Source organism: Planococcus citri, chromosome 5 (genome assembly GCF_950023065.1).
Source record: "Planococcus citri chromosome 5, ihPlaCitr1.1, whole genome shotgun sequence".
Lineage (NCBI taxonomy): Eukaryota > Metazoa > Arthropoda > Insecta > Hemiptera > Pseudococcidae > Planococcus > Planococcus citri.
The window spans coordinates 58502227-58774067 of NC_088681.1; the positions used below are offsets into that span (position 1 = coordinate 58502227).

General features: G+C 35.2%; 27 protein-coding genes across 33 annotated transcripts; 5 read left to right on the forward strand and 22 right to left on the reverse strand.

Annotated features, from left to right (window-relative positions):
* Positions 1-4802: 4802 nt before the first annotated feature.
* Positions 4803-64304, forward strand: LOC135846446 (alpha-N-acetylgalactosaminidase). Its single transcript, XM_065365541.1, has 10 exons — positions 4803-5152; positions 39664-39836; positions 40101-40275; positions 58614-58788; positions 58864-58958; positions 59621-59782; positions 63181-63378; positions 63665-63829; positions 63900-63972; positions 64098-64304. Exons 2-10 carry the CDS (start codon positions 39676-39678, stop codon positions 64205-64207), a joined length of 1314 nt encoding a protein of 437 aa, XP_065221613.1. The 5' UTR covers positions 4803-5152; positions 39664-39675; the 3' UTR covers positions 64208-64304.
* LOC135848403 (uncharacterized) lies at positions 63426-72965 on the reverse strand. Its single transcript, XM_065368303.1, has 13 exons — positions 72806-72965; positions 72374-72720; positions 72162-72286; positions 71907-72084; positions 71596-71746; positions 71301-71464; positions 70896-71205; positions 69913-70292; positions 69688-69809; positions 69429-69606; positions 68303-68456; positions 65033-65196; positions 63426-64949 (listed from the first exon to the last, which is right to left on the reverse strand). Exons 1-13 carry the CDS (start codon positions 72813-72815, stop codon positions 64626-64628), a joined length of 2607 nt encoding a protein of 868 aa, XP_065224375.1. The 5' UTR covers positions 72816-72965; the 3' UTR covers positions 63426-64625.
* A 924-nt stretch (positions 72966-73889) lies between these two features.
* LOC135846454 (uncharacterized) lies at positions 73890-74991 on the forward strand. Its single transcript, XM_065365552.1, has 4 exons — positions 73890-74206; positions 74297-74460; positions 74550-74751; positions 74831-74991. Exons 1-4 carry the CDS (start codon positions 74138-74140, stop codon positions 74888-74890), a joined length of 495 nt encoding a protein of 164 aa, XP_065221624.1. The 5' UTR covers positions 73890-74137; the 3' UTR covers positions 74891-74991.
* Positions 74992-75445: 454 nt separating this feature from the next.
* LOC135846447 (regulator of chromosome condensation-like) lies at positions 75446-78167 on the forward strand. 3 transcript variants are annotated; one of them, XM_065365542.1, is made up of 8 exons: positions 75446-75781; positions 75840-76054; positions 76124-76300; positions 76370-76580; positions 76647-76787; positions 76855-76971; positions 77035-77196; positions 77270-78167. In XM_065365542.1, the coding sequence occupies exons 1-8, from the start codon at positions 75700-75702 to the stop codon at positions 77440-77442; spliced, it is 1278 nt and encodes a 425-aa protein (XP_065221614.1). In that variant the 5' UTR covers positions 75446-75699; the 3' UTR covers positions 77443-78167. The 3 variants fall into 3 exon arrangements, with proteins under 3 accessions (XP_065221614.1, XP_065221615.1, XP_065221616.1); XM_065365543.1 differs by having other exon boundaries at positions 75447-75781; positions 75855-76054; XM_065365544.1 differs by having other exon boundaries at positions 75447-75733.
* Positions 77800-85487, reverse strand: c12.2 (von Willebrand factor A domain-containing protein c12.2). 2 transcript variants are annotated; one of them, XM_065365538.1, is made up of 23 exons: positions 85224-85487; positions 84979-85138; positions 84835-84909; positions 84509-84750; positions 84262-84429; positions 84031-84195; positions 82798-83172; positions 82505-82711; positions 82276-82436; positions 81923-82193; positions 81643-81833; positions 81358-81559; positions 81116-81264; positions 80896-81052; positions 80642-80816; positions 80348-80553; positions 80118-80262; positions 79831-80027; positions 79602-79757; positions 79413-79521; positions 79032-79342; positions 78701-78945; positions 77800-78038 (listed from the first exon to the last, which is right to left on the reverse strand). In XM_065365538.1, exons 2-23 carry the CDS (start codon positions 85118-85120, stop codon positions 77927-77929), a joined length of 4161 nt encoding a protein of 1386 aa, XP_065221610.1. In that variant the 5' UTR covers positions 85121-85138; positions 85224-85487; the 3' UTR covers positions 77800-77926. The 2 variants fall into 2 exon arrangements, with proteins under 2 accessions (XP_065221610.1, XP_065221609.1); XM_065365537.1 differs by having other exon boundaries at positions 84979-85305.
* A 108-nt stretch (positions 85488-85595) lies between these two features.
* Positions 85596-88250, forward strand: LOC135846453 (ubiquitin-conjugating enzyme E2 Q2). The gene is made up of 7 exons (XM_065365550.1): positions 85596-85991; positions 86072-86176; positions 86262-86498; positions 86608-86767; positions 86845-87212; positions 87298-87358; positions 87446-88250. Exons 1-7 carry the CDS (start codon positions 85830-85832, stop codon positions 87475-87477), a joined length of 1125 nt encoding a protein of 374 aa, XP_065221622.1. The 5' UTR covers positions 85596-85829; the 3' UTR covers positions 87478-88250.
* A 415-nt stretch (positions 88251-88665) lies between these two features.
* On the reverse strand, positions 88666-97444 carry LOC135846445 (uncharacterized). The gene is made up of 24 exons (XM_065365540.1): positions 97306-97444; positions 97092-97231; positions 96687-96846; positions 96306-96614; positions 95984-96234; positions 95661-95895; positions 95435-95592; positions 95224-95357; positions 95002-95156; positions 94785-94918; positions 94534-94705; positions 94296-94444; positions 94101-94218; positions 93793-94017; positions 93462-93701; positions 93237-93365; positions 92980-93142; positions 92762-92910; positions 92492-92689; positions 92194-92412; positions 91844-92112; positions 91654-91768; positions 88969-89125; positions 88666-88897 (listed from the first exon to the last, which is right to left on the reverse strand). The coding sequence occupies exons 1-24, from the start codon at positions 97388-97390 to the stop codon at positions 88861-88863; spliced, it is 4101 nt and encodes a 1366-aa protein (XP_065221612.1). The 5' UTR covers positions 97391-97444; the 3' UTR covers positions 88666-88860.
* Positions 97445-97526: 82 nt separating this feature from the next.
* On the forward strand, positions 97527-99752 carry LOC135846452 (uncharacterized). Of its 2 annotated transcripts, none has more exons than XM_065365549.1 (3): positions 97527-97749; positions 97803-98973; positions 99060-99752. In XM_065365549.1, exons 2-3 carry the CDS (start codon positions 97820-97822, stop codon positions 99067-99069), a joined length of 1164 nt encoding a protein of 387 aa, XP_065221621.1. In that variant the 5' UTR covers positions 97527-97749; positions 97803-97819; the 3' UTR covers positions 99070-99752. The 2 variants fall into 2 exon arrangements, with proteins under 2 accessions (XP_065221621.1, XP_065221620.1); XM_065365548.1 differs by having other exon boundaries at positions 97528-97749; positions 97820-98973.
* On the reverse strand, positions 99508-112370 carry LOC135846448 (uncharacterized). Its single transcript, XM_065365545.1, has 3 exons — positions 110888-112370; positions 109628-110812; positions 99508-99681 (listed from the first exon to the last, which is right to left on the reverse strand). The coding sequence occupies exons 2-3, from the start codon at positions 110784-110786 to the stop codon at positions 99668-99670; spliced, it is 1173 nt and encodes a 390-aa protein (XP_065221617.1). The 5' UTR covers positions 110787-110812; positions 110888-112370; the 3' UTR covers positions 99508-99667.
* A 2225-nt stretch (positions 112371-114595) lies between these two features.
* LOC135846449 (uncharacterized) lies at positions 114596-116769 on the reverse strand. The gene is made up of 3 exons (XM_065365546.1): positions 116610-116769; positions 115375-116530; positions 114596-114756 (listed from the first exon to the last, which is right to left on the reverse strand). The coding sequence occupies exons 2-3, from the start codon at positions 116528-116530 to the stop codon at positions 114743-114745; spliced, it is 1170 nt and encodes a 389-aa protein (XP_065221618.1). The 5' UTR covers positions 116610-116769; the 3' UTR covers positions 114596-114742.
* Positions 116770-149064: 32295 nt separating this feature from the next.
* Positions 149065-151116, reverse strand: LOC135846450 (uncharacterized). The gene is made up of 3 exons (XM_065365547.1): positions 150995-151116; positions 149762-150917; positions 149065-149236 (listed from the first exon to the last, which is right to left on the reverse strand). The coding sequence occupies exons 2-3, from the start codon at positions 150915-150917 to the stop codon at positions 149223-149225; spliced, it is 1170 nt and encodes a 389-aa protein (XP_065221619.1). The 5' UTR covers positions 150995-151116; the 3' UTR covers positions 149065-149222.
* A 2483-nt stretch (positions 151117-153599) lies between these two features.
* On the reverse strand, positions 153600-159193 carry LOC135848404 (uncharacterized). Its single transcript, XM_065368304.1, has 5 exons — positions 159110-159193; positions 157857-159043; positions 156819-156841; positions 153881-155028; positions 153600-153778 (listed from the first exon to the last, which is right to left on the reverse strand). The coding sequence occupies exons 2-4, from the start codon at positions 159010-159012 to the stop codon at positions 154084-154086; spliced, it is 2124 nt and encodes a 707-aa protein (XP_065224376.1). The 5' UTR covers positions 159013-159043; positions 159110-159193; the 3' UTR covers positions 153600-153778; positions 153881-154083.
* A 2879-nt stretch (positions 159194-162072) lies between these two features.
* LOC135846891 (uncharacterized) lies at positions 162073-169481 on the reverse strand. Of its 2 annotated transcripts, none has more exons than XM_065366237.1 (5): positions 169367-169481; positions 167205-169281; positions 164650-167108; positions 163425-164559; positions 162073-163335 (listed from the first exon to the last, which is right to left on the reverse strand). In XM_065366237.1, exons 4-5 carry the CDS (start codon positions 164551-164553, stop codon positions 163322-163324), a joined length of 1143 nt encoding a protein of 380 aa, XP_065222309.1. In that variant the 5' UTR covers positions 164554-164559; positions 164650-167108; positions 167205-169281; positions 169367-169481; the 3' UTR covers positions 162073-163321. The 2 variants fall into 2 exon arrangements, with proteins under 2 accessions (XP_065222309.1, XP_065222310.1); XM_065366238.1 differs by having other exon boundaries at positions 169363-169458.
* On the reverse strand, positions 168394-169281 carry LOC135848405 (uncharacterized). Its single transcript, XM_065368306.1, has one exon. It carries the CDS (start codon positions 169279-169281, stop codon positions 168394-168396), a length of 888 nt encoding a protein of 295 aa, XP_065224378.1.
* A 2244-nt stretch (positions 169482-171725) lies between the features above and the next one.
* LOC135846307 (uncharacterized) lies at positions 171726-177353 on the reverse strand. The gene is made up of 2 exons (XM_065365314.1): positions 172002-177353; positions 171726-171913 (listed from the first exon to the last, which is right to left on the reverse strand). Exons 1-2 carry the CDS (start codon positions 173158-173160, stop codon positions 171894-171896), a joined length of 1179 nt encoding a protein of 392 aa, XP_065221386.1. The 5' UTR covers positions 173161-177353; the 3' UTR covers positions 171726-171893.
* Positions 177354-179483: 2130 nt separating this feature from the next.
* On the reverse strand, positions 179484-181976 carry LOC135846309 (uncharacterized). Its single transcript, XM_065365316.1, has 3 exons — positions 181673-181976; positions 179766-181181; positions 179484-179663 (listed from the first exon to the last, which is right to left on the reverse strand). The coding sequence occupies exons 2-3, from the start codon at positions 180916-180918 to the stop codon at positions 179644-179646; spliced, it is 1173 nt and encodes a 390-aa protein (XP_065221388.1). The 5' UTR covers positions 180919-181181; positions 181673-181976; the 3' UTR covers positions 179484-179643.
* Positions 181977-182121: 145 nt separating this feature from the next.
* LOC135846308 (uncharacterized) lies at positions 182122-200154 on the reverse strand. The gene is made up of 4 exons (XM_065365315.1): positions 200000-200154; positions 198770-199931; positions 198624-198706; positions 182122-182348 (listed from the first exon to the last, which is right to left on the reverse strand). The coding sequence occupies exons 2-3, from the start codon at positions 199929-199931 to the stop codon at positions 198693-198695; spliced, it is 1176 nt and encodes a 391-aa protein (XP_065221387.1). The 5' UTR covers positions 200000-200154; the 3' UTR covers positions 182122-182348; positions 198624-198692.
* Positions 186196-192074, reverse strand: LOC135846306 (uncharacterized). Its single transcript, XM_065365313.1, has one exon. It carries the CDS (start codon positions 192072-192074, stop codon positions 186558-186560), a length of 5517 nt encoding a protein of 1838 aa, XP_065221385.1. The 3' UTR covers positions 186196-186557.
* On the reverse strand, positions 192323-195148 carry LOC135848406 (putative uncharacterized protein DDB_G0282133). The gene has a single exon (XM_065368307.1). It carries the CDS (start codon positions 195146-195148, stop codon positions 192323-192325), a length of 2826 nt encoding a protein of 941 aa, XP_065224379.1.
* Positions 200155-203031: 2877 nt separating the features above from the next.
* LOC135847039 (uncharacterized) lies at positions 203032-204828 on the reverse strand. The gene is made up of 3 exons (XM_065366420.1): positions 203452-204828; positions 203281-203360; positions 203032-203178 (listed from the first exon to the last, which is right to left on the reverse strand). Exons 1-2 carry the CDS (start codon positions 204605-204607, stop codon positions 203341-203343), a joined length of 1176 nt encoding a protein of 391 aa, XP_065222492.1. The 5' UTR covers positions 204608-204828; the 3' UTR covers positions 203032-203178; positions 203281-203340.
* Positions 204829-207928: 3100 nt separating this feature from the next.
* LOC135847040 (uncharacterized) lies at positions 207929-209709 on the reverse strand. Its single transcript, XM_065366421.1, has 3 exons — positions 208413-209709; positions 208250-208326; positions 207929-208148 (listed from the first exon to the last, which is right to left on the reverse strand). Exons 1-2 carry the CDS (start codon positions 209566-209568, stop codon positions 208307-208309), a joined length of 1176 nt encoding a protein of 391 aa, XP_065222493.1. The 5' UTR covers positions 209569-209709; the 3' UTR covers positions 207929-208148; positions 208250-208306.
* Positions 209710-219964: 10255 nt separating this feature from the next.
* On the reverse strand, positions 219965-222562 carry LOC135847870 (maltase A2-like). Its single transcript, XM_065367605.1, has 9 exons — positions 222201-222562; positions 221962-222122; positions 221741-221878; positions 221429-221670; positions 221174-221354; positions 220827-221049; positions 220531-220726; positions 220282-220422; positions 219965-220215 (listed from the first exon to the last, which is right to left on the reverse strand). Exons 1-9 carry the CDS (start codon positions 222526-222528, stop codon positions 220134-220136), a joined length of 1692 nt encoding a protein of 563 aa, XP_065223677.1. The 5' UTR covers positions 222529-222562; the 3' UTR covers positions 219965-220133.
* A 13713-nt stretch (positions 222563-236275) lies between these two features.
* Positions 236276-238651, reverse strand: LOC135848407 (maltase A2-like). Its single transcript, XM_065368308.1, has 9 exons — positions 238324-238651; positions 238083-238243; positions 237849-237986; positions 237531-237772; positions 237261-237441; positions 236965-237187; positions 236679-236874; positions 236446-236586; positions 236276-236357 (listed from the first exon to the last, which is right to left on the reverse strand). The coding sequence occupies exons 1-9, from the start codon at positions 238649-238651 to the stop codon at positions 236276-236278; spliced, it is 1692 nt and encodes a 563-aa protein (XP_065224380.1).
* A 3422-nt stretch (positions 238652-242073) lies between these two features.
* LOC135847461 (maltase A2-like) lies at positions 242074-247218 on the reverse strand. Its single transcript, XM_065366997.1, has 9 exons — positions 246685-247218; positions 244728-244888; positions 244503-244640; positions 244186-244427; positions 243935-244115; positions 242831-243053; positions 242538-242733; positions 242298-242438; positions 242074-242221 (listed from the first exon to the last, which is right to left on the reverse strand). The coding sequence occupies exons 1-9, from the start codon at positions 247010-247012 to the stop codon at positions 242140-242142; spliced, it is 1692 nt and encodes a 563-aa protein (XP_065223069.1). The 5' UTR covers positions 247013-247218; the 3' UTR covers positions 242074-242139.
* A 2661-nt stretch (positions 247219-249879) lies between these two features.
* Positions 249880-254011, reverse strand: LOC135847637 (maltase A1-like). Its single transcript, XM_065367272.1, has 8 exons — positions 252290-254011; positions 252050-252210; positions 251827-251964; positions 251503-251744; positions 250893-251418; positions 250611-250806; positions 250376-250516; positions 249880-250272 (listed from the first exon to the last, which is right to left on the reverse strand). The coding sequence occupies exons 1-5, from the start codon at positions 252330-252332 to the stop codon at positions 251214-251216; spliced, it is 789 nt and encodes a 262-aa protein (XP_065223344.1). The 5' UTR covers positions 252333-254011; the 3' UTR covers positions 249880-250272; positions 250376-250516; positions 250611-250806; positions 250893-251213.
* On the reverse strand, positions 250327-251037 carry LOC135848408 (maltase 1-like). The gene is made up of 3 exons (XM_065368309.1): positions 250893-251037; positions 250611-250806; positions 250327-250516 (listed from the first exon to the last, which is right to left on the reverse strand). The coding sequence occupies exons 1-3, from the start codon at positions 251035-251037 to the stop codon at positions 250327-250329; spliced, it is 531 nt and encodes a 176-aa protein (XP_065224381.1).
* A 3702-nt stretch (positions 254012-257713) lies between the features above and the next one.
* On the reverse strand, positions 257714-269258 carry LOC135846223 (maltase A1-like). 2 transcript variants are annotated; one of them, XM_065365200.1, is made up of 10 exons: positions 269084-269258; positions 262623-264356; positions 262383-262543; positions 262151-262288; positions 259721-259962; positions 259435-259630; positions 259109-259331; positions 258842-259037; positions 258615-258755; positions 257714-258530 (listed from the first exon to the last, which is right to left on the reverse strand). In XM_065365200.1, the coding sequence occupies exons 2-10, from the start codon at positions 262951-262953 to the stop codon at positions 258449-258451; spliced, it is 1710 nt and encodes a 569-aa protein (XP_065221272.1). In that variant the 5' UTR covers positions 262954-264356; positions 269084-269258; the 3' UTR covers positions 257714-258448. The 2 variants fall into 2 exon arrangements, with proteins under 2 accessions (XP_065221272.1, XP_065221271.1); XM_065365199.1 differs by lacking the exon at positions 269084-269258 and adding an exon at positions 267820-267980.
* Between the last annotated feature and the right edge of the window lie 2583 nt (positions 269259-271841).

Here is a 271841-nt window from a genome sequence, read left to right on the forward strand (position 1 = left end):
GGTTTTAAACAGTGTCTGTCACTACCACTGGATTCAAACAGTGTCTGTCACTACCACTGGTTTTGAGCAGTGTCTGTCACTACCACTGATTTTGAGCAGTGTCTGTCACTACCACAGATTCTGAGCAGTGTCTGTTACAAACACTGGTTTTAAACAGTGTTTGTCACTATGACTGGATTTCAACAGTGTCTGTCACTACCACTGGTTTTGAGCAGTGTCTGTTACAAACACTGTTTTTAAACAGTGTCTGTCATAAATACTGGTTTTAAACAGTGTCTGTCACAAACACTAGTTCTAAACCGTGTCTGTCACTACCGTTGATTTTGAGCAGTGTCTGTCACCATATCACTTGTTTTAAACAGTGTATACTGGTTTCAAACCGTGTCTGTCACTACCTTTGGTTTTGAGCAGTGTCTGTTACAAACACTGGTTTTAAACAGTGTTTGTCACTGCCACTGGTTTTAAACAGTGCTTGTCACGTCCACTGGTTTTAGGCAGTGTCTGTCACTTCCACTGGATTTAAACAATGTCTGTCACTACCACCGGTTTTGAGCAGTGTCTGTCTCCATATAACTTGTTTTAAACAGTGTATACTGGTTTTAAACAGTGGCTGTCACTATCACTGGTTTTGAGCAGTGTCTGTCACAAACACTGGTTTGGAACAGTGTCTGTCACTACCACTGATTTTGAGCAGTGTCTGTTACAAACACAGGTTTAAACAGTGTCTGTCACAAACACTGATCTAAACTGTGTCTGTCACTGCCACTGGTTTTGAGCAGTATTCGTTACAAACACTGGTTTTAACAGTGTCTGTCACAAACACTGGTTCTAAACTGTGTCTGTCACTACCGCTGACTTTGAGCAGTGTCTGTCACCATATCACTTGTTTTAAACAGTGTATACTGGCTTCATACAGTGTCTGTCACCACCACTGGTTTTGAGCAGTGTCTGTTACAAACACTGGTTTTAAACAGTGTCTGTCACAAACATTGGTTCTAAACAGTGGCTGTCACTACCACTGATTTTGAGCAGTGTCTGTTACAAACACTGGTTTTAAACAGTGTCTGTCACTACCACTGGATTCAAACAGTGTCTGTCACTACCACTGGTTTTGAGCAGTGTCTGTCACTACCACTGATTCTGAGCAGTGTCTGTTACAAACACTGGTTTTAAACAGTGTCCGTCATAAACACTGGTTTTAAACAGTGTCTGTCACAAACACTGGTTCTAAACAGTGGCTGTCACTACCACTGATTTTGAGCAGTGTCTGTTACAAACACTGGTTTTAAACAGTGTCTGTCACTACCACTGGATTCAAACAGTGTCTGTCACTACCACTGGTTTTGAGCAGTGTCTGTCACTACCACTGATTTTGAGCAGTGTCTGTCACTACCACAGATTCTGAGCAGTGTCTGTTACAAACACTGGTTTTAAACAGTGTTTGTCACTATGACTGGATTTCAACAGTGTCTGTCACTACCACTGGTTTTGAGCAGTGTCTGTCACCATATCACTTGTTTTAAACAGTGTATACTGGTTTCAAACCGTGTCTGTCACTACCTTTGGTTTTGAGCAGTGTCTGTTACAAACACTGGTTTTAAACAGTGTTTGTCACTGCCACTGGTTTTAAACAGTGCTTGTCACGTCCACTGGTTTTAGGCAGTGTCTGTCACTTCCACTGGATTTAAACAATGTCTGTCACTACCACCGGTTTTGAGCAGTGTCTGTCTCCATATAACTTGTTTTAAACAGTGTATACTGGTTTTAAACAGTGGCTGTCACTATCACTGGTTTTGAGCAGTGTCTGTCACAAACACTGGTTTGGAACAGTGTCTGTCACTACCACTGATTTTGAGCAGTGTCTGTTACAAACACAGGTTTAAACAGTGTCTGTCACAAACACTGATCTAAACTGTGTCTGTCACTGCCACTGGTTTTGAGCAGTGTCTGTCACAAAGACTGATCTAAACTGTGTCTGTCACTGCCACTGGTTTTGAGCAGTGTCTGTCACAAAGACTGGTTTCAAACAATGTATGTAACAAAGTCTGGTTTTAAGCAGTCGTCGTCGTCGTCGTTTCCTTATAAGCGGTAGGCCTATTGGCCTGTCTGCTGCGGTGTGGAACCTGTTGAGGATGAGCCTGAGGTATCCGTGAGTTTCCTCCTTGGTCTCCCTCTGCTTCTCTTCCCCGTTGGTGTATATTGGAGGACCTGTTTTGGTGATCTTGTTTCCTCCATCCTTTTGACATGATTTCTCCAATCTTTCCTATACTGTTTTATCTTCTTCATGACTGGCTTCACTCCGAGATCTGCTGTTATTTTCTCGGATGGGACTCTGTCTCTGAGAGTCACCCCTGCCGTTCTCCTCATGAACTTCATCTCTGCTGCCGTTATTCTTCTTTTATCAGATTTCTTCAGTGCCCATACCTCGCTTCCATACGTCATCATTGGTATTGCTAGGGTATTGTACACCTTCAATCTTGTTTCTTTTCGCACCTTACTGCTTCTTAGGGTCCTATTTATCAGTCCTGTGACTCGTGTAGGGACGGGTCAAGAATATCCCTATGGTACCCTCTGCCTGTCGTAAAAGGCGACTAAAAGAGGACCAGGCAAGCGCGGAGGCCTAGATAGCAGCCCTATCACCGTGATATATCTGGCATGGCTGGTAACCAAGCCAGACGAAAATCTACCTTACTCAAAAAACACAAACAAGAAGAAACGGATGGTTTTAAACAGTGTCTGTCACAAACACTAGTTCTAAACTGTGTCTGTCACTACCGCTATTTTGAGCAGTGTCTGTCACCATATCACTTGTTTTAAACAGTGTATACTGGTTTCAAACTGTGTCTGTCACTACCACTGGTTTTGAGCAGTGTCTGTTACAAACACTGGTTTTAAACAGTGTTTGTCACTGCCACTGGTTTTAAACAGTGCTTGTGACGTCCACTGGTTTTAGCCAGTGTCTGTCACTTCCACTAGTTTTGAGCAGTGTCTTATCACAAACAATGGTTTTAGACAGTGTCTGTCACTACCACTGGTTTTAAACAGTGTCTGTCACAAACACTGGTTTCAAACAGTGTATGTCACAAACACTGGTTCTAAACAGTGTCTGTCACTACCACTGATTTTGAGCAGTGTCTGTCACTACCACTGATTCTGAGCAGTGTCTGTTACAAACACTGGTTTTAAACAGTGTCTGTCACTACCACTGGATTGTAACAGTGTCTGTCACTACCACTGGATTTTAACAGTGTCTGTCACTACCACTGATTTTGAGCAGTGTCTGTCACTACCACTGATTCTGAGCAGTGTCTGTTACAAACACTGGTTTTAAACAGTGTCTGGCACTACCACTGGATTGTAACAGTGTCTGTCACTACCATTGGATTTTAACAGTGTCTGTCACTACCACTGGTTTTGAGCAGTGTCTGTTAAAAACACTGTTTTTAAACAGTGTCTGTCATAAACACTGGTTTTAAAACTTTTAAATAGTGTCTTTCACTGCCATGGGTGTACTCAACCCCAAGTGAAAAACCTGTGGTAGTGACAGACACCATTCAAATCAGTTGGTGTGTTCAAACTCAAGTAATAACCACTGGTAGAGACCGACATGACACCATTTAAATCAGATGGTGTGTTCAATACCATAGACGCAAGTTTTAAATGGGTGTAAATCCTTTGAACGAGTTGTTGATGAGCATAACAAATGTCTTTCCACGTCTCTTGGAAAAAAATTTGAATTTTAGATAATCCAAAAATCTTTCTGTAGACTTCGGTTGAAGAGAGTTGGTGTTACTTAGTCTTTGGATTATTTTCCATCATTTTCACAGAGTAGGTAAGTGTGCATTATTTTTTGTTGTCAAAGAATTAGTCACCAAAAATGTCTAGTTTTGAATTTTTAAAAATTCTTCGAAAAATTGAAAAACAAATTTAGACAGCTGAAATTTTGAGACCATGTTCTTTCCAAAAATCATGGTATCGTTTAAATCAAAGATCGACAGATCGACAGATTTTCTCATAAATAAAAATTCATCAGCGGACATTATATGCCAAATTTGTCCAAATACAAATGTTTGAATTTTTTCTCATTTTTTCACCTAAATGACCTTCTTCTTCAGACCACCCGCCACGGTGTATCAATTTTCCAAAAATGAATGGTAATTTACACATCTCGAGGCAATTATAAAATTCACTCGCTAACGTAGGTATTATGTAAAAATCAGAATAATAAAATAATCAGGAAAACCGTAACAGATTCTCAAGGTTTCTCATTCTCATATTTCTTGGACAAGATTTGTACCAATTTCTTTCCTCACTTGAAAAAAAAAGTTGGCGATTTTATTCGTTCGCATTCACTTAAAACATTTTTTGGACTTGAAACTTGTTATACCTACAAAAGACCCAACCAACACAATACCCATCTTATATTGCACATAATAAAACAACGAATAAAAACTCTCCCCAATAACAATTAAATTAATCATAATTTCAAACACCAAATAAGTAAAAACAAAATCACTCCATCTCTCCTCACCCATTCTCTTCCTCCATTTTATAGAACACATTGTCAAAAATTACCACCTCATTTTAGTAGGTACACAATCATCATCATCATCACAATTACACTGATTTCATCCAGACATGCCACAGGTACTCGTACATACACAGACAACAAGTAAGCAGTTGAATTAAAACAGGTGTCGAGGATATACGAGTACTTTCTTCGAGATACAGTACAACAAATTATGTATCAAAGAAAGTGGAAGGGACTCCGGCAACCAGCGTGGTTCTGGCTTCTGTGAATAACAAACGATGCCCGAAGCAGGTAAACCTTCGATGGTAGGTTCTTTAATCAGTGACAGACCGCCAAATCGTAACACTTCGAATGAATCGGCGTATTGTGTGCATCGCGACTCGAGCCATGCTTACCATTGTGAATATTTTTAAACATTAACGTATTTTTACTCGTAATTATCATTTTTTTGAAGTGTTTTTTTTTTGGTCGATCGCTACATCATATTCGCGAGCAAATGTTAACGATTAGAATATTTATTATTAAACCAGCGTGATTTTTTTTTTTTACTTCAAAATATTGGTGCCGCGCGTTTCAAAGTGGAAATTGGAAAAGGAAAAAAAATCAAAAATAAAGTTATAAGTGAGTTTTTCTTTTCCTCTCTCGTTTTACATTTATTGGCTTCTCTAGTTGTATTTGTATATAAATTTTTACCTATAATTAAATTTTTTCCTCCTTTTTCGTGTGATTAATCATTAAGAAAATATGAATCAGAACTCGTCGTCGGAGAGTTTTCGTGAAAAATCGAATTAACTTTCAATTCGTCGTAATAATATTAACATCGAGAAAATAATTGAAAATATCGTCGAGGAATTTTCGTAATAAAGTAATAAAGTTTGCAAGCCGGAATTCATCGGTCTGTAAAAATTACTCGGCTCGGATAAAAGTTAATATTTTGCTTTCGCGTATATTTCGCTCCAACTTCGTCTCTCTCGATATTAATTTCTTTTGTGCGCATTTTTGCCAATTTTCTACACAAAATTGTATTTTACAATATATCAAAAGGAATTGATTTATACGACATCGTCGTCATCGTCGTGGGGGTAAAATTGAGCTACGCTGAGCTGGATGTCGCAGCAGAGTATTCATTCGCGCTAATCAACTTCCTTATACGTGGGTACGAGTATACATATATCTTTTTCACATAAACCTACTAATTTTTATTATTACGAAATACCTACACAAATACACACATAGGTAGGTATACGAGAATATGGCATTATGAGAAGGAATAAAAAAAAAAAATAACACACTCGACACGATACAATCTACTTGTTTTGATACGCATGCTAATTTATGGATGTCACTACCACACTTGGTAGTAACATACCACAAGATAATCAATTAAAAAGTAAAAGTGCCGCGTGTGAGATTATCCGGAAGTGCTGTAATTACCTTTTAACGAAAATTTTATAAATGTTAATTAGACCGCTGCCGCCACCACCGCGTATAGCCATATTTCCATAATATTGATAAAATTTACATTATCGTCGTCGTCGACTCGTTTACATAAAATATATAGGTAGGATGATAGTGTCTTCGACTTATCACCGTTATATGTGTACTCGGTCGTGAGTATATGGTTAATAATCATTACACACGATACCGTATTGTTTATCTAATTGCTTTTATTAAATGCGATAATGAAAACCTTTCAAAAATTAAATATATACGTGAAAATTCCACGTGGGTGAGGTTTTTTCTCGTTGTTTTTTTTTTCTTCTTCGTTTTACGACAATGAGTCTCATGTGGAGTGAAATTATCATATTTCGAGAATACCTTCGTATAGGATAACGGTTAATTTTGCAGTAGATATGTTGGGATTTGTTTGAGTAGAAATTGAAACAAAAAGTGATGTAAATTGGCTTAATTTTGTGCAATTATTTCGGTAGATTTTGTTAGACTTGGAGTTCCACCATGAAAATAATTTTGAATTTAAATATTTTAATGGAAAAGATCATGTATTGGAAGTTGACCCACCTCCCCCCCCCAACTTCTCCCATGCACCAAGTTTACTAGAGAATTTTTTGAACTCACAGTCTCTGATTTGAATGATCCAAGCTAGATTGAAAGAGCATGCCCTAAAATCCTAGTCACCAAAATTTCAGGTTCTAGAGTTCATTTTTGGATTTTTTTAAAAGAATTTTTGAAAATTCAAAAAATTCAAAAAAACTTTTTTAAGGGTGAGTTTTGAAGTTTTTCACAAAGTATAAATTTTTGAAAAAAAAATGAACCAATGTGAATGTATTCTTCAATTTAATTCTCAATTTCTCATACATTCACAACTACCACTTTTTTGAGACTTCATGGAGCCTCCAGCAATTTTTCAATTTTCTCCAGAAATTTCAAATTGTTCTGGAGAGTTGAAAAACTTCAACTTGGGAACCTATAACATTGGTAGGTGATTATTGGGTACCCTATTGACCTTTTTACGTGGTTATACTGCAGAATTCCTGGAGTCCCATTTTAAAAGTGAATTTTTGACCAATTTGTAACATTTTTAGAGAAACTGAAAAAATAAAATTTTTGAAAAAAAAAGCTAAAACGAGAGTTTTTTTTGACAAGATGTGGTCTGGTGTGCTCAAACGATCACTCTACTCGAAAAAAATCTCAATTTGACCTCTTTGGAGCCTCCTGCGAGTTTCAAGTTTCTCCAGAAATTTCAAATTGCCCATGAAGTGGTGAAAAATGAACTTTAAGGAGTCCCAGTTTAAAAGTGAATTTTTGACCAATTTGTAAAATTTTTAGAGAAACTGAAAAAAACAAATTTTTGAAAAAAAAACTATAACGAGAGTTTTTTTGACATGATGTGGTCCTGATCTGCTGTGCTCACACGATCACTCTACTCGAAAACAATCTGAATTTGACCTTTTTGGAGCCTCCTGTGAGTTTCCAGTTTCTCCAGAAATTTCAAATTGCCCATGAAGTGGTGAAAAATGAACTTTAAGACCTATAATTTTGATCATGTGCTTATTGGTCATCATGTAGATACTTCTAGGTGATTACTGCGAGAAGGCATCTCACAATTTACTAATTTTTTAATCAATTTACAAATCCAGAAAATTTAAGGTACTTTTTCTGGAGATTAGAAATTGGTTAAACATTTTAATTTTGAATCAGAACTTTTGGAATTTCAAGATAGCCCTAAAAAAATTATATTCTATGAAAAAATTCAAGAATCACCTTCAAACAGTTTTTTTTGAATTTTTAAAATTTTCAAAAATTTCCCAAAAAATTCAAAACTGATCATTGGGACTTGAAATTTTAATTATGAGGAGTTCTAGGTCATAACATATCTGAAATTGCACCTTTTGATTTGAATAAAACCAAGAAAATTCAAAAATGCTGCTTTCACGAAGATTTTCAAATTTTTCAAACGTAAATTTTTTTTCAAACAAAACAAATCCACGTGTGAATAATAATTTTTTTAACCCCTTCCCCTTATTTTGAAACCACAAATGTTTCAGTTCATTCTCAAGCCTTCAGAGAGTTATGAATTTTCTCCAGAAATTTCAAAATTGCTCTGGAAAAGGCGAAAATGAACTCGAGCCCACTATTAACTTTGATTGATGTTCATTGGGCTCTCCCTATGACTCGAACATAATCACAATTTTAAATCATTTTGGGGGCCTAAGTTGGTTCATCTCAATTCTCTGTGCAAATTTTAATCCCTTCTTTTCCTCTCCTCGTTAAACAGATAGAGAATAAGTTAGAACTCGATTCCAAGCTACTCAAATGAATTTCTGTGCCATTCTGGAAAAACTCAAAAGTTAGGGAAAAAGGGCTCTAAAATAACATGGAATGGAAGAGTTTTTTAAAATAAATATTAGGTACCCTAAAAATGATTTCTTGTGGTCCATTTTCAATCCACTGGGACACATTTTCCAAAACTTTTCAAATTCTCAAGTGCTCTGTTGAGGATTCTAGATAACGTTGCATTGAGAAGAGGGCCCCTGAACCACTTTTTTCCCCTGTACAAGAAGGTTGAGGTTAGATTATGAAAATTATTTTATCGGGATGTAAAAATAGCCTCTGCTGTGTGATCTAAGTATTCGAATTTTCGAATAGCATAATAGCATCAATTTTTGCAATCAGGTTGTAAAAATGACAATTTATTTTTTTTAATCTCAACTACAACTACTTTAAGAAACACTAATTTTTGAAAAAAATGCCAATTTTCGTTTGAAAAATGTCAATTTCAAAAAAAAACACAATTTTTGAGAAAAATTGTCAGTTTTTAAAAATACGTCAATTTTTGGAAAAAATCTCAACTTTGGAAAACGTTAATGTTGGCTAAATGTGAATTTTTGTTCAAAAAATGTTACTTAAAGAAAACACAATTTTTGAAAAAATTTCAGTTTTTAGAAAAACAACCATTTTAGTAAAATGGCGATTATTAAAGGCAATTCTTTGAAGAAATTGGTAATTTTTATTTTCTAAAAAAATGCCAATTTTTCGAAAGATTGTCAATTTTTGAAAAAAATGCGAGTTTTTGGTGAAAGTTAATTTTTGGAAAAAGTGTCAATTCTTGAAAAAATTGTAAAAAAGTAGTATTAGAATGTTTTCTAAAAAATACCCATTTTTGGAAAATTGTCAATTCTTGAAGAAATTACGATTTTGGGGCGAAAATGACAAAATTGAGTGTATCAAAAAAATGACATGATGAAAAACTGAGCTTTTACTTTGAAAGCTCAATATAAATCTTCTCAAATTTGGATTACACATTTTTAATGACATGGTGAGGGAGAGGGGGGGGCAAAATGGCATTTGCTCAAGGCTCGTTTCAGTTTTCGACGAATCTAGTAATTATAAACACACCCCCCCCCCCCCCGCCCCAAAAAAATCTCTGATCATTAATTACGGAACTTTCAACATCTATTTTGCACATTGGCCTTTGACATCCCAAAAAAAAATTTTCGCATAACTCACCTCTCCTGTTTGGTACTTCTAAAAAGAAAATATGTAATATGGTGCCAGAAATATCAGTCTGTTTGGATTTGACATATCGTGAAATTGATCTGAATTGATTTTTCTATGTATTAAAGACACAACGAACGAGTAAAATAAGAGATCAATATCTCCATCACACGAAATATGTGACACGGTAGACTCCCCGCAGTACACTCCAACAATAATTAGCAGCTCGAAAGTAAACCATACATGCAAATATACTCCGCTTATAAATAATTTAGAACGACGTCCGATTAAATACATAAAAAACAAAATAGAAAATAAACTCGAAGATAGAAATGAATTGCAATTTCATCAAGCGGCGTTTTTGCGAAAATGAGGATAAAATATTATTCGAGAATAATGTCGTTGACAGCTTTTGATATTCTATAATGGTTTGAAAAGGCTACATGAGAACGTGTCCAATATATACCCATGCTTGGTATGGTATTCTTCGAAAAACAATGCGGTAATCCTCTCAGACACAGGACAAGCTCGTTAGGCCGATTAGTTCATTTATTTGGTTACATGTAGAGCGTGGGATAGGTTCAAAGGGTATCATTAACGATTCGTATTGTTTTTGTTGCTTTTTTTTACGTACTCGTGTTTACCAAATCTGCGTGACCTTGCTTTTAAATATTTTAATATCTTCGGAAACCGCGTGAAAAAAACAATCTACGACGCATACCGCAGTCCACAGGTACCAAACTTGTCACAGAAGTGACACATGTGGTGCTCGAGTTCATTTACATAGTGTTTTTTAATATGTAGGTATGACGATAATTAAAAAACCTCTCGTGTCATTACTGGAGCAAAAATTTATAATCACTTGCACAACTAATTCCTTTACGATTGTCATTTTTAATTATAACCTAAAACGCGTTAAGGTTATACTATCGTAAGTGTATCTGGAATATAATGTAAGTATTGTATAGGTAAACACCCTATAGTCTTAGCTATAAAATCTGTTTTCTTGTGAAAATCTAATCCGCAAGTGCTCTCCATATTATACCTATATGTGTTGAGTGCTATAAAACCGCCATTTATGCCTACTATTCTATGTACCTTGTTTGGACTTCTTGGTAATGCTATATTAATAGTGTTACATCATTACGATGCATATTTTGAAATCAGTTCGTGTCTTTATGTACGAGTATGCTTTTGACGGATACCTAACTGAATTTAATTTACAACTAACCTACGGTAACGTTGAGTCCCAGGCTTTTTTGATCTGTGTTCGTGACAGTGATGGACTCGTTGCAAGCTGCTTCATTGTGTTTGCTGTGAATTTATACCTAGTTCAACTTTGTATAGCGAAGTGCGAACGATTTGTTTTCGAATAAGCTGGAAATTTGCGTGAAAAAATTTCCGTTCTAGAGTTGTGTCTGTAGTTGAGTTACATATTCACTCTCAGTGGAGACTGTGGAAGAATACTTGACACAAACTGGTCAGAAATGAAGCAGTTTTGAGAACTTTTTGTTAGAATGGTGAAATTTAGCTTGATTATACGGAGATGTGTTTACAAGGTAATATCTCAGTTACTCAGTCGCCGATTTTGCTCGATTTTATTTTACTTGAACATATAAATCTCTAAAGTGCTCTAAAAAATGTCAGTCAAGTCACCCAAAAAGAAAATAGAGAGTGCTGTGTGAATGGTCCAAAAATTGCATAAATAGATGAGATTAAATTAAATAACAAAGTATTACTCCGGAAAAACTCATTTCTGACCATTTGAATTAAAATCATATTTTGAAGCCTAATTTTGGCATGGATAAGAAATGAGAATGATGATGGAATTTTTGAAAAACGATTTTTTTTTTTTAAATCCTGAGACATGCAATTGGACATAGAGATAATTTTGAGAATATTCATATCAAAATTCAAATTTCAAGTAGGTAGAAACCAACGCATTTTGAAGGCCATTTTTGACATGTGTGTGAACTAGTGTAGCTTATTTTCGAGCCCAATTTCTATCTTTCGAGGTTCTAAAATCTCAAATCGAGTGATTGTAAGCAACTTAAGATTTTCAGAGCTGTACTGCCCAATCACATGTTTCGAATTATTAGAGCATTTTTTTGAAAAAAATTAGGCCCAAAATACACCTACTTTTTTATGAAATTGTTGATATTTTAAAAATGATAAATTCAAGTCATCACTCTCTTTGAAAATTATGGATTGTATTTATAAGATTTTATCACTTGAAAATTTTTCAATTTCCTCTTAAATTTTTTTAAAACTTCCAAAAGAGCAACATTTTACTCATTTTTTTTGACAATTTCAAAAGGTCATTAAGAAAAAGTTTTCACATCACAACAGAATCAGAATAAAATCGGGTCAGATTTCGCAAGGCTCGAAAATGTTCATTATTGGAATTTTGAAATTGAGAAAAAAATTGACATTTTTGACAATAAAAAAAACAAAATGTTTACGTTTCTGAGTTGAGAATAATTTCCACTTTGGATAGAATAAAAATTTGTGTATGGAGCAAAAGCGGAAAAATGTTGAAATTTGATGAAAGTTCATGTTGGAAAGTGAAACTTGAGAGATTTTCAAATATTCGAAATCAACAATTTAAAAAATAAATTATAAAAATGACACAAAATTTGAACTTAAGTAGGTAGGTACATATCGCACCTCGGGAGTAATAAGGTCACATCTCAAAAAAAATTGATTTTGATGTTTTTGCATTTTTCGGGCTTGTATGACCCTCCTCAACCAAAAATAACACTTTGAGTTGGGTACATTATCTAGATCATGTAAAAAACCCAAATGGCCTAACTGAAAATCCCAACAACATTGCAAGTTGTTTGGAGTTATAAGGTGACATCTCAAAAAACTCCACCTTTTTTGAGCAAATTTCGTACACACAAAGTGTTAACAAATAGTTTTGATTGTTTTGAATGTTTGTCAGTTAGAAATAGTCACAAGGAGTGCATTTTTTATTGGTTTGTACCAAATGGAAACATTTTTTTAAATTGATCACTTTTCAGAAAAATGAATTTGCACATATGTATAATGAAATTTTAGTTTTTTGAGAAAAACTCAAAAACTAAGCACTCTAGAAAAAAACTAACGACATTATGTCGATTGGAAATTTAATTCTCTACAACTTTGTGAACATGAAATTTTTTTGGACGCTTCCTTTCCCCTCCACATCAACTTTAATGAAAGGTTCTAACTCAAAATGTTTTCCAAACATTGAAATATTTCCTCTTTAAGATTTTATTTTTCAAATTATTCTTATGTTAAATGAAGGTAAGATACCCAATCTTTAAAATGAGATGCTATTCATTCCTCACAATTAATTATAAGTTGATGAAAATAATGTATCAAGTTTCTTAAAAAAAGAAAATCGCTCTCCTGTAAAATTTCACTTTTTTGAGATGTGACCTTATTACTCCCGAGGTGCGATATAATCAAGTTTGTTCCTGAACTTTGAAGAAAATTCCCAACATTCTGGTATGAACATTTTTCAAAATCAGTTACCCCCCCCCCCCCCCACGTTTGACCCTATTTCAGATCATTACAGATTCATTTTTTATAATATCTATGACTAAGTTGTGAAGTTTTAAATGATGGATGTTTCATTGCTTTGAGCTTGTTTTGTGAGTTTTCAACTTGAGAAATTCTTTTATCCTGTTTTTTAAGCAGTTCCCAAATGTCTCGTAAGCTTGGCTGCTCTTCTATTTCCTTTGGTTCATTTGATTCATCGGTGTCATTCTTTGGAAGTTTTTTTTGACAATTTTGGCTTGTTTAGGTTTCTGAGTTGTTGTTATCTGCTCCTGGCTTTGAGTGGTCTTTTGCTTGACACGATCAGTTACTGTCATCTTTGGTTTAGATATAGGTAGCAACAATTTTTTCTTGATATACTGGACACCCTTTCCAGTTAGCTGTATGATCACCATCACAAGTAATACACTTGTCTGGGTCTTCTTTCTTCTGCCTACATTGCTTTGTTTCATGGTCTAATCCACACTTTGCACATCTGGGTTTGCTTGCACAATATGTTTTGGTATGTCCAACTTGATGGCAGTTTTTACATTGCGGTAACTTCCTCTTTTTTGCTGGACCCCATTGGAGGAAAATCTGCCCATACGCTGAGAAAGATGCCAAAATCAGCGGATTTATTGACGTATTCTGAATAGTGAATAGGTATATGCATGAAAAAGCGCTGTTCAGAAGGCAGATTGGTGCACCAAAAAAAAAATCTGCTAAAAAATACGCTACCTATGTGAAAATTTTGTAGCATATTTTTCTCTTGTAAGGCCACAGCGCTTTCAGGTTAGGTGGCGTGTTTCATTGTGTAGGAAGAAAGGAAGAAACCGACTACAAAATACACCACTAACCAGTTTTTTTTTGGCATATTCTTTCACGTTTTTCTAAATAACACGCATAAAGGTGATATTTTACACAAATGTTTTAGGGTAGTATAGGAAATATTTGCATGCTTTCCATCACATGTCTCAGTGGTGAGGTAAGTAGAAAAGTTGCTCTCCAACTCAGAGACCTGGGTTCAATCCCCGGCAGAGCCAACAAATTTTTCATGAATTTTGGACATCGGCAGAATTTATTGCGTAAAAAAATACGCGCGCTGATTAATGAGCAGAAAAGTATTGGCAGAAAGTGTTGCAATTCCTGCCGCATTTGTGTCACGTATCATAGGCAGATTTTCATCTAATGGTGGAGGTTCTACCTTCACTTTAGTGTGCAACAAGAACCCCATTTCATAAAAATGGTCTTGTTGTTTTCTTTTGGGCTAAGCTAAGATATATACAGTGGAATCATGATAACTTGAACTCCGTTAACTCGAAAACCCCTGTAACTCCAGGTTCTGTTTCTTCAACTCCCCATAAGACTCGATGCAAAATTTATCTCATTATCTCAAAAACTCCAATAACTTGAAATCAACTCCTTTCCCTTCAGCTTCGAGTTATCGAGATTCCACTGTATATAAAAGAATGCCACCTTATAAGATTTCTTACTCGCAATTTCTCCAGATTCACCTTTTTTCACCTGTGTTTTTTTAATAATTACATTGGTGACATTAATGGCATCATGTCCAATATTGATCAAGTCTAATTTGATATCCGCAGGTGAATTAGAGAGGCGTAGCCCCCTTATAGTCCTAGAGCTATACCACTGCGATAGGGCTGAAATAACTGAAAGCAGGGGATGGTCTCAAAAGTTAGTATACATACCCCTATTTTGAAAGCACTTGGTCTGCCGATCCGCAGCTGCTGCTTTAAAGCTCAGTGAAAGCTCGAAAGTTCAAAATTTTTCTGAACTTTCAGCTGAGAAAACTGATGGCTAAAATTGGTGCCTAATTATAGCATTTTTCGCGCTGAATCCGAATATATCGGTCTGCCAACCCATAAGTGCCGCCAAAGCCCCACCAGACTGGGTCAAAATGGGAGCAAATTTGACAAATTTAATGTTTTTGGGCTAAATTCTCATAACAAGCTACAAAATCGGGTTAAAAATTATTTTCAAGCAGTTAAACGGAATGCTCTATCCCAGTTGACCAAGTGCTAGCGGATTGCTAGCATTTTACTCACGTTTTGGGAAAGTGCTAGCATTTTTCTAGCTTTTTGTAGCTAGCATTAAATCTTTTGCAAAAAGCTAGCAATTTGCTAGCACTTTTTTTCTGGCAAATTATGTTCTAGCAATTCTTTAGCAATTCTCTCGCTTTTTTCAGCTAGCATTTGTATCACACTAATTGTGCTTGCTTAATGCTAGCGTTTTACTAACGGATAATTGCTTGCTTTTCTACACTAGCAATACGCTTGCATTTATCTGCTTACATTTATCTAGCAATCTAATGCTAGCAAAATGCGAGCAGATCTCTAGTCTCTCTCGTCTAGCTTTTACTTTGCAATCTAGCAATAGAAAAACGCTAGCTGATTGCCCTCACTTTTCAGCTAGCTTTCTGTATGGAATTAGATTCTAGCAAAATGCGAGCAAGTATGTGGCATTTTTTTTCTAGCATGTTTTTCACTGGCATTTCCTTCATAGCCTACTCATGCAAGTACAGAAAAACTTCAGTGAATCTCTTTCACCCATTTTTCAGAAAAATACTTCCATATTATCTTCATTTTTTAAATGGAATTTTTAAATATTTTTAACAGATACCTAAATACGTAATTTTTCGTTTCTCAATGATTTTTTTATTTTCATTTTTAAAAAAATTTCAAAGTTAATGCTTTTCATTTTAACAGGTAGGTATTTTTCCTTTCCATTTTGGCTACTTTTCAACTTTTAACAATAATTTTGAAGAATATTCCATTATTGAAAAATCATTGTTGTAATTATTTCATTTTTTATAATGTATAATTTGTTCATTAAAAATGTTGTTCAAATGTTTTTGAAATTTCTTATTTTTAGTTTGTTTGATATTTCATTTTTAAATTTTGGCAATTTTTTAATTTAAAAAAAAAACTTTATTTTTCAATAAAGAGACTTCTAACCCAAGCGCTAGCTTAATGCTAGCAAAGTGCTAGCGTTGTTCTCTCTCATGGTATACTTTGCTACTCTTAGATAAAGTATGTAGTCAATCTGAATATAAGCTCAAGGTAGTATTTTGTATGATAGTAAGAAGAGTGCTACCACTCTACTTACTCTGGCACACCTCACTAGCGCTATGCTAGCTGTGAGCTAGCGTAGGAGGTCAGTTGCCTATTTTTGGATATTGGAGAACTACCTTGACCTGATTGAAAACACCTCCTAGTATTTTTAAAAGTTAATTAGTAAAAATAATTTTCCTGATAATCAAACTTTTCCTGCGCTAGCAAAATGCTAGCCTCATGCTAGCAAATTTTACGCTAGCACGAATGGTGCCGGAATTTGAGACACTTTTTTTAAAAAATGCTAGCAAATCAGTCGCGATTTAGTCGCATTTACGTAGTAGAATTGCAAGCAAAGTGCTAACAAAATGCTAGCTTTTCGCTAGCTTTATGCTAGCTATACCCTAGCTGTTTGTGCTCAATTCTGCTACGCTAATGCGACCTAATCACTACTGATTTGCTAGCATTTTTAAAAAAAGTGTCTCAAATTCCGGCACCATTCGTGCTAGCGTAAAATTTGCTAGCATTTGGTCAACTGGGCCCTAAGATGATTCTTAGGCACCAAAATTTTTCAAAATTTTCAGTTTTTGGGGGGGTGGGCGTGAGGGGAGTATTTTTATGATTTCAGCAAATATGGCCTTGTGATATATCAAAATATATGTTTTTTGGGTCGTAGAATTCAATTATGGCAATATTTTTCACATTGGAGGACAATACGGTCACAAAATATATATTTTGATGTATCACAAGGCCATATTTGCTGAATTCATAAATACACCCCTCACGCCCCACCCCCCAAAAACTGAAAATTTTGAAAAATTTCGGTGCCTAAGAATCATCTTAGCCATAGAGCATTCCGTTAAGCTGCCTGAAAATAATTTTTAACCCGATTTTGTAGCTTTTTATGAGAATTTAGCCCAAAAACATTAAATTTGTCAAATTTGCTTCCATTTTGACCCAGTCTGGCGGGGCTTTGGCGGCACTTATGGGTCGGCAGACCGATATATTCGGATTCAGCGCGAAAAATGCTATAATTAGGCACCAATTTTAGCCATCAGTTTTCTCAGCTGAAAGTTCAGAAAAATTTTGAACTTTCGAGCTTTCACTGAGCTTTAAAGCAGCAGCTGCGGATCGGCAGACCAAGGTGCTTTCAAAATAGGGGTATGTATACTAACTTTTGAGACCATCCCCAGCTTTCAGTTATTTCGGCACTATCTCAGTGGTATAGCTCTTGGACTATTATAACTACCTGATGGGGTTTATCTCATTTACACTGATAAGTATTGTATGGTGCCCAATTCCATACATTTTGTGACTAGGATTCTTCCTTATAGCCTCCAGTGCCCTATACACTGCTCTAAAGCTGTGCTCATTTAAACATGCTATTTTAACATCTCCATGAGAGAGGGTTTGCAGTATAGGGGTCTCACACTCTTCCATGCTTTCTAACATTGCAGTAAATTCAGTAATATTTTTGATTCCACTTGTGTAAATTGATGGGATAAGCTTTCCAGCTGTCTTTAGTTTGTCACTGTATGTTGGTTTACTTTGGTTATCAGGTGGGCCTGACTCGACATCCATACTATTTTTATTGACATCTTGGATGGGCTAAGTTGAGGCTCAATTTCCTCCAACTTCTCTTTCAATGCTTGGTGTTCATTTTCTTTTTGCTGTGTTCAATAAAATTTCAATTTTGAAAATGAAAAGCAAACAGATTTGAGCGAAGCAAGGGCAAAATTTTGCTCTGAGAAGTGAAAAAACAATGCTCTGAGAAGTGAAAAAACAATGTGAAACTTTTTTAAAATTTGGATGATTGATTTTTTTCCAAGTTCAAGAGCAAAAGCTTTCAAAAATTTGTATTTCGAGAAGTAATGGGCAAAAGCTTGCAAAAATTTATGTTTAAAAAAGGTGAAAATCGTATTTTTTGGTTAAACGTGGGTCAAAATTGGGCCCCCTTGGTGTATCGGTCGGGCCCCTGACGATTGCCGGGTAACAGCATAAGCCAGTCCGCCCCTGAGTTGAATCAATTCAAGAGTTGAATCATTGATTGTAATTCAAATGTGACTACAAATAAGATTTCTTGAGATAATAACTCACGATTCGAGTTTTTCCACCAATTTATGCAATTTTTTTGGATCCAAAATCCCATAAAATATTTTTTTTACACAGCGCAAACATCGAAAAATACGACCCCCTTCCAAGATTCCAACAGCTCACTCGAGTATTACAAATTTTTTCATTTTGAAAAATTCTGCAAAATTCCAAGGATACTGAAATCTAAGGTTGAAACACTCCTGGCATTCAACCTACAACAAATTGATTTTTCTACTTTCGTTTTTTTTTTGTTTTTTTTTTTAATTTCTAGACTGGTTTTTTATTTAATTTTAGAAAAACATTAGATGCTTAAAAATATAGCCAAAAAAAAAAACTGAAAAAATTGAAGCTTTAAATAAAATAGTTCTTATCAACAATAACCTGCCAATAAGTAACCACAGGTTCCTGGTTATGACCCATAAACGACGATAACCTTCGCATGCTAAAATATCCAGTCGAGATCATTTTCGTGCTAATAAGTTATAAAATATTAGCTCGACGAAGAAATGGCCAGAGCATAGGTAGGTAATTTATTGGAAACACGACGAGCTACGAAAGTCGTGTCTATTCGGGGTTTTCCTGATGCATTCATCATAAATTTTTGTATATGTAGTAAGGTAGGTAAATCAAGAATTAAGATTAATGAGGAAAATGGCTGAAAAAAAGTAATTATTTATCCACATTTTTTTTCTTGATTTAATAATAACTTATGTAAGCAAAAGAACGTGACAGGTTTACGTAATTTAGTCACTTTTTTTTGAGGATTCAAATGATTAAAATTTGTGAAAATGTCGAATCGAAGAGTATTAGGTAAGTAGTTCAAATGGTTCAATCTTTAGTTTCAAAACTAACAATCTTCACAATTTTTATAATTATTTTTTTTATCAAATAATTACGTAATTCCTTATACTTTTCCTATCCCTCCCAACACCCATCCCATTTAAAAAGGTCTGTCATTTCTGGAATTTTTAATTCGACACACGATCTTTCCAACTCATTTTAAAACCAGTAGTGGACACTTAAAAAGGAATCCATTACACTTGAAAATTCGCATTTTAGGTAACACGAGTAATTAAATATTCGAGTCATTTAGACTAATTAACTGTTCCTTGAACTATATGATTATGGAAAGCTCCCACTGCCCTTATGAGGGAACTGCCTATAAGTACACCCGGTACACGGTAGCATATACAGTACTACCTACCATAAAAAAAATAAAAAACCTAATTTTAAGCAACATTACAGGTAATTATTTCATAGCCATTTATAGTCTTACAAACGTAACCGTTATCTTGGCTCTCGTACTCGTAATAACGTATGAATTCATTTTTTTTAAAAGAATGAAAGTTAAATATATTTTATACACCGTTTTGTAAGTGTATAATATATCGTGAAAACGCATCGACGTGAGTCGTCAGACACCCATGCATTATGTATTCGACAATCGACACCCACATGTAGGTAGGTTAGGTTAGGTATGCCAGAAGATAACCATAAGACCGCCAGCGAGCACATGTACTTGCGACTTGCCAGAGTTAAAATTCAAAATTCCATCCTGCGGGGGATCTTTGTGTAATATTGAAGTATCGATCGATCGATTCGAAGATACGAGTGCGTTTTTCAATCGGATACGAAATGATTATTTTCTTCCTCGATGTTGCCCCACAAACATACTTATAATCGACAAAATAAACAGCTCGAGTTTAATTTGGTTCATTGAGTAATATGTACATGGTAGCTTGAAAAACCAGCTGCTTATTTCTTTGCAATTGTCATCGAATCGAGTTATCGATGATTGATGATTGGTTTTGCTGATTTTGGTTCAAAAAGTGTCGCAAATCAAATCTCTCCAAACATGATCAAATAGTGAATCATTACCCATGATTTTAGTCTACCTACTTTAATGCTAGATTGAATTAGGTTTACCTACCTCAAATATCTGCTCCTCCTCTCCCCTCACATCACATCACCATTTAAATTTTCATCTTCAAATACCTACTAAGTAAATCGTGTTTAAGAAACCGAACCGCAGATGTCACCAGTATGCGGTGTGTCGACTCTGTCGATTAAGCAACATCGAATTTAAATGTCATTAGTCGAACTCGTAAACTTTCCAACGTTTTGTTCTTATAAATCATCACTCTGCTGTTGCAAAAGAAAACATTCCAATTTTTGTCAAGTTACGTTCTTTTATCGTCACATCGATGATGAGTTGAAATCGTTATTAAAAACCTCTTGTAAGATTTTCAATTATTAGCGAACTTCTTTAATAATACAATATCGAATACTGGCTGAATTTTCATCAATCTTTTCGTGTAACATCTGTTGAGCGGATATCTTCGAGGAAAAGGTCGCCGTCGTGTGAAAATATTTTGTTGACTTTAATATTAAAGGCAGAAAGGCGCGTTGTACAACTTGCGAGTTGGAAAAATAATACACGGATCGTTGACATTTGAACAAATAATAATAATAAAAATAATAATGGAACGTTGAGCTGTGTAGATGGTGATAATAATAAGATTCAATATACCCAGATACAAGTGCTATATTTGCTCTAGTGTATAGTCATTTTAACCTATATACTTTGAAAATATTTAATTAACTGGGGGTTTCAATTTTCTTCCGGAATTTCAGTTTTTCCTACTTCTCGTAGCATTATTGGCCAAACTTGAAATGGAATTTGAGTTTGATGGCTATGACAATGTTTCTTACTTATATTAATAATAGGGGTAGGTATAGTTTGTTCTTATGATTGTACATTCCAACATTATTTTTATTTTCTGACACCCTGCTTTGAAATCAATTCTGTCGGGTGATAATTTTCAATTTTCATGCACCTTTTTTGAAAATGTGTAGTTCAAACAAAACATGAAAGGCAGAAATATCAAAATAACACCGTTTTATTCCCAAAAAATTGATTTCGTTTAGTACATATAAATTCTGTCAGAGAAAGTTGCCAATTTCGATGCTCATAGTGAGTCATTTCTGTTTTCAAGCCCCTCCTCCTCCCATCAGTATAATTTTTTGTAATTCACGATCAATTTGTTGGACTTTTTTGTTTTATAAAATAATGGAAAATTTTAATTGCAGTGAATGACCTTGACCCAGAATTCAAACATGTCCAAATTTTGGAAAAAAAATTGGGTATTTTTTTTTTTTAATCCACAAATGAACTGAAAGTAAAATTAATGCTCTAGACACGTTAAGAAGAAGAGAGGACCGAAAGTTTTTCACGTTTCTTGACCTTGAAAAACTTGTTTATCCCCTCCACTTCTTAAATTCATATGGGAAGTTGAGGTTTATTGGCATGTAATATTTGGAGGATGCTCCAGATCTACCGTGTGGGAGTTTCAACTTTTCAACCCCTCTTCACTCTGCACATTTTTTGGTGATTTTTTACTGTAGTTATTGTGATTTATGTGTGTCTTTTCAGGCCTTTCAAATTGACTTGGAAAGATGAAATTTGGCACATACCCAAGTACATATAAAGTATAAGTACATGTAACTACATTTTAGAGATGCCTTTGACCCACATTTTGAGATTTTTAATTTTCCAATTCCTTCCCACTTTTTTGATGGTCACCTCAAAGTGGGGTTTTGGTAATTTTTTCGATGGTTTCCACTTTTGTTCCATGCCCTCAGTTCTTTTGAATTGACTTGGGGGGGGGGGGTTGAAAATTGACATGTACGTTTGAAAGATGCCGTTTATTAGGTCTGTCTTTTGAGGGTTCAAACTTTTTCAATTCCTTGCTTTGTTTTCCTGAACACAAAAATGGATTTTGAAAATTTTTTATTGGATTTTTATTTTATTGTTTTATGACCTTGGCAGCTTCAAAAAATGGGCCACGAGTTTGAAAAATTTTCAAACATGGGCATTTTAAAAATGTCCTCAATCTACTTTTTTGAGAGATGGGTATTATTTTTCAGTCCCTCTTCATTTTTTTTACAGACACCAAAAAGTAAATCTTGATGCACATTTTTCATTTTTTTTTTTTTTTTTTTTTGTAAGCTCCTGAAATTTTTTATTTTGACCTCGGGAGTTGAAACTTATATTTTGCAAATAAATGTAGAAAAAACCTCGAAACTTGTCTTTTTGGGGACTTGGGGAGTCAAAACTTTTCAACCACACTGACTCATTTTTTAAGTAAATTTTTGCACATTTTTAAAAATAATTTTCAATTTTTCTTCATTTAACTTTAATCTCTAAAATTGACCTAGAAGGTTGAGATTTTTCATGTATGAATTTATTACTTACATATTTAGAAGATGCCCTAGACCTTTTTTTGAGGAGTTTTGACTTATTCGCAATACCTCACTTCTTTTTTTATACAACTACAGAAAATAGATTTTAAAACATTTTTTGGCAGTTTTAATTTTGTTCTATGTCCTTTTGACCTCACATCGACCTAGAAGTTTCATGCCCCTAACCTTTTAAGATAACTGAGAAGGTGGCATTTGGTTGGCATGAGGAACATTTCGAGAAAACTCTGAAGATCTGACTTTTGGAGGTTTCAGATTCTCATTCTCAACTTTATTCTGCCTCTTTCCAGCGACGAAAAGTAGATTTTTGTGCATTTTTCAATGTTCTTCTACATTCTCAGATCCTCCAAATTGCTCCAGGAAGTCGAAATTTTTGACAAGTAAATTCAAAGAATACCTTAGATGTGTATGTTGGCTGAAATTGGACTCGTACATTCAAAAAGTATTCCAAAGATGTGTTTTTGGAAGGGGATTTCGACTTTTCGACTTTTCATTCTTTCAACTTTTCAACTGCTCCCTGTCCTTTTTCAGTTACAAACGAGTCTATTTTCACTCCTTTTTTGGATGTTTTTTTTTATGGAAATTGAGATTCTTTGGAAAAATGTTCACTTATTGTGAAGTTGTGGACTCTAACAAAAATTCGTGACTTCTTCCGGATCTTCGTGATTTAAAAATGTGAGGTTCTTCACTTCAGGTTTTGCGATTTTTTTTCAACTGAAAATCGTGATTATTTTACGACGAATACCTATTTCGATCAAGTCATGAAGTTCTTGAAACATCATTTCTGGTAAAGATTGTAGTATCCAGAATTTATTATGGAAATGAGTTTTTGCCATCTTCTTTCTATAATAATAATAATTTCTTGTGTGTTGGTTCATTGAAAGCAATTCTTTTCTCTTTAATACTTACTTAAGTACCTACCTATTCAAATTACCTATTTTCAGATCATTAATATGCAAATGTTTTATTACATTTCAAGTAAAATCTCTTGACGTTAAATAATCAAATATTTACCTGATGATACTTTGAATTCAAAAATCACAATTTCATTCGAATACAAAATCACGTTTTTCAGAATAAAATATACCCCTCATGACATATGCTTTAAATATTTCTGCTCGAACAAAAAAAAAAAAAAAAAAACTCTTATACCTTACTTACCAGGAAGGTACGATTACAATATCTTAACGTTCACAGAAATTTTTTGAACCAGTCTGAGAAGAATCATAAGAGGATCTCAAAATCAACCAGCAACAATTTCAGATGCTGAAGTTCATTCTTCGATTTTTGGGGAATTATTGAAAATTCAAAATTTGGCCCATTCCTCATGCAAAAAAAATCCAAATTCGATCAAATTTACACAAAAGGCTGAAATTTTTATTTTTGTACTTCATTTTCGACCTCTCGAGTCGATTGGCAATGGTTTCAAACTATTCTGGAGGCTTGAGCGGATTCTCAGATTTTCCAGTTTTCAAAAAAATGCTCTTATTGGGTGAAAATTGAATTCCATCGCCTATAAGCTAGGATTTGGAATTTTTGTGACCCTCTTGATCGATTAAGGCACAAGTTTTACAAATCTTTTTGTTCCATTTCAAAGCTAAAATTTTCTCTAACAATTATTTTTGGGGAAAAAATGAGAAATTCATCGTTCATGTGACACGATGAGCCATGGCTGGAGAAATTTCTGGATTTGAACTTCTGCAAAAAGATTGAAAATATAATTTGACTAGGTCAGTCAAAAGGGTCTCGAAGGTGGTAAATTTTCGAGTTAAGGGAATTTGAAAATTCGCTGGAGCCTCCAGAACGCTTCGAAAACCATCGCCAGTTGACTTGAAGGGTCGAAAACAGGGACAAACCCGAATTCCAGCTTTTTTTAAGTCAATTTGATAAAATTTTGATTTTTTTCCCCTTAAAAAATGGGCCTTTGAATTTCTACAAATTCACCAAAAATGAACTTCAGCAACTGACATTTTTGCTGGTGGTTTAATTAGAGGACTTGTTTCAATTCCCTGTTGTTCGATTTAAAAAAAATTTGTGCCAGTTGAAATTGCTTCCTTTTCTTGAAATCATTGAAGTAGATTTACCTACGACTGCAGTCAACCCTTCCATCCAAATCCAATCTATTGCTCTACACCACACACCATTTACTAAATTACAAAACAACCAAACTGTAACATTAATACACTTAATATCGCACGCATGAAAATTTATTAATAACCTTCACGCAAGACCAATTACAATACTTCAACCATACACCATATCTACCCAACTCATATAGAATCCAGTCAACACGAGAACTCAACTGGTCATACTTTTGATCCACGAATAAAAAAAAAATCAAGAACCATAAAACACAAACACTCGAAATTTCGTCGTACGTACAAAAAATCACCGTGTAAAACACGAATATAAGGTAAATGAGGAAAAAAAACAAAAAAGAATGAATAAAAAAAACAATTAACCATCGATAGCGAGAGACAGGTTCGGGTCATTTGGCACGTACTCGTAATTACATAACTGCTGGCAGATACTAATGTCGATAATTATCGTGGTAAGTCGCACGTCCCTCAGGTTTCCGGTGTTAAGGATAAATCTTCTGCTCGAATGAATGCTAAATAAGGCATTTTTTCACCACTTTCGTCTCACACTGGCAACAATAGTACTCCATTTTCAAGATAAATACTTATCTTTTTTTTTCTTACTTTCGAGTTTCGTGGATTAAATACTACATATATGGATAGTGGAGTGATTTGTACTCGTCGAATGCAACTAGATGAATATAATGTTGCTTTGGGATGATCTGCCGAGCTGCGTTGGAGATGGAAACTTTCGCTAGTTTAAAATGGTTCGCGCCATACGCGTTTAAATTAGATAATATTTTCTTCTTTTTAAAATGTTGTAATATAGTTTAAACGTTAGAAATCTTTCGATTCTAATAATCTTCATAACGTGACTACTTATACCAGTACGTTCGCTGCGGATATTCGATTACTTAAAGGTGTAGGTAGAGAAGGTGATGGTGGTGTGAGAATAATTCCACACTGGCCGAAAAATTCAACACACAGTTCACCAGACAGACATTCAGACAGAATATGCTGCAACCGGTTACCCGTAGGACTTCTTTGTCACACAGAGGAGAATGTTTCCTCTCCTCTGATTGAACTTCATCATCATATTATTATATTACTACAGTAGGGAATCGACTTAACTATCCTAACATGTTACACACCTACGATTTATGTATCAATGCTTCCTCATCGTATAGGTATAAAAATATAACTCGGAGAAATTCACAAACCTTGACAAGAGAAAGTGAAGGTAAATTCATATCGGTCGTATAATAATAATAATTATAACTATACCGACGCGTGTAAATAAATAAGAAAATGCATTCGAACTTGACTTTGATTTAATCGCAGCATTTCTGCTACACTTGCCAGTTTGCCCCAGCCCAGCAGCATCGTCTTCTGCATCAATGAACACGCAGGATTTCTGGTACATTGATGACTATTATGATGGTCTTTCGCTTGGAATTATTTCAATCAACCACAAACCCATTGTCAACTCGAGTAAATTTTAAATTTATGTCATTTTCTTGCAGAAAAAATTGCTCACTTTCTGAACAAATTGTTGGTAAAGGTGGGTTGCGTGTAGTTCGTAGGTATAACCTGAGGACGTAGGTGGAGTATTTCGTGATACGATGGCTTCATTCGAGGTGTGCTCATTGGTCAGATTTTTAATTCTGATAAAATACAGTACGAGTTGGATAGGTAGTTTGTATTTTGTATAATTTTATAACAATGAGATATTCGTGTGGTAGCTGAATTTCTACTTTGCTCATTGGCGTAACAAATTTTCTCTTGGGTGGAAGTCGAGTTATATGTACATAGATGATAAGGTTTAATTCCTAGTATAAGCTTAACCGCGAGGTAATTGATCGAGCTCGAGCCAACGAATTGAAGACATGTTCAAGGTCGTCGTGTGTTATTCCTCGAGATTCTTTATACACATATGTATGAATCGTTGTCGTAATATATGGTACCTATCTGTAGTGCTGCTGATTGTGAGAAGTTTGTTGGAGATTTTTTTTTTTTAATTAAGAGAAATGTTCCAGGCTGATGTGTCTTGGTTTGTGTTAAAGAAGTTGGGTGTTTTTCCATTTTAAAAATTAGTTCACCGTGACATTTCATTGTGATAATCGTAATGGTAATAAAAATTTATTACAACCTTAGGCAGGCTTGCTGCGGATCAAATCTTTAGATCTGATTTATCATCTGAAGAGATCTGTCGGTAGATTGTAATCTGGCTGGGAGTGGAAGGAGGTTGAAGGATATTTCGAGTCTTCTGTGTCACAATGTTGACTAGAGTAGTGACTTTGAATATTTATTTGTCTATTTTTTTATTTGTTCGCTTAATTTATACTTAGATGCAATAAAAATGTCTTTTGGTCCATCCAACTAATTGAAACGTTTTAAGTACCCAACATTGTATGTAGTTCTCAATCTGGCTATTTGAAAATTTAAGAAAAGAATAGGTTTTCCACAATCATAAAGTTGTTTGATTTTGAAGTGAAAAAAATGAAATTTCTACAGCAAACTGGAGGATTATTGTTTTTTTTTGTCCCTTTGAAGAATTTTTTATTGCGATCTATCCAGCCTATAAATGGAAAATGACCAAATCCAATCAAATGACCAGTCAATAAAGAAACTAGAAACTTTTCCAACACGTGCTGAGCACGAATGAGGCGCACGCAGCGATGCTCAACCAGACAGAAGCTGTTTAAAACTGGTAGCAGGTTTAAAATCGCGCGTGCTACTGTGTCACTGACACATGCGCAGTAAAGAGGGGGTGGTTTTAAAAACGGCGGGACAATGTTGAATGTTGAGAACAAAAGAATGACGTCTGCGTCTGGAACATCTTGGTTGATTTACGTCTTGTATTTGGCATTAGGTGAATCTAATTAGTCGGAGAGCCAGCTTAAAGATCTATTGCACACCCGGCCCCGTCGATCCTCCGGGATAACTTTTTTTTTTTAAAAAAGGGGAGTCTTAAGGAACATTTCTAGCCTTGTACTAAAAAAAAAAGTGGCTTTACTTACGAAATGGCGTACATTTTGATTGACAGATCAGAGGTCAGCCGAAATCGCAGATTTTGCGTTCCAACATAAGACTCGCACGAAATTTTTACACCGTACAAAAGTAGATCAAAAGATCAGGCCAAAATTTATCACCTGTCAAAATTTCAAGTGCTAAAGTGAGTTTTTCGATTTTTGGTGAATTTTTGAAAATCTTTAGGCCAAAAATGAGGGGAAAAATCAAAATTTTACCAAATTGACCAAGAAAGCTGAAATTTGAGATATATCCTATTTTCGACATTGCAAATCGATTGAAAACTGTTTCAAACCGTTTTGAGCAGTTCTGGAGCCTCCAGAAGATTTTTGGAACTCGAAATTTCCATAAAATTTCATCAAAATAGAGTTGGAAAGCTGAAATTTATTCTGCTAACTAATTTCAATACGCTACGAAGTCGACTGCTGGTGGATTTCAAGTCGTTTTTGAGCCTCCAGCGACTTTTTGAAAATTACTGGAGCCTCCAGCAGATTTCTGAAACTTTAAATTTTCACAAAATTTCATCAAATGGCGATGGAAAGCTGATATTTACTCTACACCCCAATTTTAACACCCTCTGAAGACGACTTCAGGTGGATTCGAGTCATTTTGGAGCCTCCAGCGACTTTTTGAAAATTACTGGAGCCGCCAGTAGATTTTTGAAACTTGAAATTCCCGCAACATTTTACGAAATGAGAGGCTTCAAAACGACCTGAAATCCACCAGCAGTACGTCGACTTCGTAGCGTATTGAAATTAGTTTGAAGAATGAATTTCGACTTTCTATCTCAGTTTGATGAAATTTTGGGGAAATTTCAAGTTTCAAAAATCTACTGGAGGCTCCAGTAATTTTCAAAAAATCGCTAGTGGCTCCAAAACGACTTGAAAACCCCCTGCAGTTGACTTCGTAGCGTATTAAAATTAGTTTGCAGAGTAAATTTCGGTTACCCAACTCCATTTGATGAAATTTTGTGGGAATTTCGAGTTCGAAAAATCTGCTGGAGGCTCCAGAATTGATCAAAACGGTTTGAAACAGTTTCCAGTCGATTTGGCATGTCGAAAATAGGGTATATCCTAAATTTCAGCTTTCTTGGTCAATTTGGTAAAATTTTGATTTTTTCCCTCATTTTTGGCCTAAATTTGATTTTCAAAAATTAACCAAAAATCGAAAAAAGCACTTCAGCACTTGAAAATTTGACAGGTGATAAATTTTTCCCTGATCTTTCGACCTACCTTTGTACGTGTTGAAAAAATTTGTGCAGTCTTATGTTGGAACGCAAAATCTGCGATTTCGGCTGACCTGTCAATCAAAATGTCCGCCATTTTGTAAGTAGGGCCACCTTTTTTTTGAGTAAAAGGGCTAGAAATGTTCCTTATAGGACTCCCCCTTTGAAAAAAGTTGTCCCGGATGATCGACCGGGGGGGGGGGTGCAATAGATCCTTAAGTGAGCTCCCCGACTATATGCTTAAGTTTGAATTTGTTGATGCATTTTTAAATGCTGGTCTAAATTTTATTTCTGTAGTTAGTGGAACTTCATGTAATGATGGTTCATTTAGGTACTAGCCCTATGGATGATTGAGTGTTGACCTTTAATTTATGATACACTCTCGTACCTACTTACTTTGAATTTAGCGATTCTGGCGAATGTTTTAATTTGTTGAACATTAATCTTTGATGGTTATCTAAGAGGTAGGACTACCTACCTATAATTATTGCTTTAATATAAATTAAAACTGAATTTAGGAGATCATCTGACCGAACATGTTTGATGGGTCATGTTACAAGTCAAGTTGAGTTATTAAATGGTAGGTACCCAATAATTTACTCATTTTCTGTAGGTCGTTGTACACTTCTGATTAATCGATGATAATAGAGATGTGTAAGTTTGAAAGTCAAATGCACGATTTTTGTTTTAATCACACGTGAAAAAATTTATCCGAAGGAAAAATCATTAATTCGAGGGCTGAGAATTTCGCCATGGTGCCAAATTTATGGCAATTTTGTAGTTTTCTATTTTCATTGGGTAGGTACCTATAGCTATAGGTACTTTAAATAATTTATCCAAAATATTTTTTGCAAACCTTTATTTTTTCCCTTTTTGATAATACGAGTATTTGTTCAATTTTTCATGATGTCAGCAATTCTTTGATGCTTATCAAGAATGTTTGAGTGATTTCCCAAAATGATATTTTGTTTCATCGACTGATTGTCATTTTTAACGAGTTTCATCACGTTTTAACAAACTTCTTGAACTGTTTTCTTGAAATTTTTGCTCACAGTTAGATCTGTCGATTTTCCATTAATTTATGAATAAAATTTAATTCGATTTTGATTTGAATAATTATGTGTAATTTCATAAGCTTTCATTTTTCTGAAAGAAACTCATTTTTGAGAATTCAGTCCTTCTTCCCCCTCGCCCTCGAATAGCCCACGGTGACCGCTTATAAAATTATTTAAGCTGGTCTATTGCTTATCTCATTACACATTTCTTAGTCCTCCATTGCACGACAATTTATCGACTTTTGAAATGTCCATCCACACTGAAACCGTAAAGACGTATTATGAGCATATGTAGGCATCTAATTTAAAATGCTCTGTTTATAACGGTCACGAGAAAATTGATCCAAAATCATCGCCCGCCGAGTTCAATACACACCATTTAGAAAAAACCCAAACCCTGCGGGAGATCCGCGGATTAACACCGCATCTTAAAGGTCGAGTAACTTTCATTTTTTTTTTTAAAAATACTTAAATTATCTCGTTAACATTTAGCTTATACATATTTAGTTGTCACGTCGATTAGCAGTGTGTAAATGTGTTTTGAATTACCGCACGTTATTATGTTCACCTACTTTTTTCACTCACCTATAAGTAAATATTTTTACGCTCGATTATCTACATAAACCTCTAAAGACTATAAGAGTAGAGGTACGTCTCGTCTACGTATAGGTAAGTATACGTACACCGGGCACGTGCGGCGAGAATTTGCACAGCCAGCCTCCTGTGTGTCTGTGCATTGATCAAACTTCAAAGTGCCTTGCTATTAGACACAATTATCGAAAACTAGTTCAAGTTTAGAGAATGTTTCGGATTATGTCTCTGTGCTATGTGCATTTACGTACGTCCAGATCTCTATAGCACGTTTATTAAAATAACATCTGCAAGGTATCAACTACATATGAGTACATAAGTAGATGAGGGTTGGGTATATAGGTATATGGATACCTTGCCTACTTGGTTCAATGAAGGATATTGTGTGGCGCTGACATGCCCTGTGGCCTGTGGGTGAAGGTGTAGTAAATATTTATACGAATGTGTCATAAAGCTACCTACATTTTACCACATTTTTTTTTACTTTTTTTCCTTCTTTTAAAAATTACTTATTCGATCGAAAAATTTACGTAGATACCTAATTATTATTCTTGGTTCTTGTACCGACTCATTGGTAAGTGTTAAAATGTGTATTATTGAACAAAAAAAAGGATGTAGGTAATAAAATACTTTAATATGAATTGCATTATTTCGATGATATTTTCAGGGTCATTTATCGCCCATGTACAAATTGGATTTTATACGTACTTAACACTTTTATATTATATCCATTAAAACGTACGAATTATCATTAATGAAAAGTGCATGGGTGATCATATTTCATACCTTTTGGCTTCGATTACATTCACCATAATTAACGCTACTTTGAATGTACTTGTGATCTGCTCATTTCATAGCGTTGGTTTTTGAAACTTCAAGTTTCTCCCAAAAAAAATGTCGCCCGAATTCGCACAAAAACTGTAATAAGCATAATACAAATACTTACCTAACTAAAAATTATTCAAGAAAACAACATTTTTAAAAATGAAGGAACTGACCCCTATTTGATCCTTCCTCGTTGGACCCCTCTTATGAGGTGTAGCAAATGTCTCCAGTACTTGAAATTTGGGGGGGGGGTCCTTGGGCATCAAGCAAAATTTCTTGCTTTTATCGTGTACCACTGGACTATCTGTTTTTACTTTTGTTTGAGGCTCAAAAATGGGAAATTGTCATTTTCGTGTGTTTTTACCTACTTTGCTTGAAATTTTATTTCTTTCAAAAATATTGACTTTTAAAGTTTGAATACGGCAAAAAATGAAGAAAAAGCACGATTTTTGCTAGATTTTGATTTTTTTGAGCATGTTGCACCGATTTTTGAGTCCCACGCAAAAAATGCATGTAATAACCTTAGGGTATAACTAAATTTCTGAAAAAATTTCTCAATGGACCCCCTCCTCGTTTTTTTCTACAAATTTTTGACATTTTTAACCCTCAAAAACCTCCCAAATATGATTTTTTTTTGAAAATTCCATATACGCACTTACTTAGTAACTATTTTCTAAGAAAGTTTCGAAATTTTTGGACCAATCTCCCCTCTCCCCCTTCAAGAACGAGAATTTTGAATTTTGAACGCGTATGAGCAGATTTAAATATCATGTTTAGGTGGGGGGGGGGGGTCGGCTCAAAAAAATTGTGATGTTTTACATCAAAACTAACATTTTGGGTGAATTTTGTCTTTAATTGGAGAAAGTGTCAATTTCACTATCTTATCCTGAAAGACTCTTCGTAAAATTCTGAAAAAATTGGTTGAAATAATGTGGAAAAAAATTTTCAATAACTTGTTGATTGTCCTAATGAAACAATATAAAATTCAAACAAAATTCTGTGAAAAAAAATCCTGAGAATGAAAAAAAAAAATGGTTGAATAAATACATCAAATAATTCACAGAAAGCTTTCAAAATTCAATAACATTTTGGGAAAATTAGGTATCTGCATAAAAACTGTCGAATTCTCGAATTAGCGTACAAATAATTGAAAACCACCAACAATATTTCAGCAGAATTTGACAAAAACTCCAAAAACCATAATTTAAACTTGAAAAAATGAAATAAAAACATTTTTGAGACAATTTAAAATCGATACAGTCTATTTCGAAGTAATTTTTGATGAATTTTGTCGTAGTGACTGATGAACTCTTGAATTTTTCGTGGTGGTTTGGAATACTTTTGTGGCGATTTCAGATGAATTTTTTCAAAGTACCTACGTACCTACGTACCTACCTACCCATAATTCAATTAATACCTACCTGAACTTTTCAATAGTGATTTAGGATTCCATTTAGTATCTGAAATCTAATTTGGAATTTTTTCTTGATTATTTCGAAAGAATTTTTTCATGGAAATTCTGTACACAATACAAATTTTTCAGAGGTATTTGGAATGCATTTTTTGGTGACGATTTAGAATCTCATTTTACCGACTATTTTTTTAGAAAACTGGAGCATGAATCGATTCGTTCGCCAATGATTCGTTATTTATGAATCAATTCGTTCTCGCGAATAATTCACAAAAAATAATTCAATTCGTTCGTGAATGATTCACCAAAAATTGAGTGAATGAATCGATTCGTTCGCGAACGAGTCACTTATACGAATCAATTGGCCCGCGAATGATTCATTAAAAATTATTCAATTTGTTAGCGAATGATTCATCAAAAATTGAGTAAATGAATCGATTCGTTCGCGAACGAGTCACTTATCTATATATTAATAGTATGACCGAATTCTTATGACACTGAGATCTCAGCAACGGCTGAACCGATTTTGCTCGGTGACCTCTCAAAAAAAAGGTTTTGACCCGTAGATGTGCAGGTTTTAATCAAAAGTTTGAAAAGTTGCACCAAAAAGCTCAAAAAAGCTCAAAAATTGATTTTAGCCTATACGTATCGCATTCGATGTATACACAGTAGTACGTATATAATACCTTGAAAGAGCATTGAAAAAAGTCAAATGTTGAAGAAAAAAGTTTACAAAAAAGTTGCGCCATAAAGCTCAAAAAAGCTCAATAATTGATTTTTAGCCTATACCTAACGCATTCGACGTATACATAGTAGTACGTTTATTATATACCTTGAAAGAGCATCAAAAGAAGTCAAATGTTTAAGAAAAAACTTCACAAAAAAGTTGCGCCATAAAGCTCAAAAAAGCTCAATATTCATCAAAAAGCTTATTAGTAAGACCGAATTCTTTTGACTGCAAGATCTTAACAATGGCTGAACCGATTTTGCTCAGTGACCTCTCAAAAAATAACTTTTGAAACGTACATATGCAGGTTTTCATCAAAAGTTCTGAAAGTTGCACCATAAAGCTCAAAAAAGCTCAATAATTGATTTTTGCCTATATGTAGCGCATTTGATGTATACAGAGAAATACGTATATTATACCTTGAAAGAACACCAAAAGAAGTCAAAAGTCAATGAAAAAAGCTTACAAAAAAGCTCAATAATTGATTTTAACCAATGACCGGATTCTTATGATGCTGAGATCTCAGCAACGGCTGAACCGATTTTGCTCAGTGACCTCTCAAAAAAATAGGTTTTGAACCATACATGAGTAGGTTTTTATCAAAAGTTCCAAAAGTTGAACCGTAAAGCTCAAAAAAGCTCAATAATTGATTTTCACCTATATGTAGCGCATTTGACATATACATAGAAGTACGTATATTATACCTTGAAAAAGCAACAAAAGAAGTCAGATGTCGAAGAAAAAAGTTTACAAAAAAGTTGCGCCATAAAGCTCAAAAAAGCTCAATAATTGATTTTCGCCTATATGCAGCGCATTCGACATATACAGAGAAGTACGTATATTATACCTTGAAAGAGCACCAAAAAAAGTCCAATGTCGAAGAAAAAAGTTTGCAAAAAAGTTGTGCCATATAAGCTCGAAAAAGCTCAGTAATTGATTTTAACCTGTATACAGCGCATTCAACATGTATCAAAGAAGTACATATATTATATCTTGAAAGAGCATCAAAAGAAATGGAATGTTGAAGAAAAAAGTTGACAAAAATAACTGTGCTGTAAAGCTCAAAAAAGCTCAACATTCGTCAAAAAGTTTTGAAGGAAGCTTTGAGCTTAAACCTTTGTACCTATATTTCTTCAACCTTTAAAATCAATCGATTGTATGTAGTTTCAATCACCATCGTAAAAAGCTTAAAAAGCTGACGTTGGTACACTTTTTCAACCTTTGAAATCGATTGATCGCAGTTTCACTCGACGTGGAACTTTTCTTTTGTGAGGGGGGGGGGTGAAAAATAAGGTAACCTTTGAAATCAATCGATTGTATGTAGTTTCAATCTCCATCATATAAAGCTGATGTTGGTACACTTTTTCAACCTTTGAAATCAATCAATTGTAGTTTCATTCCAAATGGAACTTGGGGGGGGGGGGGCGGAGTGAAAAATAAAGTTTGAAATTGATCAATTATATGCATTTTCAATCTCCATCGTAAAAAGCTGACGTAGGTATGATTAAACAGGGTGTCTAACGGTCCTTCTGGGTCAGTAAAAATCCTTCTTTTTGCCTATTGGTCCTTCTTTCTTCCGAATTTTCTAATAATTCTGTCATTTAATAAAGAGAAATGGTGTTCTTTTACGTCTCAAACGGTATCAATTTTTCACAGCTTTCGCTCAGGCTAGATCATTTTTCTTTTCTTTTCTTTTCTCTGACCAAAATTAAAGGGTAAAAAAATATGACTCCTCAAATCAAAAATAATGCTGTTTTACTACTCAGGAATTGTGAATTTTTGAAAGCTTTTGCCCTCGCTTTGCTCGGGCATTTATTCATATTTTTGAGTATAATGACTACCTTACCTATGAAATTTTCTGAAAACTTTCACAGCTTTCACCCTCGCTTCGCTCGGTCAGATTGCAATTCTGCTACAACAACTTTCAAACATTTCCTAAAATGGAAAAGTCAACTCGAGAAATTCCAAAAACATAATCTAATCAATGCAAAATTCAAATAAATTTTTTATTCGACATTTTTGTTTCCAACTTCCCTTTTTAAAAAATGGTTCGAACCACATCTGGCCAATTAGTTGGAAAAAATCTTGGCGTGGAAAGGGGGGGAGTTTAGAGTAAAAAATTGGGAAAATCTAGCGACAAAAATTGGAACAATGTCCATCGTTTCGTCACGCCTCCGAAAATGTTTTGTGTGGAAAGTTTTTGGCTCACCTCTTTTTTATTATTATTACATTAAACAAATTTTTAGTGACTTTTTTGATTACTTTTTGGTTACTGGTAGTCATTAGACAAGAAATTTATCAGGTCTATTTGAATATTATTAATTTTATTGTTTCTTTTAAAAATTATAAATTTTCGTAGTTTTTTTGGCAATTTTGTAAAAATGAATGAGGGAGGGGGGGTCAGTAGGTGCATTTTTAAATTTAAAGATGTCCTTCCAAAAGGTCCTTCCAAGGCCCTTCTTTTTAGTTTTCAGATTTTGTTGAACACCCTGTTGAAGTAATTCTAAAAAGTATGTAATTTACAATTGTAGTTTGGAACTTTCTTTTGTGGGGGGATGAAAAATAAGGATTTTCAACCTTTTAAATCGATCGATTTTATTTTCATTCGACATGGAACTTTCCTTTTTGGGGGGGGGGCTGGTGGAAAATAAGGAGGGTATGGTTAAAGTTTGAAATTGATCAATTATATGTATTTTCAATCTCCATCATGAAAAGCTGACGTTGGTACACTTTTTCAACCTTTGAAATCTATTGATTGTAGTTTCATTTGACATGGAACTTTTTGTGGATGGGGGGGGGGGGGAGATGAAAAATAAGGTAGGTACGATTAAAATAATTTTTGAATAAAATCAACACCTAATCAGTATAGATCAATATTTACAACAAAACCGCAATAATAAATTCAAATCAGTAAAATGCAAACCTAATCACCGTAGATCGCTGCAAAACCGGGATAAATATCACCCCCTCTCCCTTGAGTGTTAATTTTCATTGCACCCCTCGAGTTAGTTGAAAACGACATTTTTTGGAGATCGTTTGATTTTTGTCATACACCTAATCAGTATAAATCGATATTTACAGCAAAACCGCGATAATAAATTCAAGTAACGAGGAACTTCGACCATTTTATCTTTACAACAATTGTTTTTTTTTCATTTTGTATTAAGATTTTAATTAATAAAAAATATATTTATTTGGGAAATATATAATCGCACGACAGAAAAGGGTGTTTGAACGACAACAGCAAACGACAGTAAAAGCTGTGGTAGCGACAACTTAGGTCTTTACAACAACAGGTTTTCAAGGACAAATAAATGAGTCAGCACAACTATTTTTAATTATGAATCACGACAACTCCTCCCGCCAAAAAAGCATGTCTAAGCGACAGAATAAAATTTTAAACGACAGAATAATGTACGACTAATTAAACATCTGAAAATACACGAAAAAACGATTAATAAAATATTGGATTGGTAAGCTAGCAAAAATAATTAAAAATTGCTATGTGATGTTTGAGCTTCCGATGGACTTATTGAGATTGCAATTTGCACAATAATATACCTTTGTGTTCTATAAGAATGTGTAAATTTTTCCAAAAAAAATGAAGTTCATGACACTTTATGACATTCATTTACAAAAACATGGCGTGTGACTACAAGTCGAAAGACATTTGGGGAATAAAATCAAATGTACACCAATGAAAGGGGGACTAAAAATCGCAATATCAAATGTAAAATGTGAACGAGGTGATGCTTGCGTGGACCAAAAAAAAATCATGCTAAGACCGTAGAGAAATTTGCTGTGTACACAAAATTTACCATTTTTTGAGAACTACCCATCTATCATCCTACGAAAATTTCTTATTTTTTTTTTCATTTTATTCGATTTGTTATTTTTTTGATAAAAATAGATGTGTTGATGGATTAAAATAAAAATAAAAATAGATGTGTTTACAGATATTTCTGTCGTGATTTTTTTTTTTTACTATTGTCGTTCAATTTTTTATTTTTCGTGGACATTTTTTATCTGTCGTGCAAATATATGATTGTGGTTCAATTTTCTTTGTGTCGTTCAATTTCTTTTTTGGTCGGGTAATTCTTTTATTTGTGGGGCCTGTCGTTTAGACCACCTATTCTGTCGTAACGATAAATCATACCCTGTTTATTTTAATTTTTAAATATTAAAAATTATTTTAATTAAAAAGTTACTATGAAATAATTACTTTTAATTTTATTGAATGAACCAAAAGCTGTGATACAACTATACCGTAACATATTCTTACATCGTTCCTTCCAATTCTATCTTCCCCCATTCTGACATTGAATCCGTTCAAACGTAGCGCATTTATGCGCGTTGTTAACGGGTTGCTAGTACAAATCTATTCGTTTGCGAATGATTCATCAAAAATTGAGTAAATGAATCGATTCGTTCGTGAACGAGTCACTTATACGAATCAATTTGTTCGCGAACGAGTCACTCATACAAATCAATTCGTTCGCGAATGATTCATCAAAACTTGAGTAAATGAATCGATTCGTTCGCGAACGAGTCACTTATACGAATCAATTTGTTCGCGAACGAGTCACTCATACGAATCAATTCGTTCGCGAACGATTCATCAAAACTTGAGTGAATGAATCGATTCGTTCGCGAACGAGTCACCTATACGAATCATTTCGTCCGCGAATGATTCACTAAAAATTATTCAATTCGTTCGAGAATGATTCATCAAAACTTGAGTGAATGAATCGATTCTTTCGCGAACGAGTCACCTATACGAATCATTTTGTCCGCGAATGATTCACTAAAAATTATTCAATTTGTTCGCGAATGATTCATCAAAAATTGAGTGAATGAATCGATTCGTTCGCGAATGATTCATCAAAAATTGAGTGAATGCATCAATTCGTTCGCGAACAAGTCACTCATACGAATCAATTTGTTCGCGAACGAGTCACTCATACTAATCAATTCGTTCGTGAACGAGTCACTCTTACAAATCAATTCGTTCACGAATGATTCATCAAAAATTGAGTGAATGAATTAATTCGTTCACGAACGAGTCACTTATACGAATCAATTCGTTCGCGAATGATTCACCTAGAAATCAATCAATTTGTTCAATCGCCAATCGTTTGTAAATGATTTTATTCGATTGTGAACAGATCAATTGCTATATAAGTGCTTCAAAAAGAGCGAATCAATTCGTTCGTAAAATATTTTTATCTAGAGAAAAGTCGGTCTTGTTTTTTAATTTAGTGTAGATTTTCTCTGGAGTGATAACAAATGAACTTTTGGAACAGAGAATGTTTTCGAGTTGAGTTCAGCTTTCAAATGGATTTTTTTAGTTGCAATTTGCAATGGAGTTTTTAATGTTGATTTGTAATGTATTTTTTGGGGTAATTTCAAATTCAATATTTAAAATTTCCTCTTTGAACAGAAATAAAAAATTTTATATTTTTTTAACCATAATGAGTATCTACATTCTTTTGAATTGAAAAAAACCTCTTTTTGATGAAAACGAGCGCGAGAAAAAATCAAAAAGTATTTCAACTTGATATTAGTCTGCTTATTAGTTTTGGCCTGGTCGGTTACCCGAAAGGCGGTTCAGTGGTCCTCAAAATAGCTCGTAATTCAATTTTTTTGAAAAGAAAAAATTATAAATAATTTTTTTTGTAAGACGTAGAAAAAATTGACAAATTTGGTCCAAATTTGAGTCAACAGTTGGGCGTATTTTATAATACATAAAATATTGCTAGGGAAAAAATAATTCAGACAAAATTGACCAATTTGGGGGCGAGGTAGCGATATAAAAATTTTACCACGGGGCTATAAACATTAGGGGCAATTTTCAGTGATTAGTTTCAAAATCTGAGGACAATACCATTTCATCTACTCGTATTTTACCTAGAGCTGCGTTCTTTACTCTCACTTTTTGAACTAAACATTCGATAAGCTCGTTTGTTTTAATGACATATGACTCAGTGCAACATTTTGGCAACTGGAATCTCGATCAACATATACGTAGACTACTGACTAAAGAATGACTAAGTAGTTCGAATTAATACCCTATTGAATATGGTAGATTACCTTGGACCATAATTTTCATTCATCAAACACTCGAAGCATTAAAATCGAACCTAATCGTTGATCGTCGCGATCGATACCACAGATCGTATGTCATTCGAGACTCGAGAGGCAAATCTGCCTTCATCATCATCATCTTTAATCATTGAATGGAATATAAATGAGCTAAAGTATCAATGTGGTGGCTTGCTTGTTGACAGGTTAGTCGAGAAATGCATCATTTGATAAAATGGATTCCCCTGATATCCATGTTATTTACTCTATGTCGCGCTTTGGAGAACGGTTTGGCTCGCACACCTCCGATGGGCTGGTTAGCTTGGGAACGCTTCCGATGCAACACAGATTGCAAAAACGACCCAGATAATTGTATTAGGTAAGTGTTTGGATTCTTTATGGCGTATATTTCACATACTTATACATTGTAATATGTACCTAACTACCTATACCTACTTAATTCGTCGACCAATTCAATACCATACCATACTTTTTTTTTCCTCTCGAATTATGTAAGTACATAAGCTGTTATTTTTCTTGTAAAATATGCTATAAATGTAGGTACCTATATTGACGTTTTTTTTTTCTTATTAAGACGATGATATTCGAGCTTTAAATATATAAAATTATATATTGTTGACAGTGACCGATTGTTCAGAACAATGGCGGATTTATTAGTTTCAGAGGGATATGCAGGCGTTGGATACGAATACGTCAATGTAGATGACTGTTGGCTGGAGAAAGAACGATCGTACAGTGGTCATCTTCAACCCGATCTACGACGTTTTCCTTATGGCATGCGAGACTTATCCAATTATGTAAGTTGATTGATATTTTTTTTTCTTTCATTCGCTCGCTATAATTCCACCAGCATCGTGTGCCAAGTTCTATGTTTATAAATCGACTGCTGGCTGTGGCACAATTGGAATATACTCGTACTTACGAGAAAATCAAACATGTAACATGTATTTGATGAATACGAGTAGATGGGTCATTACAGCTCAGCATTTCCTCTTTCGAGCAGAATCTTTAAACGTATAAAACTCTCGAGCATAATATTGCATCAACCATTCCAAATATGTTTCATGTCCGCGTAATAAATTTCCCCTAAATGGTTGATTTTATTGGAATAGTGGAACGTGCACGTTGGCTCTGGATGCATTTTTTGCATCATTTTTTCATTCTTATCGTGCTTATTCCAAGTATTCGATTCGCGTTTTGAAGGTATCCAAAGAGATGTAGGTTAAGTGAACCTATCTAGACCTATCCTCAATGCACCCTGTAGGCCTAAATCGAGTTGCATCAAGACCAGGTAATAGGGGGGGGGGATGAAAATACCAATTTAACCTGAAAAAAAAATCGTATACGATCTTTGGTGGTTACGTTAGTAAAAAAAAAAAAAAAATGGTTGTGTAAATTGAAGTGTAGGTAACTGCTTATGTAGGTGCATTTTTATTCCACTTTCAAGCTCGCTCGAATACGAAATATTTTCTCATCTGTATCAAAGCAGCTCCGCAAATAATGTAATTATCGCAGCCAACGAATAAAATACCTACCTCTGGTCTCGCATTCCCTTCCCAATCATTTTCAAGTATTTTTGTAACACGACTGCGTAGGCTTTTAAACGTGCAACGAGCTTAAAAATTCATTTAAAATATTATCAATCGTGTACCTACCTAGATATAAAAACAAAAAGCCAATTTTGACAGCTTTCGAACGTCTGTATGTGTATAGTTTTATATCGTATGTAGGTGTTCGTAAATACGAGTACGCGGACAATGGCTTATACATATAAATCATTGACATCTCGTGTAATTAGTTTTATAGTATGTGATGTGACGCTTTGTAGGTATGGTATAGGTATAGTTTTTATTTGTCGTTCGAGATAAATACCTGGCAATGTGTACGAAGTGTGTATATAATCACAATGGTATGCCAATTTATTATAATCGTAAGGCGTCTTGGTATTTAAATTTCGTAATTATCTTTTTTTAAGTAGGTACCTCTATGTAGGTATGTTCGATTAGGAGGATCGAACGAATTTGCTGGAAAAGTACCAACAAATATATAAATGTCTGATTGGGATCAGTCGTTTTGTATATTTTTTATTTTCAAAAAAAAATTGACACTGTCCGATAATTTTGATAAAAAACGAAAATTTTTTGACAATTTTTACAAAAAAGGACTTTTTTTGCAATCTTGGCAAGAACAGGACTATTGGAAAATTTTGGATAAAATTATCCTCTTCTGACAAAATTACCAGTAATGGACACTTTTTGGAAATTTTGACAAAAATGGACATTTCTTAACAATTATAGTCAGGGAGCCCGCTTAAGGATCTATTGCACCCCCCTGCCAATCCTTCGGGACAACTTTTTTCTTAAAGGGGGAGTCCTAAGGAACATTTCTAGCCCTTGTACTCAGAAAAAAATCGGCCCTACTTACAAAATGGCGGCCATTTTGATTGACAGGTCAGCCGAAATCGCAAATTTCGCGTTCCAACATAGGACTCGCACAAAATTATTCGAACCGTACAGAAGTAGATCGCAAAATCAAGCAAAAATTCATCACCTGTCAAAATTTCAAAAGCTAAAGTGCGTTTTTCGATTTTTGGTGAATTTTTGAAAAATAAATCTAGGCCAAAAATGAGGGAAAAATCAATATTTTACCAAATTGACCTAGAAATCTGAAATTTGGGATGTACCCTATTTTCGACTGGCCAAATCGATTGGAAACTGTTTCAAACCGTTTTGAGCAGTTCTGGAGGCTCCATGCAGGTTTTTGAAACTCGAAATTCCCCCGAAATTTTATCAAAATGGAGTTGGAAAGCTAAAATTTATTCTGCAGCAAACTAATTTCAATGCGCTACGAAGTCGACTGCTGGTGGATTTCAAGTCGTTTTGGAGCCTCCAGCGACTTTTTGAAAATTCCTGGAGCCTCCGTCAGATTTTTGAGACTTTAAATTTTCACAAAATTTCATCAAATGGCGATGGAAAGCTGATATTTACTCTACACTCCAATTTTAACACCCTCTGAAGACGACTTCAGGTGGGTTCGAGTCATTTTGGAGCCTCCAGCGACTTTTTGAAAATTACTGGAGCCTCCAGTAGATTTTTGAAACTTGAAATTCCCGCAACATTTTACGAAATGAGAGGCTTCAAAACGACCTGAAATCCACCAGCAGTACGTCGACTTCGTAGCGTATTGAAATTAGTTTGAACTTTGAAGAATGAATTTCGACTTTCTATCTCCGTTTGATGAAATTTTGGGGAAATTTCAAGTTTCAAAAATCTACTGGAGGCTCCAGTAATTTTCAAAAAATCGCTAGTGGCTCCAAAACGACTTGAAAACCCCCTGCAGTTGACTTCGTAGCGTATTAAAATTAGTTTGCAGAGTAAATTTCGGTTACCCAACTCCATTTGATGAAATTTTGTGGGAATTTCGAGTTCGAAAAATCTGCTGGAGGCTCCAGAACTGCTCAAAACGGTTTGAAACAGTTTCCAATCGATTTGGCATGTCGAAAATAGGGAGTATCCCAAATTTCAGCTTTCTTGGTCAATTTGGTAAAATTTTGATTTTTCCCCTCATTTTTGGCCTAAATTTGATTTTCAAAAATTAACCAAAAATCGAAAAAAGCACTTTAGCACTTGAAAATTTGACAGGTGATAAATTTTTCCCTGATCTTTCGACCTACCTTTGTACGTGTTGAAAAAATTTGTGCAGTCTTATGTTGGAACGCAAAATCTGCGATTTCGGCTGACCTGTCAATCAAAATGTCCGCCATTTTGTAAGTAGGACCACTTTTTTTTAGTACAAGGGCTAGAAATGTTCCTTAGGACTCCCCCTTTAAGAAAAAATTTGTCCCAGAGAATCGACGGGGGGTGCAATAGATCCTTAAGCGAGCTTTCCGACTATTTGCTTAAGTTTGAATTTGTTGATGCATTTTTAAATGCTGGTGTCTTATCAAATGGCGATGGAAAGCTGAAATTTCCTCTACACTCCAATTTTAACACCCTCTGAAGACGACTTCGGGGGGGGTCCAAGTCATTTTGGAGCTTCCAGCAACCTTTTGAAAATTACTGGAGCTTCCAGTACATTTTTGAAACTTGAAATTCCGGCAACATTTTACCAAATGGAGTTGGCAAGCTGAAATTTATTTCGCAAACTAATTTCAATACGATATGAAGTCGACTACATGGTGGTTTCAAATGGTTTTAAATGGTTTAGAAGCTTCCAGCTGTAGGTACTTTTTGGAAATTTCAATTCTCCAAAAAACGCCAATACGACCTTTCAAAAAGTCGCTGGAGGCTCCAAAACGACTGGAAATCCACCAGCAGTCGACTTCGTAGGGTACCTATTGAAATTAGTTTGAAGAATAAATTTTGACCTTTCCAGCTCCGTTTGATGAATGTTTGGGGAAATTTCGAGTTTCAAAAATCTACTGGAGGCTCCAGTAATTTTCAAAAAATCGCTGAATGCTTGAAAACGACTGGAAATCCCCCTGCAGTTGACTTCGTAGCGTATTGAAATTGGTTTGCAGAGTAAATTTCGACTATCCAGCTCCATTTGATGAAATTTTGTGGAAATTTCGAGTTTCAAAAATCTGCTGGAGCCTCCAGAACTGCTCGAAACGGTTTGAAACAGTTTCCAATCGATTTAGCCAGTTGAAAATAGGGTATATCCCAAATTTCAGCTTTCTGGGTCAATTTGGTAAAATTTTGATTTTTTCCCTCATTTTTGGCCTAAATTTAATTTTCAAAAATTCACCAAAAATCAAAAAACGCACTTTGGCACTTGAAATTTTGACAGGTGATTATCAAAACATTCTGAAAGTAAAAAATTCTCATATTTTTTGACATCATTTAGAAAATTTGCCCCACACCCCACGATTTTCCAACATTTGAATTGAAATTGAGCCATAAATCGTGGATGTTTATTTATTTATTCATTCATTTATTAAGTACTTTGATCAAAAAACCACATGTTCTGAATTATTAACAGACCACTCAATTTTTTTATCTAATAATGAAATTGTTAAGTCATTTTTTCAACGAGATATTGGTTTGAAATTTTTTGAGTGATTTTAAGCATTTTTATCTTATGTCTTATGTCAGTTTATATGTACTGTTTTTCCGGTGATTTTTTCAAAAAATTCCATCTGATATTTTGAAATTTTATTTTACGTACCTAGTTTTTTTTGATGTGTGTTTTTTTTCATTTTAATTTTTCCGAATTTTGGTAACTTTTTTAGGGAATTTTAGGAAAATTGTGTGCAATTTGCAATATTTTAGTGATGTTTTAATATTTTTTCTTGTCGTTTTTCGCAATTTTTTGTATGCATTGAACATTTTTTTTTCTTCTGGTAACTGGAGATAATTAGTGGTTTTTAGTGAATTTTCTAGATGATTCTGTCGATATTTTAAGGAATTTTTCAAAACAGCTAACAACACGTCTTTTTCATTGTCTGTACAATTTTTTCGTCTTAATTTTCCAACGATTTATTTAGCTTGATTTTTTTTTTGTTGTAAACTTTGAGCAATTTGACTGCTTTGTTGATTATTCATTCAAACAAGTTCCATTTTCCATTTGTTAAATTTCACTGGAAATCGAATGAAATAATTTTTTTAATGAATTTTAAACCTTTCTGTATCGTTTTTTTACTGAGGTAATTTTCCTTTCATTTTGAAAAACAACTTGTTTTTAGGGTGGTTTTTAAAATGATGTGGGGTCGCAACCCTTCGACTTGAAAGGAAATTTCCATTTGTTATAAAATTATTTTTTCCTTCTCTTTCTCCCTCCTTTCGCAAGGGTAACTTGGTTGTTTATTCGTGTAACTTTTTGAATATTGATTCTATACGTAGTTCTGTATCTACTGACATGAATGTTTTCCAACTGAAATGGGAAATTTCCACCTCATTATGAATACATCATTATACCTATATTTTGTGGATTTGTTTGCCACATTTCTTGGTAATAATGTCAAACTAACAACTAGGTACCTGAAAAGGGGGATAAAAATACGTAGGTAGGTAGTTGTTTTTTCACCTCGATCAATTTCAACTTTCTGAATGCAGATTTTCATCATTAGAGCTCAAATAATTTCCATGTTTTCTGGAAAAATTTGAGAATGGCGAAGTTTAATTTCCTTATTAGAAACTTTAGAATAACAGGTCAATATTACTAAGTGCATACTAAACTTTTATTTTATTTTATTTTTTTGACAATTTTTAAGCATTTTAAATATTTTGACTCTATTTATAATTTTTTGTTCGAAAACTGGAGAATCCAAGAATCCACCGAAGGCTCCAGAACATCTCGAAACCATCTTTATAATCAACTCGAGAGGTTGAAAATAAGATACAATCCAAATTTCAGCTTTTTTCGTCCACTCGTTCGGGGTAATTCTCAAAAAAAGTTTAAATTTTAGTACTAAAATTTTTCAAAAATGAAAACCTTTTTTTGATTTTTTTTCAAAAGGGACTTGATTGTAGGCATACCCAGGACCCCTAAAATGACTTCAGGCCCAAGTCATCCTCAAAGGGGGCGGGGGCAGGGGCTTCAAAAAAATCGGTGTCACATGTTGGAAAAAAGGCTGTTTACTACTTTTGGGTAGGTATAGGTATAATTGGAGCAGTTATTGGTACTTTAGCTCACAAAAAGGTCATCAAGTATAGGTACCAGGTACCTTTTAATGGGAGTATTCAAACACAATAGGGTAGGTATTTTCCTTCGCCGTGGACAAAAAATCACGATAGCCACGACGAAATACCAAACTGTACTATCCACGACGTAAGAAAAAAAAGAACTAAAATTTGTTTTACTGGTAATAGAATCAATAATTTTTCAATTTTCAAAGTTGTGGTCATCAAATACTTACCATTTGAATATTTTCTTTTTTTCAAGAAAAAAAAAATGTCTCTTAAACGTGAGAATGATAAGCCACGGCGATGGATCTGAAAAATGGTAATCTGTACAATTTTCACAGATTACCATTCGGAGAAGGGGTGACTGTATTTCCTTGATGGTTGTGAAATGGGCACAGCACTGCTATCACTGAAACAATACAGTGTAGCCTTTTCACCGCAAAAAAAAGTCCAATAGGAGAGCCAGGAAAAAATAAATATGTACCATTTTTTTTTTTTTTTTTTTCAGAAAAAGTGATAGTGTAATTCAATTCTTAAGATGAAGTTGAAAAATTTAAGTCATTACAGGCCACGACGATGGAGTTTTCAGGGTTGGGGGGACTTGACCCATAGTGGAGGGGGGGGGGGGGGGTTGGGGGACGTTAAACTACATTCACGTGACCCCTGAGTTGGCATCTACACAATACCACTGAAAAACAATTTCAATTGTCAATAGTATTCAAGTAAACCACCCATTACACGATTTTTAAACTTTTTTTGAGAATTACTCTTCGCGAGCCACGAATTTTTCATATTTTCAATAATAGGTAAGTAATCCATCGCTGGAGAAAATATCAACTTCGATCCAGCACAAACGTAATATGTAGGTTTAAAAATACGAATTTAAATCGATTGAAAGGGTCACACAGGAGTTAAACTCGAATTTATGATGGCTGAATTTCACTTTCATCGCCCTATTTATGGTATTTTTTCGAAACACGGAGTAACCAAATATCAGCTGGAGGCTCCAGAACGGCTCAAACCCTTCACTAATCAACTCACGATATTGAAAATGGAGTATAAACCAAATTTCAGCCTTTCACGTTAATTTGATCAAATTTTGATTTTTTTCACACGAAATAGCCCAAGTATAAAATTTTAAAAATTCGCCAAAAAATCCAAAAATTAATTTCAGCAGGTAAAATTTGCATTAATGGTGTATTTTCAAATAATTTTTCGATTTTCTCTTGTTCGGTGAGAAAATTTTTCTGTTTCAAAAAAATACCTATCGTTTAAATCGATAAATTTTTCAACACGAGTCCTATATGTACTTATTTATGTAAAAGGGTTGAAGGAGAATCGTCCTCGACTGACATTCGCCAAAATACTATAAACGATAATACCCACGCAATGACGTATTTTTCGATATTCCAAGAATTTCGAACTCGAAAGCTGAAACTTGAAACATTTCAACTTTTCAAGTTCACGAGGAAATAAGTCATTAACGTTTAAAAAGTTGAGAAATTGAAAAATTCATATCATTTGGCGGAATTTTTTCGTGGAAATTTCCTAACGATTTTAATAATTGATGGTGAAAATACCTACTTTTATACGAGTTCACCTCCTTCTCCCTCCCCCCCCTCACATGCGAGTGTGTGTGAAAAAAGTTTCACAATTTTGGCTTCATCGGTGTAAGTATATTGTATATAATGACGCCATTGATTTTCAATTTGAGTTGTCTGCCAGACTATGAGTCATTTGTACGCCTTGATTACAGCCGTCTAGGCAAACTTTTCGCATTACGACGATTGTCGTACGACAACCTACGCGCCCATTAGGCCTACATCACTGGCGATAGTGTCAAGTCGACTACGTAGGCTTGACTCGAATATACGTCGAAATCATGTTACGTCTCATCATACTCGTACTCATCGTACATATCGCTCGGTTAGAACAGAAATTGATTCGAAACGTTGATTTTGCATCGCATCGGTAGAGATACATATAATTTTGAAAAACGTCATAATAATATACAAATTAACGGTATCTACCGCACGATGACGACGAAGACGACGACGCCACGTATAGTTCGTAATTTCATAATTATCGACATTTAACGCTTTCGCTCGCAAGATCTGCAGAGCAGTAAAAATTTCCATACTTAATCGAAATATTATGCATGAAATATAAAATAATGGAAAAAAAAATGAAAACACAAATAATACGAATGGTAAAAAGGTAAATAAAACAAGAGTAAGTCTGACGAGTTCGACGAAGTCTCATTTCGATGGCATCGTATACATAATAATGACGTGGTACAAGATGCTGTGTGAGATGTATGTGATGTGTGGTGTGCTTGTGTTCAATAAAATTATCAACAGCATACAAAGCATTCTCTTCGCGACTCGACGAGATGTAGATACACAGACAGACGTACCAAATAGCCCTGTCAATCGATTTCGGCTGCATCTGCAGCTATTATAATTTGATCATCTTTGTCGTCTCGCGAATACGAATGGAATGAGAAAACCTCGTATATAGACAGACAGATAGGCGACGTCCGGCCATGATGATCTTTAATTTGATAACAAACCGAGGGTTTTCTTTCAAACGTAGATATAGGTATTCTTATTGGTCGTGAATAAACAATAATGCTGAAAGGTATTGTTCGAATTAAAATATCGTATAGTTACGTCATCACAGATAGGTACTACATCCTTATACATTAAAGATTATTTTGCATACTGAAGGATATACTTATACCAGTTATACCTATACTAAAAAGTATACAGGCTTTGGGTAAAAACGCGAGAGAAATCTACGGAGGAGTATTTTTCTCGCTTAGGTACCTATAGCTCGACAGTCGACAACGTTTAAATGTTTTCCAATTAATCTTCTTTTGTTGTTTTTGAAATATAATTTTATCGAACGATAACACGAGTACCGTCTGTGCTTCGTTTAACAACCACTCGATTATATTGTTTTTCTCATGCTTGAAAAACCTTTTCTCATTTCACTCGTTTGTGTATTTCGATTAGGTATACGTATCTCCCTTCCATCCTCACATTGTGTGTTTGTGTGTGAGAGGTGTTTTTTTTTCGCTTATTTTTGCCACATATCGTATACACTGGTACCTATATTCCTTACGTATGCTTGTTGGAAAATTGTGCCATCATTTTTGTCTGGCTTATGTTCGAATAAAACCAAACGCTGTGTTATTGAAATTAAAATATCAACTTGGCCACGCGCTAAAATCGATAAAATAATATTCGAAGGTGTTTTCAAATAATCGAGAACTGTTGGACGACTTTTATTGTCAGGTATTAAAATCGTCATGGTACTGTTGTGTTTTTCATTTAGTATTAGGGTGGATCGTGAAAAAATTGGTGGAGACTTTCATTCTGAGTTGGAAGTGACTGAAAAAAAAGTTCAGCTCCGGAGATGCCCCTGGAGGCAAAATATGAGTCCTTAAAGGGGGGTGATTTTCAAAAAAATCGTGGTTTTTTCGCTCTGGCCTCTACTCAACCTGTGAGATACTGAGTCGACGTAAACTAATTCAATCAAACTCTATCATTGCCAATTTCAAAAAATCGAAAAAAAAAATAGCCAATACTCATCTTTATCAAATTTTTTCGGTTTTATGAAATTGGCATCACTGGACAGAGACCATTCGAGGGGGAGAGGGAGGAGGGATGTCTCACACACCCCCTTCCCCCGATAAAACAATTTAAGTGAAAAGTTGGGAATTTGGGTGAGTTGGAAAAAGTTGGGAAATTTGGTCAAGTTGGTAAGAAATTGTGTAGGTAAGCAGAGAAAATCAGAAAGAGTGTAAAAATGGTCTTCTCGCAGCAAAAATAATGTTGTTTTACTTCAAAATCCCCCCTCCTCCCAAAAAATATCCCTGGAATGCATTCCAGTTAATACTGCCAAAAAGTTCCAACTTCCACTGAAATATGTAGATATCGAGAAATGCCCAATTTTTGGCCAAAAATTCGGAAACGATAATTTCAAATTTTTACCAAAATTGGTTGTTTTTTTTTTGTTTTTAGAAATTTAAAAAATTATGTAGCCTACTGAAAAAATGAAGAGTTGTGAACTTTCGAGAGTTTTTGCCTTCGCCTCGCTCAAAAAATATAATTTGTTAAAAACTGAAAATGCTTAAAGCTATGAAAATCAACATTTTGCATCATCAAAAATTCAAGAATGATCAATTTTTCGTAGCTTTTGCCCTCGCTTCCCTCGGACTGGATCATTTTCCATTTCTTTTCTCTGAAGAAAGCTGCAGGGTTGAAAAATTTACTACTCACATCGAAAATAAAGTTTTTTACTTTTGAGAAATTATTAATAAAATTTTCGAAGACTTTCACCATCCTTTCGCTAAGTAGTGCTTTCATTTAAATTTTTTAGAATTTAATTTCCCGGAAACTATATTAAAAAATTTTAAATTTTGGAGCCATGAAAATCAACTTTTTGCTTCATTTGTTTCACTCTTAGAACTAGGTATCAATTTTTTCAAAGCATTTTCTGTCGTTTTACTTGGGCAGTTTTGAATTCTATATCGTACAATTTTTCGAAAATTTTCAAGAACGAAGAATTCAGAAATTCAAAAACTTTTTCTCCACTTGTACCTGCTGTATAAATCTCTAATTCGCTGTAAAATTGAGTATGGAAGCCCATGTTGTGCAAATATCTCAAATAAAACTTCTGATATCCTAAAAACAATTCAAAATTCAGCCCTAAGGATCTGTATAGAAGCCTTCTATTCCCCTCAAATAGATAGCATTTATTATGAAGCTGCAGAATTACACCCAGATTTTAGAAGAACTCTCATAACAAACAAATTCATCTCAAATGCACCCACCAACCCTTCCCATCCACTCCAAAACTCAATTAACCCACACCCAACCCCCAACATTTTGACCATATATGTATGTAGAAGGGCCCATTTCTAACTTCATCACAATGTTGAATGATCTTCAAATCCATCCTAAAACTCTCATCCAAAAACCAATATTATATCCCTCTTGGCTCCTTTATAGCCTCCTCAAGTCAATCTACAGCTTATTAACTACTCAAAAATAGCCACTCTCCACTAGTAATAAAACAAAACTATATTGAACTCTTAACAGAATACAAAAAATTCAATCTCTGCTTTACAGATGGATAAAAATAGGTACTATACCAACACTTCATTCAGGGTATGCCTACTCTATTAACGATAAAATTTCAAATTTTAAAATCCATAACTGCTCTTCAATCTACACTACATACCAAACTCATAGCTATTTTCCACTGTCTCTGTGATATACTCACTTATGAATCAGAAAATAAGTCTTTCTTAATTCAGAGTGACTCCCTCAGCTCACTAACTGCTATCCAAAATCTATTTTCTGAGCATGAAATTTTAGATACGTATATGTACATGGATAATCCGCCACTACTCTTTCTCTTCTCACATTTATCACAGCTGATGAGCTCAAATCTATCTTCACCCAAAGCACACTTAAGAAATGGCAAAACTTTTGGTCCCTCCAAACATTGAACAAGCTCTTTCAACACAAAAAAAAACACTGAACCTTGGAAAAATTTATCCCAACTAAATAGACGAAAAGAAATCATTGTAACTAGATTGAGAATTGGCCACACAAAAAGCACCCACTATTATCTCTATGAAAGGGTCGCACAACCCACATGGCAGTTCTGCCTGCCAGAACTTCTATTTGTCCAACACTTTCTATTTCACCGTCCCTCCTTACATCAGCACAGATTATCCCGACAAATAAATGAAAGATCCCCATTCATACCAGACCACCCTTCCGAAATTAAAAAATTCTTAGATCTAATTGAAAAACTTGATATAAAATCTCACACGACGGGTGTAATAATCAAGTAATTACAAACACCCCCTCCCCCCAACCAAATCAATACCTACAGGATTGGTATCGGTGCAAAAAAGGCCCAAATAACGAAAAAAAGTTCGAAATTTTGTTCAAAAATACCAAAAAGCACAAAATTTTGGCGTTGAGACTTCTTATACGAGATATTGAAAAATAATGATTTTTTTTGTACCTCACAAAATTGTAAATTTTCTGAAACTTTCGCCCTCACTTCGGTGGGGCAAAACCGAAAATGTTCTGTTCTCTTTTCAAATTTGATTTAAGGTTTTAAAAAAAAACGAAAAAATAGCGAATTTTGGATTTTGGATTTCAGTACAAACCTTGAAATACGTAGAATAAGTAATTCAAATTTTTTGTCAAATATAAAAGCATAGTTCTTGAACTTATTTTAAAATCCTTCATAATTTTTGTTTCCACCTTCCCCTTCCAAAATTTCTTCGAACCACGTCTGGCTAATTATAATAAAAATACTAAAGGTAGGTGGGGGGGGGGGTGAACCAAAAATGTGGGAAAATCCGGCGAAAAAATTAGGGAATATTTCAGTTTTACCCCCCTCCCCTACGACACATCGTTTCCTCCCCCCCTCTGCCACTAGAACACCAAAATATGCCTTCATTTCTATAAATTATATTTTTCCATGTCATAGCCTAATCCATAAATGCCATTTTTGTGAGGAAAAAATGTTCAAAATACGAATATACCCAAAAATAAGCAATTTGCAAATTTTCAAGCGTTCAGTACGTCTACTGAATTTTAAAGTGGTCTTGAATTTTGATGGCAATGGCCTAGATTGACCCATAATCTCACATATGTACAATCTTTTGGAACTGAGCCATTTTTTTCCCAAACAAATAGGGTGGGGCCGAATTTTTTAAAAAATTGCCCTTTCTTTGAGGGTTTGTATTTCCCTTCGGAGCACCTCCGGAACTACATAAAAGTTTTTCTGATTGTGAGTAATTTTCAATTCAAAATGAGAATCTCCACCGAATTTGGTCAAAACCCTCCAACGTGACGTTTATTTTTCGTGATCTACCCTGCTAAACTGGTATGTAGATATTTTTGTTTGAGAAAGACTTATGGGTATGGGTACTTTTTCGTACGAAAAATGCTAGAAATATCCACAAGAGTTCATCTGGGTTCTGTTTATAATGCGTGCTTTACTGATCAGTGACCTTTTGTGTAATTATATCGTTTGGCAGGCCTCGCGGATTTTATATATTATTTTTGTATTGGGAATTGTATAATCGAGATTGCATATTGGATAAATTTTAATAAGTTTTATGTTCATTTCGTGACTGTATAATATTTAGCATTGATGATCTTGGATTATAGATTATTCGCTATCGTATGTGTATTTACATTTTAACAATATTTACATTGGTCGAAAGAGAAATTTTTCAACAACAAAAAAAAAAAGAACAAAATTGTTAAAGTACTTTTATTTTGTGGTTTTCTGAAGTGAAAAAAAATTTACTAACAGATTAATTAGGTACTATATAAAAGAGATTTTTTTCTCGTTTTTTTCTTTTTTAAATAATATTATGTAGGTTTCTATTATTTATATCAACACTCTGTAGGTATAGGCTATACTTACTGTAGGTAGGTACATTTACACGAATTTTTCTCTCACTGCATCGTGTTAGTTTCCGCGAAAATCGTGACTTATTAAATGACTGTACGACTTATCGTGACCATAGTTATCTCTAACGATTTTTTTTATGCAATAATCCAGCTCTATTTGCCAAGTAGATCGATTTGGGTTAGTACACACTAAATCCGTCGAATACCAAAAATGCTATTTATTTGGAATTGTAACGAGATAATCATACGACAGAAGGGTCAAACTATACACATCGAGGTGTAATTTTTTTCGAAAAAATTGCTAAATTCAGGTCACTTTAGATATGAGATGGGATGTGATGGTGAAATAATTGACAGACAAGATGTATAATATTTTGAAAAGTGTACTTTTTTGGGAAATGGAAATCTAAACGAAACGAAGCTAGATCGAAAGAGCATGTTTCGAAGCCACTGTAACTAAAATTTAAAATTCTAAAGTTCCTTTTTGGATTTTTGGCAAATTTTTGAAAATTTTTAAATTTTTTAAAAAAGGTTTTAAAACCCGATTTTTAAACTTTTTCATGAAATATAATTAGTAAACCTATTTGAATGATTTCTTCAAATTCAACTCTCACACATCAACAAGTACTAGTTTTAGGTCATTCTGAAGCTTTTAGCAAATTTTTTAATGTTCTCCAGAAATTTCAAATCACTCTGGAGGGACCAAAAATGAACTTCAGAACTTGCAACTTTGGGCGATGCTTTTTGAGCACTTTCTCGACTATTTTAGGTGATTACCACGAAATTCCAAAAGTGTCATCTCAAAATTGAATTTTCTACCAATTTGTTGGCAATTTCCAAAAAAAAAAAAACAAAAAAAATCAAAAAGACAGGTACCCAACCAGCGAGGTTTTCGACAAGATGACGTCTGGTATGTTCTCTTAATCAGTTGACTCGAAATCAGTTGCAATTAGACCTTTTTGGGAACCTCTCGTGAATTTTCAAATTTTTTCGAGAATTTTTAATCGCTTTAGAGGATCTAAAAAAAGTCAAATTGCGATTTTTTTTGAGTGAAATGATCGTTTAGAGACACCAGACGATATCTTACCAAAAAAATGCTCTTTATTAACTTTTTTTGAAAATTTTATTTTTCCTAAAATTCAGCTATAATCGCCCACAAATTGGAGAAAAAATCACTTTAGAACTTCATTCACGGAATTTCACGATAACCACTTGAAATGTGAAAAAACTAATTTTTTTACGATCTTTTCAGCCTAAATTGGTCAATTTTGGCCCTTATGAAAGACGTCCAACTTCATCATCAACCCAAATTTTGACTAAATTTGTCACTTTTTTCTAGATTCTAAATAATTTTTACTAAGTAAAGAAATTGAATTGCACGATTTTGGGAATCCCTAAACCCCCTTCCAGATTATGTCTAGATTAATATAAAATCAAAATATTACATCATTATAGGTATTGTAATTTCTAAAAAATTGTTATCATCCAGAACATTTTTCCAAATTGAAAAAAAACTTGACTTTGATAAAATGAAAAAATTTCGAAAAATCGTCGAAAATTTCCAAAAAATATTTTAATAAAAATGACTTTTTTGAAAATTATCTGCCTCCCTCCGCACGAAGGTCTCTAATTCGACATGAAATGAAAAAAGTGAAACGAGTCTCAAGAAAATACAGTCATTCTGTCAGTCTAGATCAAACAAAATAATTGCTCTTCCTGTTTGTGGCAACAAAAAGTTTTTGAATTTTTTGAAAAAAATTTTTCTTTTCCATTTTCATGCAATACTTACGTTGATAAATTTTCAATTCATTTTGAAAATCAGGGACATGGGGAAAAACATGTTGCTCGTGAAATAAGGGGGGGGGGGTCTTCCTTTAAAAAGAGACCATTCTGGAAAATTTGGACTTAAATTGAAAATGTTTGCAAAACTACTAGTAATTTCAATTGAGGAACTAAGGGGGGAGGGGTTCTTTTTAGAAAAAAAAAATGTTTATGCGTCTTTGATTTTTAAAAATTGAGAATTTTTGACAAACTCATTTCTTTTTAATTTCTTGAGTAGTATTTTTTTTTAACTCTTGGGGAAAAGGGGTCTGTTCAAGAAGACCAATATTTCTTGAGAAACAGAAGGGGGTCTCCCCATTTCTAAAAGGAGATCATTTTGAGAAGTTTTAACGCAGGAATTTTTTTTAAAATTGGATTTTCCCTCCAAGTAGGTATTTTTTCCTTTCTTTCTTTCTTTCTTTCTTTTTCTGATTTTTTCAATGTTGAGAGGTGTTTGTACAGAGAGAACTCAACCTTTGGAAAAACCGAGCGAGGTGAGAATTTAAGATTTCGAAAGATGAAAATTTTTTATTAAATTTTTTGATTTTTTTTCTTGCAATTTTTGGACTCTTGGTACGACGCAAGATTTAGTTGAAAAGGGGAAGAAAGAGTTGTAAAATTTTCAGAAGTTTTATTTTTTTAAATTCAATGTGAAAAAAATCAACTTTAAAATGTGCCCGGCATATGACAATAGGAGTAATTGCACCACCCCCCCCCCCCTGGTCGATCATCCGAGACAACTTTTTTCTTAAAGGGGACATCCTAAGGAACATTTTAAAGCAAACTTGCCCAAAAAAAAAGTTGGCCTTACTTACAAAATGGTGGCCATTTTGATTAACAGGTCAGCCGAAATCGCAGATTTTGCGTTCCAACATAGGACTTGCACAACATTTTTCAAACCGTGCAAAGGTAGATCGAAAGATCAGGCAAAAATTCATCACCTGTCAAAATTTCAAGTGCTAAAGTGCGTTTTTCGATTTTTGGCGAATTTTTGAAAATCCAATTTAGGCCAAAAATGAGGGAAAAGATCAAAATTTTATCAAATTGACCAAGAAAGCTGAAATTTGGGATATACCCTATTTTCGACATGCCAAGTCGATTGGAACCGGTTTGAACCCGTTTTGAGCAGTTCTGGAGCCTCCAGCAGATTTTTGAAACTCGAAATTCCCACAAAATTCCATCAAATTGGAGTTGTAAAGCTGAAATTCATTCTAAAAACTAATTTGAATACGCTACGAAGTACTGCAGGTGAATTTCAAGTCGTTTTGGAGCCTCCAGCGACTTTTTGAAAATTCCTGAAGCCTCCAGCAGATTTTTGAATATTTAAATTTTCACAAAATTTCATCAAATTGAGATGATGGAAAGCTGAAATTTACTCTACACTCCAATTTTAACACCCTCTGAAGACGACTTCAGGTGGGTTCAAGTCATTTTAGAGCCTCCAGCGACCTTTTTGAAAATAACTAAAGCCTCCAGTAGATTTTTGAAACTTGAAATTCCCGCAACATTAATTTATCAAATGGAGTTGGCAAGCTGAAATTTACTTCGCAGACTACATGGTGGTTTCAAATGGTTTTGAAGCTACCAGCTACTTTTCGGAAATTTCATATTTTCCGAAAAACGCCATATAACCTTTCAAAAAGTCGCTGTAGGCTCCAAAACCACTTGAAATCCACCAGCAGTCAACTTCGTAGCGTATTGAAATTAGTTTGCAGAATGAATTTCGACTCTTCATCTCAGTTTGATGAAATTTTTGGGAAATTTCAAGTTTCAAAAATTTACTGGAGGCTCCAGAACTGCTCAAAACGGGTTGAAACCGGTTCCAATCGATTTGGCATGTGAAAAATAGGGTATATCCTAAATTTCAGCTTTCTTGGTAAGATTTTGATTTTTTCCCACATTTTTGGCCTAAATTGAATTTTCAAAAATTCGCCAAAAATCGAAAAACGCACTTTAGCACTTGAAATTTTGACAGGTGATGAATTTTTGCCTGATCTTTCGATCTACCTTTGTAAGGTTTGAAAAATTTCGTGCAAGTCTTATGTTAGAACGCAAAATCTGCGATTTCGGCTGACCTGTTAATCAAAATGGCCACCATTTTGTAAGTGAGACCAACTTTTTTTGGGGCAAGTTTGCTTTAAAATGTTCCTTAGGATGTCCCCTTTCAGAAAAAAGTTGTCTCGGATGATCGGCCGGGGGGGGGGTGCAATTACTCCTATTGTCATATGCCGTACTAAAAGTGGGCTCAAGAGTTCCCAAAATGGTACGTACATATAATTCAAATTTTCCAACGAATGCATCTAGTTTCCAAACTGAAAAAAATTACATATTCCCAATTCACCATTTCTACCTTGAAAATACTCTCAACAGAGGAAACAAGTGGGAAAAAAATTCGAAATTTAGACGAAAAAAAAAATCAGTAATGAAAAACAAAGTCATTGAAACAAATACGTCAGCTCGAGTCTTTTATATTGACACGACCTAGATTACGAGTATGAAATGAATCATTGTATTCAATTCTTTGATTTATAAAAAAACCTGGCTTTTTTCCAAACCTGCTGAAAATTTCAATAAATGAAAAAATTCGTATTCGTTTCGTATCGATAATATCTAGCCAGATTTTTTCTACACCTACACTTCTCTCATCTGCCAAGTATAAAACCCTATTTTATGCTATTTTTCTTGTGTTTTTTTTTCATAAAATAGTCGACTTTTGATGCATTTCCGCGTATGTAGAGCGTAAAACATGGCGTTAAACCGCCTCCACATAGACATTGAAATTCGCCGCCAATAAAATTGCATACGTGATAATTCACAGGAATAAAACGCGACCATGTTTATTACAAACATTACACGCCGCAGAGCCAACCAGAGAGTAATTTTATGGATGAATAATTAAACGCGTTAAGCATAAATTGCAATTTAATTTCAAATTATCGTACGTTTTGCTTCCTATAGTACTTATAATCGTAATATCACATCGCGCCGACAAAAAGATTTATAAACCTAGCTACACACACACACACACACACACACACACACACACGTAATACGTATAAAGAGGCGATAAAAACACTCGTCCTGGTAATCGCCATACGACGACTTAATTTATCGTACGTGTACATATAATAAGGAAACAAATAATAACAACAACAATAATATGTATAACAAAAAAGAGTATAGAGTATTTCACTAAACCTTGAAAAATATTTCCGTTTGTTTGTCCGCATGCAGGTTCATTCGAAAGGTTTGAAATTCGGTATTTACGAAGATTTTGGAAACTACACGTGCGCAGGGTATCCAGGAATTTTGGGTAATTTGGAATCAGACGCTTATACGTTCGCATCGTGGGATGTGGATTATGTGAAATTAGACGGATGTTACTCCCATCCTCACGAGATGGATAAAGGTACAGATAAAATCGTAACAATAAGTGATGAAAATGCTCGCATATCAAAATATTTTCATTGACCTAATTTTACAGGTTACCCAGAATTTGGTTTTCATCTGAATCGTACAGGAAGACCGATGATATACTCTTGTAGTTGGCCAGTATACCAGATTTATTCCGGAATGCAGGTAAATCATAATGATATGCAATCTACTCGAATCTCGATACAATCTCCTAACCTTGGAAATATAATAACTTAATTTTCGCTACGAATTTGATGACATAGTAAGCCAATGACATAGTTAAATGGTAACACCACCAACGTCGTTGTACTCGTAATAATAATATTGACATTTCGTCGTCCAAATTAGCCAATTAATGGTAAACTAGTTTTATGTGTGTGATTCGCCTCCTCTGTGTGTATTTTTCACCCAGTGTTAGGTACTTACATTATTGGTAGGTATACGATGGGAATGGGAAAGAGAGAAAACAAATAAAAAAAAGTACCTAAGTAATTACTTCGCCAAGTATTGAAGATCATTAATGAATATCATCGATATGAGTCTTTAAACGATGGAAGGTGGGCCGCCGACGACGTCGACGTCGCATTTGTACGTGATGATGACGAAACAATATATAAAGCCAGTTTTTTCGCATGCACTACTTTTTTTCTTTCTTTCTGATCTTGCGAAAAAATCCAATCCAACGTCCTCGTAAATCATATAATGGAACGCAACATCAATTCGATAAAATTGCCAGAATTTCATTTAGGTGTAGGAATTGTGAAGCGTATTTACTCGTACCTTGGACCTTGGAAAAAGACCTGACGTGTTTGTTTTTCAATTTTCAGCCAAATTATTCGTCCATTATTGAAAATTGTAATTTGTGGAGGAATTTCGACGATATACAAGATTCGTGGACTAGTCTCGAAAGCATTATTGATTATTATGGTAATAATCAAGACACGATAGTTCCAAATGCCGGTCCTGGTCATTGGAATGATCCAGATATGGTGAGTTTATATTTCAAATACCTATTTATGTATTTTGAGGGTAATTTGAGTATAGAGAAAAATATGTCGAAAGCAATAAAGCCCAGTTTCTGGATGGAAAATGCAAATACACACATTCGTGCCAAAAAAAGCTCAAAAATACGAAGGGTTTATTCCATTTCAAAGCAGCCAGCTCGTCGATAGAGGTCATCAAATGATGACGAAAGGTTCAAATTGAAGATCCCCACGATTTTTTGTGAGCAAGAAGGTCGTTTAAAAATTTTCAAAATGGCTACCAATTGAAAACTTCAAGTTCCTGCAGCTGAGGTTATAATTAATTTGATGTTTTTGTAATTTGAACTTGGACAGGGGGAGGGTGAGGGGATGTTCGTACTCTCATCAGTATCCTGAAGCACATTTGATTGGTATTATTACGTTATGAAAAAAAATAAGATTTTTGAAAGTAATTTTGCACGTTTATTGAATTTTTTAGCATGATTTTGTATTTATTCACAATTTCACAATCTTCAAAAATGATTTGTTCAGAAATTTAAAAAAAGCTGGGAAGATGTTTTTTAATGTTTTTGAGTAAATTTTCAAAGATTGAGAATAAATAGGTACCTTACAATAAAATTGCCATAAAAAATTCAAAAAAATCCATGGCTATAACCAGGGCTATTTTTGAACATTTTTTCGTCAGAATTATATCTTTATTCCTTCATATTTCCATTTTTATTAGAAATTTTAAGGTGCTTTCAGTTAAAAATTTAATTTTTTTACATCTTCAAAGTTTAAAATTTTCAATTGGTGGCCATTTTGAAAATTTTTAACATGGTGCCCATCAAAAAAATCGCAGAGACGTTGGCATCGGTTAATGACGTCTATCGACAAGTAAAGCATAAAAAAATTGAAAGACATTTTGGAAATTTTGGTTTAATCAGTATATAGGTATGTAGAATGACTCTTAGGGAATATTTCAAGTATCAACAATGGAATTTAATTTTCAAAAATCCGCTTGAAACTTCAAGTTGATTTGATCTAGGTTACAAAATAAACTTTAAGGCCAGAGTTTTGGGTGTTATGTTCGAATTCTGTTTGCAGTTTTAACCCATTTTGATAGATTACAAGATCCAACTGGTAGATAATAGGTTCTGATGGGTTTGGTTGTAAGATGGGAGGAGGGTTCGAACAGAATGACCAACATTTTTGAATTCAGCGCGAAATTTTAACCTATTTTGATAGGTCACACGATCAAGCTGGAAGAAAATGGTGTCTGAAGGGTTCGGGTGTAGAGGGGGGGGAGAGGGTTCGACAACGACTATGGTAATTTTTGGATTTGGCGCGAAATTTAAACTCATTTTGATATGTCACACGCGGTTGAACTGTAAAGAGCGGTATTTAAGGAACACACGTGTGGAGGGGGAGAGTGTTCGTGAAAAACTATCGCAATTTTCGAATTTGGCGCGAAATTTTAACATATTTTGATAGGTCACACGGTGGAATCTGAAGAAAATTATGTCCGAGGGGAATGGGTGTGGAGGGGGAGGAGGTTCGTGAAAAACTATCGTCATTTTCGAATCCAGCGTAAAATTTTAATCCATTTTGATAGGTCACACGATTGCACTTGAAGGCAATGGTATTTGAGGAGTAGGAGTGGGGGGGCGTGAAAAACTATTGTCATTTTCGATTCCAACGCGAAATTTTAACTTATTTTGATAGGTCACACGATTAAACCAGAAGGAAATTGTGTCCGAGGGGTGCGGGTGTGGAGGGGGAAAAGGGTTCGTACCAAACCATCGTCATTTTCGAATCCCGCGTAAAATTTTAATCCATTTTGATAGGTCACACAATTGAACTTGAAGGAAATGGTATCTGAGGAGTAGAAGTGTGGAGGGGGTGGGAGTTCGTGAAAAACCATTGTCATTTTCGAATCCGGTGCAAAATTTTAATCCATTTTAATAGGTCACACGATCAAACTTGAAGGAAATGGTGTCTGAGGGGTAGGGGTACAGATGTGGAGGGGGGAGGGGGTTCGTAAAAAACTATCGTCATTTTCGAACTCAGTGCGAAATTTCAATTCATTTTGATAGGTCACACGGTCAAAGTAAAAAAAAAATTGTGTCCGCGGGTTCAAGTGTGGAAGGAGGGGAGGTGGGGAATTCGAATCAAAAAAATCGTCATTTTTCATTTCAGCGTGAAATTTTAACATTTTTAACCCATTTTGATAGGTCGCACGATTGAACTTGAAGGAAATGGTATCTGAGAAGTAGAAGTGTGGAGGGGGTGGGAGTTCGTGAAAAACCATTGTCATTTTCGAATCCGGTGCAAAATTTTAATCCATTTTGATAGGTCACACGATCAAACTTGAAGAAAATGGTGTCTGAGGGGTACAGATGTGGAGGGGGGAGGGGGTTCGTAATAAACTATCGTCATTTTCGAACTCAGTGCGAAATTTCAATTCATTTTGATAGGTCACACGGTCAAAGTGAAAAAAATTGTGTCTGCGGGTTCAAGTGTGGAGGGGGTGAGGGGGTGGTGGGAAATTCGAATAAAAAAATCGTCATTTTTGATTTCAGCGTGAAATTTTAACCCATTTTGATTGGTTACACGACCACTTTTGGTAAATAAAAAAAATTGTGAAGTGGAAATTTGAGCAATTCATGGGGGTCGTTGAAGTTTCTAGAAGCTGGAGAGTGAAAGTTGAACTTTTCAATTGAAAGTTCAAATTTCAAAGTTACATTCCAAGGGCAACCTATATTTTAAAATTACATAAAAATAATCATCGATGCACCCGCTTCACTTTTTGTGTTTATTTGGAATATTATTCTGTTCTCAAAATGGACTTGACCCCCCCCCCCCTTTTGAGGGCAAATTTGAAAAAAATGGCCAAAGTCGTGTGACATATCGAATTCTATGTTTTCGGGGACGCTGAACTCGATTTTGACCTTATTTTTTGGATACGACCTCTTCCACTCCGTCCCTCTGCCCTCAGATCCTCCTTTATTGGGATTGATATGTTACAAAGTCATGTGATATATCGAATAATATGTTTTTGAAGGTCCTGAACTCAAATATGGCCTTATTTTTTCAATTTGATCCCGCTTACGCTTCGCACTGCCCTTTCAATTTATGTGTGAAGGCGTATTTTTGTGTGCAGTACCTTCGACAAACTCTCATTGGTATTCTAAATTTTGAAAATGGTTGTCAGTCTGTATGAAAAGTTACGTCGATCGTAAATTTTACGTAATCTCGAATCGTAATTTGCCCTCACAACATCATTTTAAAATTTTACCTTTAAATTTTCAATCATAAAGTTCCAATCATTTCTGTTTACTGGGTAATCGACTAAAAATAGCCCAAAATCATAAATACGAGTACCTACTAGATACGTCTTTATAACTTTTTTATTTGATTTCCAGTTAATCGTTGGTAACTTCGGTTTAAGTTACGAACAAAGTAAAACGCAAATGGCGATGTGGGCAATTCTAGCGGCGCCTCTTTTAATGTCCGTTGATCTCCGTACGATAAGACCCGAATACAAAGCCATTTTACAAAACCGTAAAATAATCGCAGTCGATCAAGATCCGTTAGGAATACAAGGAAGAAGAATTTACAAGGTAATTTGATGATAATTGAATCGCTTTCGACGAATTAACAGAGATACTTAAATAAAGATTAATGTATTCGTATTTATATGGAACCTAGGAATACTTTGGTTAAAGGTATATTTATTTTGACAAAATGAATTAACTCGACTCACAGCGATGCGAGATGCTGAGATAAAAACGAGGGAAATTCAAAAACAAACGTCATTTTGTACCTATATAATAGTTAGCATTATATGTACTTACAAATAAGTTAGTTATGGTGTAATTTTTAACTGGAGGTACTGTAATATGTCAGCACAAAGGAATAGAAATCTGGGCCAGACCAATAACGCCGTTCTTCCAGAACTTTTTCTCGTATGCGATCGCTTTCTTGAACAGAAGAACAGATGGTACACCATCGGACGTTGCAGTTACCTTAGCCGAAATGGGATTATTAGCCCCAGGAGGATATAGAATAGAAGTGAGTTGAATTTCTATATTAATTCGAACAATATAAAATGCAACTTGATACAATGAGTTTCATGTTTCAGGACTTATATGAAGATGTGGATTACGGAGTACTTAGTCCACAAACTAAAATTAAAGTCAAAGTCAATCCCTCAGGTAGTTGTTGATATTTTCTAATCTATTATACATATAGATGTACCTACTCGTACATAACGATTAATAAAAGTGCATGTTTAATTAACGGTGATGATTGAAATTGGTTATTATTATTTTGTCCACAGGTGTTGTGATACTACGTGCGGATGTCCAACCATCTTATAATAGAGTTTCGTCAACTCCGTACAATCCGTTTAAAAATTATTTCTCGTATAAAACGGATAATGACTTTTAAATGCCCTCAAAATGCTGTGAATATTTATTTAATTTTTTTTTGTATATAGAACTTTTTCATTAAACATTTTTTTTTATTAAAAAAATTGATTTTTGTATGTTCTGTATTTATTTCAAATTCACAATTTTGAGTTGAAAGTATCTCAGGAAAATTAGTTCCGTAGGTGCCTTGGAAGGGAGATGTGGGTCATCAAAGAGGGGGTATTTTCGAAAAAAAAATCGTGATTCAAGTGGCAGAGTGTGAGTTCAAAAGGTTCCCTTGTATTACAAGAATTTCAATACATATATATCTAATATCTATACATATTAGAAATAATAAAATAGATAGGTACACTACATACGGAGGTAGGTAGGTAGGTAACTAGGTAGGTATATCAATCAGTTGATTAATATTGAATAGGTAAATAGGTAGGCACTTATTATTTATGATTTAATTCCTTCAAAACATAATTTTCATCATCGACCACCTCGTAAATCGTATTCCTGTAATTCATACAATCACTCTGCGACCTTTGCATGCTGTTGACTATCATATCAAAAAGCACTGGTTTAACTGGAGGTACTTTGCCAAATTTTGCAACCGAATCGCAATAAACTCGAGAATATTTATCCAACATGTGGTATTCTTTTTCATCACCGGTTATTTTGAGTCGCTCGTTGAAATCTTGTTGAAATTCGGCGTACATTTCTGCTTTACTGGGTAGTTTTACTATTCCTTTTAATGTGTTCAAAAAACAGGTTACCTGAAAAAAAAACTGACATTGTTAGTAAAAGGTACTAGGTACATTTTGGCGAAACACCCTGTATTTTGTAGAGTAGTGTTTACTTGTAAATCAGATATTGCGATACCAGCAAAAGTTCTTGGAATTGCCATAATACTCATTGTAGGGTGCTCGATATTGATGAAATGTTTGTATAGAGGTTTGACCACCATATTTTCTACGACGATCTTACATTCGGGGTCCAGGAAAGGAAATTTGTAAACGTATCCTGGAACGAAAGTTATCAAATGGGCAACATTACTACCCAATTTTGAACTGCTTTGGAATGATATGGATTGAGTTTTCAGCTGCCAAAGTGAATTGCAACACTTTCTGGAGCAATTCGAAATATTTGGAGAAGAATCAATTTTTGTTAAAGGCTCTATAAATGTATTGGCTCAAACAGTAATTTTTAAAAAGTGGCTAAAAATCAAAAAATCGACTTCGGTAGCTCAAAGACAACAATCGATAATTTATGCCATTTCCCCCCCCGTGGATCCTCCGGGACAACTTTTTTCTCAAGGGGAGAGTCCTAAGGAACATTTCTAGCCCTTGTACTCAAAAAAAAGTGGCCCTACTTACAAAATGGCGGTCATTTTGATTGACAGGTCAACCGAAATCGCAGATTTTGCGTTCCAACATAGGACAAGCACAACATTTTTCAAACCGTACAAAGGTAGATCGAAAGATCAAGCAAAAATTTATCACCTGTCAAAATTTCAAGTGCTAAAGTGCCTTTTTCGATTTTTGGTGAATTTTTAAAAATCAAATTCAGGCCAAAAATGAGGGAAAAAATCAAAATTTTACCAAATTGACTAAGAAAGCTGAAATTTGGGATATACTCTATTTTCGACATGCCAAATCGACTGGAAACTATTTCAAACCGTTTTGAGCAGTTCTGGAGCCTCCAGCAGATTTTTAGAACTCGAAATTCTCACAAAATTTCATCAAATGGAGTTGGATAATCGAAATTTACTCTGCAAACTAATTCCAATGGATTTCAAGTCGTTTTGGAGTCTCCAGCAATTCTTTGAAAATTACTGGAGCCTCCAGCAGATTTTTAAAACTTAACGGAGATGGAAAGTCGAAATTCATTCTGAAAACTAATTTCAATACGCTACGAAGTTGACTGCTGGTGGATTTCAAGTCGTTTTGGAGCCTCCAACGACTTTTTGAAAGGTCGTATGGCGTTTTTTTGGAAAACTGAAATTTCCAAAAAGTAGCTGGAAGCTTCAAAACTATTTGAAATCACCATTGCAAAGTAAATTTCAGCTTTCCATCTCCATTTGATGAAATTTTGTACAAATTTAAAGTTCAAAAAATCTGATGGAGGCTCCAGTAATTTTCAAAAAATCGCTGGAGGCACCAAAACGACTTGAAATCCCCCTGCAGTTGACTTTGCAGCGTATTGAAATTAGTTTGCAAAATACATTTCAGCTTTCCAGCTCCATTTTGATGAAATTTTGTGAAAATTTCGAGTTTCAAAAATCTTCTGGAGGCTCCAGAACTGCTCAAAACGGTTTGAAACCGTTTCCAATCGATTTGCAATGTCGAAAATAGAGTATATCCCAAATTTCAGCTTTCTTGGTCAATTTGGTAAAATTTTGATTTTTTCCCTCATTTTTGGCATAAATTTGATTTTCAAAAATTCACCAAAAATCGAAAAACGCACTTTAGCAATCGAAATTTTGACAGGTGAGAAATTTTTGCCTGATCTTTCGATCTACTTTTGTATGGTTTGAAAAATGTTGTGCAAGTCCTATGTTGGAACGCAAAATCTGCGATTTCGGCTGACCTGTCAATCAAAATGGCCACCATTTTGTAAGTAAGGCCACTTTTTTTTTTTGAGTACGAGGGCTAGAAATGTTCCTCAGAACCCCCCCTTTATGAAAAAAGTTGTCTCGGAGGATCGACGGGTGGGGGGGATGCAATAGATCCTTAAGCGGGCTCCTCGACTATTTGATTTTATTTTAAGTTTTATTCAAAATTTGTAGGAGTGCTTGTTTGAAAAATACAAAAAAGTGTTTTCAGTGTATATTTTTCAAATTTCCAAATGATTGCTTTCAGCATTTTTATTCTTCTATGAAAATTTATTTTTCACTATGAAAGTTTGAATTCAAAATTTTAGCTCTTCAAGCTGTGATTCTCGATTTTAAATCTCCAACTCTGCCAACGGATTCGCTCCAAGTCAAGGCTCACTCTCAATGTAGATGGGAAGTGGGTTGAGGAGGAAGATTGTGGTAGAGCATTGAAGGAAACTCGTAAAAAAAAACCACATCGGGGAGAAATTCAAGGACCCAACACCATTTTAGCTCCAGTTTATATGGAATAGATTGGAAACAAGCATGGGTGTTAATAAAATTGCATAATCAGTTCGCCGTAAATACGACTCGTATTATTTACGGCGAACCGAGTATGCAATTCTTTCGACACCAATACATATTTCTTTGAGTTTTTTTTCTGAAATGTTCAATTATGAAGACTTGGAGTATTTTCGACTGGTTGAACATGCAATTAATTTTTTTGGAGGAACGTGAAAATAATAAATAGGAAATTAAATTTTAGACCATCAGACTGTAAAAATCTCAAAACTGACCTTTCGAGTTGAAAACTTGACTATTCGTGATAATTACAACAATAATTATTTGAAATCTAATGTTCTATAATTTAAGAAAATTACGTTATGTTGAGAACTATTTTTTGTCTTTTTTCCCCCACAAACTCATTTCCGGAATGAAATTTTAACACTCGGAAGGGGGGAATAAGGGCTTTCGATTTTGGTGAAAATTCAAAATAATTTTTAAAGTGAAGTACGTATATTAAGACATCGATTGTTAGTGTAATTTAGAGTCGTAGAGTTCAAATTGGCTTATATTTTTGGTCTGACAGCTCTAAACCTCCCCCCTCCCCCTACCTCTTCTAAATACCCATGGTCAAAATATCAAACAATTAAAATGACATGCAATCGTGTTGTTTGTGAAGTTTTCAAGGCCATCGAGTTCAAATATTTACTTATTTTTTTTGAATTAGCTCTACCATGATCTTAGAGAAAGTTCCAAAATCACGTAAATGTGGTGTGATGTGTCGATTTGCATTAATCAAGCTAGCTAAGTTTGATTATTTATTAAATTTGATTCTTCAGTCTTCCCCTCCTCAGTCCTCCACTTTTTTTCTAAAAGGTGGAGAGGAGCTGGAGATCGCAGAGAGACACCAAAGGATCGAATCGAGAAAATATTTAGACATTTGATTCTGGACTAAGCTACTACGAATTGAATGGAATTATTGAAGAGAATTACAGAGATCACGTTCATTTTTAAATATTTAAATTCCTATACCTGTGCAATATAAAATGGTATCTGCCGAGACCTCCGAACCATCCACGAAAACAACATTTCCATTACCACGAATTTCTTGGATGTCTGGTTTTTGTTCCAAATTGCTCGGGAATGGAATCTGACGAAATTTATCATTATGGTGACTCAAGTGAACCTGAAAACGAAAATAACGTTCAGTATTATGTTAGATTAAAAGTCCAGGTATCTTCTTAAGAGTAAACGGAGCCGAATCATTGAGTTTTTTGCACTTGGGTCGGTGATTTTTGAAATACTTTTCATATTGATAGACAAACATTTGAAACCGAATTTAGTTAAATTGAAAAAAATTGCAAAAATTCATCATCCAATAAAATTTTTAAAAATGAAGTGCATTTTTGGAATTTTTGGTAAATTCTTTAAAAATCAAATTTGGGTCGAAAATGGAAAAAATCAAAAATTTTTACCAAATTTACCTAGAGAGCTGAAATTCGCTTTGGACTCCATTTGTTGATCTAGTAAATTAATTGAAAATGGTTTCGAACCGTTTTGAGGCCTTTTGGAGCTCGCAGCAGATTTTTGAAATTTGAAATTACCTCAAAATTTTACAAAATGAAGTTTAAAAAGTTGAAATGCATTTTACTCGTATAAGTATTTGAATTTCAACAAAATGAGTCGATTAGAGGATGTGGCTGGAGGCTTCAGAACAGCTTGAAACCACCTCCAATCGACTCGAAATGTTGAAATTGGGGTTTCAAAGTAAATTCTGGCTTTCCAACTTCATTATAGGTAAAATTTTGTGGTAATTTCAAGTTTCAAAAATTTGTTAGAGGCTTCATAAACAGCTCAAAACGGTTTGAAGCGATTCCAATCGATTTGATCGAGATCAGAAATAAAGCATCAACACATCAAATTTAGGTTTTCTAGGTTAATTTGGTAAAATTTTGATTTTTCCCCATTTTTGGGCAAAATTTTATTTTTTAAAATTTACCAAAAATCAAAAAATGCACTTTAGTGTCTAAAATTTGAGCTTTTGAGGCATTTTTCTATTCTCTTTCGACTCAGATTCATTCGTTTCAAAAAAAATGTCCAGTTATCTTTGAAAAAAAATTAATTAAAAAAAATTTATGATCCTACACAAACGTTTTACTTTTTGAGCAGTTTTGCACAACTGAAATGAGATATCCAACGCTGAAGCTTTGCCACCGATCACGACGACTGTCTGATTTCTGAATTTTGACGGTTCCCTGTAATCGTGACTGTGCAGTTGTAATCCGCCAAAATTTTCTATATTCTTAATCTTTGGAATTGATGGATTGCTGAATTTTCTGTACAAAGTGAAAATATGCTCATTTGAAAAAAAATTGCTGGATTGAATCTAGATTTCTGTGTAAATTCATCGTACCTACCCAACACATACGATAACTGCATCGAAGTAATAAATACTTTCTTTATTATTATTCAAATCGATAACCTCAATTTTCCATTTCTCTCCGGCTATTGGTGCGATATTTTTAACATAATGACGAAACTACAAAAACAGCACACGATCACATCATCAATAAGCTTCATAAGAAGACCATTGATTACCTAAAATTTACAAGTTATTGTATAATGATTAAAATAATACCTACTTTAATATATTTTCGTAAACCGTAGTAATCCGTGTAATCTTCGAAATACTGCACGACTTCATCTGAATCCAAATAAGACCTATTTTTTATCCTCGCGTAGGGTAAATCTGGCAAAATCATCACTTCTTTGGGTAAATTCGTCCTTAAATTTTGATACATGCTCGAATGAACCGGTATTCCATGTTTATCTTTGCCAATATCGTCGCTATAAATCCAAGTTCCACCGACTCTATCGGATAGCTCGAAAGTACAGCAGGCGAAATTGTGATCCGGTTCGATGACACGTTTAGTGGCTGCAATACCTGTTGGTCCGGCACCGATGATGGCTATTTTCATAGCTTTTCCTAGAATACAAAACAATGATAAGGAATCTACGAAAGCTGAGAGTGATAATTAAAATTGTTAATATTCGATTTAGTTTAAGTAATGAGAGAGAAAAAACGATAAACTTACGTTCATTCATATTTAAAAATAGGTAGGTACGACGTTTGTTCTCAAGATAGGTATAGATATACTTTTGTAATCCACGTTCAAAACCTGGCACGGTCTACGTGTATTCAATTGAGCTCTTTATCATAGAAACTTCTCATTCACTTTGTTTTTTAAACAGATTGAAAAAAAAAAACCAAGTGTTGTTTCATTGTTGACCATAAATATTTTTATCAGATAACGTCAACTTCTCGAGAAGAAGAAAAAAATTGAATTTATTATCTTGTCTGCAGCTGCGACTATCACGAGTGATAAATTCAATTCAACGATACTGAAAATTTATAGAGAATTTTTAAATGAAATGGTGTAATGATTCATGATTTTCATTGGTTTAACAGAATTCGTTTATGTATTTAAAAAACAAAAGTTTAGGTAGGTAGACGAGTACTGATGGAAAAGATGACATATAAGATCACATTATGCAATTTTTTTCTAATTTTTAAATGCCAATTTTTTACTGATTATAATATTAAATAATTATGTAACGATAATTCATTTATAATACACGTATTCTCGATCATTAATTATATGATAAATATTATTCCTGTAATGAGGGAACTCTTCGACACCCCTTTTCAAACCCTCGAAACACATTTTAAACACCACTGGCCTAACATTAGCCACTTTTCCAAATTCTGCAACCGAATCGCAATAATCAACAGCGTATTCGTTCAGCAAATGATAATATTTCTCATTTCCTGTTATTTTTCTTCGTTCGTTTATGTCACGTTCGAGTTCAGCGAGCATTTCTGCTTTACTAGGTAATGTAGCTTTTCCTTCGAGAACACTCAAGAAGCAACTAATCTGTAAATAAATTGTTTGTACGTAATTAAATGACGAGCTAAGATAAATAGAGAAGAAAAACTTTCGTTATTAGGTAGTTAATAATAAGTTCATACTTGTAAATCAAACAATGCAAATCCTGGACAAGTTCTAGGTATTCCGATGAAACACATCGTTGGATGTTCAATATTGATAGAATGTTTATAAAGCGGTTTAACTACTTGTTTTTCCGTTGTGATTTTGCATTTGGGATCGAGGAAAGGATATTTACAAGTGTATCCTGAAATAATCAACAAATATTTATCAATAACAAGACATAGGTGAGATTGAATTGTTTGTAAGCTGTGAAACAATCATTCACTGTCAGTCATGGAGTAGGAAAGGAGCTGGTTAAAATATAGGCAAAGGTACCTGTACAATACAAAATTGTATCAGCAGACACTTTTGATCCATCAACAAATACGATATCGCCATCTTGTATTTCTTTAATGTCTGGTTTTTGTTCCAAATTATTGGGGAACTGGATATGACGAATTTTATCGTTGTGATGACTCAGATAAACCTATACAAATGAATAGGAAAGAGTATATTAATTTAGACGTTATAATACCTGGGCAAAAATCTGCAAAAAAGGCACATTTAACATTAAAAAAAAAAAAGATATACGAGTAAGTACCTATATTTTTATTTAATACTCTCTTTAAAAATTTTCTGTTCCTTACTTTCTTCGCAGCTGTACACATATGAAACGAAATATCCAACGCCGAAGATTTGCCACCAATAATAACAACCGTTTGATCTTTAAATTTACAAGGTTTTCTATAATCGTGACTATGCAGTTGGAATCCTTTGAAATTTTCGATATTCGTTATCTTTGGAATGACCGGATTACTAAATTTTCTGTACAATTCAAACGCTTTTGTCTAAAATTAGATGCTCAATAATTGAAACGAATACAGTATCATTGAAATTCATACCCAACACACACAATAACAGCATCAAAATAGTAAACACTTTCTTTCTGATTATTCTTAAAGTCGATAACTTCAATTTTCCATTTTCCCTCCGGCATTGGGGCGATATTTTTTACAAAATGACGAAACTGAAAATAATCCGATTCGTGATGCAACTTTTAGTGTTGGTAAAACGTAGGTACTTAATAAGTGATCAAAATATTGTAGGTACCTACTTTGATATATTTTCTCAAATCATAATAATCTGTGTAATATTCCAAATATTGTAAAACTTCATCCGAAGTTAGATATGATCGATCTGTCGGAGTTTCATGCGGTAATTCTGGCAGAATCATGACTTCTTTGGGTAAATTAGTCCTTAGATTCTTATACATGCTAGAATGAATTGGTATTCCGAATTCATCTTTTCCAGTTCTGTCAGTGTATACCCAAGTTCCACCGATATTTTCAGTAAACTCGAAAGCGCAGCAAGTAAAATTCCGGTGATCTTCTGTTACACGTTTAATGGCTACGAGACCAGCGGCCCCGACACCTATCACTGCTACATTTTTGACGACTTTTGCTGAAATGCGGAATGTTCAATTAATGTAAGTAGGAGTTAGTTTTGCATTAAGTACCTAGGTACCTATATATGAGAAATCACTCACGTTTATCCATGTCTATTACACTTATCACTGTGAGTCTAACTCTTAAATTGAAAAGGTGAATAAATGGATCGATTTCACAAGAATAAATGCTTATAGGATGTTCGAATGATCACTGGTTGGTATAAAGGTAGGTACTCGGTGAAAATATTCTTACTAATATTTATTCAAGATTATAAGCTGTACATTGTAAGTCACCAGTCTTAGCAAATTATCTATATTAAGAAGTTGATTAAATATGTGATGAACAAAGAGTGGAATATTTGCTTTATATATAGTTTGATTAAGCAGAACTTTTATCGTAGGTATTATGATATTTGCAATTATTCGCTGAGACGACAGGTCATAAAATGTCGCCATCTCACACGTGTAGGTAAATTTAGCAAAATGATAAAATGTATTCTTGATCTTGAAACTACTTAGACTTACTATCAACTCTGCAAATACAAAATCGAGTTTTACTGTTTTTTTTTTGTTTTTTTTTTTCAGTCATTATAGAGCTTCCAGAAAACTTTGAAATCAATTTGAGGATCTAGAATTGAGGTGTGGTTTGGTCTCGACCTATTTACGAGTTTATCCATATTTAGCTCGATTTCCAAGCGGACACCTTGAGGTTTTTTTTGACCAGCACTCCCCAGTTTTCATTAAAATGCTGTTCAAAGTTTTTGAAAAATCACTAGAAGATCCAGAATGAGCGAAAACTGTGAAAATCATTTCGAAATTTTCATGCAGGGAGTTGACTTGATTTCCATCTCAATTCTCAGTTTTATTATGGATCAGGATCAACATATTTTTTCAAGAAGATAATCATTCATAAATCAATTTTTTTTAAAATGGACGATGGTCAGTTATGATTATGAATTTTCAAACATTCGTTTTGGGATCAAAAAACTCAATCGGTTTTGGGTTTCTTTAACGTTTAATTTTAACTTGAAATATAGAAAATAAAATATAAAATAAAATAAAAATAATTAAATTTAAAATAAAATAAAATAATAAATTAAATTTAAAATTTAAAATTCAAGTACTACGACACTAGCGCTAGTGTCGATTTTTAGCGTTTGTTTACATTCGATCAGATGTTTGATAACTCAACAAATATTGATAACAAACAAATTCACAACAAAATTCAGAAACATTTTCATTTTCATTTCATTTCATTCAATTTTAAATTAATTTCTGATAATTTCATCGAAAAATTTCTAAAAAATACATCTTCCACTCTTCAGGCTCATAACTTTGAGCTTTGAAGGTCTCTATAATGCAAAAATCACCGCAGAAAGCTTCAATTTTTCAAACACATAGATCTGGTGTTCCAAATGATTGAAGACAGAAATGGAGTTGAATAAAATACTACATCCAGATTTGTTACCTGCTGAGGAACTTCGTCAGATTCTAGAATCGGTAATTTCTCATTTATATATGTATTTCGTTAAATTTCAGTTTTGTTGGTTACTTTTATTGTGCTCGAATTTTGATGTGTTTTCTTTTCAGCTGAGCATTGAAATTCCATCTCATTTATCCAAAGTCGAGTTGGTGGAAGTTTTCAAAAAAGTAGCCGTTCCTTTACCCCAAAGAAGGAAAGAAACGAAATCACAATCTAAATCGAACGATACCAACGTTGAAATTAATCTAGACGAGTTATCTTTGTCAAACGAGTGAGTATTAAAGTTTCAAAATAACACTGTTGATGCCTTACAACTTGGCTAAAGAACTAATATTATTGTGTTTTTGTATTTTTTTGTAGCGAAAATGATAATGAACGAAATGAAAACTGTTCGAAGAGGATTAAATTACTTTCTGAGGATGCAGAAAGGAACAATATAGACGATGCCATGCTTCAGTTGGAGAAAGATTGCGAACAAATCATCGTGGATGTGGAAAATATCAAAGTTTCGAAACCGATTAATCGTAAAGTGATACGGAAAAGATGTCGTCGAAATCTGGAGGTATTCATCGTTAGTTTTTTATGTTGAATTTCGTTTTGAAAATTCGATTATTAATGCGGATGTGATATTTTTGTTACAGGATAACAACTACATGGTTAAGAAGATTAGATTTTGTGATAATTTTAATAATAAGGATTGAATTGTTGATGATAAGTGAATAAGTTTTATACGATGACATTATGATTATGAGTTGATACGTAAGAACGAACTAATCTCGTTAAATATATCTTGTTTAATGTAGTGATGATTTTTTTTATTGGAGGCAAAGATGTTCGATCTGATCTTGAGAGTTGGATGCTGGACTTTCGTAGTCTAGTCTGTACACATTACGAGGTCATTCTGGCAGTATTTTATTGCACATCTCGTGAAATTGTTGCTATGGTACCAGAGTGAAAATGATGCAATGATCCAGATCAATCGTTGCATTAATCATCGATCTAAACAGGATAAAGCTGATGGAAAAAACACTTGATCTCGACTTGGTATATTGAAAAGTTTAAAGTTTTCCATAATGAACTTGAGAAAGGCATTGTACTTGTTCTGAACTGCATTGAACTATAAATTTTCACGTATTTTAAATTTTTTAAATGAAAATTACTTACGAAACGATTCGAGAAAATTTTTTAAAAAATTAATTCGCATCGAAAACACTTCATAATTTTAATCCTACGGCAACACTGACTGGCAACACTGAATTCAACAGTTGCATTTTAAAATAACGTGATTTATCATTATTCATTAATTTTTTATTTTTCCCATTTTCTGAGATAAAAACGCCGGCGAAACGTTAATTAATTCTTTAAATTTCTGAATTATTATATTTTTAGTGTATTACGTGTCCAGTGGACTCACACATTCAGCCTTCAACGTATCATCAGCAGCTCAAACTTCATCATCGTTAGAGGTGTTCGCGTTGATCCAACTTCCAACGGAATTTCAACAGTCATCATGTCTTCGAGAAAATCAACAACCAAGAGAAAAAGTTCAGTTAATGCGAATACAATTTCATCTAAGAAACATTCTCTTACCGGTGTGTACTCGTTTGATTTATTTATTCTATAAAATAACACGTACTGAATGCCTTACAGGAAAGATCGTTACAGGTTTAACGTTGAAGCCGAATACTTTGGAAACACTCAGTCCAGGAAGTGTTTTCACTTGCGGTCAGAATGATGTCGGTCAATTAGGCATTGGAGAAGATGAATCGGAACGGAAAAAACCAACGATAGTTAAACAGTTGACCGATATAGTCGATATATGTGCTGGTGGAATGCACACTTTGTGTATCGATCGAAATGGCCGAGTAAGTCGTACAATGTGAACTGAAATATTTTCTAACGCTTTGAAATACTGATCGGAATATGTTGATTAGGTTTACAGCTGGGGATGCAACGATGATTTCGCTCTTGGTCGTGAAACTACTTCTGAAACCGAAGCAATTCCTGGCGAAGTTAGTATAGAAGAAAAAGTCGTCCAGGTGACGGCCGGAGATTCGCATTCAGCCGCTCTTACCGAATCTGGTAAAGTTTACGCTTGGGGATCGTTTCGTGTAAGTAATCTATGATGTTTTCTACGTTTCTGTGATGTTCTTTTGACGTTATGTATGGATTTTTTGAAGGATTCTCACGGTGTAATGGGTTTGACGTCGGATGGAAAGCAAAAAGTACCTACGCTAATTATGAATAACGCTGCTAAAATCGCTTCTGGTACCGATCATTTGCTCATATTATCCACAAACGGATCGTTGTACAGTTCAGGATGCGCTGAACAAGGTCAACTTGGTAGAATATCTGTTAGATTTGCTGATCGTGGCTCGAGACGTGGATTAGGTACGTCTTCGGTGTGAAAATAACGTATTTTTACGAGACAAAACACTCATCGAAGGTATTTTTCAGGTAATTTATTGAATCCTGGCCTGATACCTCATCCAAAGACGAAATTCGATGAGATATGGACCGGTAGTTGGCATTCGTTCGCTAAAGAACACCATACCAGCGATATTTACTCCTTTGGCTTGAATAATTATTTTCAATTAGGTGAGTTATGAGTTGATTTTCGATGAAAAACGAGAGCTGGTTAATTAAAACGAGGTATGTGTTTCAGGATTAAGCGATTTCGAGGTTTATACGTGGCCTGAAGTTAGCAAAGCGTTCTCAGCTGCTAGAACATGGGTATCGATATGCGGTGGTCAACATCATACTCTAGCTTTAGATAATAGAGGTGAGTAATACCACGTGTTGAGATGTTAGTACGATGGTCTTTCTAAATCCGATATCTTTACAGGGAAAACGTACGTATTGGGACGAAAAGATTACGGTAGATTAGGTCTAGGAGAAGAAAGTGACGATATCATCAAGGAACCAACTATTATACCTAGTTTGGAAAAGAAAAAAGTTATTTCGATATGTTGCGGAAGCTCTGTATCATTTGCAGTTACATCAGAAGGTATTTTTAAAAACCATCCACTCGAATATATCGTATTTAGACTGGATTTCTAACTAAACGTATTCTATTTCAGGAGAAGCCTACGGTTGGGGTTTTGGTACAAACTACCAAGTAGGAAACGATACCGAAGACGACGTCTACGAGCCCAAACTCATCACCGGAAAACAAATACAGGATTATAAAATAATCAAAGTCGCGAGCGGTGGTCAACATACGGTATTTTTAGCTCAAAAGAGAAGCTCGTAGTCGATGAATAAATTTATCGTTTGGAACCACCATCTGTGCCAATTTCTATACGGAAAAAATCTTAAGTCTCTTGTGATATGATTGTATTATTTTCATTTTTTTTTTATCGCGGAATTACTATTTCTTTTTCATTTTCGTGTTTCGATTATTTAGTATAAATTTTGTTAAAAACGTAACGAAAATTATTCCAAAAAAGGAATTACTTTCTTGTCTGATATATTTCGTACGATGAATGTTTTAAACTTAAACATTGTTTTGAACTCGTGGCCAGGTTTTATTTTAATTCGTAATTTATTAGTACGAATTTTTTAAATTATTGCTATTGAATTGACTAGTCAACGAAATAAAAGTGTACAGTTTTGGTAACGAAACTTATGTATTTAATTATTTAATGTAGAAAACAATAACAATGAAATCACCCAACCGTTATTTTTTTTGAATTTTTTTTCCTAGAGAATTTTTTTTATTTTTGTCAAGTTAAACTTTATTTATTTGTTCGTAGCAGCGAAGATGTAAATATTTGTTGGATAATTTGTGGAATATCTTCTAAATTCATGCATACGAATCCTCGGCCTGCTGGAAGAGCGTTTGTTAATCTGAAAATAAAACACAAGTTTTTTAAGCGTACGAATTACTTCTCTTATTTTATTCTTTGTCGTGTGTAATTTGTTATTTGAAAATGTATTCAGAGACTGAAATAAATTAGTTGTTTGATGCCGTCTTAATTGGATCGTGTTTCTTTTAATTGGGAAAGGTTGATTGAAATAATAGGACAGGTGATTTAAACGATGAACGAGTTGAAGAAACAGACGTTTGGTGTGGTCGTAAGATGCGGGAGATACGAAGAACTAGAACCGAAAAGTTCAATGACCTATGGAATTTTTAAGGTTTCGACTCAAAAAAATAAACCATTCGAGCTTAGCAGCTAAATTCGATTTTTTTCGAACGTTTCTCTTTTTCGATCAAAAAAATTGTCTCAAAAATCATTTTGCAAAAGATTAGATGCCCTCAGATGTGAAAAACAAACTGATAAGAGGTGAGAATTCGGCAATTATTTCGATCACATGGAAGATTGACGATCGAAGATAAAGAGACTACGACAGAAATGCCTTCGAGAACTGTTTTAGAATTCTAAATCACTCGAACGTTATGATTGATTTCTAAAATTGAAATTATCCTTCGAGAATCGTATTATTATGAAAATAAATCGATCTGAGAAAACAACTGTTGACAGAATCTAAAAATAAATATTACTTACTTCACAGCCTGATCGCCTAAAGATCCAATAAATATGGCATAGGCGCTAACAGTATCACTAGATTGTAACGCTTTAGCTAAATTTCTAGGCGGAATTCCATATCGAGATAGATTAGCATCTGATAAAACGATAACTATTCCTTCGTCGAATTCTTCCTTTTCTTTTTCCAGTCTTTTAACAGCGTCTTCAATAGCTTCCAATGTGTTATCACCGGACATGCAGAACTGAGCATGAGCATGCATCGTCTAAAGAAAATAAAAATTATTATCGCATCGATTATTAAACACTAAACCAAACTTCATTTATGCTTTTCAATTTCGTTCGAGCTTACTTTGATAACATCCAACCTCTGTTTATTATCCGAAGGAGGATTTTTCTTCGATACAAACGTAATATTGTAAGCTTCGCCAGAATGACCAACTATATCGTATTGGATTCTGGATTCGTGTCCTTGAAGAGCTTCCAATACTAAGATAACAGCTTCCATTTCGCGATCTAATCGACCATCGTAACCGTTAAATCGATACATGCTACCGGATACGTCTACGACTAATCTAAGACGTTTAGGTTTGATCTGAGGAGCTCCTAGTTCTGGTTCGACATCGGTTCGTCTTCGGTAAATGGTTCTTTCACCGGTTATACCTAATGAGAATTAATTACAGAGTAATGTACGCCTACAATGAACTAATAGAGTTGTAATAACCGAACAAACCTTCGACTAGTTTAGCATCGTCTAATTCTCCGGAGGTTTGATGTCTCGTCCATTGTCTTTCTTTCGATTTAGCTTGTAAATTACTCAAGATCACTCGTAAAGCTTGAACCTACGAAATAAAAAATATTTGTCAGCATTGTTATCATCAGTTCATCACGATCAAATTCTTCTTTACTGAAATCAGATTACCTGTTTCTGAACTGGAATGGAAAACTCATTGTACACTTTTGCATCATATTCGCTCATTTGAATCTCTTTTAGTCGTTCTTTAAATGCTTTTTGGCCCATTTCTCGAGCAGCTTTTTTGATATGTTCGGGTACAGCTTCCTTTTCTGCATCACTAAGCTACGTTCGAACGAATACGATCAAAATTACTTCAGAGTTCGAACGAATTAGAAAATAGATGTGTGATTTTTACTTGATGAACCGTGTGTCCTGCATCTAATCTGTATGGACCTCCTTTACCACCGAGTCCAGCGGTATCTCGACCTCCAGTACCGCCAGCCCAAGTGTTTCCACCAACATGAGGGTCGTTTTTTTCATCGGTTTTACCATGTTTGGGACCTGACACATCCAGACCGCTGTTTCGTTCCACGGTTAGCTGCAAATCTTCAGCTATCAAAATGCAGAACATAATTTAATGAGAATTTGAAACCTAAAGTAGTGTTTTTGTAATGAGATGAATGAAAGAAAATAATTATTAACCTGTTTTTTTCCTGATACCAACGAGTTGAACGGGTATTCTATGATCGTTCAAGACTCGTTGGAGGATTTCTCTCATATCCGAACTATATCTATCGAAATCGAATACGTTACTAATAGCTTCGGTTATCGAATCGTTTGGAAAAGCCTGCAAAGTAAAACAGTCGATACAGATTACTCATTTCTTACTCGATATAATCATTTATCAACTATCAAGGAGTGAGTGAACTTACTTGTAAATGTTTAACAATATTAACCGCTTCACGAGTCGAATAAGGATACGAAACCATTCCTTTATCAGCTAATTCCCTTAGTTCTCCAAAGGCATTCACAATTCTACGAATAATATCTACGTTCACATCAGGACCATACTGCTGGAGTAGTTGAATTTCAGATTCTGGTTTCGGATTATCGATAATATGGCAGCTGAATAAGTCACCTGGGGAAAATTTATTTCAAAATGAATAATACACCGGTCTCCAGAACTTGGCCCACATATTCATGAGCATAAGGCAGAATCCGGTTACCTAGAGCAGCAAATAAATTATTTCCAAGGAATGGGAATCCAGGCCTGTTCGCCAAAACAATCATACGAAAATCTGGATGCATCCTCAAGATTTTTGGATCATCCGGGTACGAAGAGTTGGCTGGTACGATACGTCTTCCATCGGATAAGATCATTTCACCAGATTCTATCAACGTCTGTGAAATATTACTCGTTTTTAATATAAATATACAAACACTGATTACACGAAGGACTCAAATCGAGGACTGCATTTACTTTTAAAATACAAGTAACGTGAGTTGGAGCTTTGTCAGCTTCATCGACGACCAGAACATGACCTCTTTGAACAGCTTTCACTAGAGGAGAATCATCGTACCAGACTTTACCATCGAGAATCATCGGTTGCATCGTTAAAGACTGAACTGTCGTATCTCTGTAATAATTTCCGTTAGTAAAAATCCATTACTTGGAAATAAAGATGATGTAGGAGAGTTACCTATGCAACTGGATGTATTCTCGAGGCCGATTCAACATCTGTAGTAATTTATCAGTCAGCTTATTTTTACCAACACCTTGATTTCCAACTAAAAGTAGGTGTTCGTTGATAGAGAAGTCTTGTAATAATTGTTCCAGTAATTCGGTATGCTGAAAATATGTTTCAATTTGGAATCATTGAACGAATTTTCGAACTGAAAAATATTTCTGTTCTAGTTTCGATGAATAAAATGCGATAATTACTTGAGGTAAATCATAAAAAAGCACATTGGGCACTTTAGCCGAATCATTTGTCTGATAACGAGGCACTATTGTATCTCCAATAACAACATTCTGGTCCTGAATTTTACACTCTTTAGGATCGGGAAAAGTTGTAGGAAGAGGGTGAACTCCTGCTTTGAACAAAGCTGTATCTAAAGCTTGCCTAGTCAACGGTGGTAAGAATCTGAAGAAAAAAATAAAACAATTGAGTATTTTTTGTAATATTTTTAAGCCTGAATTTTAGTTTTCTAATTGAGATTAATTTACTTGGCTAAACAAGCTCGTTGAATGGTTTCGAAAATATCGCGAGAAGAAAACTTGGAAAACCGTTTGGCGATTCTGAGCAATTGTCGAGTGGATAAGGAGGCTGATAAAGCTGAGAGAGCCGGATCCGGCGATGATCTTAGTTTTTGTACGACATCCAGCAAGCTTTTAATTACTGGATCGCATTGACCATTCTACCAACAAACGAATTAATAATTAGAGTTTTTGCAATTGCTTTCAGGGGTTCGCAAAATGAGTAGGGAAAGGGGAATTTCACACTCACCAAAGCCTCGATCAATTGTAACTCTTCGGGCGGATTCAAGGCACGAATTTCGTGAAATATGAAGAAATTCACTATCTCAGCGGTCATCCATTGTAAATTATACCCTCCTGGTTTCTCAGCCAAAGCGATAATTCTGAAAGAAGGATGAATCCTGTGAATTCCATTCTCTTTGAGGTAATCTTCTCCATGAATCGAAGCCAATTCATCGTATCTATCGTGCCTGAGCAGTCTTTGACCGTCATGTAACTGAAGCTCTCTATCGTTGATTAATCTGAAAATTCAAAAATAATCTACACAGTCAGTAATTACAAATAGATTAGAATATTTTGAATTGTTCGAGGTTTAAAACTGACCTATTCAGAACAGCTAAAGTAGAAGTGTGGACTCTGTGGATACCGTCTAGGATGGCCAATTTTCCTTCCAGAGCAGCATTCACTAGAGGAGAGTTACGCCAGACAGTATCACCATTTGGCATCGTTTCTCGTTGCTGGATCAGGTCCCTCGAGGTCATATCCTTCATAAACCAAATCAATCAATCAAGTATCCAAATTAACAGCTTGGGGCTTCTGATCGTCAACTTACTTGGTATAATATCACAGGTTCAATTTGGTAATTCAACATTTCAGCGAATTTTCTCACGATGATAGATTTGCCACAACCAGATGGTCCAACTACACAGAAATCTCCTACAGCATGAGTCCTCATCAAGTTGGCCAGCTGATGACTATGATAAGGCAAGTCTACAAATTCACTCTGGTTAACTGGCCGAAGGTTTTGACCAGTTCTAAGCTAAAGAAATGAAGACAAAATCGATCAATTAATCGTAATTTAAATTTTCTTCCCCCTCTATTCCTATTCTTTGAAGATAAACTCACCTCGATTACGGAATTATTATTCAAATATATCACAGCTTTATCCACGTCGATAGTTTTCTTATCAACTATCCTCAAATCACTAAGATCATTGATCGATTGAACTTTAAAAGATTTCAATATATTGGATACGGCAGATTGGCCTTCTTTGAGGAGAATGCTTTTGTACGGGTATAAACGTGTGAAGAGATCTGCAACATCGATTGATGGATCTACCTCCAATAATCTGGCAATGTAACGACAATTATCGATGGGGAAGTCGGGTAATCCTATGATTTTTGATTCCTGAGTCACCAAAGCGTATCCGCAAGATAAAAGCTGCTCTAGTTTATTGGAAGGGCAGCTTGGGTAGGCTGATTGGAGCAATATTTTCATTTCCTGGAATTGGTAAAATATTTGTAAAATTAATTCAGGTGTTTAATTAAAGCCTTCGTGTCTAAATTGAATTCGACGTTTGAAAATTGAACGATTCTGACAGTCACAGTTTGATTTCAAGTTGAAAAAAGCACACCTTTTAGTAGCTGGAGAGAAGAAGGGAGGGATTGAGAAATCTGAAATCTCAAAATGCTCGTTTAGGAAATCCTTCGAATGAACCAGAGAAATTTCAGTCTCATGAACCAATTTGAGAGGGGCTGGCTGCAGCGATGGCACAAAATGAAAATTCGTCCAAAAAATGCAAAAATTCACTTTTTTGGACTTGGAAACTGGAAAGGGATAGGAATAAATAAGGTCGAAAATTTGAAAAGCCACAAACTTCACATCAAGGATTCTCTCAAAATCTTCATGCCAAATTTCAGCTTTTCAGGCCAATTTGAGGAAATTTTGATTATTTGCTATTTTTAGCCCAAATTTGATTTTCAAAAATTCACCAAAAATCGAAAAATTCACTTCAACGTCTGAAATTTTAGTAAGTGATATATTTTTACATGCTATTTCTGTTTAGCTTCGTTCAATTCTAACATTTTTCGCCATTTGGGATACCTCCCTGATCAGACTTCAAAAATTGAATGACGAAAATTTTCACAACCTTAAATCATGGTTTAATAAAAATTTCCACAATTAAAATTCAATGCTGTAACTTGAGAAAGTGAAAAGGATTTGAAACAATGTTTAAAAATTTACCTCGTAATAAAATACAACCGAGATAACGTCAGAATCGTTCAAACACAGTAAATTCTACCAGCAGCTGTAAAATATCAACTGTTCGGTTACTTGATGAATTTCAATAGAGCTTACTTGATAAGGAGGCGCATTTATATCTCTACATTGGAATCTAGATCGTAATGGAGGATCTAAAGGATTACCAGGGTAGTTGGGTACCGGAAGACCAAGAGCTATGACACGAAAATCGTCGTGAACTCTGATTAAATTCCATTTTTTCAAATACTCTTCACCATGTTCCTATAAAAATACAATCACGAGCTAGTTTCTTCATTCGGCGTACTCGAACAAGAGTGATATATTTACTTTGAATAATTTATCGTAATTGTCCGGTGCGATTAGGAATCTACCATCTTCTAAATGCATTTCACGGTTTTCCAATAAATTATTTAATACCGGTAATACATTTCTTTCTGCTTTTTCTATACCTTCCAGGACTAAAATTCGACCTTCTATGGCTGCTCGAACAGCACTCTATAAACAAAACAAAACGTATTAGTTGGTTTTTTATTCCAAAGGAAATTGTGAAAGTATTTTTTAGGTCGAGATATACTTGATTTATGTATTCTGCCGATCCTTTGATGATCTCTCTCCTTTGCTTGAGATCAGCTTCGGTGGTATCTCGCGATAATGAGACGAATTCGACCTCTTGTTGGGTTAATTGTAAATAAGCCATGACTAATTGTCTCCTCCACGATCCTGGCTGGCCAATGAGGAACATATCTTGCTTCAATTCGTCTTTTTGTAACATCCATTTCAAATCAGATAGTATACTTTGGGTTAAATCTTTGCTAACTGCAACAGGTCAGTTTACACGAGGCATGACTACATATTTTTCAAATACATGTAATACATATTTCGAATGATGATATTGCTCACGATAGTTCACTGGAACGTATTCGGGACGAGTAGGATTTTTGATAATTTTTTCTACATCCCCAATTTTAACTTTTCCTGGAAAAATTGAAAAATATTGTGTTACAATGAAGTTGCACATGAAGGTGGATTTTCTCCTGAATTTACCTGCTGCTGTTCCTTCGTGTCTACAAAACATACTACAGGTGTTGTTCAGTACAATTTTATCTTGATTAACAAAATTTTTCAAATGAGATTTCCTCAAAATAATTCGATTTATGGTGTTGATACGTCTTACGGCGGTGATCATTTTTTCGTCTTCTTGTTCCTGTGAAGCCGAATCCAAAATGTACATCATGGAATAAAAACGGTAACAAAATACATTTGAGCGGATGAACGAAAATTATAATTACATTACGAATTAATTAAAATTAATTATTTAAATTTTTTCGATTCATTTTGCAAAAAAAATCTGTCACAAAAATGTGTGATAATGAAAATTGATAAGAAATTACGTCATCTTTAGGTTTGTTCGTTTTTATTACTCGGTCTAACCGGGTCTACACTTTCCTTACTCTCCTTACTCCGCTCTCCACTTTTTACCCCTGATTTAACCAAAGACCTATAACAGGTCTCTGGATTTAACCTTACCCGGGTAAGAAACCTGGTTAAAAACGAACAAACCTTTTGTTTTCGTTCGACGTTTCGTCGTTTCGATTTGATGACGCGTCACATCGATGCGCATTTCCTGCTATGGCTCTATCCAGTTTTCTATTGAAACTACGATTAACAAAAAAAGTAGGTGGTTGATTGACTTTTTCAGTAATTTTGCTCATAATTTTGGTGAACAAAGGACTAAAATCGTGTGCGTTAAGTGTTCTGGTGTAAAATTTCTATAAAAATAATGAAAAAAAAGTACATATAGCGTGATTACGTTAGGTTTCGATCGCAGGCAAAACTTGTAGCTGGTCTGTTTGCACGGCTCAACATCTACGTGCGATACAATACTCCCATTTTAAATGGCGTGTTTAAACACCTTAAAAGAAGAAATAAAGATTCTAGAATCAGTATTTCCGAAAAGTCATGAGCGTTTCCAAATACATTTCGCCACCGTCGACGAGCTCTCCTGCAGGTTTGTCTGTAATCCTGGTAAAACCTACGAAATCAACGCCAATATAACAGTAAGTATTTCACAATCTATATTACATTGTTTCTATTGTATTTCGCAATGTACATGGTTTCTTTTCAATCGAATTATCAGGAAACCTATCCTTCCACGCCTCCGGTATGGTTTGCTGATACGGAAGATATACGAGTCACTAACGCTGTCCAAACTCTCACTAACACCACCGGACTAGATAATCACGTACGTCCAGTAGTTATCCTAATCCAAAAATGATGAAACCTACAACGAACTCGTTTAATTGTTTTACGCACGTGTTATTGTACAGATCATAAATCAAGTTATCATATTATTGAAAGAGTTATGTCGTATATACCAAGTTGACGTGCCGACCAATTTAGATAGCCTTCGTTTGGGTATAAATCAGCAGTTTTGTTTGATGAACGAGAAAAACAAACAGCAGGCTGTCGATGAAGATGACGAAGACGACGACGACGACGACGATTTAGAAGAAGATATACCCTTAGCTACCGAGGATTTAGACCTGGCGAATAATAAGAATAAGGTAACAAATTATGCGTCATTTTGATCACAATCAAACCCTACGTACACGTCGATCAGCTGTTTACATAATCGTAATTGGTGTTTTTTTTTTTTTTTTGTTTAATACGCAGAACGAAGATATGAAAACGGAATACATTGAAATATTAGAAAGGTTGAAGAATAAACAAAGAAGAGATCACATGAAAGGTGCTATCACCGGATCGGTTCAAGCAAACAATCGTTTAATGAAAGAATTACGGGATATTTACAATTCTGAAACGTTCAAGAGAGGTATACTTCTCGTTCACTGTGATCATTTTTCGTATAATTTACACTAACCGAGTGTTTTTTTCTCTCTCTCGCTCTAGGTGTCTACAGTATCGAATTAGTCGGCGACAGTTTATACGAATGGAATGTTCGTCTAATAAACGTGGATGCAGATTCGCCCCTCCATAAGGATCTAATGGTACTGAAGGAAAAAGAAGGAAAAGACTCGATTTTATTAAATATGACGTTCAAAGATACATTCCCTTTCACACCTCCATTCGTCCGAGTCGTCGATCCTATCATTTCTGGCGGCTACGTCCTAATCGGAGGAGCCATCTGTATGGAATTATTGACTCAGCAAGGCTGGAGTTCCGCCTATACGGTAGAGGCTGTCATTATTCAAATTGCTGCCACTTTGGTTAAAGGAAAAGCCAGGATTCAATTCGGGTCAACTAAATTATCCAATCAGGTATGTTTATATTCTGTTTTATTCTTCATCTTCTTCGAAGCGAATATGTATTTTGAAACTAATTCGTGTTTTTATCGCATTACAGAATAGTTTGGCCCGAGCTCAACAGTCATTCAATTCGCTGGTACAGATACACGAAAAGAGTGGTAAGTTTAGGCATAGGCCTATCGAAAAAAACCCTTCGGTTACCTTATTATCAGAAACATTTATTCGATATCTGTATCGTTTTGCAGGCTGGTTTACTCCTCCGAAAGCAGACGGCTAATGTGACATATTCCTGTCTATTTTTTTAAAAATCGTATTTTTTAAATCGTTTACGGATGTATCGTTCCAAGTGCAAAGTTCTCTAAATCGTAATTTTTATTGAAGACTTCACAATTTATCTCATCGATATTTGTTTAAGCGTATTACCTTTTTTCCTGTAGTTCATAGGTTATTTTGTATATTCTGAGTATTTTTCCTTTTTTTTCCTTTTTTTTTTGAGAATCATCGCTCATTGTGTATAATGTATAAATGTTCTTACATTTTTTTCTCGTATTTTTTACGTATAATAATATTAATTACCTATTTTTTTTCTTTTTGTTAGATATACTGTAAGGCAGCTCTCGTACTGTTTTATGTTTCTTTGTTTTTAAGGTATAAATTTTTTTTTGAAGACAATTTTGTAGGTTTAAAAAAAAAATGCGATTACAAGATGAAATTTTTATTGCTGTTTCAATAATTTCGAATTCAGCGTTCTTATTCGATTTAGAGTTTTCTTTTTTGATAGCGACAGATTATTAGGATATTCTAGTTTCTTTTTTAATTTTTCGGTCCTGCGAACCGAATTTTATGAATTCTTTTCCTTTTTTTTTTCTTTCTTGTAATACTGTGATGAATTTTTAATGTTTTTTTTTTCTTTTATTTTATTATTTTTTTTGGTCGCTATTGTATCATAGAAATTATGTTGTTCTTGGGGACGTATGTTTGTGTGCGCGTATGTCGTGAGGTTTAGCTAATTGTAATGGCATTTATGAATTAAAATGATTTTTGTACGATCGCCTGTGTAATTTACGGCTATAATCGTCTGTTTTTTTTTTTAAACGAAAGTTAGGAGTTTGAAAACTTGTCCAAAGGTGATTTTTTTTGTTCATTTTTGAAAATTCAAAATTCAATCTGGATCTAAAAAGAAATGAAGCGTTGGGTGATGAAGTAGGCAATCAGACACACTTGGAAAATTGGTATCTGAGTTCAAATCCTGTGAGTCAGTTCTTGGTTGGTAACTATGTCAGTGTTATTTATCTGACATTTGATCAATGATTGGAATTTTTCCTCGTGTTATGACGTCAATCAATCATAATGTGGAATTTTTCTATTTGATTAATTTACGACGAAAATGTCGTGGAAATGAGCCGATAGTGAACCGAAATTCTAACCAGGATAGACGACCAGAATAAATTAGAAAAACAAGAGGTAAAATCAAACTGTTTATTATCAAAGTGCATTTATCATGCTAGAATATTAAAATCACTGTTTACTTTCAGTCTGGCATTTCTGGAGCACCATCCCGCATTCGCAATGACCTATCTCACAAACTACCGTACCATCTACATAAATCAGCACACGTGAAGGTTCATAGGATCGCTTTGTACATAGCTGTCTGGAGTAATTACGTATTCGTCAATCCTAAAAGTTCTTGTCTCGTTCTAAAAGAAGAAAAAACGTATGTACGTTTCTGATTTTTAAAAATATGTTCATTAAAATTAAAATTACTTACGTCCAGTACCAATAAGCGACGTAACCTACGCCTGCAATTTCCAATATGACGACAGTCCAAAGAAATATGGCTACTAATGTGTAATTCCATCCATAAAACAAAATACTTGGTGCATCTTCTGTGGTCAAGTATGCCCACAATGATGGCGGATCGATAACTGTCAAGTCAATGTACAAAATGTAAAAATATTTAACGAACTCGTTATTGTTTGTTACAAAATGTTTTCAGCTCAAGTATTATTTTATATCATGTTTTTTATGTGATATTTTATAATCAATTTAATAAAATAAGAAAATAATTTTAGTATGGTTCTTAGCCAAATTTTTGTAAAAAATGATGGCTATTGCGGTAGGCCCAACTTTGGATAAAAAGGTCGGGGGTGAAAAATTTTGACAGTTCTCGACGTTTTGAGCTCAAACTAGACGATTCCCGGTGTGTCAGTTTTTATATATAGATTTAAACTTGGTCATTGTGGTGCCTGTTTCAAGTATATGTAGTCATTGTGGTGCCAGGTTTTAGGCTTGTGGTGCCCAAAACGGGCACCACAAGGTCTTTTTATATAAAACTATGTAGAATCTGATGAAATGCACTCTAAGGTGAAAAGTTTTTTGAGGCGGGCACCACAAGTACCAAGTTTATTATAACGGGCACCACTATGACTAAAAACCCCCAAAAAACTAAACTGCTCCAAAACACCTTTATCATATATGTGATCCTCTATGTACGTGGGCACCACAATTACCATAAAAGACCCGGGCACCACAAGGTACTAGGTACATGTATTCATATAGATATTTATAAGTTTCAGCAATCAGCACAATGGCCATTTTTACATTTTATGACCTGGAATCTGCTCTAATTGGTCAAATCAACTCAAACTTGGGGAATGGGGTTCTTTTAGGACCTAAAATTTACCCCCGCAGTTTGAAGGGTCAAAATTGAAAATTACAAAAAGGTCATTTTTTTGGAGGGGCATAATATGACCCCAAACGAACGAAAAGGGTCCAAAATCATACCATAAGTCAGTACCCCCATTGTGATCAACATATCCAAATTTCAGCTTTCTAGGTCATCCCCACCCCGTTTCAGGTGTGAAAAACCACATTTGACCCCCTCACCCCTAAAATTGATCTAGAAGGTCCAAATTTTCAGCATACAATGGGAGGGTTCCCCATGAGTATGCAGGTTTCAACCTTCCAACCCTATTTGACCTCTCTCCAGGGTCAAACAGAAAATTTTTGGTCTATTTATTTTAAGGGGTTTTTCAATTATTCAAATAGCCTAAAGCCCCTCCAAATTGACCTAGAGGGTCTAAATTCTCACCGTACAATGGGAGGATGTACCCCAATTGTCTTTTGCATGTTTCAACCTTCCAACCCCATTTTTACAAAAAGGTCATTTTTTTGGAGGGGCATAATATGACCCCAAATGGATGAAAAGGGTCCAAAATCATACCATTGATCAGTACTCCCATTGTGATCAACATATCCAAATTTCAGCTTCCTAGGTCATCCCCACTCCAATTAAGGTGGAAAAAACCACATTTGCCCCCAGTTTTTGACCCCCTCTCCCCTACAATTGATCTAGAAGGTCCAAACTTTCAGCATACAATGGAAGGGTGCCCCATGAGTGATTACTGCAGGTTTCAACCTTCCAACCCTATTTGACCTCTCTCCAGGGTCAAAAAGTGAATTTTTGGTCTATTTTAGGTGTTTTTCAATTTTTAGGTAGCCTACAGCCCCTCCAAATTGACCTAGAGGGTCTAAATTCTCACCGTACAATGGGAGGATGTACCCCAAGTGTCTTTTGCATGTTTCAACCTTCCAACCCCATTTTTAGAAAAAGGTCATTTTTTTGGAGGGGCATAATATGACCCCAAATGCATGAAAAGGGTCCAAAATCATACCATTGGTCAGTACTCCCATTGTTATCAACATATCCAAATTTCAGCTTCCTAGGCCATCTCCACTCAGATTAAGGTGGAAAAAACCACATTTGACCCCAGTTTTTGACCCCCTCACCCCTAAAATTGATCTAGAAGGTCCAAACTTTTCAGCATACAATGGGAGGGTGCCCCATGAGTGATTACTGCAGGTTTCAACCTTCCAACCTTGTTTGACCTCTCTCCAGGGTCAAAAAAAGTGGATTTTTGGTCTATTTTATGTGTTTTTCCATTTTTCAGATACCTTACAGCCCCTCCAAATTGACCTAGAGGGTCCAAATTTTCACAGTACAATGGAAGGATGTACCAGAAGCCAGAAGTGCCTTTTGCATGTTTCAACCTTCCAACCCCATTTGACCCCTCATTGGAGTCAAAAAAGTAAAATTTTGGGCTATTTTCCATGTTTTTCGACTTTTTAACAACGTTTAGGAAATCCCACAGCCCCTCCAAATTGACCTAGAGGGTCCAAATTTCCACAGTACAATGAGAGGATGTATCCAAAGTGCCTTTTGCCAGTTTCAACCTTCCAACCTCATTTGACCTGTTTCAGGGTTAAGACAGGTTTGCTACCATATTTTTTAAAGGATGAAGGAGAGAGTCGGGCGATGCCCAAGGGGGTGAACACAGGCGAAGCACAGGAGCGAATCGAGGGTGCGAGTAGTTCAAGAGCCCTCAATGTTTCTGGCACAAAAATTTGGCTATTACGTAGCGGCAGACTGCTACGACTTTTTTTTTTTACAAACCGTTTAATCGAAATCTGTTCGTAGTCCAGGTTAATTTCAGTCTATTTTGCGTTACTTTGCATGTCCAAACACCAGCGTGAGAAGGTTCGACTTCCGATATGAAATCCATATCCACCTATCGTAGAAATCAAAGGTCAACTAAAACACGTAGATATCTGTGGACTTTGGAGTAAAATTTGAAAATATCTACCTCATCCAAAGGTCTAATAGTGTAGTCAATCATCAGTTCATTGTCCAATTCCCAGAATTGAGAAAGTTCAACGTAGATGAAAGACAATATCAGTCCTTTACACTTTATTTGATAATTTGTAGTTTCTCGAGCATCGTGAACTCGATCGGAATTTACAACAAAGGCCACGATCGTAACAGGTACAAAGGTTACATTATTCGGCGCTGCGCAATCAGGATATATAACACACATGTAAATTCCCGTATCCTCTTCGGTCACTTTTCTGAGCTCTGAAAATATTGCAAAAAAATAAGTCCAAGTTGAATCAGATCGACTGAATAAATCATCAGCGTTTTGTATTTGAAACCTACTGAGATCAGTTTCCTCTAATTGTTCTGTATCGCCGAATTTGAATTTCTCGTTGTTCATTTTATATCCATTTTTTAACCAACGAAAATATGAACCAGGTGAATCTTGTTTTATATCTTTTACAACGCTTCTCTCGCATTGAAAAGTTACATCTTGTCCCGAGTTGGCTTCTCTGTTCAAAGCTTGACTTTCCAATGTCGAATTAATTTGCTCGTAAGTTACTTTAAAAACGAAATAATTTCGTTAATACCTACCTAATGCAATATTGAGATTTGAATTTGAAAGGAACTTATGAGTCACCTGGATTAATACAGCCACATTCAAATTTATTACATTCGCCCTCGTCGTAATATCCTCCTATACACGATTTACCTCTAAAGTCAGGTTCAGGATTAGTGCAGCTTCGTGTACGGTGACCTAATCCACCACCGCACCTAACGTTACAAGTCCAAGTGCTCCAGTTAGTCCAACCACCATCAGTGATATTTTCATGTTCCACTGCGAGAAAATGTTACATCACAAACCTATACTCGTTCGTAGATGAGGGGAAAAGTAGCAAATCATACGTACAAGGAGGTTCACAATTCGACAGCCACGAAATCGTTGTATCGTGAGCTGTAATTGAGAAATAGTACAGTCTCAAGAGTCTCTTGTTAGACGAATGCCAACTTAGTTCAACGTCCAAGTTTGTCTGTACATTGATGTAGGTTTCGGTGTAGCTGAAAAGGAACTCCGAATTTGGTTTTAAAATTTAAAATTGTGAGTTTGACGAAGGTATACCCACCTACCTAATTGTCAGAAAGATCCAAGATTCGCTCAGAAGCGTTCCCTTGAAATAAATGTGATTTAATACCAAGTTATTTTCGTCTTGCAGTAACATATGAGTGTTATTTATCATGACGCTCATGAAATCAACTTCACTTTCTCCAAAAAATGTAATCAACGCGTGACCTAAAGATAAGGTAGGTAACATTAATGTAAACTCAGCTGTAAAGTGAAAAGAGTTTTCCAATTAAATACTCAATCTATAATATTTCGGTATTACCCTTCGAATGATTTCGATCATTTCTCAGATAAAATGACATCTTCGAAGGCGTACCCGCAACCGAATTACCAAAATTAAACGGATAAATACCACTTTGAAAATCTGCACACACTTGATGGATTAAACAATCTGAAAAAAAAACAACACCAAAATAGTTCATTTTCATCACGTAAGTACCAACGATAATTTATCATGAAACTGGTCAGAATAGGTTAAAGTACTTACAATTTTCTTGAAAATTTATTCCTACAGCATAATTTCCGAGATTTGAAAACGATACATATCTAGAATACTTCTTCGACATTCCAGAATCTTGAGCATTCGCCCAATAAGAAAATATAGCATTTGAGCTGTCATAGTATCCGATTTCTATATCGTTGGGTGGTAAACCCAACCAAAATCCTTGCCAGTATCCCGTAGGAATGAGTTTAGCAATTATACTTTCTTTAAGGACTGTGACACTGCCTGAAAATTGAACCATGAAAACTATAATACCTACCTATTTATCAACGATTCGATGAAATTCGAACCAAATTAACAGCTACAGTATACCTACCATTTTCATCAACGTGTGAAAGTTTCACTTTGGTAGAATTTTCTGCTCCTATTTCAACGACGAAATAATCAGCAGCATCGTCGAATGATATTTTTAAAGCTACACCAACAAATGTGTGAGGATCCCAAGACCTCAAAAAGAAATTAAATTCTTCGGTAACCCATTCAGGACGCATATAAATTCTGGAGTTCGATTCGGTTCCCATATTGATTACAGTAAATGCGTCTAATAGGAAGTGAAACCAAATATACAAATCATAATTTCGTCTGCAGATGGTACCTATAATTCATAATTTAAAATCAACTGACCATTATGTGAGCAATCACGAATATAGCATAAATCTATTGGCATGTTTTTATCTGTTGTATAACACCATGGACCAAACGAACCGTTATTCGGGTTACGACAGTAATTCTTCTGCAGATTCTACAAACGAATGAATTTTTCAACGTGGTTTGTTACAACTCAACTATTTAGTCTATTCTAATACATATAATATTTACCACGATTGTTTTATTATTCGCGATAGAATTATTTTGTAGCATTTGAGTAATCGTTGCCTGATGAACCGACCAGTTTTCACAAATTCTGTTTGTTCGAGTAGTGTGCAAATCACCAACGTAATCTGATCCAAAACCAGTTACTTTGCATTCTGTTCAATAATCAAAAATATTTGTAGTAATAAGCTGGTATTAAGTATATTTCAATTAGTTAGCTACATTACGTCAGATTATTACTCACGAGATATCGGACAGAATCTAATATTACAGTATTCTTTTTTCAGAGATAACTCGGGTAATTTATCCACATCTGCTACGTAGCAAAATGGCCCATCATCGTCGCCAATTAAATTTCTACAATAATTAACAATTTCTCTTTTATTCGATGAACCGAAATGAAATTCAGCAGTGTACTATACCGATGAAAATAACATCAAATATAAGATTATTGCGAACAAATTCAATCGCAGAAACATCACCATTCGCTATAACCTTATCCAACTCATCGTAAATCCAAGGGAAACAAGGTTGTCCAGATGCAGCAACATTCATACTTCCTTTGTACGTTTCTCCTTTTTTCTGAACCACACATTCCGGTAGTTCGTTTTTAGGAAGAGGAAGTATATCTGTAAATGAAAATTCAGATCATCTAACGTATTAAGCTTAGAGGACCAAACTGAAGCGATTTGCTGCTTAATTGAATAGGTACCCAATCTGTCACATTCAAACATCCAATGAGCAGTACCCTTTGAACAAATACTGAACCATTTTGCATTCGCTACAAACACGTCTTCGTATGTACAAATCGTTTCGGCCGATAGAGAAGGATGTACTCGTACCAATTGTAAAGTATCTCCAGTTGAACTATGAAGAAAAATAGAAAAAATGACGAACTGAAACTATATCGGTGATGAGTTTATACATTACCTACCTTAGTCTAAATTGAGTCCAAGACCAATACGATAAAATAGAGCTAAAAGTACCACACTTTATGGGTTGTGGAGCCGAATCATTCTTCAAGTACAATCCTATAAATGTTCTATTCTGCGCACCGAATATTTCAATCTAGAATTGTCATTTTTATTTCATCTTGTAAATATACCAATCGTCTATGATTCAAAATTTTTTTACGAAAAACCAACCTTTAAATAAGGAAATTTTGAATTCGGACTATCTCGTAATTCGATATAGATTGTTTGATCGGATCGCACAACGAACGACGCCAGATAATTATCTTCGATTTTGTTCAGTTTGCGATGAAAATTACAATCAGGACCGATGGTGATTTCTTCTCGACATTCTAAAATATCTCGAAATGATAGGTAAAGACTGATTCGTTACGAACATAATATAATTTCAATAATTTACTCGAGTAACATGGTAAATCCCATAGAGCAGGGTCGCCGATTATACTGTAATATTTGAATTGTCCCTTATTTATTGTGAGTATTTTGTTAGGGATTCGGGAATAATAAGGGACATCGAATGACAAAAATTGAGCAATTTCGACCGAAATGCGATTATTCGTAGAATCCCATTCCACTCTGAACGATTTTTTTTCATGACTAGATAACAAGTTATGGACGTCTTTCCAATGGACTTTCTGCAAAAATAGGAATAAAAATACTCATTATTACAATCGCCATCCACTCATCACTGCATTTTACAAGGATATAGTAATAAGACGTAACTTTTCCTGTTTTTTCAATAAATCCAAGACCATGTTTACTAATCAAGACCTCGATTCCGTTATCCATATCAGCTAATTTCCGCGCAGTTACCGGAAGTGGATAAACACTGAAGCCAATTCGAAACGTACTGTTCGCAAAATCGGTATTCCAAAGCGATATAGAGAATGTCAGTGAAGAATCACTCGCGTTGATAGAATGAAAATGACTATAGGTGTCCTCTTCGGTGAATCGATTCGTTCCAGCGGTACAATCTAGAATAAAAAACGTAGGTTTTCGTTATAGGAATTACAAAGATGCTGATTGAAAACATATACAATCTCACCGGTATCATAGCACAGCTCCACGTCGCAGTATTCTTTTTCATACTTGTCTGTCTTCAAGAAATCATCTTCCACCAAGCACCAAGGTCCATTGGGATCCATCGTAGGATTCCGGCAATAATTCGAAGCCTTTTTCCTCGATAATTCTGGGAATTTCTCGTCCAACAAGAGTCTGTCATCGGTGACAGTTGAGTTAATCTTTCTCAAGTATTTTCGGTATGTTTTTTCAGACCATTTTTGACACTGACGACCATTCAGACTGACACTCACTTGTCCACCGTATTCTGCACCGATCAACGTACGTCTGCAATCTGGAAACACGAATGAATGATAAGAGTGACCGGAAATGAAACTGGAATTGAGATATGGAAAGTCTCACTCACCGAAATTGCATAATGGGATGTTACAAATTTCATCGTTCAACTCTTTATTTACTGTGTAACACCAAGGATTTTGAAATTTCCCTTTTACATTTCGACAGAAATTTTTTGCTCCAGATATCTTCCCTTCTGGAAAATCCTTATCATCGAACGGATCATGAACCTGAACCAAACGCAGGGGGGTGAAGGACGCAGTGAAATGTAAATATTTACAAAATGGCGACCCTGAACTCGTACAAGGACAATGGAGAAATGTCCTTGAATCGCGTCAATTCCGGTCAGTTTGTCATTTTTGTTCGTTTGGATTGTTCGAATACCGGATTCGTGTTATTTTAATTAATTAAATGGATTATTTTATCGATTATTTCGTTTATTAGTGATCGGTGTTCGGTATTTTCATTGACTTACGTGTGTACTCTGATCTAATGATCCCCATTCCTGACATTTAGCTCCAGATTCTGTGTGGGAAATGTCACCGGCGTATTCGATTCCGGTTTGTGTTATTTTACATTTATTCATATCTGTTCTTCTTGATAGCTGAGAATGTACTAAATTAATGAATTATGTTGTTAGATTGTGCAGGTAAATGATGCCAGATGCTTACGTTAATTTAGTATTTCACCTGAAACGAATCTTAGTACAATTATCAGCTTGATGAAGTCATTCATTTTGTTTACAATTGTTTGCTCCTGTATTGCGTTGATCATGGTTTAATATTAAAATCGCTGACGTTCGATTACGATGACATATCTATAATGGAAAAGCTTGAATCAGGTATAAGCTGTTACTTTACTTACTTCAGATAAGATACTTGAGTATAGATTAGTAGGAACTTGAATTGAACCGTGAATGTACGTTGAAATAAAAAATTACGTTCAACCAGAACCACCGTAGATTTTCAACAGCGAATGGTAGAAAGGTAGAATCAGGTAGAACAAATAATTATCATCGTGTGTTGTGTTCAGTGTTTATTTGCTTTTGTTATTTCTTCACCTTATTCATAAACAAAAGAGTTTCCAGATTTCCAGTGAACCTCAACATCGCCAGTAAAATTTATATACCCACCGTAAGTTCAAAAAATCACAGATAAATTCAAATTTTTTAAATTTTAATTTCCAGTCAACTCTTATTTTCAGATGCATATCACCGAAGACATTCTATGTAGAATTTTAAACAACGATAAGCCTTCGAAGATATCAATTTTGAACCGATACATTAAAAATGACATCGTCGACGTTGGAGATTCGCATACATCGGAGCTATCTCGTCTTCACGTCGTTTACCAGAAAAAGAACCGAATATTTAATCGAACGTTTGTCCTCAAAGTACCATCTGCTCATCCATTATACAAAATTGCACTCAATTATGGGATTTACTCCAGAGAATATCTAGTTTATACGCGTGTTTTGGAAGAAATGTATAAATTAGATGGAGATCGTATGAGTCCCAGGCTATACTACGCTGATAACAAAGACTCGCTTTTGTTAAAAGATTTATCACTATCTGGTTATAAACTAGAAGACCGCACCAAGCAATTAGATTTCGATCAGTGTACTTTGGCTTTGAAAACGTTGGCGAAATTTCACGCTTTATCGATTAAACTGAAGCAATCGTCGAAGATACCTTCAGAAATGGAACAATTGACATGGATGAAACGATTACGAGATCCTGATGATATGGTATATGCTTTACTAAATAACTCTGCCAATCAATTTTACATAAATATGGATCCGCATATAACCAAACAATTTCCTTCGATGAAGGATACCGCGATGACGAGCTATCGAGATATTCTCCATGAGAATTTTTCTTTCTGCGTTTTAAATCACGGTGATTTTTGGAACGGTAATATCATGTTCAAATTTGATAAGTACGGTAATGTTAAGAAAGTCAAGTTTGTCGACTTCCAGCAAAGCCTATGGACATCTCCAGCCTATGATATGCTTCAATTCGTCATTTGTAGTATGCAATTTGACGTTTATGTAAATTACTTCGATATTTTACTCGATACTTACGTGACCACGTTGAACAGAATACTGAAACATTTACGATGCGGTCAGTGTGACAAGGAAACCATTAAGAATGATATGAAGAAAATGAGTCCGTTTGGATTTATGGTCTTGTTATGTCTTTTACCCGAGTTCATAAGTTCAAGAGAAGATCCATTGGATTATAGACTGGTTCCAATCGGCGAAAAAAGTATCAATTTCGAGGCGTTGAATAAGATATATGCGAATGAATTGTACCTAGAGGTATTGAAGAAGTGGTTGCAGCGTTATATCGAAAAGGGGTAAGAATTGTGTTATTTTCGTTGCTGATTTCTATGAATTATTAACCTATTTGTTATTCATGAAATGAAATGAAAAAATGTTCTAGGCATTTCTGAAGAAGAATACCTAACTCATCGAAATGCCAGTTTTTCGATTTCATGTGAATCTGATTTTGTACGTTTGGTTAATATATATCACTCAGATTTGAGCTCGAGTGAAAATTATCAAGTTCGACGTATTTTTATTTTGGTTAGTTCGTAAAAGTATTTTTGCATCGTAATTCTGCTTACCTAGTTACTTATTTACAAACACAATTTATTTTGTAATAGCTATACCTAATCCTATGTCGGTAAACATTTATCATTATTGTTAGGTATTCTTCTTTTCTTTTCTATAATCTTATCTCAATTAATGAAAACAACTCGAAATTTCATTCATTTGAATCCTCTGTGCTGATAAGATGATAAGAGTATAAGTATATGTGTTTGACTAATTCTTGAATAAATAGGTACCTGAATAGGTAGTGGTGCTAAAAGAAGAATAGCAACAACTAGTACTTATGTAAAACGTTTATTAAACATTTGTAAGCTAATTTATGTACAGTATTTATAAAAATAACAATTTTAGAAAATTGACAAGTACATAGAAAAGAAGTCTTTGATCAGTTCGCCGGCCCATTGGAAGATTAGAAGTATTTTGCGGATTATCATGCTTTCAGTCGAAGAAACCTAGAGAAGAAAAATATTGAAATTGAAATGTATTTTTACTATACAAATATACTTACTTTCTTAATTACCTATATTATTCGTTACGTGTACTTTGATTCTAACTACGTAATGATAAAGGTTGTATTTAGATGAAAAATGGGAATTTTGAGGTTTAAAATTTTGAATGTAATTTTTTGAATTTTTGCTTCGGAACCTTCCATTTTGAGCCCTAACAAACTCACAGATAAAGAAGTCTGAAAATTTGTTTTTTTTGGGGGGGGGAGGGTGAATGATTTTCATTTTGGCAATTCTTATTTTTTTTTAATCTGTTTTTGGAAACCAGCAAATTTTTTAATTTTTTATTTGGAATTGTATTCGAATTTCTGTGTTGAAAAACATCTTATCTAAAAGTTGCAACAATTTGTTAAAGTTTAAGGATGAATCGAGAGTTTGACATTTTTTAGAGTTTTCAAAATGAAATCACAAAAATAAATATCTACATAAAGCACCAAGAAATTCATTGTCTTGTGCAATGCGTCCAGTAGTCCACAAAAATAGAAATTTCGATGATGAAAATTGAAAAATTATTTTCCTCATTTAATAAATAAGGTACGTGATTCAGAATTTTACACTTGAATTTGAATTAAGTATAAAATGAAAATTTTGACATTCACTGAAGGGTGGAACTTTTTCAACATTTCGGATTAATGTGATGTTATTTTTTTTATGGTACTTTGCTGGGTCGAATTCCAAAATGATTTTTTTCAGGATCAATAGAACTTTTTTTTGTTGCAAAATTCGCTTTGAAAACACTGTGGTTTTGATTTTTGAAATATTTTTTCAGATAGGAACATGTTTTGAGAAAACATGAATATTCCATGATTTTTGATTCCTCATTTTAATCGTTCTTTGGAAATTGGAGAATTTATTCTAATCAATTTCTTCATTTCCAAATTCCCACGCAAGTATTGAACTTCCCTCAATTTTTTTTTTTTTTTTTACTTCAGCTTCTCTTATGCTGGGGACATTGCTTGTTTCATTTGTAAAGTAGGTGCATTCCTACCTCATTTTTTTATTCAAACATTTCTATTTCTTTGTACAGTTTGTTTACACTTTGGACTTTTCTAAGTTTAATCCAGAAGAAGGTAATCTGTATTTGAACTCGACTCGATGACTTTGAAATAATTAAATTTGACATGCACAATGCACATTCTATTTTCGTTTTTTAGCCAAATTTTTGTAAAAAATGGCGCGATTTGCGGTAAGCCAAACATTTTTATTTAAGTAAAAGTTTCAGCAGGATGGTGATTTTTACATTTTATGACCTGGAGCCTGTTCTAATTGATCAAATAAAGTAAAACTTGGGAAATGGAGTTCTCTTGGAAGCTAGAATTGACCTCTGTAGTTGGAAGGGTCAAAGTTGAAAATGACAGAAATGTCATTTTTTTGGAAAAGCATAATTTGGCCCCAAATTTATGAAAAGTGTCCAAATTCATACCATTGGTGAGTACCGCTATTGTGAACAACATATCCAAATTTCAGGTTCTTAGGTCATCCCCACCCCATTTAAGGTGGAAACCCCGATTTTGATCCTATTTTTGACCCCAGCCCACTCTTGAAATTAACCTAAGGAGCCCCAATGTCCAGCATACATTGGGATGGTGCCACTTGAGTGTATTTTGCAGGTTTTAACCTTCCAACTCCATTTGACCTCTCCCCAGGGTCAAAATAATGGCTTTTTTTGGCTATTTTACGTGTTTTCGACCTTTAAGAAAGCCTACAGCCTCCCCAAATTGACCTAGAACGTTCAAATTTTCACAGAACATTGGGAGGATGTACCCGAAGTGCCGTTTGCTGGTTTCAGCCTTCTAACCCTATTTGATTCCTCTCCAGGGTCAAAAAAATCGGATTTTTTTTTGCGATTTTATATGTTTTTCGACCTTTAGGAAAGCCTACAGCCCCTTCAAATTGACCTATAGAGGGTCCAAATGTTCACAGTACATTGGGAGGATGTATCAGAAGTGCTTTTTGGTGGCGTCAGCCTTCCAACCCCCTTTGACCTCCTCTCCAGGATGAAACAAGTGGATTTTATCTTTGTGGCACATTTCATTGATTTAGGACATTTAGATGCATATTTTCAAAATCTTACTAAGTCAGTTCAAATCCAAAATTTTCTCCAGCGATCATTTTCGAATAAATATTCAAATCCGCTAGCAAATCGATTCTTTGAGAACTCGAAAGTAGTCTACAAACCAAATTTCAGTTTTTAAGTCAATTTGGTGAAATTTTGATGTTTTTTTGTTTCATTTTAAGCCCAACACCCAAATTTGAATTTTCAAAAATTCGCCGAAAATGGAAAAATGAAATTCAGTAGCTGAAAATTTGGGTGGAGGTGTATTTTGGAACCCTAATTAGTTGACAATTCTAGGGTGGGGGTAAAAAGTGAAATTCTACCTAAATCTTGAAAATGATGGCAGATAACCCAGCTGGCAAAGAATTAGCTGCGCTACTAGTAGCGTATGGTAGCACCGCTACTATTACTAACACATTCACAAATTTTCAAGTAAAATACGTTATTACTTGCACTGTTGTAGTATGAGAAGTGGCGGTGAAATTGGTAGTATATAGCTGTGCTCACTACCATGGCGTAATATGTCATGCTACCACTGCACTACTAGCAGTGCAGCTATCTCTGCTGCTATTCACCCAGCTAGAAGCGCTGTTGCTTAAGCGCTGCTAATCACGCTGCTAGCGGCAACAATGGGTGCGTTTAGCAGCACTCACCATCAAAGAAAAAAAAGACTCGCTACGGAAGCGCAACTAGTAGTGCAGCTGTCTATGCTTCCACTCACGCTATGGTAGTGAATGCCGCTTTGCGCTACCAATCACCCAGCTAGAAGCGCGAATAGAAGCGTACAGCGGCATCGCCCCTCTAAATAATTTAGCGGCATCTGCAGTAGTGCAGCTAGTAGTGCAGCTAACTGCACTTCCATTCACGCTACTGCCGACAAATTCCTTTTAGTTGGACACTTGGACTGTTCACGATCGCGAAGGAGTAAATCACAAAGGCCCCCCCTTTCCCCTCCATTTGACTTCCTGTTACTCACCCTAATAATGGAATTCTATTCAGTTTTTTTTTAAACCTATGTTTGTAAGATACAAACACGTAGACAGACAACAGACTGTGTCTTTTTCAGATTTTGTTGAAATGCTTACATTAGTATTAGTACATAACACATAGGTATACGTAGGTACATAAACGTGGATGAGCATTGGCAAGCTATTGAAAACATGTGCAGGTAACAATGCGTTGAAATCACATTGTTTTCAGTCAGGTAGGGTATTGTACACTATACAGGTATATTGCAAAGATTTATTCGACGATTTTTGGAAGAAGACTTTGAAAATACCTATACCTACTACTGAGAAAATTTCAGATGAAAAAAATTGCAGTGTCATTGGCCTACATGTAAAATTAAAATATCAGCAAATGATTTTTTTTTATTGCATGAGTGAAATGTTCGTTGATGTTAGTCTGAGTGTAACACTGGATATCAAAAATCATCAAATTTTCTGGACCGAATCCTCAAAAAAGTAGAATGAAGCATTTAAAAATCAAAAATATAAATTTGTGTACAGTAAACTTTGAACAATAATCTGTCTGATAAAGTTATTATTTTTTTAACCTAATGTTGAAGGCAATATTGAAAAGTGAAAACTATTTCTATATAGGCTTTCAAAAATACCAAGGATCACTTAAAACTGATATTTTTTGTAACGAACTTTTCAGCTTTAGTCCTCATTTTACTTAGACCAATTCACTTTTCTATTCCAAAATTAATTTTTTTTGAAAATTACGTATTGTTCAAATTTTTAAAACCTGTATCTAAATCAGCCAAATTAAATTTTTACACCTAAAATGATGCAGTTTCAGTTTTTGAATTGATATAAATTTTTAAAAATGTTGCCCTTGCTTCGCTTATGCCAATGTTGCTTTTCTATTTCAAAATTGAAATTTTTTAGAAAATGCAGCTAAAACAAATAATTTTTAATTCCTCAAACTAGCGATTAACTATCACGAGATTTCGCTCTTGCTTTGCTTCTGATAGTTTACTTTTCGTTTTGACAATTGAAATTTTTATTGAATCTTTGAATTTTTACAAAATTTCATCAAACGGAGATGGAAAGTCGAAATTCATTCTGCAAACTAATTTCAATACGCTACGAAGTCGACTGCTGGTGGATTTCAAGTTGTTTTGGAGCCTCCAGTGACTTTTTGAAAGGTCGTATGGAGTTTTTTGGAAAATTGAAATTTCCAAAAAGTAGCTTTCCATCTCCATAGATGCTGAAGTCGTCTTCAGAGAGTGTTAAAATTGGAGTGTGGAGTAAATTTCAGCTTTTCATCTCCATTTGATGAAATGTTGTAAAAATTCAAAATTTAAAAAATCTAGTGGAGGCTCCAGAATTTTTGAAAAATCGCTGGAGGCTCCAAAACGATTTGAAATTTACCTGCAGTACTTTGTAGCGCATTGAAATTAGTTTGCAGGAAAAATTTCTGCTTTCCAACTCCATTTTGATGAAATTTTGTGGAAATTTTGATTTCAAACATTTTCTGGAGGCTCCAAAACTGCTCAAAACGGTTTGAAACAGTTTCCAATCGATTTGGCATGTCGAAAATATGGTATATTCCAAATTTTAGCTTTCTTGGTCAGTTAGGTAAAATTTTGATTTTTCCCCTCATTTTTGGCCTGCATTTGATTTTTAAAAATTCACCAAAAATCGAAAAATGCACTTTAGCACTTGAAATTTTGACAGGTGAAAAATTTTTGCCTGATCTTTCGATCTACCTTTGAAAGGTTTAAAAAATTTTGTGCAAGGCCTATGTTGGAACGCAAAATCTGCGATTTCGGCTGATCTGTCAATCAAACTGTCCCCCATTTTGTAAGTAGGGCCACTTTTTTTTTAGTACAAGGGCTAGAAATGTTCCTCAGAACTTCCCCTTTAAGAAAAAAGTTGTCCCAAAGGATCGACCGGGGGGAGGGGGTGCAATAATTCTTGAGCGGGCTCCCCGACGTGCAAGATAAGTACTGAGGTACAAACTTGAATGCTAAATTTTAGATTTACGAATTTTCATCGTAATTATTCTGATCTCGTTTTCGCACTTTACTATTCCGATAATTCAACATTTTTTTTAAAAAGTTACCAAGATTTATTCATTTTTTCATTTTTTTCAAATTCGTTCATTTTTTTTAGTTTTTATGGAAATTTTTTGATAATTTCGAAATTTTCTTTGGGGGGACGGTGTCCCCCTAAGTCCCCCCACAAAAAAAGCCCTGTGTATGAGAACTAAACTTGCATTTACCTTCATTCTTATTTTGTAACCATGTTTCGAGCCTACAAGCACTCATATCGCAAGCATAAATGAATATACTGCCTTTACTGTCCATCTTGCAGACAGGTCTTCGTAGCTAAATGGTTAGGAATAGGTAGTTAGGAACGAAAGGTCGCAGGTTCGAATCCCCCCTCAGGCATAGGAAATTTTCAGTGTAGAAAAAAATCCCTAATAATAGGCCTAGATGAGAGGATCCTGAAATAGGCCCTATAAATGCGATTAGAACTGTCCTACTATTTTTTAAAAATATTTGAAATTAAATTATTATAATAATTATTTTACACCAGCAACGCGCAGCATACACCTATAGTAATGCGTACAGCAGCGCGCATAGTAGCACCATGGTAGCGCATATGGTAATCGCTATAATAGCACATATAGCAGCGCTATGGTAGCACAAAGAGGAGTACATTTATATTAGCGCTATGGTAGCATGAACAGCAGTGCATAGCAGCACTATGGCTGTATACATAGGAGCACTATGGGAGTGCAAGATAAATGTATAGAGAATGCGGATACTTTTTAACCTTTGGTAGTGCACACCCTTACGTGCCACTAGTGGTACACCTAGTAGCGTATGGTAGCGTAAATGGGTGCAAAACATAGCAGCACAGCTATGAAACCAGTTCGCGCGCTGCTATCCATGCTTCCGCAGCATGATTAGCAGCATTTCTTACAAATTAGCAGCACTTTGCCAGCTGGGAAGTATGTACATTTTTTTGTGCAAAAGTTGTTCGACTTGTAATTTTACGCTATAAAAATAAAAGAATACATAATTTTTACCCCCTCCCTCCTTCACTCCCTTCCATCTCTCTCACTCCTTGATCTCCTTGATGTATTATATGTACGTCATCAGGAAAGCGGTGATATACTATGTCTCTTTATATTGAAATAATTTGATCTGCAGCTTTTGTTTGAAGAATTTTTTTGTAAAGAAATAGGACAACATGTACTTAGTTTTGGTATCCTCATCCTCTGAGGATCCTTTACAAAATTTGTAATCTAATTCATGGGCTGGTGAAGTTTTTAACTGAATATTCAAACTCAATAGACCTACTTTTAGAACCCCTTTCTATGTTTCATGTAGTTTAATAGCATTTGTGAAGGGAAGGAAGAGAGGGAGGGACTCAATTTGTTCAAATTAGCGTAACAATCGTCAATCAATGTGCCTTATTACTGATTAAACGAGAGCATAAAAATCTACTTGAAAACGCAATTTATCACAATAAACTAAATTACAACTATTCAGACGCGTTTTGACGTTTTAGCGTGCGGCTTATTGACAAAAAAACAGATTTATGAGACTATTACTATTAAGGAACAATGTCGTTAAAGTAGATTTTTTGCTCTCTAATTTGTTCGTATCAAGTGAGAAATACTCTCAAATTTATTAGAGTCCGATTACTTGATTTTTTTTCTGTATTTTGATCAAAATTGGGAGTGCTGTAGTGGATCACAGGTAAAAAACGTCGGAGAATTTAGATCAAATTTAGTGGAAACCTTCATTATGGAGTTGAAAGTTGTTCAGAAAAAATGTTAGCTTCGTAGGTGGCCTTGGAGGGGAGATATGGAGTTCTCGAAGAGGGATAATCGTCGCAAAAATCGTGGATTTTTTGTTCTAGATCCTATTTTATCTTTTTTGGAAGAAATAGCCCAGTTCCTTAAAATGGTATTTAAGATTCTGCGTCGATCTGTGCCATTGCCACCAAAATCCAAAACTACCTTCGAGGGTTCTCCTGAGCGGATGAAGATTTGAAAGTCGTTCAATTTTGAGTTAATTTGTGTTTTGAAAATTTTTTCTTCTGAAATATCAGGTACCTAGACCTACGCATTGATTAGACCAAACCTTTGAAAAATTTTAAAAGCAAGCAGTAGAGTCAATTTTTCGGTCATCATTGCTAATTTAAAAAAAAAATTGAAGTTTATGGAAATTTTTTTCAATTTTATTGAAATTGGCAATAATGAGCAAAAAATTGGCAGTATTGTATTCGAAAATATTCCCCTAGTTTTAGAAATGATGACTTTTTATACATGGACCATTTTTTCCAAAGCAGGTTGGGCAAGGGCAAGGACGAAAAAATACGATTTTTTTTAAATTTCCACTCTTTGAGTATCATATAACTTGCCTCCAGAGATAACTCCGGAACTGAATTTATTCTAGAGGGTCATTCCACGTCAGTTTGACCAAGAAGTGATAGGGGGGGGGGGTTGGCGATTTTTTTGAAATTTTTCCTGTGGAAAGACCTTTTGAAAGAATGACCAATGGCGCAAATCGCAGCCCTCTAGCCCGTTTTTAAAGGCTGCTAGGGGGTGTCAAAGTTTTCAGTGAACTTGAAATATCATCCATTTCAGCAGTACATTACTCGATAACCGCGATACCTACCAAAATGGAACTTTTTCCAATGGTTGAGGGTTTTGAAAGGTTTTTTGGTGATATCATAAAAATCAGTGTTGCCATTTACCACAATAAAATCAGAATTCGAAAAAATTTAAAAATAAACGAATTTTAATTTTTTGCTGTGAGTGTGATTTTTATTAATTTTTTCATGAAATACGTCAGAAAGAGGTCAAAATAAGGCCACTGAATAAATTTAAACTTTTTTTGATGTTTGAAATTGAAAATTGAATTTTTTCGAATTTTGATTTTATTGTGATGAGTTTATTTCATTGATTGAAGGAGTTTTTTCGACTTTTTCAATGGATACGTAAAAGTGTGGGTCAAATTGGTCAATTTCACCAGTCAAGACTTTTTTTCGTGTTTTAAATCAAAAAATCGCATTTATTTCGCAAACTTTCAATTTTTTAAAATCGACTTTACGAAATGATGCCATCTCCATTTTTTAAGATGTTGTTCAGCATGAAAAGTTGTCCGTAATAATATATTTTTTTCAGAATTTTTTAGAGTCGGAACGACATGAAAACTACGTTTTGAAACTTTTCGAGCTAATTTTTCGTACAAAAAAAAATGGCAACACTGATTTTTATGATATCACCAAAAAGCCTTTCAAAACCCCTAACTATTGGAAAAAGTTCCATTTTGGTAGGTATTGCGGTTATCGAGTAATCCAATGCTGAAACAGGGTGTCCACAGGTCTGGAAAACCTGGAAAACCTGGAAAAGTCAGGGAATTTGGTCGGTCTGGAAAAGTCAGGGAAAAGTCAGGGAATTTCGTAATTTTCACGCAAAATCCCTGGAATTTTGAAAAAACGAATTAATTGAAAATTCTGAATAAGGACCTGTGATGAAAGGAAAACACTGTTTTTCACTTCTCGAAACGCAAATTTTCAGAAGCTTTTGCCCTCGCTTCGCTCGGGCTTCTTTTCTTTTTCAAAGGCAACATGAAAATTTCTAGATTATAAAAATCAAGTTTTCATGCCCAAAAATGAACTCCTCACGAAAAAAACATCGTGCTTAAGCATCTCGAAATACATACAAATTTACAAGAGCTTTCGCCCTCGCTTGAGCCTGTTCTGTTTTATTTTTCAAAATCAACTTCCTTCAAAAAAAAACCATAGATAATTCAAATATTCTAAAATTTTAAAAGCCAAAAAAAAAGCTACTGGTCCTCACTAAAAAAACCAAACATAATTCAAATATTCTAACATTTTAAAAGCCAAAAAAAAGCTACTCGTCCTCACATAAAAAAACCTCGTTTTTATGACTCTGAAAACTCAAATTCTCAGAAGCTTCCGCCCTCGCTTCGCTCGAGCCTGTTCTCTTTTCTTTTTCAAGAGTAAACTTCCTTCAAAAAAACATCCATTCCAATATTAAAATTTAAAAAACCAAAAAATAAACATTCTTCGCATTCAAAAAAAAACTCGTTTTCAGGCATCTTGAAATGAAAATTTTCGAAAGTTCTCGCCCTCGCTTCGCTCGGGCCAATTTGTCTCTCATTTTGAAATGAACAAATTTCACATTTTGAAGCCTTCAAAAATCAAAAAAAGAAAAGAAAAATTTTCATAAGTTATATGAATACATAGGTATTTTATCAATTGGCCAAACTTGATGCATGTTTTATTCATTTTTAATTAGAAAAGTTAATAATCAAAGTTGAGCTGTTTTTTTATATCCGAAGAAGTATCCAGTTCAAAGAGAAGCTTACCTATGAAAAAAATTACCCCCCTCCCCCATTTTTTTAAAAATTAAAGTACGGGGTGAGCATAGAAAATAGAGAAAAATGGTCTGGAAAAATGGAAAAATTCGTCTGGAAAACCTGGAAAAGTCAGGGAAAATCATTTCCAGAAATGAGTGGACACCCTGTGAAATGGATGATATTTCAAGTTCACTGAAAACTTTGACACCTCCTAACAGCCTTTAAAAAAGAGCTAGAGGGCTGCAATTTGCGTCATTGATCATCTTTTCAAAAGGTCTTTCCTCAGGAAAAACCTCAAAAAAATCGCAGCACCCCCCTCCCCCCTGCCACCACTTGGTCGAATTGACGTGGAATGACCCTAGAGAGACTTTCAACTCAGAATGAAGGTCTCCACTGAATATGGTGAAAATCCTCCGACACGATATCACATTTCTTTTACATGATCTATAAGGCTAGTGTCTACTAGAAAACTATGTACTCACCTTTCATCACATAATAAGACATCCACCGATGAAGAACCCTCAAGTAAATCTCATTTTTGTAAACTTTATTGAAATTCGGATAGTCGACTTTTCCATTATGAATGAAATCTTTATAATCGATCGGATTCTCGTGGCTGGATAAAGTCTGAGGTAGTTGACATCCCAATATCACTGTGACAGTTAAACGTAAAGAATCCATGTCACGATACAGCTCTTCCAACGAATACGAACCACATTGTAAAAATCTCAAAGTCTTGTTTAACGTCTCGATATAAGTTTCCATCAGAAAATTAAAATGTCTTTCAAACACGTCGTATCGCATGCTACTCAGCGTAAAAAATAATATATCGTAAGCCGGCGTTAACCAAGCCGAACACTGAAAATCGATCATTTTAACTTTTTTCACATTGCCATATTTATCAAATTTGAATAACGAGTTTCCCAACCAACAGTCTCCGTGATTCAGCACATTGAATCGAAACCGGTTCGGGTGCATTTCTTGACGAACTCTATCGTAAATTCCTTCTTTGCCCATTTGCATAAGTTTATCGTACAAACCGAGCTTTCGGTCGAGATTTTCGGCCATTTGCTCGCAAGCGTTTCGCATAAACTCTGCGCAATCTTCTTCCGTTTCAGGGTTGTCTAGCCAAAGAATCTTCTTTACTGCTGGACTGATTTTGGAGGATCGTTCCAGTTTCACTGATAGTCCGTGAAACTTGGCTAGATTTTTCAAAACGAGGTAACATTGGTCGTAATCCAATTGCTTGAGTCGGTCTACCATTTTATACCCGGATGCTGCTAAATCTTTCATTATCAGCGAGTATTTGTCGTCAGCGTAGTATAATTTCGGACCGAGATGTTCGCCGTCTATTTTATACATTTCTTCGAGGATCTCTGTGTAGATAGGGTACTCTTTTTCGTACATGTTGAATCTGACAGCTAAACTGTACATTGGATGGGTTGAAGGTACCTTCAAGATGAACGATTTTTTGAATATTCTACCCTTTCGTTGGTATTCGACTATTAATCGCGAAAGCTCCGATGTGTGGTTGTTGCCCAAAGCGACGATGTTGTTTTTAACGTGCCAGTTTAATATGGTGACTTTGGAGGACGAATCGCCGCTCAGCATTTTACTCAGCAGTTCGTTATTAATTTCCATCTTCGAGGATGAACGTACGCAGCTACCTAATTATAAATAGATTATAAAAAAGTGTAAAAGAATTATTTTATCTAGTTTATTAAATTTTGGGTATCACTTACGTCGATGTACTCGTATGTAGTTGATGAACAGCAGTCAGCGACGAACGACTTGCTCGCGGTGTGAAGTACAACAATGATTTGATAAAATTTATTTACTGAGAATTTACGATTTGCACCGAGTTTTCGGATGTTTACCTTCGGCTTCTTATATTACGTAGTTATTAAAATAAATTCGTAGAGCTGACGTACGATGTAATGTGATATATAATTATCTATAGCTAGTTGTTTAATTGACCGTGTTGAGTACCTATGTATTTTATTCTGCATCAGCTGAGAAGTTCTTCTCTATTGTCGTTTTTCAAAATTGAAAGTGATTTTTTTTTCAAAGAAATGAATGACTTAATGCGAGGCTAATATTACGTCGTCTCTATAATTTCATAAATTCTTAACTACTTGAAAAAGTGATTCAATTTTTTAAGCATATTGCATGAATAATTTTTGCAAAAACCTATGACGTAAATTTTCATACTATTTGTCTCTTTTTTGAGAGTTTTTATAAGTGTGCGAGGTATCATATACATAACTTATAACACGAGTTGTTGGTATAGGTAATCAGCTTTCCAGGATAATCAAATTGAGGTGGTTCAAATCTATTGAATGTGTCATTTTTCGGATGATTTTCATGCAATGTGTCCAGGTGTGGAAACGGTTTTGCAAATCCTGCAAAAATCCTGCTTTTTTCACTTTTTCATAAAAAAAGTTCTGGATTTTTTTTCAATGAGACTTCAAATTATCAAATTCATTTTTTTCTTTTTCTGGAATTTTGAAACAATTTTGTAGAAAAGAGATCATTTTTCAACTTTTTTACAAATTGAATTTATTACACATTTTTGAGAGCTTTTGCCTTCGCTTCGCTCGTGCTATTTGCACTTCTTTTTCCGAATGGACGACTTTTTGTTCAAATTTAAGAAATGTTCAAAGTTTGAATCAGAAAAATAAACTCCTCCCTACATAAAAAATTTCTTGTTTTTTACTTCTCGAAACATCAACTTTTGAAAGCTTTTGGCCTCGTTTCACTCGGGCTCGTTTACTTTTCTTTTGAAATTTGATTTTTTTTTTAGGTAAATCATTTAAATTTCAAAACTTTGAAACAAAAATAGCCTAATCGTATTTACTACCTCTTAAAACTCTAATTTTTGAGAGCTTTTGCCCCAGCTTCGCTCAAACCGGTTTGCTTTTCTTTTTCGATTTTAAATTAAAAAAAAAAAATCACCATTTGAATTTTAAAATTTTGAAGCAAAATAATGAACCTTTCATAAGTAACTCATCACTCAATAAAACATGTTTTTTATATGTATATCTCCTCGAAATACCGATTTTCGAAAGCTTCTGCCCTCACTTTACCTGGGGCCAGCTTCATCCATTAGGAAGAACCATAAAGACGAAATTAAAATCAAAAATCAAAATGATAAAATTTTATATTTTCGACATCCGCTTGCTTGAAATAATCTTGAGATGTTTGAAGACATTAAAAAAGCGAAAAATCTAGATATAAAATTTTGCCTCGCCCACCCCCCACCCCCTCTTTAAAAAAATCTCAAGTGCTTAATAATGTCCTCCAAAAGTCCTGCTTTTCCTATTGAATAAAAACATTTTTGAAATGAGAAACGTTGTGAAGAAAATTGTTGCCTCGTTTCAAGATTTTTGTGACATTTAGGCATTGTAAAAGTGTTCTCCAACTAATTTGTTTCTCGCATTTTTTATGAAAATTTTACTTAAATTGTCAAGTTTCGTTTTCTACAAAAAAAAAAAATGAAAATGAAAAAAAATAGTAAAAACCTCACCTTCTATCAAAATTGCCAAAAAGTATCGATTCTTGCTAAGAGCTGTCTCTTTTTCTAAAAAAAATTCCAAAAAGTCCCAATTCCTCCCGTTCCTCCCTAAAAAATTCTCAAACGTCTATTTTTTTTGCTAGAAATTTAAAATTGCCAAAAACTCATCTTGGTCACCGAAAGATTAGAAAAAAGTCACGTTTTTCAACAAAAATTGCGAAACAGTATCATTTTTTGATTAATAATGCCAAAAGCTCTGCTTTTTGTTGAAATTGCTAAATGGTTGTCTTTTGCAAAAATTGAACAAATTATCTTTTAAAAAAAAAACAAAACAAAAACAAAGTGCTAAAAATTTCAATTTTACCAAAAATTATCCAAAAATCTCGTGTTTTTATCAAAACAAAAGTTGCAAAAAAAAATATCATTTTTTACAAATACGTAATTTTCAAGAAGTCCCGCTTTTTAAAAAATTGTCAGAGTCTCGTTTTTTCATCAGAAATTTCGTCAAAAAGTGACTCCAAAATTGCCAAAAAGTATCGATTCTTGCTAAGAGCTGTCTCTTTTTCTAAAAAAAATTCCAAAAAGTCCCAATTCCTCCCGTTCCTCCCTAAAAAATTCTCAAACGTCTATTTTTTTTGCTAGAAATTTAAAATTGCCAAAAACTCATCTTGGTCACCGAAAGATTAGAAAAAAGTCACGTTTTTCAACAAAAATTGCGAAACAGTATCATTTTTTGATTAATAATGCCAAAAGCTCTGCTTTTTGTTGAAATTGCTAAATGGTTGTCTTTTGCAAAAATTGAACAAATTATCTTTTAAAAAAAAAACAAAACAAAAACAAAGTGCTAAAAATTTCAATTTTACCAAAAATTATCCAAAAATCTCGTGTTTTTATCAAAACAAAAGTTGCAAAAAAAAATATCATTTTTTACAAATACGTAATTTTCAAGAAGTCCCGCTTTTTAAAAAATTGTCAGAGTCTCGTTTTTTCATCAGAAATTTCGTCAAAAAGTGACTATGTATCACATTTTTTGTCAATAATCTAAAAAAGTCTGTTTTTTGCTGACATCGTTGAAATAATCTGTCAAAAAATATTGTTTTTTCACCGTTAAACACCCAGACAAATCTTATTATACAAGGTGTCTATTCTCAGAAAAATCTGTAAAAATCAAGGAAAAGTTAGGGAATTTCATAATTTTCACGCAAAATCCCTGGAATTTTGGAAAAACAGGTAACTTTAAAGTTCGGATTCATTTGAACGATTTTTAATTCACCTAATGAAACATAATAGGTATCTCAAAATTTTAAGAGTTTTTTGCATGTTGAAATTTTTTTTTAATTGAAAAAGATATTACTTACTCAATATTCAGCTGTTTTGTAGATCCGAAGAAGTATCCAGTTTGAAGAGAAACATATGAAAAAATCCCCCCTCACAACTTCTTCTTTAATTAAAGTATGGGGTAAGTATAGAAAATAGGAAAAATTGGTCTGGAAAAGTCAGGGAAAATGACGTGCCAAAAATAATGGGCACCCTGCTAGAAGTACACAAAAAAATCATTTTATTTTTTTGGATACGTATTTTTTGAAATCAGTTTATGATAATTTTCAATAACTGGGAGATCAAATTTAATCATTTTTATATTTTCTGTATTTTTGAGAAATTATCATTCAATTTTGAGAGAATGTATTTGTACTTCATCAGTTTTTGACAAGTTTCAATAATCCAACCAATTTAGGAAAAATTCTCCTTAATTTTGAAACGTTCATAAGGAGAACTTTTTTTTTGAAAAATTTTTCGTCATATTGGTAATTAATTAATATCGAGGTACTTATTGAATCATAATTAAACTTTTGCATCGAATTATCATTTTTCCAATTGTGAGAATTTTATTTGCCAATGTTTGTTCGTTTAGGTTGAACTGAAAAAATAGACCACATCCATGACTGATTTTATTTGCTGTTTGTATATTCTTTCTCTTTCGTTTCAAATTGTCGCAATTTAATGTGATAAAAAGAGTCCTTAGTGTGAGTCAATCTGCATCGTGCAATTGGGAAAGTTGTTATTCTGAGAAAGTCGTTCCTTTTCAATCAAACAAACCTAAATGAACAGAAACAATTACATTTCATTTCAATAACACTCTTGAGCCTTTCAGTATGATCAAATAATTCGGAAAATTGAACTTCTTTGAGGTGTGTGGTGGAGCTCCCCTCTGTAACTTGAGTGAAAGATTGATGTAAAAAATGCAACAATAAGTGATTTTTGCTTTTTGAAGAGATTTCCTAAACATATTATTTTTGCCCTTGCTTCGCTCGACTATAGTAAGTTCATCTGCCATTTTCGTCATAGTTTGAAGAATTCTGGGGAAATTGTCTTAAATTTTGATTTTCTCTTGTTTTGCCCCCCTTCCTTCTTTAGAAAAATCATTACAAAACTAAAAATGAAATCCATTTGTGAGTTTTCCAATAGAATTATGTTTCAATTTCCGATTCAGCGGTCCATTCAGATTTATGGATTGAAATTTTTGGGGGTGGGGGGGGGGAGAACAGAATTCTTAATCGAATAGATTCTCATTTTTTTATTTTGTTAGTTGACCTTTGTTTAGTGTTGTAAACTTGTCTGTGTGCCTCACTATGCATTTCGAAGAAGTTCAATTTTTAATCATCGATAGGAATAATCCATCAAATTATTTCAGGATTTTTCGATTCGTTCGCTTACCTTTTTGAACGTAGTACGAAATCCACTGATTCAGCACTTTCAAATAAATAGGATTCTCGAACAGTTTATTATAGCTGTCGAAATCAACCACTCCATCGTGGATAAAATCGCGATAATCTATTGGATTTTCATGACTCGTTAAAGTTTCCGGCAACTGCATACATAATATCATACAAATCGTTACAGGCGACGATTCCATATCTCGATAGAGCTCCTCCAAAGAATACGATCCACAATGGAAAAATCTCAATGTTCTGTTCAACGTTTCGATGTAGATTCCCATTAAGTAAGGAAAATGCTTCTCGAAAACGTCGAATCTCATACTACTCAAGGTGAAGTGAAGTATATCATAAGCTGGAGACTGCCAAGATGAGCACTGGAAATCGATCAACTTCATTTTTTTAACATTGCCATATTTGTCGAACTTGAATAACGTGTTTCCCAACCAGCAATCTCCATGAGTCAGGACGTTGAACCGATACCTATTTGGGTTCATTTCTTGGCACAGTTTTTCATACATTTGGTCTTTGATTTGAAGAATTTTTTCCCTTAGTCCAAATTTTGGATCTATGCAATTAGCAAGCTGTTCGCAATTATTATTCAAGTACACGATGGTCTCATCTGCCAGCTCAGTTTCGGTCAAACAAGGGATCACTTTGATGGCCCTGTCCAGTTTGGAATTTTGATCCAGTTTTACCGATAAAGCGTGAAATTTGGCTAGACTTTTCAAAACCAGGTAACATTGCTCGTAATCCAATTGCTTGACTCGGTCTGCCATTTTGTAGCCGGATAGTGAAAGATCTTTCATGATCAGCGAATGTTGATCATTGGCGTAGTATAACTTGGCACCGACTCGTTCTCCGTCGATTTTATACATTTCTTCGAGCACTTGGGTGTAAATTCGGTATTCTTTATCGTATAATTTGTACTTTAACGCGATCGTGTACATAGGATGGGCTGAAGGTACTTTTAGAATGAATGATTTCTTGAATATTCTACCTCGTCTTTGGTATTCGACTTTGAGTCGCGATAATTCCGAAGTGTTGTTGTTGCCTAATGCGATTATATTCGATTTGATCCGCCAGTTGAGAATGGTCACTTTGGAGGATGAATCGGCGCTCAGCATTTTACTCAGGAGTTCGTTACTGATCTCCATCTATAAAAGGGATGCTTGGGTGTGAGTGTATGAATATTTGAAACGTAAAAAAAAGTGAATATGTAGATTTTTGTCTTACCGTAGGTTTCTTAATTATAATGGCAGTCGATTGTACGAACAACTTGTTGAATGTGAAGCACAAACACAACAGTGATGTGATAAAGATTCATATAAGTATTTCTTGTTCGTATTTTTTTCGAGTGTTTACCTTCGACTCGATGTGACGTAGTTGGAGTAGTATGTATGTAGATGATAGAACCGTAATGTAGTTTTAATTTTATACGTAATTACTCGTATATTTACTGACTGAATTGACCGTGAAAAGTTCTATTTGAGCATCGATCGAGGGAGAGGAGAGGTGAAGAAATTCTACACATTGTGTTTTTTTTTCGAGGAACTTAATTATCTGCAGGCTAACAAAGTTCAAAAAGTATGAAATAGAATAGAAATAGATGCATTTTCGAATATCTCGAATGATAACCTGAATTATAGAGATCAATGAAGCAGAGCGATGTGTTGCCAAATTACACCTATATAAATTTTCCTGTATGATGTGTAGGTAATCTTAATCCATGTGCAGTTTTTTTGTAAGATCCGAGTTTCTTGAAATTTTAAATTGAAAAAATTATAAACGAGTCCTTGAAAAAAAAGGAAAAAAAGTGCGAAGAATCTTGCTTCGATATTTTTAATTTCCATCCCTTGGTAAAAAAATGTGTCAAATCTTCAGATTTATGTATGTATTTTGAAGCTGCGGTGCTGAAAAATTCCCATTTAAAAAAACTCACGAAAGACCCCCCCCCCCTCCGACGACTTCATCTTTAGAAAAATTGGTCTTGAAAACCCGGAAAAATCAGAGAAAATGACATGCCAAAAATAATGGACACCCTGCTAGAAGTACACAAAAAAATCCTTTTACTTTCTTGAATATGATTTAATGTCACGCATTTTTCAAAATCAATTTATGATGCTTTTCAATGATTGGGAGATAAAATTTGATAATTTTTATATTTTCTCTATTTTTAAGAAATTATCATTCAATTTTGAGAGAATCTACCTAAACAATTTTGGGCAATTTTCAATAATCCAACCAATTTAGGCAAAATTCTCCAAAAATTTTGAAACATTTATGAGGAGAAATCATCACCTGATTTATTTCAATTTTTAGTGTGCGTAGCACACTATTGGTTTCGCTTTGAGAAATTGAAATTTCATTATACATGAATGTTCTCTTAAGCTATCCAACCGTTTTTTGTACCTATTGGACACCATTTGAGAATCATTAAGGCGGAGGGTATAGATTTATTTTCATTCAATTCGGATGGGTAATTGCTGAGTAATTGCAATTTTAGTTCATTATTTTAATGCATTAAATCCTAAAAAAGGGAAAAGGGGACTTGTAGAACACCTGCCGCTCATTGTACCCTGCTATACCCCCAGTCTATTCCATCACCAGCTGTGTTTCATTGTACCCTGTTACACCCCCGGTCTGTTAGCTGTAAATTCCAAGTGGGCGTGGTTTGGTGGGGCGTTTACCAAACAAATATATTATTTTAATGCCCCAACCCTCGTAGCAAAGTTGTGGCTGAGTGGTTATGGCATGTAGGTAGGAATAGAAAATTTAGGGACCCAGGTTCGAATCCCCGTGAGGTAAGTAGGTAGGTGACGGATTTTTCGTAAGAAAATTGGATAGGTAAATGCTTTGTAGTTACTATGTACTATGTAGTACATGGTAATGGGGCAAAAATAATGCTGAAACTGAGTTATGATTATGATATCATTTGCTAACTAAAAAATTCATTTCATTAATTTTTTGTCTACCTATAGCCATAAGTATGAAGTAAGAATTACCTTGACATGAATAATTTTTAACTTTTTACTTATAATTTAAAAATTACTTCAAAATGAGTAATTAAACTAATTTTTGTACAATTGAAACATGTAATTTTTATTATCATGATTTAGTAAAAATTATTAAAACAAAATGATTTTTACTATTGGTACCTACAGTAGCGTGCAAATTAGTTTGGGACAGCAGCAAAATCACAACATTACACCATTTTTCAACAGCTCGCTACAACAATACCGCTAACAATTTTGAAAAAAAAATTACAGGGGGTGAAAGCCCTATCCTTTACAAAAATTTTGATGTGTTAGAACCAAAAAAAATAAGTTTCTATAAGCTCATAAAAGCTCACTGAAATAAAAATCAGAAAATTTTCAGTCTTTTAGTTTTCCGCATTTACCGGACGAACCGGACGAACCGTACGTCTTAGCAAAAATCTGATGGCATTATGCTGAAAGAGAATTAAATTCTCTACAATTTCGTATCTCAGAAATTTTCGTAGGACGCTCGGTTTCAAAACTGTACACCTTTAAAGTTTGAGTAAAAAACGTTGCTGCAACTTTTTTTTAGTAAAAAAACCAACTTTTTTAAACTAAAACTTCAAAGACGTGCAGTTTTGAAACAGAGCGTCCTACAAGAATTTCATGTTAACGAAATTTTAGAGAATTTAATTCTCTTTCAGCATAATCCCATCAGATTTTTGCTAGGACGTACGGTTCGTTCGATAAATGCGAAAAACTACAGTAGCGTGCAAACGTTGGTTTTTCTAGTAAAAAAAAGTTGCAGCAACGGTTTTTTACTCAAACTTTGAAGGCGTGCAGTTTGAAAACCGAGCATCCTACGAAAATTTCATAGAAACGAAATTGTAGAGAATTTAATTCTCTTTCAGCATAATGTCATCAGATTTTTGCTAGGACGTACGGTTCGTCCGGTAAATGCGGAAAACTAAAAGACTGAAAATTTTCTGATTTTTATTTCAGTGAGCTTTTATGAGCTTATGGAAACTTATTTTTTTTGGTTCTAACACATCAAAATTTTCGTAAAGGATAGGGCTTTCACCCCCTGTAATTTTTTTTTTCAAAATTGTTAGCGGTATTGTTGTAGCGAGCTGTTGAAAAATGGTGTAATGTTGTGATTTTGCTGCTGTCCCAAACTAATTTGCACGCTACTGTATAGCAAAATTTATTAAAATGATAAGTTTTACTATACGATTACAGTAAAAATTATTGAATGGGATCTGGTACTTAATTGTGCTAAATACCAGTATTTAGTTAAATTTTTTTGTAAAAATTACCCATATTTTTTTCGTGTAATTTAGAGGCAATGCAAATTCTTAACATATTTTATAAGATTTAATTCTTAATTTAGAATAAAAAGCAAGTTCTGAAAATTGATTTGAAAATTTATAAATTTGAAGACAATGGAAATTCTAAAAAAAATAATATGAAAATTTGTATTTAGAGACGCTGAGAATTCCAAAAATTGATTAAAAGTTCTGTAAGTTGCAGATAATGTGAACTTGAAAATTATATGAAATAAGTATTGTAATATTTATGAAGAAGATGAGAATTCTGAAAAATTGGAGGCAATGTGAATTCCAAAAATTGAGTAAACGTTTTACAATTTGTGGACAATATGAACTTGAAAATTGAATTTGAAATTTTTTAATTTAAAGACAATAAGAATTCTGAAAAATTATTCAAAATTTGACTATTTAGAGGCAATGTAAATTCTAAAAATTGATTGCAAATTTCCTAACTCAGCAGCAATGCAAAATTCTGAAAATTTATTGAAAACTTTATGAAATTGTAGCGATGGGAAATTCGGGAAATCGATTTGAAATTTTGTAAATTTTAAAACAATGCAAACTATGAAAAACAACTAGAAATTTCTTAATTTAGAAGCAATGCAAGCTTATAAATTATTCTGAAATACCTATTGTAATTTGGAAAATATGAAAACACTGAAAAACAATTATTATTTTGAAGCAGTGAGAGTTTCAAAAATTCTCATCACTGTGACATGGTTGATTCACTTATGCACTACCTAGATGTAATACCTAACGGTTTTAGCTGTAGAAAAGGCAGCTAGCTACGCACACTTTGCAGCTAAGCTTTGCTTAGCTGTCTAGTTTTTTTTCAATTTTGAAAAATTTCTCATCGTTTTGGTAATTACTTTGCGGAGGGTAAAGTATTGTGATGCACGTATTTTGCTGTGTTCATGGCAGCACGTATGCATAAGAAACAATTTACAATTTACCTATTCGAGTGTTTTTATTTGTAAACAATTTGAAATCCTGAGAGTCAGGAATGTGAATAGTGAACGTGGAATGTGAACTGTGATGAATATGAATGATGGCGATCCCACATACAACCAGCTAACAGCTATGTACAGTGAAATTCTGAAACAGAATAAACTTCAACAAAAACAGAAGAACAGCAGAGGCAAATCAACCACTTATGGGAAGTAGTAGCTCACTATCAAGCCAAGTCAAAAGAGGATGAAAACCATCTCACAAGGGAACTGCCTGAACCGGCAGAAACGAAAATGAACGAATCAAAGCTAGATCGAAAGGGGACCACCTCAGGACCCCAAATCCAAAATTTCAAGTGCTAAAGTTGATTTCTCGATTTTTGGTGAATTTTTGAATATTGAAAAATCCGAAAAATTATCAATTAATACCAAAAATAGAAAATATTGATGAAAAATGGAATTTTCTCGGGAAGTGGCTCAGATGCTGTCCCTAACTCATTTACGACTATCGAAATTCGTAAAACCTCAATTCCAGTCATTCTGGAGCCTCCAGAGATTTTTTATCATTTCTCCAGAAACTTGAAATTGCTGTGGAACGGCTAAAAATCAACTTTAGCACAAATAACTTTATTTGGGGCCTATGTGGGTTGCCTTTAACCATTTTTTGCGGTTGTCGCGAAAATCGGCGTCTGCCGGTTCAGATGTGTATTTTTGGCCATTGGAAAAAAATGACAAAATTTGAAAATGATAAATATTCCATCTTTTACGATGCTACCTATCCGAAATCGAGCTCTGACCGATTTTCGACGTTCCGAATAGGCAAAACCTCCATTTCGACTATTCTGGAGCATCTATGAACATTTTCAAATTTTGTCATTTTTTTCCAATGGCCAAAAATACACAAATCTGAACCGGCAGACGCCGATTTTCGCGACAACCGCAAAAAATGGTTAAAGGCAACCCACATAGGCCCCAAATAAAGTTATTTGTGCTAAAGTTGATTTTTAGCCGTTCCACAGCAATTTCAAGTTTCTGGAGAAAAGATGAAAAATCGCTGGAGGCTCCAGAATGGTCGAAATGGAGGGTTCACCTATTCGGAACGTCGAAAATAGGTCAGACCTCGATTTCGGATAGGTAGCATCGTAAAAGATGGAATATTCATCATTTTCAGATTTTGTCATTTTTTCCAGTGGCCAATACACATCTGAACCGGCAGACGCCGATTTTCGCGACAACCGCAAAAAATGGTTAAAGGCAACGCACATAGGCCCCAAATAAAGTTATTTGTGCTAAAGTTGATTTTTAGCCGTTCGACAGCAATTTCAAGTTTCTGGAGAAATGATAAAAAATCTCTGGAGGCTCCAGAATGACTGGAATTGAGGTTTTACGAATTTCGATAGTCGTAAATGAGTTAGGGACAGCATCTGAGCCACTTCCCGAGAAAATTCCATTTTTCATCAATATTTTCTATTTTTGGTATTAATTAATAATTTTTCGGATTTTTCAATTTTCAAAAATTCACCAAAAATCGAGAAATCAACTTTAGCACTTGAAATTTTGGATTTGGGGTCCTGAGGTGGTCCCCTTTCGATCTAGCTTTGATTCGTTCATTTTCGTTTCTGCCTGTTCAGGTAGTTCCCTTGTCAGTGAACAAACATCATCAACAGACAAATCAGAGGAAAATCATAGCAACATGATTGATAATAGACAGCATTAAATTCATCCAGTCAGAAGAAACTTACAGTGAAAAACTCAAGAAGAAACATATTCCACCTATTTTTCGTAAGTGGAATTGAAAATATTACTGAATTTACTGCAATGTTGGAAATCATGGAACAGTGTGAGACCTCTATACTGCAAACCCTCTCTAATGGAGATGTTAAAATAGCATGCTCAAATGAGCAAAACTTTAGAGCAGTGTATAGGGCACTGGAGGCTATAAGGAAGAATCCTAGTCACAAAATGTATGGAATTGGGCACTAGGGGAGATTGTTGTACCCCGGACCTGTTGTACCAGGGACCTTTCCCTCACTAACGCCACTTGCGGAATTCGGACCCCACTAAGTTTTAAAGCATCACTAGGGTATGCCACAAAATGAATTATAGGCGATAAGGTTTTCATTTGAAAATTTTGCACACGATTATCACATTTTAAAAAGAAAAATTACATTTTGCCATGTTTTGTGAACTCATTTTGACCTGTTGTTTATTTGAAATTTGTCAAAGCAATTAGTGCAACGTGTAGCTACACCATCCAAGTGTAAGTACACATATTCACTTTTTGGAAAAATATTGTGTGAAATTTTGTAGAAATTTTTTTCTAAATTTTGGGAGGTCTTGTACCTGGGACCAAATTTCATCGTGTACCACGGACCGCAATTTTTTCATCTAATTTTCACGAATTTTGATACTTTTTCAGATGCCAGGATGCCCTTTACACAGTTTTTACATTGTAGCATCTGAAAACGTTTCAAAATTCATTTGAAATTGGTGGAAATTTGAGGGAAAATCTATGGTCCGTGGTACAACATGACAAACTTATGAAATTTAAAAAAAAAATTCTGCAAAATTTTATATGATCTTATTGTAAAAAGTAAATATGTATAATGAATGTCTATGATCCATATGTGAACTTTATGCCTTCACGGCCAACTTTTAGGCATTTTCCAGGGTAAATTTCCTTTTGGTCCTTGGTACACAACCTGTTGTACCATGGACCAAAAAAAAGTGACTTTTTCAAAAAATTCTGGAGGGGAGGGGAATGAGTTTTGAACAAATGTGAATATCTCGTTTTTTTTGTAAAAGACCATTCTTTGATGCACCCTATTCACATTTTCAAAAATAATTAATGGGTGGAGTCCATTTCCAAAAAAAGAAAAATCGGTCCCCGGTACAACAATCTCCCCTATACATATCAGTTGAAACAAGATAAACCCTATCAGGTATGTAGTTATAAGGGGGCTATACCCCTCCACTTCACCTGAGGATACAAAATTAGAGTTGATTAAAATTGGACACGATGCTATTAATGTCACAATTGTAATTATTAAAAAAACAGAGGTGAAAAAAGTTGAATCTGGAGAAATTGTGAGTAAGAAATCATATAAGGTGGCATTACCACTCTTTTATGTACATATGAGAGGGGTTTTGCGATAAGGTCTCTTGTGGTGATATTTAGATTTTTTCAGGAAAGAGGAAACATCAAATCGCTTTGATTTTTTCAGTTTTTTTTTTTTTGATTTTTGGGTGCAGTGTTGTCTTGCTCATGGGTTGGATGGGAAATTTTGACAAAATTTATTCATCATCGCCTGATATCCGTGTTTTAGAAAAGGGACCTTGTGGTGAACAGCCAAATTTACACAACGTTACAGACTACCCCGCAAAAAAATACCGAGAAATTTGGATTTGCCATGAAATTTTATATACATAGGTAACAACAATAAAATAATTTTTCTATCGACATTTTCTTCTTTTTTTTTTAAATCAAAAACAAACAAAAACTTTGTTTTTCGATTTCCCAAAAATGTGAGTTTTTGAGTATTCATGTTCAAGTAATTTTTAAAACGAGAAGTTGATGAGATAAGTGAAATCTGATTGCACCATTCGATTTCTCGTGTAAAAGTACCCTATTGACAAAAAATATGCGATAGCATGCTAAAACGCATGCTTTTATGCATAGCACAAGCACGAGTGAATTTGGACTTTTTTCAAAAAAAGCATGTGATTCAGCCTGCGAATATCATGCGTAAAAGTAATGGTAAAGCATGAAATAAAATAAAAATATTTAAAAAAATGTTTGCCCTGAGCAGGGATTGAATCTGGGACCCGCAATTTCTGTTTTTCCGAGTTATCTAACCGACTCAACCACTTCGCTTCTTGCAAAGAGAGGAGTTATTTCCCCATAAATATTTGCACTTTTTGGACTTTGGAGAAAAATTAAAAAATTAAATAAGTTCACAACACACAAACATTTATGCGGAAATAACTCCACTCTTCGCATGCGGCGAAGTGGCCGAGCGGGTTAGGCGACGCGGAAACATTAAATCCGCGGGTCCCAGGTTCGATTCTCATCCAGGGAAGAAATTTTTTTCTAATTTTACCGACTTTGCCGGAAACGGAAAAGTAAGGTATTGTATTTGTCATGATGGTTGAGGAATTGGGTGGGGGTGGGTTTTCTTGAGGTTTTGGAGTGTGCTGATCACGATAAGACATATGGCGCAAAACGAGATAAGTTTATATATATATATGGACCTAAGTATCCTCGACGTCACCATACATAAACAGTACCTTTTGGTCACCAGGCTTTTAAATGCCTCCGGAGGTGTATTTACTTCATATTCGTAACCAGCACAGTTGTAAAAGTGCTTATACTCTTTTCCCCACTTGATTTACATGCTTTAAGCTTATACAAAAAAAATTTACAAGAATGGTACCAATTTGCCTCCGATTATAAACTGATCTCTTCCGTGACCTTGTGTATTTAAAAAGATATTGACTATACCAAATTGTCACCTGCTGCCTTGCCTAATAGATTGCAACTGCGCTGGCTACGAATACGAAAATATAACACAACTGGAAGCATTTAAAAAGCGGTGACCAATAGGTACTGTTTATATACGGTGACGTCGAGGGTATGTCGGTGTTGATGGAACAAAATTTTTAAAATCTGTATACAGTAGGTGTATACATGACCTTTTCGTCACCGGACAAACTTTTGCCCTTTTACGTTTCAGGGGAAAACAAACCGTTTGGACTTGTTATACACAGGGCAACGTCTTCGTCACCGGCAAAACGCCTCCGTCACCGATTTCGGTGACGAAGAGAACGCGTGAGTATATAGAAGGTGACGTAGAGGTACCGTTTGCATCTCTATATATTTATATATAGCCGCATACAGGTAAACTCATAACGTTTTGTATAAAATACAAACTCACGTCCCACCTATAACTTCGTTGCTGTGCATGCGCTCGACGCGTCACCCCATAGGCCTGATAGTACTCGATGTTAGGCCGCGTTATATTCGTTAACTTGATTTTTGGGTGACCTGTGGAGAGGTATCTCATTGCCGAAACATCAATTTTTCAGAAAAGCTTTTTTTTAAAAGTCCCATACGTCTCTGTTTTTTGCAAATAGCTTTTTAACAAAGCATCCCACAGAAAAATAACCAGCTCTGAGCAGAAAGAAAATTTTATTCTCTACAATTTCCTTCATTGCATTTTTTTCCTAGGATGCATACTTTTCCCATAAAATCACTGTTTAGACTGAAAAACACGAAAATTCGGACCTGTATAATCAACTTTAAATTAAAATTGAGCAGTCAAAAATTTATTTTAGACGATTTTTGACCACACCATGTGAAAGAGGACATCTTTAACCACCAAAATCACCAAAAAGAACGTAAAAAACGTAAAAAATGATTCTTGGCAATAAACACCTTTTCCTCATGTCCTTGTACATAATACTTAGGCTATGCACTCATTTGAAAATTGAGTCAAAAGAGAAAGTGTATAAACGGCAATCTCACGTCCCTGCTCAAACTTTGCCAGTAGACTCCCCACACCTTGTAGATTCATATGGCACCTCATCGAAAAGTCACGTCCTAAAAAGGTTACGAGTTTGTCAAAACGTTATGAGTTTGCTGGTTAATCTATAAAAAAGTTACGAGTTTACCCCCTAGAATATTTATATATATATATCTATATGGAACTTGCTTACTATCCGAGACCCGGTACATCATACTGACGATCCGAGGCCCGCGTCTTTGACACTTGGAAAAATTTTAAAGAGTGCCTGGTAAATTCGTTCGCGCATGCGCCTTGCTAGCGGCTATCAAGCCTGGTCTAGAGCCGTTGGTGTGATCTCCAAGGAGTGATTTATACATGAATGACGTGAGTATGAAGTTTCTGTGTGGGGTGAAGTAAGGTAAGCTGTATATACTGTAGGTATGATACCTACTTTGTGAGTCCCAGACAAAAATTTGTCTATAGCATCCCTGAAGTGTGTACATCATGAAAATATAGTTTTTAATAGGAAAACGTTCCGAGACCCGCTAACGGGCCTCGGAACGTCGCGTCGGGTCTCGGATAGTCGATGTCACTTCCAGAAACGGGCCTGTATAAGCTGTAGCAAGCCTGTAAGTTTATATATCAATTTATGTATAAATTTGTGTCACGCTGAACTCAAAAGCTCCGAACTTTAAGTGGAAACTGATGATGGCAAAATATTGCTTTGATACTGAACTAGAGAAATTTTTAATTTGGTCGAAATCGATTCAGCTGTTTACGAGATATGAACGTTTAAGTGTGTTTCAACGTTATGGATAAGCAGAAATTTGTGTAAACCCTTATATCTCGCAAACGGCTCACCCCCAACAAACAGATGGGGTGGTTAGGGTGTGTAGGTTGCAGATTGGTACGCCGAAGGTCGGGTGTTCGAATCCCGCGCGAGTCAAGAGGAGAAAATTTGTTGTTGATTTTTTTGTTAATTTTTTTGTTGTGAGAATATTATTACTTTAAGCCTGTTATTGTGAGGTATTAAATCACTACTTCAAAGGGGAGAACTAAGAAATACTCCGTAGAGGATAACTTACCTGGCTAGCTCAGCAGGGCGGCGTTATAATAATAGACCACAAGATGTGGATAAAATACACGCACATGTTACACAAATGGTATATTTTATCACGTAATTATGTCACAATAGACGATTAACCGATAAATAAGCACAAATTAACCAAATTAAACCGAGATTATCCGAAATTAACACATATTCACAGATTACAACGTGGGTTGGTCTGAGAATTTACATACCAGTGCAACAGAGCACTTCATTAGCCCGGAAGACCGTTGACGTGATCAGTGTACAACGAACTACACCGTTCCACACGCTCGTAGCTGCGTCTAGGGTGCAGCTCCGAGTAGGACAACGCAGTGTTACCATGAGGAGTAATACATAATAGTACTACATAGGCAGGTTAGGCATATGCAGATATAACATATGCCCCTCCGAGATTAGCTTTGATGATAGAGCTTCTTCATCGGAGACAATTACGGATACATTATATACCACATATGAGCTGAGACCTGACTATGAGTAATATCATGGGTATATACTTCTGCCCCCCGTATTTTCTACGATGAGAAATTACGAGAGAGACAAAAGTGTGTTAAATTTAGAGGTTGTGAGGTTAAGCGCTATTCATAACGCCGTATCGCACCAATTGGCCACCAGTGACTGGCACCCTAAGGCACCAAATCACCGACGCACCAACCAATAACGACACCACGCCACGAACGCATACTAAACGACACGAAGACAGGATCAAAAGAGAGTTGAAGAAACTCCGGCAGGTAACACAATGTTTTGATCACAAATGGATCGTAAACAAGGGAGGGGTGTGGAAGGTGAGTTCCTTCCTTCGTTGAGCACAAATGGCTCGCGGAAGGGTATAAGCTGTTTTCGTCACATACAATGATACGATGAAAATAGCTGATGTTGAAAAGAAAGGGAAAAACCTCATCTAACTGTGCTAATTTGTGGGAATGGTTGCACAAATGGCATTGCACAAATGGCACTTTGCTACAAACAAGCAAAAAGGGGTGACACAAATGGTCAGAGGAATTCAAATGCGTTCACAAATGGATGCATTTGAATAGACATTACAACTTAATTCTAGTTCCAAATTATCTTAAACATATTTTTAAACGTAGCTGTTAACCTTTCCAATTTTGAGTAAAAAAAAAAAAAAATCAAAAATGCAGAATATGACTGTTTTCAAGTTACACGTGATAATAATAATAAATGATTGTTACTTTTTGAGAAAAATAAATTAACATTACATAAAACAAAAAATAATGAAATAAATAAAAAGGCAGTAGAAACGTATAACGAAACAAAAACAGAAATAACGGAGAAAAACAGAAAAAGCGTATTGACTCATAAAACATTATTTACAAAGGCATTAAGCCCAGGGAATTACAAAGAGTTTTTTCTGGGGAAATAAATAAAAAGTCTGGGGGGAAAAACAAAACTTAAGGATAACATACTATTTACAAACATGGAATTGGATATTTCTTGCAAGGTGGGTCTCGCAGCAGTCGAATAAATAATAAAAAAAAAAAAAATTACAAAAGAAGAAAAAAGAGTTTTGACCTAGTTAAAGTATTGCATAAATATAAAAACACATACACACGGATAAAAACACAAAAAAAAAAAAAAATACATACATGACAAAGAAAAATACAAAAACAAATTATTATCGATGTTCCAAGAAGAAAGCTTAAAAATAATGATAAAAATTATAGACGCCAGACGTGAATGGAACCGAACAAAACAACAGACGGCAACAGCAGCATATTGTGTCGTTGGTATCATCATCTCTCGAACGATTTAAAAATAATACAGAAATATATAAAACAAAATTGAAATGAAATGGAGAAAAAGAAATCAGACCAAGAAAAAAACATTAAAATAATAAAACAAAAATTGAAGAAATCTTGAGGGCAAAATGATAGCGAAAGATTGTGAATATAAAAGAAAAAGAAAGAGAGTTTAAAAACAAAAGCCAAAAAAGAAAGAAAGAAAAAAAAAAAAGAATTTAAAAACGACAAATTTTAGAGTAAAACAAGTAATTATTAGGTACCATTGAATCTTTTTCATAATACATTTAACAATTTTACAAAAAACAGTTCATGAAATGAAAGAAAATCAAAAAGAGAATTTGAGAACAAATTTCGAAACGTACGTAAGAACTAAATAACCGAAGTTCGAACAGTTTTCTACTTTTCGCTCACCAAAAAAAAAAAAACTTAAAAATAGAACTTATACTTAAGTGAATTGAAGTACAAAAAATAAACTTTTTTCGTTAAAAAAAAAAAAATTATTTTCTGTAACATTACTGAAAATAATCCCTGAAGTTACGTACAAATGACGTCCGCAGGTTAAAAAATTCACTATTGTACAAATGACAGTGATTTGTTTATCAAGTTAAGCAATTTTCAACTGATCTCTAGCATCAGCAATCGTTGAATAATTGCCTGTCATTCTGAAGTTTCATAATAGAATCGAGAGATTAAACGATCGGTTCGAGGAAAGCAATTGAGATAATTGGGTTTTACACAAATGGCCATTGTGGGGGAGGGGAGGTAGTAGATGATTCCAAAAAATTGGTCTCCTTCGCTCTGAGCTCGATCCTAAAAAAAAAAAAAATGAATAAAAGAGACAACCTGTATCATTTTCTTTGTAGCCGACTACCATAGTATACAAGTAGCAAGCGAAACAAGAAAAGATTCAAAGCTGAAGGGAGAGCCAAATTTGGGGATCAAACTACACCTTGGCAAAGGAAAATCGTGGAAAAAATTTCCAATTAGGGAGTTGGGCTCAATTGCAGTTGGAAAAAATTCCTCACTGAGCTTCTAGCCAAAAGTACAAGCAGCATGCTAGTACCTTGGCCAGTGCAAATACCGATCGTAATCTGGAGGGAGGGGGATTGGCGTTTCCAGCATCGGTGAGCCAAGTCATGGTCAAACAGTGCATAATAGCACGGATGTTGTTGAAAACACGATTGTAGAAGCCATAATAGGCTCCATACAAATACGTGGTTTCGAAAAGGTGGGACCAAACCTTGATGAATTTGCAAGTCCATCGAACAATTATGACCTCGTGGACAAATTCGCCATTTGGTGTACGCATTGGCTGGCGGTTAGGATGCCACCAATAGCGATAGTTTTCACTGGCTAGAAATCGATACCGATTGCGAAACCATCCTCGTAGCCAAATGTCCAACGGGGTATCGCGTTCCATCTGGGAAAGGGGAGGTCGAAAGGTAAAAGAGAAAATACGCACAAATGGCGTTTAAATATGAAAGAGAGAGGTGATTTTGAAAAAGAAGAAGATTTGATTTCACGATGATCGAATGAGTCCTGGAACAATGCAAAACGATGAAAAAGGTTACTGTAGCATTATCCAGTTATGCTTAACTACTATACTTTACGTAGTAAGCTTAAATGACTCTCGATTAAAGGCAAATCAAAACTACCAAAAAAAAAAAAAAATCAACAAAAAGAAGAAATTTTGATTTTGGGAAATTTTGGAACGGAGGGGGGAAGGGTGGAATCCAACTTTCGCCACAAATGGGCTACTTTTTGACGGAGGCAAGTTCGTGTACCTATTTCGAAAAATAGGAATAGGTGACAACTTGGGCCATGAGATTCATGTCTCGAAAGAATCCCTGGTAGAAAGCGAGAAATTTGAGATAAATAAATATCGCATGAAACACGAAGTTGAAGATCTCGATCATCCCCCAAACCATGTCAACGATTTCGTCACGATGGACAGTTTCGTTGACACTGATTTGAATGTATAGTCGGTCTGGATTCCACTCTGGGCTTTCTGACATATCTGTGGGCAAAAAACGAAACAGGGTAAGGGTTACAGAATATGTCACAAGATGATAAATAGGGGGCGAAAAAAAATTTGGAGAATTTTGAAAGTATACAATGATACCTTTTCTTGGGAGAATTTAGAGCGTACAAATGACGCATTGGGTGAGTTTAAGGGGTATGAATGACGCATTGAACGAGCTTGGAGCGTACAAATGACGCATTGAACGAGCTTGCAGCGTACAAATGACGCATTGAGCGAGTTTAATTGATCGTAAAATTACAACTCTGGTTCAGAGCTGTTCAAAATTGCGTCTTCGGCGTCGTCCGTTAGCAACTGCTGAGGAGGGGAGGAGGTATTGGTGAGCTCGATATCATCGCTCGCGTGAAGCTGGACTCGCCAATCTTCTGAGGTTGAGATCTCATCGCGATTGATGTTGAAAGCTATCGTACCTTCGGGATTCGTTACCGTTGCAGTTCCATCGGGGTTGAGGGTAACATTACCCTGAATCGTGGCATCGTGTAAGAATTCGCTAGCATCAACAACCCTAAACGATGGATGGTCTGCTTCGGTGGGCAGTTGCTTGGGTTCGAAGGTTTCAGGTGCCGAGGGGGAGGGAGTCGCAGGGGAAGAAGCAGACGGAGCCGAAGGGGAGGGAACTGTTCCACAAACGGGAGTTGGTTGCCTTCTCTGACTCTTCGGCGTATTCGGGCGTGAATCCACCTGCGATTTCGTGCTTCTGGCCGAACGAGAGCGAGACGATGCTCGAGAGCCACGCGAAGGTTTGCGATTTCGGCTTCGTGTTTGGCGATCGGCGCATTCCTGCTCGGGATTGATGTCTTGCATCGCGTCGCTGATTTCTCGCTCAACGTTGACATCGCGTTGAGATTCGGGTTGGTAGCGCGGGCACTTGACAACGGGGCCGATGGATTGGTCTTCACCGCTGACCGCTTCGGTGGCGAATGTCGCGTAAGCAACAGAAGCTGAAGCAGAGGCCGAAGATGACGAATCACCAGCCGAGTCGCTCGTTTGAGAGGCAGCACCGCCTTTCTTCTTAGCGGACTTGGCTTCGGCTTTCTTCTTGGCATTTTCAGCCTTGAGAGCGGTCTGCTTAGCTTTAGTTTCGGCTTTCCGAGCAGCTTTCTTCTTCGCGGACTCAGCTTTGGACTGGGCGATGGCGTTAGCTTTCTCAGTCTCAAGACAAATTCTCTCATCATGGAGGCAAATCATCTCTTGACGTTTAGCTTCCGCTTCAGCTCTCTCATCATGGAGGCAAATCATCTCTTGACGTTTAGCTTCCGCTTCAGCGGCTTCCTGCTGGATAGCGGCGAGACGAGCGGCTTCTGCTTGTTCGCGATCATACGCTTCTTTGCGTAGGCGCTCGTCTTCCGCTTGCTGCGCCACAATATCAGCTTCGCCGGTTGACAAATTGGCAAAGGTTGGGGTGAGAGTGGACGACTGGGTCTGAAGCGGCATCTGCTCGTCTTGATGCTGCGGGGGAAGCTGTACGTGTTGATTTGTCTGCGCGTAGTACAATGACGATGACGCAGGCGGAATCGGTTGAAAGCCAGTTGGGAGGTTCGACGGGGTCGCTACTCGATATTGGCCGGTGATAGGGTTCTTGACTACCTGGGGAATACCGGCAGAAAACGCTCGCGGTTGACCGAACGTGTACACAAATGGTCTCACTGATCCTGGTGCCGCTTCCGGTGCCGGTTGCGTGCTAACGGTGACTGGAATCCGGCCTCAGTACACCGGAGTGCGGGGCTGGAACGGCGGGATGTTCTGGGTAAAGTAGGGATGCTGGGGAGCGATCGGTCGTGGCGCAATTATCGTAGACGGCAATGGTGTCGTTGCGGCAGCAGCGCCAGTTAACGGTGTCGTCGTCTGCAAAGTCAAAACGGTGCGTTGGCGGTTGGACGGCGTGAATTCGGGAGCTGCGACGTTCAAGGATGAACTCGACGTCGCCGGTGAGACAAAATTGTCTGTATTTGACGTGGTGTTGTAGGATGACGCGAGCGAATCTTGAGAACTGACAACTGCGTTAGCATCAACATCGTCGTCGTCACCGCTGTCATCGCCACTGGAAGTTTCGGAATCAGAATCGATCTCGATTACTTCTTGGCCGGTGGGTTGGGGAACGTACAGGGGTTCGTTTGCCACTTTACCTTCGGGAGTTCGCTTTTCCTTCTTCGTAATAGGGATCAACTCTTCGCGGATACGGTTGGCCATGCGTTGGTACAGTTGGAGCGGGTAGTAAGCACCGAGCTCGTCTCTGCTGGGCGTTTGATCGTGAAAGTTGACCAAGAATCTGGACGCGTTCTCGACGATGGAATACTCCGGGGCAATCCACTTTTGGTTGGTAGTCTCGGTGATGGCAGTAACCGCCGATTTTCGAGCATTACCAGTGATTGGTGGAATGAAATAAGCCCGTTGGACGCCAGCTTTCTTTAGGAGTTTCAAGATTCGTAAAAACGAGGTGTTGAATGATCCTTTCGGGGTTTTTTGGTGAATGTCAGAGGTACCTATTGTGTACATGACTTTGGACGGGAGGCGTTCGAATTCGTCCGATGCGAGGGTTATGACCATATCCGCCGCTGTCGTCCCTCGTTGGTATAGGAGGGGGTGCATGCGGTCTACGAACGATTTGCCGTGTGACAGGTATTCTGCCAACGATGCTATATGTCCGTCTCCGAGCAATAATATGTCGAAAGCAAATAGCATCGCTGCGCACGTAGCGTCCGGGCGTACAAATCCGGTGGCCGTGAAGAAATGAGGGAAAGAGTTTAGCGGGTAGCAGGGTAGAAGGGCTAGCGATGATACACCATACCGCTTCTGGTATTTCTCGTGGTTTTCGGCAATTTCGACACAGGCTTGCTCGGGAGGTGCATTTTCAGGCGGATGGTCGACCTGCATTTGGCCGTCGTCTTGCGGCGCCTTGGGTTGAGGGGGAGCGGGGTTTGGTACTTGGACCGCTGCCGCTGGATGAGCAACCGAAGCGTTCGCCGTATAAGCCGCTGGTGATTTGGCCGGAGCGTTTGCCGCGTTCACGTTGCGTTGGTTGGCGGCTGGCTGCTGGTTTCGACCGGCGATTGGCTGCTTTCCTTTCCATGGAATTTGGCGATGCAACGGAGATTTTCCAGGTTCGTTGACGTTGGCTTCCTCTCGATTGCCGGAACTCTGACGCGGACGCTTCGGTTGAGAGTTGTGTACGAGGTACGCGTGCCGGATTGACAGACATAAGCGAGGGAATCGACTTAGGCTGTTGTTTCGGCGTCGCAGGCGGCTGTTTCGGCGTCACTGGCGGTTGTTTTGGTGGGTTTGGCGTCGTTTTTCCGCTGGCAGTATTCGCCTTGGAAAATAACGCTGAACCGCCGGGTTTCGGTGACGGTGCGGGTTTTCCATCAACACAAACGGTTTTTGGATTCTGTGTTGTCTGCGGACCATGCGACGTGGACGGAACGGACGTAACGGAACAGAACTCGTCGGTACGTTTTTTAATCAGCAGATCATACCGCGATTTCGTCTGATGTAACTTTTTGGTTACGTCGTCGAGCTGTTTCCTAAGGGTTGCGTTGTGTTTGTCCGCTTCGGCCAAATGATTGCGTGCGATGGTGAGGTCCGTACGAGTATTGTTCAGAAGATCAGCACAAACGGTGAGACGATTTCTGAGCTCATCGTAGTCCTCGTGCATCGGTGGAATATCACTTGTTTCCGGTGATATCGAAATGATTGCCGCGAACGTAATTCTCGGAGGTGTATTTTGCACACAGAAGCTTTTCCTGCAACATTGCAGCTGAATTATAATCTGTGTGCATAAATACCTTGAGAAACCTTCGGGATGGGATTGGGAAGTAATTGCACTTGTACTTACTTATCCATGGCAAAATATCGTAGTAATATTACCGGAGATGAGCGAGATGTACTGTGATAGTTTTGTTGAAGGTATCTGACGCTATTTGAAATCTTTTAAGGCACTTTAACTTTCAAATTCGCGCAAAAATTGCTGAAATTCGCTTAGAGCTTGCTTAAGCTCATCAAAACACTTTGCTTATCACCGGCAGATTTGTTTACTTCGGAAGCAACAGATCGCCTTCGTGATTTCAAAGTGGAGTGCAAATTTGGGAAAAAATAACACGCGTCAATGAGCCAAAAGTGCATTGTCGTTCGCTTTTTTACCGGCAGAAGCGCTAGTATAAAGCGGAACTCGGGTGATTTGGCGGCAAATTCAAATTAAACTTTTCGAAAATAGTATTTCGGCGGGTAATTTGAATTTGGTTGGAATGAAGGTAGGAATGAATGATTTTAGACGACGAAAATTTCGCTTTACAAATGAATTGAAATTTTCCTCCGCTAAAATTTCTTGAAAATTATCGTCTAAAAAGCAACGAATGTACTTTTGACACGAAAAATTCTCGTTTAGATTGGGGAAACAATTATCTAAAATTAAATAATTTGTTTTGGGGATAAATTTGCGACTTTTGGATTTATTGAAAAATGACAAATGCATTCTTGATTCAAATTTTCCAAGAAATCACAAATTTTGAACAGTTCGAAATGCTGAACTCATGTTTAACATCGAACTATTCGTACTTGGTGGGAAAAAATGCCGTTCAAAAATTGACATGACATTTTTGGAGTGGGAAATTTGCGTGTTGGAGAAATCTGAACATATGATCAAACATTTTAGTTCAGAAATTTCCCAAAAACGTAAATTTTGGAGTGTTTTCGGATTCAAAATGATATTCGATACCGAAAACGCTCGTTGGTTGGGAAAATCGTTGAAAAATAAATTTTAATGATTATCAAAAATCGTCAAAATTTGAAAATGGTTGTTTATCATAAAACAAACGTAAATAACTACGATTTTACAAAATAAAATGACTAATTTTACACATTACATGTCCACATCACATGAGTTTGGAAAAAGAAGCCTGAATTCCCCTCACTGAGTACTTGAGGGTACTATAGATATCATCGTCGCTTTCCTCAATAATATGAGTACTGTCTGACTCTGATTCTGTGTCGTACTCTGACTCAGAGGTGGGAAGGGGTGATTCTGAGTGTTCAAAATACTCAGCATAAAATTGCTCCTCATCCTCATCCTCGTCAGCTAAAATCATATTGACATTTAGTCGTGTGATTTTTTGCTTGTTAGGAGGGGGACCAATTCGCATCTGTTGTTCTAAAATGCGAGTAGACCTACGAGTGCGTTTCGAGGGACGGGGATCCTGATTTCCCAAAATAATTTCATCGTCGAAATTAAAGTGAGTGGCAAAATCGTGAGTTTGCTCTGACGTTGAGGGCTTTGGGTTCGATATAGGTTGAACTTGAGTAGTGTCAGAAACGTTCTTTCTCATTCTACCGCGTCCTCGAGTGGTCCTAACAGAATCGTTAGTTTGACTCGCTGGCTGTGGATGAGGTGCACTGGTGGTTGGAATTTCTTCCAGCTGGTCAACTGAATCTGGGGGTGTGTCAAAAATGGCAGTTGCCCTAGACAAGGTTGACGGGGTGGGGATGCTGTTATTCACAGTATCGTAAATTTGAGCAGCATTTTGGTTAGTTTGACTCGCTGCAGGGGGAGGTGGCGCCACTACAGACTTTTTGGGTGGTCTCCCGCGAGGTTTGCGAGTCTTTGCGATGCGATCTCCTTCCTTGGTGGTTTTCTCAAGGAATTCTCTGGTGGGAATCGCACCGGGTGAAATTGGTAAATCTGAAACGATTAAACCAGGTATGGTGGGGGGTATGTCAGTACCGACACTTGCCCCTGGAGGTAAGTAAGGCGTGGGGGGAGGATCCCTAGCCTTCTTCCGTGTGGGAAGGGGTTTGGTTCTCGGCCTACCGCGTGTTCTGGGGGGTGGAATCGGGGGAGAACCCGGATTCGCCTCCGTGGAAGAGTTGGTAGGTGGAGTGGGGTTGGCGTTCTCGCTGCCGTCGGGGACAAGTGCCTCTTGCGAACGATAATGGCCTGAGATGGGGTCCCAAGTAGGCTCTTCTTCAGAGTCGCTCGGTACTGGGTGAATTTCAACCTGAGTTTCAAGTTGATTTTCAGCTGGAGGTATGACAGTGTTGTCACCTCTGAAAGCATCTCTAAGTTGTGCGCGGCGATCACGTGCAGCATTCATGAGCTGTCTGTGTACAGCGTGAGAAGCTTTTGTGACTTGATTATAAGTCAAGCCAACACCTTGGGGACGAGAAGTGGAAGTGCTAGGAGCACTGGGGGGAGGAGGAGGGTCAGTGGCTTGAGGTACAGGATCGTCCTCGTCGTCACTGTGGTCCGAGGGGGTTTCCTGTGATTCAAAAAGGAATTCACGAATAACCTCTTCGATATCACGTGGATCAAGATAAGATTTCAAACAAGTATCTGTTCTCATCTTATCAAGATTATCTTTGGTCAAAAACAGGGTTAGTTGGCGAACGTTGGCTATTCTATTTACGGTGGTACCGTCAGTAGGTGCCAGTAAATAGCTGTTTTGGCCAGCTCGCTTGATGACAATAAAGGGACCTGTTTTCTTCTGATAGAGTTTGGCCGAGGTCTTTTTCTCAAAGCTTGACTGCTTGTGATTAGTCATGAGAACCATGTCTCCAGGCTCGAGAATAGTGGGGTCCGGGTGGTTCTTATTGAAAAGGTACTCCTCTTCCATACGTTTCAACCTGCGTTTTTCACGTATGAAAGATTCCACTATCTGGCGCTCGGTCATTTCCTCTAACTTAAGGACAGTGTGCTCGACAGTATAAACTGCCTTTTTGGCCAGATGGTCGGCGATAATGTTTGTAAACTCATGTTTACGAGCATAGACATGTTGAAATTGCACGTCATCAAAGTCGTTGCATAATTCAACTATCTTTTGGAACAATTCGCGGTGGTGGACAGGCTTATTCCTCGAATTCTTCCATTTATTGGTTTCCCAAATAGAAACCGTATTGGTGAGTGCTTTGATTGCATAATTAGAATCAGAGAGCAACTTCACCTTACGAATTCCTTTAAATTTCAGAATTTCGAGAGCAGTTATAATGGCCTGCAACTCAGCGAGGTTGTTAGAGAGGGTAAATTTAGTGCTATGGATACGTTCAGATACGTTCAAATTGGAGTCTGGAGCGAAGCAAATGCCAATACCAGCGATCGCATTCGGGTCTCCATTCTTCGAGCACGCACCATCGGCGGTTACTCGTACGTATCCGTCAGTATCATAGACTAAATCATCCTTGGGGTTAAAAGGGGTGTCTATACACGTTTCAGAATCGACTGAGGGGACTTTGGCAAAAAGTATCTTCTCCCGAAGCTTAATAAGGTGGTGTCGAAAATTGAAAATGTGTTTCTGTTGGGGTAATTTGGGACAAATAGAGTCGGGGATGAACCATGCCTGATTGGGGGTGAATTTGAATGCAGTTGGAGTATTGTTTAACTCGTCCTGTATTCTACCTACAAAAATCTTCCAATTCACGTGAGAGCTGTGGGGGTCATAAGTTCGGTTAATTTTAACACGTAACTTATCACCTATGCATCGCATGGTTCTCTCTACGGATGAAGATTGGGGATTGTAGGCGGTGGTATGGGCTACCTTGATGTTGTTGTTTTCGAGCAGGTTGTACCAGGAATCCGAAATAAATTGGGAACCATTGTCCGTAATTATTTTCTTAATTTGGATTCCTGTGTCTCTAATATTAGATAGAATGGACTGCATCGTATTACAAACAACTTTCTTGGTAATCGTGAGCATGGTTCGCAACCATACTCGACCTGTAAACACATCCTTAGCAACAAAAATGTATTTGGGCTGGTCTTTGTAGGTAGCTATAGGGCCATAAATATCCACAGATAAAACATTGCCGATGGCATATGCTTCAATCTGTGCATACTCGAGGGTCTTGTGAACAGCATAATTCTTATTCACCTTACATACAATACAAGCGTTCGTAATTTCCTTGATGTAGGCAAGGGAATTGGGGTGGTAATATAGCTGCTTAAAAATTACGTCTAGACGAGCCGCACCTGTGTGACCATAAGCACAATGTAGGTAGTTGACCGTGTCATAGAGTAACCTATCGGGGAGGTAGGGAACTTTGGTACCATCCTCAAGAATTCTGAGTAGGGTGTGACGTTTGAGTAGGTGGTTTTCGGCTATATCGTAGATTTGCTTACGCCTCTTCTGACGTTTTAGCTCCTTAGAGTTGTTGGCGGGGTAGCTGCGGGTTAGTGAGCGAATAATCTCGCTACATTGCTCGTCAGCTTGCTGGTATTTGTCAACATTCGTTAACAAATCCATCAACTTGGGGATGTTTTCTTGTAAGAACCTAACTTCGAGGGGAGGGAGTTGGGTCTCAAATTCTCCAACATCGAGCACAAGTGGCTCTGAGTTGAAATCTTCGAGTACTTCCGCTAATCCTACATTGAAGATGTTCATAACATAGGGCTTGAGTTCCTTGTCTTCGAAAAGGAGTTCTAGTTCAGGGGCTGTGACCTCGTAAAGGGAGTTGTTGGAATGTTTCATATCGTAGACGAGATCGAAACAGTTGGCTGTGGTAACCCATTTGGCAGCTTTGCGATGAATACGCGACAGCTTTTTGTACTCCTGATAGAGTGCAAACAGGTTGGAACGAACGTGAATTCGTCTACCACAAACCCAACTTTGGAGCTTTTTGAGAAGAGTGACGAGAGCCATCATTTCCTTATCATAAAGGGTGAAAGCTTTCTGGCAATCTTTATAGCCGACGGATGCGAACATAATAATTCGCTTTTCTCCATCTTCTATACAAAACAAAACACCATTCATGGCGTCCTCTGTAACCTTAGTATCAAGGTAGAGATCGCCTTCCTGAGGGGGTTGCCTAAGTTTGAATTCTTTACGATACTCTCGCTTAAGAATTTCAAATGCATCTTGTTGAAGCTGCGTCCAGATAACTGGATCTTCTTGCTTCGTAAGTTCGTAAATGGGTTTAACGATTTGCATGTAGTTATCAATAAACTTGCTATACAAAATCGTATTCCCTAGCAATGCGAGTACTTGTTTCTTTGCATTAAGAGCAAATTTACCTCGCTTGGTGTGGTCAGCTTCAAATTTATCGAACTTTTCACCTTTACAGTCTTGTTTTTCGACAGTATCCTTTGATAGAACAAAACCTAGGTGCTCAGTTCGCTTTTTGAAGAAACGGGTCTTAGTGGGATTAAGGGTTAGGCCAGCCTGTTTAATTCGCTCAAAGACATCAAGAAGTCTATCTAGAGTTTCCTTAAACGTCTTGCCAGATACCTTAAGATCGTCAACGTATTTGGATACACCTGGGAGGGTGTCGGGGAAGATTTTGTTAATCATATAAACAAACTCGCCACTGGATATCTTTAATCCGTATGGCAGTCTGTTGAACTCGTATACTTGGCCATTTACAATGAAGGCTGTATACGGTTTGGATTCCTCATCAAGCTCTAACTGCCAGAATCCAGAGGTGAAGTCTAAGGTACAAAATAACCTGTCAGACAAACCACTGAATATGACGTTTTCCATCATGGCTGGTTCAGTTAGCATGCTTTGGAGGTACTTATTGAGCTCGTCAGCAGCTAAGCAAAACCGGATTTCACCTGTTTTCTTAATTACTGGAGCGAGGGTGTTAATTTGGACAGACCGAGAGTAGCGAATAATCCCAAGTGCGAGCATTTTTTCTACTGTGAGATCTAATGCTTCCTTGAGTTTATTCGGGGGTCTATATCGTTCACCACGGAACGGTTCTAGGTGGCCTTCGCCTGGGAGAAAGTTGAAGTGAACTTTTTCGCCATTGTACTTTCCTGGGTTAAGACTAAAAATCTCCTTATAAGCCTCTATCTTGGCCATGCCATCTAGGATTTCTTCCTCTGAGACAGCATCGTCTTCTAGGAGTTCCTGAAGGTCATCTTGGAGATTTTTCATGAAAATCTTACAGGCCTTTTCGTTGTCTTTCTTTGGGTCGTAGCCAGGTGCCATTAGCTTGGTATTTCTGGCTGTCTGTTGTCGAATGTGGGGCGCATTATTGCGCACATGTTCGACTCTGGCCAAAGAGAGAGCGTCGCAATACCTATCTGGGTCAAGGAAGGGAACAGCGAAGGGGTCCTTATTCTTGGGGCTGCACAGCGCGCATCTGTCGGTGACGTGTGGCAAAATTTTCACAACGTCCATCGCAACACGCCCCATTATAAAGATAGGGCTGTTAGCATCCATTATGTAGAATGGCATTCGCATTGGTTCAGGACCGAACATGAATTCGATGTCAACTACGTGAGTGGCAGCTCGTACAATGACGTCATTCGCCATACGTAAATGAATAGGATGTTTCAACTTAATCCAAGCGAGTTTTTTCTCCGAAGCACGCACTACGGCGTCGAGAGCTTTCGGGGAAATTACGTTGGGAAGCGCGCCTGTGTCTAACTGGATAGCGAACGTGGTTTTTCCAATATTTATCGGAACAGCACAGCCGGGGTCGTCAGTCTGCTCGGAGATAAGAAAACTTCTCGTGTATGAGTCAGCATCTTTCTCCTCTACTTGGGTGTTATCGACAGAATGGATCGTATTGGTCTCTACCTGAAGGGAGGGGGTACCTATGTTGTGGCAATCTGCACAGATAGCATTTTCCACTGACTCGTTTACATCAGACGAGCTTTTCTCTATAGGGTCCTCTGACAGGGGGGGATGACTGTAAGGTTCATCTAGACCACTATCCTCGTCGGTGGAGGTGTCGGAATAATCTCTGACAGACACACCGTTCGGATACTTCTGCTTCAAACCGCGCTTAGTACGACACACGACTGGTTTCGCTGGTTTAGAGAGACTGGAGGCACGAGCGGGGGGGATTACTCTGGGTTTTTTGAATAATCCTTTGTAATCGTCACTGTAAGGGTTGTAGGTCTTAGGGTGGTGGCTGGTTGAAGGCGACTGGATCAAACCAGCTGGCACTACAAATTCCTTATCAGCTTTAGACAGGGTAGTAGAGGGGGTCTCTACGATCTTAGATTCCTTAACTGGCGTTTCTGTACTAACGTCAGTGGGAATTTTGGAACTTTCAGGTACTTTAGAGGGACCTGCGGAGGGGGGAGGCTCCTTCGGCGGGTTCGTAGGTTCCTTAGGAGGCTCCTGATTAGGTTGGGTCATAGACTTGACATGTACAAGCTTGGGGAGAGGGTGATGCTCGAACTGGTTCACAATAGGAACAAACGCTTTTTTCATGTCTACGTAAGGAGAATCCCTATCGTAACCATTTGCTAGCTTGTCTAGCTTGCGTTTTTCGTGCTGTTCGAGAAATTCACGGATGCCTGTACATGCTTGGTCATAAATTAGCCTATAAACGGACATTTCAGGGTAAAATTTATGGAATTTCGACGAGAACTTAAATTTAGACAGGTCTACAAGGATCTCATTTTTGTCACCCACCATGGGTTGAGAAAAATGTTTGCCATTGATATCGCTTTCTGCCGATTCGGTATGAGCGAAATTCAAGGCGAGTTCCTTCCAAAATACAATTCTGGGATCATCGGCCGCCTTATTAAAAAGGCTGCGATAAAATATGTACCTATCTAAATAGACTGGGATTTCGTCTTTCAGGCCGGGAGGGGGTTCAGGTACTCGAGGTTTCACAATAGGAAACAAGAGTATTATGAATGTGGCTCCTTTCTTAAACAGTAGGTCTAGAACGCTAAAAAATTCCTTTTCAATGACGTCGTATGGGCGGTTACCATAGTTCAGCTCAGCCTGGCACATAGACAGCACAAATTTGCTACCATGAGGAAATTCTGCTTGTTCTATCTGCCTATATAGGTGAGGTAAGCTGATTTGGTCACGTAAGTAAGGTGGTAGGAAGGAGGGGAGTTCAGTTTCGCCTCTATACAAGTAGTGAGCGAGACTGTCTCCTACCCATATAAACTCACTGAAAATTGTCCTATCGGGGGCTGGAGGAGAGCTGCTAGGAAGCGCCCCCTTGCTATCTAGCTTCTGGAGTTTTCCGACGCATTGTCGTCAGATTTAGACTCTGATTGGGTGGTTTCCTCGTTAACCTCTTCTTCTTCCTCTGATTCGCTACGTGAGCTACTTTCAGATTCGAAATCGTGAATCGGTTCGAGTCCCTTTTTGCTAAAAACGAGAGCGACAGGGATCGGGTTGGAGGAAGAGGAATGCGACGGAGTCTTGACTCTGAATTTCTCTCTGACGTGTTCAGATTTGGCAGAATTCGCCGTTTTCTGAGCATCAGGAGTAGAATTCTTCGAGTCATTAGCGCCTTTCTGAGTAAGCGCTAATTGGGTTTTGGGCTTCGAAGAGGGGTAGGAATTGGAATTAGACGAATTCTTATTGCTACCGAACTTCTTCTTAGGCGTTAGGGTAATTAAAACATCGTGTTCGTTGATGTTTCCGCCTAACATTTTCCTAAATTGACGTTGCATGGCTGCCAAATCGGGGTTGTCTTGGGATTTCGAATAATGCAGGGTCTCTTTGGAACCTTCGTTATTATAAACTGGGGAACCGTGTTGTTGATAGCTGGTCTTAGAGTAAGCTGGGCCTGAGAACACAATAGGTACCTCGTTTTCTGGGTCAACGTCATCATTGGAAAAAAATTCCAATTTACTGATGAGGTCTTCCACAGATTGGCCGTCTTGTTTAAGATAAATCTTATACTCAAGGGGGGCCTTGCTCACGAGAAGATCGACTATGCGTTCTTCGATAGCGAACTTCTGTTTCATGAGCGTTTTAGCCCAACGAATCATTTGGTCAGCCATCTGTTTGGGGCCTGCGGGGGATCGGAAACGTAACTCGCATTCCCTAAGTGCAGCATTCTGATGAGCCTTGTCCCAGTAGAAATCGAAAAATTTCTGGAGAAGCATTGCATACGAGCTTACACTCTCAACTTTGCTTTTCCAGGTGTCGGCATCTTTCGCTTTGATAGCACCGATGAACAAGAATATTTTGTGAGCTTCCACAACATTCGAGTTCTCAAAGTACTTTTCAAATTGTGAAACGAATTCATGGGGGAAAAATTTCCTAGACTCATCGTAATAAATGCCTGCACTTTTCAGGGAAGCAGCGTCAAACGGCATGGTCTTGGATTTCGACGCATAATTCGCGTTGTTGCAATTAAAAGAATTACCACCATGGGTTTTCTTAATTTTTGCGAATTCCGTGGCCAATGCCTGACAACTTGCCACGTGTTGATCCATTACCAAGTCCCTATTTTCCCTATCCTTGCGAAATTCGCGTGCAGTATTCGCTGGGAGTTCGCGGGCTTCGGCAGCTGTATTGGTGGCTTGGGTGGTGTGCTCCTCGGCGGTTTTGACAAGATTGTCAGCCCACGTGGCACACCTGTGTTCAAATTTCTTGAACTGTTTATGGGTCTTTCTGATCGCTTTGGTATTATTAGTCAACACCTTAGCAACCACCTCCTTATCCTTTTCTAGCTCGCGAATGTACTTATCATGTACAGCTTGGCCTGCCCTAACTTCCTTAATCATTTGCATTTGCAATGACCACGTGTCCTTGAATAGCCCCAGAAGTGGATCGTTAGTATCAACATCTTCTGGCACTTCTGGGAATTCTGAATCGTCAGTACCGACAATAAGAGAATTCTTTTGTTGGAGTTGTAGGTCCGCCTGTGCATTTGATTCAGGAGTTACGTCTTTAGTGGGCTTAGAAGGAGGAGGGAGGGTATTTTTAGCTTGGTTGTTGAGTTCAGAATTATCAGCATCGATTTCTTCTGAACTCTCTTCATCCGCATCAGAATCGTGTGGAGTGATTGGGGAATTATTCCTACTACTAAAAAGTGAACCGTAAGAAAATGGGCTTAAATTGGTGGCAATTTCAGCTTGTTGGGCAGCAGGATCGCTAGATTGGTCACTAATTGGACCAGAATCGCGACTCTGCGGTTGCTCCACATAATTAGGACAAGACCTTTTGTGTCTACCTAATACACAGAGACAGTGAATAAATCTGGCTTTATTACCAGTACTACTTCGGGTATGGACAGGCATTTTGGGAAAGATTGACACGAGACAAAATTCACAAAAAGACACAAAAAATAAAATGCGGAAATATGCACAGTATTTAGAAAGCAAAAATAAGCTAAATAAAAAATAAATATGCACAATTTGAAATAAATTGAAAAGCAATAAATATAAAAACACACAAGGTGCTTACCTGGAATGTATTCAACACACGAGACGCACAAAACACACGGCAAAAAACAACTAGTAAGTTACGGCGCGAAGTGATGAAATAAAAAGACCAGGGTGTGGTCGCGGCAACTGCACAATAGGCTTGATGCGCGTCCGTTGGTGTAGGGAGGGTGAGGTAGCTATAACAGGCTGGTGTGGCGTGGTATAGCGGCTCGGAACGTTGGTTGACGAAGTGCGACACGTTTGCTGGAGTTAGGGTGGGGTGCGGCAGGTACAACAGCACAATATGGCCGACTGTAACTGCGCGCAACGTGGCGTCGCGACTTCGCGCTCTTTCTATGACCTTCACGCTGTTTTGGCAACCAAAATTGGCGCGATTCTGCGCTGGGTGGTGGCAGGGGTAGCGGAGGTATAAGAGCACCACGTTTTCGACTTTTTCAAGTAGGTTTTGACTATGCAAACCTACCTAAAATAGATCGATTACAGAAAGAAAAAAAGATACTCGTTTTTCAGTTAGAATCAACTTTATTCGAGATTAAAATATTTACACACGATGTTATAAATATCTATTATGATATTTTACACACGATGATGTAAATATTCCTACAAAGTTAAAATTAACTTCTCACACTGATTAAAACTAAATTCTACCTAAATTAATTGTCCTTACGAGGGGACAAACACAATGGTTTTTCAGTGGGAAATTTCCACTCTGTTGTAATTTCACACACAAATGGTATGAAATTTAGCAACGAGGAATGGAAATTTGAAGGCAGATGACGAGTGTAAATCACCAATCTGTCTTCTTCGAAAATTATTGGGCGCCAATGTGAGAATATTATTACTTTAAGCCTGTTATTGTGAGGTATTAAATCACTACTTCAAAGGGGAGAACTAAGAAATACTCCGTAGAGGATAACTTACCTGGCTAGCTCAGCAGGGCGGCGTTATAATAATAGACCACAAGATGTGGATAAAATACACGCACATGTTACACAAATGGTATATTTTATCACGTAATTATGTCACAATAGACGATTAACCGATAAATAAGCACAAATTAACCAAATTAAACCGAGATTATCCGAAATTAACACATATTCACAGATTACAACGTGGGTTGGTCTGAGAATTTACATACCAGTGCAACAGAGCACTTCATTAGCCCGGAAGACCGTTGACGTGATCAGTGTACAACGAACTACACCGTTCCACACGCTCGTAGCTGCGTCTAGGGTGCAGCTCCGAGTAGGACAACGCAGTGTTACCATGAGGAGTAATACATAATAGTACTACATAGGCAGGTTAGGTATATGCGGATATAACATTGTTAATTTTATCTGTCCAAAATTTTTTTGCCATAAAAAATCAAAATTTTTCAAAAATTTCTAGTGTAATTTTTGTTTTAACAAAAAACATTAAGTTTTTGGTAAATAGCCAGTAAATTTTGATAATTTTTTTTTTTTTTTTGTTAATTAATAGTAATTTTTAGTAAATAAAATGATTAGTTATTTTTGGTGAATTACTCGTAATTAAAGTTGGTCGAAAATTTTGGTAAATTGCTTGGGTAATTTTTGGTAAATTGGTAAAAACCTTTGACAGTAAATTACTGGGGTAATTAAAATTCGGTAAAAAATTGGTAAATTAGTGAGGAAATGTCTCGTAAATTACTGAGGTGAATGTTGGTAAATTGCTGGGGTAGTAAAATGGAAAATTGGTAAATTAGTGGGTAATGTCTGGTAAATTACTGAGATAAATGTTAGTAAATTGCTGGGGTAATTTTTGGTAAATTCGTAAATTTTGGTAAAGTCGTAAATTTTGGTAAATTAATAAATTTGGGTAAATTCGTAAATTTTGGTAAATCGGTAAATTTGGGTAAATCGGTAAATTTGGGTAAATCGGCAAATTTGGGTAAATAGGTAAATTTAGGTAAATTTTGGTAAATAGGTAAATTTTGGTAAATTGGTAAATTTTGGTAAAATGGTAAATTTTGGTAAATTGATAAATTTTGATAAATTCGTAAATTTTAGTGAATTGGTAAATTTTGGTAAATTGGTAAATTTTGGTAAATTGGTAAATTTTGGTAAATTGGTGAATTTTGGTAAATTGGTAAATGTTGGTAAATTGGTAAATGTTGGTAAATTGGTAAATTTCAGTAAATAGCTAAATTTCAATTCTGGATAAAAATTAAGCCATTAAAAACCTCTAAATTTTGGTAAATCGGTAAATTTAGGTAAATTGGTAAATTTAGGTAAATTGGTAAATTTTGGTAAATAGGTAAATTTTGGTAAATTGGTAAATTTTGGTAAATCGGTAAATTTTGGTAAATTGGTAAATTTTGGTAAATTGGTAAATTGGTAAATTTCGGTAAATAGGTAAATTTTGGTAAATAGGTAAATTTCAGTAAATACGTAAATTTCGGTAAATAGGTAAATTGGTAAATTTTGGTAAATTGGTAAATTTTGGTAAATAGCTAAATTTCGGTAATAATTTTGTTTTTTGTCAACAATTTTCCTGATATATTATTCCACTTGTAATATGACGGTTACGTCTTCATGAGTACGCTAATTATTATTTGAAAATCAATTTCAAAAAGTGTAATATGATGGCTACTTATGATTGACTATTTTATTTTGTCGATGTTTTCGACTTTTCGTATTCATTAAATCGGTAGGGTACTTCCGCGCATTTTGAAAAATTGGTAAATTTTTAAGTAATGTCTGGTAAATTACTGAGATAAATGTTGGTAAATTACTGGTGTATATTTAGAGCAAAGTCGGTTGATCTTGCGAACTGCGCAAGATGTTTTCCTTTTATTTTACATGCTTCAACATTGCTTTTACACATGCTATTCGCAGGCCAAATCGCATGTTTATTTTTGAAAAAAGTCCAAATTCATGCATTACGCATCAACACGCCTGTTTTTATGCATAATTTTGTCAATAGGGTAAGTCAGAATCGCCAATAAAAAAAAAAATAAAAAAAACATCGAATCACCACAAGGACCCATATCGCGAAACGCCTCTCATATATCTTAGCCCAAAAGAAAACAACAATACCATTTATGAAATAGGGTTCTTGTTGCACATTAAGTAAAGGTAGAACCTTCAGCAAAAAAGAGGGAGCTACCTCAATGTAAAAACTGCCAGCAGGTTGGTCATACCAAAACATACTCTGCAAGGAAACCCAGATGTGTTAAGTGTGGATCAGACCATGAAACAAAGCAATGTAGGAAGAAGAAAGAAGACCTAGCCAAGCATGCTAATTGTGATGGTGATCATACAGCTAACTGGAGAGGGTGTCTAGTATATCAAGCAAAAATTGTTGCTATATCTAAACCAAAGATTACAGTAATTGATCGGGTCAAGCAAACGACCACTCAAAGCCAGGAGCAAATAACAACTCTGAAACCTGAACAAGCTAAAATTGTCAAAAGAAACCTTCCAAAGAATAACACAGATGAATCAGATGAACCAATGGAACTAGAATAGCAGCCAAGCTTAAGAGACATTTGGGAACTGCTTTAAAAAATAGATAAAAGAATTTCTCAAGTTGAAAACTCACAAAACAAGATCAAAGCAAAGAAACATCCATTGTTTAAAACCTCAAGACTGGGTCATAGATATTATGAAAAATAAATAGAGTACTCTTACTGGAGAGATACCTTATAAAATAGCAGAGCATACTATCACTGGAGAGAACGCTGCACATAGCATGTAACTAACTTGTTTAAAGTCAGATATATTACTTATTTAAGGTATCCTTTAGATTGTAATAAACCTTAATAAATAAAAAAATGAAAAATTGGTAATTAATTGATTGCCAAGGTGCTTGCATAATAAATTTGCATTGAATATTATTTTTCTTGATTGTGAGAATTTTATTTGCCAATGTTTGTTCATTTTTAATGAAGAAAAACTTGAATTGAGAAAATAGACCACATTCATAACTGATTTTTTATTTGGTATCTCAGCTATCTTTATTTTTTCTCTTTCGTTTCAAATTGGCGCCATTTCATGTGATGGAGAGAGTCCTTGGTGTGAGTCAATCTGCATCCTCTTGCATTGGGAACGTTGTTATTTTGAGAATGTCGTTCTTTTTCAATCAAACAAGCCTAAATGAACAGAAAAAATTTCATTTCATTTCAATAACTCTTTCGAGGCTCTCATAATTTATGATTAAATGATTCGGAAAATTGAACTTCTGTGATGTGTTTGTTGGAGCCCCTCCCCCATCAGATGAAAAATTGATGTAAAAAATGCAACAATACACGTTTTTTGTTTTTTTGAACCAAGTTTTCAAACATATTTTTGACCTTGCTCCGCTCAAATAGTAATTTTATTTGTCATTTTTCCGTCATAGGTAATTTAAGAAGCATTTTTGGGAAATCGTCTTGAATTTTGATTAAGTCCCTGAGTGAGGTTTTGAATAGAATGTTTTAATTTTCGATTCAGCGATCTATTCGGATTTAAAAATTGAAAATTGTCTCTTTTTTGTTGGAGAGGAGAGCGGTAGTGAGGGGAGGGTGGTTGGGAGGGTAGTTTTCAGCATTGGTTTTGCAAATTGAAGTACAATTTCTGATGATTGGAAGAGATGAGCCATTAAATTATTTCCAGAATGTTTTGATTTGTTCGCTTACCTTTTTCAACGTAGTACGAAATCCACTGATTCAGCACTTTCAAATAAATAGGATTCTCGAACAGTTTATTATAGCTGTCGAAATCAACCGCTCCATTGCGGATACAATCGCGATAATCTATCGGTTTTTCATGACTCGTTAAAGTTTCCGGCAACTGCATACATAATATCATACAAATAGTCACAGGAGACGATTCCATATCACGATACAGCTCCTCCAAAGAATACGATCCACAATGGAAAAACCTCAACGTTCTGTTCAACGTTTCGATGTAGATTTCCATTAAATAAGGAAAGTGTTTCTCGAAAACGTCGAATTTCATACTGCTCAACGTGAAGTAAAGTATGTCATAAGCTGGAGACTGCCAAGATGAGCACTGGAAATCGATCAACTTCATTTTTTTAACATTGCCATATTTGTCGAACTTGAATAACGTGTTTCCCAACCAGCAATCTCCATGAGTCAGGACGTTGAACCGATACCTATTTGGGTTCATTTCTTGGCACAGTTTTTCATACATTTGGTCTTTGATTTGAAGAATTTTTTCCCTTAGTCCAAATTTTGGATCTATGCAATTAGCAAGCTGTTCGCAATTATTATTCAAGTACACGATGGTCTCATCTGCCAGCTCAGTTTCGGTCAAACAAGGGATCACTTTGATGGCCCTGTCCAGTTTGGAATTTTGATCCAGTTTTACCGATAAAGCGTGAAATTTGGCTAGACTTTTCAAAACCAGGTAACATTGCTCGTAATCCAATTGCTGGACTCGGTCTGCCATTTTGTAGCCGGATAGTGAAAGATCTTTCATGATCAGCGAATGTTGATCATTGGCGTAGTATAACTTGGCACCGACACGTTCTCCGTCGATTTTATACATTTCTTCGAGCACTTGGGTGTAAATTCGGTATTCTTTATCATATACTTTGTACTTTAACGCGATCGTGTACATAGGATGGGCTGAAGGTACTTTTAGAATAAATGATTTCTTGAATATTCTACCACGTCTTTGATATTCGACTTTGAGTCGTGATAATTGCGAAGTGTTGTTGTTGCCTAATGCGATTATATTCGATTTGATTCGCCAGTTTAGAATGGTCACTTTGGAGGATGAATCGGCGCTCAGCATTTTACTCAGGAGTTCGTTGTTGATCTCCATCTATAAAAGGAATGCTTGGGTGTGAGTATGTGATGAAGCGTAAAAAAAAAAAGTGAATATGTAGATTTTTGGCTTACCGTAGGTTTTCTTAATTATAATGGCAGTCGATTGTACGAACAACTTGTTGAATGTGAAGCACAAACACAACAGTGATGTGATAAAAATCCACATAAGTATTTCTTGTTCGTATTTTTTTTTTGAGTGTTTACCTTCGACTCGATGTGGCTTAGTTGGAGTAGTAGATGATAGAACCGTAATGTAATTTTAATTTATGCGTAATTATATTTCCTGACTGTATTGACCGTGAAGAGTTCTATTTGAGCATTGATCGAAGGAGAGGAGAGGTGAAGAAATTCTACATTTTGTGATTTTTTTCGAGGAACTTAATTATCTTCAGGCTAACAAAGTTTTAAAAGTATGAAAAAGAAAAAAGAATAGACATAGATGCATTTTCGAATGTCTCGAATGATAACCTGAATTATAGAAATAAATGAAGCAGAACGATGTATTGCCAAACTCTCCCTAAATTTTCCTTTACTTACGATGTGTAATCTTAATACACGTCATGTGTGGTTTGTTTGTCAGGTCAAGTTGTTGAAAAAAATCATAAACGAGTCTTTGAAAAAAAAAAAGGAAAAAAGTGCGAAGAATCTTGTTTCGATAATTTTAATTTACATCCCTTCATAAAAAAAGTGTCAAATCTTCAGATTTGTGCGTTTTGAAGCATGCGGTGCTGAAAAATTTCCATATAAAAAAACTCACGAAAGACGGTAAGAAGTGGTCATCTCAGATCACGATAAACAGGAACTTGATTTGTTAAAAAATTTAGTTTTTTTGCTTTTGTTCCGAATTTCAGAACGATAGGTATTCTTTTGTTTGCTCCCCACAACAGGACCAATTTTCCCTTATTTTGGGCTAATTTCTTGCTAAAACATCCAAAAAGTAATAGTCATCGACTTAATTGTTCAATTGCGTCTCATTTTTCCAAAAAATATCCATAACAAAAAGTCTTCATTGTTGCCCTAGCTGCCTGAAAAGCCTTGTTTTTTTCGACAATGATTCCAAAAAATTCTATTTTTGCCTAAATTGTCTGTATTCTGCCAAAATTATATCCAAAAACATTGTTGGTAAAAATTGCCGAATAAGGTCCTGATTTTATGAATTTTTACCAGGATGTCTCGTTTCTTGCCAAAATTGCTAAGAAAGTCTTGCTGTTTTGCTAATACATCCAGGTAGTATTGATTTTTGCTTCAGTTGCATAAAAAGTCTCCCCCCCCCCCGCAAAATGTGAAATAAAAATCCTGTTTTCTGCCAAGAAGTCTTATTTTTTTTGCAAATATTGCCAACAAGTTCTAATTTTTGTCGGTAATTTTTGCCAAAAGTGTAAAAATCCCTGTTATTTGCCAACTACTGTAGAAAGTGTTGTTTTCTGTTTGAAATTTTGTAAACAAAATCCTATTTTTGGCAAAATTTCTGAGAAAGTCACGTTTTTTTCCATAAGTTGTCCAATCAAAAATCAGTTTTTTCTGCCAAAATTGTCTGTTTCTTGCTAAAATTGTCAGAATCTTCCGTTTTATTTCGACGTTGTCAGACAATCCTAAGTTTTGTCGAAATTGCCCTAAAAAAAGGCCCTTTTTGCCAAAATTGCTGTGGATGTAATGTTTTTTAAAATAAATTTTCCAATCTAAAATCAGGTTTTTTTGCCAAAATAGCCTGTTTTTTGCTAAAATTGTCAGAAATTTACGTTTTATTTATTTCAAAACTGTCAGACAATTCTATAAGTTTCGTCGGAATTGCTAAAAAAAAAGCATTTTTTTTTGCCTGTTCTCACCAAAATTGCTGAGGGAGCCATGTTTTTTTTTATAATTATAAAATAAACCCTGTTGTTTTTATTGCCAAAACTGTTTGTGTTTTTTTTTCTTTTGCTGAAATTGTCAGACAGTTTTAAACGTAGGTTTTGTCAAAATTGGCAAAAGACGTCGTGATTTGTCTAAACTGTCATAAAATATCTATGGTACTTATCTTCAATGTCGAAATTATCATGTTTTTGCCAAAATTGCCGAGGGAACCCATGTTTATTTTTCAAAAATTACTTATTGAAGAAAAATCAGGTTTTTTGCCAAAATTGCTGAAAAAAAGTCCTGTTTGTCAGAAGTGTAAAACAGTCCTGTGTTTTGTCAAAATTATTAAAAAAAAAGTCGTCTTTTCTGTCAAAATTGTCAAAAAGCCATATCTGTCCAAACTTCCAAAAAAAAGTCACGTTTTCTATCTTAATCGTCACAAAAATCCTATTTTTTGCCAAACTGGCAAAGAAAGTCCTCTTTTTTTGCTGAAACATTCAAACTGATTTTTGCCTTATAATGTATTGTCTAAAAAGTTATGTTTTTTTTTTCAGAATTGTCTATTGAAAGTCTTGTGTTTAGCCAAAATTATCTAACCATTTGGTTTTCTGTCTAATGTTTTCTGCTTTAATCGTCAAAAAAATGCTATTTTTTTGACAGTAAGTGAAGTGTCCTGCTTCTTTCTTTCTTTTTTTTTTTTTTTCAATCAAACTTTGCAATTTTCCTTTAATTTAAGAGTATTCTCCACGGCATGCATTTAGAATTTTTTTTCATTTTCTTTTCCTAGTTTAGTTTGAAAACACAAAACATTTGACTCGAAAAAAATTTAGGTACACTCTGCTCTAAACAAATTGACTCTATTCATAAGTACAAACGTTAATTAAAAATTTTAAATGATTTTGCTAAATTATTTCTGGAAGAAAAATACTGTACTGGTAATTCGCCAACGCAACGTATGGATTGACCCATTTTCTTCAACGTTCTGTATAGAGATGCCTCGTCAATCCCAATTGAACAAACCTGCAACAAAAATATAGGTAGAATTTATGCATCGTCATTGGAAATTCATCCCAGCTCATATCATCTCAGTTACTGAAATGTTCAATAGGCAAGTTCAATCACCTTTTTTATGATAGTAGGAAATCCATTGATTCAAAACTTTCACATAATGTTCATTTTCGAAGAATATCTCGTGATAAGCGGCATGGTCAAAATTACCATCTTTGACAAACATTTCATACACTTTTGGATTTTCATATCCGTGTAACAATTGAGGCAAACGACTGCACAGGTTCATTATCACAGTAGCTGGTAGATTTTCCATATCACGATACAATTCTTCCAACGAATACAAATTTCAACGTTTTGTTCAACGTATTAATGTAAGTTTCCATTAAAAAATCAAAATGTTTCTCGAATACATCGAACCGCATACTACAGATAGTGAAACCCAATATATCGAATATTGGAGATGACCAGGATGAGAACTGGAAATCGATTAACTTGACTTTCATCACATCACCATACCTGTCGTATTTGAATAACGTGTTTCCCAACCATAAATCTCCGTGATTCAAAACATTGAACGTGAATCGATCTGAAGTTAATTCTTGGCAACACATGTCGAATATGTGGTTTTTGATTTGGTGAAATTTTTCATTAAGACCGAATTTAGGAAGTACAATTTTTGCCAATTGTTCACAACAATCTCTAGGGTATTCTTTGTCTTCTTCGTTCAGTTCAGTGGTGTCTATCCATAGCTTTCTTTTAACAACTGGGTTTATTTTTGAGCACTGATTCAACTTTACCGATAGCCCGTGAAATTTGGCTAGTTTCTTTAAAACCAAATAACAGTGGTCGAAATCCAGTTGCTTGGTGCGGTCTGCTGTTTTGTACCCGGATAAAGAGAGATCCTTCATCATCAGCGAGTATTTATCATCGGTGTAGTATAATCTGGGGCCCATGTGTTCGCCATCGATTTTATACATTTCTTGGAGCACTTCGGTGTACATAGGGTATTCTTTCTCGTACATTTTGAATCTGACTCCGATAGTGTATACGGGATGAGTCGATGGTATTTTTAGGATAAACGATTTTTTGAATATTTTACCTTTTCTTTGGTATTCGACCATCAAACGAGAGAGCATCGATGAGTGATTGTTTCCTGGAGCTATGTCATCTTTGATGTGCCAGTCCAGTATGGCAGCTTTGGACGACGAATCTCCGCTTAGAATCTTACTCAGTAGTTCGGTGGTGATTTCCATCTCGAGCTAAGGAATGATTAGATTGAAAAGCAAATAGGAAATGGATTTTGTTATTTTATTAGCTATATTAGGTGCGTATTATGTACTTACGTTTGTATTCGTCGTAGGATAGATACTTATGAAGTGTAATTTTGTGTGTTTAAAGTGCTGCAATGCCTCGATAAGATATGACTAATTTTTCTGATCGCTGGGAGTGTTAATCGTGTGGGTTGATTGAGTTTTCAAGTGTGTGTGTGAACAAGTTTTCATGAATCGAATTATTAGGTGGGGAAAATATCTTTTTAGTAACCTAATTTTACCAAAAAAAATGTAACCTGTTGGCTCGAAGAATTACTAGGTAAATATTCAATCAAAAACGCGTCCTCAAGAGTTGAGAGCATTAGGGGTAAAAAAGTGGTTAAAGGATAAAATTTTAGAAATTTTAAATAAAAAATTTTTCAAGTCTCGCTTTCTGCCAAAAATTTGCCAAAAGTCTGGTATTCTATCAAATTTTCCATAATTGTCAGAAGTCGTGCGTTTGCCAACAATTATAAAAACTCGGTTTTTATACGAGTAATTTTCATTTTTTTTCTTCCATAAATTTCCAAAGCCCAACTTTTTTGCTCAAAAAATATTATAATTCTCATTATTTGCTAAAACTTTGCTGAAAATTTTTGCTTTATGGCAAAAAATTCCATCAGGTTTGTCTTTTATTTTCCCCAAAATTGCCGGAAAAGTCTCCCTTTTTTGCCAAAAAGTTGCAAAATAGGAATAGTCTCACTTTTTAAACAAAAATTGTAAAAATGTACATACATATTTGCCAAGAGTACCCGAAATGTCCTGCTGTTTGCTAAGATGGCCGAAGTTGCCCGATCGAGTTTCATTATCAGATTCTAATGGGAACTTATTGTTTCGTGCTTTTTGTGTGTTTTTTTCTAGATTAAAATGTTTTACGCTGGTTTTGTAAGTTTTTTGATTACGTTTTCAAACTTTCTTGGTCAAGCACCAAAGATTGCATTTTTTCTTTTTTTTTTTTTTTTTTTTTTTTAGAAAAAATGGAGTTATGCCCTGTAAATTTTTCAATTTTAACAATTTTTTGAAGCCTTAATTAGGAAATACATATTTAATGTCTTAAAATACAGTATTTCTTTCCTTTTTTTCAATTTCGAAAGTTCACAAGAGAAAGTTTCACATAACGACTAAATTCGAAAAAAATAGAGTAAAATGCCGCGAAGATTTGAAAAAATTAATTTTCAAATGTGAGATTCAGAAAAAATTTAATAAGAAATTTCGATGTTTTTGAATTTTGGAAAAAAAACAACTCATTTTTGGATGAAATCAGAATTTATTTGTAGTGAGAAAAAGTAACAAAACTTTGAAAGTTTCAATTTTGGTATTGAATTTGAAGAAGCATATTCGCAAAATAAATTTTAAAAGCACTCAAAACCTTGTATGTTTATCGTGTGACTTGGGAAATTTTGAAAAATGAAAATTTCTCTTGCAAGGAGAACTCTGGTGGTGCAGTTTTCCACGTTTAATGGAAGTATTGTAACTAAATTCTCAAAAGAATAATTTGAAAGAATTCTGAATTTTTATTCAACAGTTGAGCTCAACTTTCTATCAAATCAGAAATTTACTTCGTTTCATTCTTTTTTTGCCAGAATTTCTGAAGGAGTCGTGTTTTTTCCCCCAAAAATTATCAAATAAAAATTAGGTTTTTTGCCAAAATTGCCGAAAAAAGTAACCTTTTTCGTCAAAATCGTCAGAATTTCACGTTTATTGTCAGAGCTGTCAAACAGTCCTGTTTTTTGCCAAACAGGCAAAGAAAGTCCTTTTTTAGCTAAAACATTCAAAAATACCAATTTATGTCTTGATTGTCTAAAAAGTTCTGTTTCTTTTTTTTTTTTTTTGAAAATTGCCTATTGAAAGTCTTATTGTGTTTTGCCAAAATTATCTAAACATTATTGTTTTCTGTCTAAACGTCATGAAGGGTTTCTGTTTTCTGCTCAAATCGTCAAAAAATGCTACCTAATTTTAAGGCAGTGAGTGAAGTCCTGCTTTTTTCTCTTTTTTTCAATCAAACTTTGAGATTTTCCCTTAATTTAACTTGGTATTCTCTTCGAATTTTAGATTTTTTTTTCCATTTTCTTTTCCTAGTTTTGTTTGAAAACACAAAACATTTTGACTCGAAAAAAATTCAGGTTTGATTGAATGTACACTCTGCTCTGCTCTCCCCTTCCCCCTACTCAATTAAAATATTTTGACAGACGTCCGTCCTGCCATGAGACCCGATGTTGTCCTGCTTGAACATTTCGTTGTTTTATTTTTATTATGTAGCTCGTAAATCGACATCAACAACCACTTGATTGTTGATTTTCTAGTCAACATCAACTTACTGAGGAAGAAGTAAAAATCCTTGGGAGTGAAAAAACAGAGCTGACAGAATCTGAGATGGCATGGACAGAATAAATATAGTGTGACTATTAATCATGCCAGCACTATTAAAGAGGAATTTGGCGTTGAACATTGACTGCAAAAAAAATAATAATAAATAAACTGAAAGATAATAGCTTTGTTTTAAGAGTTGGAAATTTTTATGAGCAGAATTCTTGCAAAAAGTGAACAGATTAGCTCTATTGAATGTTGAATGATTTTTGAGTTATTTCTTGAAGAAGATTATTGTATTGGCAATATATCAACATGTGGATTGACCCATATTCATCAACATTCTGTATAGAGAGTCTCGTCATTCCCAATTGAACAAACCTGCAACGAAAATATAGAATTTTTACATTGTTGTTTGAGAATTAATATCATCTCAGTTTCTCAAATGTTCAATAGGCAAGTTCAATCACCTTTTTTATGATAATAGGAAATCCATTGATTCAAAACTTTCAAATATAGCTCGTTTTTGAAGAAAAGCTCGTGATAACCCACTTGGTCAAAATCACCATCTTTGATAAACATTTCATATCCTCCTGAATTTTCATACCCGTGTAACAATTGAGGCAAACGACTACATAGGTTCATGATGACAGTTGCAGGTAGATTCTCCATATCACGATACAATTCTTCCAACGAATACAAATAACATTGTCCAAATTTCAACGTTTTGTTCAACGTATCGATATAAGTTTGCATTAAAAAATCAAAATGTTTTTCGAATACATCGAACCGCATACTACAGATAGTAAAACCCAATATATCGAATACCGGAGATGTCCAAGACGAGAACTGGAAATCGATAAACTTTACTTTCATCACATCACCATACTTGTCGTATTTGAATAACGTGTTTCCCAGCCATAAATCTCCATGATTCAAAACATTAAACGTAAATCGATCTGAAGTTAATTCTTGACGTAACATGTCGCATATATCGGCTTTGATTTGGTGTAATTTTTCATTAAGACCGAATTTGGGATGTGCAATTTTTGCCAGTTGTTCACAACTATTCCTATGAAATTCTTTATCTCGTTCGTCCAATTCAATACCGTCTATCCATAGCTTTCCTTTAATGGATGGGGTTATTTTTGAACACTGATTTAGCTTTACCGATAGACCGTGAAATTTTGCTAATTTCTTTAAAACCAAATAACAATGGTCGAAATCCAGCTGCTTGGTGCGGTCTGCAGTTTTGTACCCGGATAAAGAGAGATCTTTCATCATCAACGAGTATTTATCATCGGTGTAGTATAATCTGGGGCCTATGTGTTCGCCATCGATTTTATACATTTCTTCGAGCACTTCGGTGTACATAGGGTATTCTTTCTCGTACAGTCTGAATTTGATTCCGAAATTGTACGCAGGATGAGTCGAGGGTATTTTAAGAATAAACGATTTCTTGAAAATTTTACCTTTTCTTTGGTATTCGACCATCAAACGAGAGAGCATCGATAAGTGATTGTTTCCTGGAGCTATGTTATCTTCGATGTGCCAGTCCAGAATGGCAACTTTGGATTTTGAATCTCCGCTTAGAATCTTGCTCAGTAGTTCGTTGGTAATCTCCATTTTGAGCTAAGGAATGATTAAAATTGAAAACCTAATAAGAAATAAATTTTGTTATTGTATTAGCAATGTAGGTGCGTATAATGTACTTAGTACTTACGTTTGTATTCGTCGAAAAATAAAAACTTGTGGTGCGTGATTTCTTGTGTTTAAAGTGCTGGGTCTCACGATAAGATATGAATAATTTTTCTGATCGCTGGGAGTGTTAATCGTGTATTGATTTTTCAAGTGTGTGCGAGCAAGTCATCACGAATCGAATTATAGGTGGGGAAAACATATTTTTTGTGGCTCACTTTTACCGAATAAATGTAATTGGCTCGAAGAATTAATAAATATTCAGTCAGAAACACATCTTTGAGTTTTGAGAGAATTAGAGGTAAAAAAGTGGTTGAAGAATAAAATTTCGTAATTTTGAATTTAAAAAATTTATCAAGTCTCGCTTTTAGTCGAGAATTGCAAAAAGTCTCGTATGTATTTTATCAAATTTGACAAAAAATTTGTGTCTTGCCTAAAATTTCGATTTTTTTGGCGAAAAATTCCAAATCGCCAGTAATTGTGTCAGAAGTTGTACTTTTGCCAAAAATTATAGAAACTCTCACTCTATACGAGATAATCTTTATTCTTTTCCATAAATTGCCAAAGCCTAACTTATTTTCCCAAAAATTGTAAGTACAGTATCAATTTTTGCTAAAACTTTGTTTTAAAATTTTCTTTTTCGAAAAAAATTCCATCAAGGTCAAATTTTTCCCAAAAATTGCCAGAAATGTCTCCCTTTTTTGCCAAAAAATTGCAAAATAGGAATAGTCTAACTTTTTAAGCAAAAATTGTAAAAATGTATAACTTTTTTGCCAAGAATACTTGAAAAGTTCTAGCTGTTTTTCGCTAAAGTGGCTGGAGTTGCCCGATCTAGTTTATTATCAGATTTTTAAGGGAACTTATTGCTTCGTGATTTTTTTCTTACATTGAATTCAATTGAAATATTTTGTTTTTTTTTTTACCAAAGTTTGCTTTTTTTTCTGAAAAAAATGGAGCAGTACGAGGTCTGTATTCTCAACATCCACTCGCCAAAGAAATAATCTCTTATTTGACCTCATTACCTATTGGTCATGTTAAACTGGCATGGATTCCTGGACACAAAGGCTGTTAGACTGTAAACAAGCCCTTCTGGGATATAAAAGAAGGATGAGAATAATCCCCTAATGAGTGAAAGATTAAAAATATCCTTATAGGGATATTCCTGATATCAAGAAGAAACTACATATTTACTTACCCTTTGCTAATTTAGCTTATACCACACAAGTGTCATCTACGTTAACATAATAAACAGATCTATGTGTTACCGTTAATGTGTTTACTCCAGGTAATGTATGAAATAACTAGTTATTCCATACATTACCTGAGAAAGTGTGAAATTGAATTTTTTCTACACTTCACCTAGTTATTTCATACATACACGAGGTGTGCATTGTTAAAGTATGAAATCAATGAATGAACTGTGATAAAGTAAGAAATGAAGTTAAATTCAAAGCTAGAACAGGGTGTCCCGCCACAGAATACCCTCCAAGCCCCAGGAGCAGATTTTTGGCCACTCAAAAAAAAGTTTTTTTCATCTTGTACTTTACTTTCAACATTACACCATTGAGCAACCATGATAGGTAGAGTATTGAGGTTTGCCGGGCTCGATAGCAAATTCAACGTAGAATTTTTTGATATGGCTAATAACTGCGCCAGATGAATAGGAAGAGTTGTACCAAGCAGAATAGTTGGAAAAACGTGTTCAAAAATTGACATTTTTTTTTGTTTTCGTAAAAAACCTAAAAAAAAGTTTTCCTCATGACATGTCCTTTTCATCAGTTGCCTTGAATTGAAAAAGTGTGACATTTTTGGTAATGCAAACCCCCCCTCTCTATCTCAATTTGTAAAAAAAGTTTCATCACTTTCAATGCTGAACAAAAACTTGGAAAAATTCCAAAATTTCATTTTTTAAATCTCATTTAAAGATCTGGTGCAGTTATTAGCCACATCAAAAAATTCTACGTGAAATTTGCTATCGAGCCCAGCAAACCTCAATTTTTAACAGTTCATTTCATGATTTAACTGATCACACCTCGCTATTTCATAGAATAACTAGTTTCTTCATACATTACCTACACATTAATGGTAACATATATGTGATGCGCTCTGTGAAATAGGACCACAAGTCGGAAAATAAAATTGTTCAGTACATTAAAATAATCGAATTGTGATGACAAATATCAATTTTCAAGTTTTGTTATACCTATTTTGAAAGAACACACTTCTAAGAACTTGTCTACAAATTTTCAGCGCAAAATATTGGTTAGTTCGTCCATAATTATGTGTTATAAAAGCGCATATCAGATTTTTAAAAAGGATCACAAGTCAGTAATCACGTTTTGGTGATGTTTTTCTGCTCTTTCCTGTTATTTATGTTAGTTTCACAATAAAATTAGTTGTATACCATTAGAAAACCCATTTTTAGAAACGTTTGTGGTGGCTGGGTGACTGTGGTAACAGCTTAGCACGCCGGAGGTTGCGAGTTTCAAGTCATGAGTTTTTGTAAAATTATCATTTTTTACACATTTTTACGTTTTTTTTTCAAATTTCTTGCGTCATTTTCCTACTTTTGTGAGTAATGAATTTATGCATGCCTTGCATAATATCAGAACCATCCATCCATACCTATAACGTAATTTTTTTTTTACAGCATCGCATGGTACCCAGGATACACATATTAAAATTTCAGATCGATATGTAAAGTAGTTTTGAAGTAAAAAAATAATATGTGCTCGGAAACGCAAAAAAACTTTGAACTAATTTTTCTCAAAAAGCATTTTTTCAAAATTAAAACTTTGAGGCGCCGTGTCTCGGGTATTTTTCAACCAATTTTCGATATTTTTATCTCAAAATGTTCGGAATGAAGTCCTCTAATAATTAAGCAAAAAAAATCAATTTTGATTTTTCTGACTTGTGGTCCTGTTTCACAGAGCGCATCACATATGCATCAATTAGGTTCACAGATTCGCGAAATAATTAAAACACAGATTTGTTTCACCAATGTAATCATTGTAGTTACATCACATTTAATCTCTTAAATATTATAAGGTTTTTCATAATGTACACATTCACCTGATAAAAACGTAATTAGAAGAAAGCGCTGTGCTTGATTATCTAATCAAGTGTAAGATACAAATTCACCAATCCATAAAAAGAGCAAATAATAAAAGAACTTAAAACTATACTCTGCTTAATCGATTTTAAAAGATAGAGGACTAAATGCTCAGACCAACGATTCATAGATCGCTTAGGACCATTCTGACTCACCCATCTACCACAAAAGATGAACAAGAAGTGATCTCGAGATCGAATCTACTCGTAGCTAAAGTTATACCTGCAGTTTTGGGTCGATCTCAAGAGATTATAAGCTAGCGCTACATTATCAAATATGGGAAATATAAAAATGTTAACAGCGCGAATCTCCGCTAATTCTTGAGTACACCCTTCGAATTCGCGAGTACTTGCTTCTTACCTTAATAAATCAAACGATCCTGAAGTTGTCAAGACCTAAAGGACCAAATTATCGATACCTATAGGATCTCACCGAAGACAGTGAGGCCATAATGCCACCTTACAAGACATTGCAGGGAACGAATCAGGTGATAAAATGGCAAAAGAAGCAGCCTCACTTCAGCCAGTACTAAACATACCACTTACCAGTCCATAGTATTGATTTCAAAACTATGGTGAAAAACAAGTTGTACCCAGAATGGTCTAATAATTGGAATTATATCAACACATCTAATAAACTGAGATCCATCAAACCTTTAGCCAAATTCTAGTCCACCTCCTACCAAATTAACCACCAAGAAGAAACAGCTCTATGTAAAATGCGTATTGGTCACTCAAAACTTACTCATAAATAGGGCTAGGATTTTTATGATAATGCTTTTTTTTGTAGCAACACCTTATACGGCATAAATATATTTTCTTTGCGTTTCATTCCATTTGGAGGTGAATGGTGAAAGTTGATAGTGCTTTTTTTAGGTCTAAATGCTGTAAAATGCTTATCTTGGCCAAAAACAGTGGGAAATTTTGCTTTTTTGGGGCTTTTTTTCGTCGTTAGCGCTTTTTTTTTGGTAAAAAATTGGTAAAATTGAAGAAATTAGTTCCAAAAATTCAAAAATTTACCTATCAACTTTTTGCACATTTTTGAAGAATATTATGGTAATATATCAACATGTGGAGTGGATTGGCCCATATTCTTCAACATTCTGTACAGAGAGCCACGTCATTCTCAATTGAACAAACCTGCAACAAAAATATAGAATTTTTACTTTGTTGTTAGAAATTACTATCATCTTGATTACTCAAATGTCCATTTAGACAAGTTCAATCACCTTTTTTATGATAGTAGGAAATCCATTGATGCAAAACTTTCAAGTATAGCTCGTTTTTGAAGAAAATCTCGTGATAAGCCACCATTTCATGTCCTCCTGGAATTTCATACCCGTGTAACAATTGAGGTAGACGACTGCACAGGTTCATGATGATAGTAGCTGGTAGATTCTCCATATCACGATACAATTCTTCCAACGAATACAAATCGCATTGTGCAAATTTCAACGTTTTGTTCAACGTATCGATGTAAGTTTGCATTAAAAAATTAAAATGTTTCTCGAATACATCAAACCGCATACTACAGATAGTAAAACCCAATATATCGAACACTGGAGGTACCCAGGATGAGAACTGAAAATCGATGAACTTGACTTTCATCACATCACCATACCTGTCGTATTTGAATAACGTGTTTCCCAGGCACAAATCTCCATGATTCAAGACATTGAACGTAAATCGATCTGAAATTAATTCTTGACGTAACATGTCGCATATATCGTCTTTGATTTGGTGTAATTTTTCGTAAAGACCGAATTTAGGATGTACAATTTTTGCCAGCAGTTCGCAACAACGTCGTGGACATTCTTTATCTCGTTCGTCCAATTCAACACCGTCTATCCATAGCTTTCCTTTAATGATTGGGTTTATTTTTGAACACTGATTTAGCTTTACCGATAGACCGTGAAATTTAGCTAATTTCTTTAAAACCAAGTAACAGTGGTCGAAATCCAGCTGCTGGGTGCGGTCTGCTGTTTTGTACCCGGATAGAGAGAGATCTTTCATCATCAACGAGTATTTATCATCGGTGTAGTATAATCTGGGGCCTATGTGTTCGCCATCGATTTTGTACATTTCTTCGAGCACTTCGGTGTACATAGGGTATTCTTTTTCGTACAGTTTGAATTTTATTCCGAAATTGTACCTAGGATGAGTCGAAGGTACTTTAAGAATAAACGATTTCTTGAAAATTTTACCTTTTCTTTGGTATTCGACCATCAAACGAGAGAGCATCGATAAGTGACTGTTTCCTGGAGCTATGTTATCTTCGATGTGCCAGTCCAGAATTGCTACTTTGGATTTCGAATCTCCGCTTAGAATCTTGCTCAGCAGTTCGTTGGTGATTTCCATCTTGAGCTGAGGAATGATTACGTAAATTAAAAACATAGTAAGAAATAAATTTGTAATTTTATTAGCCATATAGGTGCGTATTTTGTAGGTACTTACGTTTGTATTCGTCGAAAAATGAAAACTTATGAGGAGTGATTTCTGTTGTTTGAAGTGCTACGATCCCACGATAAGATATGAATAATTTTTCGGGATCGCTGGCAGTGTTAATCATGTATCGATTTTTCAAGTGTGTGTGAGCAAGTTATCACAAATCAAATTATAGGTGGGGAAAGCATATTTTTTGTTGCCTACTTTTACCAAATGAATGTAAATTGGCTTGAAAAATTGATAAATATTCAGTCAGAAACGCACCTTTGAGTTGCAAGATAAAATTTCATACTTAATTATTAATCCATAAATTTCATAATATATATTGACAATTTTTTTCGCAAAAATTTAAATTGTTCAAGTCTCGCTTGCAGGCGAAAATTGCAAAAAGTCTCATCTATTATTAATACTTATATCAAATTTGATAAAAAATTACGTGTCTTGCCTTTGCGATTTTTTTTGACGAAAAATTTCAAGTCGTCAATAATTGTCAGAAGTCGTGATTTTGCAAAAAAAAATTATACAAACTCTCGCTTTTTATACGAGTGAGTAATTTTCATTATTTTTCTTCCATAAATTGCCAACACTTAACTTTTCTTAAGATTGTTACATTAAATCAGTCAAAAAAAAAATTGTTTAAAAGCCTTGCCTTTGTTAATAATTTTCGTAGTCTCGCGTTTAGCCAAAAATAACCAAACGTCTCGTCATCTGTCATAATTGCTACAAGTCTCATTTTTTGCTAAAACTTTTCTAAAAATGTTTGCTTTTCCGCAAAAAATTCCAAGGTTGACTTTTTTTTTTCGAAATTGAGAGAGAACGTCCTGCTTTTTTGTCAAAAAATTGCAAAATAGAAATTCTCACTTTCTGAACAAAAATGTAACCTTAAAAGTGTTGCTTTTTGTTAAAAAATTTTTTTTCATTGAATTCAATTGAAAAGTTTTGTTTTTTTTGTGATTTTTTCCACATTAAAAATATGTTTTACGCCTCACGTTTTGTAAGTTTTTTCGTTACGTTTTCAAACGTTTTTGGTAACCAACGATTAGATATTTTTTTTTGGAAAAAAGGGAGTACGAGTCTTGTAAATTTCAAAAAATTTTCAATTTTAAGAATTTTTTAAACCCTTAATAAGGAAACATTCAATGTCTTGAAATACAGCGTTTCTTTTCTTTTTTTTTTCAACTTTGAAAGCTCACAAGAATAAGTTCCACGTTGCGACAAAATTGGAAAGAAATGGAGTAAGATGCCTCAAAGGTTTTTGATTTGAAAAAACTTCAATTTTGAAATGTGAGATTCAGAAAAAAGAACAAAATTTAAATGTTTTTGAATTTTGAAAAATTGTATACCTATCATTTTGAATAAAATTTTTCTAGTGAGCAAAAGTGCACAAATTTTGAAATTTTGTTACTGAATTTGATAATTCTTGAAATCATATTCCCAAAATAAATTTTAAAACCGTTCAAAAATTTGTATGTTTATTATGTGAATTTAGAAATTCTGAAAAATGAAAATTTCTCCTGTAAGGGAAACCCTGCTGCTGCAGTACTTCCTATAGCCTACTTTCATTTTTCCAAAAAAAAAAAAATATATAACTATATCGAAAGAATTTTGTGTTTTTACTTGACTGCAGTTTAGTTGAATTCCCAATCAAATCAGAAAATGTTTTCGCTTTCTCCAAATTTTGTAATTTTCAATCTGAAATTCCAAAATGAAAATTTTGTCAAGTCGGAACCCCCCCTCCCTCTTTTCTTCCCTTTCACACGTTGCCACATTTCATTTCAATTGTTTCTAGAGAGCTGTCGAAGTTGACGTAGAGATTTTTTAGGGTATTACATTTTTTTTGTGGGTCTTAAAATTGTCGAAGGAGAGGAGAAACTGTAAAAATTGAAATTTCATCGTAAATTTTCTCAGATTTCGGTTTTTGTGCATGTGCTTACATGAAAAGTGTACACAAATCGTTCTACGGAAATCCTCAAATACTGAAATAATATTCTAATATTTCATTTTTAAAAAAAATCGTTATGTGTGATGTGAGTAGGTAATTTTTTTTTTTTAAGATTGAAATGTTTCATTGGATAATCCAAATCATGTACATATAAAACGTCGAATTTTTGCATTTTGAAGTTCAATGAGTATGAAGATTCTCTTGTTTAAAAAGAGGATAGGCATCAATGTAACTTACATAAAAACTAAACCTGTTCCTTGCGGGCATGGGTAAGAATTGCTTTGTGAGATTTTTCATGATTTGCGAAACAGATTGAGGGAATACAGATGCCTGCTTCATTAGAAAAGATTTATTGACGTACTGAGTACTTATTTCAATTTCAATAACTGCACAATTTATTTGCAATACGAATCTCTTACTCATGTATAATTATAGAAAAAATACCACATAAATTAATTGTGATTCAAGAGATGGAAGGTTGTTGTACCTATATAGTTGATCCTTCAGTCATTCAAATCGAACAAACCTATATAACAGAAAATTAGAAATGATACATTACTTGTGATTATTCAAATTTTTCTCACAATTATAGTTGCTCAAATGAATTACCCGAGTCCATTACCTTTTTTATCATAGTGAGAAATCCATTGCTCCCGAATTTTCAAATACAACTCGTTTTTTAGGAATTTATCATAATAAGCGGTGAGGTCCAATTCGCCATCTTTGATCATCATTTCATTTTTTATTGGATTTTCATGACCGTCTAACAGTACCGGTAAACGACAGGTCAGGTTCATGATTATCGTAATAGGAATATTTTCCATATCACGATATAATTCTTCTAACGAATACAAATCGCACTGGACATGTTTCAAAGTCTTGTTCAACGAATCGATATAGGTTTCCATTAAAAAATCGAAATGTCTCTCGAACACATCGAACCTCATACTGCAGATAGTAAAACCCAAAATATCGAATACCGGAGATGTCCAAGTTGAGTGTTGAAAATCGATGAATTTCACTTTCATCACCTCACCATACTTGTCATACAAAGGTCAGTCAACAAATAAGTTTCCCTCGTTCAGAAAATTAGGAAGGGAAATACCTAGGAACTTGAAATTTTTAGGGAATCTTGATACAACCTTTGAGCACCACTCTGCAAAATTTTATTCGGATCCGTTCAGTAGTTCGTTTATAATGAGAGTTTGAAGATGTGATAGGAGTTTTATAGCGTGTCCGAGGTTCAAGTGGCTCAACGAGGAGTAAAAAAAATTTTTATTTCGAAAAAAATACGTCAATGGATTTTTACAGATGCCTACTGATCCTCCATGAAGAAAAAATTGTCCTAATTTGAACAATATGTGAGTGGTGCCGAAAATCCAGCGGTGAGCGCACGAGCGTGTAAGTGATCACAGGGTAGGTTGCACAACTAGTGTTTCAAAAACGAACTCAACAGCCAAAATTGATGAAATTATACACAATAATCTTAATATCAGTATCAAAAACATCATATGTGAGCATGATGCTTCATATTTGACTGCCTAAAAAACATTATTGAACTTCAAAAGTCATTTTCAGTACCGCAAAATTTGAATGTGCTGCGTCACAAACAAAATTTCGCTGTTCATGTTGCTGCATGTCAAAAGAATAGTCAGAATTTGTGTAAGAATGATGAAAACTAGTTCCTTAACACAATGGTAACCAAAAACAGGGTTGAGTGCATCACTATGCCTCGCAAATTTGGCACAATCCCCATCGTGAAATCAATTCAAGTTTCAACTCGGACCCGCTATAACACTCCTACCACATCTTCAAACTCTCATTATAAACGAACAACTGAACGGATCCGAATAAAATTTTGCAGGGTGATGCTCAAAGGTTGTATCAAGATTCCCTGCAAATTTCAAGTTCCTAGGTATTTCCTTTCCTAATTTTCTGAACGAGGGAAACTTATTTGTTGACTGACCTTTGTATTTGAATAACGTGTTTCCCAACCACAAGTCGCCATGATTCAAAACTCTGAATGTGAATCGATCTGAGGTTATTTCTTGACGGAATCTGTCGCCTAAATCGTCTTTGATTTGGAGGATTTTTTTATGCAGAGTTGATTTTGGGCTTATGGTTTTCGCCACTTGTTCGCAAACACGTTTTGTCATTTTTCTATCTCGTTCATCCGGTTCTATATCGAAACATAGCATTCGTTTAATGGTGGAACTTAATTTCGAGTTCTGATTCAGCTTTACTGATAAACCATGAAACTTGGCCAATTTTTTCAAAACCAAGCAACAGTGATGGAAATCCAGCTGTTTGGTGCGGTCTGTTGTTTTGTATCCGGATAAAGAGAGATCTTTCATCATCAACGAGTATTTATCATCGGTGTAGTACAGTCTGGGGCCAATGTGTTCGCCATCGATTTTATACATTTCTTCAAGCACTTCGGTGTACATAGGGTATTCTTTCTCGTACATTTTGAATCTGACTCCGTAACTATATGCGGGATGAGTCGATGGTATTTTTAGTATAAACGATTTTTTGAATATTTTACCTTTTCTTTGGTATTCGACTATCAGGCGGGATAGCATCGATGAGTGATTGTTTCCTGGAGCGATGTTGTCTTCGATGTGCCAGTCAAGTATTGCAACTTTGCATGACGAATCTCCGCTTAGGATCTTACTCAACAGTTCGTTAGTGATCTCCATCTTGAATGAGTGAAGAAATATTCGAATTAGAAACTCGATGAAAATAAAATTTGCGATTGTATTAGCGAAATATATACCTACTTACGTTTATATTCGTCGAATGATATAAATTTAAAATTATGAACGTGTAGTCATAGTCCCCTGCCTACTACCTAATGACTTGACTGTTAAGTGTTGGGATGTCACGATAAGATATGAATATTTTTTTTAAATGTTGGGTGTGTAATCGTATCTATTATGTTGAATTTTCAAGTGTCTTATTATCATTTTACATGTAGATAGGTTTAGGTATAAAGTAAGGAAACATCACATTATCTATGTTATACCTATACCTATACCTATAATGATTGGGGGGGGGGGCTGTCAAGATTGAAATAGTGGTGAGAGTTGTAAAAATTGACAAGCAGAAAAATTGTGGTTGGGAATAGAATTCGTAATATTTTTATGACGAGTAATCATCACCCAAATGGCACTGTTCGTAAACTGAGATGAAGTTTGTTGATATAGATCTAGTAATATCTTCTAAATAAAACAAAATCCAATTCTATTTTTGTTGAAAGAATGCTTCAGAAAGGCACTATTTTAAAATTGAAATGACGGTGATAATATTTTGGTTTATATTTTCTGTGAATATTTTCAACGATTTTCTTGCACATATATTTTGATTGATTTTTTGTAAGATCTGGACAATTTTCTGTTTACAAACTCGAGTGTCAGTTTTACGAATTTTTTGTATTTTTTTTTTTTATCTGAAAATCTTATTATGTTTTTCTCATGATTCTGGGCGATTTTGACATGATTTCAGTTTTTTTTTTTTCATATTAATCAAGACTCATTTTTACCAGTTTTTGTGGAATCTTTCATTGACAAAATGTTCCTCTTAGCTATCTGATTATTTCTTGTAACTTTTTGGACAGCGTTCCATCATTTTTCACGCAACAATGACGATTTCCATCACTTTTTTCGTCATTTCCAAGTCAGTTGAGTCAACATTTTGAGCAACTTCAACAGCTAAAAATATGTACTCGTATATTTTTCAAATTTTCTTCTTGTTTATAGAAATTTTTTGTTCGTTTTTCTGTCAATTTTAAGCAATTTGAAAGATCATCGGTATCTTGTGCGAAAAGAAAGAGTGTAATGGGTTAATCACCATTATGGTCTAAAAACTCTGTGGTAGAATTTATAACTCCTTGCATCACTCTTGACCTTTCAAAAAGTGTGGCATCGCAATTCCTGTCGGAAAGGGTATTCCCGGGTATAAGGTATAGGTAAAATCCCCCATCCTAGGATTTTTGAAATTTTGATTGAACATTAAGTATTGAGTAGGTACCTACCTCTAAAATAAATGTTGGACACAAAAAATCCCCCCCTCCTTACGCCCTCTTTTGTCCTCAATGACGAAAAAACTTTTTTTTTTCAAAGGAAAAATCATACGTCAACAAGTTTTAAATGAAAAATGTTGATACCACCCAAAATACAATAGAGGAGACATGGGTCTCACCAGATGAATTTTCTCAACATTTTTTTGCCCCCCCCCACCCAGAGGAGATATACTGATCAAAGAAAATTTGAAACCGCTGTATTTTCAAACCTAATTCCGGCATATAAAATTTTTTTTCTTCTAAAAAATATATGTAAGAGTATTATTTTTCAAATTTTTCCTCCAGGATGGTCATCTTTGAAAACTCAAAAAATTCAGAATGTGTTTTTTGGATCATGACATCGCCTAAAAGGCGCTATTTTCGGTTATATGTAGTTGTGAAATTTCGCATGCAGGCCAATAAGAACAGCAAAAAACGAAACATCTTCTTGAAAACCTCATTCTGGGCTCATGGGAAACCCCTCCATCCATTTTGAGGCGAAAGAAGATTGGCAATATCGTTATCGTGTGAATTGAGCCCCCTGGACATGAATATGAAGTTAAATTTACAGTTAGACATCTTTATAAGGGCCACATTTGGAGAGAGAGTTGCCCTAAAATTGAGTCGGTTTTTTTTTTTTTTGAAAAATGCTCCAATATAAAGCTATTTACTCTCTCTCTAGCAGAGGGGGAGGGGGGGCGTCAAAAAATGTTGAGAAAATTCACGTGGCGAGACTCGTGTCTCTTCTATGTAATATTTTACATTTTTCATTTAAAACTCGTTGAAATACGATTTTTTCTCTAAAAAAAGTTGTTTCGTCATGGTGGGCAAGAGGGTGGAATGAATTTTTTTGTGTCCAATATTTTTTTAGAGGTTGGCACCTACCCAGTACCCAACTATGTTCACTCAAAAAAATTCAAAAATAGGGGCATTTCGTCTACGTTGACCGGCAATACCCTTTTCATCTTTAGTTAGTTTTCAACCGTATTAAGTTCGTAGGGTTATATTAAGGATTTTTCATCAAGACACATTGAGGTAGGCAGAGGCACTTACCTGAATAAATATGCATGAATCAATACAAAAATAACTGCCCAATTGTGGGATTTTTATGAAAAAATAAATTTATTAATGAAGAGAATGTTTTAAATACTGTACAATTTATACACAAGTAATCGTATATCTTACCCAAGTTAGAAAATGATACTTGAATTGTAATTCAAGATATGGATATGTGTAGGTGTAGTGATCTGGTCATATCAAATCGAACAAACCTATCAACAGAAACATGAAATTAGCACCTGCATTACTTTTCAATTGTGGATAGGTATTTAAAAATGTGAATTATCCGAGTTCATTTACCTTTTTTATGATAGTGGGAAACCCATTGATTAAGAATTTTCAAATACAATTCATTTTTAAAAAATGTCTCGTGATGAGCGACGGAATCGAAATTGCCATTTTTAATGAACGTTTCATACGTTACTGGATTTTCATAACCGTGTAAAAATCCAGGTAAACGACAGCTCAGGTTCATGATGACAGTAGCTGGTAGATTCTCCATATCACTATACAGTTCCTCCAACGAATACAATAAATCACATTGGACGAATTTCAACGTTTTATTTAACGTTTCGATGTAAGTTTCCATTAAAAAGTCGAAATGTCTTTCGAACACATCGAACCGTATACTACATAGGGTAAAATTCAGTATATCGAAAACTGGAGATGACCAGGACGAGAACTGGAAATCGATGAATTTCACTTTCGTCACGTCACCATACTTGTCGTATTTGAATAACGTGTTTCCCAGCCATAAATCTCCGTGAATCAAGACATGGAACCCGAATCGATCTGGAATTATTTCTTGACGCAATGTGTCCCATACATCGTCCTTGATCTGGTGAAATTTTTCGTGAAGACCGAATTTAGGATGGACAATTTCTGCCAACAGCTCGCAACAACGTCTTGGGCATTCTTTATCTCGTTCTTCCCATTTGATATCGTCTGTCCAAAGCTGTCGTTTAATAGTCGAATTTATTTTTGAACATTGATTTAGCTTTACCGATAGACCGTGAAACCTGGCCAATTTTTTCAAAACCAAGCAACAGTGATGGAAATCCAATTGTTTGGTGCGTTCTGCTGCTTTGTACCCGGATAAAGAGAGATCTTTCATCATCAACGAGTATTTATCATCGGTGTAGTATAATCTGGGGCCTATGTGTTCGCCATCAATTTTATACATTTCTTCGAGCACTTCGGTGTACATAGGGTATTCTTTTTCATACAGTTTGAATTTGATTCCGAAATTGTACGCGGGATGAGTCGAAGGTATTTTAAGAATGAAAGATTTTTTGAATATTTTACCTTTTCTTTGGTATTCGACCATCAAACGAGAGAGCATCGATGAGTGATTGTTTCCTGGTGCGATGTTGTCTTCGATATGCCAGTCCAGAATGGCAACTTTGGATGACGAATCTCCGCTCAGGATTTTGCTCAGTAATTCGTTGGTGATCTCCATCTTGAGCAAAGAATGGTATTCGAATTAAAAACGTATTACGTATGCTCGTATGTATTACACACGTGTGTATTCGTCAAAAGATAAAAAACTTATGAATGTACGATTTCATAAGTGTGAAGTGTTACGTCGCTGTCGATAAGACACTGGCGTAGCCATTTTTTTTTTTTTAAATATTGGGCTAGTGTTTATTCTGTATGGATTTTTCAAGTGCATTTTACTTTCATTTTTTCTGAGCTATCGTGAATTTTACTTTACTGAGAATGTTTGTTTGATTGGTTGAAGAATAGAAAATATTCAATTAGAGAGGTTGTGATCTTTAGAAATGAACAGAAAACTGATCATTAAAGAATAAAATTCCACAAACAGTTCTTGATGGTTACAGGTTATAAATGCTGTATTGTATTATTCAAAAACTATGGTGACATTTTCTGATAGATTCGCGAAACGTCTTTTAAATAAGTCAGAATCTATTTTTATCTATTTAATTAATTTTTTTTTTTTGCTACTAATCGGAGCCTTTGCAAAAGTTCGATTTGAATATTGAAATAAAGGAGTCGATTTCTGAGACCTCTGCATACTTTTGGCCTGTTTTTCGTGAATTATGTATTATCAATTTTAATTTCATTTTGCACAGTTAGGATGTTGAATCAAAATTTTTTATCGTGATTTATGCATAAAAATTTTTGTGCAACTGCAAATTGGTGCTAATTTTTTGTGATTTTGAGATGTTTTTTGAGGATTTTGCTCAGCTTCGATGATATTCCACTGGCAGTTTTTACAATTTTCGTGCTGGCAATTCTTATTCCATATTACACGATTTTGAAGATAGGTATTTCATATATTGTTTTTGTCGTTGTTTACACAATTTTGAAAATGTTTCATAATTTTCTTCACCATTTCGTAGTTTTTCAAATTGAAGATCCTACAAAACTTTGCGGAGCTCGCGATCCCGTCTTGTCTCATTCTCGCTCCTTCTTGAACAATAGCCTTTTTCCACGAATTTCATCATCTTAGGTACCTGCATACTCACTTATCTACCCGTCGCTTCTGCCTTCTCTCTTTCCTGTGCATTGTTCTACCCTGGTTTCACCTTCTCTCCCTAGCGAAATGCAAATAACTGCTACCTTGTGTAGATTTCAAGATGTTAAGTTAGTCAGTAAATAAACGTACAAGCGAAAAGATCTAGTTTCCTTTTCTCTCGCTAATGGTGGTGACACGAAGCCAAGGTGCTTCAACTTTATTGGTGGAGTATATTTCGGTTTTTTCCGTCATTATTTTTTAACAATTTTCCTGTACATGTAAATTTTTAAAAATTTTTATAGATTTCAGAATTTTTAAATCTTTATTGCACCTACTTAAATAATTTGTTGAAAGATTTATGTGTCAGTTTCACCCATTTTCGTTCCCATCTCACAATTTTCATGATTTTTTTCGTCATTTTCAACGTTTGTCTCATGTTTTTGGTATTAATTGAAGAGTTTTATATCAAAACTCACTAACGCCATTTTTTCAAACTGTAAATTGAGAAAAACAGTGAATATTGAAGAAAGGGAGAGAGTGGGGGTCAAATGAGGTATCAATGGAAAGAGGAAGTCCTACCTAACAAGCTTTTGTATAATTTGCGCAGTATGTGGGGGCGGTGGGGGGAAAACAAAATTTTTTTAGTGCGTTTTGATCTGAAAATTTTGTTTTTGTGCGTTTTGATCTGAAAAATGAAGATTTAATGCATTTTGATCTGAAAAATATATCTTGCATACAGGTTTTTCAGTTTCATTTCCAACTCTTAAAGTGATGTTAAAACCAATAAAACCATACAAATTTAAAATTTTTGAAAATTACATAATTTGTTAAAATTATTGATTTTTTGACTTTTTCAAACTATCATTTTAGCCAATCATACTGCGTAAATGTTGTGGGGGAGGGGAACATTCTGGTAGGTGGTAAAAATTGTGTAGAAGTCAATTCGGATGATGTCGGAGCACCAAAATGAAGTGTTGCCACATGTAGAACAAAAAATACAAAAAGCGAAGTGGAGTTGGTGCATTTTGTTCCAAAATGGAGACATATGAGTAAGTTTTGATCTGAAAGCAAAATTTCAAGCGCAATTTTAAGGTATAAGGAAAGCTTAATTCGTTCTAACAATGGTTGCAATCAGTTCCCTGTTAAATTTTACATAAGAATCCGTATCTTGTTTTGTTTTGATATAAAACTCCTAATTTTTTTCTCATGAAAGCTTGATGTACATTGTACATGGACACTTGATTACTTTTTTTTCTCAATAATCAAAATTGATTTCATTGTGTCAATTTTTGTGTTTTTTTCTACCTAATTGACAAAATATTTGTTATGTCATACTTATATTGTTTTTTTTGTTGTGAATATTGTGCCCCACATTGGGCGCCAATGTAATGATATAGATGGTATGGTACTTAATGTCCATCTAACATAGCTTGAGCTGAATTGTGTCATTTGCATAAGTCAAATTCTAACAAATTTTTTTCAAATTTTTCAAAAATTTTTTGATTTCCAAAATTTTTAAAAAGTAAAAATTATTGGCTATGTATTTTTTGCAGGTTTATTTATGGCTGATTGGCTGAAAAAAGATTTACTTATTGAAAAAAATCAAGATAAGAGCAAATAAATTTGGGAAACCCTTCTGTTATTCCTTTTTGACCTCCATAAAATGAGACTGACACAATTCAGCTCAAATGGTGGTATTTCCTAGACTGTTCACCTAAGAGATACTACTTTGACTTACTTTGACCTGGTTGCCTGGCTATAGGTTGTTAATTCTAGTTGAATGGTAATCAATATCATACATATGCCATGTAATATAAAGACATTAACACAGAGTCACCTGGATAAGCTTCATTACACAGCATTGATAGTACAATAATCTATACTATCAGAAAGAGTGCAGGCTGCACGAATGAGCAAACATTAACATAAATGATTGAGATTGAGTTAACAACCCTACTTTAACACAATAATAGAGATTATATAGAATAACCAAACATTGACATAAAGGACTTTGTACATATGTACAAAGGCTATATTAACATAAAAACACTTTAACCATTGCTAGAAAAGAGGAGAACAAATTAACGTTCAGACATTAATAAGATAGATGTATCCATGTCGGTTGACTCAAATACACATCTGTCATCTATGCCATCCATAGCTCTCATAGCATCACGCGACGGCTCTGCCACTCGAGGACATACACTGTGTTACAACTAGTCAATAACCAAATAGTAACGCATAAACATGATAGGCACAGTTGTGTATCACATTTCCATTATTTTATGCATATAAGGTAATTCCCATGATATTTTATTACTTTTTTCATCATTTCCAACTAATATTAGAAGATTTTCTCAAAATTTAGAACAAATGTCATTGTTTAAACAATTTTTAATACTCGTAGGCATGCAAATTCTGTCACCTTTTTTGTCAATTTCAGGCAATTTGAAATATAATTCTTGCCAGGAGAAAAAAATGCGTACCCAAGAAAAAAAATTTACAAACTCGCTGTAATTTTAGACACCATTAAGGGTCATTTATGAGAATTTTTGAAAAATTTTCCAACCCTGTTTTCAAAGCAAATTGTGCTCGAGTACGGTTGCCATTTTTTAAAAAAATGGACAAAGAGCCAAATATTTCGGCACTTTTTGACATTTTGAGCTCAAATTAGACGAGCTACATCTACATACGCATTTTAGCGAGACGTCAGATTTTATGCTAGTTTTCACTGTACTTACGAGTATATGCTTCATTCTTCTCTCCCTCCCCTGAAATTTCACAGCTCACGACCTGGGTAGATACCAATAATTATAATGGGTCAATAGTCAGTGGAGTTTTTTTAAGAGCAAAATTTAATTTCTGGAAGGGGTAAGAGAGTCAAAGTTGAAAATCATAAAAATACCATTTTCAAAGGGGCATAATACGAAGACCCAAACTGATGAAAATGGGTAAAACTCTGATTAAATGTTAGATATGTCCAAATTTCTACATCCCAAGCCATTACCTCATTTGAAGCGAAAAAACTTATTTCCTCCTTTTTTCGATCTTAACTTCCGCCCCTTCAAATTAGTCTCATTCCAGCATCATTTCGCACCTCGGGAGTAATAAGGTGACATCTCAAAAAAAATTGATTTTGATGTTTTTGCATTTTTGGGGCTTGTATGACCCCCCTCCCCCCCCCCCCTCAACCAAAAATAACACTTTGAGTTGGGTACATTATCTAGATCATGTAAAAAACCCAAATGGCCTAACTTAAAATCCCAACAACATTGCAAGTTGTTTGGAGTTATAAGGTGACATCTCAAAAAACTCCACCTTTTTTGAGCAAATTTCGTACATAAAAAGTGTTAACAAACAGTTTTGATTGTTTTGAATGTTTGTCAGTTAGAAATAGTCACAAGGAGTGCATTTTTTACTGGTTTGTACCAAATGGAAAACAGTTTTTAAATCGATCACTTTTCAGAAAAATGAATTTGCACATAAAGTCCGGCATATGACAATAGGAGTAATTGCACCCCCCCCCGCCGATCCTCCGGGACAACTTTTTTCTTAAAGGGGACATCCTAAGGAACATTTTAAAGCAAAGTTGCCAAAAAAAAAAGTTGGCCTTACTTACAAAATGGCGGTCATTTTGATTGACAGGTCAGCCAAAATCGCAGATTTTGCGTTTTAACATAGGACTTGCACGAACTTTTTCAAACTTTACAAAGGTAGATAGAAAGATCATGCAAAAATTTATCACCTGTCAAAATTTCAAGTGCTAAAGTGCGTTTTTCGATTTTTGGTGAATTTTTGAAAATCGAATTTAGGCCAAAAATGAGGGAAAAAATCCAAATTTCACCAAATTGACCAAGAAAGCTGAAATTTTGGGATACACCCTATTTTCGTCATGCCAAATCGATTGGAAACGGTTTCAACTCGTTTTGAGCAGTTCTGGAGCCTCCAAAAAATTTTTGAAACTTTAAATTTTCACGAAATTTCATCAAATGGAGATGGAAAGCTGAAATTTACTCTACAATTCAATTTCAACACCCTCTGAAGACGACTTCAGGTGGGTTCAGGTAATTTTAGGGCCTCCAGCGACTTTTTTTGAAAATTACTGGAGCCTCCAGCAGATTTTTGAAGCTTTAAATTTTCACAAAACTTCGTCTTCATCAAATAGAGATGGAATGCTGAAATTTACTCTATACTCCAATTTTAACACCCTCGGAAAACGACTTCTGGTTGATTTCAAGTCATTTTAGAGCATCCAACGACTTTTTTGAACATTACTGGAGCCTCCAGTAGATTTTTGAAACTTGAAATTTCCCCAAAATTTTATCAAACCAAGATGGAGAGTTGAAATTCATTCTGCAAACTAATTTCAATACGCTACGAAGTTGACTGCTGGTGAATTTCAAGTCGTTTTGGTCCCTCCAGCAACTTTTTGAAAGGTTGTATGACTTTTTTTGGAAAATTGAAATTTCCTAAAAGTAGCTGGAAGCTTCAAAAGGCTCCAGTAATTTTCAAAAAAAGTCGCTGGAGGCCCTAAAATTACTTGAACCCACCTGAAGTCGTCTTCAGAGGGTGTTGAAATTGAATTGTAGAGTAAATTTCAGCTTTCCATCTCCATTTGATGAAATTTCGTGAAAATTTAAAGTTTCAAAAATTTTTTGGAGGCTCCAGAACTGCTCAAAACGAGTTGAAACCGTTTCCAATCGATTTGGCATGACGAAAATAGGGTGTATCCCAAAATTTCAGCTTTCTTGGTCAATTTGGTGAAATTTGGATTTTTTCCCTCATTTTTGGCCTAAATTCGATTTTCAAAAATTCACCAAAAATCGAAAAACGCACTTTAGCTCTTGAAATTTTGACAGGTGATAAATTTTTGCATGATCTTTCGATCTACCTTTGTAAAGTTTGAAAAAGTTCGTGCAAGTCCAGTGTTCTTATTCTAAATGAAGGTAGGATACCAGATCTTTAAAATGAGGTGCTATTCATTCCTCACAATTAATTATAAGTTGATAAAAATAATGAATCAAGTTTTAAAAAAAAAGAAAATCACTCTCCTGTAAAATTTCACTTTTTTGAGATGTCACCTTATTACTCCCGAGGTGCGATTTGATCTCTCTCCGTGGTTGAAAACGTCATTTTTTATGAGAAATTTTCGTGTTTTTTGACCTCTGGAACAGCCTGGAGCTCTTTCAAATCAAATTAGGAACCAGAGGGGTTCGAATTCGCAACGTACAACTGCAAGGTTCAGCTAGTACGAGTAAATAAACATGCACGAATGAATTCAAAACAAAGTGCCCAATTTCAAATTGTTTTCAAAGAAAAAATTTACTAACAAACACTTGAACAGAATATTTCAAATATTGCACAATAATGTATAATAATGTAATACAAAATCTTTGACTCACATTGGAACATTACCTACTTTATGTAAGTTTAAGAAATGGGTAGCTGTATGCAGTTGCTCCGTCACTTCCAGTCAAACAAACCTAGATGTACATACAACAGATACACAAAATTAGAAGGTAACTAGGTATACCTATAATGGCTCGTGGGTATTTGAAATTGTTTTTAGCTGGGAGTCTATTTACCTTTTTTATCATAGTGAGAAATCCATTGATCCAGCACATTCAAGTATAACTCATTTTCGAAAAACTTCTCATAATAAGCAGGAATGTCTAATATTCCATCTTTGATAACAATTTCGTGTTCTGTTGCATTTTTAAAACCATACAACATAGGAGGTAAACGAGCACTCAGGTTCATGATCACAGTAGCTGGCAGATTCTCCATATCACGATACAATTCTTCCAACGAGTACAAATCGCACTGGACAAGTTTCAAAGTCTTGTTCAACGAATCGATATAAGTTTCCATTAAAAAATCAAAATGTCTCTCGAACACATCGAACCTCATACTGCAGATAGTAAAACCCAAAATGTCGAATACTGGAGATGTCCAAGACGAGTATTGGAAATCTATGAATTTCACTTTCATCACCTCACCATACTTGTCGTATTTGAATAGTGTGTTTCCCAACCACAAGTCGCCATGATTTAAAACTTTGAATGTGAATCGGTCTGAAGTTAATTCTTGACGGTACCTGTCGCTCATATCGTCTTTGATTTGAAGGATTTTTTCACGCAGACTCGATCTTGAGCTCGTGATTTTCGCGAATTGTTCGCAAATACGTCTTGGCAGTTCTTTGAACTGTTCATTCAATTCTACATCTAAATATAACATTCGTTTAACGGTGGAACTTATTTTCGAGTTCCGATTCAGCTTTACTGATAAACCGTGAAACCTGGCTAATTTTTTCAAAACTAAGCAGCAGTGATGGAAATCCAGCTGTTTGGTGCGGTCTGCTGTTTTGTATCCGGATAAAGATAGATCCTTCATCATCAACGAGTATTTATCATCGGTGTAGTATAATCTGGGGCCCATGTGTTCGCCATCGATTTTGTACATTTCTTCGAGCACTTCGGTGTACATAGGGTATTCTTTATCGTATACTTCGAATTTAATTCCGAAACTATATGCGGGATGAGTCGAAGGTACTTTGAGGATGAAAGATTTTTTGAATATTTTACCTTTTCTTTGATATTCGACCATCAGACGAGAGAGCATCGATGAGTGATTGTTTCCTGGAGCTATGTTGTCTTCGATGTGCCAGTCTAGTATTGCAACTTTGGAAGATGAATCTCCGCTTAGGATCTTACTGAGCAGTTCGTTGTTGATCTCCATCTCGAGTGAAGGTATTTTTAAATCAAACGTCGAAATTCGTACCTACTTTACTTACGTTCACATTCGTCGAACCGAAAAATGGTAACAAATGAACGTGTAATTTCTTGAATGTTTGAAGTGCTGCGTTGCGTTGCCACGATAAGATATGCTTATTTTTTCTAATATTGAGTGTGTAATTCGAGTATCGATTTTTTTTATTTTCTTTTTGATTTCTCATTCGAATTGGTGATCGGATTATTTGCAAAGAACATTATGGTTGTCACCTGCGCAGAAAAAAAAATGTAATAGCCTCACCAGATATTCACTCGACGTTATAACAGTGGGGTGTGTGTCATCATTAAATAATGTCTCACTACTTCAGTGGGAGGGGAAGGGGAACTGTGATTCCTTGAATCATCTGTGTCCTAAATTTCTGCAATTTGGTCAATTAACTTCAAAGTTGGATATCAGTTGATAAGTTTCAGATGAAGGAATTGAAATTTTTAAAATTTTGATAAATTCAGATCGCATTGTTCTGTTGCCACAAGTCAATGCTGACCAACAAATTGTTATTTCTGTCAGTATTTCTCAAATATTTCTATAAATATTGAAGCTAGGTAGGTGTAATTCACCATTTATGAATTTTACTTGAATTTAAAAAAAAAAAAAATCATCTCGATTTTTTAGCCACGAATTTGTTACAACACTGATCAATATCAGAAATAAAATCTAGAAATAAGATTTCTTCTAAAAAATCTCAAATAAAACCACGTACCTAAAATATATGGTGCTTCTACATCTACTCTTACATCTGTATATTTCGCTGCAGAATTAAAACTACACATGAAAACAATAATTCTTGAAATATAAACAGTTTCTATGAAATGATAATGGTAAGATACGGGTGATGCGGTGGGCATCGCACCTAACTACATTATGTGGATCTGTATGTACAATGTACATAGCTCTACGTACATCTCGCTTCCTCCTTTTTTCAATGTCAAGTGCAAAGCTGTGTATTTGGCGTACTTCACTTTTTGTGTTTGATTCTCTCTTGTTATGCTACATGAGTTGTTTGAAAATTTCAATTATATTTGACCAAGTTGACTAGATAATTATTCCGAATGATTTTATCGTTGCTGCTGTCCTACGAAAAATTGACACTCAAGGTTGTCTCGTCGTTGTCTATTACCTACGTTGCCGTTGGTGTGAATTTTCAAAATACATAATATGTATCTTCGTTTATTATTAATATCATTCTCTAAAATTATAGGCAGTAAAAATAAAAAAGTGATTTCCAAGTTCCATTTTTGTACAGTGAGAAACGACGACAAAAAGTGTATCAGGCTTCATTAGTCGATTTCACTTTCAACAAATCTTCACATTGTGGTGCTGGTGAGATGAGTCCATTTTCATTCATTTGATTTTGCATATTTTTTCATCTGAGATTCCTGAAATTAGAACACAATCTGAATTACATTTAATTTTGTAGTGTTGTGATAGGTGGGACTCTCCTTGGTTTACAGAGGGAAAGTCCAGGTCTATTCGACATATAATTGAGCCCAGGGAACCCAAACTCTACTGATGACCTTACGAAAGTACATCGAACAGCAAAGGTGACGAAACACCGCATAAATGATCATAGACCGCAAATGAAGTGTTATGCTTTATTTGTACACATCTCTGATATAAAACCGAATCGATTAAATACAAAAAAGACACACTAATCATTATAAAAAGACACTTGCAATGTCGATTGCAAGTGGAAGCTCTGAAATGCATCCGAACCGGAACACCAGTGAAAAAATACTTAACGTTTGTAACGTCTCTAATGGCGGAGTGGCTATACTCGAACTAAACCGACAGAGTGCACTACTTAAGCAGTGCTGCCACTCCGCGGGAACACATCTTCCCTTTAGGTGGAAGCTGTGGGCGCATCCCCTACCGTCACATATGCCCCGCTTCCATTGAACAGCGTGGACATCGGAGATGCTGGAACATTGAAGCCAAAAAACTGGCCAACGGACAACGGACGGGAGGGCCCATCTGCCCCGCTTCATATGAACCCGCAGCTTCCAGATGTTAAACTGGCTGGGTCCATCGGAATCCAATTTCAGCCTCCAACTGCTGATTTTAAAACGTCTCTGCTAAGTTTTCACGGCACCAGCGACTTAAAATTACCTTAGATGCGAACATTTTCTCAAAATAAATTATTTACATTCACATCTTAGTCGCTAAGTGTCACAAAAATTCACAAACACATAAATATTTACATAACTAGCAGAGAAAGTACAAAATTTCAAAAACAAGTCGAAATCCGTAATTACGCGAGAATTACCGTAATAATACGCGTCGAGCTGCTACTATCCAGTCCGATACAAAGCCAAAAAATGCGCAACTCGTGAAAAGTTCCGCTGGAAGTGATAACGAGTGTTTACCAACACAAGCGAGAAGCTGGAATTCTTCATCTGGAGTACTTAACAGGTAACTTTTAATTAATTACGCGTTCCAAATCGTTTTCCAACTGTCTAAGCTAATAAAGAATTGTTTGTTTTCTCTGTTAAAAGTTTTCCGGTTCGAATCAGCGTAGGAACGGGCTCACTGGAAACGGATGAAGATGATGTTTACTTCCGGAGCAGCTTCAGTATCGGTACGTAAGTTTTCTCTGATTTTCCATCAATTTTGCGTATCGAACCTTGTTAATCCATTTCTTCTTCATACCCTAGCTGCTGGACTGAAGAGGACGACATCTCCAAATGGAAACTGGCGAGTTGCCTTTGTTTTTTCTACGTAGCCGCAAAACCTCATCATAATTGGTGACGGTTGCTTCGCCCAGAAGAACTAGTGAGTTTTTTTCTTATTTTTCTTCACTATGCTGGAACGTCTGACCATCCTCTGAGAAGCCATCTATTTCCTCAGGTAAGCCAGTGAGTTTTCTTTTTCCTTTTACTGCGAAATTGACAATTGTTGCGATTTCTCCGCAGTAATTACCAGCTATATCTATGAATATTGTGGAGCTGATTTTTTCTTTCTTTTCCAGTATGTGCGCAGGCGTTCATCGCATTCTCCGTCCAGCATCGTTGGCAGGAAAACCTCGAATCCCAAAAGTACCAGAGATGATGCAAACCATTAAAAGAGATGTTCAAAAATTCCATCGGAGGCTCCAGCCTTGGAAATTGATAACAGGTACGTTGAGTTCACGTTGATTCTACTTCTTTTCACGTACACGAACTAACTTTTTATTTTCTCTGTTATCAGCAAGCTGATATTTCCGTCAATATAATCTCGACGATACTGGAGCCGGAAACTGCTTTAAGTCATCTCTGCTAAAGTAAGTACTCCGTTTATTTATCAGCTTTCGAATCGCGGGTGTTTCTCTGCTTAAAAACCGGTTTCGCGAACTCTGCTCTCGTGTATGTCATAATCAGTGTCGCGTTACTGTCACGGACAGCTAGCCACACGTCGATATTCTCACCCACAGCTGGGAATATTTACATCGCTATCCCCACTGACAGCTGGGAAGGTGCTATTTTCCCGGACAGCTGGCCGGAACTGAATTTTTCCACGAACTTTCGCCGCATTTTCTCTGTTTTTTTCTGCGATTGGAAAATTTCTCGCACCTTTCTTGACCATTGCTCGAACATATTTTTGAATTACTCTGTTTTTGGCAATTTACCAAAATTCTCTCATTCAAAAATCCTCAAACTCGCTCATACGGTTTTTCGCTTCTCTGATGAAAATAAAGTTTACAACTAAGCTAAGACTAGGTCAAAAATAAATTAGTCATAAATTAAACACAATCGCTTCTTAAGCTGTATTTTAACCCAAAAAGTAAAAAATTTACACAGAGGCAAAGAGAGAGAAAAAAAAATAATAAATTAATAACAATAAACTAAAATCAGAAAAAAAAAAAATAACAACCTTTCTGCACGCGTTCATGGCACAAAATCTTCGTCTTCGAATTTTTTATTGATTTTTATTTTCCTGGCCTGAGGGTTTTTTCTTGAGTCAAACATTCCACCGAACATAGATTCTGTCTCCTCGCGAATTGCGTCCTCCTTACCATCTCTTGATAACTGTCGCTTTATTTTCTGGCGAGCCTTCGCTGCTGTTTTTCTCTTTGACCTTCTCTGATATTGGACGATGGTAGATTTTTCATCACTTGATGACCAAGTTAAATCCACGTATATTTTCTTTCTGGTTTTCGAGGTAGTAACTTCACTTTTTATTTTTATAACCTCTCTTACTCGTTTTTCGTATTTTTCAATCGTCTTCTTTTCATCTTCTCTGCTAGGTTCATCTGCGAATATTTCGAACCTCTCTTCTTCCAGTGAGACTTTTTCAGTCTTCATAGTCATCACTGATCGGCTGAAATTTACGAATCTGAGCCACGGCGCTGGATTTGACTTGTCCATAGCTGGTTCTTCTTTCTTGACGTCATCAGAGAGTGACCTTACAGCTTCAATTTTTAGTCCAATTTCCGTCGTCACTTTTTCTTTCATCTCTGATTCGTCTATCTCAGAAATCTCTCCCTCCTCTTTTTCATATTTGGTCGGAGCATGCACATCCAACAAGGTAGGGATTGATGTGAGATTCTTGAACTCAAGCTTCGCAATATGGTCACATACGTGCAGCAAATAATACGTCGTACTTCTTTCTTCCTCTGGTTCAAGATGACAGGTCGGACACATTACGGATTTGCATCCAATACCATACTTGCCGAATGTATGATTTATCTCCATTCTTTATTCTGATATGAAATTCTGGAACCGACGAAAAACGAGCAATATCGAGAAGGCGAATGCGCGGAGTAATTCCCAAACTAGGTTTGTAACTTCTCTGAACAAACTCAAATTGTAATCTGAGTACCTCAGCCATCCGCGAATTTCAGTACCAAAAAATGGAATCGTTGAAAGGCTCTGCCTCTTCTTCGCACTTCTCTGTTTCCTGAGTGTACTGCTTTTCGTAGTGCGTCTCTGTTATTTGCGACCACTCTGATTCCCAATCGTCGTGAGAGTATTGACACTCAGACTGTTCACTAGAGGTTAAATAAAAATCGCGTCTAGCCTCGCAAATACTACTGAACTCACTTGCAGCGTCGTTCCAATAATCGGATGGAAAATCAAAGTCTGGATCAGTATCTGTGTGCCAAGATTGTGCACTATTGGTTTCAACTTCTCTACCTGGAGTCAGACTCCAATTGAGGTCGCGAAAATTCACCCGCGAATCAATAAACGAGTAAGAATGTTCTTCACCGAGTAACCTACTCAATGTTATTCGTCTTGCAACTATGCGAACATACTCAGCAAACAAAAGCCAAAAGTTTAACCGGACGCGAACGGGCCACATAATCGAACTGTGGCATGGAATACTTTGAAAGCTCGACGAAGCTGAGCTTTTGGTTGACTGAAGGTGGGAGAAAACCGGTTTTCGCTCCCTCCAACGCATGCAGAAAATATCACACTAAGATAATATTACGCCTCTGTGTAAAAGCATGAAGAATTTTGCCTAATTCTAGATAACATAAAAGTACAACTTATTCTATATCAAAGGCGGGTATTTCCGCACTCAAAGCTTTCTATTGTAGCGAATTTAAAAATAACCTACAACTAAGATAAGAATGTATTTTTCATTCACGAGCTTTCAAAGCAGATACGCATCTATTCTTTATCTGCAACACAGCTTTTGACTTGTCTCTGTTTGTTCATATCATAGAACTTGAAAGCTTGCACAAAATATGCACGTTCGTTCCATTCTAGCATTTCGAGGTGTATGAAATTCAATGTCTTTTTGCGCTTTCTATTTCTCTGATTTCCAAGGTCATCCGGTGCATTTCGAGTATGCAAGTTCGAGCTTTCGAGATTAGTAGGTACCTGCTTAGCTTTGGAACGCGTTTCGTACCTCTCCCGCGCCGCCTCTCTCCTCTCCCTGTACATTTTCTTATCAGGAAATGTTTGTTCGAGGCAATCTTCGAGCTTTCGTTCTTCAGAGGGGGGGAGCTTTCTGCGTAATCTCTTCTTTATCTCTCGGAATGCTGCATCATGTTTGGATATCTCTTTTTTAGGCATCTCTGATTGGCAAGTTTGGCGAATTTTTTCCAGGGTTTTTTCAGGTTGTTTTCGCGAACCTCTGGGCAAATACTCTGGATCCTTGGGGTCGTCGACCTCCTCCTCATCTTCGCTTTCCTCTTCCAACTTCTCTGTTTGCTCGATGGTTTTCTGCTTTGAGTAATCTCTGATTTTCTCCACCAAGTCTCTGTTATCGAATTTTGATCTCTGCTTTAAATCATTTTTCAACTCCTCCAGCTGGTTCTTGTTAAGATATGACGTCATTTGGCGAGTGTTGACAATTTGCTCATCAGTAGGGTCAGCCACATTTTTGACCATGTAACAATTGCTACCAACGTGCTGTTCTACCGTATAAGGACCATAGCGTTTTTGAAATAGCTTTTTTGACAGGCCTTTTTCATACGACGACAGGCGATGCGAAGTCAACATGACCAATTCACCATTCTCAAAAATAGTGGGGGGCCCATGTAATTTGTTGAATGCGACTTTGTTATTGATTCTCTGTTGCATTCTTTTCTCACGAATAAAATTCACCAACGCCTGTTGGTCAGTCATATTGTCAATATTTTCATCAATGACTTCTTGAGTGTAGACTGCTTTTCTGGCCAGCTTGTCTGCTACAAAATTATTATGGTCATATTTTCTCGCTCTGACATGTCTTAACTCGAACTCCTTGAATTTTTTGGATAGTTCAATGACCTGCTGGAAAGCTGCTTTATGATGAACTGGTTTTTTGTTCGAATTTTTCCAGTTATTTTCAATCCACCTTTTCGAGTTGTGGTTGACTGCAGTAACCAGGTAGTTGGAATCGGAAAATACTTTGAGCTTCTCTACTTCATTTTTTAAGGCAATTTCCATCGCTTTGATCAACGCAATGACTTCAGCCAAATTATTGGAATTTTTATAATCAGGGTGCACGACTCGTTCGGAAATATTGAAATCTCCACTGGGTGTCCAACTGATTCCGATACCCGCAATTGCTTCATCAGTGCCATTTTGAGAACAGGCACCGTCTACTGCTACCCATACAAATCCTTTTTTATCAACAATGAGCTTTTTGGGGTCCATTTTCATTTTCAGAGCCTCTTCTGATGTTATTGATGGAACATTATTGGCACGTTGCTCTTCTCGTAACTTTCTCAACTCGAATTTGGCATTTATGCCAATGCTTGGCACTGGCAAATCCTGAGCTAAATCATCTCTGATTCCCCAAGCTTCATTTGGCTTTACCCCGAACTCAGTTGGTGTATTATTTATCTCATTTTCGACTTGTTTGGCATATTTATGCCAGCCATGGTGAGTATAGTCGAAGTCCTCTGCTGACTGATTTATCTTGACTCTCAGTCTATCGCCAATTATTCTCATTGTTCTTTCCACTAGGCTTGATTGTGGATTATATTTAGTAGTGTGGCCAATTTTCACACCATAGGATTTGAGTAGGTCATTCCAAGCATCACTCACAAATTGAGTACCATTATCAGTAATGACTTTACGCACTTTGTGCCCCAGTTTCTTGATTTCTTCGAGGATCTCTTTCATAGCTTTAGAAACCTCTTCTTTGGTAGCCACAATCAGGGTTTTCAGCCATACTTTGGCAGTGAATACACATTTCACAACTAACATGTATTTTGGATCACTGGCCTTGTTAGCAATTTGTCCAATCGAGTCAGCTGATAGTACATCTGCTATGCCATAAGCTTCAATTTGAGCATACTCTAGCTTCTTTTTCTGCCCAAAGTTCTTGTTATGTTTACAATCGAGGCATTCGCTTGTGGCCAATTTGGCAGATTTTGGTACATTTGGCGAATAGTACATGCGTCGAAAAATAGCATCGATTTTGGCAGCTCCTACATGGCTGTATTCCTCATGTAGGTACATTATGGTATCTTTGTACAGCTCATCTGGCATACATGGCACTTTTGAGCCATCTTCTCTGATTCGATGAAGTACTCTGACACCTTCTTCTTCTTCCAAAATGACATATTTTTTCTCGAGCTGTCTCTTCGCTTTTCTCTGCTTTGAAGTCATGTCCAGTTCTTCAGCTTGAAGTCTTCGTATGACCTTGGACCAATTTTCATCTCTGTTTTGGTACAAGTCCAGCCTCTTCAGACAGTCTACCAACTGTTCTTTTACTAGGTCTTTGTAAACAACGCCAAGTGGCACCATTCTGGTCCAGTTCGTTTCATATAGGGTCAGCTCAGGTGCCTGCATTTCCCACCATTTACCAACTCTTTTTGGCAAATCATAAACCAAATCATGGCAATTAAAATGGGTAATCCATGCTGCTGCTTTGCAGTGTATTTGAGCCAAAGTATTAAATCTGTGCACAATTGACATGATATCTTTTCTGATGTGCACTTTGTAACCATGTAGCCACATTTCGAGTTTTTTTAGTGCATTTGCTAGTGAATACATTTCTTTCTCTATTATAGTGTACCTCTTCTGATGGTCTTTAAATGTGTTGCTCACAAATAAAATTACATGATCTGTGCCATCTTCTCCTTTTTGGTACACTACGGCATTCATGGCATCATGTGTAAAACTGGTCTCAAGATAAAAGTCTTGCCCCTCGATCGGAGATGCCAGCTCAAACTTCTTCCGGTACTCAGTTTCCAACTTCTCTAATGCATTCTGCTGCTCTTCTCCCCACTTGAAGTTTTCTTTTCGTATGACTTCATAAAGTGGCACTGCTAACTGCTGGTAATCTGCTATGAAGCGTTTGTAAAATCCAACGATGCCCAAAAATGCCATAACATCTTTTTCATTTTTGAGTTTGAATTCACCTTTCTTGTTGGTGTGCTTGGCTTTGAATTGATCAAGCTTTTCGAGTTTTTTATTCTGCTTCAAAATTCTGCCAGGTTGGAGCTGGAATCCCAAATGGTTTATCTTACTCTTGAAAAACTTTGACTTCCTTGGATTAAGCCTAAGTCCATTATCTCTGATAATCTTGAGTGTGTCAACAAGTAGTTCCATCATCTCTTCGAAAGTTGCAGCTTTAAGTAGCACATCGTCAACGTACTTAGTTCTGCCTTTTTTCGCTGGCATAATTGTGTTCATCATTTTCACAAACAATGCAGACGACACCTTCAATCCATATGGCACTCTGATAAATTGATGGACTTCTCCGTCTACAATGAAAGCACAATACTTTCTACAGGCCTCATGTAACACCATCTGCCAAAATCCTGCCACAAAATCAAGGCAGCAGTAAATTTTGGCACGTCCATCTGTCGTTATAATTCTATCAAGCAATCCAGCCTCGTTGTAATCATTTTCGAGTATAGGATTTAATTCCATAGGATTTAGGCATAATCTCACGTCGCCATTTTTCTTAATATTGACAACCAATGCGTTGATATAAGGTGAACTGGACGGTTCAACGATCTTTTTTGCAACCATCACTCTGAGAGCTTCTCTCACAAGTGGCATCTGCTTATTCGAAGGAGTGTATTTAGGACCATGAAATCTCTTGATGTTTTTAGGGTCTTTAAATCTCAGCTTCATAGGTGGTCCTACCCATTTTCCTGGGTACTTGCTGAATATACAGGCAAACTCTCTAAGTATGTCGAAAGCTTTTTTAGCCTGTTTCTTCGTAATGGTTTCTTCATTAACAGCTTGCTCCAAATCTGCTCGCAGTGTTTCCAAAAATATTTCTGGACCATCATCAACATCCTCAGGCTCTTTTGCCTGATACTTATCAGCAGTGTTGGCTTTTTTCGTGATGCGATCAATTTGCTCAACATTCTTTTTCTTTACTCTGATTCGCCTGAGTGTGATTTTTTCTCTGTACTCCTGCTCTGACATAAATTTCAACGTCTCTGTTTTCTCCTCTCCTGGAGGGCAGCAGGTAGCTTGTTGATTTTCCACATCAGGTTTAATTCCAAGCACTTTCATTGTTTTTGTGCCAATAATGAAAATTTGATTGCACCCTTTTAAGATATAAAATGGGATTTTGAGTTCACAATCTCCAAATTTGAGCTTCAGCACTATGACATAGCGATATGACTCTACTTTTGAATCGTCTGCCAAGTTACACACTATAGGTCTTTTCAGCATGATATACTCAACATTGTCATAGTGGTCTCTGAGTAGAATGTTGGCTGTTTCCTCTGATACTACGTTGGGAGTGGCACCTGTGTCGAGTTGAGCCGGATAGGCGGTGCCATTTACCGTTAGTGGCACTACACACGTATCAAATTTATCTTTTTCTCTGAGGATCTGCTCTCTGACTCGAGCTTCAATTTCTTCTCTTCGCAGCGGTGGTTTCGGCGTAACAGGTGTCCTGAGCAAGTTCAACGAACTTTCGAGAGTCGGTTGTGCACTCTGCATGTTTTGGGGGATATGTGTTGCCCCATTCACGTGATTAACATTAATTTTAATCGTCTCTGATGCCCCAGCAGGGCTGACAGGTGTTTCTGCCGTCTCTGATAAGTTTCGTTCCTCACCGGGAGGGGAGGGGATTCCTATCCTGTTGAGTAGCTTGTGGAGTGTCTGAGGTTTGATGAATTTTTTTAACTTCTCTATTTTTTTAACAGCATCAGCAACTTCTTTTTCAATGTTTTTAGGATTCTCTGCTTTTTTCTTCTCTATCAGGGTCTTTTTTCTGATAATTTCGTACTGCAATCCATCTTCTTCTGTTACAATTTCTCTGCTCTCCTGAGTTTCAGCGCCATCTTGATCAGTGATGATTTCAGGAGGTGTCTTCTTATGCCAATCGTAATTGTACATTTTATCCATTTCCTGAATCAACTCTGTTTTGCGTGCAAATCTCGGATAGTATCTACCATTTTTCTTACTTAAATGGAATTTGTGCATCACTGGTATCATGTTGTAGTGTTCATCCACTCTGAACTGACGCATAGCTTGATTCTGCTGGTCTCTTTTTAAGTCCAAAAATACAGCAGCAGGTGTCCACCAGAATGATACAATATCATCTTCTAGTGATTCCAAAGCTCTTCTGTACGCAAAGTATCTGTCCAGCGAAACTGGATTACTTGCAGCAACTTTTGGCTTAACCAGTGGAAACAATAAAATAATCTTCGTGAAACCTTTCTTTTTTAACATCTCTAATATCTGCGACGCATAATTCTTCATAGCTTGTGAACTCATGTCAGAGTAATTCAGCTCGTACTGAGCCAACGATACAATAGCTTTTTTCTTCGTAAAGTTGGCAGCTTTGGCAGCTTTTAACAGGTCACTGATGTTAAGTTGTTCTTTGAGGTAGGGCTGAGAAATTTCAGGCCTTCGTCGTGGTATAACATTCGCTAAAAATACAGCGAGTGAGTCGCCAATCAGCTCAAATTCATCTTGTGGTAGCTCATGGAAATCCTCCACTTGTGCTAAATTGCACGCGTCAGCTACTCGTTTCCCGACGGCATTCCTGTTGAATCAATAGACCCCTCTGGTGATGTAGGGGGGGTCTGTTCGTCTGAAACTTCAGTCTCTGATTGCGTTTCTTCTTTTCCAGTGACTGAATTCACCTGATGAGCGTTTTCTTTGTTAGGCTTTTTATACCTGTGCTCATCTTTTTTCTCTTTCTGACCATTTTTCATCGTCTCTGATTTGGGCTGGTTTCTATACTTGTCATACGATTTTTTCTGCTGATCAGTTGTGCGCTCATTTTTGCTCTCACTGTTGTTGTTGCGAGAATTGTACGAATTAGAGCGTCTATCTTTTCCACCAAAGCTAGATCGACGATTTTCAGATCTCTGCTGAATATTTCGAGTCTGAGTAGGCCTTTCAGGTTCAGCTGGTTTCTGAGCAAACTCTTCCACACGAGTCATCGCGTTTAGCCTTTTTTCGAAGATGTTGATGTCTTGAAGTTCAATCTCAGTAAAACGAGGTCTGAGACTGGATGTTAGTTTATAATAAATCATCATTATTATATCTTCGAATGGTGAATTGGTGGTCTTCAGAACTTTCAACCATATCATTAACTCAGAGCACTGAGTGGTTGATGACGTTTTGCACACTGACATATTCCTAAAGTGATTTCTCGCCTCATTTTGCCTCTGAGGGCTCCAAGCGCAATCAATAAAATCCTTTCTGAGTTGATAATAATCAGTGCTATTTTCCTGAAGATCTTTCCAGGGTGCCATATGTATCAGCTTATCATCGATAAGCACCATCAGAGCATCACAGTATTGACTTTGAGATACCTGATATGGCTGCATACGTCTCTCAAAACGGTGAATAAAATTGTAAACTTGGTACTTATTTTCTTCTGAATAACTAACACCAAATTCGCGCAATCTATCAGGCCTAATGTTGGTATTGGTACCGCCAAACTGGATTCGATAATTTAGCCTGCGCTCTGGGGGGTGGTTTTGCTGCTCACGCTCAGCCTGAAGCCATCTTGGATCAATTTCAGGCTCTCGATCATCGTTACGTCGACTGTTTCGATCATCTCTGTTGCCATTGTTGTTATTGGCATTGTAATTGCGATTACTGTTATTGTTATAATCGCTGCTCCTTCGATCATCGCCACTACGATTATTTCGATCATCTCTGTTATCTCGATCGCGACTATTGTAGCTGTCGCGTCGATCACGACGATCACTGTGATCACTGCTGCCGTTACCGTCTCGCCTATCGCGGCTGTCTCTGCTTTCGCGTCGATCGCTGCTGCCTCGGCTGTCGTGGCTGTCGCGTCGCGGTGTGTTACTTCGCGAACGCGATCTACGGGATCTAGAATCTCTGGATGATGATCTATTTCGATTACCGTTACTCGGAGTGCAATGTCTGTCGTTATTGAAGTTGTTATTGTTCGAATTCGAGTTGCCCCTGGAAGGGGCGGGGGATCTAGATCGATCATTTGAGTCCCTCCTTCCTCGGAAGAGACCCACACCTTTACTGGTATTTCCACTGCTGCGACTGGCAGTGTTACCAACGATGTTACTGTTCACGTTGTGCGCAACTGGTGGCACAACAGGGGGCTGGTAGGGTGGTTCATCCGGTTCGTGGAGATTTTCTATAAATCCATCCACGTGATCTTTCCATTCAAAATATGCAGCACGTTCTTCTTCCATATTCTCGATAAACTCAACATGTTGTAACTGCATCTGATATAATAGTCCACCTTGGTACATATTTCTTTCCTTCATTTTATTCATAATGAGGACGTGAGATGTGAGTACTCTATCGGTGGTTTCTTTGTAAGCTTTAAAAATTGATTTCATCTCTGATTTCAAATCTTCGATTTTTTTATCATTTTCTCTCTTTAACTCTGATTTCATATTCGCTATTTGAGCACGCAGCTCCAGATATAGGTTGCCTACATCCTCTCTGGTTTTTGAGATGGCTTTCTCAGAATCAATGACTCGCTGAGCAATAACCTTATCGTTGCTATCGTGATTGTCAGCAGATGAATAGGCCCATTTATGGAAAATTAATTCCTCCTCTGTTAAAGTTTTCGGAAATAATTCTTCTGGCCTTTTTTCAATTTTTATCTCAATTTTTTTATCAAAATTTACCGGATCAAAATTACAAATTTGAGCCATTTTGGACTCTGCTATATTCTTCATGTACTTATCCGACCGGGAAAGTTCACCTTCAAGTTCATAATCAGGTTGAAACTGCAAAATCGACGCCTCAGGGGTTTCTTCACCTGACGGTTGTGCACCGTTTCCAGCTTTCGCTTCATCAGCACCGCTTGCGTCGATCTCATCTTGATCATCATTCAGGAAAAATAAATCGCCTTCTTCGAGTGCTTCTTGATACTCGATCGAATCAATTTTTATTTCAGCACTGCGCCATTCTCTTCTCTGATCTAAAATATTCTCGTGCAATCTGCGCAATAATTTTCGATCCTTCATTTTAGGCTTGATTTTCGGCGTGGCTTGAATTCCTAACTGATTCCGGCGTTGAATATCAGCATTCTTTGCAGCATTTCTACTCGAACGTCGTAACTGCTGATTGTGAGTATTTTGAATTTTACAGCTTTCATGGTTTGTAATACTCTGATTTTGGAAACCATCGCTATCATAATCTCTACTGTTTGTTTCAGGTCTCAATTCGGTTACACATGCATCCTGACTGACCAATGGAAAGCTGGATCTACGTGCATTGTCAATTCCAGGATTCGGAGAATTTCGATCGGCCGTCATCTCAAATAATCGTCGCATTCGATCAGGTAAGTGATCCAAAAATTCCTCTGATAAATATTCCGGTAACCGCATCGGCATGTCGAAGCTTTGTATTGTCTCTGTTAGGTACGTAGCACGGTACAAGCTTGCAACGAGCTTTCAACGCTTGACCTTGAACTTTGGTACGAGCTTGTTCAACTGTGCTCAGTTTTTCCAAACCAAAGCTTGTCGAACTTGGAACGAAAGCTCTAATAACGCGATTTTTCGGCACTTTTTCGCGATTCTTTCGAGAAATAAACTCTCACGTACCTTTTTAACGAACGTTGCAGTCGCCTAGTTGACTGATTGATACGATGTAGTCGCCTGGTTGACCAATTTTCGCCGTAGTCGCCTGGTTGACCAAATTTTGACTGGAATTCTGGGGTTTGTAAAAACTCTGATAAGTAAAAAACTCTGGTTGGAATACGCGATTCCGCCTGTACTAGGTACAGTTTGCCTCTTTCGAGAGCAGTAATAGCGGTTAGGCTAGAGGTTAGGCTAGAGGTCGCGATACCTCGTGACTTTGCCCTAATTTGTGACACAAAAAGTGCACTTGAAAAGCCCTGGGTACAGTTTTTACCACGTTTAGGGCGCCAAATATGTGATAGTTGGGACTCTCCTTGGTTTACAGAGGGAAAGTCCAAGTCTATTCGACATATAATTGAGCCCAGGGAACCCAAACTCTACTGATGACCTTACGAAAGTACATCGAACAGCAAAGGTGACGAAACACCGCATAAATGATCATAGACCGCAAATGAAGTGTTATGCTTTATTTGTACACATCTCTGATATAAAACCGAATCGATTAAATACAAAAAAGACACTTGCAATGTCGATTGCAAGTGGAAGCTCTGAAATGCATCCGAACCGGAACACCAGTGAAAAAATACTTAACGTTTGTAACGTCTCTAATGGCGGAGTGGCTATACTCGAACTAAACCGACAGAGTGCACTACTTAAGCAGTGCTGCCACTCCGCGGGAACACATCTTCCCTTTAGGTGGAAGCTGTGGGCGCATCCCCTACCGTCACAGTGTGATAAGTACCAGTAAAATTAAATTACCTGCTCTCTTTCCGGAATGCATTTTTTTTTTCAACGTTTATAAGCTTTAGGGAGTCTACGAGATCTCACTCTGGAGTTGCCAAAGTTACGAAAAAGTCTGAATTTTTACCAAAAATAAACAAAAATTCGTAATTATACTACAAACCTCAAATCAAGGTGTAAAATTTTATTCAAAATTATCCAAAAAACACGAAAATTTTGCGTTGAAACTTCTTATGCTAAAAAAAAATGTTATGTATATTTTTGGTATCTACCTCTCAAAATTGTAAATTTTCAAGTTTTCACCCTGGTTTTCTTCGGGTTGAATTGGAAAATTTCCCAAAAGTTTTGCCCCATCGCTTCACTCGGCAATAAAATGTTCTCTTATCTTTTTGAATTTAATCTTCAAAGATCAAAAACTGAAAAATATCTCGAAAAAAACACGACAAAACAGAAACAGGTGCGAATTTTTTTGTTTTGGATTTACCAATTCTGAATTAAAAATGTTTTTTTCTTTCATCAAAATTGAACTAGGTATTGACGTTTTTATTTTATTTTACTTTTTTTCTTCATATTTCTTGTATTTATTGAGAGTAAGTAATTCATATCTGCATTTTTTTATGTCAGGTGAGAACTGTTTAAAGTTGGTAATCTTAAAACTTCATAAAAAAATCCAAAATAGTCTAAACTTCAAAAAAGTTTGCTTTGACCCTCCACGTACCTCCCCCTCCCAAAGACGTTCAAAAAATGAATGTTGTGTAAAATATGTTTACTTACAAAGGTTTTGCTTTTTTTTAGGTCAATTTCACCTATTTTGTGTACTTTTGGTCTTTTTTAAAAATCTCATTTGTACAAGATTGTCAAAATTTTGACCACATTGAAAACTTTTAACAGTTTTCACGTCCTTTCAACGATTTTCATGCGCATTTTGCTAATTTTTTATCAGAATTTTCGCAGATTTTTCATAATTTTACACAGGGTATCTAACAAGTAGTGAAAGTAGTGATTTTAAAAATGGGTAGTGAAAGTATAGTGAAAAAGTAGTGAATTTAGTCAAAAAGGTTGTGAAAAATGAAAAAAAAATTATCGATCAATGCGTTAATTTGTGTCGTTTTTTATACTTAATTTTGATTGAAATTAAAAAATACTTTATAAGTGTACAAATTTTCTTCCAATTTCGATTTTCTTGGAAATTTTCCTGTGAAAAATTTCACTTTGGTAATTTTTGTATGTGTTTTGAGTGCAGAGCTTACTGAAAATTTGATTGGAAAAAGTAGTGATTTTTTTGTTTTTTAAATCCATTAGATACCATGAAATTTTCAATTATTTTTTTTGGGGGGGGAGTGCCAATTTAACAAATTTTATGACACTTTCTGCAGTTTTGACAAATGATCATTCAAATTTATTTGAGAATTTCCGATTAATTCTTGGTATTTTTCAATAATCTGAGCACTTGAAGAGTCTGTGCAAAATTTTACCCAAATGAGACATTTTCTCAAATTTTGGTCGTTTTATGACGGTCCATCAGTTTTTGATACTTTCGAGTGATTTTCACAATCAATTTTACAATTTTTATGGTACTTTCTTTGTGAATATTCATTTCTGGCTCTTTATGAAACATGGAGATCGTCAGAATTTTTACTTTGGCTTTCGACCATTATTATTTCATTTATCTGTTGATTGATTATTAATTTTATAACTAACTAATCCACCTTAATTTTTCTTTGTTTCAGGTGAGTACAAATTTCCTTCCAAAAATGATAGAATATGAACTCGCGTATAAGAATAATAAGTAAGTAATTTTATAATCCTTGTGAGAAAAATTACGTAAGTCACTTCTACACCTGTGTCCTTTTATTTTTAATGGCAAATCAAAAAAAAATTCTAAAATCACAGATTTTGAAACTCAGCTGAAATAACCTTAATTGTCCATCAGGTTTGAATCGAGGTGATCTGATTTTCCGAATACGAATTTGGAAACAGTAGGTAGATCAAATATTTGAGTTCACAAACGATTTTAATTTTTAATGAATTTTTAAAAAATCAAACTTGGGTCAAAAATGAAAAAAAAATCGAAATTTTACCAAATACATAGAACAAGAAAGCTGGGTGTGTGCCCTGTTTTATTCCCTCCAAACTCCATTGGAAACGGATTTTTGATAATTTCTGTTTATTTTATAATGACTTTTTTTTCGATGATTTTGTCTTTTGTATTATTTTATTAGTTTATTGCCATTCTCAGAGTTCGAGCAATTTTTCGAAAACACTATACAATATATCCAAGAAATAAACTACTCCTATCTCTCAGTAATTGCTTCTTTCACCCCCCCCCCCCACATTGATGATTTGACGAAATTGAAAATGCCATTACCTAGTACATGATTATATTTTTTACTCTGCATGGATGGATTCATTTACTCGCCTAATGCACGTCTTGGGGTTGTATAGGTATAAAATTTCTACCAGTGTAAAAATCAATTCTCCTACTCACCTTTTTTTTGTTATTTTTGACGAAATATTTTCTCCAGTTGATGTGCGTCGTTCATATGCCAAGTCCAATTTAGTCGAATAAACCTGAAAAAGGAACATGATTCATAGCTCTACATCATGTCTTGATATGATTATTGAAATAGTTACCTTTTTTAACGTAATACGAAATCCATTGATTTACAACTTTGGAGTAGATTTCATTTTTGAAAAACGTTCCATAATATTCGATATCTACGTTTCCATTATTTACAAAACGCTGATAATCTATCGGCTCTTCGTGACTCGATAAAATTTGAGGAAGGTGACTGCACATTATTAGAATTGCGGTAGCTCGTAAATTATCCATATCACGATTTAGCTCTTGCAAAGAATACGAACCACATTGGTAAAACTTCAAAGTATTGTTCAAAGCTTCGATATAGGTCTCCATTAAAACATCGAAGTGCTTTTCAAACACCTCGAATTGCATACTACCCATCGTAAAGCATAAAATATCGAAAGCTGGAGATGCCCAGCTCGAGTATTGGTAATCGATTAGTTTTACTTTAGCAACGTTACCATATTTGTCGAATTTGAATAACATATTGCCCAGCCAGCAGTCTCCGTGATTTAATACTTTGAATTTAAACTGATCTGAGATGACTTCTTCTCGTATTCTGTCACAGAGATCGTCTTTCATACGAAGAACTTTCTCATACAGACCAAATTCAGGATCTATGATTTTAGCGAATTCAACGCAGCTATAATTGAGGTGCATTTTTAGCTGTCCTTCCAGCACAGCGTCCCCCGGCCATGCTGGTCGTTTAATAGCTGGACTTATCTTCGAATGCTGATCTAACTTCACTGATAGAGCGTGAAATTTGGCTAAACTCTTCAGAACCGTGTAGCATTGGTGAAAATCTAATTGCTTGATTCGATCCACCATTTTATACCCGGACGATGACAAGTCCTTCATAACTAACGAGTGCTTGTCATCGGTGTAGTATAATTTGGCGCCGATGTGCTCGCCGTCGAGTTTATACATTTCTTCGAGTACTTCGGTGTACATTGGGTATTCTTTTTCGTACATTTTCCATTGGGTTCCAATATCGTACATGGGGTGTGCCGAAGGTATCTTCAAGATGAACGATTTCTTGAACGTTTTGCCTTTTTTTTGGTATTCCACCGTTAGTCGAGATAATTCAGATGAGCTGTTGTTGCCTAAGGCGATTATGTTCTTTTCGACGTTCCAGTCCAATATTACTAGCTTGGATGATGATGATGAGTCGCCGCTTAAAATCGTACTCAGCAGGTCGTTATTGATTTCCATCTGGAAAAGGTTCAAATAAATAGGAAGATAACCTTAATTATACTGGCGAAAAAATGTATTATGCTTACTTTTAGTTGCGTATGTATTTTGGATCATAAAAAGTTGACGAACGAACGACTCGATGTGTGTGAAGTAGGTATGAGAGTGATATGATAAAAACTCATGGGTGTGTGATCAGAATTGTTATCAATTTTTTAAGTGTTTACCGTCTTATTTTATACGTCGAGTTGTGTATTTGTTTATTTAGGTATAAAAATTTCGCGATAATTTCTTATTCGAGTGTATAATTTTTTGATAATGTTCACGATGTGGCAGTAAAGTACCTACCAATCTACCTAGAGACGCGTATCATTGTATTAAACGTGTGTTGAAATGTATTTTATGTTTTTAAACTAGCGAGAGGGAGAGCGGATATTTGGGAATGAAAAGAAAAAAGCGACGAAAGTTCTCAAATGCTCAAAAATGTTTGTTGGCCAGCTTTTGCAGAACTGAAATCAGTCAATTTTTACAAATTTTCTCCAATTTTGATGAAACTCAACCAAAATGGTAGTTTGTATGTAAAACCATTTCAAAACTTTCACAGAAAATAATCACTATAGGTAAGTGCGTGTGTGAATTTTTTTATTTGATTTTTTTGAGAGAGGGAGGGGGGGTTAAAATGTCAAAAATTTGCAGAAAAATGGGGAGGGCACGCTCTGCGAATTGTTTCCAGAAATTTAGTTACACTCCAAGGTATAACACATATTTTTTGTGAAGCTCAATAATAGGGTACCTACAACGTGCTCAAAAACACCAAAATCTTTCAAAATTATTTGATTGATGACCATAAAAAAGACACTCTTTGAAAAAAAAAATTGGTTATTTCGATCACAAATTTCTTGGTTACTTACCTACCTATTGAATTTCTGAATTTTAAAAAAATTTCCAAAATGTGCCTCAACTAAGCACTTGTAAACTGTTATTTTTATTGAAAAATTGAACAATTTTACAGAAAATTTGTGCTTTTTCAGTTTAAAATCAAGTCATGCCCAGAAGCCCCCACCCTACCCCATGGGAGTTGAAAAAATTCAATTCATCAGAAATATTTTCATTTTTGCTTCAGAATTCTTCTGAAGTGTGTTTAATCTCCTTTTTGGGAAGTAATTTTTCAGGGTCACCTGTTATGAAGCCCTTTGAAGTTGGAAAAAATCAGTGAAAGTAGAATACGCAAAGTAACTTAAAGTTTGTAAACATTTTGAAAAGTTTCATATTTTGCTCAGAATTGTTCTGAGATCAGCCACTTTTTCAAGAAAAGAAAGTTTTTTTCAAAAAATTGTTTGTATATTAGATGGTTTTTGATCAAAAACGACGGGGGGGCTAAAGGAGTTTTTTTTTGAAGAATTTTTATTTAGAAAAATTATAATCGTAATTGAAGTAAGTAAATCAAAAAGTTTTCTGAACATTTTTAGACTTCAAATTTTTTATTTAAAAAATCACGAAAGAAAATGAGAGAAAGAAATACAATTTTGGTTTTCTTCAAGCCAGGACTGGGTCGATTGCGGTTGGTGGGCCCAGAATGATTATTTTTGTTTTCAAATTAAAAAAGGTATTAATCAAAGTTCAGCTGTTTATTAATTTATACCCCAAGAAGTATCCAGTTTGATGAAACACGTATGAAAAAGGTCCTCCCCTCCCCGGGACAACTTCTTCTTTAATTAAAGTATGAGGTAAGTATAGAGCATTGGAAAATTGATCTGGAAAACTTGGAAAAGTCAGGTAAAATGATCTTCCAAAAATTATGGACGCCCTGGGGCCGTTGGCGAATACACTGAATGGGGTTCTCAAAATTTTATCCCCGCCCATTTGAGAATCTTTCTCATTCTGTCTTTTTTCCTTATTTTTGCTTTTGTAATTTTATTCAATTTCACAAAAATTAGCCAACCTAACAGAAACAAAACTAGAGGTGTTTTTTTTTGGGGGGGGGGGACTAAAAATTAGCCGTAAGCAAAAATGACCGTTTGATCAATTGATATAATTTGCATTAAGGCTTTTAATAAAATATTATTCTCCTTTTTGAATGTATGGAAGTTTTAAAAATTTCATTTTTAGAATTTAGTAAAAAAAAAAGGTAGAAATTGACCCCGAATAAAGCGAGGATAAAAACTTTTAGAAATTCGTATTTCTAGAGGTAAAAAAGCAATATTTTTTAAAAATTTGTTCACTTTTTTTGCTCAAAATTTTAGAATTTGAATGATGGGCTTTAAAAAATTTCAGTTTTAGTTTTGAAAATGAAAGCAAACAAGCCCGCAAGCGAAATGAGAGCAAAAAGCTATTTTCGAGAAGCATGAAACAATTTTTTTCAGGTGAAAATTGTATTTTTTTGGTTTAAGCATTTCTTGAAATAAATACGTAAAAGATTTTTGAAGAAGTGTTGGACCTCACTTTTGAAAAAATATCACACGCAGAGGCCCAAGCGAAGCGATGACAATAAAATTCAAAAATTCGTATATTTTTTTGCGATGAGATTATTTTTTTGACAACACAATTTTAGAATTTGAATGTACTTAGGTAATTAAAAATGTCGAATTTGAAATGAATGAAAAGCAAACTGAACCGAGCGAAGCGAGAGTAAAAATTTGCGAAAATTTATGTTTATAAAATGTGAAAATAGTTAATTTTTTTAGTTTAAACATGACCCTCGGAGGTTCCTTGGTGTCTGGGGGCCCTTGGCGATCGCCAGGTAAATAGGCCAGTCTGCCTCTTGTTTTGGGATTCTATGTGTATAGACAATAGACATCTTGCAAAGAAACCGAAAAAATAAATGTTCTTAAAATTGAAGATACATACCTATTTTTAGATTTTTCTGGTTATGGTCATATATGGGTTACATTTTGGATCATTTTTTGGTTGGGTACTTGAATATTTTTTTGATCAAAATAGTGCCTAACTAAAGTTTTTTTTCCCCTCAATGGAGAGTAATCATTTTGCGGCAACTTTTTATTCAATTGAGATTCTGCTGGAAAATTCGAAAAAAATGAATGTTTCGATTTCAGTCAACTTCAGTGTACATACGAGTACGTTTATGACCCTACACGTGATACAACAAGTATACAATACATGATTCATTGAATAAGGATTGTTTTTTTTTTATTTATTTATTTTTCATTTATTGTTATTATGGCATGGAATCTCAAAACGTCTCAATCATAGATTATTAATTTACAAATTAGCTTCGAAATAAGAGATTTTGCATGAGTGGATCTTGGATCTGAAATTGAAACAATCATTGATTAGGTATTTTAATTTTAATTTCAGTTGATGGAATAGTTTCTTAGAATAATACACATATTATCATCTGCATCTTACTAACTTGGTTGTCTTCAGAAACTTTCTTTTCAAAATAAACCCCGGAACCCCATATTCTGCCTCTTTATGAGCGATCGAACAATCCTGGAATAACATAATTAAAAAATTAGTATCAAATGTAAGCAAATCAGAGCCACTTGATTCGATGAAAAATTTACTTAGAAAAATATCTAACCTTTTTTAACATAATGAGGAATCCATTTATTCAATATTTTCAAATACGTATCATTTTTGAAACATACGTCGTAAAGCTTGAAGTCAACAACACCATCCGTGTAAAATTTTTTATAATTCAGAGGACATTCGGGATTGGCTAGAGCTTGAGGTAATTGACAGCATAAGATCATGATTACCGAACCGTGAAAAATATCCATATCACGACGCAGCTCTTCTAACGAATATTCACCACATTGAAAAAATTTCAAAGTATCGTTCAATGTTTCGATGTAGGTTTCCATTAAAAAATCGAAATGTTTTTCAAAAACTTCGAATCGCATGCTGGTCAACGTGAAAAGTAAAATATCAAAGACCGGAGATGACCAAGATGAGCATTGAAAATCGATGAATTTAACCTTCATCGCGTGGCCATATTTATTGAATTTGAATAACGTATTCCCCAACCATAAATCTCCGTGGCTTAGTACCTTGAATGTGAGTTGGTTTGAGGTTATTTCTTGCAGTACTTTGTCGAATAAGTCGTCTTTCATGCGGAGGATCTTCTCATCAAGATTGAACTTCGAATCTATACTTTGGGCAAGTCGATCGCAAGCGTAATTAAAATATATTCTACATTGCTCTTCGAGTTCCACTTTTCCCAGCCAGGGGACTTGTTTCAAAGTCGGGCTTATTTTCGAATGTCTGTCGAGCTTTACTGATAACGCGTGAAATTTAGCCAGTTTTCTGAAAACCAAGTAGCATTGATGGTAGTCCAGCTGCTTGACTTTGTCCACTACTTTGTAGCCGGAGAAGGTTAGATCTTTCATCATCAGCGAGTATTTATCATCAGAGTAGTATAACTTGGCACCAATGTGCTCGCCGTCTATTTTATACATTTCTTCGAGTACTTCGGTGTACATCGGGTACTCTTTTTCGTACAATTTGAATTGAATTCCGATATCGTACAAGGGATGTTCCGATGGTACTTTTAAGATGAACGATTTTTTGAATGTTTTACCTTTTTTTTGATACTCGACCAGCAGCCTGTTGAGCTCCGATGTGTGGTTGTTGCTTTGCGGAAATGCGTTCTTTTCGATGTGCCAGTGTATAATTTTTATTTTGGAGGGTGTGTCGCCGCTCAGGATTTTACTCAGGAGGTCGTTACTTATTTGCATTTTACTGAATATTGTAATATTGTGTATAATTATAGCACTCGCGTTAATTTGACGTTAAAACGATCGTTTTTTTGCGAAATGTAAAGTGTTCAACGAGGAGTGGCGCGATAAATACTGCATATCTAATATGTATTCGCATGAGCGATTTTATTCTTCAGTTGTTGTTATTCGAGTGGGGAGTGGAAGATGCGTGAAAACATGTTTATCTCGATCGAGAAGTGAATTTTGAACGTAATTATTTTTTGATTCAACGAGAAAAATTTATATCGTACCTAGATTTTTTTAGGTTTTCATTTTCAAAGTGCTGCCTAATCACAAATATCATTTTAAAATTTTCTAAGGCTTGAAAAATTTACTATACTTGGTGCTTTTTAAAATTTCAATTTCACTTGAGAAAAATAAACCTCGGTGAAATGACTAAATACGAGTATTTTCCATAATTTAACAAAAATTACGTTAAACGTGGTCAATGAACATATCAATTAATCGTGTTTTATGCAAATTTGGCTGCATTTTGACAAATTTTTATTTGATTTTACGATTTTCTTATGCCATTTAAAACACATTTTAACGATATTTTGTGCAATTTTATAGCTAGCTAAATTTGGTCAAATTTTATTCGTTTTTGATAATTTTGATGCTTTTTTGTGTTGTTTTTCTTTTTCATTTTTAACATGTTTTCAGGATGTTATATTATGCAAATTTTAATATTGATATTTTGACAAATTTTACTGTTTTATCGGTTTTCAGGGTTACCTATACATACTAAAATTACTGAATTTAACTTTCGGTTACTTAATATAAATTTTCAAACCTTATCATTAAAAAAAAATGTTGATAATAATAAGTAAAAAATCTGAGAAAGTATACGTTTTTATTCTCCAAAGTGGCTGCACTGTGCGCCTTTTCAGCGAAGGTTTTTCAGTCCTGCCGTATGCTAAAATTGTCAAAATTTTGAGTTCTGTTAAAAATTTCGAAAAATCTCGCTATTTTCCAGAATAGCCAAATAGGTATCTAATTTATAGTTTTTTACCAAAAATTGTCGTTTTTTTGTAAAAAAAAAATGAATTTTAAAAAGCCTTGGATTTTTTTTCAAAAACCACTCAGATCAGAAGCCTTGCTTTTTCCCCAAAAATTACCAAAAAGTCTAGTTTTCTTGACAAAAATTAGGAAAAGACATAATTTTTCTGCCAATAATTTTCCAAAGTCCCGTTTTTTGCTAAAATTGTATGAAGAATTATTCTTTTTTGACTAAAATTCTCGACTTTTAGTAAACTTGATTCTTGCAGAGTCTCACTTCTCCAAAAATCACCAAAAAAGTGACACTTTTTGCACAATTGTTCAAAGAAATATCACCAAAAAGGCCTTTTTTTTTCTGAAATTCAAAGTCTCGCTTTTTCATCAAAGCTTGCAAAATAGTTAAGTGAACTGTAAGAAATTAAAAACCTGACCAAAAATGTCTTTTTTTCTGAAATTTTCAAAGTCTCGCTTTTGCATCAAATCTACTATGCAAAACAGTTCAACTTTTAAAAATTAAAAACCACAACATTTTGTAATGTTCTGTTTTGGTTACTTTATATGTAGTTACTTTTTCAGACTTTATCAAACTTTTTTGCTGGCTAAAGTTACTTTTTTTTAACAAGAAAAATTGATCACAAACCCGCATGTTTGTGGGATTTTATGCGATTTTAATACTTTTCAGGTTTTTTAATGTCATTTTTAACCTATTATTTTTAACAACTTGTGCAGTTTTTACTACATTTAATCAAACTTGATCGAATTTTGCTAAAAATTTATCAGATTTTGTAATTTTTTGTGAAGGCTTTTTGAGTGATTTTATTGAAATTTTATCAGCTTTTGAACATTTTAAATGATTTTAATACATACTTAGGTATTTTAAAAGTATTTTTATACCACTTGCGTGTTTCAAAAACGTTTTATTCAATTTTCGTAAGTTTTACCTGATTTCAGTGAAATTCCATCAGTTTTTGGTGATTAACAATGATTTTAATATTTTCGTTTTTCAAAAAAAATATTATTGTTCTTAAATTGGTTTTTAACCAAGTTTCATACAATTCCTGACAAGTTTTACCCAAATAATTTACTCTGAAGTCTATTTTTGATAAAATTTCATTCAAGTTTTTAGAAGTTTACATCATTGTGATGTGTCTGTCTTAACGATTTGCTATGCAATTTTTTGAGAATTTTGGTAAAATTTTATCTATTTTTGGCAAGTAACTTATTAATAATTTTACTGATATTTTGGTTTTTTAATCATGAAAAAAATAATAATGGTGATAGCTTTTTAACAATTTTCATGTAATTTCTGAGAAATTTTGCCAAATTTTACTAAAATTTCATCAGTTTTTGGTATCTAAAGTGATTTAAATAATTTTCACAATTGGAAAAAAACGCGTTTTTTGTCACTTTTAAAATGTTTTATGCCATTTTCAATGTATTTTTGCTAAATTTTGCAGAAATTTTATCATTTTTCGTAGTTTGATTTTGAATTTTACATCTTCAACAATTTAATATCCATAAAAATATTCTGCACCCTCATCTATCGAGAAATCGTCAATGAAGTTACGCCTCCGTTGCAAGACTTACAATTAGCTGACTAGTTATTTTTTCAATTTGAAAAATGTGATTGTTAAAATCACGAAAAATTGCTCCAAGTAGTCTTATGATTGAAATTTTGATTTTTTTCCACATTATTTTGACAGAAGCTTCGTAACTAGGCATTAAGTCATGAATTTTTTCTTGTCATTCGTGATTTTGAGGCATTTTTTTCGAGAAATTGGGTGGCCCATTTTTAAAAATACATACCTACCTTTATTCTCTTTTATGCCAAAATTGGGTCATGTAGGAATGAAATTTGTAATTCAAATTTAACTAAATGTGTTTTTCCCGTATTAATAACGAGTCGTTTAATTCAATTTTATATCTACTATTTTGAAAACTTCGAATTCTGGCAGGATCCTGAATTATTTTTTTGTGTTGGTGACAATTTTTAAATAGCTGTTTCACCTCCATGCTCTGGTAAACACTGACTGGGTGACCGAGAAGTTATACCTTTCTATAGGTAAATTCTAAAGTGATTCAAAAACAAATTTTCTCGTGATTTTTTGGGATCAGTTTTTTGAAATATAGGGACTTCAACTGTAAATTACCTATTTTTAAAAGGTTTTTTTTTCATTAGGTAATTAAAATTTTTGGTGATGATGAAAAAAAAATGAAAATTTGAAAAAACTAGGTAAATTTTTTACGTGTGCTTGGAAAGTTCAACTTGCTGCATGCATCACTCAAAGACAGCAAACTGTGAACAAAACATGCAGCATTTTATATTTTTCAAGAGAAAAATTGAATAACCTATACACGTCATTTTTCTTTCAAAAAGCGTTTAAAAATCCAGTGATTTTTCTTCTTGTAATACGAGTATTTCCATTTGTATTTAGATGTTCCTTCTATATCTATCTAAGGTATTATCTGCGAAGTAAGCTCTCTTTTCCATTTCATTAATCATCTATACACCAAACTGGGCCTGAAATTGAAATACAGATCAATAACCTATGTGATCTAGGGTGAATCTTAGGACAAGGTTATGCCAAATGAAATGTTGTAAATTATAATTTTACTATTTACCTTGAGACGAAGACCGTTTTTCTCAAAGGGAAGCTCCTGCAAATACACCATAATTGATTAAATGCGATCGAACCACCCTGTAATAAAATTAATAGAAAATTTGTCAAATTTATGTAAAACAAATCGTGGACATTCGATATGATAAAATTTCAACAAAATTAACCTTTTTTGACGTAATAACCAATCCACTTATTTAATGTTTTCAAATACGTCTCATTTTTGAAAAACGCATCATAAATCCTAAAATCAACAACGCCATCGATATAGTATCGTTGATAGTCCAAAGGCTGTTCAAGATTGGATAAAGCCTGAGGTAAATGACAGCACAGGAATATCATCGCAGAACTATGTAAAATATCCATATCACGACGCAGCTCTTCCAACGAATACGAACCACATTGGAAAAATTTCAAGGTATCGTTCAATGCTTCAACGTAGGTTTCCATTAAAAAATCGAAATGTCTTTCAAACACTTCGAATCGCATGCTGGTCAACGTGAAACATAAAATATCGAAGACCGGAGATGACCAAGATGGGCATTGGAAATCGATGAATTTAACCTTCATCGCTTGGCCATATTTATTGAATTTGAATAACGTATTCCCCAACCATAAGTCTCCGTGGGTCAGTACTTTGAATATGAGTTGGTTTGAGGTCATCTCTTGCATTAGTTCGTCAAACACGTAGTCTTTACATTGGAGTATTTTTTCCTCGAGGTTGAACTTTGAATCGACACTTTTAGCAAGCTGCTCGAAAGCGTAATTTAGATATTTCTTGAACGACTCTTCCAGTTCTACTTCTCCCAACCATGGTATTCGTTTCAAAGCCGGGCTTATTTTTGAATGTCGATCGAGCTTCACAGATAAGGCGTGAAATTTGGCCAATTTTCTCAAAACCATGTAGCATTGATGGTAGTCCAGTTGCTTGACTTTGTCCACTACTTTGTAACCGGATAATGTCAAGTCTTTCATCATCAACGAGTATTTATTATCAGAGTAGTATAATTTGGCTCCGATATGTTCGCCGTCTATTTTATACATTTCTTCGAGTACTTCGGTGTACATCGGGTACTCTTTTTCGTACATTTTGAATTTTACTCCTAGATCGTACATGGGATGTGCCGAAGGTACTTTTAAAACGAATGATTTTTTGAATGTTTTACCTTTTCTTTGATATTCGACGATTAACTTGGATAGCTCCGATGTATGATTGTTGCTTTGTAGAAATACGTTTTTTTGGATGTGCCATTGCTGGATTGTTATTTTGCATTGCGAATCCCCGCTCAGGATTTTACTCAAGAGGTCGTTGGTTATCTCCATTTACAAAATAAAAAAATCTGCGCAATTTGCAGTGTTTATGAACTGAATAGGTATAACTTATTTCACGTTTTATCACTCGCGTTAATTTGGCGACGAGTTGCTCGTTTATGACGATGTATTTAAGTAAATAGTGACGCGGTAAACATTATTTAAATGGTCGTATATGAGCAGAACGATAATATGATTGTTTGCCCTTCGGTGTGAATTAAGAGGGGGCATTCAGAAAGACCCGGAAACATATTTCAATTGAAGAGTTATTTCTTTTGCCTACCTCCGTCAACTAAAATGACACCCATATCGAAGCAGTAAGCATTCTTCTTCAATTTTATTGGTATTCACGATGTAAAATGTTCTTCTTTTTTTCGATGGATGATTCTTGTATAGAAATTCATAAGTATAAGATCGATTCCACTTCAATTTGACATTACCTAATTAGGTATACTTTCCTAAATTGCAATTTCATTCAAGTTTACCGTATTTGGTATGTAGATATTTTTTCGTAAGGGGAAAATTACTACCTATGTACTTACTCTTTGTCTTAAAGCTCATTTTCTATCTACGTAGCAAATCAAGTATTCTCGAAATTGATGAAAACCTGATAAATGCAATAGGATTTTATTAAAAATGCAAAAAAAAAACACTCACGCATTTAGCGTGAGAAAACCGACTTTTCTTCAAATAAAAATCCAGGGTGTCTACAAGACTGGAAAACCTGGAAAACCTAGAAAAGTCAGGGAATTTGGTCGGTCTGGAAAAGTCAGGGAATTTCGTAATTTTCACGCAAAATCCCTGGAATTTTGAAAAAACGACCAATTGTAAATTTTGGATAAGGACCTGTGATGAAAGAAAAACGTTATTTTTTATTTCTCGAAAGACAAATTTTCGAAAGCTTTTGCCCTCGCTTCGCTCGGGCTTGTTTTCTTTTCTTTTTCGAAGGCAAGATATGACCATTTCTAGATACCTATTAAAAATCAAGTTTTGAAACCAAAAAATGAACTCCTGACAAAAAAAACATCGTTTTTATGCATCTCGAAATACAAATTTAGAAGAGCTTTCGCCCTCGCTTGGGCCTGTTCTGATTTCTTTGTCAAAATCAACTTTCTTCGAAACAATACATCATTCAAATTCTAAAATTTTAGAAGCCAAAAAAACTACATATTTGTCTTCACATGAAAAAACCTCGTTTTTATTCCTCTCGAAATGCAAATTTTCAGAAGCTTTCGCTCGAGCCTGTTCTCTTTTCTTTTTCCAAAGTAACTTCTTTCAAAAAAACATCATTCCAATATTAAAATTTAAGAAACCAAAACATAAACTCTTTGCATTTAAAAAGCCTCGTTTTTAGGCATCTCGAAATGACAATTTTCAAAAGTTCTAGCCCTCGCTTCGCTCGGGCCAATTTGTTTCTCGTTTTCAAATGAACAAATTTCATATTTTCAGGCCTCCAAAAATCCAAAAAACAAAAAAAAGTTGTATTAGTCACATGAATAATGTATAAATTGGCCAAAATTGATGCACGTTTTATTTATTTGTTTATTTATTTAAAAAGTTAATAATCGAAGTTAAGCTGTTTTTTATATGCGAAGAAGTGTGCAGTTCGAAGAGAAGCTTATGAAATAAAAGTACCCCCCCCCCCCGAATACCTCTTTAATTAAAGTGTGGGGGTAAGCATAGAAAATTAAAAAAAAATTGTCTGGAAAAATGGAAAAATTGGTCTGGAAAACCTGGAAAAGTCAGGGAAAATCATTTCCAGAAATGAGTGGACACCCTGAAATCGTTTACGAACAAATTGATTCACTTATTTTGAAACATATTTTAGGTATAGCAATTGACCTGTTTACAATCCAATCGAATCATTTACGAACGATTGGTGATTAAATAAATTGATTGATTTCTTGGTGAATCATTCGTAAACAGATCAATTAATTTACGATTAATTCGGTTTTTGTGAAACTATTGCATAGGAATTAATCTGTTTTCAAGCGAAGTGAATCGAATCGAATCGAATCATTCACAACCGTTTGACGATTGAACTAATTGATTTATTTCAAGGTGAATCATTCGCGAACGAATTGATTTTTTTTGTAAATCATTCGCGAATGAGTTGAATAATTTTTGGTGAATCATTCGCGAACGAATTGATTCGTATAAGTGACTCGTTCACGATCGAATCGATTCATTTACTCAATTTTTGATGAATCATTCACGAACAAATTATTTCATATACGTTACTTTTTTGCGAACGAATCGATTCATTTACTCAACTTTTGGTGAATCGTTTGCGAACGAATTGAATAATTTTTGTTGAATCATTCGCGAACGAATTAATTCATATAAGTGACTCGTTCGCCAACGAATCGATTCGTATACGTGGCTCGTTCACGAATGAATCGATTCATTTACCCAATTTTTGGCGAATCATTTGCGAACGAATTGAATAATTTTTGTTGAATCATTCGCGAACGAATTAATTCATATAAGTGACTCGTTCGCGAACGAATCGTTTCGTATACGTGGCTCGTTCACAAATGAATCGATTCATTTACTCAATTTTTGGCGAATCATTTGCGAACGAATTGAATAATTTTTGGTGAATCATTCGCGAACGAATTAATTCATGTAAGTGACTCGTTCGCGAACGAATCGATTCTTATAAGTGACTCGTTCGCGAACGAATCGATTCATTTACCTAATTTTTGATGAATCGTTCACGAATGAATTAATTCATATAAGTTACTTGCTCGCGAACGAATCGATTCATTTACTCATTTTTTGGTGAATCATTTGCGAAAGAATTGAATAATTTTTGTTGAATCATTCGCGAACGAATTAATTCATATAAGTGACTCGTTCGCGAACGAATCGATTCGTATAAGTGGCTCGTTCACGAATGAATCGATTCATTTGCTCAATTTTTGGTGAATCATTCGTGAACGAATTAATTCATATAAGTGACTCGTTCGCGAACAAATCGATTCTTATAAGTGACTCGTTCGCGAACGAATCGATTCATTTACCTAATTTTTGATGCATCATTCACGAACGAATTAATTCATGTAAGTTACTTGTTCGAGAACGAATCTATTCATTCACTCAATTTTTGATAAATCATTCACGAACGAATTAATTCATATAAGTTACTCGTTCGCGAACGAATCGATTCATTTACTCAGTTTTTGGCGAATCATTCACGAACGAATTAATTCATATAAGTGACTCGTTCGCGAACGAATCGATTCATTTACTCAATTGTCGATAAATCATTTACGAACGAATCGATTTGTATAAGTGACTCGTTCGCAAACGAATTGAATAATTTTTGACGAATCATTCGCGAACGAATTGATTCGTATAACTGACTCCTTCGTGCGAACGAATTGAATACTCGTAAATTAAAGAATTTATCAATTCGTTGGCGAATGATTCGCCAAAAGTAAATGTATTTGTTCGCGAATGGTTTTCCAAAAAATTTATCAATTCGTTCATGAATGATTCACCAAAAATTGAGGGTTGTATTAGTACTTTGTAGGAATCGTGGAGGCCTAGTGATGCTTTTGAAAATCAATTACATATCTACCGTATTTGTATTTACCACTTCTTTTTTTTTGGAATTTTTTGATTTTGGTGCTAGTTGGAAGCTCTTCAGTCTTGCGATCCCAAGCCAGCGTAATGAGGAATGGTACCATTTTAAAAATGAAATTTTTAATTAAAAAGCGATATAAAAAAGCTCTTTGCTGTACTTATAAGTGAATTTGGATTTTTCAAAATTATGATATTCACTTCAGGGCCATCTTGAGGGGAGAGGGGCAAAGGGAGCGTTGCCCCGAGCCCACAACGCTTTCTGGAGGGTCCGAAAAAAGAAGTGCCTGTGATGAAAAAAAAACTGTTTTTTTTTTTGTTTCTCAAAACGCAAATTTTCAAAAGTTGAAAAGTGCGAATTTTTCATTTTTTTGTTCACTCACTCCTATTTTTAAAATAACCCAGCATATTAAAAATCCACCATTCCAATGAATTCCAGTAGAATATTCCAAGAGGAATTTTCTGATAAAATTTCAAATACCTAGACATTTCTGATCTTTTTGATTTTTAATTCTGATATTTTCATTTCGAAAATATTGAAATTATGGTTAAAAAATCACGCCGAAGATGTCCGACTGGAATTGATGATACTACATAAATTGTGTTCAGGTGAAAATGTGAAATACAAAACATACAAAGTGGTCGTTTTGTCGTTTTTTAAATCAATTTTTTTGAAAAATTCTGAAGGGTTTTCGGAAAATTACCTATAATGTCGATTTTTTATATGTCAAAAAATCTGGTTTTGCTCCCCCCTCTATTACTAATTCACTTCGTTATGTGCACTTGCCTTCAAGTTTGTTTTTATTACGTTTTTTTTAAATTATAATTTTTTCATTTGAGAATTTTAATTTGCTTCTTTATTGCTTCAACGAATAAATTTTTGAGATTTTTTTTGGTGGGGGGGGGGGTGTCAGATTATTGAAGCAAGAAAAAACCAGATTCGGATAGATATTCTGGTTTTTGAGGACATGAAATATAGGAAATATCTAATAGCTATCTGGAAAACGACCTACCCTAATACTTGGAATAATTTAACATATTATCTATAAGTCGGTAGGTACCTATTTCTTTAAAATGGCTCGATTTTCTGTTTTGATATCTACTTATTTTTCTAAATTTCGAGCTAACCTCAAGTGTTCGTGAGAGGGGTAGGTTATGGTATTTGTGGTTTTACGTTCATTTAAATGTTGACCTTTTGTCTTATTTTTGAAGGGTAACTAAGCGAGTTCGAGTTTTTTTTTAAATATTTCAGTTCTATTCTTTGTTTGTTATTCTATAAGTTTCAATTTTTTTACCACAAACTTTTTTTCCAGTGTTTTTATTATGGTCTCATTACCCACTTTCGAGTGTATCTATACAACAGACGAATAATTAATATTTAATGCCGTCAGAAAATGTTAGTGAATTTTTCTTATGAATTTTCAAAAATTACGTAAAGTAGGTATGTACTTACCTACCTATAGCTGTGTATTTAAGAACAAAGTGTGCTTCGATGTTGACATTTTGTTTTAAAAAGAAAGACTATGATTTCAATAATTGTTCAAATTTTGTCTTGGTGGTTCGTTTCTATATTACTTACCTATGGTGATACACGTGTAGTGAAGTTATTCTCGTTGAAATATTTCAAAAATGATCAGTCTGTGCCGAGAATTGAAGAATATAGTTGATCAGTTACGAGGATCGGAAAACATATTCGGTTATCAGAGCACAGTGGCAAATCAGCTTTACTTATTGTATTGTTTCTGCGGTAAAATGTATTTCTCAAATAAGGTCGATAAACGAGTGAGATATTTCTGGAGCATTATAGTTTCCTGTCAGGTTCTATTCTCTTATGTAATTGGTTTGGCGTATTTATGGTTCGATGAAAAAAATGATCTCGTGTTGATGCTAAATGTTGCAGTTTCAGTTGGAGGCGTTCAAGTAACAGTGTTGGGGGATTTTTTTCCATTTCGTATTTATGCAGTGATCAAATTGAAGCCATGATCAAACATGTTGATAAGATTTCATCCATCGAACCAGACTGTCATTTTAAACAAAAGAAAATTATAACCGATGCGAAAGAATATCTCTCGTTATTATTCGTACCTTTATTTTTTTGTCTTTTTGTGTATTTATCTGCTTGCGTTCTCGATGTGGTATTATTTTTCCAAGACGAAAAAGTGAAGAATTATTTTTACTACGCGTATCCGCCTCCACTGATTCAAAACTACTCGAGTTTCAAATCATTTGTTATCGCGACTGGTATAACCTCGATGATGTTTGGGCTTGTGTTACTGGAGACATTGGCGGTTTTCGGACTGGTATTGTATTGGAATATCATATGTTCGGACGAATTGATCTTTTTGGCGAATGGTCTTCGTGCTCGGATGTGTGATTTGACAACATACACTGGAGAAGAGATCAAAACTGTTGATTGGATTGAAGGGTTTGAATGTGCGTTGGAACATTGTGCTAAGGAATTTCAAGGTATAATTCGGTAAGTGCCTCGTATTTTTTAGACGAGGAGGTTTGTGTGATTTTTCGTTGATTTTTCATCCATTTTGTATTTTTCAGACTAATTAATTATTTGAGAGGATTCGTGGAAGCGATGGTGTCCATCATAATTATGGGAGCGTTTGGTTACGGCGTGGCACTGCTCTACGTTTGTTCTTCTGTAAGATTTTTGACAGCCTCATACTCGGAGAGCCAGCATAAGGATCTATTGCACACCCCCCCCCCCCCGTCAATCCTCCGGAACAACTTTTTTCTAAAAGATGGAGTCCTAAGGAACATTTCTAGCCCTTGTCCTCGAAAAAAAAGTGACCCTACTTACAAAATGGCGGCCATTCTGATTGACAGGTCAGCCAAAATCGCAGAGATCAAAAGATCAGGCAAAAATTCATCACCTGTCGAAATTTCAAGTGCTAAAGTGCCTTTTTCGATTTTTGGTGAATTTTTAAAAATCAAATTTCGGCCAAAAATGAGGGGAAAAATCAACATTTTACTAAATTGACCAAAATAGCTGAAATTTGACTTATACACTATTTTCGACATGCCAAATCGATTGGAAACTGTTTCAACCCGTTTTGAGCAGTTCTGGAGCCTCCAGAAGACTTTTGAAACTCGAAATTTCTTAAAATTTCATCAAATGGAGATGGAAAGGCGAAATTAATTTGAGAAATTTCAAGTTTCAAAAATCTGCTGGAGGCCCCAGTAATTTTCAAAAAATCGCTGGAGGCTCCAAAACGACTTGAAATCCACCTGCAGTCGACTTCGTAGCATGTTAAAATTAGATTGCAGAATTAATTTCGGCTTTCCAACTCCATTTTGATGAAATTTTGGAAAATTTCGAGTTTCAAAAATGTACTGGAGGCTTCAGTAATTTTCAAAAAATCGCTGGAGGCTCCAAAACGACTTAAAATCCACCTGCAGTCGACTTCGTAGCGTATTGAAATTAGTTTGCAGAATGAGTTTCGGGTTTCCAATTCCATTTGATGAAATTCTGTGGGAATTTCGAGTTTCAAAAATATGCTGGAGGCTCCAGAACTGCTCAAAATGGTTTGAAACAGTTTCCAATCGATTTGGCGTGTCGAAAATAAGGTATATCTCAAATTTCAACTTTCTTGGTCAATTTGGTAAAATTTTTGATTTTTCCCCCTCATTTTTGGCCTAAATTTGATTTTTAAAAATTCACCAAAAATCGAAAAAGGCACTTTAGCACTTGAAATTTCGACAGGTGATGAATTTTTGCTTGATCTTTCGATCTACTTTTGTACGGTTTACAAAATTTCGTGCAAGTCCTATGTTGGAATGGAACGCGAAATCTGCGATTTTGGCTCACCTGTCAATCAAAATGGCCGCCATATTATAAGTAGGACCACTTTTTTTTTAGGACAAGGGCTAAAAATGTTCTTTAGAACTCCCTCCCCCTTTAACAAAAAAGTTGTCCTGGAGGATCGAGGGGGGGGGTGCAGTAGATCCTTATGCGAGCTTTCCTTCTATCAGGGGGGAAAATAGGAACTGATCAGATCGAGTGGTTCATTGTATTGGAGCAGATCTGATTTGATATGAGCTTATTTATGTATTAAATTGATTGATCAAATCTGATAAGATCTGATCAGACCATGGTTAGATTTTTGTTTGATTAAGTGTATCCAATCAGATCGGTTTAGTTCGCTTTCATCAGATCAGATCTGAACATTCTCCGAATGCAAGTTGTCTTTTCATCTGACCAGACCTATCTCCAATCACTTTCTCCTATGACTTGTTTTGATAGATATTTACCGAGGGGGAGGAGGGGAGAAATAATGGAAATGTTGCTCGACATGCAAGTCTGATTTTTGTGACGTTTGGAAAATTCAGGGAGCCTCGTAAGCTTCAAAACGTGTCAAACCTAAGTATGTATCTACTATCTACACTTTACTACTATCGATGGATTCGAGAGGTATAAAATAGAGTGTAAATCAAATTACAACTTTCTGTCTCAAGTTTGATAAAATTTTGGATCGTTTTAAGGTAGAGTGGGGTAATTGCAAAAACGGGGTAATTGCAAAATTGTGACCTCATGCAAACAAATATCAATTTTCTGGTTGTGCCAACTAGGGGGTGTCGAAGCAACGACCTTTACCGACATATTCTCCTGGTCACACCTCGCGGGGTTCAACTTGTCGCTCAGTAGCAAACACTTTTATCAAAGCATGTTGAAACCACTCATAAGTAAAGTGAGAGGTGTTTTTTTAAAAAATGCATGTGAAATAGAAAAAACTGTCGATTTATCTGGAATTTTCGCGATTTAGGGTCATGAAGGAATGAAGTTTAAGGTAAGATATCGCAATTTGAATTTTTTTTTTTATTTTGGCCGTAAATTGCGTTTTTGCAATTACCCCAGAAAAAATCGACTCGGGGTAATTGCAAAAACGATTTTTTTTTTCATTTTTGCACTTACCACAAATATTTTTTTGCTCCAAATAACTTGAAAATGGTTCGAAATAACAAAAAAAATAAACTTCCATGGTCACATGATGAGTTACACGTTAGAGAAGTGATTAACAGTTTTACTGAATTTTTAAATTATTGCTCCTTTTTGACGTTCTACTGATATATTTGACAAAAATATATTTCTATGACGAGTTTTTTACATAAAAAACATCAGAAATGACCAATAGTTGATTTTTTGTTCATTTTAGCGAGTTTTAAAAAAAATAATTTTTCAACCTTTTTTCACTCCCCTAAAATTTTTTTTGGGAAGTGGAAAACTTATCGAATTTTTCACCGAATCAAGACCACGAATACATCAAAAGTTAGCAAATGACACGTAGAATACAGTGAGTGTGTTGAAAATGCAAAAAAATACAAAAATAAAAAAAATATCGCCCACTTTTGCATTTACCCTAACACAGGGTAAATGCAAAAGTCGATTTTCAAATTTTCAAATTGCAATTTTCTCCACAATTTGTGAACCAAATTGTACCAAAATTTTACCATTGATAGAGAACCCACTGAAGTATGTGTGGTACAAATTTCAGCTTCATCCGTGCAATAGTCTTCTCACAGCGCCCTCTCAAAGTGTCACTAATCAAAAAGTGCTTTGCAATTACCCCACTCTACCTTATAGCGAATAGACCTTCGGGTTTTTAAAAACGCACTGAAATAAAAAAATCAGAAACTGAAATTCGTCGCCTGCAATTTTATTTAATGGTGTTTTTTGATCTTTTTCATACTTTTGTGGTACTTCTTGCTTATGTTGATTGAACTTTACAATTTTTCCTTCTACCCCTCCTTCCGCCCTCTAAAAAAAAAGTCCTGCTAAAAGTCATGTGTATTCGTTTTGTCCTCGCTTCTACATTATGTATTTCAAGATTTTCCGTTTTAGAATGACCTGCCATTGGCGTTGATCGTGAAATACTCCTCTGGTTGCGTGTCCAATGGTGTCACCGTATTTTTGTTCTATTGGGTTGGACAAAATTTGAATAACTCGGTAATTTTCAAATGAGTTTGAGTATTAAGTATTAAGTCGTGTGCTTGGAATTTTGAAATTTTAACAATTTTGCTGTCCACATAATTTTACTAATCGAGCTATTTATGTTTTGAAATTATAGGTATCTGAAGTATCATTGGCAGTCTACTCTGCTCCTTGGTACCAATCAGTAAGAATAAGGAAAAATGTGTACATTTTGTTATGCCAGACGCAATCGATGAAGAATTTCACAGCAATCAAAGTGATCGGATTGTTGTTGAATAATTTTTCGCGATATTTAAACGTTCAAGTGTCTTACACAAATATTCTGCGTCGGCTTACCAGAAAATAAATTTATTATTGAAATAAAACCATACTGAATCGATCAGCTGTTTTTATTTTCATCAAAATTGGTGATTTCATTAATAGTTGAATAAAATGAACGATGATTCAAACAGTGAATCGTTGATTCGATAAACGCCAATAAATAATTGTTGATGCATTAATTAATTTTTTTTCACAAAAATTTGATTTTAAAATTTTGCTAATTATGCTCAAATTTTATTGCAATCTTGACTCGCTTCATAACTAAATAAGTGGAAATCTGCTGATTGAAGTAGAAAATACCTATAATATTATTCACATTGAATGTGCTTGTGTAAACAATTTTTTTAAAATCTTGTTTCATATTGTTTATAATTTTTATCGAATAAACGGTATGGTTTCTTTATTCTCAGTTCTAATTTTTGTTGATTAAATCGTCAATCTATCAATCAATTAGCCCTAAGTGATGAAACTTGAAAAATCTTAGAGAAAAGTCGAATTTTGAAATCTAGCGAAGTAAGAAATTACTCTCCAATCGCCATAATTATTGTATTGATTTTTAAATATTTGTTTGATAAAATTAACATACAATTTTTAAAAATAAAATGAAAGCAATGATTTAGCTTAGTAAAATAAAAACAGTGTTGTAGGTAGGTATATTTATGTTGGAGTTTTTATTCGTCTCCTTTCTTCAAAATGATGGACGTATTTCCTTTGAAAAAAAAAAGCTTTATTCAAAGGTCAGCACAACGCTGGACTCTGGTCGCAGGAGTGGAGCATTCTGATGATTTGAAATTGTATTGAATTTTTGTCTGTGAAATTTGAATAAATTATTAGTATCTAAAATAATTGAAAATGAAAAAAAATGTTGCATTTACCCTTTTTTGTACCCCGAATTCGGACTTGCTGCTGCTACAGTCAAAGTCGCTGGTAAATCGTCTATACCAGAATGCAAATCTACAATATTACTGTCAATTCCCAAATTCAGCACAACCAAGTATTTAGATTGGCGATAAGTCCTTAATATAAATAGAAGGTTTTTAATGTACTGATTCTTGTAAAGCTTCATATTAGATATGTAGGTACCTACATATATTATGAAATAGAACGTGAAAAGTGAAAACTACCTAGTGAAAGCAAGTATCCATTTTGATATCGTGTAGAATTTCAGGCCACCATATTTAAAAGTTTCTATCTTTCGAAGTGAGGTTAAATCCTTGAAAAAATTCAAGGTACTATCCTTCTGTTGTTTTTGTGCTTCGACGTTCCAATTCCAATATCCCGGGTAAAGCGGTGCCCATGGTTTTTCACCAGATGTGAAACCTTTAAGTAGTATTTGAAGAGTTGGTAAATGTGATGATTGAGAAGAGTAGGTAGGTAATCGTGGGGGAAAATATTTACATGAAAAAATAAATTTAGGTACCTGCATTTAAGGAATCGTCCCATTGCATCGGTAAACGATGGTGATCTCGATCTACGAAAAAATCTTTTTCTTTTCCTGGTGTAATATCAAAGTTCTCTTGGCTAATTTCTTCACCGTAATAAATCACACTGGTTCCAGGTAGCATGGTGACCAATGTTAGTAAAATATTATTGTATTCTTTGTTAAAACGTTGGAAAATTCGGCCTTGATCGTGATTGCCCAACTAGAATTGAAAGTACATAGTTTTGTAGGCAGGTATGAGGTAATTTAGTTGAGAATTGATTGATCAAAACAAAATAAAGAAGCTGAAGATCAGAGTTTTGAATATGGTAGGCTAATCAACTTACTGCCCAATTCGATGGTGCTCCTTTGGGTAAACTTTTCAACCACATATTCAAATGATCAATCAACTCCTGGGAGTCTAAATACTTTTGAAGCCCTGTTAAGCGGAAGTTCATTGGGAACTGTGATGATCCGAAGTATTTCATTAGGAGGTTCTCGTGTCCATATGCTTCGGCTATCATCGCACTATTTCGAATATGAACGTTGATATATGTATTTCATCGGGTTCATATTTGAGAAAATAAGAAATGTTAACCAACCTTTCGAGCTTTTTTTTGTTTTGTCGATCGTATCGTCGAAGATATAGAGCTAATTCGTTTAAAAATGGAATCGTGTCTGGATGATGGAGTCGAGGACTGAAACCGTCTTGAATTCCTTTAGCTACTCTGATCATTTCGTATGTATCGGTTTCATCGCGAAATAGCGGATCTTCCATGAAAAATGGCACAGCGTCTACTCTGAACGCTGTCACTCCTTTGTCTAGCCAGAATTTCATCAGAGCCTGGAAATGAACATAATGAACATGGGAATGCCAATGCCCTATAATCACGTTGCGAAACATTGTCGCTTACTTTCAGGTCTTCCTTTAGGTTGACGTTACGTAAATTGAAGTCTGGTTGTTTTACTCCAAATTGGTGGAAATAGAATTGCTTTCTTTCCGCATTCCAAGTCCAAGCTGAAGTAGGTCTTGTTATATCGAAGATGCTGACCTGTATATTGATGAGAAGAAAATGATTTTTTCACTTCATATGCTCATGTTTTTGAAATATTAATGACTGGTCGAAAATCTTACCCAGTTACTTGGTGGAATAGGGTTGCGATTTCGATCAAAACCTTTCGGATCGGCCCAAACATAGTAGTCTGTGTAAGGTGCTACCTTTTTAATAGATTTTTGGAACCATTCGTGTTCATCGCTGCTGTGATTGATCACCAAGTCCATCAGAAAATTTAGACCTTTTAGAAAAGTATTATTTAAGACATGTAAATTTAGATTCAGATATCTATAATGATTTTTTTTTTGGTAATAGTCACCTCGTTTTTTCATTTCCTTCAATAATTCGTCGAAATCTTCCATTGTACCGTAAGTAGGATCTATTCCATAAAAATCAGTAATGTCGTATCCTCCATCAGCCATCGAAGAAGGGAAATAAGGCGTCACCCATATCGTATCGATGCCAATATCGACGAGATAATCTAATTTTGAAATTATTCCTCTGATATCTCCAACCCCATCTCCATTGCTGTCTTTGAACGATTTCAAAAAAACTTCGTACATGGTAGCGTGCTTCCACCAGCTTCTATCCACAGCCCAGGAACTCGATATTAGAATCGATAATATCACAACTTGAACGAACTTCATTTTTGTTACTTTGAAAATCAACTATTCAATTCGATGCGTGAATGATGAAAGATTAATGTGATCAGGTGAAGAGTGAAGTTCTTTTTATAGCATATATGTATCTACCGAGTGATGATTTATTTTCCAAAATAGATCGTATTCTACCTTAAAATAGGTATTTCGTCACAATGTCTCGATGATTGTTTGCCTATTGCCTAAGTATTATCTCTTTCTGTACTGAATGTACTCCATTCATCGTGGCATTTATCATTATTAGCGTTGGTAATTCTCGAGTGGTCATTAATGTGGTAGGTAAGTTTGTTGAATTAGCGTACGCAATCTGATTCTCATTCGTGTGTAAATAAATACTTATTCGAAGAGATATTTTATAAACGATAAATAATGTTTTTTTCATAATAATTTGATTTTTGGTTGTATTCGTATTTTGAAGGTGATAAAAGAACCTCTTGAGGTGTCACACTCCGATTTGAACGAGACCGCGATTTTTGAAAAGAGCATAGTCTAAAACCCCCAAAACCAGGCGAATTTTTGAAAATTCAAAATTGACTGTTTTTGGCGATTTATGCTTTTTTTAAAAAAAGTACGTACTTGATCAATAAAAATGGTCAAAATAAGTCTCAAAACTAATATTAGATAATTACCCAAATCCAAATTTCACAATTTCTAGCCATTCAGGAGCCTCCAGCGCGATTTTTCAATTTCTCCAGAATTTTGAATTTGCTCCAGAAGGCGTGAATATGCAGTTGGGCAGCTAAAAACCGAGTTGTGTATTGTACTCGACCTGTTTAACGAGTTTATCTACATTTGAGCCGATTTTGGGAGTGACACCTCAAGAGTGGTTTTTTGACCAGCTTTTTTCAAAATTAAAAAATCCAAAAAATCAAAAGATAACCGTTTGTGAGGAAATTTTTGAAATTTGCGCGAATCGCTGTATTTTGTCCGTAACTAACCCCCCAAATCAAAATTTCACAATTTCCAGCAATTCTGGAGCCTCCAGCGCGATTTTCAATTTCTCCAGAATTTTGAATTTGCTCCAGAAGGCGTGAATATGCAGTTGGGCAGCTAAAAATCGAGTTGTATATTACACTCGGCCTATTTAACGAATTTATCCACATTTGAGCCGATTTTGAGAGTGTCACCTCAAGAGTGGTTTTTTGAGGTGTCACTCTCGCTCCAAAACGGCTGGAAAAGGTAGAATTTGCGCTCCGGGTGTTAGTTTTTGAAGAAATACAGTGATTCGCGCAAATTTCAAAAATTTTCTCACAAACGGTTATCTTTTGTTTTTTCGGATTTTTTACTTTTGAAAAAAACTGGTCTAAAAGCCACTTTTGAGGTGTCATTCTCAAAATCGGCTCAAATGTGGATAAACTCGTTAAACAGGTCGAGTGTAATATACCTACAACTCGATTTTTAGCTGCCCAACTTCATATTCACCCCTTCTGGAGCAAATTCAATATTCTGGAGAAATTGAAAAATCGCGCTGGAGGCGCCTGAATGGCTAGAGATGGATTAACTTTGGATTTGGGTAATTAGGTAATATTAGTTTTGGGACTTATTTTGACCATTTTTATTGATCAAGTACGTTCTTTTTTTTAAAAAAAGCATAAATCGCCAAAAACAGTTAATTTTGAATTTTCAAAAATTCGCCAAAAATCGAAAAATGAACTTGGGCAGCTGAAAATTTGTTTTTGGGGGTTTTAGACTATGCTCTTTCCAAAAATCGCGGTCTCATTCAAATCGGAGTGTGACACCTCAAGTAGTTCCCTTGTGAGTGTTTTGTGTTTGTTTTCAGAGAAATTAGTTTCTCATAATTATTTTATATTACGTAAATGTGTTCGAAGATTGAGTGATCTCATGAATGTAAAAGTCTCTCGTGGAAGAAATTTGTGAGTAGGTAGGTACGAGTACATACATAGATACCTGGTATATCCATCTGGAAAAATGTCTGGTTTGATAAATTACGTCACAACTCGAGTTTGTGGAGGTAATAATTGAAAATTTGAAAATTGCTGTTTGAAAAAGCGAAATTCTAAATTTATTTTTCGTGAACACCGTGAGTATTTCCAAATCTTAGCGCCCCTGTATTGATCAATAAGAGTCACTCGTAGACTGATTAACTCATCTTTGTTAAATATTGCAGAATGAGTTTGTCATTTTTGACAAATATTGCACTATGCAAGTGTATACGTTTAGTTTCTGCTCTTATATGTATTTTACGGTTTCGTATTTCAAGGTGGCTTTCTAAATCACTAGTGTATTGTTCGAGAAAGGTAGGTTTTTTCATTCTTTTTAGTTCTTCCAAGTGATCGGTTTGCGCATCGTAGAGAATTGGTGGCTTATTTTATGAGCTCGATTCTCTTTCTGCCTCATCGTGTGTTTTGATGATTCAGAACGCAGCATTGTTCTTCACAAAAATAATTCTAGCTGCATATATTTAACGAATCACGTCTCGTTTATTAGATTTTTCATTGAAATTGAGCTTTTTAATTTTCACCGAAGTAATTTTAAGAATAAACCCGAAATTCATTGCTTACAATTTTGTTTCCCTTTCATTTTTTTGGTCGGACTATTAATTTTTTTGAAAAATGAAATTTTTTGAGATAAGGAAATTAATAAAATTGTTGATTTTTTGTTGGAAAAATCGACCCAAGTTCAACTTTTTAACTACCTATACAGCTCAGAATAATTTTGGTAAAGTGCTTTTAGAGAAAAATACCTAAATCAAACCTTGAAATCATTGAAAAAAATATTTATTTTTTATCAAATTAAAAAATACTTTGTAATATAGTACCTACAAAATATTTTCTTAAAATTTTCCTGTGAAAAATTTGGCTGTATGTTAATTTCTTTATGTGGGAGAGGCGGGGGCGTCGAGTAGTGAGCTCTCTAAAAATTTGGTTTGAAAAAGTAGTGGAAGGGTACAGATTTTTTCAAAACAAAAAAAAAGTCCGTTAGATATCTCAGTATAGAGTCTACTTTACTTCTGGAACATTCGGTGCCAAATTACATAGTTTAATTTTTAGTTCAGGTATCCTCTGAATTTGCTCAATTTGTTTTAGTACGAGTAGGTTCCTTATGTTGGGATAGAAAGAACGTCGTTGTCATTGACTCCCTCATCTGAAACGATTTGAGGAAGATCGAAGATACGTAGATTAGAGTTCTCTGCTTTAAAGTTGGATTCTTCGGGACTGTCTGTTTGTGGCATTTCAAAGGTGATGATAGTGATTTTGAAAATATTCACCAAAAACTTCAAAAGTGCAAAGATGATCTTTTTTTGAGACCAATTTTCAAAATCTTTGCAATTTTTGCAGTTACTTATTAATATTATAATTTAAATATTTTTTTGAATATAGGAAAAATCAAACATAAATTTTTAAGATACTTTTCCAATTACAATTTTATTCAAGTTTGCCAAATTTGATATGTACTGTTACGAAGAGAATTTACAAAAAAAATACCGTTATCGACTTTGGCAATAACTAGACAAAATTAGCTTATGTAGGGAAAAAATTTATTGAAATTGCTGAGGCAACAAAACAAAACTGGAGCTCGCATCGCATGATTTAACGGTACATCGTGCATACGAGTATGGAAGGGAAAAAAATCGTATTTGGCAATAGAGAAAATAAACCACTGTTGATTATTCTTCACTTTTCGGCCTGATTAACAACATCGAATTAAAAATACGCGAATAATCTTTCCATATCTCGTTGATAAAAGCTATTGTGTTAATTTTCGTTGGATCTTTTTGTATTAATTTTTTCGAAGATTATTATGCTCAAATTGAATAAAAAAAACGTAATATCAAAGCTCGGATTGTGTTAATTTCGTTTTTCCGAGGAAAATTGAGATTTGAATTGTATTATCCAATATTGTTATTTTGAGAAATTCGAGAAAAAGTTCAAAAGGTAAATTTTATTGATCGAATTATATGGTGAACCAACACAGAGTCATTGTGATTATCTACGAGTAAAATTGTGATCATCTACGAGTAAATTGTGATTATCTACGAATCAAATTGTGATTATCTACGAGTCAATCCAACAGATCACTGGATAAATTTTGGTTATTATCGTCGTTGCAAACGGTTCGAGATTCTCAGAAAATTTACGGAGATAGTTATCATTTGCTATTCGAGGGAAGTTTGGTTGACTGTTGCTGACTGAAGATTGGTGATTGATTTCGTTTCGAAGATTGTTTGAAGATTGGTAATCGGTTAAATTCAAAGATCGTTGGTTCAAAGGTCCAGATCCCCCCCTACAACTTGGCGCCCAACTACGTTGAATCCTGTCCTGAATCAAAGGGTCCAATTTATACAGAAGTCGTTATCTAGTTGTTCAATCCGTTCCAGATCAAAGGGTCCATTTTTCCTGTGAAAACTCAAGATGTCTGGTCAACATTCAATCCAGGTAGAATGATTTTACATACATCATCGAATTCGTGAAATTTGAGAGAAAGTAGATTGGAAAATTCTGTGTTCATGTGTAACTTTACTATTTACTGATTTTTGTCCCAAATTTTTACTTTATTTACAATTTTGAAATTCACTTTGGTCCCAAATTTCAAATTTTATTTACGTTTTTGAGACTTATTTTATACCAAATTTTAATGGTATTTACTTCGCGATATATATTTTTGTCCCAAAATTTCAAACTTATTCACATTTTCGTTATTTATTGTTTCCCAACTTTGAATCAGTGTCCTTTAATTGAAATACGTAAATTGAGTTATTTATGACCGAAAAAACCCCCTCCACTTCGTGGATTTATGGGTTACAGAAAACTGAGTTAGTTGAGTTATTGAAAGCATATTAATTTAAGACTGAAAATAACGTTGAAAATTTACGAAAACGTGTTCGTGATTTTGTTGTTCTTTTTTCAAAAGAAGGCTTGAAATTAGAGAAAATTTATAAAAAATACTTAAAGTCAGGGAAAAACGCAGAATTTTACAAACAAATTTCGGATTATTTGAGTGAGAAAAAACGAAAATATAAACAAGGGAATTATTGGGATATTTTTGAAAAAAATTCAGATACAGAAAGAGCAGCTCTCCTTTTGGAACAAGAAGAAGACGAACAAAACGACAACTTACTTGACCTTGACATTAACGAAATTAAAGAACGAGAAAAAGAAATACGTTTGGCTCGTATCCAAATATTAACTAAATTTTTGAACTTTCTTGAGAACCATAGAAGAGATATGACGAGCCCAAAACTACCCTCACCACCAACCCCATCTTTTTCTGGAAACAAACATGAGGATATTACTCGGTTTTTCAAACAATTTGAAGCGATTGCGACTTATTATAAATGGGAGGAGGACAAGGTCGAAACGACATGGCTTGAATTCTACCTTAAAGATGACGCACTTGATTTATTTCATCACGCAAAAACCACTCAAAACACGTACGATTTGATGAAAATATTTTTAACTACTCGTTATACTCCAAACGTGCAACAGATAAAAAATAAAATAAAAAAATTGCGTTATCAGAGTGGTGATGACATTGATAGCCACATCGAAACAGTGAAAAAATTGCTGAAAAAAATCGAACCTAATATTACTGAGGAACGACTATGTAAAAAGATTAAAAAAACGTTATCCGCGACTCTCGTTGAAAAAATTGGTTTATTTGACAATACAACAGAACAAAAATTGAGGCAGAACATTGCGAACTATGAGGAAACCCTGTACATTCGTGACCAAATAAATGATAAAGATACAAAAGCTACTCTTGACAAAATTGCAAAGGAAAATCAGGAAGAACCAAAGAACATTTTTGCTGTACAAAATCAACCGCAAAATAATTTCAGACCACGACAAAATAATCGGAACTTCAACAATTTTAATAATAACCAAAATAACAATAGAAATCAAAATTCAGAAAATCGACCCCAATGTTTTGGATGTGGAAAAACGGGTCACATTAGACGTAACTGCTGGTATAACAATCAAAATAATAATCAAAATTTTCAAGCTCCAGGAAATCAAAATTTGGGAAATTTTGGGTACAACAATAATGGAAATTTGGGTCAAAATTTTCAAAATAATAATTCCACCCCAAAATGCTATTTTTGTGGAAAATTTGGCCACTACGCGAATAATTGTTGGTATAAAAATGGAAATGGTGGAAATCCAGGTCAAAATGCTCAAGGAAATATTTCCGCCCCAAAATGCAATTTTTGCGGAAAATTTGGTCACTTTGTGAACAATTGTTGATATAAAAATGGAAACAATGGTAATTTGGGTCAAAATGTTCAAGGTAATGGTAATCCAGGAAATAGAAGAGGTTTCCGAAATAATCAGGGTAACTATAATGGTCAAGGACCACAAAACACTGAAAGTAACCTGCAAATCAATAACTCAAAAAACACGAATGAAGAAAAATCATCAGAAACACAAAAAAACAATTAGATAGGGGTACCGTTTTCACGGCAACAAACGGAGATGGGGAAGAGGTAGGACAGGATTTTTCTGAAATTGTTAATATTGTAAATAAAATAATAAAAAATAACCCTTCCTCTAAAACCTCCGACTATCAGGTTGTCAATACAACTGGTACCCCTTCACTCAAAATCCCGATTATGTTAAAGATAGCAAACAAAAAACTGAACGCGATAATTGACACCGGATCATTTATCACATGTATAAATGAGAAATTCGTGCTGAATTATTTACAAATAAATGATACGACAATGCGAGCAGGTGGTATGTGTGGAGAACCATGTATGATAACAGGGAAAACAATAGGAAATTTCTCATATTTAGGGAAAAACTTCAACTTTGAAGCTGAAGTTGTTAGGGGTTTAGCATCGGATTTATTATTGGGGCTAGATTTTTTGAAAAAGGAGGAGTCGATAATAGATTTGCGTAACGATATTTTGGAATTCGGAAAAGGGGATAATTTAGTAAAAACAAAAATAAATGTTTATGGGAATTTACAGAATATCAACGCATGCTACGACTTTGTCACTTTAGATGAAGATTGTTACATAAAAGCAAAAAAATCAAAAGATATTACGATAGATGTTTCAAATAAATTCACAGGGAAAACTGAAATTGAAAATTTGGAATATTTTGGATGGAAAACTGGAGTAACAGTTCAACAAATAAATAATTGTAACAATTTGGTCACACTAAAACTAAAAAATCACACAAACAGAATTCAAAAAATTTACAAAAATCAACGAATTTGCAAAATAAAAAATTTTGATGAAAAAGCAATAATCAACAATTCAAGCAAAATCCAGTATGAAGAGACAAACGAAAAATTAACCGATAAAGAGGGAGTTGAATTAATCGTTAATCCAAACCTTCCAATCGATAAATTGAAAAAAGTTAAAGGTGTATTGAAAAAACACCTTCACCTCTTCACTTCAGATCCGCTCAGTGTTGGTGTTGCAAACATTGAACCGTACAAAATTACGCTACTTGATAATACCCCTGTCGCATCGCGCGGATATAAACTGTCACCCTATGAAAGGAGGGAAATGAAAAAATTAATTGAGAAATTACTTGAAGCAAAAATTTTACACCGAAGTTCTTCACCATATGCAACACCTTGTTTCTTAAAACAAAAAGATGACTGCAATTTTCGATTTTTGTGCAACTTTATTAAATTAAATGAAAAAATCTCGAACGATAGAAATGCAGTCTCCAGAACCGACAACATTTTTATGGCACTCCAGGGTAATAAATGGTTCACCACCCTCGACGCGAATCAGGGATTTTTCCAGATCCCAATTTGCGAAGAGGACAAATATATCACTGCAATAATATTCGAAAATGAACTTTTTGAGTTCAACGTCTTACCTCAAGGCCTAAAAGTTTCTCCGGCAGCCTTCAGCAAGGCGATTTATAAAACGTTTTCGGATATTATGTACGAAAAAGTCGTCGCATACATGGATGACATCTGTACTTTTGGCAAAACATTTGAAGAAGCACTAGAAAATTTAAAACTAATTTTGGAACAATTATCAATCCTAAACTTGAAACTAAAAACAAAAAAAATGCAAATTCATGTTCAATGAAACGAAACTATTGGGCCATAAAATTGACGGAAAAAATATATATACCCTTGAGAAAAATATTGAAAAAATTAAAAAATTTCCAATCCCAAAAAACGTTAAAAAAGTGCGCAGTTTTCTTGGCCTCACTGGCTATTACAGGAAATTTATAAAAAATTACGCAAACATCGCAGCACCCCTAACAAATGAGACAAAAGGTAATCCCAAGGAAAATAACCCAGTTACATGGAATGACACTCTAAACGATTGCTTTGAAAAATTAAAAAAGTTATTGACTGTTGAACCAGTACTTGCAATCTATAAAGAAGGTCGAAAAACATTTCTTGAGATTGATGGTTCAAGCATTGCTGTAGGGGCTGTATTGAGCCAAATCAACGAAGACAATGAGAAACATCCGATAGCATTCTTCTCAAAAAAATTGTTACCACGCCAAAGCACATATTGTGCGTACGACCTCGAGCTAACTGCATTAGTCGAGGCTGTAACGCATTTTCGGGAATACTTATATGGTCAGCGTTTTACTGTGCTAACCGACCATGTAGCATTAACGCATTTTCGCAATGCAAAACAGCCAAATGCCCGACTCGCGAGAATGGTTGAAAAATTGAGCGATTATGATTTTGAGATTAAGTATATAAAAGGGGCTCAAAATATCGTTCCTGACACTCTATCACGTACGATTATAAATGTTACAACTCGCCAACAAACAAGAAAGTTGAAAACTGAAAATAATGAGGAAATTGTGAAAAATGATAACAGAAGTGAAAATCTTGAACAAATTGATGAAACGAAACCCCAAAATGATGAAAAACTAGGAAAAATTAAACAATCACGTAAAGTAAAGAAGATTATTGAGAATGGTGAAAATGAGAAATGTGATGAAAACCCAAATAATGAGGAAAAAAATGGGGAAAATGAAGGAAAGGAAAAATGTGAGGAAGGTACAAGTGAGACAACAAGTGAAACAGAAGAAGGGACTACAACCTTGGAAAATTTGTCTGAGAATAATGACTTCAAAAAACCAAATGAGGAAAATGAAAATGAGGAATTAGGAAAAAATGTTGATAGTTTGAATCTTGAAAATGCACAAAAACAAGACAAATTTTGTAATGAGATAATTCTTGCAAAGTCAGGTTGGCTGAAAGGAGGAAAAAAATATGTTGACAAAATAAAAAAATGGGCAAAAAGTTACGTGGTTGAAGGGAAAATTCTAAAATTTAATTTAAGGGCAAAAGAAGGTTTAAGGAAATTACCGGTTATTCCCAAAAATTTACGACAAGAAATAATGACACAATTTCACGACAAAGCTTTAGGGGGAGGACATTTTGGGAGATACAAAACATTGGAAAAAATAAAGCAATATTATTTTTGGCCTGGTATACGAAAAGATGTGGGAACTTATGTAAAAAACTGTGAGAGATGTCAAAAAACACAAATTGTCAAAGGGAAAACATTTGGCCTCCTAAACCCAATACCTGTTGACGATCCCTCCCCTCTTGCCCACCTAGAGCTTGATTTTGTGGGAAAACTTCCAGAAAGTGCAGGGAAAAATTATATATTAGTCGGTTCATGCCGAAGCACACGTTACTCATTTGCAAAAGCCACAAAAGCAGCAGATGCAGATTCAGTTATTGAACTTTTACACGAAATCATGACAACGTTTGGATTACCAAAAAAAATAACAACAGATAGAGGTACGCATTTTGTAAACAAAAAATTACAAGATGAATGCCAGCTTTTAGGAATAAAACTGTATCATTCTACCACCTACTCACCTCAAACTCAAGGTGGAGTAGAACGATTTAACCAGACTTTAAAACACACACTCACAAAATACATCCATGAAAACCCAAATCTTTGGTCAAAATACTTACCATACCTAATTTTTACATACAATATAAGCCCAATGGAAACCTTGAAAGGTCTAAGCCCGTATTTTCTTATGTTTGGGAAGCACGCCACCCTACCAATTCAAAATAAAATACACCCCCAGGGTGAACAAATTGATAGAACAGGCCAACTTCTCAGATTACAAGAATTACGCGACAAAGTACCAAAATGGATTGACGAAAAAAATACTCGATCAAAAGAATTTTATGATGAAAATCGGAAAAATTTAGATATAAAACCAGGCGAAAAGGTCTTAATCAATAATCCGAGAAAAAACAAAGATGGAGTTTTTGTAGACACATTTCTGGGACCATATACAGTAAAAAATAAAATTTCTGATCAGACTTACGTAATTGAACAAACCATACGTGGAAAACAAAAAGATGAAAAAGTTCATGTCAGGCGACTCAAAATTTTCAACAAAAAATACAACTCCGTTATAAATTAACTTTTGTTCCGCATCTGTAATACAGTTTTTCTTTTTAGGAATTACTAAACTCTTGGTGTACTTGTAGACTATTCAACCATATACCATCAAAAAGTGGAAGTGTTCCGCATCATCCGAGGTGTTTTAGGGAACAATTAATAAGAATGAAGGAAAATCTACGCAAACAATCTTATGCAGAAAATTTACTCGAATCGTCTAAACTACACTAAGGTAACGTAATATAACATAAATGAAATCATTCTTTTAACCTTACGACAACATTGTTCGAAACAATGAGGAAAATTCCCCATTCTGATTTGGCGATTAGATTAGGGAATATGATGAGGGTTGTGCGCCAACACTGCCCAAATCTCAAAAAAATTATTGAACGAACAATAATAACTATTCACGTAATATTATGAGAACGATTTAAAAAAATGTTGAGAGAAATTGGTGTAGAGTAGAGAAAAAAAAACAAAAAATCTCAATTACGTATTTCAATAATCGGAAATTTGACCCTAAATAAAGACGTTATTATTAATATATTGTTAAATGTTAAGTTATTTTTTTTGGTAGAACTACAGTGTTATTTTATGCTAATAAACCAATGAGAGAAACCAGCCTCTAAGATTAGTATAAATAGGTAAACATTTTGTATTGTAATATGGTTAAATTTATTTTTATTCTTATTTGTATTGAAAAACCATATTTTATATTATTGTAGAAAAACGAGAAATGGAAGATGATGAAGATTAGTAATAAAAATTGAAACTCAAAAATATTTCTGAGTAAGCTCGAGGTTGAGCTTATCTGAAAAGGGGGGGAATTTGTTACGAAGAGAATTTACAAAAAAAATACCGTTATCGACTTTGGCAATAACTAGACAAAATTAGCTTATGTAGGGAAAAAATTTATTGAAATTGCTGAGGCAACAAAACAAAACTGGAGCTCGCATCGCATGATTTAACGGTACATCGTGCATAAGAGTATGGAAGGGAAAAAAATCGTATTTGGCAATAGAGAAAATAAACCACTGTTGATTATTCTTCACTTTTCGGCCTGATTAACAACATCGAATTAAAAATACGCGAATAATCTTTCCATATCTCGTTGATAAAAGCTATTGTGTTAATTTTCGTTGGATCTTTTTGTATTAATTTTTTCGAAGATTATTATGCTCAAATTGAATAAAAAAAACGTAATATCAAAGCTCGGATTGTGTTAATTTCGTTTTTCCGAGGAAAATTGAGATTTGAATTGTATTATCCAATATTGTTATTTTGAGAAATTCGAGAAAAAGTTCAAAAGGTAAATTTTATTGATCGAATTATATGGTGAACCAACACAGAGTCATTGTGATTATCTACGAGTAAAATTGTGATCATCTACGAGTAAATTGTGATTATCTACGAATCAAATTGTGATTATCTACGAGTCAATCCAACAGATCACTGGATAAATTTTGGTTATTATCGTCGTTGCAAACGGTTCGAGATTCTCAGAAAATTTACGGAGATAGTTATCATTTGCTATTCGAGGGAAGTTTGGTTGACTGTTGCTGACTGAAGATTGGTGATTGATTTCGTTTCGAAGATTGTTTGAAGATTGGTAATCGGTTAAATTCAAAGATCGTTGGTTCAAAGGTCCAGATCCCCCCCTACAGTACCTAGATATCCAATTATGTGCGTTGTTAATGGGTGTCTAGTTTGGGTTGGTTTTGCAGCTTCTTATTGTTGTTATTCAAAATTTAAATAATTTTTTGCTTGGTTTTCAGCTATTTTTTCGATGAAATTTCAAATTGAGAAGTTCCTTATCATTTTTGCACATGTTTGAATAAGAATCCTAAAAAATACTGCATTTTTAACAAAAATTCACTACTTTTTCACTACTTTCACTACTTTTACTACTTTTTATGATCCTTATCTAAATTATGCCGAAACACGACTAAACTATTGGGCCAGTAGCACAATGCAGGTTTAAACCAGAGTTGTAGGTTAACTCTGGTTTAACTAAAATGCAGTGTAGCACAATGGACAATTAAACTTTTTTTGCAGCTTAAACCAGGTTTTACTTAACTCCTCAATTTTCGGAGGTTAACCTAGGATTAACAAATCGGCGCGTGTTCATTGGTTGTTTCAAGTTGTGTGATTACTGATTATTTTGCAAATGGAAACCGATAACTTCAAATAATACTGACTTTTGACAAAGACGAAGTATAATTACTTACATTGAATGACAGAAAGCAAGAATAATATTGTTGAATGTAAAATTTCGAATCACATCACCACCATACTGAAAAATTTGATGACTATTGTTCAAAATTGGACATTTTACCTCAAACAAATTAATTTCCTGCAGCAAAAAAATTAAATCCAGGCAACTATTCGTTTGAGAATATTTATTTTTTTTCAATTTATTCAAAAATTAGAACTTTGTTTCCAATCGTAAGATATTTCTAATCAATAAAAATATGTAATCAAAAATCACTCCAAAACATTGATATAAATGATATCACGGACATAGCCAACAATAATTACGACAAAATTTGGTTTAATGACGCGTTAATCGAAGGATTAGTTAATCTAAACCTGAACCAATGTTGTGCAACGCTACAGAAGTTGAACCTGGTTCAAGATTTAAACTAAGTTCAGCTAAACCAAAATTTAAACCTGCATTGTGCTACTGGCTCAAAACTATTTACGCCAGATTTTTTTGCAGTGAAAAAATTAAAAAATTCAAGTGCCTTCCTTTTTTCTTGATCTTTATTCCGTAGAAAAAAGTTGATTCGTCGACTTTTTTAAAGCTTGAATTACACTTTTCTGCATAAAAAGCTTATTCTAAGTTGGTAACTTCAGGAAATACAGATTGCCATATTTCTTTGCGTTTTTACCTATTTTTTCCCTCTGATAATTTATTAGTAGGTATACTTATAAAAATCATGTTTTTAATGATCTGGTGATTTCTACGAGTAGGTATCTTTAGTTTCCGTTTACTTCATAATTTATTTACATACTTTTTTTCATTCCATTGCACATTTCTTTAGTCTCAAATGAGCAGAAACTTTTTTTAAAAGTTTTTCCTTTCCCAATGCGAAAATTTTTTTTCGATATGATTTTTTTCTGTTCTGTCAGCGCCCTATCGTGAGATCATCAGATCTTCCGTTTGGATTTACTCAAACTAGGTATAAGAATCTTGCAAGGGCTAAAAAAATCAATTCGTAATTTTTAAAAATGAAATCAAAGCGACAATTTGGTGGAATAAAAGCAGTGTTCTATTTATGTTGAAATTTTTATTCGTTTTTTTTTTTTTTTTTTTTTTTTTTTTTTAACCAATTAAACGTAGGTATTATTTAGAAGAAAAAAAATAATAATAAAAAGAAAAAGTAAATAAAGCTTCAAAGCGCTCTATTCAAAGGTGAGCACAACGCTGGACTCAGGTCGCATTAGTTGAGCATTCTGCTGATTGGAAATTGTACTGAATTTTTGTCTGTAAAATTTGAATAGGTAAATCAAATTACATATAATAAGCATCATTCTAAAAGAATTGAAAATGAAAAAAAAACTGTTGCATTTACCCTTTTTTGTATCCTGAATTTGGACTCGCTGCTGCCACAGTCAACGTTGCTGGTAAGTCGTCTATACCAGAATGTAAATCTACAATATTACTGTCCATTCCCAAATTCAGCACAACCAAGTACTTAGATTGACGATAAGTCCTTAATATAAATAGAAGGTTTTTAATGTGCTGATTCTTGTAAAGCATTATATTAGATATTATGTATTTCATGAAATAGAATGTGAGAATTACCTGGTGAAAGCAAGTATCCATTTTGATATGGTGTAGAATTTAAGACCACCATATTTAAAAGTTTCTATTTTTCGAAGTGAGGTCAATTCCTTGAAAAAATTCAAGGTACTATCTTTCTGTTGTTTTTGTGCTTCCACGTTCAATTTCCAATATCCTGGGTGAAGCGGTACCCATGGTTTTTCAGCGGATGTGAAACCTTTATGTGAACATTTGGTGGATGTCTGGGTTGAGAACAGTACCATAGGTAATCATTGAAGAAAAAAAATACACGAAAAACCAAATTTACCTGCATTTAAGGAATCGTCCCATTGCATCGGTAAACGAAAGTGATCTCGATGTACGAAACGATCTTTTTCTTTTTCGGGTGCAAAGTCGAAAATCTCTTGACTAATCTCTTCACCGTAATAAATCACACTGGTTCCAGGTAGCATGGTGACCAAGGTTAGTAAAATATTATTGTATTCTTTGTTAAAACGTTGGAAAATTCGGCCCTGGTCGTGATTCCCCAACTAGGATTGAAAGTACATAGTCTTGTAGGTAGGTAATTGAGTTGAGGAGGTGTGAATATCTCGAACAACTTACTGCCCAATTCGATGCTGCTCCTTTGGGTATAGTTTTCAACCACAAATTCAAATGATCGATCAACTGCTTGGCGTCTAAATACTTTCGAAGCATCGTTAAGCGGAAGTTTATTGGAGAATGTGATGGTCCGAAGTATCTCTTAAGGATGTTCACGTGTCCGTATGCTTCAGCTATTATCGCACTATATACATGTTTTGAATAAACACGCTGGTATAACTTCGTCGTGTTCATAGATGTATTTGAGAAAAGAAGAAATCATAAACTACTAACCTTTCGAGTGGTTTTTTGTTTTTCCGATCGTATTGTCGAAGATATAGAGCTAATTCGTTTAAAAATGGAACCGTGTCTGGATGATTGAGTCGAGCACTGAATCCCTCTTGAAGTCCTAGAGCTACTTTGAGCCATTCTTGTGTATCACCTTCATCCGGAAACAATGGATCTTCCATGAAGAATGGCACAGCGTCTACTCTGAACGCTGCCACTCCTTTGTCTAACCAGAATTTCATCACAGCCTGGAAATAAACGTAATGAACAGGGGAATGCCAATGAAATGCCCTAAAATCACATTTGTGAAGGACTGTCGCTTACTTTCAAGTCATTCTTTAGGTCTTCGTTACGTAAATTGAAGTCCGGTTGTTTTACTCCAAATTGGTGAAAATAGAATTGCTTTCTTTCCGCATTCCAAGTCCAACCTGATGTAGGTCTTGTTGTATCGAAAATGCTGACCTATTTATATTGATGAGGATTAAATGAATTTTTCAGCTCAGATGCTTATTATGTTTTTAAAATAATTATATATTAATGATTAGTTGTAAATCTTACCCAGTTACATGGTGGAATAGGAATGCCATTTTGATCATAACCTTTTGGATCGGCCCAAACATAATAGTCTGTGTAAGGTGCTACCTTTTTAATAGATTTTTGGAACCATTCGTGTTCATCGCTGCTGTGATTGATCACCAAGTCCATCACAAAATTTAGATCTTTTTGAAGGTATTATTTAAAACGTGTAAATTCAGATTCGGATATTTAGAATGATGTTTTTCTTGTAAGTAATAGTTACCTCGTTTTTTCATTTCCTTCAATAATTCGTCAAAATCTTCCGTTGTACCGTAAGTAGGATCTATTCCATAAAAATCAGTGATGTCGTATCCTCCATCAGCCATCGAAGAAGGGAAATAAGGCGTCACCCATATCGTATCGATGCCAATATCGACGAGATAGTCTAATTTCGAAATTATTCCTCTGATATCTCCAACTCCATCTCCATTGCTGTCTTTGAACGATTTCAAGAAAACTTCGTACATGGTAGCGTGCTTCCACCATCTTCTATCCACAGCCCAGGAATTCGATATCAGAATCCATAATGTCACAATTTGAACGAACTTCATTTTTGTTATTTTGAAAATCAACGGTTCAATTTTGTTGCGCGAATGATGTTGAAGGTATGAAGTTCATTTTATAATTATACTGAGTGATGTCTGATTTATTGCCAATGGATTAACTCTCTGTGTGCTCCATTTGTGGCATTTATCAATATTAGAGTCGGTATAATTCTCGAGTGGTCATTAATAGCAAGTTTCTTGAAATAGCTCGCGTAATAATCCTCTTGTTTAAACAAACGCTTATTCGAAGAGATTTGTAAACTATAAATAATGTTTTTTCGATAACTACTTGTATTTTATTTTCGGTTGTACCTACTTGTATTTTAATGCTGAGTATTCTGTGCTTGTTGTTTTCGGAAAATTAGTTTCTCATATTTTATATCAAATGAATTCGAAGACTGATGAGATGATCTCGTGAAAAACGTATGTAACTTGTTAGGTCACTTTTGGAAGAAATTTGTTGGTAGGTCTAGGTACATACGTACATATATCGTATCCATCTGAAAAAAAATGGCTGGTTTGATAAATAATATCACGATTTGAATTTGAGGAGGTAGGTAACAATTGAAAATTGTAATTTCAAAATCTTCGCCCCTGGTGACTTATTATTTCGTGAGCTCGATCCTTTTTCTTCCTCGTAAATTAATGTTTTGACAATTTAGAGCATTGTTCTTCACAAAAATAATTTCAGTTGCTTAATTTAACGAATCACACGTCTCGTTTATTGAATTTTTCATTGAAATTGCGCTTTTCAATTTTCACCGAAGTCAAAATTTCATGATTAATAATTTTGTTTCCCTTTCAGTTTTTTGTCAGGTCATTCATTTTTTTTTAAAAAAATCAAATTGTTTGCGATAGCGAATTTGATAAAATTTGTAATTCTTTTTATCAAAATCGATTCAGGTTAGACTCCTCAACTCCAGCTCAGAATATCAGTGGAAGAATCTTAGAGGTGAATAATCGCAGTCTACTGATTTGTTTCTCGTGATTTTTCCTTAGAACTCGTAGTTTTTCCTCTTAAAGTGTACTCAGCAAGATGATTATCGCAAAAAATCGCCCCCCTTCCCGAAAAACTATCTAGGTAGATACTTACCAGTTTTACAAAAAAAAAAAAGAAGAGAAATAAAATTGCAGAACGTAAATTTCCTCTCCTCCTGCCCGGAAAGTACTATAAGCCACCGGGTTTAATTGTGGGGAGAGCTGTTTTTGAAATACTTTGAGCTAAATATAGACTCAACTTTATAGAAAAATTTTCCATTGGAACTTTCTACGTGAAGCACGCAGTACAATGATGTGAATTAATCACCTCAAGTACAACTTTTTATGCTGATTAATGTTGGTAGGGAATGGGTATCAAAAATGTGAAGTGTTTTTATTGCAATGTATGTACCTATGTATTATATAATTGCATGTAGACAGACAAGTCAACTTCGAGTGGCATAATCTTATACAGAAAAGTGCATCAAATTTTAAAATTTGTGTAATTTCTGTTCTAATTCAATACTCTATTGCAGATTGATCGAATATTGGGAAATAATGAATATCGTTTTTGTTGATTTTATCAGTTCAACGGAAAATTTGAGGACATAATATGACCTTAATTCTCTATAACTTTGGTCATCAATCATCATCAATTTTCCCTTGAGAAACTTGTTTTTGTTTGTTTGTTTGTTTGTTTTCTTTTGCATAATATTTAGAAAATGATGAAAAAACATAGAAAGCTCATGTTGTGAAAATGATTGGGTTTGATGGGTTCTGATTATATCCAGATCTGATCTGATCTGATCAACTTTGATCAGATCAAAGTTTTAGTTAAATTTGATCTCTTCAGACCTGATCAGATCCAATGCATTGGGGGATTTGATTGAAGCTGACCGGATCTAAATTCTAAATAGATCTGACCGGAACTGAATAGGTCTGATCTTGATTACATTGGTCACATCTGATCAGATCCGCACATTCCCCAGATCCAATTAGATCTGTTCAAATCTGATCAGATTCAATCATTTTCCCATAGGAGTTGATGTAGAAGTCTATACTTTTACGACATATTCCGTGCTTTAGTCCGATTTTGAATTCATGGGTCCTCCGATTCTGCTCAATTGCTTTTTGTAGGTTCCTTATGATGGGTTAGAAGGAAAATCGTAGTCATTGACTCCCTCCCAAACCCTTTTCAGGAAGGTCAAAGGTACATATGTTAGAGATCTCTTTATTCTTCGGGACTGCTGAGTTTCGGAAAAAATCTGTTTGTGGCGTTTTAAAGGTGATGACAGTGATTTCGAAAATTTTCTCCAAAAAAATCAAAAGTGCAAAGTTGAGCATTTTTTTGATAGACGGATTTTCAAAAACTTCGCAATTTTAGGAATTATGATTTGAAAATTTTCAAAGAATCTAAGTAAACGCCAAACATGGATTTTTAAGATAAGTATTTACAACCATGAAATTTTTATGATGAAATTCGCAAAACCGTAGGGTTTGGAGTCCCAAAGTTTTGGTCAAAATGAAAAAAAAATGTCAAATATTGTATGCAGGGCTTTTTTTGTGGGGAAAAAATGAATGAATTTTGGTAACTTTTTCAAACAATTTTGAATTATCGGAATAGTAAAGTGCGAAAACGAGATCAGAATTACGATGAAAATTCGTAAATTTAAAATTTAGCATTCAAGTTTGTACCTCACACTTATTAGGTACTTGAATTATAACAAAACTTAGGTACTTTTTTATAATTCCGAAAATATTTGTGATTTTTTTCTCTCCACAATTCAAATTATGTACGGTGACCGGGGGGGGGGGGCGTACGAAAATGAAGGGCTTGCAACTTCAATTTAGCGTCCTCCTCAGAAAAGAAATACAAAAAAAGGCCCGGGGCAACCATATTTTGAGAGTAGAATACATTTTTTGTGATAAATTTCTCAAAATTTTCAATAATTTTGAATTTTTGTCAATTTTTGAAGGTAAATTTATGTGTAACTTTTTCGTGATATTATCCAAATTTGAAATTGAAAGAACTGGTAACAGTTGTGTTTACCGTACACCGTTGCCCATTCAATTTCCAGGCTGGGCTCAAGCTGATGTCAGACCAACCAGATATGGCGAGAGTGGTACTCCTTGAGGACCTAAATATAGGCAACCGCTCGCACAGATTGGCGACCAACAATTGAAATGCTTCGGATGAAAAAAAAAAAACTGGAAAAACGCGTAAAAATTTTTTGATATAATTTTTTTTCTGTTTTGTCACTTTGGAATGATACCATCATTATGATGAACTCATCAGATCATCAATTTGGGTTTACTCAAACTATAAAAACCTCGAAAGGGTTAAAAAAATTAGCATACAATTTTTAAACAATTAAATCCAAAGTAATAATTTAGTGGAATAAAAACAGTTGTATTTATGTTAGAAATTTTATTCGTTTTTTTTTTTCAAACCATATGAACGTAGGTACGAGTATTATTTTTTGAGAAATATAAAATAAATATAGCTTCAAAACGCTCTATTCCAAGGTGAGCACAACGCTGGACTCTGGTCGCAGGAGTGGAGCATTCTGCTGATTTGAAATCGTACTGAATTTTTGTCTGTGAAATTTGAATAAATTATATGTACTTATAGGCATCTAAAATGATTGAAAATGAAAAAAACTGTTCAATTTACCCTTTTTTATATCCCGAATTTGGACTCGCTGCTGCCACAGTCAAAGTTGCTGGTAAATCGTCTATACCGGAATGTAAATCTACAATATTACTGTCCATTCCCAAATTCAGCACAACCAAGTATTTAGATTGACGATAAGTTCTGAAAATAAGTACAAGGTTTTTAATGTGCTGATTCTTGTAAAGCTTTATATTCGATTTGTACTCGTATTTCATGAAATAGAATGTCAGAATTACGTACCTGGTAAAAGCAAGTATCCATTTTGATATGGTGTAGAATTTCAGGCCACCATATTTAAAAGTTTCTATCTTTCGAAGTGAGGTCAATTCCTTGAAAAAATTCAAGGTACTATCCTTCTGTTGTTTTTGTGCTTCGACGTTCAATTTCCAATATCCTGGGTGAAGCGGTACCCATGGTTTTTCAGCGGATGTGAAACCTTTATGTGAACATTTGGTGGATGTGTGGGTTGAGACCAGTATGTGTTGGTAGGGAATCATTGAAAAAAAAAAAAAAAATACACGAAAAACCTTTACCTGCATTTAAGGAATCGTCCCATTGCATCGGTAAACGAAAGTGATCTCGATGTACGAAACGATCTTTTTCTTTTTCTGGTGTAAAGTCGAAAATCTCTTGACTAATTTCTTCACCGTAATAAATCACACTGGTTCCCGGTAGCATGGTGACTAACGTTAGTAAAATATTGTTGTATTCTTTGTTAAAACGTTGGAAAATTCGGCCCTGGTCGTGATTGCCCAACTAGAATTGAATGTATAGTTTTGTAGGTAATTAAATTCACAAGTGTGCCTCAATTTTTACTGCTGAACTCACTGCCATAAAACATTGCCTAATAGATATAATTTCCATTCAATCAGAAAATAAAAAATTCTTAATCCAAAGCGACTCACTAAGTTCACTACTATCCATTCAAAACATTTTTTCTGACCATCCCATAGTCCAAGACATACATAAGTCCCTTTTTAACCTCCAATATTATGATTACTCAATTAGCTTCATGTATGTTCCCAGCCACATAGGTATCACTGGAAACGAAACTGTTGATAGATTAGCAAAAACAGCCGCTACCCCCTCCCCTCTTACCACTCTCACTCCTGATGACATTAAATCTCTAATCACTCACAACACATTTACTAACTGGCAGAACTTTTGGTCACAACAAACTTCAAACAAACTCTTCCAACATAAAAAAACTACCTTCCCCTGGAAAAATCTAGGCCACCTGAACAGAAAAGAAGAAATCCTGATTACCAGACTAAGAATAGGCCACACAAAAATTACTCATAACCACTTATACCAAAAAGAACCAAAACCCTCATGCCAATTTTGCAGAAACGAACCCACATCCATCCAACACATACTTTTCAACTGTCCCCAACTAAAACAAAACAGACGCACACTACAGATAAAAGAAAACCCACCTACTATCCCTGACGAACCCTCAGAAATACAAAAATTCATCTCCCTAATAAAAAACATCAACCTCACAAACCAAATCTAACCCCCCCCCCACCCTTACGGGTGTAATAATCTTGTAATTATAAACACCCCAAAAAAAAAAAAAGTTGAGAATTGATCAAAATAAAATAAAATCAGAGGTGTGAATATCTTAATCAACTCACTGCCCAATTCGATGCTGCTCCTTTGGGTATAGTTTTCAACCACCAATTCAAATGATCAATCAACTGCTTGGCGTCTAAATACTTTCGAAGCGTCGTTAAGCGGAAGTTTATTGGAGAATGTGATGGTCCGAAGTATCTCTTAAGGATGTTCTCGTGTCCGTATGCTTCGGCTATTATCGCACTATACATATTTTGTGGTATAACTTCGTCGTGTTCATATTTGAGAAAATAATAAATCTTAAACTACCAACCTTTCAAGTGGTTTTTTGTTTTTCCGATCGTATTGTCGAAGATATAGAGCTAATTCGTTTAAAAATGGAACAGTGTCTGGATGATTGAGTCGTGCACTGAATCCCTCTTGAAGTCCTTGAGCTACTTTGACCCATTCGTGTGTATCACCTTCATCAGGGAATAATGGATCTTCCATGAAGAATGGCACAGCGTCTACTCTAAACGCTGTCACTCCTTTGTCTAGCCAGAATTTCATCAGAGCCTGGAAATAAACGTAATGAACTGGGGAATGACAATGCAATGCCCTACAATCACATTGTGAAGCACTGTCGCTTACTTTCAAGTCATTCTTGAGGTCTTCGTTACGTAAATTGAAGTCTGGTTGTTTTACTCCAAATTGGTGGAAATAGAATTGCTTTCTTTCCGCATTCCAAGTCCAACCTGAAGTAGGTCTTGTTGTTTCGAAAATGCTGACCTGTATATTGATGAGAATAAAAATGAATTTTTCACTTCAGATGCTTATTATGTTTTTGAAATATTAATAATTGGTTGAAAATCTTACCCAGTTACATGGTGGATTAGGATTGCCATTTTGATCATAACCTTTTGGGTCGGCCCAAACATAGTAGTCTGTGTAAGGTGCTACCTTTTTAATAGATTTTTGAAACCATTCGTGTTCATCGCTGCTGTGATTGATTACCAAGTCCATCACAAAATTTAGACCTTTTTGAAGACATTAAGTATTTAAAACATGTAATTTCATATAATGATTTTTTTTTTGTTGGTAATACAGACTTACAGAGTATCTAACAGGTAGGTAGTGAAAGTAGTGGAAAAGTAGTGAATTTAGTCAAAAAGGTAGTGAAAAAATGGGGAAAAAATCATGTGTTCATTTTTATTGTTTTTTTAAAATTTTGATTGAATTAAATTAAGAGATACTTTCTATACAAATTTTTTCCAATTTCAAAATTATTTTGAGAGGGGCGGGGTCGATTGGAGAGCTTCCTGAAAATTTATTTGAAAAAAAGTAGTGACTTTTTTCAAAAAAAAAAAAAAAAAAAAAGTCATTAGATACCATGATTAACTTTTGGTAATTTTCAATATTGGAGGGGGTGGGAGGGTCAATTTGACTTATTTAATGATAATTTCTGCAGTTTTGACAAATACTCATTCAATTATCAGAATTTCTGATTAATTCTTGTTATTTTTCAATAATCTAAGCACTTGAGCAGTCTGTGCAAAATCTTACCCAAATGAGACATTTCCTCAAAATTTGGTCGTTTTCTGATGAGCCATCAATTTTTGATATTTTTGAGTGATTTTCAAAATCAATTTTGCAATTTTTATGATACTTTCTTTGTGATTTGGGACTTTATTAAACGTCGAGATCGTCAGAATTTTTACTTTGGCCTTTGACCATTATTATTTCTTATAGTATCTGTTGATTGATCAATAATTTTATAACTAACTAATCCACTTTGATTTTTTTTGTTTCAGGTGAGTACAAATTTCCTTCCAAAAATGATAGAATATCAACTCGCGTATGATAATGAGTAGGTAAGTAATTTTATAATCCTTATGAGAAAAGTTACGTAAGTCATATCTACACCTGTGACCTTTTATTTTCAATGGCAAATCAAAAAAAATTCTAAAATCACGGAATTTGAAAATCAGCTGAAAAAATTGCCCATTAGGTTTGAATCGGGGTGATCTGATTTTCCGAATACAAATTTACATAGAAACAGTAGATCAAATGTTCAAGTTCACAAACGATTTTGATTTTGAATGAATTTTTGAAAAATCAAACTTGGATCAAAAATGATATGAAAAAAACAAAATTCTACCAAATAGACCAAAAGAGCTTAAATTTGGTGTGTGCCCTGTTTTCGACCCTCCAAATCGATTGGAAAGGTTTCGAACCATTTTGAGTGGTAGTTCCGGAGCACCCTAGCAGATTTTTGAAAATTGAAATTTCCGCAACATTTTATCCAAATGAGTTTTTGAAATGAAATTTACTTAGTACTCCATTTTTAATATGCTGAGTCGATTGTAGGTGGTTTCAGGCTGGTCTGGAGCCTTCGGTTATATTTTGGAAATTTCAAATTTTCTGAAAAGTGGTCTAAAACCCGTCCAAATTAACTCAAGTGTCATTTTCCCCCCAGAATACAGGGTATCCAACAGGCAGTGAAAGTATGTAGTGAAAAATTGGTGATTTTAAAAATGGGTAGTAAGAGCTGTGAAAAAGTAGTGAATTTATAGTCAAAAAAGTAATGAAAAAATGAAAAAATCCAAAGGGCGCAACAAAGACTCTCAAATTACTGAAAAAACTTATTGAAATTAAGAAATACTTTGTATACAAATTTTCTTCCAATTTCAGTTTTTTTGGAAATTTTTGATTTCAATCATTTGTTTTGTGTAGAGAGAGGGGTTGAAGAAGGGTAGTGAAAAAAATATTGATTTTTTTCAAAAAAAAAAATTCTGTTAGATACGTACCGTGTACTTATTACTGTAAAAGTTACCTCGTTTTTTCATTTCCTTCAATAATTCGTCGAAATCCGCCATTGTACCGTAAGTAGGATCTATTCCATAAAAATTAGTGATGTCGTATCCTCCATCAGCCATCGAAGAAGGGAAATAAGGCGTCACCCATATCGTATCGATGCCAATATCGACGAGATAGTCTAATTTCGAAATTATTCCTCTGATATCTCCAACACCATCTCCGTTGCTGTCTTTGAACGATTTCAAGAAAACTTCGTACATGGTAGCGTGCTTCCACCAGCTTCTATCCACAGCCCAGGAACTCGATATGAGGATCGATAATATCACAACTTGAACGAACTTCATTTTTACTATGTACTTAGAAAATCAACGATTCAAATTTGAATGCATGAATGATGAATGAGGAATGAGGTTGAGTGAAGTTCATTTTATATAGTTACTGAGTGACGGTTTATCGTTAAAAAGTGATCGTATTCTAATTTAAAAGATGATGTTCGTGATCTCATTCATTTACGTCAATATCTCAATGATTGTATGCGTATTGCCTGCGTATTAACTCTCTCTGCACTCCATTCGTGGCATTTATCAATATTGAAATAGGTACCTAATTCTCGAGTGGTCATTAATATTTGTAGTAAGTTTCCATTCCTGTTTAAATAAATACTTATTTGAAGAGATTTGTAAACGTTAAATGATGTTTTTTTGATAATTATTTGATTTTTGGTATTCTGCGCTTGTTTTCGGAGAATTAGTTTCTCATATTTCATTACCAAAGAATTCGAAGATTGAGTGATCTCATGAAAAATTTATGTAAATTGTAAGGTCATATTTGGAAGAAATTTGTTGGTAGGTGTACCTCGTACCCATCTGAAAAAAAATGGCTGGTTTGATAAATTATATCACGATTGGAATTTGAGGAGGTAGTAACTAATTGAAAATTGTTATTTGAAAAAGATAGTCTAGATTTATTTGTCAACGCCACAAGTATTTTCAAATCTTCGCCACTGTAGTGCCAAGAGTCACTTGTAGATTGATTAAATCATCTTTGTTAAATAATTGCAGAATGAGTTACTTAGTCATTTTCGACAAATATTGCATATTTTATGCAATGCGCATTTAGTTTCTGAGCTTATAATTTCACGGTTTCGTATTTCAAGTTGAATTTTTTAAATCTTAGTGTATTTTTCAAGTAGGTATAACGTTTTTTCATTCTTTCTAGTTCTTTCAAGTTGTCAGTTTGAGCATTGAAGAGAATTGGCGGCTTAATTTACGAGCTCGATCCTTTTTCTGCCTCGTATGTTTTGACGATTCAGAGCATTTTGTTCTTCACAAAAATAATTTCACTTGCATAGCCTAATTTAATAAATCACGTCTCGTTTATCAATTTTTCATTGAATTTTCACCGTAGGCATTTTAAAAACGAAGTCAAAATTTCATGGCTTACAATTTTGTTGCACTTTTATTTTTTTGGTCGGACTAATGATTTTTTTGAAAAATTGAATTTTCGCAATACGATAGGGAATTTGATAAAATTGCCAATTTTTTATCAAAATCGATCCAAGTTGAACTTTTTAGCTTCACAAATTACTGAATTTAATTTCTTGATTTTTGGCGAATTTGAAAAAAAAAAACATTTCTTGGTTTTTATGGAATAATCGAAATTTGATCAAATGGAGATAAAAATCTGAAACTTTGGTTCATAGTACCTTATTTTTGACCTTTCAGATCGATTAATGGTGGTTTTGAGCCTTTTTAGAGCATTCTTGATCTTTATATTTTTCTGTTTTGAAAAGATGCTAAATTTCATTTTGGTCTTTCTTACAATTTTTTCCAAACCTGCAAAATGTAAAAATCTGCTGAGGAAAGCTCCAAAAAGCGCTTAAAACTACCACTTATCGATTCGAGAGATCAAAAATAAGACATAATGCAAACAAAACCTCAATTTTACCAAATTTTCGTCTATTTTTTTCACGATTAGTAGTCCATCTGAATTTGAAAAAATTCGCCAAAATATCGAAAAATGAAGCTAAATATCTGAAATTGTGCTGGTGGGGGTATTTTAAAGTCCTTTCAATGAAAAACCCCATAACGACAATTGACCGAATATACTTGAAGATTCAGACCGGGTCAGATCTGATCAGATTCAATCGTTTTCTTGTGGGAGTTCGTGTACTTGTACATATGTAGAAGTCTACTTCCTGAGACATTCCGTGCCAAATTAGTCCGATTTTGAGTTTAGGGTCTTCTGATTTTGCTCAATTTTTTTTTCCTGTAGGTTCCTTATGTTGGGATGGAAGAAAAATCGCAGTCATTAACTCCTCCCTCAACCCTTTGGAGGAAGGTCGAAGGTAGGTTAAAGATGTCTTTTTTTTGTTCAGCAGTTGAAATTTCTCGTCATTAGCCCAGCTTTGAATTTAAATTCTTCGGGACTGCTGATTGTGAGTTTTGGAAAAATCTATTTGTGACGTTTCAATAGTAATGACAGTGATTTCGAAAATATTCGCCCAAAAATTGAAAAGTGCAAAGCAATTTTCGAAAGCTTCGCAACTATTGGAATACTCTAACTTGAAAATTTGAAAAAAAATCCAAGAAACATCAATCATGAATTTCCAGGATATTTACTTATAACCGTGAAATTTATATGATGGAATCTGCAAGACCAAGGGGGCTTGGAGCCTCAAAATTTTGGTCAAAATGAAAAAAAATGTCAAGTATCGTATGACATGATACATATATTGTTTTACACGTTTTTGAGAGTGCTGAATACGAATATCAACTTATTTTTACAATTAAGGCTCTCCAACATCCCCACTGCCCCCCCCAAATAAAAAATTCCTCAAAATTGAAAAAATTGTGTGGCATGTAGTTTATCAAGTTTTTGGGAGCATTGAATACGATTGTACGAATACCAGCTTGTGTTTTTTATTTGGTGCCTGCGACACCCTAATAATAATTGGCTCTTTCAATTTCCTCAGAAGCGAATGAATCAAGTTATGTGTAGGTCGTAGAATTTCAACGATGCTGAATAATTGATTATGTCAAACAAAATTATCTGGAAGTTTTTGGAAGAAATCCAACCGAATTGTATGAAATATATCACTAGTCTTCAGAAGATATATTGCTCTATCTACAATTGTTGAATAAGGCTGCGATGGAGAAATATGCAATAGAATACATGTTTGAGTGAAAAAAATCGGGTTTGTCAGTTCGACGGACGATGGAATATTCAGTACAAAAATATAATTCATTGTTTCAAGTTGAATTCGGAATACATTTCAATTATGAAAACAAACAACAACAAAATACTCAATTTATGAAAAATGACACTTTTTCAAATGTTGGTATGATCGGTGCCAAACTGGTATTTCTTGGTACATTTGGCCATTCCAGTTTTCCCTGCCATTTGAAGATACTTGAAGGGTGCCCCTGAAAATTTTTGATTGGACAAGAATTGCTTGGCAATCTATTTGTACGTTGACAACTTGTTGTCCTGTCTTGTAATAGGAATTGTTTTGAGACAGTCTTATACATAGGTCAGGACAACACTTGAATGAGGTCGTAGAACAGATATGTTGAGGCGGTTTAAAATCGTCTTGAATTTTTCCCTGTTTAAATTATTACACGAAGAGTAGATAATTATTGGTTAAACGATCATAAAGTCATTGCAGCATATAATGAGAATAAATATGTGTAATTGTGACACCATACCCTTTTATGTATCCAGAATTTGGACTGGCTGCTACCACAGTCAAAGTTGATGGCAAATCGTGGATATTCGAGTGTAAATCGATCAAATTATTTTCCATTCCCAAATTCAATACAACAATGTATTTAGATTCCCGATAAGTTCTGCAATTGAAACGTGATCGTGAGCTTTTATTACCAAAATATTATGCATTATGATATGTACCTATTTCCTTGTTGATGCAATGATGACGTTTACCTGGTGAATGCCAGGACCCATTTCGACACAGCGTATAATTTCAGATCACCGTATTTGAAAGTATCTGTTTTGCGAATTGAGACGAGATCTTTGAAGTAGCTCAAGAAGCTGTGAGGATGATTTTTCTGAGTTTCGACGTTTGTTAGCCAATAACTAGGATGTAGTGGTACCCATGGTTTTTCACCAGAAGTGAAGCCTATCGTGTGGTCAATTACGAAATTAAAGGGTTGAGTAGATAATCTTGTAAATTCAGTAATGGAGGATTATCCGAATTAGTATTACCTGAGTTGAATGAATCATCCCATTGCATCGGTAAACGAAAATGATCTCTTTCGACCCAGAGATTCTTGACGTGCTCAGGAGTAAAATCGAATAACTCTTGACTTGATTCTTCTCCATAATAAAGGGAAGCTGCTCCTGGCAGCATGGTAACCAGTGCCAGTAAAACGGAATTATATTCTTTATTGAATCGATAGAAAATTCTTCCTTGGTCGTGATTGCCTAGCTATTTATATTGAGTGTGAAAAATTGACCTCTGTGAGTAAAGAATTGTAATCTATACTAATGTGCAAAAAAGTGAGTTGGCATTAAAAATTTGTTTCATTAACTTACCGCCCAATTCTGTGCTGCACCTTGGGGCAATCTATCTATCCAATTGTTCAAATGATCGATCATTTCTCGAGCATCTAAGTACTTTTTGAGCGTTGTGATTTGATAATTGAATGTGAAATGTGAAGATGGCGTCTTCTTCGTTCCATAATACTTAATTATGACCTCAGTTGCAGCATAAGCTTCGGTCATCATGGCGCTAAAACGAAATTCAGATCAATAACCACATCCGCATTCTATCACAGGATGCTTTTGAAAGTTTGAAAAGTATTATTCCTCGTACGTTTCGCGTTCCTTTTTATTTTTCTTATCGTATTGTCGAAGAAATAGGTACATTTCGTTCAGGAATGGGAAGTTATCTGGATGATGAAATCGTCGACTGCTCCGTTCTTCAGTGCCTGCTTCAATTTTGGCGAATTCGTTCCCATAATCCTCCTCTCGAAGTAGCGGATCTTCCATTAAAAATGGCGCAGCATCTACTCGAAAAGCTGTCACACCTTTATCCAGCCAGAATTTCATCAATGCCTGAGGAATTAAAGAACTGGTCAGAAAATGTCCAAAATTTTCATGTTGGACATGTGTAGCCTATGGCTAATTGGCTACCTACTTGTAATTCTTTCTTGACATTTTCATTGCGTAAATTAAAGTCTGGTTGTTTTGCGTGAAAATGATGCCAATAATACTGATTTCTCTGCTCGTTCCAAGTCCATCCTGAACTGGGTTTGGTGTAATCGAAAATGCTCGGCTGTAATTTCCACAATGAATCGAGGTAGATCTTGCGTTTTTCTTATGTAAAAAAATTATTTCTGTCTATGGTTTGTAAAACTTACCCAATTATTTGGCGGAATAGGTTTACCATCTTGATTGTATGCTTTTGGATCAACCCAAACGTAGTAGTCGTTATATGGTTCTATTTTTTCTATCGATTTTTGAAACCATTCGTGCTCATCGCTGCTGTGGTTGATCACCAAATCCATCACAAAGTTCAGACCTATTCATCAAAGAATATTGAACCATTAAAACTCTATCGATTCCGTGACCATGTGCTCAAATCAGGTTCTCCTGTTTACCTCGTTTCTTCATTTCTCTCAGAAATTCGTCGAAATCCGCCATTGTACCATAAAGAGGATCGATTCCGTAAAAATCTGTAATATCGTAACCTCCATCAGCTCCCGAAGAAGGATAAAATGGCGTCACCCAAATCGTATCCACTCCAAGATCTTCGAAATAATCCAGTTTCGAAGTTAATCCTTTAAAGTCTCCGATTCCATCACCATCGCTGTCTTTGAACGATTTTAAAAATACTTCGTATATTGTGGCATATTTCCACCATGTTTTATCCAAAGCTGCGGAACCGCATATTACGAATAATAATGAACTTAGAATTTGAACGAATTTCTTTTTGAAACGATCACTGCGAAAATTTCTTCCACGTAACTTGCTGAGATTCCAGACTGAAATGTGCTCTTGGTGCTGATTTTCACTGGTTTATATTTTAAATTTTGGTGTTACGAGATGCTATATGTTGACTAATATACCTATTAGGTAATCTTTTTTTATAAATTCATAATTCGATCATTGATTTGTGCAAGTGATGGGCCATGTTGAACTGGAGTGGGGGTTTCACTCGTTTTATCAGATACGTCATACGTCAGACACCTACACAAGTGTCTGTATATTTCAAATACACCGAGTGCTATTTATTTGATTGCATGAAACACTCGGAGATTTTCTAAGAAAAGTTGTTATTTGTTGTTCTGCGTGTACTCGAATTTTGATTATTATCTACATACTTGCGTAAATGAATGAAATTTTATGAAGTACATCAGGTCTAGCCAAATAGGTATGTGTTGCTTTTTCGAATTAATTATTTTCAATGTTGTGATTTTATACTATTATTTTGATAATTTTTTTTTGGTTTTCTGTGTGTTTATTACGCATCTGTGTGAATGCTTCTGGATGAAATTTTTTTAAAGATGTGTTGATCTTACAATATTCAGAAAGACATTTCACGGCGAAGTTCCACCAAGTCAAAATTTCAATAATGCTGAAGCGGGCTTTTTAATTTTATCAAAAATCAGCATTCTTTGAACGCGTTTATGGGTACCTAGCTACCTACTTTAGTCAATTTTGACAGATTTGATGGCATTTTTTTAGGATTTGGAATTTCCAAATAGTTGCTAGAGGATCCAAGACGGCCATAAAGCCATCTCTAATCGACCTGGCGTGACAAAAATACCAACAACATGAACTGGACGGTTTTTACAAATCTTTGAAAATCCGGAATTTCAAAAAAAAAAAAAAAAAAACGGACGGAGGCTCCAGAACGGCATGAAATCATCTTCAATCGAATCAGCATAATTATAAAAGTTACGTTATATATATGTATGATTCTAGCTTTTCATCCTTATTGGGTAAAAAATTTCAACTTTCAAAAATCTACTGAAGGCACCCGAACTGATCAAAACGGTTCCAAGACTGTTTTCAGTCGATACATGGCGTGGGAGGGGGAGCTGTCGAAACTAAACTTCGTAGCAAATTTCAGCTTTCTAGGGCAATTTGATGAAATTTCGATTTTTCCACATTTTTAGCTCTTTTATTTTGATTTGAAGTTAGGTACTCATAATTAATCTAGATCGAAAGGATCTCTGTAACAAAAATTTTAACTAGAAAAATTCATTTTGGAAGAATTTTTAAAGTGTGAATAACTATTTTGTTCAATCTCACCATTTCAAAAACGGCCAGGGTTGAGCCATTTTGAAACATTTTGAAATCTCCAGTCAGTTTCCAACTTTCTGAGTGAACTTTTAATCAGCAATTTCGGAATTCCAAAAAAAAAAAGAAAAGGAATCAGATTTTCAAAAACTGTATTCCATATTAAGTTTTGTGGTTGTTTTTGGTTCTTTTGCACGTTTTTTTGACAGCACAGGAGGGGGAGAGGAAATAGGATCTGATCGGAAGCATCAGTTCTCATTTGATATGAGCTTATCTTGACAGATCAAATCTGATAAGATCTGATCAGACCAAGGTTAGATTTTTGTTGGATTAAGTAAGGTAGGTATAACTAAGTATCTGATTTTTTTATTCAGCGGTTGAAATTTCATGTCATATCATCAAGCTGTGAAGTTGAATTCCTCGGGACTGCTGAGTTTTTGAGAAAAAAAAACAAAAGAAGAGTACAATCTTACGTAATTACCATAAATTAGTACTAGCTTTAAGGGGTAATTTAACGAGGGGAGGGGGTCACAGTCCATTGACCAGATCCCTGATACAGGTACAGTTCTAACTATAATCCAAAGGCTTGCTTCTCCATAGCCTCCGAGGCCCATGAGGGTGCAGCAGCTGGATTGCTTCTGTTTTGATGTGACTATGTAGGCGCTTCTCGTGAGCATCCGCGTAATATTCTCGAACTTCATCTACGTATGGGATATTCAAGTCTGCATGGATATCATCATTGCGTGAGAATCTGCATGCATTTACAATCATTCTCAGTATTACATTTTGTCTTCTCTGTATCATCTGGCGATTAGACTTCTTTGCACAGCCCCATAGCACCAGACCATATGTCCAGATAGGTCGGATAATCTGCTTGTAGACCAGGACTTTGCAGCTCAGGTCCAACTCCGAGTGCCTTCCAATTAGCCAATAAAGTTGCCGCACCTTTTTTTCATCTGGTTGGACTTCATTTTCACATGGACCTTCCATGATAATCTGGAGTCCAAGTGCATTCCCAGGTATTTAGCTGAGTCAGCCTGAGGTATTGGCTCACAGGCGAGATAAACTCTCATTGAGCTGTTGGCATGACGAAGAGTGAAGAGTACATGTCTTGATTTCTGGTGATTCAGGACAATCCTCCACTTCCTAGTCCATTTGTGAATTTTTTCTAGTGACTTTTGCAGCATGTTGTTGGCACTACTTTGGTCTCTGCTCACAGCCAAAATTGCAGTATCATCTGCAAACGTTGCGGTGGTGGTAGTATCATCAGTTGGGGGATCTTGAGTATATAGCAGGTAAAAGAGGGGGCCGAGCACGCTACCTTGCGGAACTCCTGCCTGGATCTCGCAAAACTGTGACAAGGCCTCTTCGTGACTGACTCTAAATCGCCTCTCCTTCAAGTATGACTCAATCAGGTGACAAAAGTTGCCTGGAAGAATTTTGGATAGCTTGTAAATCAGACCTCTGTGCCAGACTGTATCGAATGCCTTTGCAACATCCAAAAACCATTTTTGATTATGGTAACTACCCGGTGCACTTGATCAATAGTGGAGTGTCTTTTCCTAAATCCAAACTGATGTAGGGGTAGATTTTCGCCAACTAAAGGAAGCAATCTTTTGATCAAAAGTTTTTCGAACACTTTGGAGACAGTTGGTAATAACGAGATTGGTCTATAAGATTTTACATCATCAGCAGGTTTGTCTGGTTTTTTATCATAATTATTTGCGCCACTTTGAAGCTGCTAGGCACATACTCCATACGCATACATGCGTTAAAGATATAAGTCAGGTAGATGATTGCTCTACATGGTAGCTCTTTGAGTATGATCGGTTGCATTCCATCCATACCTGGCGCCTTCTTTGGTTTTAGGCTGTCTAAGATCAATGCAACTTCTCTTGGTGAGCATGGTTTAATTTGCTGATTTTCCGTGAACACGGGGGTAGTGTCCACTTCCACACCTGTGTCATCAGTTGTAAATACACTAGTGAGGTATTCAGCGAAGAGATTGGCTTTTTCTTCACTGCTTCTAGCCCACTCACCATCACCACTGCTAATCGGTGGAATTCTTCGAATTGGTCTCTTCAGCCCACGAGTAGCCTTCCATAATGAATAATCGTGACTACCTGCTGGGCTAAGGCTAAACAAGAAGTTGGCCATGGATTTTCGCTTATGGTCTTGGATTGCACATGTAACTTGCCTACTTAGGCGATTAAACACGTTTTTGTCATGAAGAGTACGTGACTTTTGCCACCTGCGTCTGGCTTTTCTTCTCTCCGCAATTTTTTCACGTATTTTGAGTGGATACTCAAAGTCACATGTCAACAAACGATCACTTTCAGGAGTAGCATCCTCGGCCGCCTGCCTTACCACCTTTGTAAAATGATCCAGATGAAACTCTAGGTCATGCGGAGTTTTCAGTTTCACCTTTAGGTCAATTTGCTGATTGGCATTTTCGCGAAATATATCCCAGTTTGTGTTTCTACCAACCATCTTTGTTTTCTCCCTGTGTACAAATGATGAGCTTAAGGTGAGTAGTACTGCGGTGTGGTCTGATGACAGATCGATTATATTTTCAACTTGGACATAAGCTGGTGAAACACTCCTCATAACAAAGAAGTCAATCAGGTCAGGCCTCTTTCGGCGATCCGTAGGCCAATATGTAGGCTCACCAGAGGACACAAAACAGCTCTGGGTACTCTGGATGGCTTTAAGAAGTTCCTTGCCCTTGGTATGAGCTGGGCTATTATTGCTGGATGAGCCCCAAGCTGAATGCTTGGCATTGAAGTCTCCACCAATGATGAAACGCTGGCCAAAGTGATGCAAGATTTTTATGTATTCGTTTCCTATGAGTCTGTGTTTGGGAGGAAAATACACAGCAGCTACGTTCATGAGTGTACCGTTCTGCTCCACTGCTACGTTGGTTGCTTGTAGGTGCTCTTCGCAAAAGTCAGCCATCAGATGGTGCCTGATACCCAACTTAATTACCACCGCTGCACCTGCATGAGCGCCTCCACTTGGATGAGGTGTGTGATATATTGCATACCCCCTGATTTTTGGGCAGTCTCTATTGGTAAAATGAGTTTCAGATATAAGAGCAATATCTATTTTAAATTGGTTTAAGAACACTTCAAGTTCATGTAGCCGATTTCTTAAACCATTGGCATTCCATTTTTGAAAGCCCAATTTTTAAATGCTTCGCTTTTTTTGGAATTATGATTTACAAATTGAAAAAAAATCTGAGCTACATGTTTTAAAGATTAGTACATAAATTTACAACCATGAAATTTTTATGATGGAATTTGCAAAAGCAAGGAGGCTTGGAGCTCCAAAATTTTGGTCAAAATGAAAAACATGTCAAATATGGTATGACATATTATTGGTGTCTTACACGACGTATCAACTTATTTTTATAATTAGGGCTCTGCAACGTCCCCACTACCCCCCCAATTTCCTCAAAATTGAAAACGGCATCTTTTCACACTCGTATGAATTTCCTCTTTCCAACGATTCCCCATTTGACCCCCCCCCCTTCCTTCACAATTCTGAAGTCTTTCCCTTTTCCTGGAAAATCTGAAAAATTGAGTTGGTGCGTTTTGTTCTAAAGCTTCCCAATTGTTGAATTTGGGCGCAATGGAGAAATATGCAATAGAACACGCGTTTGAATGGAAAAAAAATCAGTTCATCAGTTCGACGGACGATGGAATATTTCAGCATATAATTCATTGTTTCAAGTTAAATTCAGAATACAATGTTCAATTATGAAAACATACAATAATAAAAACTCGATGGTAGTTACGTATATTTGATACACAACAGAAATAACTCTGATTTTGATTAAATTGATTCAATGCATGGACTGAATTTCCATAGTTAGGTATGTATAGATGTTATGGGAAAACCCTGGAATCTGGACCAGAAAAGAAAAAACAATTCCTACCAAAGAAAAGTAAGAGCGGAAATCTTTCAAAAATCGCATTTAAACACTCATTAAAAACACTAACGAAAATCATCATTGAAAAATAATTCTTGTATTCTAATGTTTTTTTTTTTTTCAGAAATTTAGGCCAAAAATTTGTGGGTGGACCTGGTCTCCCCTTCTAACTACAACTCTACCCGAAAAAGATATACACGAAATTAAATTTGATCGTGTGTAGTGAAGATTAAATAAAAACTGACACTTTTTAAAATTTTGTTACGATCGGTGCCGAAATGGTATTTCCTGGCACATTTTGAACGGATTAACTAGTTTTTCTTTTAATTTTGACTAATTTATTCTAAATTAATTTGACCATTTCAGTTTTTCTTGAAATTTGTACTGGCCAAACTGGTTTCTCCCAAGAGCCATAGGAAAGACTGGTTCAGCTATGGTGAATCTAGTACAAGTTTGTCCGGATTTCGGGTTTGTCCTGTAACATACATGAGATTTTCGATTGGGCGAAAATTTCTTGATAACCTATTTGTACGTTGACAATATGACGTTTTGTCTTGTTATCAGGAACGGTTTTGAAACAGTTTTATACATAAGTCAGGACTACACTGGAATGAGGTCGTAGAACGGATATGCTGAGGCGGTTTAAAATCGTCTTGAATTTTTCTCTGTTTAAATTATAATTCAAAGATTAGATAATTATTGGTTAAACGATCATAAAATCATTGCAGCATAATGAGAATAATGTGTGCCCTTTTATGTATCCAGAATTTGGACTGGCTGCTACCACAGTCAAAGTTGATGGCAAATCGTGGATATTGGAGTGTAAATCGATTAAATTATTTTCCATTCCCAAATTCAATACAACAATGTATTTAGATTGCCGATAAGTTCTGCAATTGAAACGTGATCGTGAGATTTATTAACAAGATATACATTATGATGCCTATTTCTTTGTTGATGCAGTGATGATGCTTACCTGGTGAATGCCAGGACCCATTTCGACACAGCGTATAATTTCAGATCGCCGTATTTGAAAGTATCTGTTTTGCGAATTGAAACGAGATCTTTGAAGTAGCTCAAGAAGCTGTGAGGATGATTTTTCTGAGTTTCGACGTTTGTTAGCCAATAACTAGGATGTAATGGTACCCATGGTTTTTCACCAGAAGTGAAGCCTATAATCAATTACAAAATTGAAGGGTTGAATATAATAATGGAGGATTATCCGAATTACGAGTAGTATTACCTGCGTTGAATGAATCATCCCATTGCATCGGTAAACGGAAATGATCTCTTTCGACCCAGAGATTCTTGACGTGCTCTGGAGTATAATCGAATAACTCTTGACTTAATTCTTCTCCATAGTAAAGGGAGGCTGCTCCTGGTAGCATGGTGACTAGTGCCAGTAATACGGAATTATATTCTTTATTGAACCGATAGAAAATTCTTCCTTGGTCGTGATTGCCTAGCTATATATTGAGTAAGAAAAATTAACCTCTGTGAGTAAAGTTGGAATCAATACTAGTGTAAAAAAAAGTGAGTTGACATTGAAAATGTGTTTCATTTACTTACCGCCCAATTCTGTGCCGCACCTTCGGGTAATTTATCAATCCAACTGCTCAAATGATCGATCATTTGTCGAGCATCTAAGTACTTTTTGAGCGTTGTGATTTGGAAATTGAATGTGAAATGTGATGATGGTTTCTCCTTCGTTCCATAATATTTCATCATGACATCTATCGTACCATAAGATTCGGTCAACATGGCACTAAAACAAAGTTCACATCAACAACCACATTCCTCATTCGCTTCCTATCACAGGATGATTTAAAAAATTTGAAAGTATTATTTCACGTACGTTTCGCGTTCTTTTTTATTTTTCTTATCGTATTGTCGAAGAAATAGGTATATTTCGTTGAGGAATGGGAAGTTATCTGGATGATGAAATCGTCGACTACTTCTTTCTTCAGCCCCTGCTACGATTTTGGCGAATTCGTTCCCATAATACTCCTCTCGAAGTAGCGGATCTTCCATGAAAAATGGAGGAGCATCTATTCGAAAAGCTGTCACACCTTTATCCAGCCAGAATTTCATCAGTGCCTAAAGGATTGAAAAATTGGTTAGAAAATTTCGGAAATTTTCAATTTGGTCGAGTATAAATGGCTACTACGATGTAGGTCTAGGTACCATATATTTATACTTACATGTGTATAATGGAATTTTTTCTCGCATCCGTTGAAAAAGTTGAAAAAACCCTTTCACTCAATGAAATGAACTCGTCACAAAAAAATCGAAATTCGAAAAAATAAAAAAATAAACGAATTTTAATTTTTTTGCTGTAAGTGTAATTTTTATCAACTTTTTCGTGAAAGAAGCCAGAAAGAGGTCAAAATAAGACAACCGAATGAATTTAAACTTTTTTTGTTGTTTGGAATTGAAAATTGAAATTTTTCGAATTTTGATTTTTTGTGATGAGTTCATTTCATCGAGTGAAAGGGGTTTTCAACTTTTTCAATGGGTACGTTAAAATAGGGGTCATATGGGTCAACTTCACCAATCACAACTTTTTTTCGTGTTTTAAATCAAATAATCGCATTTTTTTCGCAAACTTTCAACTTTTTTAAATCGACTTTACGGAATAACGCCATCCCAATTTTTTAATGTTGTTCAGCATGAAAAGTTGCCCAATGCTCATAATGTATTTTTTTCAGAATTTTTGAGAGTTGGAACGATATGAAAACTACATTTTGAAACTTTTCGAGCTAATTGTTTGTACGAAAAAAAGTGACAACGCTAATTTGTATGATATCACCAAAAAGCTTTTCAAAACCCCTAACTATTGGGAAAAGTTCCATTTTGGTAGGTATCGCGGTTATCGAGTAATCCACTGCTTAAATAGACGATATTTCAAGTTCACTGAAAACATTGACACCCCTTGGCAGCCTTTAAAACCGGGCTAGATCGAGGGCTGCGATTTGCGCCATTGGTCATCCCTTTGGAAAGTCTTTCCACAGGAAAATTTTCAAAAAAATCGCCGACCCCCCCCCCCCAAACACTTCTTGGTCGAATTGACGTGGAATGACCCGTCAGGTAAAGATGTCGTGCTAGGAAGCCCACTTCCCTCTCACTCCCCCCCCCCCCCCCCATCTCAGAATATATTAAAAATGCGAAAAATCGAAAATTTTTACATTTTTTTCACATTGTACTTAATCCTTATTAGATTTGGTCCATTTTCATTAGAAATTCAAAACTTTTGATCTCTCTATACCCGACGAAAAAGTAAAATTTGTCCCCTTCCTCAGAAAGTGAAAAAAAATTGAATATTTCTACATTTTTTCCTTCTAAATTTTATTCCTCGGATTTGGTCGATCTTTGTCAGAAAAGCAGCATATGTCAGACTTTTAAAAACTTGAAATGAAAATTCATCTCCAACAAGAAAAAATCGTTTAAAATCCCCTTCAATCAATAAGATTTCATTTTTAGGTTTAAAGCAAAAAACATACCCATTACTTGAAACTCTCCTCTCAGAGGATTTTTTTCCACTTAGGAGATCTCTATTGTAGGTGGCCGACATTGTTGGGGGGGGGGGAGAGACTGAGGGAAAGTTTTTCTTGAAGAAAGAATTATCTATAAGTAGGTACCTATTTTGCTGAAATATGGAAAATTGTTTAATTCCTAATTTGTGCTTACGGACGTTAATTTTTCATATTTTTCAGTTTTGGGGGTTTTGTAAAAGAGGACCAGCATCATTTGGAGGACCACAGGATATTTTTCTTGAAAAAGTGGTTATCTGCTCAGAAATGAAACGTTTTCAAAAAATTCGAACAGATATGAATTTCTCATTTTTTTGTTGATTTTTTTTCACTTTGAGAGGCTTTATGTAAAGGGAACCAGCATGGTTTGGGTGACCGGGAGAAAGGTTTTATTGAAAAAATGCTAATTCAGAAAGAATTCCTCATAAAAAAATTTCCAACATCAATGTTTCATATTTTTTTATTTTTCCTAAATTTTGGGGGGCTCTATACAAGAGAGCCAAGGTATTTTCTTTAAAAATGGAATATGTAGAACAATTGTGATGCGGAAATGAGATTTAAAAAAAAAAGTTTACCTGATTTTGATTTATTCTCGTTTTTTGTTCTGATGCAGAAACAAAGAATTTTTTCACAGATAGGAGGAAAATAGAAAAAAGGGAATTATTTTCTTACCCAATGTAACACATTGGGGGGGGGGCTAGAGGTGGAAAATTTCAAATTACTAAAATAAGGTACACCCGAGATTAGCTACGTACTTGTAATTCTTTCTTGACATTTTCATTGCGTAAATTGAAATCTGGTTGTTTTGCAAGAAATTGATGGAAATAATACTGTTGTCTGTGCTCGTTCCAAGTCCATCCTGTACAGGGTTTGGTGAAATTGAAAATGCTCACCTGTAATATTTCCACAATGAATCGAGGTAGATTTTGCGTTTTTCTTATTAAAAAAAAAAAAAAATTATTTCTATCTATGGTTTGGAAAACTTACCCAATTATTCGGCGGAATAGGTTTACCATCTTCGGTGTATCCTTTTGGATCAACCCAAACGTAGTAATCTTTATACGGTTCTATTTTTTGTATCGATTTTTGAAACCATTCGTGCTCATCGCTGCTGTGGTTGATCACCAAATCCATTACGAAGTTCAGATCTATTCATCGAAGCACATTGAACAATTAAAACTCGATCGATTTCGTAACCATGTAACCCAATCAAGTACCACATTTTACCTCGTTTCTTCATTTCTTTCAAAAATTCTTCGAAATCCGCCATTGTTCCGTAAAGAGGATCGATTCCATAGAAATCTGTAATATCGTAACCTCCGTCAGCTCCCGAAGAAGTATAAAATGGTGTCACCCAAATCGTATCCACTCCAAGATCTTCGAAATAGTCCAGTTTCGACGTTAATCCTTTAAAGTCTCCGATTCCATCGCCGTCACTGTCTTTGAAAGATTTTAAAAATACTTCGTATATTGTGGCATATTTCCACCATGTTCTATCCAAAGCTGCGGAACCGCATATTACGAATAATAATGAACTTAGAATTTGCACGAATTTCATTTCGAAACGATCACTTTGAAAATTTCTTCCACGTAACTTGCAAAGATTCCAGACTCGAATGTGCCCGTTCAGTTGATTTTTACTGGTTTATATGTATTTCAAATTGTGTATCACAAAATACAAATAAGCTAAGTATCATCGTGGTTTTATCATTAATGATGTCAAGAGCTGCTTTGCAGACGAAATATTAGGTAATCTTTTTTTATAAATCCATGATTCGATCATTGATTTGTGCAAGTAATGGTCCATTTTGAACTGGAGTGGGTTCTTCACTCGTTTTATCAATACGTCAAATACACAAATGTCTGCATATTTCAAATACGTGGAGTGTTTTTATTTGATTAGGTAGTACATGAAACACTCGAAAAATTTCCGAGAAAGGTTGTTATTGTCGTCCTACTTGTAAGATTTTAATAAGTATACTACTTGTTGTAGTTGAGTGAAATCTTATCTAGTCGAATAGGTGTGTGTTGCTTTTTCAAAATAAGTAGGACTTTTTTCAATTTTTGTGATTTTATATTATTTTGATAATTTTTTTTTCATAATTTTTTTCAGTTTTTTGCGTGTTTATTTGTACATTTATGAATGCTTCTGGATGAAATTTTTTAAAGATTTTTTTTTTTTAAAGATGTGTTGTTATTAAAATACTGATCCAGAAAGATATTCGACGACGAAGTTACGGGTTGCATTTACATCTCCATGATACACAATAATGACGTTTCACGTTCACGTTTTCTATTTGAAATTCAATAATCGGTGTTGGTAAATTTCGACTGTCCAATGGGTTGCATTTACTCTTCAACGATCCGCAATAATGACATTTTACATCCATATTTTCGGTTTCAAATTCAATTATCAGTTCTGGTAAATTTTGAATATCCCCGAGATACTTGAGCGCCTTGATCCTTTTTTTCTCGTTGAATGCACATTTCTTTGGATTATTGGGTTCGGTATTTGATGCTGTGTTGAATTTGGACGAGGCGGAGACTGGAATTAAAACATCGTAATGTCCCGTATCGTATGGTCCGGAATATTTGAGAAATATTGATTTTGGACCTCTGCCGTATGTCTTTGAATTTTCTGATTTACGATGCGATATATGAACGCTGTATTGAGGATTCATCTTGACGAAAGCTGTGAGCTCTGTTTCACCTCCAAAAACGCCACCAGAGCTCATATGCGTAACGTAATCTTGTTTCTTTGTGACTTTTATGCTATACGACGAGTCTCCAATGATGTACGGTTCGAAGTCGGTCCAATTTTCAACGATATATTGGACAATTTCAGTCCTCATTTTGCGATGGTATTTTTCATGTCCGTGATGACTGAGAGACAAGCATCGAAATAAACAGTTCCCGTCACGTCTGATTTTATTCAATTTTTTGTACATTTTCTTCTCGATCCTGAAAATACATACGAGGAGGATTATATATTGACGTCTATGTAATTATTTTTCGAATTTTATTATCAATTTTATGATAATGTTGCGAAATTGCGTTCTCTGAATGGGGTAGAAAATGCATGATGAAAGGCAGAGTAGGTAGATTTTTAAAAACACGTGATTTTAGAGCAAATTCTTTCAAACAAAGGATCTCAACTGGCAGAAAAACGTTTCAATTGGACCTCATCCATGGCCCCCGAAATTTTTTTTGGGCAATTACCCATGGGAGGAGGTTCTGGAAGCTATGGGTGACTTCAATTCAAAAAATTAAGGCTATATTCGTGTTCAGCGATATCGAAAACATACTACCTATTTCATGTGTCACCCGAGGTTACTCTCTTTGGGAAAGTGCTGAGGGCCGTGGATGGGGTCCAATTAAAAATCTGACGTCATATTCGGTTTCAGCGTCGCCAAAAACATACTATTTCATGTGTCGCACGAACAGCCCCCTTTTTTGAATTTTTACCTCATTGGGAGAGGTGTTGGGGGCCGAGAGTGGAGTCCAATCAGAAATCTGACGTCATATTCGTGTTCAACGTTACCAAAAACATATAATTCGATATGTCACATGCCCCAGGTTTCTTTTTGAAAGTTTTGCCCAAATTTGGGGGAGGGGGTGCTTCGCTGCCCCTAAATCGGAATTTGTGAATAGCGACTCTCAAAAACGTCATTTTCATTTATAAATTACAAAGTTATAAACAATACTCCAGAAATTACTTCAATAGCTGAGGCGTAGGTACCATATTAACCTTATACAGGTGAGGGGGGTGTTGGTTTTGGTCGAATTTGACTATGGCACACCCGAGATGCGATTTTGGGTAAGCTATATGTTGTTCTAGGATCAATACTGCATCTAAAAAATATTTCTCAGAAAGTGTGCCGGAAGGACTTGGGGGTAAGGGGGACCTCAAAAAATTGAATCGAAATTTTGTTGGGGAAAAGTGGGGAAGGGGGCTGTTGATTTTTTTGGGAAAAGCCCTTATGCTTACGTACACTTTGGTTCAAGTTTGAAAAAAATCGGCCGAGTCAATCCTAAGAAAAAAATTAAAAACCATTTTCGATTTTTGAGGAATTACTCAAGAACCAGCACTCAGAGTTGAGGTCCAAAACTTGGGGAAAATACTTATCTTGGGGGGTACCTATACATCACATATGTTTCACTTCCGAAGGTTTTGGGGGCCGCTCGGCCATACTTATCTGCCTTAGTCCAAACAGCTTTCTAAGACAATTTGGTAAAATTTTGATTCCTTCCACTTTTTTGGCCCAAATTTTATTTTGATTTGAACGTGTAACTAGACTAGATCAAAAGAATCCCTGTAATCAAAATTTCAGCTAGAAAAGTTCATTTTTGGAGAATTTTTAAAAAATTGAAAAGTTTAAAAAACCTGTTTCTTGAAGTGGGGCCATTGGGGAGGTGCTATCAAAATCAAATTTTGTAAAAATGAAAAGAAATCGAGTGATATGTTAAAATATAGGTTTTTTGGGTCGAGAAACACGAATCTGAGGTCATTTTCTCCCTCAGACACTTTGGAGGCTCTTGAGTAAGTGCTACCAAAATCAAATTTTGTAAAAATGAAAAGAAATCGAGTGATACGTCAAAATGTAGGTTTTTTGGGTCGAGAAACACGAATCTGAAGTCATTTTTTCGCTCAGCCTTTAGGGGAGGTGCTACCGAACTCAAATTTTGAAAAAATCACAAAAATTTTGAGTAGTGTATCAAAATTTAGAGGTTTTTTTTTTGGGGGGGGGGGGGGTTATTTATTAGTTTTTCAATCATTCGACCCGATATCGTCGGTTATTTTATATCATAACTAGAAAAATCGCTCCTAGTCGCAAAGTAATTAACCACACTCAAATTCTACTCACTTTAACACGCATTTTTTCGCAATCGCGGTTTTGAAGCGAGCTGTATAAAAGAACGTAAGTCTTATTCACTTACAATTATTTCGCGTTAATTTAGTTAAAATGTAGTCACTCGATTTTTTTCATTTTTACAAAATTCCATTTTGGTAGCACCTCTCCAAGGGCCCCGAGGAGTCTGAGGTAAAAAAGGACCACAGATTAGTGTTTCTCGACCCCAAAAAACCTATATTTTGACATATCACTCGATTTTTTTCATTTTTACAACATTTGATTTTGGTAGCACCCCCCCCCCCAAGGCCCTCAATGGGTCTGAGGGAGAAAAGGACCACAGATTAGTGTTTCTTGACCCAAAAAACCTATATTTAGACATATCACTCGATTTTTTTCATTTTTACAAAATTTGATTTTGGTAGCACCTCCCCAAGGGCCCCCAAAGAGTCTGAGGGAGAAAAGGACCTCAGATTCGTGTTTCTCGACCCAAAGAACCTATATTTTGACGTATCACTCGATTTTTTCATTTTTACAAAATTTGATTTTGGTAGCACCTCCCCAAGGGCCCCCGAAGGGTCTGAGGGAGAAAAGGACCTCAAATTCGTGTTTCTCGACCCAAAGAAGCTATATTTTGACATATCACTCGATTTTTTCATTCTTACAAAATTTGATTTTGGTAGCACCTCCCCAAGGGCCCTCAAAGGGTCTGAGGGAAAAAAGGACTTCATATTCCTATTCGTGTTTCTCGATCCAAAAAACCTACATTTTGACATATCACTCAATTTTTTTCATTTTTACAAAATTTGATTTCGGTAGCACCCCCTCCCCTTCTCCCAAGGGGTCTAGCGAAAAAAAGGCCATCGGATTCGAATTCCTCGTTGAAAATTACCACGAAATCACAATTTTCAACTCTTGATTTTAAAATAAACAATGTGTTTTAAAATGTAAGTTTTCAGGTGTGCTGATTCTGAATTCATGGTATCAGTTGGAAACCTGAATTCAAAATTCAGCCCTTCAAGAAATAAGAATCCCACAGAAAATGTTCTGACCCAAAATTTTTAAAAATTTGGTATCGTAGTGCAATTTTTCGAGGGTAGAAGTGAAATATATTCGACGTCCGCCATATTTGTTTCAATGTAATAATTGTAAACAAACATCTGATAACAATGATAACGATTAAAATACTCAAATTTTACCGGCCTTTTTTTACGTGTTTTCGTTTTGATTGGAAATGTTTTTTGAAAGAAGATTTTCTTTTCAAAATCGAGGAGAGTTACGATGATGTCAGATAGAAGGTTAGTGAAATGAATTACTTACTAGAAAACTTTCAACTTATCGACTTGAAACTTGTACAGAGTTTTTACTACCTACGTACAATACAATGTTAAGCTTTCAATACTTACGTAGGTACGTAATACTTTACATTATTGATAAAACATGTTTCATTGATTATAAAATTAAACGGAATCTCTTTCAAAATGATAAACTTCGCGATTAGTGTGAATTAAACGTTTCTATTTAGGTATCTATTACTGTTATAAAAAATGTATGTAATTAAAACAAGAACTCACATTTCTGGCTGGTGTGAAATTATGCCGAAATGGATAGTCACGGTCCACGTAGACGTTCAGCTTTTAACAACGAATTAAAATCAAAATCAAAGAAAATTAAATAAACGACTGAGCTTGAACTTCGCGAAACATCTTCTCATCGTCTAATATCAATCAGTTATCAGCGTTATCAGATGTCTAGCTGTTTACAAAGTATCCAACTGAAATTGGCGCGATAATTAGTAAACGAAGGGAAAAATTCCCTTTTAGTTCAAACTGAAAATTCAATTTCACTTTTTTTGAAAAAATCTTCTCTTCAACGTTTTGGAAAATGGTTTCAAATTTATTTTTAAAAAATTCTAGTATTTAATTTAGTCAATTATTTTATCAATTTTGTACGGTTTTAATCATCATTTTGTAGTTGAGAACTTTTTATCCCTTGTTCGGTTTCGTTTTTCTTATCAACCCCATTTTACAAACAATGAATGAAAATGTCGTACGTCGATTATGCCTATTTATATGAGTACTCTAGTTAAGGTAGTTTTGAAAATAATTTTATAGTTTTATTTCTATAGGTAAATAAGGAACTAGTAATAAAATTAAATCAACGTCAAATTTAGCAAGTTGAAAAAAAAAATCAATGACACAAAACATCAAAAATGTTTATATTACTCGACCAATTATAATTTATAGAGTTGAAACGTTTGCGAAAAAAATTAGAGCAACATTATTACGTAAGTATTAGAATTCTGATTTTGGTCTTTGACTCAAAACTATGATTTTTTTCCTCATCTGTAACTGGCATAAAACAGAATTTTTGAGCTTCAGGTTCCGATTTTTGATCGAAATTCCTTCCCCTGAGGATTTCAAAACTTTAAAATTATAATCACGAATGTGTTGTTTGTCAAAAAATATTGTGACTTTTTAATTTTAATGATTTTTTTTCCAAAATTGAAATTTCCTGCTTGTTTGAATTACGACGTATTCAGTTTTGTCAGTAGAGTCGGGAGGAGGAGTGATAAGGGATTGAAAAACGGGTTAAATGATGAGGGTGAAGAAAGGGGTATATTTTTAGAACTTGCCCCGCCTTCTTTGAACACTTGAGTGCACTTTGTTTCACCCCACCTCTTGAATAAATCTTGGAAAATTTTGACCCAGAAATGATTTGGTAGATTTTATCAAAAAAGCACCTACGATTTTCTTTACAAATAATGCTACAGAAAAATGACATTTGAATTATGAAATTACGAGTTATAGGGTAGACCAAACGCATGATTTATCTTACCTCATTTTGCACCGGTTGTTTTTTATTTCCTCTAAGCAAACTTCACAAACTCGCGATAAGTAGGTAAATTCATTGACTTCGGATCGAAACTACACAAACTCAACATCACTTTACGAATGAGATGATTAGAAGAAACTCGTATTTTACTCGTCTATCTTTCATCGTCTGTTTTAGTCGTTAGTCGTTGATGTGACTGTGAGTTTCTGAGGAGGATTTACAGGGAAGCAAAAAAAGAGACGGCGGTTATTTTGTCTATCGGTCCTCTTGTTATTGTATTGTATTTCAAAATACATCGTCTATTAACATTCCTTAAGACGACGTACTGACTCGTTCACTTGGGTAAAAAAAAAAAGTATCTTATAGGGAGCAAGTAAAATAGGTAAACTAATAAATCAAGAGATTTCTAAAAATGTCATTTTATGCTGCTTTGGAAAAAAAATGTCTCTTTTCATCAAGAAATTGACGAACCAATTTCCTAGAAATTTGGTTTAAGGATGTACACGCCTGAAATGCGTTTAGGGAGTCGAATTGGTTCATGTTTGAGTCTAATGCGAGACATGAGCAGTAAACGCGGTTATTGTACAGCATCCCTGTGGTGCGGTGTGCAGGAGAAATACCAGATCTCACCACGTAACCGGTTTTTCCTATATCGTCGGCACTTATTGATTGACAGCTTTGTCTGTGAGGGTATTTATTTTAGAGAAGTTGTGCGCTTTTTTTATTTTTGTCATTTCTTTGTTATTGCGAATGCTTTAAAAAAAAATAAAAAATGGTGTTATTATTTTGTTGGAAAAAATTAAGGTTTAATCGGGTACTGACTTTAAGTAGGAGGAGGTACCTATTTGAAGATTTGGTTTTAGACTGAAAAAAGGGAACACTCGACAATAATTGAGAAAAATATTTTCAGTGGACCCAACTCCTGTTTGGAAAAATGAAGGACTTTATTCCTGGGTTGAAGACGAATCGAAATCTCGGAATTGGATCAAAAATGTGTGATTTGATTTGACTCGTAATTCTAAGTATTTTTTCAGTCCCGATTCATGATCCGTGATTCGAATAAATTTCTGAGTTGTGATTCGTAGTTTGAGAAAATTTTGAGCCATGAATAACGTTTGCATATTATTTTTTCGTTTCTCGTTTTCTTCAACTAACAGCGATACTTTTGTTTTTTTTTCAACATTTTACTCGAATTTGGAGATACTGCCAAAAAGTCTTGTGTATTTATCAACCAGTTGCAAAAGAGGCCTGTTTTTTCCTCAATCACTGCAAAAAAGTACTATATTTTGCTAAAATTTCTGTAAACGCCTTCAGCAGGCATAAAATTTGGTCACCTAAAAAAATGACTAAGTCACTTATTTCACTTGCAAGTCACTTTTGTCACTATTTCAGCGAAAATGGCCAAAAAAAAGTGGCATTGATCACTTTTTTGAAAGATTTGTCGTGTAAAAAAAAAAGTGCAAAATTTTAGGAAATGATCAATATTTTTCATGAAAATCCTTCAGAACCATCATTAAAAAAAAATTAAAAATCAATTGTAAGCCGATATTTTCTAAACCGTACCAAAGTAGATTGAAAGATCAGGCAAAAATTTATCCCCCGACAGAATTTTAAGTGCTAAAAGTGCCTTTTTCGAATTTTGGTGAATTTTTGAAAATCAAATTTAGGCCAAAAATGAAGGAAAAAATTATTTTACCAAATTGACAAAGAAAGCTGAGATTTGGGATATACCCTATTTTCGACAAGCCAATTCGATTGGAAATTGTCTCAATCCGTGTTAAGCAGTTCTGGAGCCTCCGGCAGATTTTTGAAACTTGAAATTCCCACAACATTTTATCAAATGGAGTTAGCAAGCAGAAATTTACTTCGCAAACTAATTTCAATATACGATATGAAGTCGACTGCAAACTGCATGGTGGTTTCAAATAGTTCTGAAGCTTCCAGCTACTTTTCGGAAATTTCAATTTTGCAAAAAACGCCCTATAACCTTTCAAAAAGTCGCTGGAGGCTCCAAAACGACTTAAAATCCACCTGCAGTCGACTTCGTAGCGTATTGAAATTAGTTTACAGAATAAATTTCGGCTTTCCATCTCCATTTGATGCAATTTTGGGAAATTTCAAGTTTCAAAAATCTACTGGAGGCTTTAGTAATTTTCAAAAAGTCGCTGGAGGCTCCAAAACGACTTGAAATCCAACTGCAGTCGACTTCGTAGCGTATTGAAATTCGTTTGCAGAATGAATTTCGGCTTTCCAACTCACTTTGATGAAATCTTGGGGGAATTTCGATTTTCAAAAATCTACTGGAAGCTTCAGAACTGCTCAAAACGGGTTGAAACAGCTTCCAATCGATTTGGCGTGTCGAAAATAGGGTATATCCCAAATTTCAATTTTCTTGATCAATTTGGTAAAATTTTGATTTTTTCCCTCATTTTTAGCCTAAATTTGATTTTCAAAAATTCACCAAAAATCGAAAAACGCACTTTAGCACTTGAAATTTTGACAGGTGATAAACTTTTGCCTGATCTTTCGATCTGCTTTTGTACGGTTTGAAAAATTTTGTGCAAGTCCTACGTGTTGGAACGCAAAATCTGCGATTTTGGCTGACCTGTCAGTCAAAATGGCCGCCATTTTGGAAGTAGGGCCACTTTTTTTTGAGTACAAGGGCTAGAAATGTTCCTTAGGACTCCCCCTTTAAGAAAAAAGATGTCCCGGAGGATCGCGGGGGGATGGGGGGTGCAATATATCCTTGTGCTACCTCCCC

Excerpts from the sequence above, each read along its gene's own strand:
- LOC135846309 (XM_065365316.1), bottom strand. The coding sequence starts at position 180,918 with ATGGAGATCAACAACGAACTGCTCAGTAAGATCCTAAGCGGAGATTCA. Across the intron at positions 179,664-179,765 it reads TTCTCACTATGATAAAAAAG|GTTTGTTTGACTGGAAGTGA; the intron begins GTAAATAGACTC and ends ATGTACATCTAG.
- LOC135846449 (XM_065365546.1), bottom strand. The coding sequence starts at position 116,530 with ATGGAGATCAGTAACGAACTCCTGAGTAAAATGCTGAGCGCCGATTCA.
- LOC135848406 (XM_065368307.1), bottom strand. The coding sequence starts at position 195,148 with ATGCCGATGCGGTTACCGGAATATTTATCAGAGGAATTTTTGGATCAC.
- LOC135847040 (XM_065366421.1), bottom strand. The coding sequence starts at position 209,568 with ATGGAGATAACCAACGACCTCTTGAGTAAAATCCTGAGCGGGGATTCG. Across the intron at positions 208,327-208,412 it reads TGGTTATTACGTCAAAAAAG|GGTGGTTCGATCGCATTTAA; the intron begins GTTAATTTTGTT and ends ATTTTATTACAG.
- LOC135846452 (XM_065365549.1), top strand. The coding sequence starts at position 97,820 with ATGCATATCACCGAAGACATTCTATGTAGAATTTTAAACAACGATAAG.
- LOC135846307 (XM_065365314.1), bottom strand. The coding sequence starts at position 173,160 with ATGGAGATCACCAACGAATTACTGAGCAAAATCCTGAGCGGAGATTCG. Across the intron at positions 171,914-172,001 it reads TTCCCACTATCATAAAAAAG|GTTTGTTCGATTTGATATGA; the intron begins GTAAATGAACTC and ends TTCTGTTGATAG.
- LOC135846454 (XM_065365552.1), top strand. The coding sequence starts at position 74,138 with ATGGAGTTGAATAAAATACTACATCCAGATTTGTTACCTGCTGAGGAA. Across the intron at positions 74,461-74,549 it reads GAGTTATCTTTGTCAAACGA|CGAAAATGATAATGAACGAA; the intron begins GTGAGTATTAAA and ends ATTTTTTTGTAG. Across the intron at positions 74,752-74,830 it reads GATGTCGTCGAAATCTGGAG|GATAACAACTACATGGTTAA; the intron begins GTATTCATCGTT and ends TTTTTGTTACAG.
- LOC135848404 (XM_065368304.1), bottom strand. The coding sequence starts at position 159,012 with ATGGAGATTACCAACGAACTACTGAGCAAGATTCTAAGCGGAGATTCA. Across the intron at positions 156,842-157,856 it reads TTCCTATTATCATAAAAAAG|CTAAAAAAGGACTTTCTTTG; the intron begins GTGATTGAACTT and ends TGAATGTTTTAG. Across the intron at positions 155,029-156,818 it reads AAAAAGGACTTTCTTTGCCT|CTCGAGATGGAAATCACCAC; the intron begins GTTTGGCAAAAA and ends ATCATTCCTTAG.
- LOC135847461 (XM_065366997.1), bottom strand. The coding sequence starts at position 247,012 with ATGAAGTTCGTTCAAGTTGTGATATTATCGATCCTCATATCGAGTTCC. Across the intron at positions 243,054-243,934 it reads GAGCAGCATCGAATTGGGCA|TTGGGCAATCACGACCAGGG; the intron begins GTGAGTTGATTA and ends ATTCAATTCTAG. Across the intron at positions 242,222-242,297 it reads AATTCGGGATATAAAAAAGG|ACAAAAATTCAGTACGATTT; the intron begins GTAAATTGAACA and ends CAAATTTCACAG.
- c12.2 (XM_065365537.1), bottom strand. The coding sequence starts at position 85,168 with ATGATGTACATTTTGGATTCGGCTTCACAGGAACAAGAAGACGAAAAA. Across the intron at positions 82,194-82,275 it reads ACTTTAGCTGTTCTGAATAG|ATTAATCAACGATAGAGAGC; the intron begins GTCAGTTTTAAA and ends TTGAATTTTCAG. Across the intron at positions 80,554-80,641 it reads TAATTTATTTGCTGCTCTAG|GTGACTTATTCAGCTGCCAT; the intron begins GTAACCGGATTC and ends AATTTTCCCCAG.
- LOC135846450 (XM_065365547.1), bottom strand. The coding sequence starts at position 150,917 with ATGGAGATCAACAACGAACTCCTGAGTAAAATGCTGAGCGCCGATTCA.
- LOC135846445 (XM_065365540.1), bottom strand. The coding sequence starts at position 97,390 with ATGATCAACGCAATACAGGAGCAAACAATTGTAAACAAAATGAATGAC. Across the intron at positions 95,358-95,434 it reads CAAAATTTCCTTATTTAAAG|ATTGAAATATTCGGTGCGCA; the intron begins GTTGGTTTTTCG and ends TGACAATTCTAG. Across the intron at positions 94,445-94,533 it reads TAGATTCTGTCCGATATCTC|AATGCAAAGTAACTGGTTTT; the intron begins GTGAGTAATAAT and ends ATTATTGAACAG.
- LOC135846223 (XM_065365200.1), bottom strand. The coding sequence starts at position 262,953 with ATGAAATTCGTGCAAATTCTAAGTTCATTATTATTCGTAATATGCGGT. Across the intron at positions 259,332-259,434 it reads GTGCGGCACAGAATTGGGCG|CTAGGCAATCACGACCAAGG; the intron begins GTAAGTAAATGA and ends CTCAATATATAG. Across the intron at positions 258,531-258,614 it reads AATTCTGGATACATAAAAGG|AGAAAAATTCAAGACGATTT; the intron begins GCACACATTATT and ends TAATTTAAACAG.
- LOC135847870 (XM_065367605.1), bottom strand. The coding sequence starts at position 222,528 with ATGAAGTTCGTTCAAGTTGTGATATTATCGATTCTAATATCGAGTTCC. Across the intron at positions 221,355-221,428 it reads AACAAAAAAAAGCTCGAAAG|TGCGATGATAGCCGAAGCAT; the intron begins GTTGGTTAACAT and ends TATTCGAAATAG. Across the intron at positions 220,216-220,281 it reads AATTCGGGGTACAAAAAAGG|ACAAAAATTCAATACAATTT; the intron begins GTAAATGCAACA and ends CAAATTTCACAG.
- LOC135847637 (XM_065367272.1), bottom strand. The coding sequence starts at position 252,332 with ATGGCGGATTTCGACGAATTTCTGAGAGAAATGAAGAAACGAG. Across the intron at positions 251,745-251,826 it reads ATGTCAAGAAAGAATTACAA|GCATTGATGAAATTCTGGCT; the intron begins GTAGGTAGCCAA and ends TTAATTCCTCAG. Across the intron at positions 251,419-251,502 it reads AATAAAAAGGAACGCGAAAC|CGCCATGATGACCGAAGCTT; the intron begins GTACGAGGAATA and ends ATTTCGTTTTAG.
- LOC135846446 (XM_065365541.1), top strand. The coding sequence starts at position 39,676 with ATGCATCATTTGATAAAATGGATTCCCCTGATATCCATGTTATTTACT. Across the intron at positions 39,837-40,100 it reads GACCCAGATAATTGTATTAG|TGACCGATTGTTCAGAACAA; the intron begins GTAAGTGTTTGG and ends TATTGTTGACAG. Across the intron at positions 63,379-63,664 it reads AAGGAAGAAGAATTTACAAG|CACAAAGGAATAGAAATCTG; the intron begins GTAATTTGATGA and ends GTAATATGTCAG.
- LOC135848408 (XM_065368309.1), bottom strand. The coding sequence starts at position 251,037 with ATGCTGCCAGGAGCAGCTTCCCTTTATTATGGAGAAGAATCAAGTCAA. Across the intron at positions 250,807-250,892 it reads GGATGATTCATTCAACTCAG|GCTTCACTTCTGGTGAAAAA; the intron begins GTAATACTAATT and ends ACCACACGATAG. Across the intron at positions 250,517-250,610 it reads TGGGTCCTGGCATTCACCAG|AACTTATCGGGAATCTAAAT; the intron begins GTAAACGTCATC and ends TTTCAATTGCAG.
- LOC135846306 (XM_065365313.1), bottom strand. The coding sequence starts at position 192,074 with ATGAGTTCACAAGCTATGAAGAATTATGCGTCGCAGATATTAGAGATG.
- LOC135846447 (XM_065365542.1), top strand. The coding sequence starts at position 75,700 with ATGTCTTCGAGAAAATCAACAACCAAGAGAAAAAGTTCAGTTAATGCG. Across the intron at positions 75,782-75,839 it reads TAAGAAACATTCTCTTACCG|GAAAGATCGTTACAGGTTTA; the intron begins GTGTGTACTCGT and ends AATGCCTTACAG. Across the intron at positions 76,788-76,854 it reads GAATAATTATTTTCAATTAG|GATTAAGCGATTTCGAGGTT; the intron begins GTGAGTTATGAG and ends TATGTGTTTCAG.
- LOC135846891 (XM_065366237.1), bottom strand. The coding sequence starts at position 164,553 with ATGGAAATCACCAACGAACTGCTGAGCAAGATTCTAAGCGGAGATTCG.
- LOC135847039 (XM_065366420.1), bottom strand. The coding sequence starts at position 204,607 with ATGCAAATAAGTAACGACCTCCTGAGTAAAATCCTGAGCGGCGACACA. Across the intron at positions 203,361-203,451 it reads TCCTCATTATGTTAAAAAAG|GATTGTTCGATCGCTCATAA; the intron begins GTTAGATATTTT and ends ATGTTATTCCAG.
- LOC135848407 (XM_065368308.1), bottom strand. The coding sequence starts at position 238,651 with ATGAAGTTCGTTCAAATTGTGACATTATGGATTCTGATATCGAATTCC. Across the intron at positions 237,442-237,530 it reads AACAAAAAACCACTCGAAAG|TGCGATAATAGCTGAAGCAT; the intron begins GTTAGTAGTTTA and ends ACATGTATATAG. Across the intron at positions 236,875-236,964 it reads GGACGATTCCTTAAATGCAG|GTTTCACATCCGCTGAAAAA; the intron begins GTAAATTTGGTT and ends GTTCACATAAAG.
- LOC135848405 (XM_065368306.1), bottom strand. The coding sequence starts at position 169,281 with ATGGAGATCACTAACGAACTGTTGAGTAAGATCCTAAGCGGAGATTCG.
- LOC135846308 (XM_065365315.1), bottom strand. The coding sequence starts at position 199,931 with ATGGAAATCAATAACGACCTGCTGAGTACGATTTTAAGCGGCGACTCA.
- LOC135846448 (XM_065365545.1), bottom strand. The coding sequence starts at position 110,786 with ATGGAAATTAATAACGAACTGCTGAGTAAAATGCTGAGCGGCGATTCG.
- LOC135848403 (XM_065368303.1), bottom strand. Across the intron at positions 68,457-69,428 it reads TGTGCAAAACTGCTCAAAAA|GTTCACTTGAGTCACCATAA; the intron begins GTAAAACGTTTG and ends TTTCGTTTTCAG. Across the intron at positions 64,950-65,032 it reads TCGCAATATCTGATTTACAA|GTAACCTGTTTTTTGAACAC; the intron begins GTAAACACTACT and ends TTTTTTTTTCAG.
- LOC135846453 (XM_065365550.1), top strand. The coding sequence starts at position 85,830 with ATGGCGTGTTTAAACACCTTAAAAGAAGAAATAAAGATTCTAGAATCA. Across the intron at positions 86,768-86,844 it reads TTCTGAAACGTTCAAGAGAG|GTGTCTACAGTATCGAATTA; the intron begins GTATACTTCTCG and ends CTCTCGCTCTAG. Across the intron at positions 87,213-87,297 it reads CAACTAAATTATCCAATCAG|AATAGTTTGGCCCGAGCTCA; the intron begins GTATGTTTATAT and ends ATCGCATTACAG.